Source organism: Melopsittacus undulatus (genome assembly GCF_012275295.1).
Source record: "Melopsittacus undulatus isolate bMelUnd1 chromosome W unlocalized genomic scaffold, bMelUnd1.mat.Z SUPER_W_unloc_2, whole genome shotgun sequence".
In the NCBI taxonomy this organism is placed as follows: Eukaryota; Metazoa; Chordata; class Aves; order Psittaciformes; family Psittaculidae; genus Melopsittacus; species Melopsittacus undulatus.
In genome coordinates, this window is record NW_022993944.1 from 787,447 (window position 1) to 1,075,804 (window position 288,358).

The 288,358-nt window shown below is 42.9% G+C and overlaps 1 protein-coding gene across 5 annotated transcripts; it reads right to left on the minus strand.

The window, feature by feature from the left end:
- Positions 1-778: 778 nt before the first annotated feature.
- Positions 779-167,989, minus strand: LOC117438219 (ras GTPase-activating protein 1-like). Of its 5 annotated transcripts, none has more exons than XM_034073718.1 (25): positions 167,241-167,989; positions 112,361-112,510; positions 98,572-98,707; positions 97,552-97,622; positions 84,179-84,296; positions 83,200-83,231; positions 81,380-81,432; positions 80,511-80,661; positions 67,959-68,037; positions 63,717-63,837; positions 60,507-60,663; positions 56,237-56,324; positions 38,810-38,887; positions 36,224-36,381; positions 35,818-35,894; positions 27,239-27,411; positions 26,924-27,083; positions 26,612-26,754; positions 25,761-25,876; positions 18,031-18,117; positions 13,787-13,854; positions 9,367-9,455; positions 6,360-6,437; positions 3,823-3,957; positions 779-1,643 (listed from the first exon to the last, which is right to left on the minus strand). In XM_034073718.1, exons 1-25 carry the CDS (start codon positions 167,705-167,707, stop codon positions 1,560-1,562), a joined length of 3,069 nt encoding a protein of 1,022 aa, XP_033929609.1. In that variant the 5' UTR covers positions 167,708-167,989; the 3' UTR covers positions 779-1,559. The 5 variants fall into 5 exon arrangements, with proteins under 5 accessions (XP_033929609.1, XP_033929610.1, XP_033929612.1 ...); XM_034073719.1 differs by having other exon boundaries at positions 3,793-3,957; XM_034073721.1 differs by lacking the exon at positions 18,031-18,117.
- Positions 167,990-288,358: the final 120,369 nt, after the last annotated feature.

Sequence of the window (288,358 nt, forward strand, 5' to 3'; positions counted from 1 at the left end):
GTTCAGCTTCAGCTGTGCCTTAGCTTTACTGATCACATTCCTCCAGATCTGGGCAGCTTCCCTGTATTCTTTCCAGGATACATGCCCCTGCTTTGACTGCCTGTGCATTTCTTTCTTACACTTTAGTTTGACCAGGTGGTCCTTACTGAGCCATGTTGGTCTCCTGCCTTCCTTGCCCAATTTCCTTCATGTGGGAATTGAGAACTCTTGCAAGAGCTGCCAGCTCTGTTCAGCTCCTTTGTGGTTCACAGACTGGCTGGACATCAGTCTACCTCTGAGAGGTAATGAGTGATTGCCTTTGCATCACCTGTTCTGTTTTTCTTCATTTTTCCTTTCTCAACCCCTGAGTTCTCTTGCTTTTGTTCTTCCTATTCTCTCTTCTGTCCTGCTTTGGGGGGGGGGGGGGGGGGGGGGGGAGGGAGCGAGCAAGTAGCTGTGAGGTGCTTAAGCTTCTGGTGGGGGGTAAACTACAACATTCATTTTCACACAGTTTCAGGAAATAAGTAGTGGTGTCAATTTTTAAATATACATACCTAAATGTAACTTTGAGACTTATCTACAGTAATTTTTATAAATGCATTTTATACATAGTCGATAAATAGCCAACCATATCTGTTGTCAAAATTTAATTTTTACAGTGTTCTATTACTTGCACCCAAAGTTAGCCAGTTTCCATAAAGAGTTTATTGTCAGCTTGATTATTTTAAAACTTATTTTTCAGGTTTAAAAATAAGATTCATGGTAGCCTTACATTACACAGAAGACCAACCAATAAATATTGTATAAAATGGTTTAATGGATGCATGCATGTATGATACAGTGTTAATAAACTTACTGAATTCTAATTATTCACTGTTGTAAACATTTTACAAAAGCATTGTCATTTCCCTGGATGGATACACAGTTCTTGATGGAAGAATTATTTAGACTGAATCAGTGGCACATTAAAGAATAAAGCTGACAAGATCCCTTCTAAATATTCTTTTGACATTATTCCAGCAAGGGAAACAGCATGGTATAAAAAGTATACAGGAAAGATTGTTCTTACCATAGCCATCAAACTCTGGAAACTGTAAATACAAGTTCAAGTGATTGAAACAGTCAAAGTCATAATAAGTGTAACCAGTCAGAAATTACAGTAAGAAATGTTATTCAGGTACATGTAGCTGTCAAAACAATGAATTTCTTTCCTTGTCAGTTGATAATTCTTTTCCAACAAGTCAGAAAAACTTTGGCAATTGTAGGCGTTGAAAACAATTTTCAAAGTTCATGACAGTCACAGCATTTTCTTTGCAGAAGGTAAACTGTACACCAAGGCTCAGAGGCTGTAAAAACTTGTTCCAAGTGGAAAAAAGTGCAAATATCTTGCACAGATAGTTTAAAAAGCTGATGATAAAATTATTCACTAATAGAATCTTTGTTGTCTTTTTTGCACAGTTCACACATCACTGGGAATGTGACAAGGTGTGCTATTTTTGGCAAGAGCAAAAAAAGTGATACTTGGTATGAGTTGCCATGTCAGACATGCTGGATCCATGCAGAATTCAGGTAGAGGACTGCTACCTGATGTTATTAGACACTGAATACTGATTTTGTTTTTGTTGAAGCAGTTCTGTAATAGCCAACAGCTTCTTAAGAACATGCTGTAGGAAAAAAAAAACAACACAAAAACAGCAACAAAAAACCAACCAAAACCAACCAAACAAAACCCAGTACAACCCCACATTAGCAATTCAAAAAAAACTCAACCCAAACCCCATCTTGCTTGAGAAGCATCTTCAGCATAAACCTACCAGACTTAGAGTTAGGTAGCTCAAAAAATATTTAAACCACCCACCACCATCCCCCTCCCCACAGCTCCAGTTCCCTAGTCACTAAGACATTACTTCAAAAGGCAATTGTAGACCAGCAGTATGAAATTTATCTGCACCCACGGAGGCTTATTAAGTCTTGCCAACTTAACCTAAGAGTTTCAAAATGAGAATTCTCATTTTACAATCTGTAAGCCAGAATCAGGTATTGTCCCCATGTGAAAGTGCAGAACTGAGCCAAGAAAATTAAAAAGAAGTCTGGTGACAAAAAAGAAAAAGGTGATAATACAGTTCACTTCTGCACAGGCAGGACTACCCTCTTTTAACTTTCTGAAAACCTGGTCATTAAACTAAACCAAATGCAACTGAATATACACATAAAACAGTTTGAGAAATTGTCTTGCTAATGCACTGTCAGGAGTTAAATTATTTTTCCATTGTAGTAGAACTGTGTTCAGCTACAACAGTGTGATCCTGAACCATTAGGGCACTTACAGGAGGAAAAGGGGAAAAAAAAATCAAGAGTTTTCTTTATGGAAACCCGTGAGGAGAAATTATTCCTCTGAAGTAGGAATATAACGAGGAAATGGTATCACATTTGTAGCAATCAAGTACTTCAGATACAGGCCTTGTGAAAGAAATTATATCCTTTATCTGTAAGCAACATATATTTAGTACTGAAAACTTCTATTATCCTGCCTTGCCAGTCTAGCTATCATTTTTGCTTTGTCAAGATTATCAGTAATTGTAAGTGAATTATGAACTTGAACACGACTGGTATTTTTTCCCTTATACTGCACTGAAGAAATAAATTGTAGTTATTTAAAGTGGATTAGTTTTGAACTGTTACAATGAAGCATTCTCTCATTCTCAATTCCTTGAGCTTCCTTCTGACAAAGACGATTAAACACAAATATGTTTTCACCTTCTGCAAAATCACCATATGAGTTTCCAGTAATCCCCTTATTTAAAAAAACATTACTGCTGAGAAATGCATTATTTGAGCAACATTTGCTTCCAGGAGAAAGAAATTTAGATTTATCATCTACCTGGGTTTAAATTAAGGCCTTCAAAGATTCAGGGTATAGGAAGCCCAGTATTTAAACCATGAGAATAATATATTTTTGTAATTGGATTTCTTGTTTTGAAACAAATTAAAAACTATTTTAACTACCTCTTTGAAAATGAGTCATTAAATAAGTAGTTTAAGCTGATACTGATGAAATATAAGGAAGACCATCTCTAAACAAAAAAGCTTTCTATAGTACAACTGCCTCTGTCCCCAAATCATTAGCATTAAAATGGGAAGACTACTTTATGTCCTGCACAGTACAGTATACTAGTCAAGCACGCCAAAACATATTACTGTGCAGTAAGTAGAATTGCCAACTTGAAGTTCATCATAATTAGCAGACCATAGGCAAGTATATTACTTTTGCAGTATTTTGAAATAATGCACAACGTCATATGAATTTTTTTCCTCATAAAAAGTAAGTTTTCATAAAATCTGTATAGAAATTTAATAGTTGGAACAGAACACTCATTTATAGTTTTTGCTAGAAAAGTTTGTCATGTTTGTTTACGAATGTAATAAATCAGGAAGCAGAAATGAAGCAGTGATAGAAACCTAAGGAAAGTAAATTTATTTATTTTGTTTGCAATTAGAAGAACTAGATCCTAAAACCAGAACCTGTCAGGAGACAGTAATTGGTGATTTTATTTTTTTTTTGTTCTTGTGGTTTTTTTTGTTTGCTTTTGTTTTTATCTTTTTTCACAGAAAAATCAACCCAACCCCCCCCAACCCAATTCTTTGAAACACTTTTTTTTGTTGTTGTTGTATAAATACTTAATTCATAGTTTTGATCTTCTTCACCTTTACAACTAGCAACTTCCTGGTGAAATTTATCACTCATACTGCTGGACAGAAAAATTACAAAAGAATCACGATATTAAGCAATAACTCAGGACATGCTATCTGTACCTGTGATTTTTGTTAACCATTGTAGTTTACCTGCATTACACCTCGCTCATTACTGAGTGTCCGAAGTTCATCTGAATGTGCCATACACATCTCATGCAAGGCTGCCAGATATCGAGATAAGTCAGTTCTAGAGTGTTCTGTAGTGTCTGGAAGCTCAGGTACATTCTTCAACAAAAATTATGAGAGCAGACTTAGAATTGTGAGTAGTCAGGCATATGAGAAATTAAATTACAGTTCTACAGACCCATCAACAGCTGTTTTGATACTGCAATCAGGTACTGCAATGTTTTTCTTCACAATTAAGTCTTCTGTCCATGTTATCTAATACAAATTATATATTTCCTCCTCACCACAAGTTCCTATTTTATTAAGACATTTTAATTATAATAACACATTTCACATTGAGAGATTACTAAATATACAGCAATTCTTATTCCTACTAGGAGGGTCCTACAAAAAGGTTTGATGTTGCTATGCTACCTTTGAGCTGTTCAAAAAGATGCTGAGGAAAGAGATTCATATTATGTCCTCATCCCAAACGAGGAGGATCCATCCATTAGGTTTTTTAATTAATTTAAATCAGACAATAGCAGCAACGAAAATGGACAGAAAAAAACCCCAACCTAAACTATCAAGTCAGTAAATCCACTAATACAACGTGCAGTTCAAACAGTAGATTAATCAGTTACTTTTAAACCAGTTTTCTGAGTCCTCATGCCTAATCTGACATTTAAAGAAAAAAAACCCAGCATATCATAAAATGCAAAAGTTACCATTTAACCAGAAAAGGGTGACATATGGTGATCCATCTGAATGACATAGAATCACATAGTCATAGAATAGTTAAGGTTGGAAAGGATCTTAAGATTGGCTGAGAAAGTTGGGACTGTTCAGCCTGGAGAAGAGAAGGCTGCGTGGAGACCTCATAGCAGCCTTCCAGTATCTGAAGGGGGCCTACAGGGATGCTGGGGAGGGACTATTCATTAGGGACTGTAGTGATAGGACAAGGGGTAATGGGTTGAAACTTAAACAGCAGAGGTTTAGACTGGATATAAGGAAGAAATTCTTTACTGTTAGTGTGGTGAGGTACTGGAATGGGTTGCCCAGGGAGGTTGTGAATGCTCCATCCCTGGCAGTGTTCAAGACCAGGTTGGATGAAGCCTTGGGTGATAAGTTTTAGTGTGAGGTGTCCCTGCCCATGGCAGGGGGGTTGGAACTAGATGATCTTGAGGTCCTTTCCAATCCTAACTATTCTATGATTCTATCTAGTTCCAACCCCTCTGCCATAGGCAGGGACACCTCACCCTAGACCATGTCACCCAAGGCTCAAAACAGGTTATCAAAATAGTCTGAGATGTCTTCTAGGTCATGTTTAATGAATCAGTTCAGGAAGCTAGACACATTTTTTTCATCTTCATTTTTAAAACAAATTCTTGGTTTAAACATATACATAAGCTCCTAACTTATTTGTGTAGTGATAGGACAAGGGGTAATGGGTTTAAACTTAAATAGGGGAAGTTCAGGTTAGATATAAGGAAGAAGTTCTTTATTGTGAGGATGGTGAGGTACTGGAACAGGTTGCCCAAGGAAGTTGTGAATGCGCCATCCCTGGCAGTGTACAAGGCCAGATTGGACAGGGACTTGGGCGACATGGTCTAGTGTGAGGCATCCCTTCCCATGGCAGGGGGGTTGGAACTAGATAATCTTAAGGTCCTTTCCAACCTGCGGCATCTGTAAAGAAAGAAGCTAACCCCCCCCCCCCCCCCCCCCCCCCCCCCACACACACACACTGCTTTTACACCTAGTTCTACTTTATTCACTCCAGCATGGTAATATATAGCATACAAATATGGGTCTGAGCTATGAAGCCACAGAGACCACATCAATCACAGTGACTGTCGTCAGTCACTAAAAATTCCATTCTATAAACAATCACTCCCTAGGCTGTTTCCTAGCCCGACCTTGCACCCATGCACACAAACACTCCTTGGCTTGCTCAAGACCCAGGTGCACTTTCAACAATTCTTCTTCTTTAATTATCCACATAGTGGGAACAGGACAGCTTGCAGTTCCCACACAGCCCTAACCATTCTATGATTCTAGCTATCATATACAAAACAGTAAGAGTTTCAAAGTGAAGTGCAATTATTATTTTATTTTAAACTAAAATATCTAGAATTCATGCAGTGAGACATTTGGTAATGTATATCTGAAAATGAACATCAGTCTCAGTTCAAAACATGACAAATTACACATAATAATTTTGTTGTTTAAAATATTTTTTTAAAATAATTGCTATTTTTGGACAAAAGCCTTAATCCTTTGGAAGAAGCTCAAATAGATCTCATGTCTAAAGCAGTGCTAAATGAATATTTGACTGGTTTTAATTCTGTGTGACAGGCCAGCAATCTGCAGTTCCTAAACATGCATAAGGAAAATTTTTCAGTAACAAGCATTCAAAATTCTGTGGAAGCTGATGTATTTTTGAGCTAGTTAGCAAGAACTATAAAGAATTTTAATTTACAGTGTTGATATCTAACTTCCAATAGTTTTTTTAAACCACTTACCCCTAGCTCATCTAAGAACATGATCATGCGATGTTTGTTAGTCTTGATGAATGGATTTACTCCCTCCATATATGGCTCCTAGTAATTTTAAAAAGTATTTATTAGAACAAATCAATACCAATTTAAGTCATACCTGCATTTGAACACATTCTAATCAGAGACCTAGCAGTCTTCCAATACCGAAAGGGGGCCTACATGGAAGCTTGAGAGGGACTTTTTACAAGGGCATGTAGTGATAGGACAAGGGTTAATGGCCTTAAGTTGAAATAGGGAAGTTTTAAATTCAGTATTAGGAAAAAATTCTTCACTATGAGGGTGGTGAGGCACCGACAGAGGTTGCCCAGAGAAGCTGTGGCTGCCCCATCCCTGGAAGTGTTCAAGGCCAGTTTGGAAAGGGCTTTGAGCAACCTGGTCTAGTGGAAGGTGTCCCTGCCCATGGCAGAGGGGTTGGAGCTAGAGGATCCTTAAGGTCTTTTCCAACCCTAACCATGATATGATTCTATGACTTCTTTTTTTCATTGCATCTATATAATGGAGAAAACACTTTCAGAGGTAACATCAGGACACAAGTGCCCTCCTTATTGTTCTTTCGTTAATGCTTACATTCCAAGTTGTGAGTCATCAGATTTTTATTGTTCAATCCTGTTGTGAATTGGACACCAGAACAGACCAATTGCTGCTGGCATTCTTTTAGTAATGTAATAGAAACTTTATTAAAAGCTGAGGCTTTTTAGCACAGCTTGTAAAACTGATTTACAATATTATGTCAAGCAATATGAAAATGAATACAAATTAAAGGGCTGTTTCAAAATGCTGTACCAACAGAAAGCACTGGTCTAAGGAATAAGTATAGGAAAACTGTGTGTGTATGCTGGGAGCCAGAGGTTGGTATTTAGTCATTTGTTTCAGAATTAAAATACTCTATATCCAGGCTGGAAGTTTAATCCTAATTGGTCTTGATTTGAAAATGATTTATTACATCCAGTATATAAAAGAATGTGGATGTGGAATGTATTTCAAGGTTCCGTACAGAGATATGCCAATATTACTGAAAGATGCCTCCCTATTTTGACATCAAATAATCAGTGGAAATGCAAAAAGGCTTCCATTATCTCCTTAAGGCAGTTTATCCATCCTTAAACAGATTCTTTCTAATCACAGATTTCTACTCTAGCATTTCTCAGTTGTCTTTTTGATATGAATATTCCTAAAGAAAATGTACCCATTTTACCATCACATAGATGTTTTCTTTGTGGAGGGATAACTGCCTGCCTGTCTCTCCTCTCACCCTTTTCCAACTCCAACATCCATCTAGTTGACCAAGGGAAGCCAGTAGATGCAGTGGTTTTGGATTTTAGCAAATCTTTTGATACTATTGTTCACAGTATCCTTCTGCATAAAATGTCCAGCTCACAGCTACACAAGTTGGTTAAGCAATTGGCTGACGGGTTGGGCTCAAAGGGTTATAGTAAATGGGGTTACATTAGGTTGGTGACCAGTCACCAGTGGGGTTCCCAAGGGCTCAGCTTTAGGGCTAGTGCTCTTTAATGCTTTTATAAATGATCTGGATGCAGGTATCGAATGTACATTAAATAAGTTTGACGATGATACTAAACTAGGAAGAGCTGTGCACTCCCTCAAGTGTAGAGGCCTTACAGAGAGATCTGGATAGACTAGAGAGCTGAGCAATCACCAACTGTATAAAATTTAGCAAGAGCAAGTGCCAGATTCTCCACCTGGAATGGAGTAATCCTGGTTATATATACAAAGTAGGAAACAGGCTGGAGAACAGCCCTGCAGAAAGAGATCTGGGGGTCTGGGTTGATGGCAAGTTAAATGAGTGTCATGGTTAAACACCCTCAAAACATGCTCAAACCATGACAATGAGTCAACAGTGCTCTGGCAGCCAGAAAGGCCAACTGTGTCCATTGATAGCACGGCATAGCTAGCCAGTTGAGGGAGGTGACTGTCCCACTCTACACTACACTGGTGTGGCCCCAACTTGAGTACTGTGTGAGGTACAAGGAGGATTTCAAACTATAAGAGTGTGTCCAGAGGAGGGCGACCAAGATGGTGAAAGACCTCAAGGGCAAGACTTAGGAGGAATGGCTGAGGTCACCTGGTTTGTTCAACTTGCAGAAGAGAAGGATGAGGGGTGACCTCATCACAGTCTACAACTTCCTCAAGAGGGGCAGTGGAGGGGGAGGTGCAGATCTGTCTCTGGTGACCAGTGATAGGATATGAGGAAATGGAATGAAGCTGCATCAGGGGAAGTTCAGATTGAACATTAGGAAAAGGTTCTTCACTGATGGTGGCTGGTCAGTGGAACAGGCTCCCCAGGGAAGTGGTCATGGCACCAAGTCTTTCAGTGTTCAAGGAGTTTCTGGACGACACTCTTAGTTATATAATTTAGTTTTAGGTAGTCCTCTGAGGAGCAAGGTGTTGGACTTAATAATCCTTATGGGACCCTTCCAACTTGAGATATTCTATGATTCTATGAATACTAGAGTATGACAGCTACCCTTTTGGACAGACAGAAAAAACAGTCCACATACTTCCACTGTTGTCTTTGAAACAAATGACTAAGTTTATCTGTTTTCATAGCATGAAAATACTGCTGCATCACTCTTTATAATACCTGCTAGTATGGTCATTGGTTCAATTATTTTAACAAGTCACTGCTGTGGTTCATACTACCAGATTCAAAATCTTCATGGTATGTACCAAATCATTCACATAAGTTTCTAGATGACCCATTCTCAAATGATTGACTCCTCTTTCCAAATCAGCCAGACTTTATGCTACTGTTCTAAACTAAATCAATATCCTGTTGAGCTCCAACTGAAGAGGATAGAAGGAACTGCAGGAACAAGGCCTCCTTGCTGACCCACGTCACACAGCACGATTTGCATAAGAAATAGCAACAGATTTTTGTCTGTATTAAACAGGAACATTGAAATTTATTGGAAATGCAGTTCTAGACTGTTCTATGTAAAATTATATTCACCTTAGCTCCAAATTCAACCAGATTTGCTAAATTCTGCACAGACTTGGCGACGAGCGTCAGCGTTCTTGCAGCAGTAGGGGAAGGAGAATCTGATAAGAATACAAAGTAGAGGGTTACTGGCTTAACATGAAAGTTCAGCTCTTAAACAATTTGCTATTTATAATGGAATTAAATACTTTGAATGCTGTAACAGAACTGCATGTGGAAAATATCTCATGATAAGTAAACTTTTGTTGGTTTAGTAATTATGTCAACAAAAATATTAATAAGCATATGTGACTTTATGTACTACTTATAGAACAAACTAAAGTGTTCCTCAGAAGCCTAAGGCTAACAAACATTTTATGAATTAAATGAAAAGCCTTTTCACAAAAATCAAACAGCTCTCTTAAAAGGAAGATTTGTTGTTAGAATTTAATAAAATAATTAAGTTTACCCTATTTCTTACTTGCATATACTCATATTTGCATATAAGTAGGTCCTGCATTGTTATGCAAATTATACCATAAATTATGAGTACCAGGAAAATAGATTAAACATTACATACAATCGTGGCTTGTACTTCCATGAAAGTATAGCTATTTACTGCACAAATCAAATGCTAGAAACTCCTGGTACAATCACTTGTTGAAAAATTTGTTTAAACTAAGAGATTAGTGTCCAGCATAGGGGGTTTTGGTTTGTTTTTAAATAGTTATGGTAAAATCTGGCTTTCCACTTGCAGGCCATTTAAGTTTTCCAAAATTGACATGGTTATTATATAAACTCTGAATTTCACAGTGCTTCATGAGAATGCTGTCTATCTGTATGCTTCGTTCTTCTGTCTTTCTGCCCCCTTTCCCACTCAGCATTGCAATTAATTAAAAATAGGTTCCAGCTTTTTAGGCATAGCTGGAGTTTAGACTGAGGCATTGATCATACATCTAATGTCAGTTGTTCATAGTATCTAGTGCTTAGTACTATACATCCCTTTGAAGATGCAATGCCGAAAACATTATTAGACTTAGGATTCGGAAGTTCAGGTGAAGTGAACTGATCTAAAGAAATGTATTCTTTTTAAAAAATCAACTAAGAAGTTTGAAACAAAGGACTTCTTTTCAGTAAAGATTTTTGAGAACAGTCATTGAGGTGGCAGGATAGGCTCATTGCTGCTGAAACTGTAGTCTATCTCCACACCCAGCCTTCAGAATATTTCCCCTCCCCACCCCATTACAACAAGGAGGCATGTTAAAAGCTTTGCTTCAAAACAAAGAGGGCCCCCTTCCTTTTCTTTTTTATTTTAACAGCTCTTACAGACCTATATAAAGTCCATAAATTTACCTTAGCAAAAAGTGAAGAATATTATCTGAACTTCTAAACAGGACTAGCACTTATAGACAAGCTTAAAAGGGATTACAGAAATTTATGGATAACAACTCCATTTACAGCTGAAGATACAGTGGTCTCAGTGCAGTCCTCAAGTTAGAAAATATGTAACTCATAAATCTGAAGATGATAAAAATACTAAAGGAAGTATCACTATATACGGGACCAAGCTCTTTAAAGCTTTCCCCAAAAAGTGCATGAAATTATTAAAAGAGAAAGATTTTTGTTTTTAAACTCACTCAGGCCTTCTCATTTAGTATAGCTTAAAGAGAGAGAACAGAAAACTTATGTTGTCTGAAAAGCTGCCTATAAAGGCAAAAAAGGAAAAGTTTTCCTCCCAAGTAGTTTCTGACACAAATTATTTCGGTTTCTTCTGATTTCCAAAGCAAGATTCTGCAGGTAAAACTGAGAAAGTGTTAGGGATGGAAGGAGGAACAACAATGGCTAGTGCAAACCAAATGCCCTCTTCCAAAGGGGAAGAGTGTGAGGAGTCCTGCCCCTGAGGAGGAAGGAGTGGCAGAGACAATGTGTGATGAACTAACTGAAGCCCCCATTCCCTGTCCCCTCCAAGCTGCTTGGGAGGGAGATGAAGTAAAAAAAAATTGGAAGTGAAGTTGAGCCTGAGAAGAAGGGAGGGGTGGAGGGAAGGTATTTTAAGATTTAGCTTTTATTTCTCATTATCCCACTCTGATTTGATTTGCAATAAATTAAACTAATTTCCCTGAATTTAGTCTGTTTTGTCTGTAACAGTAATTGGTGAGCAATTTCTTCCTGTCCTTATGTTGATCTGAAATCCCATCAACACAGCCTTATGTCTAGCACAACAGTAACACACATACTAGTCGTTGTATCTGTAAGACATCATCTATATCTGTAAGTTAAAATGCTCAGGAACATTTCTAGGTGCTTAAGCCAACTGCCATGGAATAATTCATGCCCTCATTGTTAAAGCTTTACAACAAAGCCCCACATCAACTGTGTCAGTTGTAGTCCCTGATGCATGCCAACACCCAGTCTCACCTAAGAACTGCTTAGGAGAATGCTATCTGATATCAGCCTGAATTGTGCTACAGATCAGTATAGCAATTTCACAGTCCTGTTCTACCAAAGAGGAAAAGTCCCTATCACTGTTTTATTTACTGATAGAGATGCACTCTACAAAGAGAGCACCAAAACCAAGGGTAACATTTTTGTACTGGGCCTGGCTAGGATAGAGTTAAGTTTCTTCATAGCAGCTAATATGGTGCCATTTTAGATTTTTGACCAAAAAAGTACTGATAACACACTAATGTTATAGCTTTTTGCTTTTGCTGAACAATGTTTACATAGCATAAAGACCACCTCTGTTTCTGTCTGCCTCCCCAGTCAATATGCTGGGAAGGGATACAACAGATGACCCAAAATAACCAAAGAGATATTCCATACATATAACTTCATGGTCAGCAATAAAAGGGAAAAGAGGGGGTTTATGGATGCTAGCCATCTTTTTCTCAGGAACTGGCTGGGCATTGGTCTACCTGTGGAAGGTGGCATGATTGCCTTTGCATCACTTGCTTTGTTCTGTTCCATTTATCCTTCACTTATTAAACAATTATTTAATTTTTGTTTGTTTTATCTTGACCCTTAAGTTTTCTTGTTCTTATTCTTCCTTTCCTCTTCCCCCATCCCACTGAGGGTGAGGAGGGAAGTGAGCAAGCAACTGTGTGGAGCTTTATCTGCCCACTGGGGTTAACCCACAAAATTTTCCTTTATGAAACTTTTCTTTAACATTCTTTTTTTTTATTTATTAATTGTTTAAATTAATTTTATATTAATTGTGTTAATTCTTTCTGTTCTATTTTACGTAGGGTATCTGGTGGAATTGCTGCACTACCTGCAATCCATCAAGTATCTAAAAATTTTACTTCTCTACTTGGTCCTTGACATTTTTTCACGTGGGACCTCAACTTCTGCATCATGGAGTGCTTCCCACACTTTTGTTGCCACTTCCCCTACCTTTTCAGGGGAATCTCCTCCCATCAGAATATCATCTATATGTTAGTACAGTCTCACATTCTGAGAAACTGAGACTGTAAAAGTTCAGTCAATTTCTATACCCCTGTGGGAGTCTGTTAAAAGTATATAGTATACTGTCCCAAGTAAAAGCAAATTTCTTATATCCTCATCTTGTAATGGGACCATAAAGATCATGTCTTTTACATCTAGTGCTTTCCTCCATGTGTACACAGCTGCTTTTAGTGTGGCTGTTAGGATTGCTATGTTAGATACTACAGCTGTTGAGGGGGATATGTTGGCATTTAAGCACCGGTGATCAATTGTTAGCCACCATCTCCCATCCATTTTTATGACTGGCCAAACCAGTGAATTATATGGGTAGTGGTTTCCGGAGATAATCTGCTGTTTCTCCAAAACAGTTATGACTTCATAAGTTCCTTTTCATGCCACAGCAGAAATTGGGTATTGGGGTAAATTAGTAACCTTTGATTCAGGTAGTGCAGGTTCTGTGTGGACAAAACATACTGTAGCCTCTCAATTTTTGTCAGGGTTAAGTTTGACATTTGAACCAAAGGGCTACCCGCTAATGTCTGGTCCTGCTCTGCGGGTGAAGGTGATCTTTTATCATACTCTGCTTAGTTCATAGGAGAAACCACAGGCTCTCCAGAGGTTGAAAAATGAAACAACAGTTAATTTTATTCTAAACTTCCCTAAAACTGTGTCAGGAGAAACAAAAGTCTTGGCAAGTTCTTATTCTTATAAAAGATCTGAAGTAGAGGAAGAAAAGGAGAAAGGAAAGAAAGGAGAGGAAGCAGAGAAATAGGATCACCACCCCATGGTGTTTTTACTTTAAAAACAGACATTGGGATTAAACACTGTCTAACCCTTGAGGGTGAAACCTGTATGCTGTCTTCCTTAGGGAGAAAGTTAATCAGTTGATATGGATAACACGACTTTGGACATAGTGTTCAAAAGACTTCATATTTTGCTAAATTAGGCACTAAAGTAAGTTCATGTCTATTACTACATAAAGTATGAATTCAGTTTGAAGCATAGTCACCTGAGATTATATTAAACATCCTTGGGTTCAGGATAGCAGGACAAATCAATCGAAGAAAAACAAAGCCACTGAAATGGAAAAAAAAATGTTCTGTTCAATAATAAAGTTAAAGAATTAATTTAGTCTTTAAGCATTTAAGTCAGTGTGGAAATCTTTGTGAGATAGATGACAACCAACCAGGCTGTGTTCTGTGAATGTTTAAGAACGCATTCTTAATTAAGAATGTCTTGTTATGATTTCAACTATGATAAAAACAGAAAAAGACCCAACCCAGGCACATTGATTTCCCAATTAAAGTGAACCTCTGAAACCACCTGGGAAAAGCTTAACTGTAAAGCCATACTGAAGCCTGCAGTCTAAGACCACACTAGTTTTAAAAATGAGGAACGCTTAATCTCTTGCCTCCCACAAGTGTTCCACTGCCTACTACAGCAAATAATTCATCCTGCAGCCACTCGCTTCCCCAAGTCAACATAAGGAGAGAAAGAGTGCACAGTCAGAATGGAGCCTCTCTTAGCCTTAATTAAGCTTGGACTGATACATATCCTGATAACAGAACACTATTATCCTAGAAGAATAATACTAGATCAGCTACTTTCCTCACAGAAAGTCACCCAGTCTAGAAAGATAGGGAATAGCACTCAGTTTGCAGAACTAGGAACTTATTAAACAGAAACCCAAAATAGCCTTCAGTTTAGCATGAGAAAAATCTAACTTTCTGTTGACAGCTGAAGCAAAAAGGTATCCATCTGAGGTTAACCATAATTCTGGAAGACTGCTACAAAATAAATTCACATATGGACCAACTAAAGCAATTTAACTCACCTCTCATTTTGTTCAGTGTGTGGACACTACCGGCAGACTCTTTTCAGTACTGCAGTACCAAAGCCTGACCACTTACAAAAGTGGACCTTGCATTACCTTGCTTGTTAAGTATACAGTGACATCATTGTTCATTATTAATTTGAAGTGCCACATGTAGCAGTGAGGTTAGTACACCTTTCATGTATCCAAACTCTTGATTTCCAATATATACTGTTATAGAATTTCTTATTTCTCCAGGAACCATGGATTATGGGCTGACAAAACACTCCTGGCCCAATGTGAAATAAAAATATTTTTTGAGATTAACTTAAAGATATGAGGAAGCAAATAATTTTGAAGTCATGGCACATATATCAGTTTCTCTTGTAGGCAGCCTAAAATTGAAGACAACTGGGGTATGAACCTAAGATGGACCTTGCAGATACAGAAGAGTTGGTGATTCTTACACTGATCAAACTGTATAAAATAAGAATGAGTCAATATCTATATATGGATTTTTACAACCAGACAGAAATGTCAGCAATTTCAGAATGATATAGAATGGAAGCTACCCAGACAACTTAAAAACTTGTCTTTGAATATGCAATCATTCTTGGACCAAAGCTAATGCAATAAAATATAATATTCTTCACTGTAGGCTGCAAAACTCCCTGTACTCTAGAGACAAATCACAAGTATCCACTTATGAAGGCTAAGATGATGACAGAAAGGGACCAATATTTATGTTATCCAGCAGAGACCCCAGGAAAACTGTGAATGCCAGCTGTATTCACTTAAGGAAAGCCATGTGGCTCTTCAGAGATGGGGAGGAACAGAAAGAGACATGGTATTTGCTTCTAAGTTCTACACACTTGTAATAGGCTAGCCCAAACACCTCTGATAAGAGCAACCTCAATTTGAAGGCAAAACTCTTGCAGAAAACTGTCGGCTGGCATTTTATTGACGATATTTTTTCAAGAAAATCTTGAGTCACTATTGTTACAAACACTAAATGATAGGGAATTAAGCATGGAAGGCACTGTACTAATTACAATAACATTTACTGAAGCCGGGGGAGAAAGAGCATCCATGTCTTCATTTATGTCTCCAGACAAAGTGATAAATGAAAGCAAATGATAAATCATCTGGAAGACACTGCTCAATGGGAGATTAACCTCAGCAAATTATATCAGTGCCAGATATTGGTCTACCAGCAAGCTAGGCTTGCAAAAAACAGGTAAAGCAAATGTAGAAGAGATGTGGCTTTGATACCCTGTCCTGGTTTGAGCAGTAGCAGTCATTTTTCTCCTTCTTGGTAGCTGGTGCAGTGCTGTGTTTTGACTTTCGGGCTGGGAATGGTTGCTGATAGCGAGCATGTTTTGAGTTACTGCTCAAATGTTTGGTTTGTCCAAGGCCTTTTCTGAGCTCATGCTCTGCCAGGGAGGAAGGAGAGACAGGACACGTGACCCAGGCTAGCCAAAGAGGTATTCCATACCATAGCACATCATACCCAGGATGTAACCGGGAGAGACCCGGAAGGGCTGGAGCTCTGGGGGAATGGAGGAGGTATCGGTCGGTGCTCGGTCGGGCAGGGTGGGGTGAGTTATGGGTCGGTGGCTGGTGAGGTGTTGTATTCTCTTCACTTGTTTGCTTTATCATTATTATTTGTAGTAGTAGTAGTAGTAGCAGTAGTGATTTGTGTTATACCTTAGCAATTAAACCGTTCTTATCTCAACCCGTGGGGGCTACATTCTTTGGATTCTCCTTCCCAACTCTCCAGGGGTCGGGGGAGCAAGGGGGGGAGGAGTGAACGAGCTGTGTGGGTTTTGTTTTAAACCACAACATACCCTTAAATGCCCAATATAATTTAGAACAACAGTGTGAAGGCCTGATTTTTTGTTAAAGATTTTTTTTTCCTGCACTGGCAACTGATAGTGTTAAAGGAAGAACTATTTATTCAATTGATTTTTGAATGCAGACTGGAGCTTTTGTAATCAGTGCTAGTCTAGAGGAGACAGATTCAGTAGCCTGCAACATTTTTGCAGAGGCTATGGAATGTTTCAACATGATTGGGCTGGAGCAGAGAAATGAAACAAAACTGGGACAGCATAGAGATACATATTTTCAGAAATTAACACTGTGTGTTGATTCTGAGTGATCAGCACTGGGAATCTTCACTAATGCAGAGAAGTATACAATCCAATGCAGACAGTACCTCACTGAAATCTAATGACAGTCCAATCACCTTTCTGAGAAGGTATTAGTTTTCTTAACATGTTATATCTGCATTTTAAAGGACATTCATCTTAGCATGTGTAAGATTTTTTCAATAATTAACACATATGTCACGATTTAAGCCCAGCTGGTAACTCAAAACCACTCAAAACTGGGGGAAATGAGCGAATGGCTGTGTGGTTTTGAGTTGTTGGCTGGGCTTAAACCACGACAGTTCTTTTTGGTGGCCAACCTGGGGCTGGAAGGGTTGAGATAACAACAGATCTGAGAAGAGTGTATCTAATCATTCATTGTTTTGGATTAATAGTCACTTGTCACAATGTTGATTTATTTGCTCTCAGAGTTGTTGTGCTTGGTCTCAGAGTTTCAGCATGTCACACCTTACTTGCAGCCAGTATTTGCTGTTTTAGTGTTTATCAGATGGGGGGAATTACCCAGAAGGCCCAGACTGCTTCTTGGTTTGGGCTGGGTATTGGTCGGCAGGTGGTGAGCAATTGTATTGTGCATCACTTGTGTTTATTGTTTTCTTTTACCCTTTTTAGTTTTATATTTTCTCCCATTGTTATTACCCTTATCATGGTTATCATTGATGCTAGGAGTAACTGTTTTGATTCTCCTCATTCCTCTGGGAGCGGGGTGGGGGGGTGGGGGGGGCAGGGGGCAGAAAGGGGGGGAGTGAATGAGCAGCTGCGTGGTTCTGAGTTAAAGGCTGGACTTAAACCATGACAACACACTACATAGGAGTCCCTGGATAAAGCATGGTCCTCCCAGATAGTATGACAGGAACATTGTCTTCAGAGGTCACTGCTCTCCAGGTGTATCACAAAGGTTAACTAACACTGAGAGAACTTTTTCTCTTTCCCAAGATGAAAAAGGAAATCATTATTTTAGATTAGTTTGTAAAACTTAAAAAAATTCAAAGTTAAAGCTATGAAGTATTGCTATACTGACCTCTATAATACACCTCTAGCAAGGTTCCAACAGCATGACTAAGAATCTGGAAAGCTCTCAATCCTTAACTGGGATATCATGCCACAGTACCATAATCACAGTACCATAATAACGTTACATATTCTTGTAACCTATATAAGGTACTATAAAGTTTTGGCACTAAAAGCAAAAAATAGATAAGGACACTGAAATATTACAGTAATAAGACATTAAAAGATTATTTTCAGCATCGAATAAAGTGACAAGTAACTTACCTAACAACTCTTGTTCTCATTGTGGTATTAGCTGGCCACTTGCTTTGAACAGACTTTTGCAAGCATCCATAAATATATCTCAGTGTCCTGTAAAAATAACAGCTAATTAATAATTTTATTAAAACCCTTCCTTGAATAAAAAAGCTGGTCAGAAAGGATTTAGTCCAACCTCCAGCTTAATGCAGAACTATTATCAATACTAAAATTATGATTCAGACATAATCTTTAAATTATTTTAAAATCTGCTATGAGAGTCCATTTACCGATGGCAAAGACAGTCCTTGACTAATACACTGTTCTATTTGTGCAGGTAAAATTCTGATAATTCACATGTGTGTTAAATGCTTTATGATACTTTTTTCCCTATTACTTAGGTAGCGTTCCCTTTTAAAAAATGAAAAAGGTTTGGTGGCTTCCCCCCCTTTTTAACTGAACAAATAACAACTTGTGCATCCATAAATACAGGTTTGGTGTAGTTAAGCAATAGTCCTCTCCAGAAAATGGGAGCACTCTGGTGTATTTCAGGAAATGTTAAGATACGGACCATATACTTAAAAGACTGAAGGTTTTAATGATAACCTTGCCATCACTGACCCAAAAGAATCTTCTGTGTTATTCTGCCATTCTGTGTTGGGTTGACCCCAATCAGCAGCTAAGCCTCACTTGGTCATCACTTGCTCACTTACCCTCATCATGATAGGGGAGAGAATTAGAAGGGTAAAAGTGAGAAAACTCATGTGGCGCCCGAACAGGGATCCTCTATATATTCACATTAAAACGGAAGAGGCTGAATCGCCGTGCCGCGGGGAGGAAAGAAAAAGAAGAAATCATCTGGAATTGATCTGGCTGGACCAAGATCGGGAGGTAGACGCCTCGGAGGTACAAGCCTCGAATAGGAGCCTTGTGAGCCCGGAAGACACTGCACAGTGCAAATAAGATGAGCAGCAGAACGGTTGGAAGGGAGCTTAAGGATGGGAAACCAGTTAAGTAAAGAAGAAGAAGCAATACTTAAGCTCTTCCAACATATCCTGTCTGTGAGAGGGACAGAGTATGATGAAGCTATGCTAAAAAGATTGTTGCTCTGGAGTAAGGAGAAGGAGTTAATTGTGGGGGTCAGCGAAGCTTTTAATCTCAAGACTTGGGAAAAAATTACTGAGGAAGAAGCCTCCATTTTATGGGTGTTTTCAGTCCTTCTTAAGGTGAAGGGAGCAACCTTTAAAGAGAAAGACTTAAATATAATGCTGAAATGGTTGAAGACACGTTACCCAGAGATTGATGAGTCTACCGGATTTGAGATCTTTTTGTGGAATGGGGAAGGAGTTAAACTGTGGAATGCGGCCACGAAAGGGAATGACACTGTGAAAGGTTTGTTAGTCATTTGGAGAACTGTTTTAGAGATGTTAAAGTAAAAAAATGAGATCATGGAGACCCTTGGAAACCTTGGAAACCTTTATAGATATGGCTGGCCACTTCTTCCGACGTAGGCTGGCCACCTGTGTCGGAATGAGTGTGCATTTTGGTCAGTATAAAAGCCCAAGCCTCAAACTTAAACAGCAGAGGTTTAGACTTGATATAAGGAAGAAATTCTTTACTGTTAGGGTGGTGAGGTACTGGAATGGGTTGCCCAGAGAGGCAGTGAATGCTCCATCCCTGGCAGTGTTCAAGACCAGGTTGGAGGAAGCCTTGGGTGATATGGTTTAGTGTGAGGTGTCCCTGCCCATGGCAGGGGGGTTGGAACTAGTTGATCTTGAGGTCCTTTCCAATCCTAACTATTCTATGATTCTATGTGATGTGAGGGAGGCAGAGCCTCTGCGGGGACGCCCGCTAAGGTTGAGCCTGCCACCTCGCACTGCGATGATGCTTCTTGGAGCTGGTTTCCTGATAGTCTTCACAAGGTCCTTGTGCTAAATTCTGTATGTGGGACCGTGTACTGGGAGCAATGACTGTCTGGATTTTGTGTTTCAAATATTGTAGTTGTGTGGAGTGTGCTTGTGGGATCCCACATGTGTGTGTGTGATGAGGGCAGATGGTGTTCTGTGTATTTTTTGTTGTCAGGTTCATGTAAAAGTTTTTAACGTGTAGCAGTCTAACATTTTGGGCAAGAAAGGGTTAATGCAAAAGTGTGGTTGCCGGCAGGTATTTGTTGCTGCTGCTGAGCAGGCAGGCAGCTGTAGGTGCTGCCAAGCAGGCAGGCATTTATAGCAGCTGCCGAGCAAGCCAGTCTGTAGCTGTGTAAAGCAGGGTGAGCGACTTGGTCTGATTAAAAAAAAAATAAAAAAATAAAAAAAAGGGTAATGACACAGCAAGCTCCTTGACTGTTAAAAATGTGCAGTTTACTTCTGCAGCTGCTCCACATTCCTTTTGCATCAGAATGCTTCTGCTTTAAGCAATCACATTAACCTGTCTATTTCTCAAGAACTGATAACCCAGGAGAGGGGGTATATTTCTGTCCTCCTACCTACATGTCAGTGGCGGCTGCCTGCAAAGTTTGTCAAGCCTTGCCATGAGCTGGATAGATGAGAGGAAGAATCCGATGTGTCAGCTACAGGAGCTGACCTTGAATACCCCAAGCAAAATGAAATAGAGGAAGAGAAAAACAAATTATTGCAAAACATCACTTGGGGGCAACTGAAAAGTAACAACTTGAATATGTGTGCTTGTAATTTATTAGAGACTGCAATCTTGTGTATAAAACCATTTGTATTTACTAGCCAGTTTCTAATAAGAAACTACACTTTGTATTGTATGGATTTCTCACTTGTAAAAAGAGATGTTAGAGCATACAAATTTGCAGCAGCTGCTAGAAAATGCTAAGGCAAAAGCTAGAAAGATTCTAAGATGATGGTAGTGTTATAAAGCAGGTAATGGAACAAATTAGGGTGGGAGAACTCCACTGGTAGGAAGTTTCTTTGGTTAGTCATCCACTGCCATCAGCATCTTCAACATGCTGATGCACTCTGTAACAGTTACTCTGCTAATGTAAATCTGTGTTTGCTTTGCTGTAGTAGTGACTTGTTACTGGGTGAAGCAGGTGAAACTCTGCATTGACAACAGGGTGCAAGGACTGAAGTTGACCAAATGCCTGCTACCACAGTCAAGGGCAAGACTGGGTTGGCCTTTGTGTTTTCCACCAAGAAGAACCTTTAGCTCCACTGTTGGCTGCAACCAGCAGGTGTGGAGCGGTGGGGACACATGCCATGCCAGACCTTGATATGAGGGATGGCCTCCCCTGTTATCAGAGAGCCATCCAGGAGAAAAAAGGCAGGCCCAGCAGCCTGTGGTTGGCATGTGTAGGAGATATGATCTAGTCCAAATCCTCTGGTCAAGTAGGGTCATCTAATGTAGGTACTGAAAGCAGCTTAAAAAAAAAAAAGGGGCGGAATGCCAGGATTTTCTCCACAAATAGTTACCAAAAAGCACAGTTTGTACTAAGTTCTTTAAATTTGTCTAGTTTTGATTCTCTTTCCACCATACAGTGATTGTGACATCTGATGGACAATTTCTTGCCCAAACAACTGGTTCTATGTAAAGACCTACATGATAACGAGTGGAAAGGACCATTGCCATTGCTGACATGGGATCAAGGATACTGTCGTGGTTTAAACCAAGTCCCCCAACTCCTGGAGAGTTAGGAAGGAGAATCCAAGGAATGCAGCCCTCACAGATTGAGACAAGAACGGTTCAATAGCTAAGGCATAACACAATAATCAGATCTGTTCTCATCTCAAACCCTCGGGCCCCACGTTGGGCGCCAAAACCTGTTGTGGTTTAAACTAAATCTGCACAGTTCCCCCTTTGTTTCCCCTCCCCCCCCTCACCTTCCCACTCCCAGAGGGATGGGAAGGAGAGCCAGAGGAATACAACTCCCACGGATCGAGGTAAAATCAGTCCAGCAATCAAGGTATAACAGAATCACTAACGGTACTGTGAAAAACTAAAGAATAAGGTATTGTTTATTAAGATATATGTTAGGTATATATATGTTAAGCCCAATATAAAGGTTAGGCAACAAAAGATATGAAATTGCTTATGCACACAGTTAACGGACACAGTTTTTGCAAGATAAGATAACCGCAATCGCTTACACCAATTAAACCACAATCGCTTACACCAATTAAACCAGAAACCGTTTATGCAAACATAAGATGACCACAAGGTGTTACAGAAACTGGCTTGCAAGATGTTCCAGGAACTGGCAGAAATAAGACAAACCACTCCATATAAGGACATAAATGAAGGGTCAACTATGGAACAAAGGAGGAAGACTTCTTACTTCGGCCTCACCGACCACCGGGAGGCAGAAGTCGACCCCCTAGCAACAGCTGAAGCATGCGCAGAGTACCTCAACTACGTCATGAACACGGAAGTAAAAGATGTATAAGGGAGGGCTTTTTGAACTGCTCAGTACGGCAGTAGGCGGAGCGCAGACTCCCCTGCCGTCCAGCGCTGTCTTTGCTCATATTCTACTTGCTATAATTAATAAAATTCTAATTGGATTATGATCCGTTGTGGTCTCAATTTATAACAGTACCAATAACAAATCAATGTTAGAGGAGACAAACAGGGAGAGAGAATACGAAACCACCCGCCGCCACGAGTCCAGCCCGGAAGAGAGAGAGAGCTTCCCCCCTCCCCTCCTGGCCAGCTTCCCGTTGCCTCCCCGAGCCCAGCCCGGCGTGTTAACCCCTTCCCTCCCGGCCAGCTTCCAGTCCCCTCCCCGAGCAGGACGTGCTGTGGTATGGAATACCTCCCCGACTAGCCCAGACCAGGCGCCCTATCTCTCCCTCCTCCCTGGCAGAGCATGAGCTACTGCTGAACCCATGACAGATACGACTGTGTAGAGCTATCGACAGGACCATACTGACTGCCAGCAAAATGTATAAAGCTCCAGAACTCAACAACATAAAGAAACACCAATGACAGAAATCTTTGTAATATCTGTTCTATTATGTGTGACCATGGATAATGGACAAGTATACTGAGCACATCTGTTAAATCTCCAATATTCCAACCTGTTATATGGTGTGTAGGATTCACTGGTATGCCACATGTTATAAAGGTTCAAGTGACTTCAAATCAGACTAGTCTTACTGAAATAATGCTAGCTAGAGTAGTGGGTTGTTATGTTACAAAAGTCCAGCAGTGATAGACAGACACACCAAATTTTAAAAAAACTTTTAGTAAAACTAAAAAGGGGGAGATGTGGAGACAGTGTTCTCACAGGAGAATGGATATTTGGTACATGAACTCTGAATAACCCCAAAAGATACAGCAAATCCATGAGAGGCCTGAGGAAGCTTAAGCAAGCAAGATAAGAGGAAGCTGGAATTCACTAAGTGATGAGAACTGTGGACTGTTGGCAAGCTTTCAAGGTCAAGTTCTCACACCTGTGCTTAACCAATTATATGTTAGTCACTAAGGGTCTTCAAGACAAGTATCCAATCACAATATGCCAAATTGCTGTAGGTGTGTGTAAGCAATAGTATATAAGGAGTTAATGCTTTGTAATAAATGGATTTTGGTCTGATCATATTGATCTCTGACTGAGTCTATTCTGCAGCACTCATGGGTTGAGATAAAGACTGTTTCATAGGAAAAGCAAAAGCTGTGCATGCAAACAAAGCAAAATAAGGAATTAATTCACTACTTCCCATCGACAGGCAGGTGTTCAGCCATCTCCAGGAAAGTAGGGCTTCATCACGTATAACTGTTACTTGAGAAGATAAACACCATAACTCCAAATGTTATCACACACCCCCCCCCCCCTTCATCCTTCTTTTCCTGCAATTTTACTGCAGAGCACATCATATCATATGGAATATCCCTTAGGACAGTTGGAGACAGAGCTGTCCCAGCTCTGTCCCCTTCCAACTTCTTGCCTACCTCTAGCCTGCTTGCTGGGAGGGGGGGAGGAGAAAAAACAACCCTCAACACTGTGCAAGCACTGTTCAGCCAAAACATGGGTGTACTATCAAGACTGTTTTACTCACAAATCTATAAAACACAGCACCATACAGATTACTATGAAGAAAATTAACTCCATCCCAACCAAACCCATTACAAAATGGGCTGCAGTCCCTTTGGGTGTATACCTGCTCTGGTATAGTCTTACCAGTCACTTCCATTCCAGCTCATGTTCAGTATAGCTACACTCAACATGATTTCATTCAGGCTACAATAGTCCACTGTTAGTCTCCACCCTCCATCAGACTTTTGCAGGCTATATGGAACTATTCAATGGTGATTGAGTCTTGCTGATCACTCCTTGACTCTCCAGTTGATGAATCATTTCATGGAGGGGAACCAGAGAGTCTTGGTTGTTGTGATATTACTGCTGGTTCAATGTTACAGTAACAGTTGACACCTGCTTCTCTTCAACCTACAGCAACCTCACAACAGAAAGGCTCCTGCAAGAGGTTGGGTAAGGTAGACAGCTGTTTAATCTTCTCTGCATCCATGGCTGCTACAAAAAAGGCCCTCCTTTTTGGGTTCTTGAAGCACCCTGTCCTGAAATAGTTTATGCCAAGGATACATGGAGCCTCCAGGGCAATAACAATAGGGTGCTTCTGCCACTTGTTCCCTGTAAGGCTCATTACAGCCTTCAACACAGGTAACTGCTGGGATCCCCTTGTCAGTCCAGAAATCCAGATGGGTTCTACCCCCTTGGACCCTAATGGCATTAGGGTACACTGTGCACCCATGTCCACCAAAGCCTTATATTCCCATAGATCTGATGTGCTAGGGCATCAAATCCACACAGTCCTGGTTATCCTTTTCCTCTGACCAGAGGAAGGATCCCTCCCTTCTTGTTTGGAGCATTAATTATTCAACTCCTGTGACTGCAAACCAGAACTCCCTTCATTAGGATCAGGAGAATCAGCCCATGCTGGAGCAGGCTTCTGGAAGGACCTGTGATCCCATAGAGAGAGGAGCCCATGCTGGAGCAGGTTTTCTTCCAGGACCTGTGGCCCTGTGGGGGACACATGCTGGAGCAGTCTGTTCCAGAAGGACTGCACCCTGTGTAAAGAACCCACGCTGGAGCAGTACATTAAAAAGTGCAGACTGTGGGAAGGACTCACACTGGAGAAGTTCGTGAAGAATAGTCTCCCATGGGAGGGACCACACACTGGAGCAGGGGAAGAATGTGAGGAGGAAGGAGCGGCAGTGACAACATGTGATGAACTGACTGCAACCCCCATTTCCTGTCCCCCTGCACCACTTGGGGCAGGGAAGAGGTAGAGAAAATTGGGAGTGAAGGTGAGACCATGAAGAAGGGAGGGGTGGGGGGAAGGTGTTTTAAGATTTGTTCTTATTTCTCATTACCCTACTCCAATTTGATTTGCTAATTTTCCTAAATTAATTCCCATTAGCCTGCTTTGCCCATGACAGTAATTGGTGAGTGATCTCCCCCGTCCATATCTCAACCCATGAGCTTTTCATTATGTTTTCTGTCCCCTGTCCAGGTGAGGAAGGGAGTGATAGAGCATTTTTGGTGGGCACCTGGCATCCAGACAATGTCAACCCACCACACATGCAAAAAGCACAATTCATTCAAGTGTTGATTTTTTGTTTTTGTTTTTTTTTTCCTCTGTACATAGAGCATCCATAAAGAAATTAGTCTTAAGACTGATTAGTATAAGATAAACCAATAAGAACACCATTTTATGGTGCAATGCAAAACACACAAACAGGAATTTTCAAGTGCAAATTTGAACAGATTGCAAACTTACGGAGGTAGTATCTCTGCAGCCATGAATATTTTCTCCAACAATTCTGAAAGTATACTGAGTAGATGTGCCAAGTTAATGTTTACATCTTCATTTTTTTCTAATTTTGAGGGATTTAACTAAAACCAAAAGGAAAAAATACTGTTTCTTCTCTTGAATAGAACTACAGGCATAATTTTATAATATTAGACACTGAATACTATTTCAACATAAATTAAATCTTCTACTGCTGTACAAATCTCAGAATTGTACAGAAAATACAAATCTGCTTCAAGGGGTAGCCAGGAAACTAATGTGAAAAAGCAATGTTTTTAAGTTCTAGTGCACTGATTTTAACAGCACAGACATTTAACACTGTCCATAACTGCCCATCTTTTTTTAAATACATACATTTTCATATCTTATAGTCTAGTCTTCTGAAGACACCCTCCCCCCACCTTTCCATAATTAAGTTTAAGTAGAACAGAAGTTAGGAGTGTCGTTTTAGAAATAAATATAGGATCTAACACAAGCACTTAAGGTAAGGGAGTTTTAAAATGAAACTAAGTTCAGACATTGACTTTAGTATATCTGGAGCTTAACAAAAGTTATTTAGGGTAGACCATTCAGCAACTGCTACAAAAGAACCTACAATTGCTAAAGAATAAACACATAATTTAAAGAAATTTGAGTTTAAACACATATTTAAAAGTGATGTTATGAACATTGTTCAAGCTAACATTTAGAAAAAATTCATAATCAGTTCAGTTCCATTATTGAAATTATTTCTGAAGGTTTAATAAATGCTTCCAAAGCAAACAATAGGTAGATCATCATTTCAACAAATCAAAATAAAAAATATTTCAAGGTATCACCTCACAGGACTGCTTGCTCTCCATTATCTTTAATATACTGTCTTTCAGTGCATGGTGAACAAAACGTGTTGCTGTGGTTTTCATATATTGCTCCATTAGTGTACTTGCTAAAGTGGTGGCACGAAACAAAGTAGTAGCTTCATCTGAAAAATATAAAGCAATAAGCTGGGAAAATGAGACAACAAAAAGCAGAGGAAAAAACACGCTGCATTCATAGTTTGATATATGATGTAATTAAGGAAGGCAACAGAAACAAAGATGTAGGAGTCCTTCCCAGAACTTCAGTAAATGTTAGTTCAATTGGAACAGTACCTTCCATGCTTATTTCCCTGTCATTTAGTGTTCGTAACAGTAGTGACTCAAGCTTTTCATGAAGAAAAATCTTCAATAAAATGCCAGCCAACAGTGTTCTATCCTGTCCACAAACATGTGATAAGGCATAGACTACATGCATCTCTTTCTGGAGTATAAGCTGAAAAAAAAACACGAATAATCTTCAGAAATGTGTCCTAACATAATAGTCAATACAAATACTACTTAGCGACATTTATTAGTGTTATTGAAATCTCTCTCAATCAACAAAGAAAATTAATTTTGACAGAAAAACTGAGGAAACAAATTTAATACCTCTTTAAACTCACTGTACTCCTCTTCTGGCATGATCTTCTCCATAGAATATCGTGCTCGAACACGCAAAGATCCTGGCTCAGTACCCTTCAGTGGTATATAAGAACTGAGCTGAAACCACTCATCTGTTGCATGTCCTTTCTGTAATCGGCTTAATTTGCAACGCATAAAAACTTTAGGAAAAAAAGCATGGTTAAGTAGGTTACGTCCAGCAAAACAGTGCTATTATTGAATAAAAAAGTCTGTTTTCAGCATGTCACCTTGTTTCAACAAGAGTATTAATAGAAAGAATCAAAATTTGTGCCATGAAGTATATTGACAGACTATCTCTTAAATGGTTTCAGACTCCTGAAAACTGAAGCTGAAATATAAAGCATGCTGTAAATAATGAATACACAGAGATCATAGAATCATAGTTAGGGTTGGTTATTATCAAAGTTTTCTTAACATCGAAATAGGGGGAAAAGGCCCCCTCTCTCCCAGCTACCTAGCAAACCTAGGAAGCAATCAGAAAATTAAAACAAGAAAACTGATTTGAATTCATTGTCCTCTTTAGAAGCCTTGGGCTCATACTGCCATCAGGTCTGCTCTTGAGTCACGTTGTTACTATTTGTAGTTTTATTATTAGCATTACTACATCTTTCCCAAATGTCGTCAGATGTATTTATTTAATACTTAGAAACTCCCAGATTAAGGCTGCAACAGTTTATACAAACTGTATAAAAAAACCCACTCCCAGTGGATAAACAAATTCATCATCATCTACTACTTATCATAAGTGTGGATTAGTCTGTCTTTAGACCAGATAATCAATTGACTTTCCCAAAATATTTCTTATGAGCAAAGCTCTCATGTCCTTGCCTGTGCAACAAAACAACATTCTTGTTTTGCTTGTGAATATAAGGCAATCTCATTGACAGGAAGAGCAAGGTACAGGATTCAAAATAACCTGACAATTTAATTTTCCCATGGTTATACAGTAGCACTTACTAGCAATAATATAAATACTATAATCTTTCTTTGATCTTAAAAGATCAAAACAGTAATATCAATACCTGGACTGCAGAATATTTGTTATCATAATTTATATTCAAAGACTTTAAAGAAACACTTTCTGCTATTTAGCAACATATATGAAACTATTAGGCTATGTTCAATAAGAGTGTCATTGGATGAGAATTTAAGGATGATACTTCGCAGTCTAGAACATTATGATAGAATAACAAATATACAGAAAAAAAAATCAATAGTTGATCCCATCTTTGCAAGGACTGTTAAGAGCTATACACAACAACCCTGATCCAACAATATTTTATATGATGGACACTAGCACAAAAAAAAAAGGTAAGACTGAGGTTTCTTAATGGTTTATTTGCAAATAAAGCTTGGGGATTAATATTTAGTTTATATTTTGATGATTAATACTTATAACCTGAAATCAAATTTATGTTTTTCTCAGAATGGAAATGAACTTCAGTTTACATTGAAGCCTTTGTTGAACCTAACCAGAACCAGCCAAAATCATCCACTCCCTCAAAAACCCTAAAAACATTTACAGCTACTGAATCAGAATAAAAGCCTAACTAAATGTTGACAAAGAAGAAATTGCTCAATACATGGACATACTAAATCCTGTCTTTTCCACTCACAGCTGATATGTTAGCACAATCCATTTACTAAGCAGCAAGTATCTGTTGAGGACTACAACCTCTTACACTTTGTTCTTCAAAGAAGTGGCTGTCAGCATCTTATTTTTGGTACCTAGTGTTGGTAGACAGTATGCTGTTACTATCATTAACACATGCCTGATAGGCTCCATAGTTTTTCCCCTTTCTCCAAAGTCCACCCATGTCTATGGGAGTGTTTACACACTTAGCACTTAACATGTTCAGTGCATATTTCCTGGAGAGTATGGGAGGGAAGGAACCAAGTTTATAATCTGCCATAGTAGGCTTATTTCCCAGTGACACAGAAGTGATAAATGTGTAGTACAGTGACATCTTTTTCCTCCAGCTGCATATTCTCAAATAACAACTTCAAAACCAAACTGTGGCACTACTACAAACACAAAGTGCTTGAAAGGGGAGACAGGGGTAATGTGCATTTGCAGCCCAGAAAGTCAGTCCTGGGCTGTATCAAAAAGAGCATGGCAAGCAGGCCAGGGGAGGAGATTCTCCCCCTGTACTCTGTTCTCATGAGACCCCATCTGGAGTACTGGAGTACAGCTGTGGGGCCCCCAACATAAGAAGAAAGTAAACCTGATGGAGTGCATCCAGAGGAGGGCCATGATGATGATCAGAGGGCTAAAGCACCTTTCCTAAGAAGACAGGCTGAGAGAGTTGGGGTTGCTTAGCCTGAAGAAAAGAAGTCTCCAAGGAGACCTTATAGCAGCCTTCCAGTATTTAAAGCCTTAAAGGGGACCTACAGGATAGATGAGGAGGGACTCTATCAGGGAGTGTAGTGATAGGATGGGGGGTAATGGTTTTAAACTGAAAGAGGGTAGAGTTAGATTAGATATTACGAAGAAATTCTTTACTGTGAGGGTAGTGAAGCACTGGAACTGGTTGCCCAGAGAAGATGTGGATGCCATATCCCTGGAAGAGCTCAAAGTCAGGTTAGATGGGGCTTTGAGCAACCTGGTCTAGTAGAGAATGTCCCTGACCATGGCAGGGGGGTTGAAACTAGATGATCTTTTAAGGTCCCTTCCAACCCAAACTGTTCTGTGATTTTGCTCTACGGACTGCATGAGGTGACCGCCTCTAGTATAAAAATATTTTCTTTTTCAATGGGTATTAATCCGGAATTAGCCAACTATCCTGGTGCAAAACTAAACCAGTACTTCCACTCCAGCTGAACCCTATATGGAACTGCCCTGAAACAGTTACTGATTTAACTGATCACATTTCAGCATTCAAATTTTCAGTAGCTTATGAAATCTAGCAATATATTCCAGAGGTTTTGCTTTGTTTTATTTTTCCCTGAGCAATATTTATATATTTATTAAAATAATTTATTAAAAAACTGTTAGAGAAACAAAGAAAACAAGTAGAACTCATGCTAAAATATTTAGTATAATTTATGAATATTTGAAATATCTTTTAAAAGCAAAAATACAAAACCAGTAATGGAATGAATATTCATAATAGGCAAATTTCAAAGTGAAAGACTTAAAAACTAAAGAAATATTTTTAAACACTCACACTGGGTCTGGCTGGGATGAAGTTAACTTTCTTCATAGCAGCCCTCATAGTGCTGTGCCCTGTATTTGTAGCTAGAATGTGTTGATAACAAACCAGTCATGGTTACTGCTGAGTAGTGCTCACACAGCATCAACGCTGTCTCTCCAACCCCACTCCTCAAAGACCATAAAGCTGGGGGTGGAAAAGAGGTTGGGAAGGGACATAGCCAGGACAGCTGACCCAAACTGACCAAAGGGATATTCCATACCATACGATGTCTGCTCAGCAATAAAAGCTAAAAGAAATGAGGAGAAGGAGCATTATTATTAAAATGCTTGTCTTCGAAAGCAACTGCTATGCTTACTGAGGCCCTACTTCTCCGGAAGCGGCTGAACATCACCTACTGATGGGAAGTAGAGAATAAATCTTCTTGTTTTCCTTTGCTTCCACATGCAGCCTCTGCTTTTCTTTAGTAAGCTGCTTTTTTCTTGACCCACAAGTTTTTAATCTTATTTTCTCCCCCATCCCACTGAGAAGAGGGACTTGGTGGGCAACTGGCAGCCAGCTGAAGTCAACCCACCACAAATACTGAAACAAATAGCCCTTATGCTTGCATAATTTGGGTATTTAATTTTGTGTTACAATGGAAGAGAAAGCAGTGAATCTGATACAAGATTTTTTGGCTGTCATTCTGCTTTATATGATGGAAAAATAAGCAGGAAAATTGACTTAATTGGTGTCATGGGTTCAGTAGTAGCAGTCATTTTTCTCCTTAGTAGCTGGTGCAGTGCTGGGTTTTTTAATTTCAACTCTGATAACACCGATGTTTTTAGTTGTTGCTAAGTAATGTTTACTCCAACCAAGGACTTTCTCAGTCTTATGCTCTGCCAGGGAGGAGGGGAAGCCGGGAGGAAGCAGAGACAGGACACCTGACCCAAAGTAGCCAAAGGGGTATTCCATACCACAGTATGTCATGCCCAACTGGGGGGAGTTACCCAGAAGGGCTAGGTCACTGCTCAGGTCAGGCTGGGTATCAGTCAGTGGGTGGTGAGCAATTGTATTGTGCATCACTTTTGTTTGCTTTCTTTCCCTTTTCCCCTTTTATTTTTATATTCTCTCCCCTTGTTATTTCCCTCATCATTATTATTATTATTGGTGGTATCAGTAGTAGTTTTATATTACACCTTAGATGCTGGAGTGTTCTTATCTCAACCTGTGGGTGTTACATTCTTTTGATTCTCCTCCCCATCCCTCCGGGAGAGGGGGGAAGAAGTGGGGGAGTGAGCAAGCATCTGCGTGGTTCTGAGTTACTGGCTGGGCTTAAATCATAACAGTGGATTAGCTGGGAAGATGAGCCTCACATTACTCACACTTCAGAGTAATTCACATTTAATAATTGTGGCTACAAAGGAGAAATGTTCAGATAAGTAATCAACCTATTTTATTTGGTTTTGGAGGTGGGAAAGGTTTACGCAACACAGCACACAGGTAAGTTGAATAAGGTCTCTTTTAGCTCAATTTTCTTCCCCATATACTTCAAATATTTAATAGAGATGGGGGTGTAGGCAGAGATGCTTGCTAGTCAAATTGATATGGTCTAATCCTTATCCCAAAATGAAAGGATCGTTAGGCTATGCTCTAAGAGTCTACCTAACCATAATCAGGAAACCGTTGCCAATCCTCTTGACCTAGATAAAGGAACAATCTATAACCTTTCACCAGTTGGATACATCTAAAGGTAGCATGCACGTTCTCCATAATCTGGTCAGGGAGAAGGAAACTATAAAAATGCTTTAAAAGGAGTTACTGAAGTATTCCATTCATGAATTATCACATGAAGAGTTCTTTTACTAACCAAAGCTTTGGCCCAGGTAAAGAATTTTCTAGCTCAAATGAATAAAACTGTGTGAAACCAAGCTCACAACTGCAATTAGAAAGTCCTTTTGTCTGTGTAGCAGGAATGATATACAGGTATTTGTCTCAACCATTGCTCTCCCTGAACTATCTCGCGGTTGTGGTGAGACCCCTAAGAAAGAGACTTTAGCGTTTTCTGAAACAACTTGTGGGTTCAGCTCTGTTGATTCACCTGTGCATCCTTGCACAAGGAAGAAAGTTTCACTTCTGACAAGCAGAATGGAATGCCCTTGCAAGAAACAAAAAGCGGATTGGAACACCCTTGCAGGAAACAAACTGTATGGTCAGCAGATAAGAAACCTGCTGAAACACACAATTCACAGATGCAACCCTGACTAATTACACAAAGCTGGGGGTAGAAGCTATCTGATCGACATCCGGATACAACATGGTATAAAGGACCACATGACCACCTGCTAGTTGGAAGACACTGTACAACTCCCTGGTGGTAAATATTTGACTCTCTCTCTCTGCAAATCTATCAATATACTGCTTCTATCCTTTCCTAAGCTTCCTCTTTTTTTTTCTTCTATTTTCCTTCTTTTTTAGGTTACAATCATTTTAGGTAACAAATTGCATTCTTCGGACATTTGACCTCGTTTGTGTCTTAATTTCACCCTGTGAGATCTGAGCCCTGCACATACTGTCCACTGAACATGACAGTCTGTCAAACAATATATCTTTTTTCCTTCTGCTATGTGGAAATTTTTCCAGTCAGAGGAAAGAGCAAGAGTTTTGAAATTTAATTAGGTTCTGCAACAGCATTCAGTCTTAGAAGTAATTCTAACTCTGGTCAAGGTTTCCTTACAAATCTCTGGGAGGAACAAAAGAGAAAGAGGCAAACACAGGGGGGTTGGAACTAGATGATCTTAAGGTCCTTTCCAACCCTAACTATTCTATGATTCTATAACAGGCCAGTAACACAATACCTGCAAACCAAAGCCAAGAGCAACAGATTATAAATACTGTACCAGGCTTTGGGACAGGTCTGAAAACAACAGAAAAGTACTTGGAACAAATCTTGGGTGGGGTATGGGTGGGGTGTGTGTCTGCATTGCAGGCAATAGAAAGGAGGCAAAGGGCTGAAGTTAAATGACAAGTATGGTGGGAAACAAAATACCTTGAAAGCAAAGAAAACAACATTGTGTGACTCAGAATCCAGGTGTGGGGTTTTTGGGGAGAGTTTTTTGGTTTGGGTTAATTTTGGGGTTTTGTGGAGTTTTTTTTGGTTTTTTTTTTTTTGAAAGCTGATATGTCTTACCATCTTGCTAGTAGTTTGCTATAATAGAAAAATAGAAGCAAAACAGATGAACAAGGAAAGTAACTGTCATGGTTTAAGCCCAGCTGGTAACGGGGCACACAACTGCTCACTCACTCCCCCCCTTCTCCCCCCGTTCCTGGATGAATGGGGAAGAGTATCAAAAGAATGTAAATCCCACAGGTTGAGATAAGAACAGTCCAGTAACTAAGGTATAATGCAAAACTACTACTGCTTCCACCAGTAATAATAATAATAAGGGAAACCGCAAGGGGAGAGAATACAATTGCTCACCACCTGCCAGCCCAGCCTGACCTGAGCAGTAATCTGGGTCTTCTGGGTAATTCCCCCTAGTTTATATACTGGGCATGATGTGCTGTGGTATGGAATACCCCTTTGGTTAGTTTGGTTCAGGTGTACTGTCTTTGCTTCCTTCCAGATTCTTGTGCCCCTTCTCCCTGGCAGAGAATGAGAATAAAAGTCCTTGATCAGAGGAAACATTACTTAGCAAAAACTAAAAACATCAGTGTGTTATCAATCAGTTTTGTTCTCAGGCTAAAGTAAAAAAAAAACAGTACTGTACCAGCTACTAAGAAGAAGAAAAAATGACTGTTAGAGCTGAACCCAGGACAGTAAGCTCTTGAGAATACAGATCAGATAGAATGGGGGGGGAGAACAGGATGACAGAGGACTGAAGCAAATTTTTTTCTACAGACCGTCAAGATGTCACATTGGCTGGATGCCCGCATGCTCAATGTCAATGTTGTGTCAATGGCTCAATGTCCAATTGGAGACCAGTAACAAGTGGTGTCCCTCAGGGGTCAGTGGTGGGACTAATCTTGTTCAACATCTTTGTCGGTGACATGGACAGTGGAATTGAAGTTTGCCTACAACACTAAGTTATGTAGTTCACTTGATGATACACTAGAGGGAAGGGATGTTATCCGGAGGGATCTTGACGCACTTGAGAGGTGGGCCAATGCCAACCTCATGAAGTTCAACCAAGCCAGGTGCAAAGTCCTGCAGCTTGGTCGGGGCAATCCCAGGCACAACTACAGGTTGGGCAGAGAAGAGATTCAGAGCAGCCCTAAGGAGAAGGACTTTGGGATGTTGGTTGACGAGAAACTTAACATGAGCCAGAAGTGTGCACTTGCAGCCCAGAAAGCCAACTGTATCCTGGGCTGCATCAAAAGAAGCATGACCAGCAGGTTGAAGGAGGTGATCCTGTCCATCTACTCTGCTCTTGTGAGACCCCAATGTAAGAAGGACATGGAGCTGTTGGAGCAAGTCTAGAGGAGGGCCACAAGGATGATAAGGTGGTTCAAGCTGAGAAAGTTGGGGCTGTTCAGCCTGGAGAAGAGAAGGCTGTGTGGAGACCTCATAGCAGCCTTTGAGTATCTGAAGGGGGCCTATGAGGATGATGGAGAGGGATTCTTCATTAGGGACTGTAGTGATAGGACAAAGGGTAACAGGTTCAAACTTAAACGGGAAGTTTAGGTTAGATATAAGGAAGAAATTCTTTACTGTGAGGATGGTGAGGCACTGGAACAGGTTGCCCAAGGAAGTTGTGAATGCTCCATCCCTAGCAGTGTTCAAGGCCAGGTTGGATGGAGTCTTGGGTGACATAGTTTAGTGTGTGGTTTCCCTACCCATTGCAGGGGGGTTGGAACTAGATAATATTAAGGTCCTTTCCAACCCTAACTATTCTATGATTTTTATTTATTCAATTTTAAGTGACGAAAGTACCTTTCCTCCCTCTTTCTCACTGGAAGCAAAAAAAAAAAAAACCAACACAAAAAACCAAACCTGTAAAGGACAAAAGAAATCCCACACAGTTGGTCTTAAAACAGATTAAAGAAATGAACTTAGTGGAATGTAACATTACATGGAGCAGATTAGCCCTGAAAGATTCTCTTTCCTGGGTTTTTTTTTTTTTTGTGGGGGGGGGTGGTAGTGGTGGGTAAACATGGTCACAGTATAACATAACAGGTATACTAGAATAGATCTATAAAAGCCATCAGGTACATAGGTTTTTATTACTGTGCATTTTACTAAAATACATGCAGGTTCTTATTGTAAAAACATTAGTGTCAGTAACAGATATCCAAAACATACTAATACAGCTGTATTGTAATCACAGAATATACTCAGTTTTCTTGTGACAATGTTTGACAAGAGCAATGAAATTGTTGCAATATATATGCATCTTTTACAGAAAAAATACTTACGTATATCTGGATCTTTACTTTTCTTTGTTTTGTTGCTAAGACTTATCTCAAAGCTATTAATATCAGATGAAAGATCACTGGAGGAAAAGACAGAAAGACTCAATTAATACTAAACTTGGCCAACATTTAAACTTATTCTAAAGTTATTTCAATACTGAGTTCTCATGATCAGCCAAAGATAATTAACAAAGATACTTTAACAAAGATACAAGATACTTAACAAAGATACTTATTAACAAAGATACTTACATGCATACATAAGATTCTACCCATGCATTTATGGCTGCTATATAACCATGCATACAATATTTTTTAAAAGCATATGCAAAACACTACAGCATAAAGAATCTTAAATGAAATGCAATTTTCAAGTGAAATTCAGTAATTCAATAAGATTAAGACTTACTCAAAGACAAATTCTTCTGACCATACAGGGTTCTGCCCTTCCCTGATATGTGTTTTTGCTACCTGGACACTGTTCAGGTAGATGTTACAATATGGATTAGTAAAATGTTTTACTGGGAGCGTATGAGCTTCTTCTACATGTAAAATAAGACTGCTGACCTAAAGAAAATACACAAAATTAATCTTTTTATTTTTAAAGAAAGAATGGATTTTCCCCCTACGTGAAGGCTTAATGTTAAGGTATAAATATTAAATACAAAATATAATTTTCTAATAGAAAGTGCAGGGAACAGGAATAATGGAACAAGATTTTAAGAGGCATCAGTGACAGCTTAAGAGCAACTCAAATAATGTGAATGTAAATTTCCAGCACTGTGATTTTAATTACTTTTTTACTTTCAAAACCATCACTCACTATGAGACATTAAGATTTGTAAGTACAATCTTTTCTATGTATAGAAAATTCTACTGAAGTCAAAGACTTGTATTTTGCATAAGAGACATGGGCAACTCCAAACATAATGCTATATTTGGTGCTTTCCTAACAGATTAGGCTCAGTATGAGTCAGCAGTGTGCCCTGGCAGCCAAGAGGGCAAACTACATCCTGGGGTGCATCAAACACAGTATGACCAGCTGGTCAAAAGAGGTGATGATCCACCTGTATTTAGTATTGGTGTGGCCTCACCTTGAGTACTGTGTGCAGTGGTGGACCCCATGTTTTAAAAACTACATTAATGCGTCGAGAGGAGGGCAACAAAGATGGTGTAGGGCCTGAAAGGCATGTCCTATGAGGAGTGACTGAAGACCCTGGGTTTGTCCAGTTTGGAGAAAAGGAGGCTGAAGGGTGATCTCATTGCACTCTATAGCTTCCTGAGGAGGGGAAGTGGAGAGGGAGGTGCTGATCTCTTCTCCTTGGTATCTGGTGGCAGGATGCATTGGAATGGTTCAAGGCAATGTAGGGGAGGTTCAGACTTGACATTAGGAATCATACCTTTACCAAGAGAGTGGTCAAACACTGGAACAGGCTTCCTAGAGAGGAGGTCCATGCCCCAAGCCTGTCAGTGTTTAAGAGGCATTTGGACAGTGCCCTTAATATTATGCTTTAACTTTTGGTCAGCCTTGTAGTGGTCAGACAGTTGGACTAGATGATCACTGTAGGCCCTTTCCAACTGAAATATTCTATTCTATTGTAAACAACGGTAGATTACATAAAATTCCCTTGTTTGACACACTACAGTTTTCTCCCTGTCAAAAGTAAGATATTAGTCTATACTATAGAGTCTCAAAATAATAGCACTTGGAAGATCAATTTCCAGAAAATGAGAATTCTCTGAAATCATTTATATTAAATAAATTTTAAACAGTCTACTATTTTATAGATTTCTGAATGGTATAAAATTCATAGCTTAATCAAATATCTACTGATATCAACTGAAGTCAATTTAGACAAATACAGGAAATATCATACTTGATCAGGTCAAAAGTCCATTTAAATACAATTATTCAGGACCAGAAGTTTCAAAGGACAGTTCAAGAAACCCTGAAACTGATAAAATTTCTGTAAGACAATCATGAAAGTATAATTTTTGATCTTTATACACTTCATCTACCTTGATCATTCATTCTTTTTATACTTTTCACCTCTCTAGATAGTCCAATACTTCCCACACTTATTTACTTGGAAACTCTTTTACATATTCCATCCTATAATGAAAATAATTTTATTTCCTTTATGCATTTTGATATAAGGTAATCAAAACTAACTGTATATTAAATGAGAATACCATAAATATTAAATAGAACCTATTTTCCATTCTATTCCTTCATGCAGCCTAACAATTTATTTGCTTTTGAAAGTACAGAATTAGTTCAGATGATTACTCTGTAGGTGTTTCACTTTTGTGTCTCCCAATTTCTTCTGCCAGTTCATATATCAATTTACCTAATTTAGTTTGGTAAGTATTCAAAAGTATTCAATCATCTTTAATGCTGACCACAGAATAATTCTTTTTCCTAAAAAAAAAATAATTTATTCCTTTTTCCACACACTGATAAAACAGCTACTTCCAACATTCACAGCATCAAAAGATACCGGGGATTCTTGACTGTTATTCTTCAGTCATTGCTGATGTATCTATTTATGACTAACTGTCCTTTACATCTGAAAGAAACTCTGGCCACAGCAGTACTCTCAAGAGGCCAAAAGAAATAACAGCATAATCACAGTTCAGCATGTATTTCTCACTGAAAAATTAATAATATTAGTTATGCTAGTATTTTGGTTACATGTGACATAACTGTCAAATATGGTTAACTGTAAGAATTAAGACAATACAAATACTGAATTCTTGACACATTTACTCAAATGTGGTCAGAAATTAATACCAAGCAAAGCATCTGCCAATTGTCTAAAAACATTTTGTTCTTATGTATATAGATATTATAAGAAAGCGGAAGTCATTCCATTTGGTTTAACAAAGATACTGCATAAATCCAAGACAAAGAAAGTACATGAAGGATTTACTATTGTTGAAAGGGAAGTTCTGAGATGTATCATCATCATTTTGAAACAATTATCTGCTTCACCTGACGTAGACGTTTATTTGATATCCCTGGACTGTTTTTTCTTAAATTGCAAAACATCTGCAGAGCCTTCATCCAGTCCTAAGAGAGAAAGGAAAAAAATAGTGTAACAAAAAGTCAGATTCAGCTTCTTGCAGTAGAATAGATGTGTCTAAAATATATAAAATAATAATACACTAAAATATCTGAAGTTGTTTTTTTAGCTTAAAAATAACCAACTTTTATTGAATTCAGAGTATGAAAATTTTGAATACTAAAGCAAAATTCATATCTTTTTCAGAAAAACTAAATAAACATTTTCAAATTTGAAACTTTCTCTTTTAGAAATATCAAGCATTACTAATGGATATAAAGTGTGACCTTTATCAATTTTCCAGATTAGTCAGATTGAATTAAATAAAAAATGGTATATAAAACAAAGCAAGACTTGACTAATTATGAGAAAATAACAAACAACAAGTCTAACTGTTCTGATCATTCTCTCCTCTATTTTTATATTGCAGTTGTAGTTTACTCCATATGATTCAAACAAAAAACAAAGCAACATTAACAGAAAAAACCTGAAAACTACAACCTACACTCCCATTCTCTTTACTCCCAAAGATATAAAACAGAGTAGATACTTTGGAAGGTGGAAGATATACTATAGCCTCACTCTCATGTTTTCACATCTCACCCCCCTCAAATTTTGTAAGGTCTTATGAAGTTCAAAATTCAGGCCTTGACTAACATTCATAAGGGTGCTCAAAGATCTGCTACCTGATCTCAAAGTAAAATTTAAAATCATTAAAGAAAAAAAGCTCATTTTGAGTCTGTCCTGGGTTCAGCTGTAACAGTTACTTTTCTCCTTCTTAGTAGCTGGTGCAGTGCTGTGTTTTTGACTTCAGTATGAGAACAGTGCTAACACACCGATGGTTTAGTTGTTGCCAAATAATGCTTACCCTGATCAAGGACTTTTCAGTCTCTCATGCCCTGCCAGGGAGGAGGGGCACAAGAAGCCAGAAGGAAGCAAAGACAGGACACCTGACCCAAACTAACCAAAGGGGTATTCCATACCACAGCACGTTATGCCCAGTATATGAACTGGGAGAGTCACCCAGTTCAGAAGGCCCAGATCACTGCTTGGGTCAGGCTAGGTATCAGTTGGTGGGTTGTGAGCAGTTGTATTGTACAACACTTTTATTTATGGTTGTTTTTTTCCCTTCCCTTTTTAATTTTATATTCCCTCCCCTTGTTATTTCCCTCATTATTATTATTATAATAAATTTTATATTATTATTTAGTTATTGGACTGTTCTTATCTCAACCTGTGCGGTTTACATTCTTTATATTCGCCTCCCCATCCTGCTGGGAGCAGAGGGGAGTGAGCAAATGGCTGTATGGTTCTGAATTACTGTCTGGGCTTAAACCATGACAGTACTTTGTGACGCCCAATGTGAGGATCAAAAGGTTGAGATAATGACAGATCTGACCAGAGTGTGTAATGTTAAAACGTATTTGTCATAAGCATTCATTGTTTTGGATTAACAGTCATAACAATGTTGATTTATTGTTGCGCTTGGTTTCAGAGTTTTATTATGTCACACCTTACTTGCAGCCAGTATTTGCTGATTTAGTGTTCATCTGCTCTGGGGCCTAGGATAAGGTTCTTATTTTGCTGTACTTTATGATAATGGCCTGTAATACAATAGAATTGTTGATTGTAAAACTGATCTGGTATGCATTGTCAGCGTGACCATCACCTCTATACTTTGGGAGGCATGTAATGGGAAGTGTTAAAAATTACACCTCTGTTTTTCCCCCCTTGGAGGGCCAACCTATGAAGGAGACATCCTCTCACACCTTCTGCTCCCCCACCAGGCTATTTACAGTAGATTCTTTTAAATTTTAAAGATTTTGAATACCCTTGTGTTGGGGGTCGAGCATGGGCACTTGAACAGGCCTACAGCAAGCTGTGAGAAAGTGAACTTATGACCCCAGGTTAAAAGAAGAAGAAGTGTCAAGATCAGCAAAACAGGAATGCAATAACAAGATGCCAGTAATTGCAGAAGCATGATGTAATGCTAAGCTGAAGCGAAGGTGTGAAACCAATCAGGAGAGGTAAAGGGGAGCGTGTATCCCTCGTGGGCAAAGTGAAGCAGCCAATCAAGTAATGCGTGATCGCGTGTAAGACAGTATATTAAGAGCAGCCTTGTAATCAATAAACGGAGCATTTTGTGAATCTACATCGTATCGGTGTTTTCTCCCCTCCACCTGGCCGCGGCATTCTGGTGACCCCGACGTGATACCAGGAGAGAGAGAGACCGCGGACAAGAGAAGGCGGAGATCCCGGCTGCCCGAGAGAGGCAGGCTGTCCGAGAGAGGCAGGAAAGGAGCTCAAATTACGTGGCCACGGCTGACCGGTGAGTCAGGCAGACTGCGGTCTGGTTCGGGATGGGTTTCGCTGTATCAGCGATAGAAAAGGCTACGATAGAAGGAGTGCTATGCGTAGCGAAGAAAACAGGGTACTCGATACCCCAACAGGAACTTGTGGACTTTTTATTTTGGTGCCGACGAAGGGGGTTGTTAGAAAATATGGGACAGTTATTCTCCAAAGATCAATGGCGTAAGATAGGGGAAGAATTGTGGGAGTCGGTGAAGCTTTTAATCTTGAGACTTGGGAGAAAATTACTAAGGAAGAAGCCCCTGATTTATGGATGTTTTCAGTCCTTCCTAAGGTGAAGGGAGCAACCCTTAAAAAGACAGACCTAAAGTTAATGTTGAAATGGTCGAAGACACGTTACCCAGAGATTTATGAGTCTACTGGATTTGAGATATCCTTGTGGAATGGGGCAGGAGTTAAGCTGTGGAATGCAGCCACGAAAGGCAATGAAGCTGTGAAAAGTTTGTTAGTAATTTGGAGAACTGTTTTAGAGACGTTAAAGTCAAAAAATGAGATCATGGAGACCAGCGTGCCCCCCCCCCCCCGCCCTCCCCCCCAACCTCCGCTGGTTGCTGCCATGGCTGTGAAGACTGAAGATGAGGATGAAGACGATCCTTTCGACCTGAGCCCTATTGACCCCGAGAAGGAGCCTGTGCACGTTCATCAGTTTGCTGTTGCTGATCCTGAGATTCTGATGCCTGATAATGCCGATGGCTGACCTGGATGGTGCTTTTGACCTGGAGCCTATTCATCCGGAAAAGAAGCCTGATTTATATCCCCCATATCCTCATGATAAATGGGTAGCTGTAAAGGGAGAAGTGAGATGGGTGGGGGATGTGGATGTATTGCACAGTTTCCCGTGGTGTGTGTGCTTCCCACCCGAGATGGGAAGGTATCTTGTATGCTCTTATCAGGGGTGGTCGGGCAGAATGTGTCAGACCGTGGAGTTGGGACCCCATATGCAACTCCTTTGATACAGTCTCTCTGTGATACTCATGTACTTGAAGTTGGTAAATATAAGTATGTCCATGTTTCTATCAACCCTTGCAGACCTTTATAGATATTGCTGGCAACTTCTTCTGACATAGGCTGGCCACCTGTGTTGGAACGAGTGTTCATTTTGGTCAGTAAAAAAGCCCAAGCCTCATGCGATGTGAGGGAGGCAGAGCCTCTGCAGGGACGCCTGCTAAGGTTGAGCCTGCCACCCCACACTGTGATGATGCTTCTCGGAGCTGGTTTCCTATAGTCTTTACAGGGTCCTTGTGCCACGTCCTGTATGTGGGACTGTGCAGTGGGAGCAATGATTGTCTGGATTTTGTGTTTCAAATACTGTAGTTGTGTGGAGTGTGCTTGTGGGATCCCATGCGTGTCTGTGTCTGTGTATGTTTGTAATGAGGGCAGACAGTGTTCTGTGTATTTTTTGTTGTCAGGTTCATGTAAAAGTTTTAACAGGTAGCAGTTTAACCTTTCGGGCAAGAAAAGGTTAATGAAAAAGTGCAGTTGCCGATAGGCCGGTGGTTTTAGCTGTGCAAAGCAGAGTGAGCAACTTTTAAAAAAAAAAAAAAAAACACCAAAACAAAACAAAAAAAAGATGGAAAAAAAAAAAGAAAAAAAATAGAAAAAAATATAGAAAAAAATAGAAAAAATAGAAAAAAAAATAGAAAAAAAATAGAAAAAAATAGAAAAAAAAATGGTAATGATAACACATTCTAGCTGTTATTAATGACTGTAGTTTTGATGTATATTGCTTAAAGCTTGTTTTCCAGACAATATGTATGTGTAATCCAAAAAAAAAAAAAATCACTTGAGGGCAACTGAAAATTAACAGCTTGAATATGCATGCTTGTAAAGTAGCTATTATTAGAGGTTGTGATTTTGCATATAAAACCACCTGTATTTACTAGCCAGTTGCTAACAAGAAACAGTACCTTGTATGGATTTGTCACTTGTAAAAGAGATGTTAGAACATTCAAATTTGCAGCAGCTGCTAGAAAATGCTAAGGCAAAAGCTAGAAAGATTCTAATATGATGGTACTGTTACAAAGCAGGAACAAATTAAGAGGGTGGGAGAACTCCACTGTAAGAAATTGCTTTGGTTAGTCACTCAATGTCATTAGCATCTTCAACATGCTGATGCACTCTGTAATAGTTACTCTGCTAATGTAAATCTGTGTGTGCTTTGCTGTAGTAGTTACTTGTTACTGGGTGAAGCAGGTGAAACTCTGCATTGACAACAAGGTGCAAGGACAGAGATTGACCAAATGCCTGCTACCACAGTCAAGGGCAAGACTGGGTTGGCCTCTGTGTCTGCCACCAAGAAGAACCTTTAGCTCCGCTGCTGGCTGCAACCCAGCAGGTGTAGAGCGGTGGAGACACATGCCATGCCAGACCTTGATGTGAGGGATGGCCTCCGCTGTTATCAGAGAGCCATACAGGAGAAAAAGGGTAGGCCCAGCTGTGTACAGCTATCAACAGGACCATACTGACTGCCAGCGAAAAGTATAAAGCCGCAGAACAACATAAAGAAACAGCAATGATAGAAATCTGTGTAAAATCTTTGCAATATCTGTTCTATTATGTGTGACCATGGGTAATGGACAATTATACTGAGCACATCTGTTAAATCCCAACTATTCCAACTTGTTACATGGTGTGTAGGATTCACTGGTATGCCACATGTTATAAAGGTTCAAGTGACTTCAAATCACACTAATCTTACTGAAATAATGCTGCCTAGAGTAGTGGGTTGTTATGTTACACAAGTCCAGCAGTGACAGAGCAAATATCCCAAATTGTAAAAAACTTTTAGTAGAAATAAAAAGGGGGAGATGTGGAGACAATGTTCTCACAGGAAAATGAATATTTGGTACATGAGCTCTGAATAACTCCGAGGGATACAGCAAGGCCGTGAGAGGCCCGAGGAAGCCTAAGCAAGCAAGATAAGAAGAAGCTGGAATTCACTGAGTTATGAGAACTGTGGACTGTTGGCAAGCATTCGAGGTCAAGTTCTCACACCTGTGCTTAACCAATTATATGTTAGTCACTAAGGGTCTTCAAGACAAGTATCCAATCATGATATGCCAAATTGCTGTAGGTGTGTGTAAGCAATAGTATATAAGGAGTTAAAGCTTTGCAATAAATGGCTCTTTGTCTGATCAAAAAAAAAAAAAAAAAAAAAAAGGGGGAGTGTAACTCCTTGACTGTTAACACTGTACAGTTTACTTCTGCAGCTGCTTCACATCCCCTTTGCATTAGAATGCTTCTGGGCATGTGTTGTATGAATCTTTCTGATCATTCTGAATCTATTCACAAGAAGTTGTTTGAACTTAAAGAAAATATGAAAGAACTTACTGTAGAAACAAATCCTATAGACTCTTGGTTAAAATCGCTAGAAATAAGTAGTTGGTTAAGGAGTTTAATCATGATGTTTAGCGGACCAATAATGATTATGTTGTTAATTTTGTTTTTTGGACCTTGTTTGTTACAATGTATTATGCAACGCATGCAGCAGATGACGAACGCTTTATTTGAAAAAAGAGGGGGAGATGTTGGGGGTCGAGCATGGGCACTTGAACAGGCCTACAGCAAGCTGTGAGAAAGTGAACTTATGACCCCAGGTTAAAAGAAGAAGAAGTGTCAAGATCAGCAAAACAGGAATGCAATAACAGGATGCCAGTAATTGCAGAAGCATGATGTAACGCTAAGCTGAAGCGAAGGTGTGAAACCAATCAGGAGAGGTAAAGGGGAGCGTGTATCCCTCGTGGGCAAAGTGAAGCAGCCAATCAAGTAATGCGTGATCGCGTGTAAGACAGTATATTAAGAGCAGCCTTGTAATCAATAAACGGAGCATTTTGTGAATCTACATCGTATCGGTGTTTTCTCCCCTCCACCTGGCCGCGGCACCCTTGAAACCAGTCTGCTCCTTTTGCTGGGAATATGACTGTTGTTGCATATACTGCATAGGTTTTAATTAGGGCCATACCACCCCAAGAACACCTGATCTTGTCTGATCTTGGAAGCTAAGCAGACTCAGGCTTGGGTCTTGTCTAAGGTTAAATGCCTATTTAAGAATGCCACCAAGAAATCTTCCCTGATGCTGGACAGTCATAAGTGGCAGGGAGTGTGGGACTGGATGGGCAAATACCTAGGCCAGTGGGCCCTTCCAGTGCTTTGGAACTTCACTCCTGAACAAGTGCGAAATCTGAAAAAAATAGCAGAACACTTAGACAGGGTGTGCTGTTGTCCTGGCAATACCAGAGAGGAATAAATCACCGCAATGTGCTGGGGTTTAGCCTATACCTAGAGAGCCCTGCTCTGTAAGGAGTAGGAAAAAGATGTATCTAGATCTAATAGCAAATCAACAGACAATACAGTTGCTCCATCCACAGCAACAAGCATGGCAACCACTCCAACCCCAGTGAAAGACACTTCAGCCACTCCAACCCCAGTAGCAGGCACTGCAGCTGAACCAAAGGACCAATCCGTGCCACTATCAGTTGCCCCCCTATAAGCAAGAGGAGATGAAAACGAAAAGCATGAAGAGCAACTCATGTAGTGAAGGAAGATGAAGAAGACTCGATGTACAAACTAGAGGGGGCGACATCTGAATGAGAGGAATGAGAAGAATTAGTACAAGAATCAGAGGAATAGGAAGAGGTAACTTCTCTATCCACAGCCACAGGTTGGGCAGATAAATGATTCAGAGTAGCTGTCGTAGTTTAAACCAAGTCTCCCTACTCCCGGAGAGTTAGGAAGAAGAATCCAAAGAATGTAGCCCCCACGGATTGAGATAAAAACGGTTTAAACTAAGTCTGCACAGTTCCCCCTTTGTTTCCCTTCCCCCCCCCCCCCCCCCCCCCTCACCTTCCCACTCCCGGAGGGATGGGAAGGAGAGCCGGAGGGATACAACTCCCACAGATCGAGGTAAAATCAGTCCAGCAATCAAGGTATAACAGAAATAACTACCGGTACCAATAACAAATCAATGTTAAAGGAGACAAACAGGGAAAGAGAATACGATACCACCCGCCACCACGAGGCCAGCAGCCGGAAGCCCCAGAGAGAGCTTCCCGTTGCCTCCCCGAGCTCAGCCCGGTGTGTTAACTCCTTCCCTCCCGGCCAGCTTCCAGTCCCCTCCCCAAGCAGGACGTGCTGTGGTATGGAATACCTCCCCGACTAGCCCAGACCAGGCGCCCTATCTCTCCCTCCTCACTGGCAGAGCATGAGCTACTGCTGAACCCATGACAGTAGCCCTGTGGAGAAGGACTTGGGGGTTGGTTGATGAGAAACTTAACATGGCCTGGCAAGGTACACTTGCAGCCCAGAAGGCCAACCGTATCCTGGGCTGCATCAAAAGGAGCGTGACCAGCAGGTCAAAGGAGGTGATCCTGCCCCTCTGCTCTCGTGAGACCTCACCTGGAGTATTGTGTGCAGTTCTGGTGTCCTCAACATAAAAAGGACATGGAACTGTTGGAACAAGTCCAGAAGAGGGCCACAAGGATGAGCAGGGGACTGGAGCACCGCTCTTATGAAGATAGGCTGAGAAAGTTGGGGCTCTTCACCCTGGAGTGGAGACCTCATATCAGCCTTCCAGTATCTGAAGGAGGGGGGCTACAGGGATGATGGGGAGGGACTGTTCATTAGGGACTGTAGTAATAGGACAAGGGGTAATAAACAGGGGAAGTTTAGATTGCATATAAGGAAGAAGTTCTTTACTGTGACGGTGGTGAGGCACTGGAATGGGTTGCCCAAGGAAGCTGTGAATGTTCCATCTCTGGTGGTGTTCAAGAGCAGGTTGGATGAAGCCTTGGGTGATATGGTTTAGTGTAAGGTGTCCCTGCCCATGGCAGGGGGGTTGGAACTAGATGATCTTAGGGTCCTTTCCAACCCTAACTATTCTATGATTCTACGATTCTACAAGGATGCTGGGGAGAGACTTCACCAGTGACTGTAGTGATAGGACAAGAGGTAACAGGTTCAAACTTAAACAGGAAGTTCAGGTTAGATACAAGGAAGAAGTTCTTTGCTGTGAGGGTGGTGAGGTACTGGAACAGGTTGCCCAAGGAAGTGTCCATCCTTGTCAGTGTTCAAGGTCAGGTTGGACAGAGTCTTGGGCAGCATGGTCTAGTGTGACTGATGCTAGGACAATGTGGCATAGAAGAATTATGAGGTAGGGAAGCCAAGCAGCTTGGATCATTTCCTAGGCAAGGAGAAACTGACAAAGTGATTGCAAAAGAGAAATGAGTCCTCAGCCTCTGGAGGTGGCTCTTGGCAGCTGTGAAGGAAAGTTATCCCTACAAGGACGATGTTATATGTCGCACAGGGAAGTAGACCACAGTGGAGAAAGTCCTCCAGTACCTGAGGGAATTATCAATTCTAGACATAATTTATCATAAATTGGATGCTGGGAGTAAACCCGTAGATCCAGATGAAATCAAAAGTACAAGACCCATGTGGCAGAAATTTACACGGAGTGCACCATCATCATATGCCCACTCACTGGCATCAGTGAGCCAGAGGGATACAGCAGAACCAATAGTGGATGGTGTGAGTCATCAGCTCCAGGACTTTGAAGATAATTTTGGCCCTTCCATCAGTTCAGCTGTAGAAAAACTCCTTTCCCAGGATTGCTTGAAATTGAGAGACAATCTGTCTAGTTCCCCATATGTACAGACCCGCATCTCAGCTATTAACAGAAGGTACCCTATTGCTCAAGAGGGAAGATATAGGAGGTACATGCCACAGGCCACCCTATGGTTTTAGCTGCTGAATCATGGAGAAGACATGAGGAAGTGGGATGGAAAACTCACCTCACTTGTGGAGAAATGAGTGTGTGAATTGAAAAGGAAAACAATGGTCAATGATGATCCTCACAAGAAAGTCACTGCTCCAGTCTCTGGTAAGCAGTTTCCAGGATGAACTGGAACAGCTGAATCCCTGTGTAGAAGTAAGTAAAGAATCTTATGATCGCTATGAGAGGGGCCCTGCCTCCGGCCAGGTGGAAGAGAGGGAAAATCAGGTTTACTGGACTGTGTGGATCAGATGCCTGGGCATGTTGGTCCCACAGGAGTATAAGGCAATAGTAGATACTGGTGTATGGTGTATAGGGTAGCCTGATGCCATCAAGCTATAAAAGAGTAGAACAGATTTGTATTTCTGGAGGGACAGGGAGATCCCAACAGCTGACTGTACTGGAGACTGAAATCAGCCTAACTGGGAATGAGTTTCAAAAGCACCCCATTGTGAGTGGTCCAGAGGCTCCATGAATCTCAGAAGAAGTTACTTCAAAGACCCAAAAGGGTACCAACGGACTTTTAGTACAGCTGTCTTGGAGATGGAAGAAATAAGCAACTGTCTACTTTGCCTGGTCTCTCAGAGGATCCTTCTGCTGTGAGGCTGCTGAAGGTCAAAGAACAACATAGAATCATAGAATAGTTAGGGTTGGAAAGGACCTTAAGATCATCCAGTTCCAACTCCCCTGCTGTGGGCAGGGACACCCCACACTAAACAGTGTCACCCAAGGCTTCCTCCAACCTGGCCTTGAACACTGCCAGGGATGGAGCATTCACAACCTCCCTGGGCAACCCACTCCAGTGCCTCACCACCCTTACAGTTAAGAATTTATTCCTCATATCCAATCTAAACTTCTCCTGTTTAAGTCTGAACACATACTCCTTGCCCTGTTACTACAGTCCCTAATGAGGAGTCCATCCCCAGCATCCCTATAGGCCCCTTTCAAATACTGGAACCTGCTATGAGGTCTCCATGCAGCCTTCTCTTCTCCAGGCTAAACAGCCCCAACGTTCTCAGCCTGTCTTCATACAGAAGGTGCTCCAGTCCCCTGATCATCCTTGTGCCCTCCTCTGGACTTGTTCCAACAGTTCCATGTCCTTTTTATGTTGAGGACACCAGAACTGCACATAATACTCCAGGTGAGGTCTCATGAGAGCAGAGGGGAAAGATCACCTCCTTTGACCTGCTGGTCACGCTTCTTTCGATGCAGCCCAGAATACGGTTGGCTTTCTGGGCTGCAAGCACACACTGTCGGCTCATGTTCATTTTCTCATCAACCAACCCAACCAACCCACGTCCTTCTCCGCAGGGCTGCTCTGAATCACTTCTTTGCCCATGTACCAACCGTGACCACAGCAGTGCACCAGGGGAAATATCACACCACCTGAAGTGCCCTGATTGCCATCCATAACGTGATCTGTTGTTTAGAGAGCCAAGGAGTGATCAGCAGGACCCACTCACCCTTTAATAGACCCATATGGCCATTGTGAAAGTCTTATGGAGAGGGGAGACTAACAGTAGATTATTGTGGCCTGAATGAGATCACACCGCCAGTAAGTGCTGCCCTACCAGACATGCTCAAGTTTCAATATGAACTGGAGTCAAAGGTAGCCAAGTGGGATGCTACAGTTGATATTGCCAATGCATTTTTCTCAATTCCTTTGGCAGCAGAATGCAGGCCACAGTTTGCTTTCACTTGGAGTTATCCAATGCATGGAACAGGGGAAGCTCCAGAACACCAGCAATACATTGATGACATCATTGTGGGGCAATACAAGAGAAAAAGCTTTTGAGAAAGAGAAGGTAATAATTCAAACCCTTCTTAAGTCTGGGTTTGCCATAAAACAGACTAAGGTCAAGGGACCTGAACAGAAGATTCAGTTTTTGGGAATAAAAAGGCAAGATGGATATTGCCAGGTCCCCACAGATGTGAACAGCAAGATCACAGCAATGTCTCCACCGACTAATAAGAAAGAAACACAAGCTTTCTTAAGTGTTTTGGCCTTTTGGAGAATGTACATCCCAAATTGCAGTATGATTGTATGCCCTCTCTATCATGTGACCCAGAAGAAGAATGATTTCAAATGGGGCCCTAAGCAACAAGAAGACTGTGAACAAATTATACAAGAGATAGTTCATGCAGTAGCCCTTGGACCAGTCCAGAAGGGGCAAGATTTGAAAAATGTGCTCTGCAACACAGCTGGGAAGAATGGTCCTACCTGGAGCGTCTGGCAGAACGCACCAGGGGAGAGTGGAGGTCAACCTCTCTGCTTTTAGACTTAGGGCTACAGAGGATCCGAGTCCAGCTAAACTCCAACTGAATAAAAGATACTGGCAGCCTATGAAGGGGTTTGAGCTGCTTCAGAAATGACTGACATAGAAGCACAGCTCCTCCTGGCACGCTGGTAACTCATGCTGGGCTGGATGTTCAAAGGCAGGGTCACATCTACACATCAAGCGAGCGATGATACATGGAATAAATGGGTTGCACTGATCACACAACGAGCTCGAACAGGAATTCCCAGTTGTCCGGGTATTCTAGAAGTCATCATGGACTGGCCAGAGGGCAAAGATTTTGGAATGTCACAAATAAAGGAGGAGGTGATACGTGCTGAATAAGCCCCACAATACAATAAACTGCCGGAAAAAGAGAAGCAACATGACTTGTTTACTGACACGTCCTGCCGTATAATGGAACAGCATCGGAGATGGAAAGCAGCTGCATGGAGTCCCCTGCAACAAGTTTCAGAAACTGATAAAGGAGAGTCAGTTTGCAGAGGTGAAAGCCATCCAGCTGGCCTTGAACATTGCTGAACAAAAAAATGGCCATTACTTTATATCTATACTGACTCATGGATGGTGGCAAATGCCCTTTGAGGGTGGAAGCAGCAATGGAAGCAGAGCAACTGGCAAAGCAGAGGTAAACCCAACTGGGCAGCTGCACTGCGGCAAGATATCACTGCCTGGGTGCAGAACCTGCTGGTGAAGGTATGCCAAGTAGATGCTCATGTACTCAAGAGTTGGGCCACTGAGGAACATCAGAAGAACCAATAGGTGGACAAAGTTGCTAAGATTGAAATGGCTCAGATGGATTTAGATTGGCAACATGAGGGTAAATTATTTTTAGCCTGGTGGGCCCATGATACCTCAGGCTAGAGATGCAATGTATAGATGTTCTCAGGATTGAGGGGTGGACTTGACCATGGTCACTATTGCCGACATTATTCATGAATGTGTGAAACATGTACTGCAATTAAGCAAGTCAAGAAGTTAAAGCTTTTCTGGTATGGGGGATGATGGCTGAAGTACAAATATGCGGAGTTCAGGCAGATTTACTATATCAATCACAATCACACCGACCTGCCAAGGCAAGCACCATGTGCTTACCATGGTGGAAGCAACCACCGAATGGCTGGAAACATGCTGTGCCCCACGCCACTGCCTGGAACACTACCCTGGGCCTTGAGAAACAAGTCTTGTGGTGACACAGCACCCCTGGGAGAATTGAGTCAGACAATAGGACTCATTTCTGGAATAATCTCATTGACACTTGAGCCAAAGAGCATGGCATTGAGTGGGTATATCACATCCCCTACCATGCACCAGCCTCTGGGAAAATCAAATGGTACAATGGGCTGTTAACAACTACACTGAGAGCAATGGGTGGGGGGACTTTCAAACACTGGAATACACATTTAGCAAAAACCACCTGGTTGGTCAACACTAGGGGGTTTGCTAATAGGGCTGTCCCAGCCCAATCAGAACTTTTACATACTGTATAGGGGGAAAGTGTTCCTGTGGTGCACATAAAGAATTTGTTGGGGAAGACAGTCTGGGTTATTCATGCTTCAGGTAAAGGTAAACCCACTTGTGGGATTGCCTTTGCTCAGGGACCTGGATGTACATTGTGGGTAATGCAAGAAGTAGGGAATTCCGGTGTTTGCCTCAAAGGGATTTAATATTGATGGAAAACAGCCAATGATCTCAATTATATGCTGTTGCCTGCTATATAACACTTCTGTAGCTCACCAAGTAAATGCCTTTCTCCTCCACTCTGGGCTTTGAAAAGAAAATATGTACTGTCATGATCGTCAGCAGAGCATTAAGTCATGGGAAAAGCTGGCAGCAGCAGTAGGAGTCTTCCAGTACTGCCCTCAGGTCATCATCAAGTGAACCTGACTTCCCTCTGATCATCACCACAAGAAAGAATGAATTTTGGTGAGACCAGACAAGTTCAGTGGTGTCATGAGCAGGCAACAATCCAACACTACACACTATCTTTCCTGTCCTGAAAGACTCTTATGACATATGATGCCTGACATCATGGACTTAATGAACTCAGCAAAAATTTTAGGGATGGTCCATGGAAGAGTCCAGTAACTAAGGTATAACACAAACCACTACTGCTACTACCAGTAATCATAATGATAAGGGAAATAACAAGGGAAGAGAATACAACCACTTACCATCTGCCGATACCCAGCCCGACCGAGCAATGAACTCGCCCTTCCGGGTAACTCTCAATTTACATCCTAGGCATGACGTGCTGTGGTATGGAATATCCCTTTGGCTAGTTTGGGTTAGGTGTCCTGTCTCTGCTTCCTCCTGGCTTCCCCTCCTCCCTGGCAGAGCATGAGACTCAGAAAGTCCTTGATCAGACTAAACATTTGAGCAGTAACTAAAAACAGCAGTGTTATCAGCGCTGTTCTCAGGCTGAAAGTCAAAAACACAGACCTGCACCAGCTACTAAGAAGGAGAAAAATGACTGCTAGTGCTGAACCCAGGACAATATCCACCCCTTATTCCATACCATTCACATAATTCTCAGATCCCACATTTTCAGTATACCATCAGTCTTATCTCAGTGCACTCTTATCTTAGTGCATGGACCAATCTCTATAAAGCTGCTGAGTCCATCCAGTCCATGATGTCAGGCTCCATCTCTTGTAACAGTCTTTCAGAGCAGGAGAGGCTGTGTGCAGTGTTCACACTCGTGAATAACCTGGGCAATAGTGTCCATTGCTAAGTCCACCCATCTCTATGTTGCATCTCTGCCCTGATGGCCTGAAGTGTAATTGGCCCACTGGGCTCAAAATAATTCACCCTCCCCTTCAGCAGTTTCTGCAACTTGTCGTTGGGGACTCTATACAGCTGCCTTCCATCTCTGATGCTTTCAAAGCACTGGAGGGGCCCAGTGGACTAGATACTTTCCCATACTGTCCCACACACCCTGCCACTCATGACTGTCCAGCCTTGGGGAAAACCTCTTGCTCCTCCTATATCGTTGTCTAACCCTAGACAAGACCCAAACCTGACTCTGCTTAACTTTTGAGATCAGACAAAATTGTCATGGATAAAACACACTCTGTATGTGTGCCAACATGCTGATCCCCCTCACAATCAGCAGGCAGGTCCCAAGGGTACCCAAAGGCCATTCAAAACCTTCAGACCTCTCAAATGATGCTGCTGTGCTTGTCACTAGGGCTGGTGTAGCTGCTGTGCTTGTCACTAGGGCTGGTGATCTGCTGTGCTTGCCAGCTCTCTCACCACCAGCTTCTCTTTTTCTGAGTCCAGATATTCCTTCTCTACCTTGCTTGAAAGTGCTGCATAGTCTCCTGCATCCTCCTGGGGCTCGGGCTCGTGAGGCTCGGCGGGTGGCTGCCAGGGGATGCTCTTGGTCTCCACAGGGCTGGGCTCCGCTGCGGGGCCCGATTCCTCCACTGCCTCCTCCCGCTGTTCGGCAACTGCCTCCTTGCCCTCCTCGACCGCCCCAACCTCCTTCACCAGCAGCCGCTCCCTCCCGGCCTCTGGCCCTACTCCCGCCACTGCTTGGTCCTCAGGGCCACTCTCCCGGGCCAGTTCAGCCACAGGCAGCTCCTGGGGCCACTCCTCCTCAGCTCCCCACAGCCTCACAAAGACGGAGGTGAGGAGAAGGGCCATGATGGTGACGAGCAGCGGGATGGCTAGGTACAAGTCCATAGCCACGTCCATCCTGCCCTACTGCTGGAGCCTGCCCATATTACAAGACATTACCATAAAGTACAATGAAACAAGAACCTTAGCCCAAGCCCCCTATCTGACAAAAACTAACACAGAAAATACCAGCTGTAAGTAAGGTACGACATGCTGAAACTGTGAGATCAAGAACAACATCTTTGAGAGCCAATAAATCAGCATTGTGACGAGTGACTATTAATCCAAAACAATGAATGCTTATCACAAATATGATTAGACACACTATGGTCAGATCTGTCGTTATCTCAACCCTTTGTTGAGATAAAAAAAAGAACTGTTGTGGTTTAAGGGCAGTCAGTAACTCAGACCGACATAGCCCACTCGCTCATTTCCCCCCCCCTTCATCCCCCCCGCTCCCGGAACGACAAGGGGAGAATCAAAAGAATGTAACTCCCACGGGTTGAGATAAGAACAATCCAGTAACTAAACTATAACACAAAACCACTACTGCTACCACCAATAATAATAATGATAAGGGAAATAACAAGTTAAGACAATACAATACCACCCATTGATACCCAGCCCGACCGAGCAGTGAACCAGCCCTTCCGGGTAACTCTCAGTTACATCCTGGGCATGACGTGCTGTGGTATGGAATACCTCTTTGGCTAGTTTCGATCAGGTGTCCTTGTATCTGCTTCCTCCTGGCTTCCCCTCCTCCCTGGCATAGCATGCGACTCAGAAAGTCCTTGGTCAGACTAAACATTTGAGCAGTAACTAAAAACATCAGTGTTATCAGTGCTGTTCCCAGGATGAAAGTCAAAAACACAGACCTGCATCAGCTACTAAGGAGAAAATGATTGCCACTTCTGAACTCAGGACAAAAGCCTATCCCATTAAATAACAATATTTAAAGCAGCAAGTATGAACAATGCACCATATTATGCACAATGACATTAGCATATGAGGCTAACACTCTATATTTGTTTAATGGTTTGTACAAACCTCAGAAAACATGCAATCCATTGGACAACTGCTTTGATATTCACCACTTATATCAAATCCATCAAACTTTCCTTAGTATATTGACAAAACTATCCTTCTGTGAAATGTTACAATGTATAGAGAGCTCTGTCTTCTGAGAAGTATCAGTAAAACATCTGACTTGTCTGAACCAGTATCATTTTATAAAAGAAATCCTAGTATTCTATCTAAATGCAGTGAACAGCTCAAGAGTTAAGCAAATCTAAACCAAAAGCAGATTATACCAAATGTTCAGAGAACAGGACAGGATATTCTGCCTACTACACATTCCTAAATAAAATAAAATGCATAGCCTAACTTCTAACACAACAGGTATATTTCTGAGCTCTGGAATACCAAACCAACTTTATGAATAAGAACATTATCGGATCTTCCTGGGGGTGACTTTTAGAGAATTAGACTCCATTACTACAATTTTTAATCAGCAAACATGAACTGCTAGTGAGCCAATAACTTAATGATATCAATGTAAAACAAACAAAACCCAACCCTTATTTTTTATGCAAGAGCAGGGCCTAAGACTATAAACAATGACCAGTTTATGGACAGGACAAGCAACTGTTAAAAGCTCAATAGATTCTGATTGGTGGGCATACCTGCATTAGCATTTTAGTTCAGAATGTGCTCTTGAAGCAAAACTCCCACTTATCATTCTCTGGTTCGTTACATGGAAGAGTGTTGGAGAGCAAACAATTTTTTTTGGACTGAACTAATGTCGTGGTTTATGCCCAGCTGGCAACTCAGAACCATGCAGCCTCTTCCTCATTCTCCCCCTTCTTCTTGGAGGGATGCTCCTGGAAGTATGGGGAAGAAGGGGGGGGGGAGTGAGTGAGAGGCTGCGTGGTTCTGAGTTACCAGCTGGGCTTAAACCATGACAGTTCTTTTTTAACTACTACAGATGAACCCAGAACAACTACTCCAAATAATATTCTCCAGAAATATCTAATGGAAATGGAAACTAATGGAAGTTCAGTCCATGGGACCAGATTAGAACTTGTCCAAAGTAAAATCCCTAAAGTGCAGGTAGCATACATACTGGATTCTCAGCACCAACTATTTCCCTTACAGATCTGTTACTGTTGCAGGGTAATATTTGCAGGATAAACACAGCCATCATCTGTGGTATGCTTGCTTTCTATTAGAGAAGGAATATATCATTAAACACAACAAAACAAAAAAATACTTTCAAAATTATATTTACCAACAAAAAGTCTCACCTGTGCTTGTTCTGGAGTTTCTCCTGCAAAGTAAAAGATGTAATGCTCTTCACTGAAGTGCTGAACTACTATCTGAAAACAGTTTGGCCTTAAAAACAAACAAACAAAGTAGGGAAAAACTCAACAAGAAAAGTTTCTACATGCTTCAAAAGTGCATTTTGGTTTGAATGAATTACGTAATTTCAAGAAAATTGCACTGCAGTTCAACTAATTTGCCTAAGAATATTTAAGAAACTTGAAACAGTTTGTATTGAATATGCATGTATACTGACATATAGTTGAGGCAAAATACACCTGATAACATTAAAAGACTTGTTAATGAGGACTATTCCTCAGAAACATTTTATATGATGCACAGGTTCAGCATTAGTTCACAACCACTTATTGATACATTATGGATTTGTTGTTTTAGGAGTTCAGGAAACTATATTAACATAAGGAATTCCTTATTGGACCAATGCCAACCTCATAGCAAAGTGTAAGATCCTACACCTGGGCTGGGGCAATCCCAGGCACAGCTAAGAAATTCTTTACTGTTAGGGTGGTGAGGTACTGGAATGGGTTGCCTACGGAGGTAGCGAATGCTCCATCCCTGGCAGTGTTCAAGACCAGGTTGGATGAAGCCTTGGGTGATATGGTTTAGTGTGAGGTGTCCCTGCCCATGGCAGGGGGTTGGAACTAGATGATCTTGAGGTCCTTTCCAATCCTAACTATTCTATGATTCTACAGGTTGGGCAGAGAAGAGATTCAGAGCAGCTCTGCGGAGAAGGACTTGGGGGTATTGGTCAATGAGAAAATTAACATGAGCTGTCTCCAGTGTGCTCTTGCAGCCCAGAAAGCCAACCATATCCTGGGCTGCATCAAAAGAAACTTGACCAGCAGGTCAAAGGAGGTGATTCTGCCCATCTACTCTGCTCTTGTGAGACCCCACTTGGAATATTGTGTGCAGTTCTAGTGTCCTCAACATAAGGACACTGAGCTATTGAAACAAGTCCAGAGGAGGGCCAAGGGGATGATAAGGGGGCTGGAGCACTTCTCATATGAAGACAGTCTGAGAAAGTTGGGGCTGTTTAGCCTGGAGAAGAGAAGGCTGTGTGGAAACCTCGTAGCAGCCTTCCAGTATCTGAAGAGGGCCTACAAGGATGCTGGAGAGAGACTCTTCACCAGTGATTGTAGTGATAGGACAAGGGGTAACAGGTTCAAGCTTAAATGGGAAGTTCAGGTTAGATACAAGGAAGAAGTTCTTTACTGTGAGGGTGGTGAGGCACTGGAATAGGTTGCCCAAGGAAGTGGGAAATGCTTCATCTCTGGCGGTGTTCAAGGCCAGGTTGTATAGAGACTTGGGCGACATGGTCTAGTGTGAGGTGTCTCTGCCCGTTGTAACTAGATGATCTTAAGGTCCTTTCAAACCTTAACCATTCTATGATTCTATGATTCCATTATCTGAATGATTTCCACACCTCTCACCACCAATCAAACGTGTATGGGATCCCATACCAATCATTCAGTATGTGTGATACAAACTTCTAAAGCTTTAAATGCAATTATAACATCTTTACCATTTTATATATCTACACTAATTTGTCAGGAAGTGTTAAAAATACTTTATACTGCTACATTAGAAGCTAAAGTGCACACTTGATTCATGGCCTTCCACATTACCTTCAAGGAATTTAGCTCTCCGAAACACAGTGTTACATGAAGTATCTTATTCCACTTGCAAATGATATTTCAGTTTTCCCTTCTCCCCCTCCATTGCTTAGGGAAATACTGGCATGGCATTTTGTGGCCATGTCCACAGGAGTATGGGGGAAGGGGGCAAGAAGTAGCCAGGTCAGGGGCTAATAAATCATTGTTGCAAGAGACGTGAAGCTACAGCCCTCACTGTTCTGAGTAAAGCGGAAAAGTAGTTTTTGCCACCTACTTAAAATATAAGAGTAATTTTGTCTCCACTACAATTCTTCACCAACAGCTTTCCCAAGCAGGTGTAAACATGCATTATATTTCTACACACATTTTTAGTGTTACTTATTACCCAACTACATTTGAAACCACAGTACACCATTTCTTAGAAGCTACTTAACAGTCATCATTAAGCAAGAATGTTCCTTGTTTACAGTTTACACCAAAGCTTCCTGCATAATTGCCAACTTACATGAGGAACATTTCAGTAATTGTTATTTTTTTAATGGTACTCTCATATCTATGACTCCTCCTTGCAATAGTTGAGTAAATTTTTCAAAATTATTAAGTGCATAAAAATTAGATTTTGCAAGAACACCAGATCTTTGCATCTTAAGGAATGCCACTAATTCTAAGCACCTATCTTCACATTATCTCTGTAAAAGACTTAAAGTTGATTAATTACTTTTTATATATATTAAGATGCATGGAATAACCAGAGCATCTGTTTAATGAATTTTTCTCTCTGTTATAAAAAAATAATAACATTTGTAGAAGTAAATGCATCATTTTCTTCTATAGCACACAGGAACGCAATTCTTTTTTTGTAAGTAACAATTAAAAAAATAAAATATGTGACATGTTTCATCTTAGTTACCAATGATATAGAAAGTGTTTTGACTCCTGTTTGACCAAGTAATCTCCTATGACAAGGTGATCAACCTGGTTGATGAGGTAAAGGCTGTAGACATTGTCTATCTGGACTTCAGTAAAGCATTTAAGACTATCTTCCACAGCATTCCCCTGAAGAAAATGGCTGCTCATGGCCTGGATAGGTAGATTCTTCGCTGAGTTGGAAATTGGCTGGCTGGCCAAGCCCAAAGAGTGGAGGTAAATGGTATCACATCTAGTTAGCAACCCATCACTAGTGGTGTCCCCCAGGGCTTGTTATTAGGGCCAGTGTTATTTAATATCTTTATTAATGATCTGGATGAGGGGATTAAGTGCACCCTCAGTAAATTTGCAGGTGACACCAAGTTGGGAAAGAATCTTGATTTGCTGGAGATGGAAGGCTCTGTAAAAGGATCTGGACAGGCTGAATCGATGGGCTGTGGCCAATGGTATGAGGTTCAACAAGGCTAAGAGAGCTGGGTCCTGCACTTGGGCCACAAAAACCCCAAGCAACTCTACAGGACTGGAGAGAAGTTGCTGGAAAGATGCCCAGTGGAAAAGGACCTGGGGGTGCTGAATGATGTCTGGCTGAATATGACCCAGCTTGTGCCCAGGTAGCCAAGAAGACCAATGGCAACCTGGCCTGTATCAGAAATAGTTTGGCCAGCAGGACTAGGGCACTGATCATCCCCCTGTACTCAACACTGGTGAGGCCACACCTCGAATCCTGTGTTCACTTCTGGGCCCCTCACTACAAGAAAGACATTTGAGTTGCTGGAGCGGGTCCAGAAAAGGGCAACAAAGCTGGTGAAGGGCCTAGAGCACAAGTCTTATGAGGAATGGCTGAGGGAACTAGCGTTGTTTGGTCTGGAGAAAAGAAGCTCGGGGGGACCTTATCGCTCTCTACAACTTCCTTGAAAGGAGGATGGAGAGAGGAGGCGGCTGGTCTCTTCTCCCAAGTAACAAGTGATAGGACAAGAGGTAAAGGACTCAAGCTGCACCAGGGGAGGTTTAGACTGGATATTAGGAAAAATTTCTTCACAGAAAGATTAATAGGTTATTGGAACAGGCTTCCCAGGGAAGTGGTGTAAGCATCATCCCTGGAAGTGTTCAAAACCCATGTAGATTATGCCCTTAGTGATATGGTTTAATGGTGGACTTGGCAGTCCTGGGGTAATGGCTGGACTATGATCTTAAAGGTCTTTTCCAACCTAGCTGATTCTATGATAATATTTTTAATGCCTGTAATATGAAATATGGAACAATTAATGCACAATATTGAAAAATGGCAATGCAAAAGGCCAAATCATTATCACGTTGTATTACATGAGAAAATCTTAAGACTAAGTTCTAAAATGTCTTACTAGAAGTTGTTTATGAATAGTTGTTAGCAATCAAGTTGCCATAGCTTAAGAAGTTACCATTAATCAGTTAAGTATGTTCACATATGCTCTTGCAATCCACACCAATTATGGAATAAAATGCAGTATGAAACGAGTTACAGTGCTTTCACAATCAGCAAAACCTAAAAAAACCCCACATGCTGACAGTGACAAGGACTCAGGTGTCAAAAAGCAATTTATTGTGCCAGGCCAACTTGTTCATTAGTGACATATTGACTGTATCTTGTATATGCCTCAAACTAGTAGTTAACCATCCTGCTGCATGTACAAGAATTAAAAAACAAGAGTCCTACCTGCCAAATAAACTGTCATGTACTCCATAGACTGAACACACACTAAGGTCTATTAATCCTTTAGGTTTTGTGGCTCGTTTTTCACTTTCAAAATAAATAAGTTGGGCATCATTTCCCTCCAATATAAAATACAAGTTTTTCCATCTCTTTCCTTTACCTGTAAGGAAAGGAAGTAATAAGTTACAATATTGTTATGAAGAAAATGCAAATTTTCTAAATGAAGAAAAAAAGTTAGTAAGGTTTTTGACAAAATGCAAACAGAACAATGTACAGTTAGTCATGCTTAAGCAATAACATCAGTTATACATACTCAATCTTTTGTAGCACGTAGTTAAAACTAGACTCTTCATAGATTAAAGTACAATTTTAAATGGCGCTCTAAACATTTTCATTAAACTCAGCAGGATTATGCAAGTGCATATGAGCTCCGTTCATATAGGTGGAAAGACTGTCTATACAGTTTGTAAATAATGTGTGATGCCATAAGTGATCCAATTTATTATGGTTATTTAAATTAAGAAATAGATTTCCCTTAAAAAGATAAAATTATTCATAAACTCTAATCAACTGATCAGCATAACATATTGTATCACAATATCTTAAATCACAAAGACTGAAGAATAGAAATGGGAATACAATATATACAAATATGGATCAGAACCATGCCTCAAACATACCTATATAAAAAATTTGAACAGTTCCACATGTTTCAGAAAAAAAAAAAAATTAATAACCAAAGATTTATATGTCAAGGTTTGTTAAAAGACATTAGATGTATCTGTAAAAATATGGATTTAGCCACTGACTAAACCAAAAATAAATCATGCATTGTTTAATGTCCTCTGAATTGCAACTGATAAGGAACTTTCTGCAACTAATTCTTGCATAAACCACAGTACCTTTTAGAAAAACATCCAGCTTTAATTTTTTACTTGATCATCACAAATCCACCACAGCACTTCATAAATAATCACTAGTACTCACAGTTTTGGAAAACTGACATCCAGTTATTATACTCCAATAGATGGAAGAATGATTTTATTAAATTTCTGTTCTATATGCAGGTATGTGCATCTCTCCACACCTACTCAGTACTCCTGGTTGCACATTTAAATATCTCATTATCTCTTTTAGGGATAACTTAGTTCATTCTCAGATGATTCCTCACCCTACCACATCCCTCTACACCTCTCAGAATTAGCAGTCTCAAGAGAAGAGATGCATTCCTTGCTTTATTCAAAGATTCTAGTTTTTATTGCATTTGAATGAGTCTTCTAAATTTGACTGTATTTAAATGCTTACCTTCTGTGTCAGTGACACTAGATAATGGTCCGTGGTGAAACACACAAAAATAGAAAAGTACTGTTTGGTACAGGTTGTGGGAACATAGCCTTGAAAATAGGGGAGTTAACACCACTGTTAGCAAAAGGCAGTCTTATACCAGTTGCAAGACACGTGAGGTAATGGTCCGTGGTGGTTCCTCCCTGAAAATCCCCAAAAAGTCCCAAAGTCCCCTTTGGAAACACCCCAAAAGTCCTGAGAGATAATAACTGCACAGTTGTGGCAAAAAGCCATAACTGGGCTCTCCTTCCAATGTAGACTGGCCCCCTGTGTCGGAATGAGTGTGCATTTTTGCTAGGATAAAAAGCCCAAGCCTCATGCAGTGTGAGGAGGCAGACCTTCATACCACCCAGGTCAACATTGCCTCTGTGGGGACACCTGCTAAGGTTGAGAATGTCACCTCACACTGTGATGATGTCTCTCGAAGCTGTTTTCCTAATTGTCATCACATGGTCTTTGGGGTTGGTAAGATAACCAAACATCAGAAATATTCTTTACTGTATTCTTTGCTATCTCTATATTTTCCTTTCTATAGTTTCCTTGTATTAATAAACTAGCTGGTTTTCTTCATTTCTCTCAACCCAAAATCCCCCAGCTCTGGAACACCTTTCTCATTTTTGCTTGTTATTCAGATCATGATCTGGTAACTTACTGTTTTAGCTACTGTCTTTGTCATATGCAGAAACTTTAATATGTTTGGTTTTGTTTCTTCTTTTTTTATGTCAACTTTTAGAAAAACTAAAATAATGATACTTCGAAAGGGACTAGCTTCCTTGGAACTTCAAAATCTTGGTAATCTTTCACTGATATATTGAAATGAGTAAGGCAGCTTTGAGTCCAATTATTCTATGCTATGTTGACTGTGTCAGCATTAGAATCTTAAAAAAGTCTCAATGTACCTTGTACACCAGAATATACATTTTAAATTAAACTTGAAGTATTGTGTACAGTTCTGGTGTCCTCAACATAAAAAGGACATGGGACTGTTGGAACAAGTCCAGAAGAGGGCCACAAGGTTGATCAGGGGACTGGAGCACCTCCCGTATGAAGATAGGCTGAGAAAGTTGGGGCTGTTCAGCCTGGAGAAGAAAAGGCTGTGTGGAGACCTCATAGCATCCTTCCAGTATCTGAAGGAGGGCTATAAGAATGATGGGGAGAGACTCTTCATTAGGGACTGTAGTGATAGGACAAGGGGTAATAAACAGGGGAAGTTTAGATTGCATATAAGGAAGAAGTTCTTTACTGTGAGGGTGGTGAGGCACTGGAATGGGTTGCCCAAGGAAGCTGTGAATGCTTCATCCCTGGCAGTGTTCAAGACCAGGTTGGGCAGAGCCTTGGGTGACATGGTTTAGTGTGAGGTGTCCCTGCCCATGGCAGGGGGGTTGGAACTAGATGATCTTAAGGTCATTTCCAACCCTAACTGTTCTATGATTCTATGATTCTATGATTCTATATTATCTAAGTTGGAATAAAAACATTAAACCAGCTCTGGTCTCCAGTGAATGTACTGGTTTACATTAATCTAGCTCTCTTTAACCCATGTGATCAGCTTAAATTTAAGGAAGTTGTACATTAAATATGAATACATTTTATCAAAATGTAATTCATTTAATGAGTCTAAACATTTCCTTTGATAAAAGGAATTAAATTTTTTGTCATGTTTTCTGATTTTTTTTACAAAAACTGCCAATCCACATCTTTATATTGCATGTCATTTTATGTATTATGTCTTTCTATCTATGTACTTCTTCAGGAAAAAGAAAATTTCATACAGGCTTTCTACCACCATTTGCTTGTACTACACAAAATTTGCATACATAGCACCATTTTTTTAGAGAGAAACATTTCATATAATCAAATGGAACTCACTTTTTTTTAGAAGATATCCTTTCTTGACAATATTTTTATAAAAAGCCTCCTTTGTTTTGTGACGAATTGTATTGTAGATTTCTTTTCCATCTACTGTATTATTAAGCACTTGTTCTTGATACTGGGAAACAAGGAAGAAACCAACATTTTTTTAAGCTCAGAAACTGCCATGAAAAAAATTGCACAATATGAATCTGCAACTGAAATTTTATTAAATGCTAACAGATATTTATTATTATTCTCTTCTGTGTCTTAAGAAACTAATATAATACAATACCTTTGACCAAAATGTAATATAACTTTAATGTGGAATGATTTGGCCAGAATTATGAGAAGAAAAATAAGGTATAAATACAGACAAACTTTCACTAAGAAACATATGTTGGTTTTTTTTAAACTCTAAATAGAAAGCAGTATCATTCATCGTAATTTACGCAAAATTTACACAATGTTTTTTAGCTTCTAATTGTCTTCGGCCAATACTTTTGGGACTGAGCAATTAAGAATAAACTGTGAATCCAGAAGAATGATGCAGTTCCCAATTAAAATTGAATGATTAACACACAAAGTTACACAATCCATCACTAATCTTATTAGCACTCATGTCCTAAATGAGTAACATTCTAACAAAAAACAGTAGGAGAAAGTAGAAACAAGAAAAAGGATAAATTCACATTGAAAACTATGATCTGGAAATGTAAATACCAAGCTAGAATGGCCAAAAGGCAAGCCAAATTTGACCTTAACAAGTCAGATGATCAGCAAAAAAAGTATTTAGCCATAAGAAACAATGAAAAGCAAGTCTGTCAAGCACCAAGAACAGTATTGAGAAGTGATATATGCACTGACTCCATAATAAACACTCTAAATTTCTCCCTTCACCCCCATATGTCTAAAAGAATTATGGTTTTCAACAACATGACAAAGGCAAGATGACAGGATCATAGAATAGTTCAGGTTGCAAAGGACCTTAAGATCATCTAGTTCCAAACCCCTGCAATGGGCAGGGTCACCTCACACTAAACCATGTCACCCAAGGCTCTGCCCAACCTGGTCTTGAACACTGCCAGGGATGAAGCATTCACAGCTTCCTTGGGCAACCCATTCCATTACGTCACCACACTAACAGTAAAGAACTTCCTCCTTATATCCAATCTAAACTTCCCCTGCTTAAGTTTGAACCCTTTACCCTTTGTCCTATCACTACAATCCCTAATGAAGAGTCCATCCACAGCATTCTTATAGGTCCCCTTCAGATACTGGAAGGATGCTATGAGGTCTCCATACAGCCTTTTCTTCTCCAGGCTGAACAGCCCCAACTTTCTCAGCCTGTCTTCATACAGAAGGTTCTTCAGTCCCCTGATCAACCTTGTGGCCCTCCTCTGGACTTATTCCAACAGTTCCATGTTCTTTTTATCTTGAGGACACCAGAACTGCACACAATACTCCAAGTGGGGTTTCACGTGAGCAATGTAGAGGGGCAGGATCACCTCCTTTGACCTGCTGGTCACGCTCCTTTTGATGCGGCCCAGGATACGGTTGGCTTTCTGGGCTGCAAGTGCATACTGCTGGTTCATGTTAAGTTTCTCATCAACCAACACCTCCAAGTCCTTCTCCACAGGGCTGCTCTGAATCTCTTCTCTGGCCATCCTGTAGCTGTGCCTGGGATTGTTCCAATCCATGCTCCAGCATGTCCAGGATACATGCTCTTCGGGAAGGACAGACAGGGGAGACAATGAGCAGGTGTCACCCTGTACATAGGATATGAGGTGGAAGGCAGAGCTCCACCTGGGGATGAATGAAGAGCCAAAGGAGAGATTACAGATCAGAATTAAAGGGAAAGAAGGGACAGGGAGCATGACACTGGGGGTCTGCTACAGGCCATCTGACCAGGAAGACAGAGTGGAGGGGGAACTCTGAAGAAGGATATGTGCAGCATTGCATTCATAAGCCCTGGTCCTCATGGGGGACTTAGAGTTCGCTGATGACAATAAACTGGGAGGAGTGGCTGACACACCAGAAGGCTGTGCTGCCATTCAGCAAGACTGAGAGAGTTGGGCGGGGAGAAACTTGATGAAATTCAACAAGGGCAAATGTAGAGTCTTGCATCTGGGGAAGAACAACCCCATGTACCAGTACAGGTTGGGGGTTGACCTGCTGGAAAGGAGTGAAGGGGAAAGGGACCTGGGGGTCCTGGTGGACAGGAGGATGACCATGAGCCAGCAATGTACCCTTGTGGCCAAGAAGGCAAATGGCATCCTAGGGTGCATTAGAAAGGGTGTGGTTAGTAGGGCAAGAGAAGTTCTCCTCCCCCTTTACTCTGCCTTGGTGAGGCCACATCTGGAATATTGCGTCCAGTTCTGGGCCCCTCAGTTCAAGAAGGACAGGGAATTGCATGAAAGAGTCCAGTGCAGAGCCACAAAGATGATGAAGGGAGTGGAACACCTCCCTTATGAGGAGAGGCTGAGGGAGCTGGGTCTCTTTAGCTTGGAGAAGAGGAGACTGAAGGGTGACCTCATCAATGTTTACAAATATGTAAAGGGTGAGTGTCAGGATGATGGAGCTAGGTTTTTTTCAGTGATATCCAGTGATAAGGGGCAATGGGTGTAAACTGGAGCATAGGAGGTTCCACGTGAACATCAGGAAGAACTTCTTTACTGTAAGAGTGACATAGCACTGGAACAGGTTGCCCAGGGGGGTTGTGGAGTCTCCTACACTGGAGATATTCAAGGCCCACCTAGACAAGTTCCTGTGTGATGTACTCTAGGTTACCCTGCTCTTGCAGGGGGGTTGGACTAGATGATCTTTCGAGGTCCCTTCCAACCCTTGGGATTCTGTGATTCTGTGATTAAACCACTCTGATATCTGTTGGAGGGACAATACAGCAGGGCATAAGCAATCCAGGAGGTTCCTGGAAAATGTAGATGATAACTTCCTTCTCTAAATGAACCAATCAGGAGAGGGGCTGTTGGACCTTGTTCTCACCAAAAGGGAGGGACTAGTGGGGAATGTGAAGCTTAAGGGCAGCCTTGGCTTTAGTGACCACAAAATGGTAGATTTTGAGATCCTAACGGTAGCAAGCTGGGTAGGCCCTGGACTTCAGAAGAACCAAGACATTATTCATCATATTTGAGAAGTCGTGGCAGTCTGGTGAAGTTCCCGCTGACTTGAAAAGGGAAATATTACCCCCATTTCTAAAAAAAGAAGTAAGTCAGACCCAAGGAAGTACAGACTGGTCAGTCTCACCTCAGTGCCTGGCAAGGTCATGGAGCAGATCCTCTTGGAAACTTTGCTGAGACACATGGGCAATAATGGGGTGATTGGTGACAGCCAACCTGGCATCGCTAAGGGAAATCATGCCTGAGAAATTTGGTGGCCTTCTATGATAGGGCTATGGCATTGGTGGATAAGGGACCAGCAACTGACATCATCTACCTGGACTTGTGTAAGGCCTTTGACACTGTCCCACATGACATCCTTATCTCTAAACTGAAGAAACATGGATTTAAAGGATGGACCACTCAGTGGATAAGGAATTGTCTGAATGGCCACAGTCAAAGAGTTCTCATTAATGGCTCAATGTCCATGTGGAGATCCAATTAATAAAATAGATATAAGAAAGGGGTAACTATTTAGGTTAGATATTAAAACCAAATTTCTAACCATCAAAACAGGAAAGTTTGAGAAAAGATAGGGAGCAAAGTACAAAAGTACTTTAGAATTAGCTATAACTATGAAAAAATAAACAATGTCTTTTTTTATCAGTGATCTCTTAGAATGAAATTATGCTACAGGGTAACAATGTTCCAGAACACCCCCTGTAATCCCAGCCCCCTGATCATCTCTGAAGCTTTTCAGTGCATATAGGTTTCATCTGGGGGAGAAAAGATACCAGACACAGAAGAATGGAGGGCAGCCTATTTTCCCCCAACTCCAACATAGTATTAAGCCACAGCATTGGTTCAATCAGGGACCAGAGCTGGGGGCATAAGACAGAGCATTTACACCCCAGAGCACAAACAAAGCTTACCATATATTCTATTTACTACAAGCCAACCTTAGATAAGTGAATGCATATGAGGATAAAATGAAAGAAACACACAAACTGAAAACAAAAATTCAGGATGGGATTACGCATTTAACTATCATGGATACTTCCACTGCATTCCTCAAATATTTATAAAATAGGAACTGAATTAACTCAATATCATCAATAATAAGTCCTCAGAGATAAAATTTTACCTGCAGTGGAACAGGATCTTTAAGGTAATATCCTTCAACAATCTGTTCTTTTCTATAATGTTCAATGATCTCAGCAATACTGTTCAAATAAAAAAAAATAAGATTTAAAATGTTAAATTGGTTAGTTTTTCCTCTATATGAGAATTTGCTTTTCTATTCAATCACACTACATTTTCTCAGAAACTTATAATAAAACTCATGTGTTAAACATAATCTTTAGAGAGATGACAATTTACTAATACATTGAAGTCAAGAAAATTCACAGAACTGTATTCATGATGTATTAATTCTAACTACACAGAAAATTTTCAGGCAGTTGTTCAAAATTACTGTATTGGGTCTGGCTGGGATAGAGTTAACTTTCCTCATAGCAGCCCTCATATTGCTGTGCCCTGTATTTGTAGCTAGAATGTGTTGATAACAAACCAGTCGTGGCTACTGCTGAGTGGTGTTCACACAGCATCAAGGCTGTCTCTCCAACCCCACTCCTCAAAGGCCAGAAAGCTGGGGGTGGGAAAGAGGTTGGGAAGGGACATAGCCAGGACAGCTGACCCAAACTGACCAAAGGGATATTCCATACCATACGATGTCTGCTCAGCAATAAAAGTTAAGAGAAATGAGGAGATGGGGCATTCATTATTAAGGTGTTTGTCTTCCAAAGCAACTGCTATGCTTACTGAGGCCCTACTTCTCCGGAAGTGGCTGGACATCACCTACTGATGGGAAGTAGAGAATAAATCTTGTTTTCCTTTGCTTCCACATGCAGCCTCTGCTTTTCTTTATTAAGTTGCCTTTTTCTTGACCCACAAGTTAATCTTATTTTCTCCCCCTGTCCCACTGAGGGAGATTGAGAGAGGGACTTGATGGGCACCTGGCAGCCAGCCAAGGTCAACCCACAACAATGCCCCATGACTATGCTATCTTTTCTACATTCAAGTAACACATGTGCACTTCTCAGCTCCCTAATAGCAAAATTGCTATTCTATTGTTAATAATTTTCAAAGTCCTAGAGAAACTAGGGAAGAGGAATGGGAGATACTTGGAATTGTGTAAAGGAATTTCTTTGAAAGAAGACAGTAGTGAGAAATAAAAAAGTTTTTCATCATGGATTATGCAGGCTATACTTCAAAATCACTGAGCTATCCTGTTAAATTAGCTACCCAGTCAGTAATGCTCCTCTACAGGGAAGCTTGCATTCCAATTATCAGAATCAGGTTTAAATTGTATTTTGAAGGATGGGGAGAGAAGTAGTGACAGATGCAAGTTAAAATACAATTGCTCTTATTTTTGCAGTTATCAAAAGTTACGTTATAATAAAGAGAAGCAATATTAACATCAATACAGATGAATTATTCACATACAGAATAATAACGTGAAAATAAAGAGCCAAGTAATTAAGTGGAGAACTGTCGTGGTTTAAACCAATCCACACAGCTCGTGCACTCACTCCCCCCTTTGCTCCCCCAACTCCCGGAGAGCTGGGGAGGAGAATCCAAAGAATGTAGCTCCCACGTGTTGACATAAGAACAGTTTAATAACTAAGGTATAACACAAATCACTACTGCTACCACCAATAATAATAATAATGATAAAGGAAATAACAAGTGAAGAGAATACAACACCTCACCAGCCGCCGACTGATAACTCACCCCACCCTGCCTGACCGAGCACCGACCGATACCTCCTCCACCCCCCAGAGCCCTAGCCCTTCCGGGTAACTCTCTTTTACATCCTGGGCATGACGTGCTATGGTATGGAATACCTCTTTGGCTAGCTTTGGTCAGGTGTCCTGTCTCTCCTTCCTCCCGGCCTTCCCTCCTCCCTGGCAGAGCATGAGGCTCAGAAAGTCCTTGGCCAGAGTAAACATTTGAGCAGTAACTAAAAACATAGGTGCTATCAGCACTGTTCCCAGACGGAAAGTCAAAACACAGCACTGCACCAGCTACCAAGGACATGACTGCTACTGCTGAACCCAGGACACATGTAAAATGTAAAACATAATCAGTGACCACAAAAAGACTGTAAGTGACAGGAAAAAAGAGCTTACAACTCATTTCAGCATCTGACAGCAACAAAATCTTACAAAAAAAATATCAAGGAAAATATAAATAAGCATGAATTTTAAAACTGAATGGTTAAACTTGGTTTGATGTAGAAAAATAAAAATTAATCTCAATAATACATTACAGTTACTTTAGTAATTGTAAAATATTTATCATAGGGATCTGGCTGCCCAGATCCTAGCTATGTGAATAATTTTAAAAGTATCTTGTCATTATGAGCAGTATTATTCTTTTAATACTTAATAGGTGAATTAGAAGTTATTTTGACTACTGACATTCCAAACAGTGAAGAATCCAAAAAGCAGAATACTATTCTATACATCATTAGACTATTTAAAAAAAGAATTAACATGTTAAGCCCGCATTGCTCAGCCTATCATAAAACCATATAATAGTTAGTGTTGGAAAGGACCTTAAGATCATCTAATTCTAACCACCCTGCCATGGGCAGGGACACCACACACTAAACCATGTCACCTAAGACATCTCACCTAAGACATCACCTCTGTCCAACCTGGCCTTGAACACCACCAAGGATGGAGCATTCACAACTTCCTTGGGTAACCTGTTCCAGTGCCTCACCACCCTCACAGTAAAGAACTTCTTCCTTATATCTAACCTGATTTCCCCTGTTTAAGTTTGAACCAGTTACCCCTGGTCCTATCACTACAGTCCTTAATGAAGAGTCCTTCTTCAACATCCTTCTAGGCCCCCTTCAGACACTGGAAGGCTGCTATGAGTTCTCCACACAGCCTTTTCTTCTCCAGGCTGAACAGCCCGAACTCTCTCAGCCTGTCTTCATTCCCAAGTTCTCTGAAGGGCTGCTCTTGAACCAGTCTCCACCCAGCCTGTGTTTCTGCTTGGGATTGCCCTGACCCAGGTGCAGGACCTTGCACTTGACTTCGTTGAACTTCGTGAGGTTAGCATTGGCCTACCTCTCAAGCATGTCCAGATCCCTCTGGATAGCATCCCTTTCTTCAAATGTATCAACCAAACCACATAACTTAGTGTCTTTGGCAAACTTGCTGAGGGTGCACTCCATCCCACTGTCCATGCCACCAGAAAAAATGCTGAACAAGATAGGTCCCAGTATTGATCCCTGAGGAATGCCACTCATCTCATATCTCCACATGGACATTGAGCCATTAATGACAACTCTTTGAGTGTGGCCATTCAGACAATTCCTTATCCACTGTGTGGTTCATCCTTCAAATCCACGCTTCTCTAGTTTAGAGATAAGTATGTCATGTGGGAAAATTTCAAAAGCCTTGTACAAGTCCAAGTAGGTGACATCAGTCTCCAGTCCCTTATCCACCAATGCAGCAGCCCTATCATAGAAGACCACCAAATTTGTCAGGCATGATATCCCTTAGTGATGCCACATTAGTTGTCACTATCCCCATACCATCCATGTGTCTTAGCAAAGTTTCCAGGAGGATCTGCTCCATGACCTTGCCAGGCACTGAGGAGAGACTGACCAGTCTGTAGTTCCCTGGGTCTGTCTTATTTCCCTTTTTAAAACTGGGTGTTATATTTCCCCTTTTTCAGTCAGCAGGAAATTCACTGGACTGCCACAACTTCTCAAATATGATGGATAATGTCTTGGCAAATTCCCTCAGGATCCACTGATGCATCTTGTCAAGTCCCATGGACTTGTGCATCTTCAGGTTCCTTAGATGTTCTTGAACCTGATCTACAGCAGGAGGTTTTTCATTCCCCCAGTCCCTGCTATGGCCTTCTGTGACTTGGGCAGTGTGGCTGGAGGTCTTGCCAGTGAAGACAGAAGCAAACAAGTCATTGAGTACCTCAGCCTTCTCCATGTCCTGGGAGACCAGGTCTCTCATTTCCTTCCAGAGAGGGCCCACATTTTCCCTCTTCTCCCTGGGCAATGGCTCTGGCCACACATAATTCTGTCAGGGCTTTAGCTTTCCTAACCTGATCCATGGCTGCTCTATTTCTCTAGATTCCTCCCAGGCTACCTGTCTTTGTTTTCACCCTCTGCAGTCTTCTTTTTTGTGCTCCTTGTTCAACCATGTAGGCCTCCTGGCATTCTTGCTTGACTTCCTCTTTCTTGGGATGCATTGTACCTGAGCTTGCAGGAGGGGATCCTTGAATATTAACCAGCTTTCTAGGTCCACTCTCTGGAAGTTCAGGGCAGTGAGACTGCTGTGCGCCCTCCTTGCCACCCTAAGTATCTCAAACTCGCCCGTTTTGTGGTTACTACAGCCAAGGCTGCCCTCAAGCTTAACATTCTCCACCAGCCCCTCTTTTTTTTGGGAGAACAAGGTCCAGCATAGCCCTGCTCCTAGTTGGTTCCTGTATTGCTTGAAGAAGAAGGTTATCATCAACATATTCCAGGAACCACTTGGATTGCCTGTACTCTGCTGTGTGGACTCTCCATCAGATATCAGGGTGGTTGAAGTCGCCAATGAGGACAAGGGCTGCACCTATCTGTCTACAGAGGGTGGGGTTCTGCTACAGGCCATATGATCAGGTGGACTCTGTGGATGAAGATCTCTACAGACAGATAGGAGCAGCCTCAAGCTTGCAGGCCCTTGTCCTCATGGGGGACTTTAACCACCTCAATATATGTCGGAGAGATGGTATGGCACAGCACAAGCAATCCAGGAGGTTCCTCGATTGCATAGAAGACAACTTCCTCAAGCAAATGATAAAAGAGCCAACAAGGAGAGGTGCCATGCTTGACCTCATGCTCACCAAAAGGGAGGGGAAGGTGGGGAATGTGACCCTCCAAGGCAGCTTTGGCTGCAGTGATCATGAGATGGTGGACTTCGAGATCCTTAGGGCAGTGAGAATGGCATGCAGCAAGCTTGCTGTCCTGGACTTCAAGAGATCAGACTTTGGCCTCTTCAGGAACCTGCTCAGTAAGCTTCCATGGGATAAAGCCCTAGAGGTAAGGAGAGGCCGAGACGGCTAGCTGATATTTAATGATCAACTCCTCCAAGCTCAGGAGTGTTGCATCCAAACAAGAAGGAAATGGGGCAGGAAGGCCAGGAGGCCGACAGGAAGGGCTTCTATAGGTATGTCACAAAAGTCAGACTAAGGATAATGTGGGCCCTCTCCAGAAGCAATGGGGAGAGCTGGCTACCCTGGATTTGGAGAAGGCTGAGGTTCTTAACTTCCTTGACTCCACTTTCACCTGCAAGTGCTCTGACCACACCACCCAAGTCTTGGAAGGCAGATGTAGGGACTGTGAGAATGAAGACCTTAGGCCCACTGTAGGACAGGATCAGATTCGAGATCATCTTAGGAACCTGAATGTGCACAAGTCCATAGGCCCTGATGAAATCCATCCGCGGGTCCTGAAGGAGCTGGCAAATTTGAAAAATCATGGCAGTCAGGTGAAGTTCCCAATGACTTGAAAAAGGGAAATATAACCCACATTTTCAAGAAGGGAAAAATGGAAGACCCAGAGAACTACAGACCAATCAGTCTCACCTCTGTGCCTGGCAAAATCTGGGAGCAGGTTCTCCTGGAAAGAATGTTAAGGCACATGAAAAACGATGAGGTGGTTGGTGACAGCCAACATGGCTTTACTAAGGGGAAAAACTTCCTGACTAATTTGGTGGCCTTCTATGATGGGGCTATGGGACTGATGGACTGGGGCAAAGCAGTTGATGTCATCTACCTGGACTTGTGCAAAGCATTCAACACTTTCCTGCATGACATCCTTGTCTAAACTGTAGAGACATAAATTTGATGAATGGACCACCTGGTGGCTCAATTTCCTAATGGAGACGAGTAGCAAGTGGTGTCCCTCAGGGGTTGAAATTGGGACCAATCTTGTCCAACATATTTTCCGGTAAGGTGGACAGTGGGATTGCTTGTGATCTCACCAAGTTTGCTGAAGACACTAAGTGTGCGGTTTGGTTGATATGCTGGAGAGAAGGGATGCCATACAGAGGGACCTTGACACACTTGAGAGGTGGGCCAATGAAGTTCAAAAATGCGAAGTGCAAGGTCCTACCCCTGGGTCAGGGCAATCCCTGGCACAGCTACAGGTTGCATGGAGAAGTGGTTCAGAGTAGTCCTGCAGAGGAGGACTTGGGGGTGCTGCTCAATGAGAAACTTAACATTTGCCAGCAGTGTGCACTCGCGGCCCAGAAAGCCAACTGTATATTGCTTTGTATCAAAGAAGTGTTTCCTTACTATTCTTCAGGCTCTTTTTTTTTTTAAGGAAAATCTTGGTCTGTAATTTATGTGACTAACTGCAATCAGTACACTGCAAACAAATAACAGATTGGCTTTATTATATGCATTTTTTTAATCCCACTTAAAAGCACTAAAACAGCAAGAGAAGAATATTAGGAGAAACAACACTCTTACCAAGGATGACTTTCTCTGAAGTTCCAGTCTACTACTAGTATTGCATTTAAAAAAGAAACCTTCAAATTATTTAAAGAAATAGCTCATTAAAAGAATCAACTTTTTTAAGTTTAACAGATCCATTTAAACAAGCAGCACTTCTTCAACCTCTAGCTTTTCACCTTGAAGACAAACTCTACATGTTTAGGTAAGTTACAAAGAAGAAAAACAGGTGTTCTCTCTGCCCAGTGTCCAGGGTTCAGCAGTAGCAGTCATTTTCCTCCTTCTTAGTAGCTGGTGCAATGCTGTGGTTTTGACTTTCAGTCTGGGAACAGCGCTGATAACACCAATGTTTTTATTTATTGCTAAGTAATGTTTACTCTGACCAAGGACTTTCTGAGTCTCATGCTCTGCCAGGGAAGATGGGAAGATGAGAGGAAGCAGAGACAAGACACCTGACCCAAACTAGTCAAAGAGGTATTCCATACCACATCACGTCATGCCCAGTATATAAACTGGGGGCAGTTACCCGGTAGGGCTAGATCACTGCTCGGTCAGCCTGGGTATCGGTTGGCGGGTGGTGAGTGGTTGTGTTCTCTTCCCTTGTTATTTCCCTTATCATTATTATTATTGGTGGTAGCAGTAGTAGTTTTGTATTGTAGCTTAGTTACTGGACTGTTCTTATCTCAACCCATGTGAGTTACATTCTTTCTATTCTCCTCCCCATCCCTCCAGGAGCAGGGGGAGGAAGGCAGGGGAGTGAGCAGTTCTTTCTGGTCCCCAACATGGGGCATGAAGGGTTGAGATAATGAGAGATCCTACTGGAGTGTGTCTAATTGTATTTGTGACAAGCATTCATTATTTCGGATTAACAGTCACTCATACAATGCTGATTTATTGGCTCTCAAAGTTGTTGCTCTTGATCTCAGAGTTTCAGCATGTCATACCTCACTTACAGCCGGTATTTGCTGTTTTAGTGTTTATTGGATGGGGGACCTGGGCGAAGGTTCTTGTTTCATTATGCTTTATGATAATGACTTGTAATACAATAGAAACATTGATCATGAAACTGATCTGGCTTGTGTTCCCAGTGTGGTCTCCACCTGTATAGTTTGGGAGGTATAAAACAGAAGTGTTCAGCAATTACACATCTTACTTTCCCTCCTCAGGTGGTCAACCTATGAAGGACACAATCTCTTACGTTCCCAGCCCCCCCCCCCCCCCCCCAGATGATTTACAGCATCATTTGAGAGTTCTGAAGGTTCTGAATGGCCTTTGGGTACCCTTGAGACCTGTCTGCTGACTGTGATATGGGGATCAGCATGTTGGCACACATACAGAGGGTGTTCTACTCATTATCATTTCATCTGATATTGAAAGTTAAGCAGAGTCAGGTTTGGGTCTTGTCTAAGGTTAGACGACGATATAGGAGGAGCAAGAGATTTTCCCGAGGCTGGACAGTCATGAGTGGCAGGGTGTGTAGGATAGTATGGGCAAGTATCTAGGCCAATGGGCCCCTCCAGTGCTTTGGAACTTGACCACTGAACAAGTGCAGAATCCAGAAAAAATAGAAAAACACTTAAATGAGGTGTGTTGTCATCCTGCTCATACCAAAGAGGGACAAATCATGGCAATGATCTGGGGCTTGGCCTATGTTTACAGAGCCCTGTTCAAGACCATCTAGCACCTGCAAAAGGGAAAAAAATGTCTCTGGATCTGATGACAAAGCAACAGATAACGCAGCTACTCCAGCTCCAAGTACAGCAGCTACACCAACCCTAGTGACAAGTACAGCAGCTACTCAAACTCCGACTGCAATAGACAGTGCAGCTGCTCCAGCTCCAAGCACAGCAGCTACACCATCCCCAGTGATAATCACTGCATATAAAATAAAGAATAAATTGTTGCCAATATCGGTTGCCCCTGTACACAAGGGGGAAAGCAAAAAAGAGGCAAGAAAGATGAAGAAAGATAACTCAAACTCTGGCTACAACAGATAACGCAGCTACTCCAAGTACAGCAAGTACAGCAACCCCAGCAACAAGTACAGCAGCTATTCAATCTCTGACCGCAACAGCTCAGCTATCCCATCTCCAAGCACACCAGCTATACCACCCCCAAGTACAGTAGCTACTCAAACTCCAATTGCAACAGACAGTGCAGCTACTCCAGCTCCAAGCACAGAAGCTAAACCAGCCCCAGTGATAAGTACAGCAGCTACTCAAACTCTGACGAAACCAGATGAGCTCAACAGTGATCAGATAAGTTCCATGGTGTCATCAGCAGGCAATAATCCAACACTGCACACAGTCTCTCTGGCTCTGAAAGACTGTTACAAGAGATGGAGCCTGACATCATGGACCAGATGGACTCAGCATCTTTATAGGGATTGGTCCATACGCTAAGGAAGGTTATCTCTCTCTTTTTATGTATGTGAATGTGTGTATATGCATATAAGACAAGAGTGATGGTATATTGAAAAATGTGGAATCTGAGCATGATGTGAATGGTATGGAATAAGGGGTGGATACTGTACTGGGTTCAGCAGTAGTAGCCATTTTTCTCCTTCTTAGTAGTTGGTGCAATGCTGTGGTTTTGACTTTCAGTCTGGGAACAGCGCTGATAACACCAATGTTTTTATTTATTGCTAAGTAATGTTTACTCTGACCAAGGACTTTCTGAGTCTCATGCTCTGCCAGGGAAGATGGGAAGATGAGAGGAAGCAGAGACAAGACACCTGACCCAAACTAGTCAAAGAGGTATTCCATACCACATCACGTCATGCCCAGTATATAAACTGGGGGCAGTTACCCGGTAGGGCTAGATCACTGCTCGGTCAGCCTGGGTATCGGTTGGCGGGTGGTGAGTGGTTGTGTTCTCTTCCCTTGTTATTTCCCTTATCATTATTATTATTGGTGGTAGCAGTAGTGGTTTTGTGTTATACCTTAGTTACTGGACTGTTCTTACCTCAACCCATGGGAGTTACATTCTTTAAATTCTCCTCCCCATCCCTCCAGGAGCGGGGGGGAAAGCGGGGGAGTGAGCAAGTGGCTGCGTGGTTCTGGGTTGCTGGTTCGGCTTAAACCACGACACCCAAGAAATACTCATAGATCATTTCTTTATCTTGCATTAATTCATACTTCCTATGTTTTTGTTCTGGATTCAAGGCCATTTGATGCTTTTCAGCCATGTCTGATTGTTCCATAAAACAATTCACTTCAGTCTTCATATATTTAAGGACTTCCATCTTCCAATGTCCATAACAAATAGACCAGTACAAGAATTAAAAAGCCCATAGAACATAATTCCTTTTTTCCTGTTTTTTATTTATTGCCTTCTGCAGTAGATCTTATGGTACATATTTTGAGGCAGTTACCACGTTCATTTTGTATAATTATCTTGTATTATATACTCTTTGAACTTCCAAGAAGTTTGTCAACTTTCAGTAAATGCTAACTTGGACAGAATTTTTGCCTAAGAGTATATTAGCAATTCCCTGAAATGTTCAACTAAAACTAGATGTATTTCAAAGCCAAGAAGCTCTCTTTCATTGAGCAGGATCTTTGGAAACAAATACCAAAATATTAAAAAAAACCCAAACCTCTAAAAGCATATTATCCTAACTTAGTGATGCTTAACCTTTTAATCTTGTTTTCCATGCAATCACAGATTCACAGAATCCCAAGGGTTGGTAGGGACCTCGAAAGATCATCTAGTCCAATCCCCCTGCAAGAGCAGGGAAGCCTAGAGTACATCACACAGGAACTTGTCTAGGCGGGCCTTGAACATCTCCAATGTAGGAGACTCCACAACCCCCCTGGGCATATTTTATATATACACACAAATAAATACAGTGGAAGGAAATTAATTTGCTGAAGTAATAACTTATTGCAGTAAGCTTCTGGAGCTATACTATCTACGGAAGTGTGGGCTTGATGATCAGGTAGTGAGGTGGATCAAGAACTTGTTGAAAGGAAGAAGGCAGAGAGTTGTGGTCAATGGGGCAGAATCTAGCTGGAGGTCTGTGACTAGTGGAGTCCCTCAGGGGTCGGTGCTGGGACCAGTGCTGTTTAATATTTTCATCAATGACCTGGATGAGGGAACCGAGTGTATCCTCAGCAAGTTCGCTGATGACACTAAAATTGGGAGGAGGGGCTGACACACCAGAAGGCTGTGTTGCCATTCAGCGAGACCTGGACAGGCTGGAGAGTTGGGCAGGGAGAAACTTGATGAAATTCAACAAGGGCAAATGTAGAGTCTTGCATCTGGGGAAGAACAACCCCATATACCAGTACAGGTTGGGGGTTGACCTGTTGGAAAGTAGTGAAGGGGAAAGGGACCTGAGGGTCCTGGTGGATAGGAGGATGACCATGAGCCAGCAATGTACCCTTGTGGCCAAGAAGGCAAATGGCATCCTAGGGTGCATTAGAAAGGGTGTGGTTAGTAGGTCAAGAGAGGTTCTCCTCCCCCTTTACTCTGCCTTGGTGAGGCCACATCTGGAGTATTGTGTCCAGTTTTGGGCCCCTCAGTTCAAGAAGGACAGGGAATTGCATGAAAGAGTCCAGTGCAGAGCCACAAAGATGATGAAGGGAGTGGAACACCTCCCTTATGAGGAGAGGCTGAGGGAGCTGGGTCTCTTTAGCCTGGAGGAGACTGAGGGGTGACCTCATCAGTGTTTACAAATATGTAAAGGGTGGGTGTCAGGATGATGGAGCTAGGCTTTTTTCAGTGATATCCAGTAGTAGGACAAGGGGCAATGGGTATAAGCTGGAGCATAGGAGGTTCCATGGGAACATCAGGAAGAACTTCTTTACTGTAAGAGTGACAGAGTACTGGAACAGGTTGCCCAGGGGGGTTGTGGAGTCTCCTACACTGGAGATATTCAAGGCCCGCCTAGACAAGTTCCTGTGTGATGTACTCTAGGTTTCCCTGCTCTTGCAGGGGTGTTGGACTAGATGATCTTTCGAGGTCCCTTCCAACCCATGGGATTCTGTAATGTTGCAAAGCCATTTGAGACTAATAAGACTTCTGATAATTTGCTAATTAGGTTGACATCACCTAGGGTGTGGGCTTTTAGCCTATCATGTTCCTAATAGACATGTAACTAGATAATGGGCAAAAGAGTATTTACCTTCATCAAAGGCTGACACTGCAACTAGCCTGATTTTCAGTAAGGATGTCTGGAGGCCAGACCGATTAATGTCGAAAAGTACTCAAACAGCCTGTGTGTGGGATATACGTAAGTTAATAAGGTTCCAATTGCTTAGTCTGAAACCATCGGTCATTTGAAATCATATGAAGTCCACTGAACTTCTTTGGACACACCTTGATATTTTCACAGACACCAGCTGCTGGATCTCTACTCACTCAGAAGCCAAGCTAGAAGTGAGAGATTTTCTATTGGGATGATGCCCTGGATTTAGGTGAACAAATCTGGAAAATTTCTGATTATGTGACAAGCAATGGTCTCAATTAAAAAAGAAAGGTGAGTTTTCACTACTGAGAAGTCTTGATAAACTTATTCATAGAGCTGTCACTGATTCAAGGATGGAACTGTATTCATAGCTTCTCCCATGAAAGTGGAAACTTATATCTTATTATTTCTTTTTGTACATATTATCATATTTTTATACCTGTGGCAAAACAAACCCATCCCAAATTTCATCACTCTAAATGAAGTGACCTGCACTTCTGACCGAAGTATCATTCACATGCTTTAAGGTGATTAATTTAATGATGCTTTTCAACAATGAAGGTAGTTTTTTCCCTTTCTTGTCAATACCCATTTCTATTATTTATACTTTAAAATCCCTACTGAATGTCTCCAATACAATGAACATTTTAATATACACAAAACTCCCTATTATAAATAGTAGCTTCCAACAGAATGAAAAATTTGCCTAATTACACATCGTAACCCAATTTATAGGGTGAAGAATATCATTTACAGAAGGAAAAAAATACCTCAAAAGAAACAAGTTACACTTAAGCTTTTGAAGGCTTTTAAAAGGTGCTTAGTTACAACTAACTACTGGGCAAGTTATTTAAAACAGCATATTCTTAAGAAATACTGAAATCTTATGATCATATTAGTAAGTTATCAGCAATATGTTATACAAATTCTTTACAGAAGTATAAAATGTACACAACTATTAAAACTTACCTATTATAGTATCTGCCTCCTATCATAAACTGATTGCTTGATGCTGGACATATTTTAAAACGCTGAATATTTTCACAGGTCCGAAAATAAAGTGAATAATCACCAGGTGTATTATCTGAAGGCCTCACAAGAAAACTGCACACCTGACCAACTGAAAAGATATCATAATACAGGGTTATTCGCTGTTACTTCTGTGTCACTTATGAGTTCTTATCAAAGCTCTTTCTGTACAAATTAACAAGAATTGCACACTTAAAGGAAAGTCTGATTTAAGTTTCAACAGTGATCTCCGTTATTCACCCAAATAGGATGAAGTAGTACTAAACTGCCAGTTAATGCAAAATCATTTGGCTGTAGCTGACAACCTATCCCGACTTTTGCCACCTCTTTACAAGAGCATATGGGTGTGTGTGTGTGGAAGTTTCACAATGTTTAAAAAATTCCACAACACTTTTGTTCTCATATTTAAGGTATATTATTTAAAAGTATGAGTCAGAAATCTTGATGTTTTCATTTTAAAAATTATTTCCTCCATGAGGAGCCTAAAAAGTTTATAATATATTCTCCTATAAGTACATAACAGTATTTTCTCCTCAGCATTTTGATGAAGCCCAAGATATTTTTAATTTATATTACAAAAATAAAAAATATTTAACTATTTCAATTAAAATTATGAAACTAACTGTACTTGAGAACATAAAAAAAATACTCAGTGTTCAGCCATGAGGATTTTTTCCAATGTAGTAGCAACTACAGGTCTGATGTTCCCATGTTTATACAGAAAAAACAGGGTTTGCAACAGCCTGTTATAAACACGATGGTTTTGTGTCATTCCACTATCACTGTATTTCCATGTGAAATACAAGTACCTGTCATCAGCAAATTGTAAGCCTCTTGTTTGGAGATCTTCCCATGGAACCATCTTAAAGATAAAGAGGAAAAATTAGAAAGCAAGACTACCATTTCTCTTTTTTAATTGTTGTGACATCTAAGGTTCTGAAACTTATGAACTAATATCTGGCACCTATGAATTAATCTTTATTAAAAAAATCTAGCACATATAGATTATATAAGCAACTTTTATGTTACTCAGTGATTCTGTTTTTCTACCAATAGAATGAAAAATAATATCTACAGCTATATAAACTACCTCATTTCAATAGCTGTTCAAATCCAAGTGTGTTTAGATATGAAAAGGCACTGTTTAAATGCTAGATAATTTGACAGGCATATTTGAAGTCAGTCTCAGCAATTTATTTGAAGTGTGAAATGTAAAGCCCAAAGAGATTAATGGAAACTAAATACTGTATGAAATAAATAAAATTTAATTTTGCTAGAAGCCAAGGAAATAAACCCTAGCTTTGTTAGACTACTGAATACGAATTGCTTTAATTTCACACCTTGCATCTTCCACAGAATCCTTCATCAGAGCATCCTAAAAAAATTCAGCAATCTGTCCAGTATCAACCTGATACCTATGATTACAGGAAACAGCTTGACATTGTATGGCTATTGAGTTTACATGCGGCACATCACATGCTACATCTTAAGAGTTCATCCTGTCCTTTACAAGAAAGCTAGAAACATGGCCTTTGATTGCAGAGTGTGCACATAGACATTTAAGTGTGTAAAATAAAGCCTCATCTATGCATCAAAAAAGAGCTCTAGTTCTAACTTGCTTTATATATTACCTTTACAGGACAGTCTCTGGCTATTTGAATATTCACAGAAATCCCTGACTCACCTGGAATCCTCTGATCAGCATGAGTAACTGGACTGAGTGTCAAAGCTCTAAGAATATGCTATAAACTACTTTGTTTAAAAAAAAAATCTGGTATTTGAAAGCATCCCTACTACTGTTATGCTGCTATGCCAAAAAAACAAAATCAAAACCAAAAAAACAACCCAAAACCCCACAAACAAAGAAAAAAGGCAAAAAATCCCAAACAAACCCAACTCATAAATAAAAAAAACCAAACCACCACACCAACATAAGAAATGTCTTCTCCAATCATTAGTCCTTTGGAAACTGCAAACTGGGCAATAAATACAGGAAGCAGCAGCTGAGATTATAGCAAGCAAATGGAGGACAGATGAAGTTATCTAGGTACTAGAAATTTTCTGTAACTTTCACTTGCTACTCAACTACTGAAAACAGTATAACAATCAACAGTTTTGTGTAATATCAATTCATTGTTCATTGTAGATTGTATTAGGCTTTGGTTTGTTTTTTTTTTTAATATTTAACAAATTGGAATTCAGTGCAAACAGATTCTTCTACAGTCTCCTGGTTTTTGCTTTAAGTGTTAGCACATAAGGCTGATATAGAGTGTTACTATTACACTATAATTCCTCTAATGTATTTAGAGTTGACCAGACCTCTAAGGCAAATCATATATGTATAAAAAAACACAAATCAGAAAACACCACACCCTCCATTGTACATATTCTAGGTAAAGTGATCACAGAGACTCATCCAAGATTTTATCACTGCAAAATCCATTAACATTAGGTATAACTAATACAAGACTGCATGTCAATTACCTATGCATCTTCAACAGCTGGTATAGGAGAAAAGTCTTAAAATAAAAAACAAGTACACACAGCTTTGGTTCACCTTCCCAATCTCATTGCTAAAGTTTACAGTTATTTTATGATTTGCTTTTAATAACAAACCAAAAATCCTTACATTTTGCCTTCATGTGGATCTTCTTCTCTTACCTAATAGGAGAATTAACATATTAAGGATATGACAACAGTATGCTTGAGTTTAGAAAAGTAAACTTCATAGATTAAGACCTTCTGTGGAAATAAACAGCGTTAATAAGTCCAAGACATTTTTTAACTAGATGGCTTATTGCACATTTCACATAGTTTTTCAACTTCATTCACTAAGTGGAAATTCAGCCATAACACTTTATTTCAAAAGATTGTTTCTGTTACTCTTTAAGTCCTTCTTTACATGTGGTAACTTAAACCTCAACTTTACTGAACTTCAACCGTTAATATAGAAATCAATAATATATATATGCTGCAAAACAAACATCATCAAGACTCTAAAACAATGGTGAACTTCTTTACAAAAAGAATGTGGGAGGATGGGGTGGGTGTTTCTGGCCATTAAACCACCTCTTTCCTGCAATAATTCAATTACCTTTAGGTCACCGGGTTAGCTTCCTGACTTAGCATAAGCCCTTCTAGGTATAATTAAGTCATCAGTAGACTTTTTAACCCACACCTGGGCCTTAAAAAAAATAAAATAAAAAAATCAAACCAACAGACATACAATGGTGCAAAATTTCAGTCTATGCATTTATGAATGATTCATAGCAAAAATACAATTGAATGACTAGCAAGTTCTTTATCAAAGCTAGTGAGTTTAGGGAACTGCCTAATAAGTTCACAGTATCATTCACTGGCACATGAACTTGCTTGGGTAATGTGAGTAAGTACTCTGTTTGGATACTGAATTAGACTTAGAGGTTTGTTAAACTATTTAAAAAGTGACAGATTCAATTACTGCAGGAAGGTTTAGAAAAATACATAAAGTCAGGCAGTTAAATGCCACTAGTTTGGGTTTATTTCAATGTCAACTTATACACACACAAAATAAAATAAATAAAAAGAAATCTCAGTTCTGCAACAGAACTGAATATAAAATTACTTACCACTTCTTCTATCAGATCTTCTACAATAAGACCTTGCTCATCTGTCCGTAGATTTGTAACCCACATCCAGCCATCTTCCAATTCATTATGGACAATAAACATATCTCCTTTAAGGAAACTGAAGAGTGTTTCAATAAGATTTATGTTAGAAGTACAATCACAATGCAAAGTTTAATGAACACAATGGTTTCTTGAGCATAATTTCAGCAAAATAGCTGAGGACACCTGAAGATGAAAGATACATTTATTGGTATCCCAAGCACACCACGTGCATTTTTCACACAGTTTAAGTAGATATGATAGATGAACATTTATCCTTCTTCAATTTACATTTAGAATCTAATAGATACTTTAAAGTGTGCTATGGACACATAAAACAAAAACCACTACAATAACATTAAAAGATAGTAACATTCTTCTGAGAAATCAAGAGGGATCAAATACTGAACACAAGTAAAAACGATCAGAGATTCTCTTAATAGCCTAAGAAAATGCTACTTTAATCAAAACCTATATTTGTATAATAAAGCCTGTGGATATCTACTATTTAGGTTTTTGCATGTGCAGATAAGTGCTAAAAAGAAGATACAGAATAGTTCATTGAAAAATTGTGTAGTTAGCTACAATAAGAGCATAAATACAAAGCATTAAAACACCCAAGGTAGTTTCATTACTGGAAGGTTAGTAAAAGCTGTCCTTAAGCGTAATCCCAGAGTCAGGTGTACTGGTTTTGGCCGGTATAGAGTTAAATTTCTTCATAGTAGCTCCTATGGTGCTATGTTTTCAAACTGGGCTAAAAAAAGTGTTGAGAACACCCTGATGTTTTATTTATTACTGAACAGTGCTGACACAGGATCAAGGCCTTTTCTGGTCTTCACACTTCCCTGCCAGCAAGTAGTTCAGAGATGTACAAGAAGTTGGGAGGGGAAACAGCTGGGACAGCTGACCTCAACTGACCAAAGGGATATTTCAGACCATACAAAACTGTGCTCAGCAATAAACTGGGGGTGGAAGTTGCCAGGTAGTGACAGTGTTCAGAGACTGGCTGAGCATCAGTTGGTTGGTGGTGAGCAATTGCTTTCATTTGAATCATTTGTCTTTCTTGGGTTTTCTTTTCCTCTCTCTTTGTTGGTTGGTGCTTGGGTTTTTTCCCTTACAATTAAAAAAAAAATCTTTCTAAGTATTAAACTTTCTTTATCTCAAGCCTAGAGTTTCTTTCTCATTTTTACCTTTCCAGTTCTTCCCGTTCCACCAAGGGAATTTGATGGCAAAATTTATTACTTATTAAATGGATGAAGCATACAAAGGAAAATCATGGTAAAATTGAACAAAAGATCGTAAAATCATAATATTGGTTGGAAAGGACCTTAAGATTATCTAGTTCCAACACCCTTGCCATGGGCAGGGACACCTCACACTAAAACATGTTACACAAGGCTCTGTCAAACCTGACCTTGAACACTGCTAGGAATGAATCATTCACAACTTCCTTGGGTAACCTGTTCCAGTGCCTCACCACCCTCACAATAAAGAACTTCTTCCTTATATCTAACCTGACTTCCCCTGTTTAAGTTTGAACCAGTTACCACTGGTCCTATCACTACAGTCCTTAATGAAGAGTCCTTCTTCAACATCCTTCTAGGCCCCCTTCAGATACTGGAAGGCTGCTATGAGGTCTCCATGCAGCCTTTTATTCTCCAGGCTGAACAGCCCCAACTTTCTCAGCCTGTCTTCACACAGGAGGTGCTCCAGCCCCCTTAGATCAAAGGCATGAAGGATGAGGGCATCCCTCCCACTGGATCACAAGGTTCAGACTAGATCCCCTTGCTTTCTAAACTCCTGATGGAACCCAGGTGCGGCTGTATCTAGACTTAGGCTAGAACAATGGTATTCATCTAAAAGGCTACAAGTGTCATTTAGCATCAGCTTGCAGTTTTAAGGTGCATTGCAAGATTTCTAACAACAGTTGATTATTAAAGCTAATATACACACACTTGCAATCATATAATCATAGAATGGTTTGGGCTGGAAAGAACTTATGATGATCTAGTTCCAACCCCTGGCCAAGTGCAGGGAAACCTCCCACTAGACCATGTCACCCAAGGCCCTGTCCAATCTCACTGCTAGGGATGGAGCATTTACCACTTTTTTGGGCAACCTGTTCCAGTGCCTCACAACCCTCACAGTTAAGAACTTCTTTCTTATACGTAACCTGAACTTCCTGTTTAAGTTTTAACCCATGGCCCCCTGTCCTGTCACTACAGTCCCTGATGAAGAGTCCCTCTCTGGCATCCTTGTAGGCCCCCTTCTCCAGGAAAAACAGCCCAAATTTTCTCATGCCATCTTTGTATGGGAAGTGCTCCAGGCCCCTTGTCATCTTCATGGCACTCCTTTGGACTTGCTCCAAAAGCTCCATGTCCTTCTTACATTGGGGACACCAGAACTGCACACAGTACTCGAAGTGGGGTCTCACAAGAGCAGAGTAGAGCAGCAGTATCACCTCCTTCAACCTGCTGGTCACACTTCTCTTGTTGCAGCTCAGTATACAGTTGGCTTTCTGGGCTGTGAGCACACACTGCTGGCTCATGTTAAGTTTTTCATCAACCAGCATCCCCAAGTCCTCTGCAGGGCTACTCTGAATCACTTCTCCGTCCAACCTGTAGCTGTGCCTAGGATTGTCCTGATCCAGGTGTAGGACCTCGCACTTTGCATTGTTGAACTTCCTTGGCCCAAGCATGTCAAGGTCCCTCTATATGGCAACCCTTCCCTCCAGTGTGCCAACTGAGCCACAGTTTAGTGTTGTCAGTAAACGTGCTGAGAGCGCACTCAACAAAGATGTTGAACAGGATCAGTCCCAACACCAACCCCTGAGGGACACCACTCTTCACCAGCCTCTACATGTACAATGAGCAGTGTACTGCAACAATCTGCATGTGGCCATCCAGCCAATTCTTTATTCACTTGGTGGTCCATCCATTAAATTTATGTCTCTCCAGTTTAGACAAGGATGTGCAAGGCAATGTCAAATGCCTTGCATACAGGTATATGATGTCAACTGCTCTGCCCCTATCCATTAGTTCTGTAGCCCCTTTATAGAAGGCCACCAAATTAGTCAGGCAAGATTTCCCCTTAGTGAAGCCATGTTGGTTGTTACCAACCACCTCTTTTTTTTCATGTCCTTTAGCATGCTTTCCAGGAGAATCTGCTCCATGATCCTGCCAGGCAGAGTCGATACTGGTCTGTAGTTTCCTGGGTCTTCCATTTTCCTCCTCTTGAAAATGGGGGTTTGTGAGAGACTGATCTGAAATCAGACTCCACTGTCCATAGTCTCAAAGATTGGTATGAGATGGGAATGAGATGAGAAGCTGAGATGGGACTTCACTGTTCACTGCCTGAGGGATGAGTGGGAAAGAGCTGAGATAAGACTCTTCCAATCATTGCCTGGAAGACTGGTGTGAGGAATTGGAATGCAACTCCATCATTGTTTTAGAGATGGGTGGGAGGAGTTGAGTAAGACTCTTCCATCCATTGCCTGGGAGAAGGGAGTGAGGAGTTGAATTGGGACTCCACTCTCTGTTGCCTGAGGGATGAATGGGAAAGAGCTAAGACTCTTCTGTCCATTACCTGGAGGACTGGTGTGAGAAATTTCTGTCCATTATCCCAAGAATTGCTGCAGACAGGCAGTTGAAAAGCTGGCTGCAAGACCATTGAAAATGGTCCAGCAGGAAGAGATGACACGAAGAACACAGGTACTCCCCCCAACTCATTATAAAAGGGGAGTAAGACATCCCCAAAATGGGTACCTTCAATGGGAAGACTCCAGAAGAACACCTCCACGAGGACACCCACCTCCAACAGACTCTTGGGGGACACTCTGCTCTGGTACCGACTATAAAACCTGAAGAACTCCCACCACCACCAACGATGACAACGGATCCCTGGGACACTGCTTGATCAATGGTGATGACTATCTCTCTCTTTCTCTGCACCCCAAATCCTTCCTTCATTTTCTACCTTTTTTCCAATCTGTCCTAATGCTATCCCTTTTATTACAATTATTTCCCTTTTGTATAATAACTGTCTTTTTGTAATTTGTAATAAACTTACTAATCGATTATGGTACTTGACTTCGTTTGTGTCTTTATTTCACTCTTGGGATCACGAATTGAAAACAGGGTCTGCCACTGGGGTTTTCTCCAATCGGATCCTGACACGGTTATATTTCCCTTTTTCCAGTCATCAAGAACTTCACCTGACTGCCATGATTTTTCAAATATAATGGACAGTGGTTTAGCAACTTCATCCACCAGTTTCCTCAGGTCCCATGGATGAATTTCATCACATCCCATGGACTTGTGCACATTCAAGTTCCTAAGATGATCTCAAACCTGATCCTCTTCAACAGAAGGCCTAAGGCCTTCATTCTCACAGTCCCTGAATCTGCCTTCGAAGACTTGAGTGGCGTGGTCAGAGCACTTGCTGGTGAAAGCGGAGGCAAGGAAGTAATTGAGAACCTCAGCCTTCTCCAAATCCAGGTTAGCTAGTTCTCCCAGCTGCTTCTGGAGAGGGCCCACATTATCCCTAGTCTGACTTTTGTTTGTGACATACCTATAGAAGCCCTTCCTATTACCCTTAACAACCTAGCCAGACTCAATTCTTTCTGGGCCTTAGGTTTCCTGACTGCTCTGGGTTCAGCCATGCCATCCCTCCAACAGATATCAGAGTGGCTGAAGCCCTCCACGTGGACAAGGGCTTGAAAGCACCAGGCTCCTAAGTCATCAAATACCTAAACCAACACACACACACAGACATATATATACATGTTGAGACAAGGAGGCACAAAAGCACAAAATGTAATCAGTTCTAAGTAATGTTAAGTTTGATGGCTTTGTAATGGAAAATTGCTGCAGTACCTGAAATTAGTTGACATGGTTTCAGGTCCTTAGGACCTTAGTACAAAAGGTGTAAGAAAAGCAGAATGGAAAACAGGACCTGGGGATGGGGAGTATCTGAGACCAGCTGATAGCCAGGATGGGAGCACTTAAACTAATTGATAAGTAGAAGGACAAGATGATTGCTATATCTGTAATGTTCATTAAGCTGGAAAAAGTAAATGACCCTTACAGACCACCATCACATTTTTGTATGCATGCGGGAAACTTTCTGGAAAATGATGTAATATGCCCAGCGACCATATAAGGATAGCCTGTATAGCAATACGGGGACACACGTTAGGAGGAGCTATCCCCTGTGTCTCCCGGTGCCGCAATAAAGAATACCTGCTTGTCAACTTGAAACTCTGTTGTCGAGTTTGTTCTTGGAGTTTTCTCCAAATCAATGTACATATATTTGTATATAAATATTTATATATAAAAGGATCCTGGTAAAATTTACCTCAGGTTCAGTGAAAATATTCACATCAGTTTTCTCAGCATTCCTCAACAGTCTTGACTATTAGTAAACAGAAGTAACAGGTAAACAGTCCTATTTCATAAACTTGAGATTTTACGGACTCTGAGAGGCATCCCACTGAGGGAGATACCCTGTCACAGCCTGTTGAGGTCCAGGAGAGCACTGAGGCTCTCTCTCTTGTGACCACTATTTACAGGGTCATAAGATAATTGGCTTTAGTTATCAGTGAATTTCCATGCTGGCCTCAGTTCTGTGTCGGTTCTACCAGTTGCACAACACTTATGTTCCAGGTTGTCATTGAGTGACTGATCATCCCAACAGAGTTCCTGGTTCTGTCAGATAGTACCCAACATTCCAGATCTCTGTGTGATGCTCCCCGCCTTTGCCAGACAACCATAGTTCTTGGTACAGCTAGGGAGCTCTCAGTCATCCACCTCCTTGCACCAGTGCAAAGGCTGGGGCCTAACAGGAATTCCTGGGGAAGCAGAGAGTTCCAGGAAAGGGGGAGAGGGATGCACCACCACAATTGCTGGTCACAATACTGATTTATCTATTCTCATCATTAGTTTCTTCGATCTGTGCTGTGCTCTCATTTTTGCTGTACAAGACTGGGTTTGGCTTTGCAGTTTCTGTGTTCTGCAATGCTTAGCAGTGTTTTGCCTGGGAGTATTATTACTTTGAGCTTTATTTGGTATTTGGGCTCTGTACTAATGCCATTACTGTACTTCAGGAATCATCTCATGAAAACACTTCCTCTGAGAGGTTTTATTGTTGAGTAAATACAGAATGGCACTTTCACCACCTTCTTCCATGTTTTCTCCCTTGTTACAATAATTCTTCAGCATCTTGAACATCCTTGGGAAAACAAAATGTGGCATTTCTTTGGAATACTGTTTTAGCTTTTTCCAAGTTTAACCAACTATTTAGGAATATCACCCAGGCCCCTGAGGCAGTCTGGTTATGGGTGTCAAGGCATGTGGGAGAACATGGGCAGGTATGTAGAAAGGTTGTCATCTCCAGTGGCCTGGGACTTCATTCATTCCCAGATCCTGACGAAGCAATAGAATATTTGAAAATAAAGATGCTCTGGCTATTCCAGAGGGGCACATCTTATCGCACTGTGCTGGGGCCTGGCCTGCACCTACCAAACAATGCTCTGTACTATTCAGCACCATCAAGGAGAAAGGAAGGCCTCTAGATCTGAAAACATACCAATAGACACTGTGGCTAAACCAGAAACCCAGCCACCTCCATAATTAAAAAGAAACAATGGAAGCAGAAATCAACTTGTTTAGTAAGGGATGAAGCTTCTCCTAAGAGGAAGCAGAAGAAAGAATCAAAAGAGACAACCTGTTCTGCAAAGCAGTCACAAGAGCAGGAGGGGGAATGGACTGAAGTCATAAAGGAGAATGAAACCACCTGAACCCTATCTTTAAGTGAAGCGTGAGATATGCAAAGCTGTCAACTAGGCAAGCAAATTATCAGCTGGTTGCTCCAGTGCTGGGATACTGGGGCAAACAGTCAGGAATTAGAGGGTAAGAAAGCCGTACAACTGGAATCCCTTGATAGCGATTAAGGCCACTGACAAAGGGATTGGAAAATGGGCAGGAGTCCTCAGCCTTTGGAGGCAACTCCTGTCAAGTGTGAAGGATAGGTATCCCTTCAAGGAAGGTCTTGCAAATTCCTGAAACAAGTGGACCACCACTGAGCACTGAGAGAGGCATCCAGTATCAGAGGGAATTAGCCATGACAGGGACAATCTATAGCAGGTATCCAAAAACCCAGATGAAATCCAGTGCATGCAGTCCATGTGGCAAAAGTCTATATCGAGTGCACCAATATCATACACCAATACCCTGGTGATAATGAGCTGGGGGGACATGGAAGCACCAAATGTGGATGGATTGGCCAGATAACTCAGAACTTGAAGAGAATCTCGCTTCCTCCCTACAGGCCTGCATCTCAGCTGTGGAGAAACTGTCCCAACAGTTGTCCCAGACACCAAATAATGATAGGACTTCCTTACTCATATTGACCAATGTCTTGACTATTAAGAGTCATCCTTTCTGTTCAAGGGAGAGGGTTACCAGTGGCACACACCACATGCCACCCTGTGGTTCTATCTGCATGAAATGGGATGGTAAAACTACCTGGAGACTAGAAGCTAGATTACAGGAACTGCAAGAAAAAACAACCAAAAGGCATCCATCGAGGAAAATCACTGCTCTAGTACTTGTTGGTGTTTAGTTGCTGGTTGGGGTTAAACCACAAGCTCAAGGTCATATGAAAAGTTTTCACTGGAGAACAGGGGGAATTCTTGATCAAGTCATGATGCATCAGGGATACAGGCAATAGCTATGTGGTACTGAAGCTCATCAACTACTAGTTCAGAGACAGGACACCTGACCCAACCAAGCCAAAGGGGTATTCCATGCCACAGCATGGAACAGTATATAAAGTGGGGGAAGTTACCTGGAAGGGACTGATTACTGCTTGAGTCAGGCTGGGTATCAGTCAGTGGGTGGCAATTGCATTGTGCATAGAATCACAGAACCAAATACTTAGGGTTGGAAAGGACCTTAAGATCATCTAGTTCCAATCCCCCTGCCATGGGCAGGGACACCTAACCCTAGACCATATCACCCAAGTCTCTGTCCAACCTGGCCTTGAACACCGCCAGGGATGGAGCATTCTCAAACTCCTTGTGCAACCTGTTCCATTGCCTTATCACCCTCACAGAACTACTTCCTTATATCAAACCTGAACTTCCCCTGTCTTGATCTGAAGCCATTACCCCTTGTCCTATCACTACAGTCCCTGATAAAGTCCTTCTTCAGCATCCTTGTAGGCATCCTTCAGATACTGGAAGGCTGCTATGAGGTCTCCATGCACCTTCTGTTCTCCAGGCTGAACAGCCCCAACTTTCTCAGCCTGTCTTCAGACAGGAGGTGCTTCAGCCCCCTTATCATCCTCATGGCAATCCTCTGGACTTTCCTGTTTGTTGTCCACTGGACACTGCTGTTTGTTGTTAAACTATTCTTATCTCAATCTGTGGGGTTTACATTCTTTTGATTCTCCTCCCCATCCTGCCTAGGGAGGGAAGAAAAGGGAGTGTGAGCAAGCGACTGCCTGGTACTGAGTTACCAGCTGGACTTAAACCACAATAGATGGTCATGAGAGCATCTATACCCCACCCTCCACAGACTTAATTGAATTCGCTGGCTGATTTCACCTGGAATTAAATCCCCTTGAAGTACACACCAGACTTCCCCATCTTCACAGCCTGTTTAATTTGTTCAAAGGCTTGTTGTTCCTCAGGGCCCCAATTGAAATTCTTCTTCCAGGTCACGTGATAGAGAGGGCTTACAATCAGACTGTAGTTTGGGATGTTGTCGTGGTTTAAACTAAATCTGCACACTCCTTTGTTTCCCCTCCCCCCCTCCACCTTCCCACTCCCGGAGGGATGGGAAGGAGAGCCGGAGGAATACAACTCCCATGGATTGAGGTAAAATCAGTCCAACAATTAAGGTATAACACAAATCACTACTGCTACCACTAACAAATCAATGTTAGAGGAAATAAACAGGGAGAGAGAATACGATACCACCCGCCAGCACAGCCCGGAAGAGAGAGCTCACCCCTCCCCTCCCGGCCAGCTTATAGTTCCCTCTCCGAGCCCAGCCTGGAGTGTTAACCCCTTCCCTTTTGGCCAGCTTCCAGTCCCCTCCCTGAGCAGGACGTGCTGTGGTACGGAATACCTCCCCGACTAGCCCAGACCAGGCGCCCTATCTCTCCCTCCTCCCTGGCAGAGCATGAGCTACTGCTGAACCCATGACAGATGTACATTCTCAAGAACCGCACAACACTTAAAAAAGCTTGTGTTTCTTTCTTATTAGTTGGTGGAGACATTGCTGTTATTTTTTTGATCACATCTGTGGGGTCTGCCAATGTCCATCCCTACATGTTATTCCCAAAAAATTATCTACTATGCAGGTCCCTTAACCTTATTCTAATGGCAAAACCAGCTTTCATGAGGATTTGGATTTTTATTCCCTTTCTCAAAAAATTCCTCTGCTGTATGGCCCCATACGATGTCGTCAATGTATTGCAGGTGTTCTGGAGCTTGCCCATGTTCCAGTGCAGTCTGGATCAATCCATGGCAGATGGCAGGGCTGTGTTTCCACCCCTGGGGCAGTTGATTACAGGTGCATTGGATACCTCTCCAAGTGAAAACAAACTGTGGTCTGCACTCTGCTGCCAAAGGAATTGAGAAAAATGCATTGGCAATAGCAATTGTGGCATCCTACTTGGCTGCCTTTGACTCCAGTTCATATTGAAGTTTGAGCATGTCTGGTAGGACGACACTCACTTGTGGTGTGACCTCATTTAGGCCATGATAATCTACTGTTAGTCTCCCCTCTCCATTAGACTTTTACAATGGCCATATGGGTCTATTAAAGGGTGAGTGGGTCCTGCTGATCACTCCCTGCCTCTCCAGTCTACGGATCAGATTATGGATGGGAATCAGGGAGTCTCAGTTGGTGTGATATTTCCCCCGGTACACTGTTCTGGTTACGGTTGGTACATGTTCTTTGATCTTCAGCAGCCCCACAACAGAAGGATCTTCAGAGAGAGCAGCTGCATAATTTCCTCCATCTCCAAGTCAGCAATACCAAAAGCCCATTGGTACCCTTTTGGGTCTTTGAAGTACCCTCTCCTGAGATTCATGGAGCCTCTGGACCATTCACAATGGGGTGCTTTTGCCGTGTCTTCTACATGATGCTGATGGTAAAACCACAGGTACCCTTCTTGGGTACTTTCTATACCTTCCCTCTTGAGCAACTGTTAATAGCTGACTGTTAATAGCCTCTATTTCTTACTGTTAATAGCTGTCACATTGGTCTGTTTAAGTGGGGAGTTGGATATATCCTGTTTCAGTTGCTGGAACTCCCTGGACATTTTTTCCATAGCAGGTGTCCTATCTCTGCTCCCTTCTGGCTTCTTGTGCTTCCTCACTGGCAGAGCATGAGACTCTAAAGGTCCTTGATCAGCTTAAGTGCTAATGAGCAACAACTAAAACATTGGTGTGTTATCAGCATTATTCTCCGACTAAAGCCAAAGAGAATATTATAGTATGAGATTATAGTATATTAATTTCACCTAAACCAGAATACATTGTCCCAAATTTGCTATGAACCTAAGTATTTTATCATGCAGATATCAGAATCCTATCCCAGCACACATAACTTTACATTTTAGCAGTGTCTTTAAAGATATAGAAAAGGTATAATTTCCTACAATTCTTGTTACCATAACAGAATAATTAAATTATTTTTCTCCTAAGTTGGTAGGTGCAATTAGGCATTTACTGGACTTGATGGATCCAACTATGCATAAGAATAGAAATAAGCCATAATTGCAATACACAATTAGGTAGTTTCCTCCTGTCTTACCACCTACTTGTATACTTAGAAGATATTCTCAAAGGTGTATATCCTCACAGTGTTTTTTAAAGAGGTCAGAATAGACTGGACATGCAACCTTGGGATAAACTTCCACCCCAATGAGGATATAAAGCTGTCATATTCCTTTCTCTACAATCTTAGGCTAATTGGGTTCTATCAAGAACCCAATTCCCAATTCATAATTCATTCTTGCTCCATTTCAAAGACAGAGGTTTTAAGCACAAGCAACAGAATGAGTGACAGAACATTAAAGGTAAAGTTGTTTCTTTTTTTTCCTTATTTGAAGGAAGAAATTGGCCGGGAAGCTAGGGACCAGATTAGGAAAGTTAAGGCCCAGATATAATTAAATCTGGCAAGGGATGTGAAAGATAACAAGAAAGGATTCTATAATTACACTGAAAATAAAAGACAGACTATGGACAACATGGGCCCTCTCTGGAACCTATCAGGAGGACTGGCTGTCCTGGATTTGAAGAAGGCTGAGGTTCTTAATGACTTCCTTGCCTTTGTTTCACCGGCAAGTGCTCTGACTCCCCCACCCAAGTCTCAGAAAGCAGATGCAGGAAGAGTGAGAATGAAAACCTTAGGCCCACTGTAGGAGAGGATATGATTCGAGACCATATAAAAAAACCTGAATGTGCACAAGGCCATGGGACCTGATAAAATCTATCTGCAGGTCCTGAAGGAGCTGGTGAATGAAGTTGTCATTGTCCATCATATTTGAAAAATTATATTATTCAGGTGAAGTTCCCAATGACTGGAAAAAGGGAAATATAACCCCCATTTTCAAGAAGGGAAAAATGGATGACCAAGGGAACTACAGACCAGTCAGTCTCACCTCTGTGCCTGGCAAAATCTTGGAGCAGATTCTCCTGGAAAGCATGCTAAGGCACATGAAAAACAACGAGGTGCTTAGTGACAGCCAACATGGCTTCACTAAAGGGAAATCCTTCCTGACCAATTTGGTGGCCTTCTATAATGGGGCTATGGAACTGATGGACAGGGGTAGAGCAGGTGACATCATCTACCTGGACTTGTACAAAGCATTTGACACTGTCCTGCATGACATCCTTGTCTCTAAATTGGAGAGACATCAATTTGATAGGTGGACCACTCAGTGGATAAAGAACTGCATGGATGGCTGCACGCAAAGAGTTGTAGTCAACAGCTCAATGCCCAGTTGGAAAATAGTAACGTGTGGTGTCCATCAGGGACTGGTCTTGTTTAAAATCTTTGTTAGCGACGTGAACAGTGGGATTGAGTAAGCCCTCAGCAAGCTTGCTGACAACACTAACTTATGTGGTTCGGTTGATACACTGGAGGGAAGGAATGCCATCCAGAGGGACCTTGACATGCTTGTGAGGTGGGCTGATGCCAACCTCATGAAGTTTAACCATGCCAAGTACAAGGTCCTACACCTGGGTCGGGGCAATCCCAGGCACAGCTACAGGTTGGGTGAAGAAGCTATTCAGAGCAGCCCTGCACAGAAGGACTTGGGGGTGTTGGTTTATGAGAAACTTCACATGAGCCAGCAGTGTGTGCTCACAGCCCAGAAAGCCAACCATATCCTGGGCTGCAGCAAAAGGAACGTGTCCAGCAGGTCAATGGAGAAGATCTTGCCCCTCTACACTGCTCTTGTGAGACCTCACTTGGAGTACTGTGTACAGTTCTGGTGTCCTCAACATAAAAAGGACATGGAACAGTTAGAACAAGTCCAGAGGAGGGCTACGAGGATGATCAGGGGACTGGAGCACCTCCCATATGAAGACAGGCTGAGAAAATTGGGCCAGGGGTAATGGGTTCAAACTTAAACAGGGGAAGTTTAGATTTAGATAAGGAATAAGTTCTTAACTGCGAGGGTGGTGAGGCACTGGATTGGGTTGTCCAAGGAAGATGTGAATGCTCCATCTGTGGATTTGTTCAAGGCCAGGTTGGACAGAGCCTTGGACAACATGGTTTAGTGTGAGGTGTCTCTGCCCACGGCAGGGGGGTTGGAACTAGATTATTTTAAGGTCCCTTCCAACCCTAACTGTTCTGCAATTCTATGATTCTAAGACACTAAAAATACTGTTATTCATTTTATCAGAGTAAATTTTCACATTCTCTTTGTAGTGGTCAAGATAGGTTTTGCTTGAACTATTTATCTGTTACTAGCTACTTCTGCAGGCAAATCCAGAGCCAATGTATTTCAAACCCTTACGAGACATTTTCATATAGAATTCTTTCATGCATAAACTTACATTTTTCTCAAAGTGGGAAAGCCTTTGAAATTAGCAATGTTCTACTTCTAGACTAAGTTTCATAGTTCTAGCCATTAAACATAACTCTTTTTACAATTAATACAAACAGTATACCCAAAATAAAAATGTTATTGCTATATCGGGGGGGGCGCGGAAGGGAAAAAAACGCAAGCATAGTGAACATGTACTAAAAGAATTAGTATTTATAAATACTCCAAGAATTTCACAACTGCTTCTACCTCTTATTAAAACATACCTTATTTCATCAGTTTCTGGCACTTTGGTGTAAGGTAGAATTGCTCGAACTCTTCTTCTATCCTCCACAGGCTACAATTTTAAAGAGTGCATAGATATTAATTTTACCTTTCAATCTAGTTTAGACTTCCCCCAACATTATGGTATTCTGAGGCAAAAGACTGGTAATAGCCATTGTATCCCTTTGCTATATTTAAGTTTTTAAGGGTCAAAAAAAGTAAGAGCTGGAAATACTTTATTCCTGAAGTTATCTACAAAAGCTTTTGTTTTGTTTCTAGACTTCTGCCATTATCTGTCACATTTTCTCCAAAAATCAAATTGCCAATAATGTCATTCTCATGAAAGAGTACTTTAAAACTTTCTTCCATTTAGTGGAAATTTATGAAAGTTTAGCATTCAGAAACATTTTTATTGGGGGGGTGGGGGGGATGGTGGTTTGAGTTTTTTTGGTTGTTTTTTTTGTTTGTTTGTTTTTCTTGGGTTTTTTTTAGTTGGGTTTTTGTTGGGATTTTTTGTTAGTTTGTTTTAATTACTGATACTGTCTTAAGAATGGTCAGTTGAAAGAAACCCAGCTTTCAGTAGCTTTGGTTATTTCCAGGATGCTTATTTTGAAATCTTTGCTACAAAATGGTAATATTATTTTGAAATATTTTATTAAGTCAGTATAAAACCATAGGGCTAACTACATTACAATGATGATCTTTACTAGCCAAGAACCACACATTTTCTGGTTTATCTCAGTTTAAATACAGTGTTATTACTATATTTGGAGACATCTGCATTACCTGGTATATAGCTTTCTCATTAAAGGTTTTAATTTAAAAATACCTATTTTTTAATATTACTTTCTATCAGCAACAACATGCTTATATATTTCTTATATTTCACCATACATTAAGACAGCTCTAGAATTAGTGGAAGATGTCTACAATGTTTTTTTCATAGAACACTATCAAAATCAAATGCAAGATTAATGATGTTAATATTTAAGTAAATGACATTTAAAAAATTTACTACTTACCTCTGGAGGTGCTACTGGAAAGAATAGTTTTTCCCCCTTTAGCAAACAAGACACATGACTGTAATAACCAATTAAGTCCGAGAGTGATGCAAAGCGACGTCCACCAATGTAATAGTCTCCACACATGGCAATAATCCTATTAATAAAGAAAAGGAAGCTTGACAGAAGAAAATCTTTTGCTACAAAACATTTGTGTGTTATTTTGTTGGGCTTGTGATTTTTTTATATAAAGGATAATGTTGAGTTTTTAAAGCAGGCTATGTTCAACAAAATGCAATATTACAAACTCACTCATATACACACACCCTCTCCCCTTAACTAATGAATAAATATCTGAAGACTGCAAAGAGATGTAGTTTAGAAAAAAAGTAAGCAAATTTGCTAGAACTAGATGAAATTAAACACAAAAATGTAATTACCAGCATCCTGGATAAATTACATACTACATTAATACTTCTATCATGCAGCACACAGCTTATATGTTAGGCCTATATAAACTTGGCAAAATATCAATACATTTTGATAATAAATAACTGCATTTAATTATGCAGTCCAGAATACTAAAATACTTTCAAAAATTACTTTTCAACAGTTAGTCTGGTATCAATGCTAAAAATAAGAAAGAACTTTGTAATAATAATGTACTCAATTTTAAAGCCTGCTAATAAATAGGAAAAATACTTAAAAATTAGCATTTCAATAGTTCAACACAAAATTAAATTCTTAGAAAACTGCTCATCTTAATAAATTATGTAGTTGGGGGGTGTTGTAAGTTTGTTTTGGGGTTGGGCTTTTTTGAAGGGTGATGGTGCATATTTTAGTCCTCAGATTTGTGAACACATTTTGTCATAAAAACAAAAAGGTAAATACCATGTCTGTTCATATTTCTATGCAACACAAGTTGCATAGAAATAGTTAGAAATATTTGATTTAAATAAGAGAATTAACATTTTGTCCTGGGTTTAGAAGTAGCAGTTGTTTTTATGATAACTTACTTACCGGCCTGTTCTTATCTCAACCCGTGGGGTTTAAATTATTTTGATTCTCCCATGCCTCTGGGAGTGGGGGAAGGAAGAAGGGGGGGAGTGAGTGAACAGCTGCATGGTTCTGAGTTACCAGCTGGGCTTAAACCATGACAGTTCTTTCTGGTGCCCAATATGGGGCACAAAGTGTTGAAATAAAGACATCTGACTGGAGTGTGTCTAATCGTATTTGTGATAAGCATTAATTGTTTCAGATTAATAGTCACTCATCACAATGCTAATTTATGTGCTATCAGAGTTGTTGTGCTTGGTCTAGGAGTTTCAGCATGTCATACCTTATTTACAGACGGTATTTGCTGTTTCAGTGTTTATCGGCTGGGGGACCTGGGCTAAGGTTATTGTTTCATTGTATTTCATGGTAATGACTTGCAATACAGTAGACTTTAGAGAAGAGATTCAGAGCAGCCCTGCACAGAAGGACTTGGCGGTGTTGGTCGATAAGAAAATGAACATGAGGCAGCAGTGTGTACTCACAGCCCAGAAAGTCAACCATATCCTGGGCTGCATCAAAAGGAGCGTGACCAGCAGGTCAAAGGAGATGATCCTGCCACTCTGCTCTCGTGAGACCTCACTTGGAGTATTGTATGCAGTTCTGGTGTCCTCAACATAAAAGGGACATGGTACTGTTAGAACAAGTCCAGAGGAGGGCCATGAGGATGATCAGGGGACCAGAGCACCTCCCGTATGAAGACAAGCTGAGAAAGTTGGGGCTGTTCAGCCTGGAGAAGAGAAAGCTGCGTGGAGACCTCATAGCAGCCTTCCAGTATCTGAAGGGAGCCTATAAGGATGCTGGGAAGGGACTCTTCAGTAGGGACTGTAATGATAGGACAAGGGGTAACGGATTGAAACTTAAACAGCAGAGGTTTAGATTGGATATAAGGAAGAAATTCTTTACTGTTAGTGTGGTGAGGTACTGGAATGTGTTGCCCAGGGAGGTAGTGAATGCTCCATCCCTGGCAGTGTTCAAGACCAGGTTGGATGAAGCCTTGGGTGATATGGTTTAGTGTGAGGTGTCCCTGCCCATGGCAGGGGGGTTGGAACTAGATGATCTTAAGGTCCTTTCCAATCCTAACTATTCTATGATTCTAGACTCATTGATCATGGAACTTCGATGGTATGCTTTTTCAGCATGGGCATCACCACTATACTTTGGGAGACATATAATGGAATTTTTTAACAATTACACAACTTTCTTTTTCCTTCTTTTCTGAGGGTCAACCTATGTAGGAGATATTCCCTCACACCCTCTGCTACCCCACCATGCTATTTACAGTGTGAGAAGATTCTGGAAAAGTTAAAGATATTGAATATCCTTTCAGTGACCTTGAAATCAATCTCCTACTTTTGCTGAGAACCAGTTTGTCGCTGTTTTGCCTATGGCGTGACCACCCTGAGAATGTCCAATCTTGTATGATCTTAGAAGCTAATCAGTGTCCTCCAGCTTGGGTCTTGCCTAAGTTTAAATAATGATATAGGAGGATCAGCAATAGATTTTCCCTGAGTCTGGACAGTCATGAGTGGCAGGGTTTGTGTGTCAGAATGGGCAAGTATCTAGTCCACTGGGTCCCTACAGTGCTTTGGAAGCATCGGAGATGGAAGACAGCTGTATGGAGTTCTCTTTAACAAGCTGCAGAAACTGCTGAAGGAGAGGGTGAGTCGAGTCAGTTTGCCTAGGTGAAAGCCATCCAGCTGGCCTTGGACATTGCTGAATGAGAAAAGTTGCCAGTACTTTATACTGAGTCACGGATGGTGGCAAATGCCCTGTGGAGGTTGTTGCAGAAATGGAAGCAGAACAACTGGCAAAGCAGGGGGAAACCCATCTGGGCTGCTGCACTGTGACAAGATGTGAAGGTGGAAGGTATGCCACGTAGATGTTCATGCACCCAAGAGTCGGGCTTCTGAGGAACACCAGAACAACCAAAAAGTGAATAAAGCTGCTAAGACTGAAATGGCTCAGATGGATTTAGATTGGCAACATAAGGGTGAAATATTTTTGGCCCGGTGGGCCCATGACACTTCAGGCCATCAGGGCAGAGACACAACGTAAAAATGGGCCCGTGATCAAGGGGTGGACTTAACAATGGATGCTATTGCCCAGATTATTCGTGAGTGTAAAACATGCTGCAGTTAAGCAAGCCAAGCAGTTAATGCCTCTTTGGAATGGAGGACGATGGCTGAAGTACAAATACAAATGGGGAGGCCTGGCAGACTGATTATATCACTCCCAGCAAAGTGCCAAGGCAAGTGCTATGTGCTTACCATGGTGGAAGCAACCACCGGATGGCTGGAAACATGCACTGTGCCCCATGCCACTGCCCGGAACACTATCCTGGGCCTTGAGAAACAGATTTTGTGGCGACATGGCACCCCAGAGAGAATTGAGTCAGACAATGAGACTCATTTCTGGAATAACCTTATAGACACTTGGGCCAAAGAGCATGGCATTGAGTGGGTATATCACATCCCCCACCATGCACCAGCCTCTGGGAAAAATGAATGGTACAGTGGTCTGTTAAAAACTACACTGAGAGAAATGGGTGGTGGGACTTTCAAACATTGGGATACACTTTTACCAAAAGACACCTGATTGGTCAAAACCAGAGGATCTGCCAACAGAGCTGGCCCAGCCCAGTCAGAACTTTTACATACTGTAGAAGGGGATAAAGTTCCTGTGTTGCACATAAAGAATTTGCTGGGGAAGACAGTCTGTGTTATTCCTGCTTCAGGTAAAGGCAAACCCACTCACGGGATTGCTTTTGCTCAGTGTCATGGTTTGAGCATGTTTTGAGGGTGTTTTTGTTCAAGGTTTTTTCCAGCCAGGTGGAGGAGGGGAGTCCGGGAGGAAGGAGAGACAGGACACCTGACCCAGGCTAGCCAAAGAGGTATTCCATACCATAGCACGTGATGCCCAGGAGGCATACTGGGAAAGAGAAGGCTGGAGGGGTGGAGCTCTGGAGAAAAATGGAGGAGGGAGCACATGGTGCTCGGCCAGGCAGGGTGGAGTGAGTTATGGGTCGGTGGCTGGTGGGGTGTTGTATTCTTTTCACTTGCTGTTTGCTGTATCATTATTATTTGTAGTAGTAAATGGCAGTAGGGGTTTTGTGTTATGCCTTAGCAATTAAACCGTTCTTATCTCAATCCGTGGGGGCTACATTCTTTGGATTCTCCTTCCTAACTCTCCGGGAGTTGGGGGACTTGGTTTAAACCACGACATTTTTTGGCGCCCAACGTGGGGCCCGAGGGTTTGAGATAAGAACAGATCTGAGCGGATTTATGGTCTCTTGTCACAGTGCTGATTTATTGGCTCTTAGGGGTTTTTCTCTGGATCTCGCTGTTTCGGGATTTTGCCGGGTACTTTGTGTATGGATTGGATGTGTTTGTGTTTGTCAGTCATGAGGCTTGGGCTAAAGCTTTTGTTTCACTGTACTTTGTGTCGGAGGCTTGTAATACGGTGGGGCTCCGGCAGCAGGGGGGGATGGACGTGGCCGTGGACTTGGACTTGTACCAGGCCGTCCCACTGCTCTTCGCCGTCCTTGTCTTTATCCTCGTCGTCGTCTGTGTGGAGCTGCATGAAGCCAGGAAGGAGCGGCCCCGGGAGCTGCCGGCAGCTGAGGCTGCCAGGGAGAGCGGCACGGGGAGCCAAACGGCTGTGGCAGAGCAGCGGGAGCAGGCGGGGGAGGAGCGGAGCAGGGCGGTAGCTGAGCAGCGGGATCAGGCAGCCGGGGGGATGAGTCCTGCGGCCGTTCCCGACCCTCCGACGGCCGAGAGTGTCCCCCGGAAGTCGCCCGCCGACCCCCAACAGGATGCAGGAGACCACGCAGCACTTCCCAGCAAGGCAGAGGAGGAACCGAGTCCTGCCGCCGTTCCGAACCCCGCAGTGGCCGAGAAAATTCCCCGGCAGTCACCCGCCGAGCCCCAGCAGGATGCAGGAGACCACGCAGCATTTCCCAGCAAGGCAGAGAAGGAAGATCTGGACTCGGGAGAAGAGAAGCTGGTGGTGGGAGAACTGGCAAGCACGGCAGCTACATCAGCCCCAGTGACAAGTGCAGCAGCATCATCTGAGAGTTCTGATGGTTTTGAATGGTTTTTGGGTGCCCTTGGGATCTGCCTGCTAATTGTAATGGTGGTAGGCATGGTGGCACACACACAGAGTGTGTTCCATCCACAACCATTTTGTCCGATCCCAAAAGTTAAGCAGAGTCAGGTTTGGGTCTTGTCTAAGTTTAGACAAGTACATAGGAGCACCAGTAGACTGTTCCCAAGGCTGGACAGTCATGAGTGGCAGGGCATGTGGGACAGTATGGCCAGGTATCTGATCCACTGGGCCCCTCCAGTGCTTTGGAAGCATTGGAGGTGGAAGGCAGCTGTATGGAGTCCCCAGCAGCAAGCTGTAGAACTACTGAAGGGGACGGTGAATGATTTTGAGCCTGGTGGGCTCAGATACTTCAGGCCATCATTCCAGAGATGCAACATAGAGATGTCTCATGATCGAGGGGTGGACTTAAGAGAGATTGTGTATTGGAAATGTGAGATCTGGGCATGACGTGAATGGTATGGAATAAGGGGTGGATAATGTCATGGTTTGAGCATGTTTTGAGGGTGTTTTTGTTCAAGGTTTTTTCCAGCCAGGTGGAGGAGGGGAGTCCGGGAGGAAGGAGAGACAGGACGCCTGACCCAGGCTAGCCAAAGAGGTATTCCATACCATAGCACATGATGCCCAGGAGGCATACTGGGAAAGAGAAGGCTGGAGGGGTGGAGCTCTGGAGAAAAATGGAGGAGGGAGCACATGGTGCTCGGCCAGGCAGGGTGGAGTGAGTTATGGGTCGGTGGCTGGTGGGGTGTTGTATTCTTTTCACTTGCTGTTTGCTGTATCATTATTATTTGTAGTAGTAAATGGCAGTAGGGGTTTTGTGTTATGCCTTAGCAATTAAACCGTTCTTATCTCAATCCGTGGGGGCTACATTCTTTGGATTCTCCTTCCTAACTCTCCGGGAGTTGGGGGACTTGGTTTAAACCACGACACTCAGGGACCCGGATATACTTGGTGGGTAATGCGGGAAGATGGAGAAGTCCAATGTGTACCTCAAGGGGATTTGATTTTAGGGGAAAACAGCCAATGAACTCAATTGTATACTGTTGCCTGCTATGTAGCACTTTCATAGCCCACCAACTAGATGTCTTCAGGTCACCAGTGACTGGCCCTGACTTCCCTCTGAGCATCATCCCAACAAAGAATGAACTTTGCTGAAACCAGATAAGCTCTGCAGTGACCAGGCAAGTTCTGTGGTGTCATCAGCAGGCAACAATCCAACACTGCAAACCATCTCTCCTGCTCTGAAAGACTGTTACAAGAGATGGAGCCCAACATCATGGACCAGATGAACTCAGCAGCTGTTCTTACCTCAACCTGTGGGAGTTATATTCTTTCGATTATCTTCCCATCACTCCAGGAGGAGCGGGAGGAAAAAAGGGGGAAGTGAGCAAGTGGCTACGTGGTTTTGAGTTGCCGGCTGGGCTTAAACCTCAACACAGTTTTTAAAACATTTGTATTGCACAAGAATCATTTGTAAAAGGAAAAAAGTACAAAGGTTGAAAAAATATTTTTAACCAGACAGCCCAAAGAAACAATCATTTATGTAAATTGAAGGCATCAAGATGACCTGAATTTTTCCAACAATGCTGAAGTTGGATAGCAGTCCTGAGTAATAACACTGCTTTAAAAATGTGAAGACCTATCTGGAAAAGCAACTTGGAGAAGTGAGAAAGCACTCCCAGTGGGACTGAACTTTTCCTGTAGTTATACATAAGAAAAAAGTGAACAAGACATTTGATATGCTTAAAGACTATATTTTTTTGTAAAAATTATGAAATTTACTGTTTTATGAAACCTGCAGAATGCTAAAACCAGTTTCCAATAAATTATGTAGTAAATTGGAAAAACATAATTTACACCATATACGTAAATTGCCATGTCTTTTAAACACCTCCAGGGATGGTGACTCAACCATTTCCCTGGGCAGTCTGTTCTAATGATTAACAACACTTTTAGCAAAGACATTTTTCCTAATATCCAATCAATACCTCCCCTTGTGCAACTTGAGGCCTTTTCCTCTTGTCCTATCACTTGGGAAAAGAGACTGACATCCACCTTGCTACAAATCCTCTCAAGCAGTTGTAGAGAGCAAGGTCTCTCCTCAGATGCCTTTCCTCCAGGCTAAACAACCCCAGATCCCTCAGTCACTCCTCATAAGACTTATTCTCTAGACCCTCCACCAGCTTCATTGCTCTTTCTTGGAAACATTCCAGCACATCAATGTCTTTCTTGTAGTGAGTGGCTCAAAACTGAACACAGTATTTGAGGTGCAGTCTCACCCATGCCACTCACTTTCCTAGCCCTGCTGGCCACACTATTTTTGATACAAGCCAGGATGCTATTGGCCTTCTTAGCTACCTGGACACACTGCTGGCTCATATTCAGCCAGCTGTTAACCAACACCCCCAGGTCCTTTTCTGCCAGGCAGCTTTCCAGCCACTCTTCATAGAATCATAGAATGATTTCGGTTGATAAAGACTTTAAAGATCATCTAGTTCCAACCCCCGTGCTACAGGCAGGGACATCTTCCACTACACATGGTTGCTCAAAGCCCCATTCAACCTGGACTTGAACACTTCCATGGATAGGCCACCCACAGCTTCTCTGGGCAACCTGTTCCAACGTCACACCACCCTCACAGTGAGGAATTTTTCCCAGTATCTAATCTACATCTACCCTCTTTCAGCTTAAAGCCATTCCCCCTTGTACTATCACCGCATGCCCTTGTAAAAACTCCCTCTCCAAATTTCTTGTAGGCCCACTTTAGGTATTGGAAGGCTACTATAATGTCTCCCCAGAGCCTACTTGTCTCTAGGCTGAACAAGCCCAACTCTCAGCCTGTCTGCATAGGAGAGGTGCTCCAGCCCTCTGATAATCTTCGTGGTGCTCCTCTGGACTTGCTCCAACAGGTCCATGTCAAGTCCTTCCCCAAAACTGTAGTGTTGCACGGGGTTGCTTTGGCCCAAGTGCAGGACCCAGCTCTTAGCCTTGTTGAACTTCATACCATTGGCCACAGCCCATCGATCCAGCCTGTCCAGATCCCTCTGCAGAGCCTTCCTTCCCTCCAGTGAATCAAGACTCCTGCCCAACTTGGTGTCACCTGCAAACTTACTGAGAGTACACTCAATCCCTCTGACTAGATCATTGATAAAGATATTAACCAGAACTGGCCCAAATACTGAGCCCTGAGGAACACCATTTGTGACTGGCTGCCAACTGGATTTAACTCCATTCACCATAAGTCTTCGGACTCAGCCATACAGACAGTTTTTTAACCAGCAAAGAGCACACTTACCCAAGCCATAAGCAGACAGTTTCTTCAAGAGAATGCTGTGGGAAATGCTGTCAAAGGCTTTACTAAAGTCCAGGTAGACATCATCCACAGCCTCTCCCTCACCCACTGAGCAAGTCACCTTGTCATACAAGGATATCAGGTTAGTTAAGCAAGACCTGCCTTTCATAAACCCATGCTGACTGGGCCTCATCACCTGATTATCCTGTACCTGCCGTGTGATGGCACTCAAGATGAACTCCTCCATAATCCTCCCCAGCACAGAGGTCAGACTGACGGGCCCATAGTTTTCCAGATACTCCTTCTGGCCCTTCTTGTATATGTGCATAAAATTTGCTAACCTCCAGTAAACTGGAATCTCCCCGGTTAGCCAGGACAGCTGATAATCAATTGAAAGTGGCTTGGTGAGCACTACTGCCAAAGAAGGAAGTCATATGACATAACTTCAGAAAGTGAAGTCAAAGAATATATAACATCAAAGATCAGTGAAGATAAAAATATACAATAAAAATAAAGAAATTGAGATAAACTATTAGTAAACAAAACAAATTTCACTTAAAGAAAAACAACATCTAACATCATAGCACATATTCTGGAAAATTAATAAAAATTATCTTAAAGTTATTTCAAAACAAATTACAGGACAAAAGGTTAAACATGTCTGACTAAATATTTACTTAGCATTTTACTTCTTTGCATAGCTTGTGAACAATTAAAAATAAAAAGAGCATATTTTATATCTGTAGTTGTTTTCTTAGGATCAGGTTCGAGATCATCTTAAGAACCTGAACGTACACAAGTCCATAGGACCTGATGAAATCCATCTGCGGGTCCTGAAGGATCTGGCAAATGAAGTTGTCATTGTCCATCATATTTGAAAAATTATATTATTCAGGTGAAGTTCCCAATGACTGGAAAAAGGGAAATATAACCCCCATTTTCAAGAAGGGAAAAATGGATGACCAAGGGAACTACAGACCAGTCAGTCTCACCTCTGTGCCTGGCAAAATCTTGGAGCAGATTCTCCTGGAAAGCATGCTAAGGCACATGAAAAACAATGAGGTGCTTGGTGACAGCCAGCATGGCTTCAATAAGGGGAAATCCTTCCTGACCAATTTGGTGGCCTTCTATAATGGGGCTACGGAACTGATGAACAGGGGTAGAGCAGGTGACATCATCTACCTGGACTTGTACAAAGCATTCAAAGCTGTCCCATACAACATCCTTGTCTCTAAACTGTAGAGACATTAATTTTATAGATGGACCACTCAGTGGATAAAGAATTGGCTGGAGAGTGGTACGCAAAGAGTTGTGTTCATCGGTTCAATGTCCAATTGGAGACCAGTAACGAGTAGTGTCCCTCAGGGATTGGTGTTGGGATCAATCTTGTTCAACATCTTTGTGGGCAATGTGAACAGTGGGATTGAGTGAGCCCTCAGCAAATTTGCCGACAACACTAACTTATGTAATTTGGTTGATATGCTGGAGGGAAGGGATGCCATCCAGAGGGACTGTGACATGCTTAAGAAGTGGTCCGTTACCAGTCTCATGAAGTTCAGCCAAATCAAGTGCAAGGTCCTACACCTGGATCGGGGCAATCCCAGAAACAGCTACAGGTTGGGCAGTGAAGAATCATAGAGTAGTTCAGGTTGGAAAGGACCATAGAATCATCTAGTTCCAACCCCCCTGCCATAGGCAGGGACACCACTGTCCTAGTGTCAGCTGTAACATTTTTCTCCTTCCTAATAGCTGCTGCAGTGCTGTGATTTTGACTTTAGTCTGAGAACAATGCTGACATCACACAGATGATTTTATTTGTTGCTAAGTAATGCTTACTCTGATCAAGGACTTTCTCAGTCTCATGCTCTGCCAGGGAGGAGGGGCATAAGAACCTGGGAGGAAGCAGAGGCAGGACACCTGACCCAAACTAGCCAAAGGGGTATTCCATACCACAGCACATCATGCCAAGTATATAACCTGGGAGGAGTTACCCGTAAGGGCCAGATCTCTGCTCCAATCTGGCTGGGTGTCAGTTGGCAGGTGGCAAGCAACTGTATTCTGCATTACTTGTGTTTATTGTTTTCATTTTATTTTCCATTTTTAGTTTTATATTCTCTCCCCTTGCTATTTCCCTTATCATTATTATTGGTGGTAGTAGTAGTAGTTTTGTATGGTACCGTTCTTCTCTCAACCCATTGGATTTACATTCTTTCAATTCTCCTCTTGATCCCTCCAAGAGTGGGGGGGGGGGAAGAAAGGGAAAGTGAGTGAGCAGCTGTGTGGTTCTGAGTTACCAGCTGGGCTTAAACTTAACTTAAAAGAAGTTCTTTACCGTAAAGGTGGAGAGGCACTGGAACAGGTTGGCCAAAGAAGCTATGAATGCTCCATCCCTGGCAGTGTTCAAAGACGGGCTGGTCAGTCTTGGGCAACATGGTCTAGCGTTTTGTGTCCCTGCCCATGGCAGGGGGGTTGGAACTACATAATTTTAAGGTCTTTTCCAACCCTAACTATTCAATGCTTCTATAATTCTATGATTCTTGGACTTTTGTTCTATTTTTCTTTAATAGGTCAGTGTTCTGATACATTCCTGCTTTAAAAATCTCCCTTCTTAGTTGTTTAAACTATATTTCTCCAAAACAGAAGTGTAAAACACATACTAAGATCAATCTTCAGAGATAAAATTTGAAGTTTTTAAGCACATAGTACTGCAAGGGGAGTCAGAAAATAATATGACTTTAAAGATCTAGCCTAAGTCTCTTGGCATATTTTCTACCAGATTACTAATAAAATTCATGGTAAATTATTTAGAGGTTAAGTTTCTGAATTAAATTTCACATTTTATTATTAAATCAAGCTCAAACGAAACTGTTCTTCAGAACAAATGGGACTAGTAAACACAAAGACTTGTGCAATCACAGAAAATTCTGAAGGACAAGATGAAAAGATAAAGATTTTCCTTCCCAATATTTCATATCACTCAGCAGCTCAGCAAAAAACATACTATAACAGCCAAAAAGAACTTTATTTTCATAGAATCATAGAATAGTTAGGATTGGAAAGGACCTCAAGATCATCTAGTTCCAACCCCCCTGCCATGGGCAGGGACACCTCACACTAAACCATATCAACCAAGGCTTCATCCAACCTGGTCTTGAACACTGCCAGGGATGGAGCATTCACAGCCTCCCTGGGCAACACATTCCAGCACCTCACCACCCTAACAGGAAAAAATTTCTTCCTTATATCCAGTCTAAACCTCTGCTGTTTAAGTTTCAACCCGTTACTCCTTGTCCTATCACTATAGTCCCTAATGAATAGTCCCTCCCCAGCATCCCTGTAGGCTCCCTTCAGATACTGGAAGGCTGCTATGAGGTCTCCACGCAGCCTTCTCTTCTCCAGGCTGAACAGATACAACTTTCTCAGCCTGTCTTCATATGGGAGGTACTCCAGTCCCCTGATCATCCTCGTGGCCCTCCTCTGGACTTGTTCTAACAGTTCCATGTCCCTTTTATGTTGAGGACACCAGAACTGCATACAATACTCCAAGTGAGGTCTCACGAGAGCAGAATAGAGGGGAAAGATCACCTCCTTCGACCTGCTGGTCACGCTCCTTTTGATGCAGCCCAGGATATGGTTGGCTTTCTGGGCTGTGAGTACACACTCCTGGCTCATGTTCATTTTCTCATTGACCAACACCCCCAAGTCCTTCTCCGCAGTACTACCATGAATTTCCTTTTTGCCCAACCTGTAGCTGTGCCTGGGATTGCTCCGACCCAGGTGTAGGACCTTGCAATTGGCATGGTTAAACTTCATGAGGTTGGCATCAGCCCACCTCACAAGTGTGCGTATTTTAATGGACTCATACACTATCTGTAATCATATACTGCATCAGTGTATCCCCATATCCAACATGGGGAATGGGGATCTGAAGAATTTCCACTTAAAAATTGGTATTTTAGTTAAACAGAAATATGTGCTAAAAAGTTAAACTAAATATATCACTTTTAGGCGACAAAATATCAGCAAGATTGGTGAGCAATGGAAATTTCACCCCGTTCTGGAAGGCAAAGAACAAGCTTTGGTGAAAGTGATAATTCTAGTCTGTGGAACCCAGTGGACATATCCTTGTATTTGGCTGAAATAACTTCAAGACTGCCATTCTTGAGGCTGAAAAATGTTTGAGTGTAGCATCTGCCCTTCTAATAACAAAAACAGTCCACAGTGAACAAATTAAGCCAAAAGCATGTCTGTTCTATGAACACCAGTATCAGCAAACAAATTAGTTTCCTTTGAATAGTTCTCTCTTCACATATTTAATGGATCCAAGAAGGAAAGATTCTTGAAAATTTGAAAAGATAAGGAACCCTTTCTTAGTCTTTAATGGTTTCCCATTTTCTGAAACATATTTATCTTGGACATGAACCAACATTCAACACCTGATTAGTTACAATAAGAAGTTATTAGAAAAATAAGACTCTTAAAAACAGCACTTGAAAAGCAAGTATTAACATAATTCAATTTTCTCCTGCTAAATGGTAACCAGTTCCCAAACAAGAATCAGTATAACCAAGAAGCATAAACTGTTAGGTGAGACAACATGATGTAAATATGAGCATGCTATTTCTGTTTGCTTTGCAAGTAAATTTACTTTCAGTTTATTCCTTGTTATCTAGACAGCAAGGTTTTTTTATTGCTGAAGATTCATTTGAGATCCTATATTGTGAAGATAAACATTACACTGCAGCACACTACTTGCTGACTAACATTCAAGCGCTTCCCAGAACATCTCTAGTTTACACTAAATGAGAATAAATTAATGTATACAACTTGCCAATGGTAAAATAATCTAAGTTACAATTTTGTATAAAGGGCTATTTGTATTTAGAATGAATTCTAACACATATGGAAAACTAATTCCAGCAAATCCTCATATTATTAAAACATAACTTCTTTTTTTCTCCTTATTTCATTCTTATAAAGGAAGCACACAGATTTGCTATGACTGACATTCAAGTATGTCCTGTGAGCTGCAATAACTGAGGAACAGACTCAAAACAATCTCCTCAGATTACTAATAAGAAAGAACCCTGCATGTTATTGTAAATTTAGTCACAACAGCTTTAAACAAGCTTCTCTATTCTGATTTTGTTGGTTTCCTCACATTTTCATTCTTTAGCCTGTAAAGAAATTTTTAAGTAGCATGGTTTAAAACAATTAAACCCTAGTAAAGAGCTATAACATACAAGGATAAAACAGAAAAAATATTCCATTTATAAAACAACTGATTTCTATACTGTACTAAGTTCTACAACTACAAATAAACATGTTAGAGTGCTTTAAAATAAAACATTTAATTCTCACCTAAAATGATTGACATCTGTTTTATTAAGGAATGAAAGAACAAATGAACCCGGTCTCCGATCACTCTCTCGAATAAGGTAACTTCCAGGTTTTCCCGCTTGCCTAAGACGCTCTTCTGCAATTGCTCTGTCGAGTTTTCCATGATACCACCTAAAACAAAAATGTAACAATTGGTATCCTCAGAATTTAAGACTTCTGTTTGTTCTCACAGAACAGACCTGTGAAACTAATGAAAGTTCTCGGTTAAAACTAATTTAATTCCAAAACTTTGTTTCAAATAAAGTTATCAGAATTTTAGATGTGCCACCTCTCTCAAATTACTTTTTTCCAATACACAGATTTTTTAAAGCTTCATAGGTTCAAATAACCCAAACAACTCACAGTGGAGAAAAGCAACCTGAACCACCCAAATGTGACAAAGACTCTCTATAACCAGACTTTTCTTTCCTCCCCAATTTGCTTATTTTCAGTAAAAAAGCAGAAGCAGAGGTAATTGATATAACTCATGCTGTTGTATTTTAAGCCTCCTTGGGCTTCAATTCAGGCTATAAGCCATTTCTCAAATGACAAATGGGTCACAGTATGAAAACATACACCTAAACAAAATGACAGCAGACACCAAATCATATTACAGATAAAAAATGTCTTCCCAAATCCAGCACACAACCTATTAAAACCAAATACGAATGCTCAGCAACTAACAAACAGTAAATATGACAAAAGAACACTTCACTTTAAGGGAAAGGTTAGACTCAGCATTCAAACATTCATAACCCTTACTTCAATTTTATTTTCTTTAAAAAACTCTAAATTGACCTCTTTCTACACCAATCAAAAGGGAAGGAGCAGCATTGGAGGGAAAGACTGAAGCCAAGCTTCAACTGGGTTTGCATGGCAAAGTCTTGGTGGCAAAGGGGTGTGAGAAACAGGTTTGCTGGCAGAATCTGTGACCCAGTGGGGGACTCATGGTGGAGCAGTTTGTTCCTGAAGGATTGCACCCTGTGGAAGTACTCACTCTACTCTGGATTTATATATCCAGTATGGATCTTTATAAGATCCAATGCCTCTGCTCCTGTCAGGCACTTCCCAAGGAAGGGGCCATGATAAGGGCCCTGGTCTCTTCTTGTTGGTTCAGTATTGCAAGGATATCATAGAATCATAGAATAGTTAGGGCTGGAAAGGACCTCAAGATCATCTAGTTCCAACCCCCCAGCCATGGGCAAGGACACCTCACACTAAACCATATCACCCAAGGCTTCATCCAACCTGGCCTTGAACACTGCCAGGGATGGAGCATTCACAGCCTCCCTGGGCAACACATTCCAGCACCTCACCACTTTAACAGTAAAGAATTTCTTCCTTATATCCAGTCTAAACCTCTGCTGTTTAAGTTTCAACCCGTTACCCCTTGTATTATCAATACAGTCCCTAATGAACAGTCCCTCCCCAGCATCCCTGTAGGCCCCCTTCAGATACTGGAAGGCTGCTATGAGGTCTCCATGAAGCCTTCTCTTCTCCAGGCTGAACAGCCCCAACTTTCTCAGCCTGTCTTCATATGGGAGGTGCTCCAGTCCCCTGATCATCCTCGTGGCCCTCCTCTGGACTTGTTCCAACAGTTCCATGTCCTTTTTATGTTGAGGACACCAGAACTGCACACAATACTCCAAGTGAGGTCTCACAAGAGCAGAGTAGAGGATCTGCTGGTCACGCTTCTTTTGATGCAGCTCGGAATACGGTTGGTTTTCTGGGCTGTAAGCGCACATTGCCAGCTCATGTTCATTTTCTCATAAACCAACACCCCCAAGTCCTTCTCCACAGGACTACCATGAATTTCCTTTTTGCCCAACCTGTAGTTGTGCTTGGGATTGCTCTGACCCAGCTGTAGGAGCTTGCAATTGGCATGGTTAAACTTCATGAGGTTGGCATCAGCCCACCTCACAAGCGTGTCAAGGTCCCTCTGGATGGCATTCCTTCCCTCCAGAGTATCAACTGAACCACACAGCTTGGTGTCATCAGCAAACTTGCTGAGGGCGCACTCAATCCCATTGTCCATGGCACCAACAAAGATCTTAAACAAGACCGGTCCACTCACCGATCCCTGAGGGACACCACTTGTTACTGATCTCCAGCCGGACACTGAACCGATGACCACAACTCTTTGAGTGCGGCCATCCAGCCAGTTCTTTATCCACCAAGTAATCCACCTATCAAATTGATGTCTCTCCAATTTAGAGACAAGGATGTTGTGTGGGCCAGTGTCGAATGCTTTGCACAAGTCCAGGTAGACGATATCAACTGCTGCACCCCTGTCCCTCAGTTCCGTAGCCCCATCATAGAAGGCCACCAAATTGGTCAGTCAGGATTTCCCCTTATTGAAGCCATGATGGCTGTCACCAAGCACCTTGTTGTTTCTCATGTGCCCTAGCATGCCTTCCAGGAGAATCTGCTCCCAGATTTTGCCAGGCACAGAGGTGAGACTGACTGGTCTGTAATTCCCCGGGTCATCCATTTTCCCCTTCTTGAATATGGGGGTTATATTTCCCTTTTTCCAATTATCGGGAACTTCACCTGACTGCCATGATTTTTCAAATATGATGGTCAATGGTTTTGCAACTTCATTCGCCAGCTCCTTCAGGACCCACAGATGGATTTCATCAGGTCCCATGGACTTGTGTAAGTTTAGGTTCTTAATATGATGATCTCAAACCAGATCTTCTCGTACAGTGGGCTCAAAGTCTAGATTTTCACAGTCCCTGTGTCCGCCTTCCAAGACTTGGGTAGTGCAGTCAGAGCCTTTGCCAGTGAAGACCGAGACAAAGAAGTCATTCAGAACCTCAGCCTTCTCCAAATCTTGTGAAGACAGTTCTCCTGAAAGCTTCCGGAGGGGGCCTACATTGTCCCTAGTCTGTTTTTTAGCCACTACATACCTGTAAAATCCCTTCCTGCTATCTTTAACATCCCTAGCCAAGTTTAGCTCCAACTGGGCATTAGCTTTCCTAACCCGGTCCCTAGCTTCCCGGACAATATCTCTGTATTCATCCCAGGCCGCCTGTCCTTGCTTCCACCTTTTATAAGCCTCTTTTTTCCTGTGAATTTTTCTCAGCAGCTCTAATTATGTGATGTCAATTTTTAATGTTGTGACCTGAAAGGAGTTGCTAAGGATGACCTCCCTCCCCTTGGGATCAACAACAAAGTTTGTGATACCCTTGTAATTGAACTAAGGTGAAACACCACCAACCAACCAGTTTTATGATTTATTAATACAAAATACAAGGCATGTGGTTATATACAACAACTCAATGAAGATTATTTTAACTGGATAAGCAAGTCCTGTGCCGCATGTTTTTACTTGGAACTAGTCAGTATTCAATAAAAAAGAGAGGGGGAGAGAGAGGGAGAGAAAGAGAAGTATCACCACCAGTAAAGAACTTCTTCCTTATATCCAATCTAAACTTCCCATTTCAGTTTTAACCCCATTACCACTTGTCCTATCACTACAGTCCCTAGTGAAGAGTCCCTCCCCAGCATCCTTATAGGCCCCCTTCAGATACTGGAAGGCTGCTATGAGGTCTCCACGCAGCCTTCTCTTCTCCAGGCTGAACAGCCCCAACTTTCTCAGCCTGTCTTCATACGGGAGGTGTTTCAGTCCCCTAATCATCCTTGTGGCCCTCCTCTGGACTTGTTCCAACAGTTCCATGTCCTTTTTATGTTGAGGACACCAGAACTGCACACAATACTCCAAGTGAGGTCTCACAAGAGCAGAGTAGAGGATCTGCTGGTCACGCTTCTTTTGATGCAGCTCGGAATACGGTTGGTTTTCTGGGCTGTAAGCGCACATTGCCAGCTCATGTTCATTTTCTCATAAACCAACACCCCCAAGTCCTTCTCCACAGGACTACCATGAATTTCCTTTTTGCCCAACCTGTAGTTGTGCTTGGGATTGCTCTGACCCAGCTGTAGGAGCTTGCAATTGGCATGGTTAAACTTCATGAGGTTGGCATCAGCCCACCTCACAAGCGTGTCAAGGTCCCTCTGGATGGCATTCCTTCCCTCCAGAGTATCAACTGAACCACACAGCTTGGTGTCATCAGCAAACTTGCTGAGGGCGCACTCAATCCCATTGTCCATGGCACCAACAAAGATCTTAAACAAGACCGGTCCACTCACCGATCCCTGAGGGACACCACTTGTTACTGATCTCCAGCCGGACACTGAACCGATGACCACAACTCTTTGAGTGCGGCCATCCAGCCAGTTCTTTATCCACCAAGTAATCCACCTATCAAATTGATGTCTCTCCAATTTAGAGACAAGGATGTTGTGTGGGCCAGTGTCGAATGCTTTGCACAAGTCCAGGTAGACGATATCAACTGCTGCACCCCTGTCCCTCAGTTCCGTAGCCCCATCATAGAAGGCCACCAAATTGGTCAGTCAGGATTTCCCCTTATTGAAGCCATGATGGCTGTCACCAAGCACCTTGTTGTTTCTCATGTGCCCTAGCATGCCTTCCAGGAGAATCTGCTCCCAGATTTTGCCAGGCACAGAGGTGAGACTGACTGGTCTGTAATTCCCCGGGTCATCCATTTTCCCCTTCTTGAATATGGGGGTTATATTTCCCTTTTTCCAATTATCGGGAACTTCACCTGACTGCCATGATTTTTCAAATATGATGGTCAATGGTTTTGCAACTTCATTCGCCAGCTCCTTCAGGACCCACAGATGGATTTCATCAGGTCCCATGGACTTGTGTAAGTTTAGGTTCTTAATATGATGATCTCAAACCAGATCTTCTCGTACAGTGGGCTCAAAGTCTAGATTTTCACAGTCCCTGTGTCCGCCTTCCAAGACTTGGGTAGTGCAGTCAGAGCCTTTGCCAGTGAAGACCGAGACAAAGAAGTCATTCAGAACCTCAGCCTTCTCCAAATCTTGTGAAGACAGTTCTCCTGAAAGCTTCCGGAGGGGGCCTACATTGTCCCTAGTCTGTTTTTTAGCCACTACATACCTGTAAAATCCCTTCCTGCTATCTTTAACATCCCTAGCCAAGTTTAGCTCCAACTGGGCATTAGCTTTCCTAACCCGGTCCCTAGCTTCCCGGACAATATCTCTGTATTCATCCCAGGCCGCCTGTCCTTGCTTCCACCTTTTATAAGCCTCTTTTTTCCTGTGAATTTTTCTCAGCAGCTCTAATTATGTGATGTCAATTTTTAATGTTGTGACCTGAAAGGAGTTGCTAAGGATGACCTCCCTCCCCTTGGGATCAACAACAAAGTTTGTGATACCCTTGTAATTGAACTAAGGTGAAACACCACCAACCAACCAGTTTTATGATTTATTAATACAAAATACAAGGCATGTGGTTATATACAACAACTCAATGAAGATTATTTTAACTGGATAAGCAAGTCCTGTGCCGCATGTTTTTACTTGGAACTAGTCAGTATTCAATAAAAAAGAGAGGGGGAGAGAGAGGGAGAGAAAGAGAAGTATCACCACCAGTAAAGAACTTCTTCCTTATATCCAATCTAAACTTCCCATTTCAGTTTTAACCCCATTACCACTTGTCCTATCACTACAGTCCCTAGTGAAGAGTCCCTCCCCAGCATCCTTATAGGCCCCCTTCAGATACTGGAAGGCTGCTATGAGGTCTCCACGCAGCCTTCTCTTCTCCAGGCTGAACAGCCCCAACTTTCTCAGCCTGTCTTCATACGGGAGGTGTTTCAGTCCCCTAATCATCCTTGTGGCCCTCCTCTGGACTTGTTCCAACAGTTCCATGTCCTTTTTATGTTGAGGACACCAGAACTGTACACAGTACTTCAAGTGAGGTCTCACGAGAGCAGAGGTGCAGGATCACCTCCTTTGACCTGCTGGTCACGCTCCTGTTGATACAGCCCAGGATACGATTAGCTTTCTGGGCTACGAGCACACACACCCAGGAAACTACAGACCATTCAGTCTCACCTCTGTGCCTGGCAAAATCTTGGAGCAGATTCTCCTGGAAGGCATGCTAAGGCACATGAAAAACAAGGAGCTTGGTGACAGCCAGCATGGCTACACTAAGGGGAAATCCTGCCTGACCAATTTAGCGGCCTTCTAGGATGGGGCTAAGGAACTGAGGGACAGGGGTAGAGCAGGTGAAATCATCTACGTGGACTTGTACAAAGCGTTTGACACTTTCCTGCATTACATCCTTGCCTCTAAATTGGAGAGACATCAGTTTGATAGATGAACCACCTGGTGGATAAAGAATTAGGTGAATGGCTGCACACAAAGAGTTGTGGTCAATGGCTCAATGTCCAGCTGGAGACCAGTAACAAGTGGTGTCCTTCAAGGACTGGTGTTGGGACCAGCCTTGTTTAACATCTTTGTCGGTGACATGGACAGTGGGGTTGAGGGCGCCCTCAGCATGTTTCCCGATGACACCAAGCTGTGTGGTTTGGTTGATATGCTGGAGAGAAGGGATGCCATCCAGAGGGACCTTGACATGCTTAAGAAGTAGGCCAATACCAATCTCATGAAGTTCAACCAAGCCAAGTGCAAGGTCCTATACCTGGGTCAGAGCAATCCAAGGCACACCTACAGGTTGGGCAGAGAAGTGATTCAGAGCAGCCCTATGGAGAAGGCCTTGGGGATGCTGGTTGATGAGAAACTTAACATGAGCTGGCATTGTGCTCTCACAGCCCAGAAAGCCAACCGTATCCTGGTCTGCATCAAAAGGAGCATGACCAGCAGGTCGAAAGAGGTGATCCTGCCCCTCTACTCTGCTCTCATGAGACATCACTTGGAGTATTGTACATTTCTCTTGTCCTCAACATGATGATGTGTTGTTGTAATAGTAATCCTGCTCAGTATGAGAGGAACTGCAGGTTCAGACCCCTGGTGCGTGTGCTGGGCTGAGGAGCCACTGGCGCAAGGCTACCATCTGCAGGCTTATGACTGAATGCCTCTAAGCCAGAATCCCGCTTAGACGTAGCGATACTGCAGCACCGCCGGTACCTCAGTGGGCTCACAATAGCGATCACTCGAGATTGACCAAGGAAATTACAGTCCTGCTCAGAACGTAGGAGAAGGAAAACTCCTATCTTCAAACCTGGGCAGATGGAGCTCATCTAGCCTTGTATGGTCTTCCATCTAAGAGAAGGACACTCTTATAAAACCCACGACCTGTGGACTTTGCTGTCACCATCCTAGCTAGCTAGGCCTGGCAGTTAAACCACAAGTGTAAAGGGTGGGGACAGTTCTGCGCAAGATGTGCCTCACCTACAAAATCCACTGTGCAGGCTGGAAGGGCTTGCCCTCGCTTGTCGGTATGGATGGGTGAGGGTCGAATTAGTAGATGACAAGGTGCATGGGTAGCTGCAGATCCAACTTTGCATGTGGGCGGACCAGTGCATGGGTAGCTCGAGATTACTCAGGAGATGACAGTCCTGGTCAGACACTCCCTGATTGCCTAAGCACCCTTTTTAAACCATATTTGCATATCCCACTCACCCTTGGTCATTGTGCTTGAAGTAAGTGTGGTTAAAGCCCTTCCCAAAATTCTCTCTTGTGAAGCCAAGCCATCAATAAATACAGATCAGTAGTACAATTAACTGTGTTATGACAACACATCCAGTAGTTCAGTGATATGATTATCCAGGTCAAACCAACAATATATACAATTGCTTATCACTATTGGCCTAAACTTAATATCTGTGAGTGCAAAGGCTTAGATAACCACAACTACTGGGTAGGGTGGTGGGAAGCAGGGCATGGCTTCTTAGGATGAGTGACCAGCTGATGGGCTTGGGGAATTCAGAATTTCCTGATTGGGCTGTCTTATTTAATTGTAGAGTTATGGAAATGCTATCTGGTCATGTTAACCAATCACCACACATCCTACCTGTGTTCTATTTCTGTCCTTGGTGTGCAGGGGGCATGCAAATACTGTGTAAGGCAATGCTAGTACCACAATCCTGAGTGAGAATGACTTAATGATTGTCTGTTCAGTGCGTGCTTTTTGCATTTGAGTACAGAAGTAGCATGCTTATGCAGCAGCTTAATGGTAGGTGGTACCCTATCTGCAAAGCTCATTTCCAGAGATTGATGGCAGTCTAAAGCGGTGTTATGGAAGTGTTAACAAAATTAATGAATGATACTTACTTCAGTAGCAAACCAGTGATATGTCAAATAGTTGAGTTGTTTATGTATTTGAATAGAAGTCTTAAAGTTATCAAGACATATATTACCATTGCATTAAGATGGCAGAAGCAGTTCCAGTATGATCCAACACAATTCATGTTTCCATATGGTGTTTCTTTAAGCAGTGATTATCAATTTGAAATTGTTGAACTCAAAAGATATTAACCAAATACTGTCAAAATAGTTTTGTTAAAACAAAAATCCTACCTACAGTAGATATATTCATAGAAGCAACTAGGTTGGAAAAATACCTTTAAGGTTATCAAGTCCAACCATTACTCCAGAACTGCCAAGACCTCTATCGCTAAACCATATCACTGAAGGCCTCATCTACATGGTTTTTGAACAATTCCATGGATGGTGATTCCACCACTTCCCTGGGAAGTCTGTTCCAATACCTGATTAGCTTCTCTGAGAAGACATTTTTCCTAATATCCACTCTAAACCTCCCCTGAACAGCTTGAGGCTGTTACTTCTTGTCCTATCACTTATTACTTGGGAGAAGAGACTGACCCCACTTCACCACAACCTCCTTTCAAGGAAGTTGTAGAGAGCGATAAGGTTCCCCCTATGACTTCTCTTCTCTGGACTAAGCAACCCCAGTTCCTTCAGCCATTCCTCATAAGACATGCTCTACAGACCTTTCACCAGCTGCTTTGCCCTTTTCTGGACCTGCTCCAGCACTTCAATGTCTTTCTTGTAGTGAGAGGCCCAGAACTGAACACAGTATTCTAGGTGCAGCCTCACAAGGGCTGAGTACAAGGGGGATGGTCACTTCCCTGACCCTGCTGGCTATGCTATTTCTCTTACAGGTCAGGATGCTGTTGGCCTTCTTGGCTGCCTGGGCACACTGCTGGCTCACGTTCAGCTGGCTGTCAATCAGCACCCCTAGATCCTTTTCTGCAGAGCAGCTTTCCTGCCACTCTTACCCAAGCCTGTAGTGTTGCATGGTGCTCTTGTAGGCCAAATACAGGACCTGGCACTTTGCCTTGTTCAACCTCATACTACTGCCCACAACCTATCGATCCAGCCTGTCCAGAGCCTTCCTTCCCTCCAGCTGCTCAAAGCTCACAGCCAACTTGGTGTCGTCCGCAAATTTACTGAGTCTGCGCTCAAACCCCTCATTCAGATCATCAATGAAGATATTAAACAACACTGGCCCTAACACTGAGCCCTGAGGGACACCACTAGTGACTGGTCACCAACAAGATGTGATGCCATTTACCACCACTCTCTGGGCTCAGCCATCCAGTCAGTTTCCAAACCAGCGAAGGATCTACCTATCCGGGCCATGACCAGTCAGTTTCTCCAGGAAAATGCTGTGGGACACAGCATCAAATGCCTTACTGAAGCCCTAAAAGAAAATGTTCACAGCCTTTCCCTCATTAATCAGGTGGGTCATCTTATCATAGGATATCAGGTTGGTCATGCAGGACATGCCCTTCATGAGCCCATACTGACTGGGACTGATCCCCTGTTTTCCAATACATGCTTTATGATGTCACTTAGGATTATCTGCTCCACAGCCTTCCCCAGCACTGAGGTCAGGCTGACAGGCCTGTAAGTTTCCAGGGTCATCCTTCCTGCCCTTTCTATAGAAAGGCATCACAATGGCCAACCTCCAGTCCTCTGGGACCTGCCCACTAGGCCAGGACTGCTGATAAAAGCTGAAGAGTGGCTTAGAAAGCTCCTCTGCCAGCACCTTCAGCACTCATGGGTGGAACCCATGTGGCCCCATAGAGGTGTATACATCGCAATGGAGCAGGAGGTCACAGAACATTTCATCCTGAATTATGGAGACTTCAATCAGCTCCCTATCTCCTGCCAATGCACTCTTCTCAATTCCTTTGGAGGATAATGCAGGCCACAGTTTGCTTTTACTTGGAGGGATGTACAGTATAGAATCATAGAATACTTAGGGTTGGAAAGGACCTTAAGATCATCTAGTTCCAACCCCCCTGCCATGGGCAGGGACACCTCACACTAAACCATATCACCCAAGGCTTCATCCAACCTGGTCTTGAACACTGCCAGGGATGGAGCACTCACTACCTCACTGGACAACCCATTCCAGCACCTCACCACCCTAACAGTAAAGAATTTCTTCCTTATATCCAGTCTAAACCTCTGCTGTTTAAGTTTCAACCTCTTACCCCTTGTCCTATCACTACAGTCCCTAATGACTAGTCCCTCCCCAGCATCCCTGTAGGCCCCCTTCAGATACTGGAAGGCTGCTATGAGGTCTCCACGCAGCCTTCTCTTCTCCAGGCTGAACAGCCTCAACTTTCTCAGCCTGTCTTCATATGAGAGGTGCTCCAGGCCCCTGATCATCCTCGTGGTCCTCCTCTGGACTTGTTCCAACAGTTCCATGTCCTTTTTATGTTGAGGACACCAGAACTGCACACAATACTCCAAGCGAGGTCTCACGAGAGCAGAATAGAGGGGCAGGATCACCTCATTTGACCTGCTAGTCATGCTCCTTTTGATGTAGCCCAGAATACGGTTGGTTTTCTGGGCTGTAAGTGCACATTGCTGGCTCATGTTCATTTTCTCATTGACTAACACCCCCAAGTCCTTCTCTGCAGGGCTGCCCTGAATTTTCTTTTTGCCCAGCCTGTAGCTGTGCCTGGGATTGCTCCGACCTAGGTGTATATATACTTGGAATTGATTCCCCTAGGGGCAATTTCATCTGCCATGGACTGATCAAGACTGCACTGAAACAAAGGCAAGATCCAGAATACAGACAATACATTGATAACATTACTGTGTGGAGCAATACAGCAGCAGAATTTTTGAGATAGGGTGGAAAACAATTCATATCCTTCTGAAGGCTGGTTTTGTCATAAAACAGAGTAATGTCAAGGGACCTGTACAGGAGATTCAATTTTGGGGAATAAAATGGCATGATGTACGTCACCAGATCCCCAAAGATGTGATCAACAAGATAACAGCAATGTCCCCACCAACTGATAAGAAAGAAACACAAGCTTTCTTAGGTGTTGTGGGGTCCTGGAGAATGCACATCCTAAACTCCAGTCTGACTGTAAGCTCTCTCTATCACGAGACGCAGAAGAAGAATGATTTCAAATGCGGCCCTGAGCAGCAACAAGCCCTTGAGCAAATTAAATGAGACATAGTTCAAGCAGTAGCCCTTGGACCAGTCCAGACTGGGCCAGATGTGAAAAATGTGCTTTACACCACAGCCAGGGAGAATGGTCCTACCTGGAGCCTCTGGCAGAAAACTCCAGGGGAGACTCAAGGTCGACCCCTTGGCTTTTGGAGTCGGGGATACAAAGGATCTGAGGCCAGCTATACCCCAACGGAGAAAGAGATATTGGCAGCCTATGAAGGGGTTCGAGCTGCTTCGGAAGTGATTGGCACTGAAGCACAACTCCTCCTGGCACCCCGCTTGCCTGTGCTGGGCTGGATGTTCAAAGGCAGGGTCTCCTCCACACATCATGCAAGCAATGCTACATGGAATAAGTGGGCTGCACTAACTACACAGTGAACACAAACAGGAAATCCCAGTTGTCCATGAATCCTAGAAATCATCATGGACAGGCCAGAGGGCAAAGATTTTGGAATGTCACCAGAGAAGGAGGTGATACTTGCTGAAGAGGCCCCACCATATAATAAACTGTCAGAAAGTGAGAAGCAATATGCCTTGTTTACTGATGGATCCTGCGGTAATGTGGGAAAGCATCGGAGGTGGAAGGCAGCTGTATGGACTCTACTATGTCAACTTGCAGAAAATGCTGAAAGAGAGGGTGAATTGAGTCAGTTTGCAGAGGTGAATGCCATCCAGCTGGCCGTGAACATTGCTGAACGAGAAAAATGGACAATTTTTTAACTCCATACTGACTCATGGATGATGGCAAATACCCTGTGAGGGTGATTGCAGCAATGGAAGCAGAGCAACTGGCAATGCAGAGGTAAACCCATCTGGGCTGCTGCATTATGGCAAGATATTGCTGCCTGGGTGCAGAAGCTGGTGGTGAGGGTACGCCATGTAGATGCCCACATACCTAAGAGTCGGGCCACTGAGGAACACCACAATAACCAACAAGGGTTGGTGATTTTTTTTTTTGGTGGGGGATTTTGTTGTTTGTTTTCTCTTTTTGGGGGGGTGGTGTTTAGGGGGGATTTTGGGGATCGTTTGTTTGAGGCTTTTGGAGGGGGCTGTGGTTTTTTTGTTGGTCTTTTTTGTTGTTGTTTTGTTTGTTTGGGGTTTTTTTGTTTTGTGGCTTTTTTCCTATTAGGTGCATGTGTGTATGGGTATAAATAAAATATTGTATCTAGACTTGAATATAGAATAAGATTATTACTACAGAGGTTGTTACATTCTGCTTTTGGAAAGATAAAGACAGTTCTGTATCATCCCTTAGACTGACAAGGAGTAGAAAGAGTAACAGAAAATACTCTCTTTCTACAGAGGCTCAGGAAGTACAGAAATCTTTGTAACAAGAAAGGGTGTGGAAATCTGTCTGTAGCTTGAACAACAAATACCAGCCATTCCTTAATGTTCTGGACTAAGCAGATATTCAAGCTTGGATCTCCAATGTTAGTTATGCTACTAACAGATGAATACATGAAAAAAAGAATTAATTGACTTATAATTACACTTAAACTGCATATATATGTGCTCTCTATAAAATAACCAAACAAAACCCAATGAGTATGCCACAGACAGAATAACCTTTGGGGAGGGGGTGTCCTGGGTTAAGCAGTAGCAGTCATTTTTTTCTCCTTAGTAGCTGGTGCAGTGCTGTGGTTTTGACTTTTGGCCTGGGAATAGCAGCGATAACACTGATGTTTTTAGTTACTGCTCAAATGTTTAGTCTGACCAAGGACTTTCTGAGTCGCATGCTATGCCAGGGAGGAGGGGAAGCCAGGAGGAAGCAGAGACAGGACACCTAACCCAAACTAGCCAAAGAGATATTCCATACCACAGCACGTCATGCCTAGGATGTAAATTGAGAGTTACCCAGAAGGGCTGGTTCACTGCTCGGTCGAGCTGAGTATCGATGGGTGGTATTGTATTTTCTTCCTTTGTTATTTCCCTTATCGTTATTATTATTGGTGGTGGCAGTAGTGGGTTTGTGTTATACCTTAGTTACTGGGCTGTTCCTATCTTAACCCATGGGAGTTACATTCTTTCAGTTCTCTTCCCTGTCCCTCTGGGAGTGGAGGGGGGGAGGGAGGGGGGGAAGAAAGGGGGGAAGTGAGCGAGAGGGTTGCATGGCTGACTTACAGCCTGAGCTTAAACCACGAAAGGGGGATACTACATATGGGGGAACATGTATACACATTTGCATAATTTTACAGAAAAAATTAGTAGACTTATGCTAGCTAAATCTAAGTACATCATTAACCTCAGTTTCTGGAAAATATCCCAAAAAATAAAGCAACATCTCTGCATGGAGAAGTTCATAAAAGAAACCCTTTTCCAAATATCTATAAGTAGGTACTAACAACAGAAATTCATATACCCACCCTTGTTGAGCCAATTGCAGGATTACTTACAGCAAACTAAGACTTATATATTTCCATATATTTCCATACTCAACTTCTTTAAATAAAAATACATATAGCTAAAATATCCTAACATTAAAGTTTTCTTGGGTTAGAATATGTATGTTATACAAACTCAAATCCCACTTAAGGATGGACAAGTATTAAAACTTCAGTGTTAACAAAATGAAACAATCAACCTTTAATAAAAAAAAAGTTTCTATGTAAAATTGGTCCCAAGTAGCTGTGGAAAATATTAAGTTGAACATTAAAATGAGAAAGTCTTATTTTTAGAACCCAAGTGTCCTGGGTTCAGGTGTAGCAGTCATTTTTCTCCCTCTTAGTAGCTGGTGAAGTACTGTGGTTTTGACTTTCAGCCTGAGAACAGCACTGATAACACACCAATGTTTTTAGTTCTTGCTAAGTAATGTTTATTCAGATCAAGGACTTTTTCAGCCTCATGCTCTGCCAGGGAAGAGGAGCACAAGAAACTGGGAGGAAGCAGAGACAGGACACCTGACCCAAACTAGCAAAAGGGGTATTCCAGATCACAGCAAAACATGCCCAGTATATAAACTGGGGGGAGTTCCTCGGAAGGCCCAGATCACTGCTTGGGTCAGGCTGGGTATCGAATGACGAGTGATGAGCAGTTGTAGTCTCCCTCCCTTGTTATTTCCCTTATTATTAATATTTGTGGTAGCAGTAGTAGTTTTGTATTATACCTTATTTACCAGACTGTTCTTATCTCAGCCTGTGGGAGTTATATTCTTTCGATTCTCCTCCCCATCACACCAGGAACGGAGGGAGGAAGAAAGTGGGGAGTGAATGAGCAGCTGCATGGTTCTGAGTTATCAGCTGGGCTTAAACCATGACACAAAGCATTGCAAGAATCAGACTTGTAGCTATCAGAACACTGAATGGGCATGCCGAGTGCTCTACAAACTGGCTACACCTTTGTGGAGACAGTGTTCTCACAGGAGAATGGATATTTGGTACATGAGCTCTGAATAACTCTGAAAGATACAGCAAGGCTGTGGGAGGCCCGAGAAAGCTTAAGCAAGAAAGATAAGAAGAAGCTGTAATTCACTTACTTATGAGAACTGTGGACTGTTGGCAAGTGTTTGAGGTCAAGTTCTCACACCTGTGCTTATCCAATTGTCATGGTTTAAACCAAGTCCACACACAGCTCGTTCACGCACTCCCCCCCTCGCTCCCCCAACTCCCGGAGAGTTAGGAAGGAGAATCCAAAGAATGTAGCCCCCACAGGTTGAGATAAGAACAGTTTAATTGCTAAGGTATAACACAAATCATTACTGCCACTACTACTACAAACAATAATGATAAAGCAAATAACAAGTGAAGAGAATACAACACCTCACCAGCCACCGACCCGTAACTCACCCCACCCTGCCCAACTGAGCACTGACCGATACCTCCTCCATCCCACCCAGAGCTCCAGCCCTTCCAGGTCTCTCCCCATTACATCCTGGGTATGACATGCTATGGAATACCTCTTTGGCTAGCCTGGATCAGGTGTCCTGTTTCTCCTTCCTCCCGTCCTCCCCTCCTCCCTGGCAGAGCATGAGCTCAGAAAAAAAGGCCTTGGACAAAACCAAATATTTGAGCAGTAACTCAAAACATACTTGCTATCAGCAACTGTTCCCAGCCCAGAAGTCAAAACACAGCACTGCACCAGCTACAAGAAGGAGAAAAACTGACTGCTACTGCTCAAACCAGGACACCAATTATATGTTAGTCACTAAGGGTCCTCAAGACAAGTATCCAATCATGATATGCCAAATTGCTGTAGGTGTGTGTAAGCAATAGTATATAAGGAGTTAATGCTTTGCAATAAATGGCTTTTTGTCTGATCATATTGATCTCTGAGTCCATTCCGCAGCACACCTTTTCTCAAATATTACTGCAGCTTAAAAGTTTATTTAGCAACATTGGCTTATATACATTAATAATTGATAGAAAGATAAATAATAGTTTTGTATAATGAATACCTTTTTAAAGTTAAGCAACACTGTTAGCTACCTTAGAAGGAATTAAAAATGAAAAATTCTTGAGCTTCTACAGAAGAAATTAGGAGGAAAATTGTCTACAAAAATAAAATACCCTGTCTATCTACTTCAGCTTTTATTTTTCTTGTACTTTTCTTCATAACCTTTGCTACTAGCTATTCCCACTGACATAATCGCAAATTACTTCAAGTAACAAGTTTCAGTAAGCAGATACCCAACTATAAACAGGAAATTTATCAATATACAAAACATGATTTAATGATCAACCCATGCAAAAAAAAAAACCAAAAAGGGACAAAATAAACAAAAAAACCCACACCCCACTTTTTTTCTATTCCAGAGTAATCAAGCAAATGTTTTACAGAAAAATAAAAAAAAATAGGCTGCCTGAAAGAATATAAAAAAGTAGAGGGAACTTGACAAGAACCAGTAAAATTTTATTGGTGCCAACCATAATCTAGAGGAACACAGAATAACACAGAATTCTTGTTCATTGGGATATTTCTATGCAACACATCACAACAGTGAAATAAGATGCCTTCTCTGTCCTCTTACTGTGCCCACCAGCAAGATAAATACAAAGGGGTTTTTTGTTTGTTTTTTAAAGGTAAAATGAAGATACGGAGGAAACAGGAAAACTAATTCAAGAATCCTAAGTATTTATGGATGAAACAACAGATGCAATCCTATGCTGAAGAGATCTATGTCCCCTAACATCAAAATTAGTGTTCCTCCACATCCACAAGGGGGGGAGGGGGTGTAAAACAAAAGGTGGATAAACATGGCATGACAGTATGCTTCTCAATAGGGTAGGCCAGTAGGTTAAGTGCATAAGCCCCATGTTGAAGTTCTGGGAGACAATACACAACAAAATAAAAACTTGATAAAGTACAGGTTAAGAGTCTCTATTCACTATTTAGATTAAATAACCTTCAAATGATGTTAATTAGAACTACTGACAAAAAAAATACAAAACAAAAAAAAAACCCAAAACAACAGAAAATTCCTCTTCAAACTTTTTCCAGCATCAAATGTTGTTCTACTTTTGTTTTTCTGAATCTGAAGCTTCCATTTATATATGTACTTATGTTTAGTTTATTTACTGCTTCACTTCCAACATACGGTTAAAAGTACAATTTTGTTCTGCTGCTCCTTTTAAAATGGCATTTCTGACATCATCTACTCAGAAATAAAACCAGATTTATGCGTAATTCTATTCCACAAGTACACAAATTATAAGACCTGGACACATCAGCAAAATACCCGGCAACTTGAAAAAAATTAAAATAAGGTGGTATCTTCCCTCTGCAATTCATTGTTAAGAGACAGTAAGGGAAAAACAAAAGGTTACCCACTAGCCACAAGAACTGTGAAACAGAAGAGAAACCTCATACACTAAAATTAAGTTACATCACAGCTACAGACAGCTAGAATTAGCCTCACATCCACGGGGTGGGGGTGTGAGGGAAGTTTAACCACACAGATTTTTGCTGGAGGAACAACACATCAGGGCATAAGCAAACCAAGAGGTTCCTGGAGAGCATCAATGACAGCTGACAAAGGAGCCATAAAGGAAAGGTGTTCAGCTGGCCCTCATACCCACAAAGAAAGAAAGGCTCATTGGGGATGTGAAGGTCAAATGCAGCCTTGGCTGCAATGACCCTGAGATAGCAGAGTTGGGGGGGGCAAAAGCAAGATCACAACACTGGACCTGCAGAGAGCAGTTTTGCCCTCTTCAGGGATCTATTTGGAAGAGTTCTATGGGATAAGGCCCTGCAGGGAAGAGGAGCTCAAGAAAGCTGGTTAATAGTCAAATATCACCTCCAACAAAGGCAACAAGAAGGGCTTCTATAAGTAGACAAGTAGCAAAAGGAAGACTGGGAAAATGTGGGCCCACTGCTGAATGGGGCAGGGGCCTTGGTGACAAAGAACATGGAAAAAGGCTGAGGTACTGAATGCCTTCTTTGCCTCAGCCTTTACTGGGCAAGACAGGCTTTCAAGAATCACGGGTCCCAGAGATAAGATGAAAGACTGGAGCAAGGAAGATGTGCTCTTAGTGGAAGATCAGGTCAGGGAATACTTAAGCAAAGTAGATATACATAAGCTCACAGGCCATGATGGGATGCACCCACACAAGTGCCAAGGGAGCTGGCTGAAGCCATTGCAAGGCCATTTTTAATAATATTTGAACTGTAGCAATTGCAAGAGATGCTTAAAGACTGGAAGAAACCAAATGTCACTCCTATCTTCAAGAAAGAGGACCCAGGGAACTACAGGCTAGTCAGCCTCATCTCAAACCCTGGAAGAGGTGATGGAGCAGCTAATCCTGGAAACCACTTCCAAGTACATGAAGAAAGACAAGAAAAATAGCCAAGAGTAGTCAGCATGGCTTCACGAAGAGGAAGCCTTGCTTGACCAACTTGATAACCTTTATGTGTAGAACTACTGGCTTGGTAGAAGAGGGGAGAGCAGGGGGATATTGCCTACCTAGCCTTTGGGAAACTTTTGACATCATCTCCCATTAGACCCTCATAGAGAAGCTGTTGATGTATGGGCAGGATGAGCAGAGAGTGAGGTGGACCAAAAACTGGCTGAATAGCCAAGCCCATAGGGTGATGGTCAGCAGCACAGTCTAGTTGGAGGACAGTAACTAGCAGTGTACCCTGGTGTCCTGGGTTCAGCCGTAGAAGTAATTTTTCTCCTTCTTAGTAGCTGGTGCAGTACTGTGTTTTTGACTTTTAGCCTGGGAACAGCACTGAAAACACCAATGTTTTTACTTGTTGCTAAGTAATGTTTACTCTGACCAAGGACTTTGTGAGTCTCATGTTCTGCCAAGAGGGGAAGCTGGAAGGAAGCAGAGACAGGACACCTGACCCAAACTAACCAAAGACACATCATGACCACTATATAAACTGGGGGCAGTTACCAGAAGGGCAAGATCACTGCTCGGGTCAGGCTGGGTATCATTCAGCAGGTGGTGAGCAGTTGTATACTCTTCCCTTGTTATTTCCCTTATCATTATTATTATCAGTGGCAGCAGTAGTGGTTTTGTGTTATACCTTAGTTACTGGACTGTTCTTATCTCAACCCATGGGAGTTATATTTTTTCGATTCTCCTCCCCATCCCTCTGGGAGTGGGGGAAGGAAGAAGGAGGGGGAGTGAACAAGTGGCTGTGTGGTTCTGGATTGCCTGCTGGGCTTAAACCACAACACCTGGGACATCAATACTAGGTCTAGTCCTGTTCAAACATCTTCATTAATGATCTGGATGGTGGTACCCTCATCAAGTTTGTAGATGACAGAATACTGGGAAGAGCTGACACACCAGAAGGTCAGGCTGCCATCCAGAAGGACCTCAACCATCTGGAGAAATGGGCTGATAGGAACCTCATGCAGTTCAAGAACGGGAAGTGCAAAATCCTGCACCTGGGGAAAAATAACCCCAGGTACCAGTAAACATGCTGGGTGCTTACCAACTGGAAAGTAGCTTTGCAGAAAATGACCTGGGCATCCTGATGGACACCAAGTTGAATATGAGCCAGCAATGTGCCCTTGCCACAAAGAAGGTTAATGGTATCCTGGGCTGCATTGTGTTGTCAGAAGGCTGGGAAAGGTGATCCTTCCCATCTACTCAGCACTGGTGAGGCCACACCTGGAGCCCTGTGTTCAGTTTTGGGGCTCCCCAGTACAGGAAAGACACAGATATACTAGTAAGAGTCCAGGAAAGGGCCACAAAAATGAAGAAGGGACCAGAGCATGTCTCCTATGAGGAAAGGCTGAGAAAGTTGGGATTGCGTAGCCAAGAGAAGGCTGGGGGGGAATCTCAGCAACATATATAAATACCTGTGTTAAAGTCTTTGCCCTAGGTTTCCCATAGCACAGTCTCAGACATCCGACATAATTGAGTGGTACAGGAATAGGAGCAGTTTGAGTTGGGTGACTCCATGGAGCGACTCAGAACAAAGAAATGCCTGGGGTTTTATACCCTTACAGTCTATACACCTGACCATCAGATGCTGTTCACAAATCTTGTACAAGTCTCTTGGTCCAAGACTGAATTTTGGTCTGGGGTCTCCTCATCCATCATTGGGTTTTTTTTGTGGTCTTGAGTCAGGCTGTAAATACTTTATGACTGGTGCTCCTTGCTAAGGATGCATCTCCTTTACCTTCCAATTAGCATTGGCCTTGAGGCTTTCATTACATAAGCACAGGTTATTGTAGCCTAAGAGTCCACTGACTTCAGGTACCCATGCTAAGTAACTAATGCTAAGCAAGACTACCCAATCAGAAGAACTCAGTTAAAGGAATTCAGCTAACTAAACTTAATTTACAATACCTACAGGGAGGGCACAAAGATAACAGAGCCAGGCTCTTTTCAGTCCTGACCAGTGACAGGACAAGATGCAATGGGTGCTATCTGACACACAGGAAGTGCTGTGTGTGACCAAGCACTGGACACAGATTGTCCAGAGATGTTGTAGTCCTAACATGTCAAAATTTCCCCTCAGTTTTCAATGCAACACAAATATATTCTTTCACATGAAGATGCCTTCAAGATTTATAGCAAAATTACCCACTCCTAAAAAAACACTGCTTTTAGCTACCAAAATAAACAAATGCTGTAGAACCCTGGACTTGCTACCTCTGACAGACACATCTGATGAAACTATAAATTCACACCACACTGAGAAAAAAACATTTTTACTTTCACTGAAACCACACTTAATATTTCCCTACCCAGTGATCTAGCTTTAACTGTTTCTTCTCATTAATACGTTGCCTCAAGTACTTTTTAAAATATATTAGCAATAAAAGGAGGGCCAAGAGAGAACCTCCATCCTCTGCTGGATATAAGGGGAAACCTAGTGACTGAGGATGAGAAAAAGACTGAGGTACTTAATACTGTCTTTCCCTCAGTCTTTAACAGCTACACCAGCCATCCTCAAGGTACTCAGTTCCCTGAATTGGATGGCAGAAATGGGAAGTCCCCATAATTCAGGAAGAAATGCTTAGTGACCTCCTGCTCCATTGCGATGTATGGGGCCACATGGGTTCCACCCATGAGTGCTGAAGGAGCTGGCAGAGGAGCTTTCTAAACCACTCTTCAGCATTTATCAGCAGTCCTGGCCTAGTGGGCAGGTCCCAGAGGACTGGAGGTTGGCCATTGTGATGCCTTTCTATAGAAAGGGCAGGAAGGATGACCCTGGAAACTTACAGGCCTGTCAGCCTGACCTCAGTGCTGGGGAAGGCTGTGGAGCAGATAATCCTAAGTGACATCATAAAGCATGTATTGGAAAACAGGGGATCAGGCCCTCTAGAGTGCTTTAAAACTCCAGTTACCTTCTTAGTAGATACTGGGGCCCAGATGTCAGCTCTCCAGAGGGATGTTGCCGATAACAATGGAAAAGTTGCCAATAAGAAACCTATTCAAGTTACTAATGTTTTCAGCAACTCTAAATCAACCAACAGCTCAAATTAAGTCTTGACTGCCAGGTGATGACTCCTGTTATAACCACAGTGATACTGGGGTATTTACCAAACATTATGGGGCTTGATTTACATAAAGGCCATGTCTGGGTAGATTCAGGAGGAAAAGAATGGATGTTCAGGCTCCCTGAAGCCTTGCTGAGACTGCTTCAGTAAGCACTCACACTCCCTCTTCCAAAAATAGTCAGTATCAAAACCTATGCTCTGGCATTAGGAGCAAGAAAGGGAAATTACACCTGTAATAACCGAATTACAGGAATAAGGGATAATTATGCCCACTCACCCTATGACACTCCTGTGTGGCCAATCCATAAACCAAATGGAAAGCAGCAATTGACAATTGATTATTGGCACCTGAATGCCAATACAGATCCCTTAACAGCTGCTGTGCCTAATATAGCTGAACTAATTGCAACTATACAGGAGCAAGCCCCAAAATTTTAGCAACCACTGATGTTAAGAATATGGTATTTTATGGTTCCCTTTCAGGAAGGAGATAGAGATCACTTTGCTTTTACGTGGGAGGGTGTGCAGATTTCCATTTAGAGGGGGAGGAAAGTCACAGTGCTGGAGGCTTGACCTTTACCTCCATCAAGAGGCAAACAAACAGAAGTGCTCCCCTAAGCACTGAAAGCTCCCTTAAACCAGGGAGTAGGGGCAGAGGGATCAGTGACTATTAAGGTGCCATTTTTTGTCATGTACAAGCCTTGCAAAAGTTAGATGGGACACATAGGGAAGATACTGAAAAAGTATCTCAAGTGATGAAAGATATTATTAGAACAGAAGATCCAGACTAGAATGATTTACAAGTAATACTGGATAATTTGGTAGCATATGATGAGAAAAGTCTAGTGCTGGCAAAAGACAGGGAGGAGGCAGAAGGTATACATGCTCAAGGGACATAGTAAGGGTCAGTGTATGACTACTTTGCTGGTACAGACCCTAAGGAAATACGAACCTTCAAGCTGAAAAAGAAATGGGGAATATCCATCTGTCTTTTCGAGAAAGGCAGCAACTAGGCTGCATCAAAAGGAGCTTGACCAGCAGGTCGAAGGAGGTGATCCTGCCCCTCTACTCTGCTCTTGTGAGACCTCACTTGGAGTATTATATGCAGTTCTGGTGTCCTCAACATAAAAAGGACATGGAACTGTTAGAACAAGTCCAGAGGAGGGCCACGAGGATGATCAGGGGACTGGAGCACCTCCCATATGAAGACAGGCTGAGAAAGTTGGGGCTGTTCAGCCTGGAGAAGAGAAGGCTGTGTGGAGACCTCATAGCAGCCTTCCAGTATCTGAAGGGGGCCTACAGGGATGCTGGGGAGGGACTAGTCATTAGGGACTGTGGTGATAGGACAAGGGGTAATGGGTTGAAACTTAAGCAGCAGAGGTTTAGACTGGATATAAGGAAGAAATTCTTTACTGTGAGGGTGGTGAGGTACTGGAATGGGTTGCCCAGGGAGGTTGTGAATGCTCCATCCCTGGCAGTGTTCAAGACCAGGCTGAATGAAGCCTTGGGTGATATGGTTTAGTGTGAGGTGTCCCTGCCCATGGCAGGGGGGTTGGAACTAGATGATCTTAAGGTCCTTTCCAGCCCTAACTATTCTATGATTCTATACTGATATGAACCCTGAAAAAGACTATACAGCACAATTATATTTCCACTGGACAATAAAATTCAGATATTAAATGCAAGCTGCAAAAACTGGAAGGGATCAATTCTCAGTTTCTCAAACTGATGGAAACAGCCTGAAGAGTGTACAATAACAGAGAAGTTGAAAGGGAGAGAGAAAAGGAGGAAAAGTGAAAGAAAATTGTTGGCTGTAGCTATCACACAAGATATCAGAAAAAGGGGGGACAGTCCAGGAAAGAAAGGTCAAAAAGAATTACATGGAAATGTTTATGTCGTAGTTTAAGCCCAGAGGACAATCCAGAACCATGTAGCCACTTGCTGACTCCCCCCCCCTCCCCCTGCTCCCAGAGGGATGGGAAGGAGAATCGAAAGAATTTAACACCCATGGCTTGAGATTCGAACAGTCCCCTAACTAAGGTAAAACACAAAACTACTACTGCTACTACCAATAACAATAATGATAAGGGAAATAACAAGGGAATAGAATACAACCGCTCACCTCCCACCAACCAATAAACAGCCTGATGTCGTGGTTTAAACTAAATCTGCACAGTTCCCTCACTCACTCCTGGAGTCCCACACACTCCTTTGTTTCCCCCCCCCCAACCACCTTCCCACTCCCGGAGGGATGGGGAGGAGAGCCAGAGGAATACAACTCCCACGGATTGAGGTAAAATCAGTCCAGCATTATGAGGTGCATAATACATACAAAAATAGAGTACAGCTAGACAACATACTGGCACAAGATAAATCATTATAGTTGATGTGGTCTTAAGAAAAACAGTCTAGAAAAACAGGACGCAGGGATAAGGAGTATCTGGGAATAGCAGGTGTCCAGGATAGGCTACGGGTAAGCTAAATGATAAGTAGGAGGATAGGGGGATTATTATGTCTCTGGTGCTAACGAACCAATTAAACTGGTATAAGCATCTACTGCGCGTGCTTCAAAGGGTGCCAGAAGTGATGAAGATTGTTGGAAGAAGTAAACGACCCTCAGAGACCACCACCACAATTCTGTACGCATGCGGGGAGCTTTCTGGAAAGTGATGTAATACATACGTAACCTCATGAATATGTATGTATGCCCAGGGACTGTATAAGGACGGCTTGTGTAGCAATACGGAGACACACGTTAGGAGGAGCTATCCCCCGTGTCTCCCGGTGCTTCAATAAAGAATACCTACTGGTCAGCTTGAAAACTTTGTTGGCAAGTTTGTTCCTGGAGTTTTCTCTGAATCAATTTGGCACCCCAGATGGGACCCTCTCTGCTCGGCTGCAGGACCCGCTGAGGACAGGGCTCCCTAGGGCCCTCGGGAATTTTTCCCGGGGGGACCCCTCGACTCATTCGGATCACTGTGGGAGCAGACAAGGACCATCTTCATAAAAGGTATTCTTTTCTTTTCTATAGTCTGTAAGGTGCAGGGGGCATCTTGCAGAAAGACCACATCGGTAATTGGGTTGGTTTGGTAAGCATACACACGGTTTGGAAGCCTTCCGTAAATCGAGATAAGAAATCTCGTAGGTAAAGGCATATACCCAGCTGCTAGCGTCCGTTTGGTATACACCCACAAGAAGCAGGGGGCTTGTGGTTTGGGTCCTGCAAGATGCAGGGGGTGTCTTGTGGAAATGGTTTTGGATCTTGTTGTGGCTTGTTACATTAAGGATTTTGGTCTTGTGATTTTGGTATTGGCGACAGGATGTTATAACTGTGTTATTAATTGTGGTTTGTTTGATAGAATTTTAGTCTCTGTCTGTTTCAAGTGTTGTAACTGTGTGGAGTGTGTCTGTGGGATCCCTAGTGTGTGTGAGTTGTTTTGAGGCTGCAAGGAAAATGGCATGAAGTAATGTATGCCGATATGTTCTTCACTTTAAGAGACCACGTGGAGTGACAGACACAATGCAAACTTAATATGGCTCCACCAGATCCCTTAATTTTGGCTTTGGAAAAGGACAGGGAAAAACTGAAAGTTAAGCTGGAGAGATGTTGTTCAGCCTCTGATATTGGGGAAAGATGTTTAAAGTTAAAAAGCAGTAATCAGGAAGATAGGCTGGAAAATTATCTATCACAGGTACCTCCGAGGAGCACCCTCTGCATCTCTCCTCTCTGACATTCGTAAGGAGCAACAGATTGCTGCAACTGGCACCAAGCGGCAGATGCACATTCCGAGTTCAGAAAGGGTTAAACCACAAGTGCTGTTGCAGAAGCAGGCATCTGCAGCCCCTGCAGAGCAGGATGAGCAACTGTGAGGAAAAATAAAAGGAAAACCAAGGGGGAAAGGAGGGGAGCTCGAGCAGCTCCTGTGTCTGAGCATGGGATGGGTGCTGGGGCAGGCAAACAAGTGGGAAGAGACATGTTCACGGACGGGACTGAGGGGCTGTTGAATAAATGTGAACAGGAGGAAGCATGGAGAGCATATAGGAATCGGGAACAGGTAGAAAAGAAAAAGCTGGATTGTGCTATAGACACAGCTGCAGTGGTTGCTTTGAAACTGGAAGGGGGGATTTCGGACAATGGATGTGAGATTGCCATTGGGGAGGGTAGTGCCATGGTGTGGCTCCAGTGACTGAATTGGAACTAGACTGACAGGGACCTGGGGAATCTACCCTAGCAGATCCACTGGTTAAATTAAAAGTAGGAACTAGAGGAAATAAAATGGAAGTTTAGTGGATAGAGGAGCAACTTATTCGGTGTTAAATCTGAGAGAAAAGAATTTGTTACAGATGTGGGAGCTACTGGCCACCAAGAAAAAGAGGAAAAAAAAAATAAACCCACAAACAACTCGAGGCATTCTTTCTGAAACCCTTAAAGTACAAATTGGGAAAACAAATAGGAATGCATAATCTTTATGCATGCCAAATTCTCTAAAATCTTTCTTAGGGTGAGAAGCAACATTTAAAGAAGGCAGAATGGAATTTAGAGTTAAAAACAAACAGCTAATTGCAGTTTTGAGTTTATCTTTAATTCAACAGAAAATCAAACAGGAGGACCTCCCTGAAATAGAAGAAATCCTTAATCAGGTATATCTGGGAGTATGGGCATCTGAAGTTCCAGGTAAGGTGAAAAATGCTTTGCCTGTTAAAGTGGAAATAAAAAGGGGGGCCTGCCCAATTAGAATAAAACAATATCCCTGAAAATTAGAAGATCAAAGGGAATTAAAAAAAAGGTCATTGATAAATTTTAAAATACATATTATTAATTCAATGTGAATTGGAATATAATATTCTGGACAGTAAAGAAATAGGATGATAAAAGTTGCAGACTGGTTCAAGATCTCAGAGCAGTCAACAAAACTGCAGAGGATATTTGTCCAGTAGTAGCTAATTTGTATGATTTATTGACTAAATTGAATAATAATCAGAAATGGTTTGCCATCTTGGATTTAAAGGATGCTTTCTTTTGCTTACCATTGGCCAAAGAAAGCCAAAATTTATTTGCTTTCAAGTGGGGAAATACTGACACAGGAAGGGAAACTCAATTAACTTGGACGGTATTACCTAAAGGGTTTAAAACAGTCCAGCAATTTCTGGAAATCAGCAAGAGAACTAGGATCATGGAAGCCACCTGCTCACACGGAACTCTGTTACAATATGTGGATGACCTATTGATTGCTACAGAAATAAAGGAAGAATGTATCCAGTGGACAGTGGAATTATTAACTTTTCTGGGACTGAATGGTTATTGGGTATCCAGACAAAAGGCCCAACTAATCCAAACCCTAGTTTCCTACCTAGGATATAAAATAACAGGAGGACAGAGAACTTGGAGCTTCTAGAAAAGAAGCCATCTGTCAGACTCCACAACCATCAACTGGCAAGGAGCTCCGGACATTACTGGGAATGACTGCATGGTAGAGACTTTGGATCCATGATTACGGTGTTCTGGTAAGACCACTATATGAACTGTTGAAGGGAAAACCTCCCTCTTTAGAATGGACTAATTCAGCAGAGGGGCCCTTTAGAAATTTCAAAACAGAACTAATGAGAGCTGCAGCTCTGTGACTTCCGGATGTAACTAAATCCTTTTGGCTATATTCCTGTGAAGTACAGGGAATAGCTTTGGGGGTCCTTGCTCAAAAACTAGGACCCTACAGAAGGGCAGTGACATGTTTTTCAAAACAGCTGGATGAAGCAAGCAAAGGATGGCCCAGATGCCTAAGGGCTGTGGCAGCAGTTGTCATGAATATTGAAGAAGCTCACAAATTCACCTTGGGACAAAAATTACTGTGCTAATGTCCCATGTTGTATCAGCAGTCCTGGAACAGAAAGGAGCCCACTGGTTATCTCCTTCATGTTTTTTTAAATACCAGGCCACCCTTGTGGAACAAGATGATATAGAAAGTGTGGTCACTAACGTTGTCAATCCAGCATCCTTTTGCAGGAACAATCGACAGAACCACTAACACAAGACTGCTTGGCCACCATAGAGACTGTATATTTGAGCCGACCAGACTTGAAAGAAAAATCTCTGGAAGATGCTGATTCTTGGTTTACTGATGGTAGTAGCTTCATGAAAAATGGTAAACGAAAGGCAGGATATGCCATTAACACCACTTCACAGGTAACAGGGGCTAAACCTTTACCCTCCAATACCTCTGCCCAGAAGGCAGAAATAATAGCATTAACGAGAGCCCTGGAATTGGCTAAAAATAAAAGGATAAATATTTGGACTGATTATGCACATGTTGCTATCTGGAAAGAATGAGGACTTTTGAACAAACATGCTACAGAAATTCTACAATTACTGGAGGCTGTTCAGCTACCTGAAGAAGTAGCTATTATGTACTGTAAAGGACATCAACAAGGTGACTCTGATCAGGAAATTGGAAATAATTTGGCCAATTTTGAAGCCAAATGAGCAGCTGAACAATCTAAAATCATGTCCTTAATCCCTGATGGCAAACTAACAACTGAAAAATCTAAACCTAGGTATTCAAAAGAGGATAGACAATTGATTGAGGATATAAAAGGACAGGAAAACAAAGAGGATTAGGTTCAGATACCTGATGGGTGAATTGTAATCCCCTATAACCAACTCTGGAAGTTAGTTCAGGGAGAACATAATAAAACTCGTTGGGGTAGCAACTCTTTATGTAAATATTTAGACAAACAAATTGTAGGAAGAAATCTATACACCACAGTTCAATCAGTGACAAAACAATGTCAGCTATGTCTTAAGAATAAGCATAAAACTGAAAACAGAAATCAAATTGGGACAACTGTGAGAGGAAGTTACCTGGGACAGCAGTGGCAAATAGATTTTTCTGAATTATCAAGAAAAGGGGGTTATCGATATTTGTTGGGGTTAACAGATACTTTTTCAGGTTGGCCAGAAGCTTTCCCTTGTAGGATAAATAATGCAAGACAACTGATTAAAACATTATTTAATGAGATAATACCTTGCTTTGGAGTACCAGCGGCAAATTCCTCCAACTGAGGTTTGCAGTTTAGTGCAATATTGTTACAAGAAATTAGCAAAAGTTGAAAATTGATTGGCAAGTACATGTTCCATACAGGCCTCAGGCCAATGGACATGTAGAAAAGATAAACCATCTGATCAAACAACAAATTAGTATATTGGTACCAAGGTTTACCACTGGCTCTATTAAGAATTCTAACTAAACCTCAGTCAAAAGAAGAGGTTAGCCCATTTGAAATTTTATATGGAAAAACATAACAGTCCCAGTTTAAAGGAGAAAGTCTTCAGGAAGTGGGGGAAGGCTATCTCCGACAGTTTTTGGTCAATCTGGGAAAAGAATTGGAGGAGATAAATAAGAGAGTAGCAGGGACAAGGGCAAGAGGTTTGGATTATCCCATTCACCCTTTCAGATCTGGAGACTGGGTTTATGTTAAGAATTCTTCAGGAGATCCTCTACAGGAGAACTGGAGTGGACTGTACCAGATATTGCTGACCACCTTTACAGCAGTGAAGATAAAGGAACAACCTGCTTGGATACATTATGCAAGAATAAAGAAAGCACCAGAACCAGAGAAGACATGGCAGATCGAACCTTCAGGACCCTTACGTATGAAATTGCGTCGGTCATAATTTGGACTCATATGATAACTGGTGCACAAGCTTGAGACCAGAATTTATACCTGAAATTAATGCAAAATGTTACTGAAGATTTTAATCATAGTGACTGTTGGGTGTGTGCACAGTTGCCTAAATCAGGAGAAAGCCTGGAACTCCCATTAATTGGAGTTCCAATTCCTAACACTGTTTCATGGACAAATCTGTGGGTGAACACTAGCAATTTGTATTCAAATGAAAGGTTCAAATTTGGAATAGTTAATCCTAATCCAGGCAATAAATATTACACCTGTGCACAAAGATGTATTACAACAGGAACCAGGGTAGGAAACTATACTTGCTTAAATGCCACACATGTAGGTCAACATTCAAATTATAGATGGTATCGTAGTTCAGTGGTGGCCCGTTCCTAAAGGGAAAGGATATATTGATATACGGAGAAAATGCTTATAAGACTTTACCCCCCCAACTGGAAAGGGGCAGGCACCTTAGGTGCTATAATACCCAATTTTACTATTTTCAACAGGTATCCTTCCGGATCCTGGATTAGAAGTTTTGTTAAACGGATTAAGCGAAGGTTTAACCCTATTATTGAACGGCACACTGCATTTCATAGTTTTGTGAGAGGGCTAATTCCGTCTTTGGGAGTGTCCTGGTTTAAACCAAGTCCCCCAACTCCCGGAGAGTTAGGAAGGAGAATCAAAAGAATGTAGCCCCCTCAGATTGAGATAAGAACGGTTTAATAGCTAAGGCATAACACAAAACCCCTACTGCCATTTACTACTACAAATAATAATGATACAGCAAACAGCAAGTGAAAAGAACACAACACCCCACCAGCCACCGACCCATAACTCACTCCACCCTGCCTGGCCGAGCACCATGTGCTCCCTCCTCCATTTTCCTCTCTCGAGCTCTACCCCTCCAGCTTTCTCTTTCCCAGTATGCATCCTGGGCATCACGTGCTATGGTATGGAATACCTCATTGCCTAGCCTGGGTCAGGTGTCCTGTCTCTCCTTCCTCCCGGACTCCCCTCCTCCACCTGGCTGGAAAAAACCTTGAACAAAAACACCCTCAAAACATGCTCAAACCATGACAGGGAGTAAGTGAATTAGAGAAAGCAATTGTAAATATCTCAGCAACCACAGAGGAAAGTAAAGACATTTATATGATGCAGGCAGAACAACAAGATGTAACGAGCCTATCTACAGTGGTATAAAACCGAATGGCTCCAGGCATGTTATTGGCATCACAAGGAGGAGTTTGTTCCATAATCAATGAAAGTTGTTGTTCCTACATAGACCAAAGTGGCAGAATTGAAACAGATCTGGAGGAAATTTGGAAACAAACTTAGATATTTCATGAGACGGCCGTGGATGACACCTCCTGTGGTTTCGAAGAAATATGGAAAAAGTTAACATCATGGTTACCTAATCTCTCCTGGTTGAGGCAACTGGTTGCAAGAATATTGATGTTAAATATTTTAATAGTGATTACTTGTGGTATGATACAATGTTCCTTCTGGTGTTGTAAACTATCTATGATAAATTATGAAGATTGGAAAAGGAATGAAATTAAGCACCGAGTAGAAATGGGAAATTATTTCAAAGGACTTTTGATGGTAATGGTAATATATAAAATGTTGCAAAAGAATTTGCAAAAGGACAGAAAAAGGGGGGAATTGAAACAAGGGGAACACAAAATCACAAAATGGAATTTATAAACCTTTAGAATTAGTTTTAAGCAACGTTAAGTTTGATGTCTTTGTAATAGTAGCAATGGAAAATTACTGAGGTGCATAATTCATAGAAAAAATAGAGTACAGCTAGAGAACATACTGGCACAAGATAAATTGTTATAGTTGATGTGGTCTTAAGAAAAACAGTCTAGAAAAACAGGACGCAGGGATAAGGAGTATCTGGGAATAGCAGGTGTCCGGGACAGGCTGCGGGTAAACTAACTGATAAGTAGGAGGATAGGAGGGTTATTATGTCTCTGGTGCTAACGAACCAATTAAACTGGTATAAGCATCTACTGCGCGTGCTTCAAAGGCTGCCAGAAGTGATGAAGATTGTTGGAAGAGGTAAACGACCCTCAGAGACCACCACCACAATTCTGTACGCATGCGAGGAGCTTTCTGGAAAGTGATGTAATCCATACATAACCTCATGAATATGTATGTATGCCCAGTGGCTATATAAGGATGGCTTGTGTAGCAATAGAGAGACACAAGTTAGGAGGAGTTATCCCCCGTGTCTCCCGGCGCTGCAATAAAGAATACCTGCTTGTCAGCTTGAAAACTTTGTTGGCAAGTTTGTTCCTGGAGTTTTCTCCGAATCACTTCCGACCAGTTTCCAGTCCCCTCCCCGAGCACGACGTGCTGTGGTATGGAATACCTCCCCGACTAGCCCAGACCAGGCGCCCTATCTCTCCCTCCTCCCTGGCAGAGCATGAGCTACTGCTGAACCCATGACACCTGAACAGAGCAGTGATCTAGCCCTTCTGGTAACTGCCCCCCGTTTAAATACTAGGCATAATGTGCTGTGGTATGGAATATCTCTTTGGCTAGTTTGGGTCAGGTGTCCTGTATCTGCTTCCTCCCGGCTTTGCTTCCTCCCTAGCAGAGCATGAGACACAGAAAGTCCTTGGTTAGACTAAACATTTGAGCAGTAACTTAAAGCACCAGTGTTATCAGCACTGTTCCCTGGGCGAAAGTCAAAACACAATACTGCACCAGCTACTAAGAAGAAAAATGACTGCTACTGCTGAACCCAGAACAATATCCACACTTATTCCATACTATTCACATCAGGCTCAGATCCCACATTTTTCAATATACCATCACTCTTGTCTCATATATATATATATATATATAAACACACATACACATCCAAAAACACACAAAGAAAAAGAGAGATCAGTCCTTAGTGCATGGACCAATCCCTGTAAAGCTGCTGAGTTCATCTGGTCTGTGATGTCAGGCTCCATCTCTTGTAACAGTCTTTCAGAGTAGGAGAAACTGTGTGCAGTATTGGATTGCTGCCTGCTGATGACACTGTGGAACATACTTGGTTTCATCAAAGTTCATTCTTTGTTGGGATGATGCTCAGAAGGATGTCAGGGCTGGTCACTGGTGACCTGAGGACATAGTTGGTGACTATGAATGTGCTGCATTAGCAGGCAACAGCATACAATTGAGTTCATTGGCCGTTTTCCCCTAAAATCAAATCCCCTTGAGATACACATTGCAATTCCTCATCTTCCTGCATTACCCACCAAGTATATCTGGGTCCTTGAGCAAAAGCAATCCCATGAGTGGGTTTGCCTTTACCTGAAGCAGGAATAACCCAGACTGTCTTCCCTAGCAAATTCTTTATGTGCACCACAGGAGCTTAATCCCCCTCTACAATATGTAAAAGTTCTGACTGGGCTGGGCCAGCCCTATTGGCAGATCCTCTGGTGTTGACCAACCGGGTGGCTTTTGGTAAAAGTGTATCCCAATGTCTGAAAGTCCCACAAACCCATTGCTCTTAGTGTAGTTTTTAACAGCCCATTGTACCATTTGATTTTCCCAGAGGCTGGTGCATGGTAGGGGATGTGATATACCTACTTAATGCCATGATCTTTGGCCCAAGTATATATAAGTCTGTTCCAGAAATTAGTCCCATTGTCTGACTCAATTCTCTCAGGGGTGCCATGTTTCCAAAAATCCGTTTCTCAAGGCCCAGGACAGTGTCTCTGGCAGTGGCATGGGGCACAGCATATTTTTCCAGACAGCCGGTGGTTGCTTCCACCATGGTAAACACATGGCGCTTGCCTTGGCGGGTTGGTGGGAGTGTGATATAGTCAGTTTGCCAGGCCTCCCCATATTTATACTTCACCCATCGTCCTCCATAACAAAGAGGATTTAACCATTCAGCTTGCTTAATTGCAGCCCATGTTTCACACTCATGAATAACCTGGGCAATAGTGTCCATTGTTAAGTCCAGCCCTTGATCACAAGCCCATCTATTTGCATAGATGGCTGAATGGCTTTCACTTCAGCAAACTGACTCGATTCACCCTCTCCTTTAGCAGTTTCTGCAACTTGTCTTTGGGGACTCCATACAGCTGAATTCCGTCTCTGACACTTCCAAGGCACTGGAGGGGCCCAGTGGACTAGATACTTGCCCATACTGCACCACACACCCTGCCATTCATGACTGTCTACCCTCAGGGAAAATCTCTTGCTCCTCCTATACCGTTGTCTAACCCTAGACAAGACCCAAACCTGAACCTGTTTAACTTTTGAGATCAGACAAAATGGGCCATTCCTTGCGTAATGGGTAAAACACACTCTGTATGATCAACATGCTGATTCCCATCACAATCAGCAGGCAGTTCTCAAAGGTAACCAAAGGTCATTCAAAAGCTTCAGAACTCTCAAATGATGCTGTAAATAGTATGGTGGGGCGCATGAGAATGTAAGGGAATGTCTCCTTCATAGGTTGACCACCAGAGGAGAGGAAAAAAGATTTGTAATTGCTAAACACTTCTATTAGATACCTCCCTGTCATGGGTTCAGCAGTAGCAGTCATTTTTTCTCCTTCTTGGTTGTTGGGGGTCGAGCATGGGCGCTTTAACAGGCTTACAGCAAGCTGTGAGAAAGTGAACCTCTGACCCCAGGCTGGAAGAGGAAGCGTCAAGGTCAGCAAAACAGGAACGCAATAACAAGATGCCAGAAGCATGATGTAACGCTAAGCTGAAGCGAAGGTGTGAAACCAATCAGGAGAGGTAAAGGGGAGCGTGTATCCCTCGTGGGCAAAGTGAAGCAGCCAATCAAGTAATGCGTGATCGCGTGTAAGACAGTATATTAAGAGCAGCCTTGTAATCAATAAACGGAGCATTTTGTGAACCTACATCGTATCGGTGTTTTCTCCCCTCCACCTGGCCGCGGCATTCTGGTGACCCCGACGTGATACCAGGAGAGAGAGAGACCGCGGACGAGAGAAGGTGGAGATCCCGGCTGCCTGAGAGAGGCAGGCTGTCCGAGAGAGGCAGGAAAAGAGCTCAAATTACGTGGCCACGGCTGACCGGTGAGTCAGGCAGACTGCGGTCTGGTTCGGGATGGGTTTCGCTGTATCAGCGATAGAAAAGGCTACGATAGAAGGAGTGCTATGCGTAGCGAAGAAAATAGGGTACTCGATACCCCGACAGGAAGTTGTGGACTTTTTATTTCGGTGCCGACGAAGGGGGTTGTTAGAAAATACGGGACAGTTATTCTCCAAAGATCAATGGCGTAAGATAGGGGAAGAATTGTGGGAGTCGGTGAAGCTTTAATCTCGAGACTTGGGAGAAAATTACTAAGGAAGAAGCCCCTGATTTATGGATGTTTTCAGTCCTTCCTAAGGTGAAGGGAGCAACCCTTAAAGAGACAGACCTAAAGTTAATGTTGAAATGGTTGAAGACATGTTACCCAGAGATTTATGAGTCTACCGGATTTGAGATATCCTTGCGGAATGGAGCAGGAGTTAAGCTGTGGAATGCAGCCACGAAAGGCAATGATGCTGTGAAAAGTTTGTTAGTCAGTTGGAGAACAGTTTTAGAGATGTTAAAAAAAAAAAAATGAGATCATGGAGACCAGCGTGCCCCCCCCCCCCCCGCCCTCCCACCCCAAAACCTCCGCTGGTTGCTGCCATGGCTGTGAAGACTGAAGATGAGGATGAAGACGATCCTTTCGACCTGAGCCCTATTGACCCCGAGAAGGAGCTTGTGCACATTCATCAGTTTGCTGTTGCTGCTACTGAGATTCTGATGCCTGATAATGCCGATGCTGACCTGGATGGTGCTCTTGACCTGAAGCCTATTCATCCGGAAAAGAAGCCTGATTTATATCCCCCATATCCTCATGATAAATGGGTAGCTGTAAAGGGAGAAGTGAGATGGGTGGGGGATGTGGATGTATTGCACGGTTTCCCGTGGTGTGTGTCCTTCCCACCCGAGATGGGAAGGTATCTTGTATGCTCTTATCAGGGGTATTGGGCAGAATGTGTCAGACCGTCGAGTTGGAACCCCATATGCAACTCCTTTGATACGGTCTCTCTGTGATACTCATGTACTTGAAGTTGGTAAATATAAGTATGTCCATGTTTCTTTCGACCCTTGGAAACCTTTAGAGGTATTGCTGGCAACTTCTTCCAACATAGGCTGGCCACATGTGTCGGAACAAGTGTGCATTTTGGTCAGTATAAAAGCCCAAGCCTCATGCGATGTGAGGGAGGCAGAGCCTCTGCGGGGACGCCCGCTAAGGTTGAGCCTGCCACCTTGCTCTGCGATGATGCTTCCCGGAGCTGATTTCCTGATAGTCTTTACAGGGTCCTTGTGCCACGTCCTGTATGTGGGACTGTGCAGTGGGAGCAATGATTGTCTGGATTTTGTGTTTCAAATACTGTAGTTGTGTGGAGTGTGCTTGTGGGATCCCATGCGTGTCTGTGTCTGTGTATGTTTGTAATGAGGGCAGACAGTGTTCTGTATATTTTTGTTGTCAGGTTCATGTAAAAGTTTTAACAGGTAGCAGTTTAACCTTTCGGGCAAGAAAAGGTTAATGCAAAAGTGCAGTTGCCGATAGGCCGGTGGTTTTAGCTGTGCAAAGCAGAGTGAGCAACTTTTAAAAAAAAAAAACAAAACAAAAAAAAAAACCCAAAAAAATAGAAAAAAAATAGAAAAAAAAATAGAAAAAAAATAGAAAAAAATAGAAAAAATAGAAAAAAAAATAGAAAAAATAAAAAAAGGGGTAATGATAACACATTCTAGCTGTTATTAATGACTGTAGTTTTGATGTATATTGCTTAAAGCTTGTTTTCCAGACAATATGCATGTGTAATCAAAAAAAAAAAAAAAACCAAAAAAAAAACCATCACTTGAGGGCAACTGAAAAGTAACAACTTGAATATGCGTGCTTGTAAAGTAGCTATTATTAGAGGTTGTGATTTTGTGTATAAAACCACCTGTATTTACTAGCCAGTTGCTAATAAGAAACTATACCTTGTATTGTATGGATTTAAAAGAGATATTAGAACATGCAAATTTGCAGCAGCTGCCAGAAAATGCTAAGGTTAAAGCTAGAAAGATTCTAATATGATGGTAGTGTTATAAAGCAGATAATGGAACAAATTAAGAGGGTGGGAGAACTCCACTGTAAGAAATTGCTTTGGTTAGTCACTCACTGTCATCAGCATCTTCAACACGCTGATGCACTCTGTGATAGTTACTCTGCTAATGTAAATCTGTGTGTGCTTTGCTGTAGTAGTGACTTGTTACTGGGTTAAGCAGGTGAAACTCTGCATTGACAACAAGGTGCAAGGACAGAGATTGACCAAATGCCTGCTACCACAGTCAAGGGCAAGACTGCGTTGGCCTCTGTGTCTGCCACCAAGAAGAACCTTTAGCTTCGCTGCTGGCTGCAACCCAGCAGGTGTAGAGCGGTGGGGACACATGCCATGCCAGACCTTGATGTGAGGGATTGCCTCTGCTGTTATCAGAGAGCCATACAGGAGAAAAAGGGTAGGCCCAGCTGTGTACAGCTATCAACAGTACCATACTGGCTGCCAGCGAAATGTACAAAGCTGCAGAATTCAACCACATAAAGAAACAGCAATGATAGAAATCTGTGTAAAATCTTTGTAATATCTGTTCAATTATGTGTGACCATGGGTAATGGACAAGTATACTGAGCACATGTGTTAAATCCTCATTATTCCATCCTGTTACATGGTGTGTAGGATTCACTGATATGCCACATGTTATAAAGGTTCAAGTGACTTCAAATCAGACTAATCTTACTGAAATAATGCTGCTTAGAGTAGTGGGTTGTAATGTTACACAAGTCCAGCAGTGATAGAGCAGACATACCAAATTGTAAAAAACTTTTCGTAAAACTAAAAAGGGGAAGATGTGGAGACAGTGTTCTCACAGGAAAATGAATATTTGGTACATGAGCTCTGAATAACTCCGAGGGATACAGCAAGGCCATGGGAGGCCCGAGGAAGCCTAAGCAAGCAAGATAAGAAGAAGCTGGAATTCACTGAGTTATGAGAACTGTGGACTGTTGGCAAGCGTTCGAGGTCAAGTTCTCACACCTGTGCTTAACCAATTATATGTTAGTCACTAAGGGTCTTCAAGACAAGTATCCAATCATGATATGCCAAATTGCTGTAGGTGTGTGTAAGCAATAGTATATAAGGAGTTAAAGCTTTGCAATAAATGGCTCTTTGTCTGATCAAAAAAAAAAAAAAAAAAAAAGGGGGAGTGTAAGTCCTTGACTGTTAACACTGTACAGTTTACTTCTGCAGCTGCTTCACATCCCCTTTGCATTAGAATGCTTCTGGGCATGTGTTGTATGAATCTTTCTGATCATTCTGAATCTATTCACAAGAAATTGTTTGAACTTAAAGAAAATATGAAAGAACTTACTGTAGAAACAACTCCTATAGACTCTTGGTTAAAATCGTTAGGAATAAGTAGTTGGTTAAGGAGTTTAATCATGATGTTTAGCGGACCAATAACGATTATGTTGTTAATTTTGTTTTTTGGACCTTGTTTGTTACAATGTATTATGCAACGCATGCAGCAGATGACTAACACTTTATTTGAAAAAAGAGGGGGAGATTCTGGGGGTCGAGCATGGGCGCTTTAACAGGCTTACAGCAAGCTGTGAGAAAGTGAACCTCTGACCCCAGGCTGGAAGAGGAAGCGTCAAGGTCAGCAAAACAGGAACGCAATAACAAGATGCCAGAAGCATGATGTAACGCTAAGCTGAAGCGAAGGTGTGAAACCAATCAGGAGAGGCAAAGTGGAGCGTGTACCTCTCGTGGGCAAAGTGAAGCAGCCAATCAAGTAATGCGTGATCGCGTGTAAGACAGTATATTAAGAGCAGCCTTGTAATCAATAAACGGAGCATTTTGTGAACCTACATCGTATCGGTGTTTTCTCCCCTCCACCTGGCCGTGGCACTTGGTAGCTGGTGCAGTGCTGTGTTTTGATTTTCGAGCTGGGAACGTTGTGATAGCACGTATGTTTTGAGTTACTGCTCAAATGTTTTGGTTTGTCCAAGGACTTTGTGAGTCTCTTGTTCTGCCAGGGAAGGAGGGGAGGCCGGGAGGAAGCAGAGATAGGTCACCTGATCCAAGCTGGCCAAGGAGGTATTCCATACCACAGCACATCATGCTCGAGAAGGTAAGTGGGAGTTGGCCGGAAGGGCAGGAGCTAGCTCTCTTCCGGGTCGGGCTCATTTCGGCGGGTGGTATCGTATTATCTCTCCTTGTTTATTTCCTCTATCATTGTTTTTATTAGTGGTAGCAATAGTGATTTGTGTTATATCTTAGTTACTGGACTGTTCTTATCTCAACCCATGGTAGTTGCATTCCTTTGGTTCTCCTCCCCATCCCTCCAGGAGCAGGGGGGTGGAGGGTGTAGTGCTGCGGGAGACTGAGGTGGGATTTTAAATCACGACAGTTCTTTTTTTGGCACCCAACGTGGGGCCCGAGGGCTTGAGATAACAACAGATCTGAACAGATTTATAGTCACTCGTCACAATGCTGATTTATTGGCTCTCAAAGTTGTTTCTCTTGATCTCACGGTTTCAGAAACTTGTCAATTACATTGGGCATGTATTTGCTGTGTTAGTGTTTATCAAGTATGGGGTTTGGGCTAAGGTTCTTGTCTCATGGTACTTTATGTTAATGACTTGTAATACAACAGAAGCATTGATCATGAAATTGATCTAGTTTATGTTCCCAGTGTGGTCACCACCTTTATACTTTGGGAGGTATATAATAGAAGTGCTTAGCAATTTCACATCTTTTTTCTCCTTCTCGGGTGGTCAAACTGTGAAGGAGACATTCTTTTACCCTCCCAGGGCCCACCCCACCCCAGATGGTTTACAGCATCATTTGAGAGTTTTTAAGTTTTTGAATGGCCTTTTAATACTGTTGAGACTGAATGCTGATTGTGATGGGGATCACCATGGTAGCATGTATACAGAGTGTGTTTTGCCCACAATCATTTAATCTGATTTCAAGAGTTAAGCGGAGTCAGGTTTGGGCCTTTATTGCAGTTAAACGACAACATAGGAGGACCAAGAGATTTTCCCAGAGGCTGGACAGCCATGAGTGGCAGGGTGTGTGGGATAGTATGGGCAAGTATCTAAGTCAGTGGGCCGCTCCAGTACTTTGGAATTTCACTTCCGAACAAGTGCAAAATACGGAAGAATTAGTAAAACACCTAAATGAGGTGTGCTGTTGTTCTGGCCATACCAAAGATGGACAAATCATGGCAACGTGTTGGGGCTTGGTCTATGCCTACAGGGCCTCGTTCAACATTATCCAGCACCTTCAAAAGGAAATAAAATGTCCCTGGATCTGAGGGCAATGCAGGAGTCAGCACAGCTGCTCCAGCTCCAAGCACAGCAACAACAAGCCTTTGAGTAAATTAAATGAGAGATAGTTCATGCAGTGGCCCTCGGACCAGTCCGGACCGGCCAAGATGTGAAAAATGTACTGTACACTGCAGCTGGGGAGAATGGTCCTACCTGGAGCCTCTGGCAGAAAAATCCAGGGGAGACTCAAGGTCGACCCCTTGGTTTTTGGAGTCAGGGATACAAAGGATCTGAGGCCAGCTATACCCCAACGGAGAAAGAGATATTGGCAGCCTATGAAGGGGTTCGAGCTGCTTCGGAAGTGATTTGCACTGAAGCACAACTCCTCCTGGCACCCCGCTTGCCCGTGCTGGGCTGGATGTTCAAAGGCAGGGTCTCCTCCACACATCATGCAAGCAGTGCTAGCTACATGGAGTAAGTGGGCTGCACTAATTACACAACGAGCTCGGATAGGAAATCCCAGTCCTCCAGGCATTCTGGAAGTCATCATGGACTGGCCAGAGGGCAAAGATTTTGGAATGTCACCAGAGGAGGAGGTGATGCATGCTGAAGAGGCACCACCATATAACAAATTGTCAGAAAGTGAGAAGCAATATGCCTTGTTTACTGATGGGTCCTGCCGTATTGTGGGAAAGCATCGGAGATGGAAGGCAGCTGTATGGAGTCCTCAGCGACAAGTTGCTGAAACTGCTGAAGGAGAGAGTGAATCAAGTTAGTTTGCAGAGGTGAAAGCCATCCAGCTGGCCCTGGACATTGCTGAGCGAGAAAGGTGGCCAGTACTTTTTCTCTATACTGATTCATGGATGGTGGCAAATGCCCTGTGGGGGTGGTTGCAACAATGGAAGCAGAGCAACTGGCAGGGCAGAGGTAAACCCATCTGGGCTGCTGCATTATGGCAAGATATCGCTGCCCGGGTGCAGAAGCTGGTGTTGAGGGTACGCCATGTAGATGCCCACATACCTAAGAGTCGGGCCACTGAGGAAAACAACAACCAACAAGTGGATAAAGCTTCTAAGATTGAAATGGCTCAGATGGACTTAGATTGGCAACATAAAGGTGAATTATTTTTGGCCCGGTGGGCCCATGACACTTCAGGCCATCAGGGCAGAGAAGCAACATACAAATGGGCTCGTGATCAAAGGGTGGACTTAACAATGGACATTATTGCCCAGGATATTTATGAGTGTGAGATGTGCTGCAGTTAAACAAGCCAAATGGTTAAAGCCTCTTTGGTATGGAGGACGATGGCTGAAGTATAAATATGGGGAGGCCTGGCAAACTGACTATATCACACTCCCACCAACCCGCCAAGGCAAGCGCTATGTGCTTACCATGGTGAAAGCAACCACAGGATGGCTGGAAACATATGCTGTGCCCCATGCCACTGCCCGGAACACTATCCTGGGCCTTGAGAAACAGATTTTGTGGCGACATGGCACCCCAGAGAGAATTGAGTCAGACAATGGGTCTCATTTTCGGAACAACCTTATAGGCACTTGGGCCAAAGAACATGGCATTGAGTGGGTATATCACATCCCCTACCATGCACCAGCCTCTGGGAAAACTGAACGGTACAATGGGCTGTTAAAACTACACTGAGAGCAATGGGTGGGGGAACTTTCAAGCATTGGGATACACATTTACCAAAGGCCACCCGGTTGGTCAACACCAGAGGATCTGCCAATAGGGCTGGCCCAGCCCAGTCAGAACTTTTACATATTGTAGAGGGGGACAAGGTTCCTGTAGTGCACATGAGGAATTTGCTAGGGAAGACAGTCTGGGTTATTCCTGTTTCAGGCCAAGGCAAACCCACTCGTGGGACTGCTTTTGCTCAAGGACCCGGATATACTTGGTGGGTAATGCAGGAAGATGGGGAAGTCCGATGTATACCTCAAGGGGATTTGATTTTAGGGGAAAACAGCCAATGAACTTAATTATATGTTGTTGCTTGCTGTGTAATATTTTTATAGTCCATCAACTGGATGTCTTCAGGTCACCAGCAAGTGGCCCTGTCTTCCCTCTAACCATCATCCCAACAGAGAATGAACTTTGATAGAACCAGACAAGTTCTGCAGTAAAGGAATGATCAGCATCAGCAGGCAACAATCCAGCACTGCACACAGAGTCTCCTGCTGCAAAAGACTATTACAAGGGATGTAAGCTAACATCATGGACTGAATGGACTCAGCAGCATTATAGGGATTGGTCCATTTACTAAGAAATTATTTCTTTCTCTGTCTGGGTGTATGCAGATGTATATATATATATAAGTGATGGTATATTGAAAATATGGGACTTGAGCATTACGTGAATGGTATGGAATAAGGGGTGGATAATGCCCTGGGTTCAGCAGTAGCAGTCATTTTTTCTCCTTCTTGGTAGCTGGTGCAGTGCTGTGTTTTGATTTTCGAGCTGGGAACGTTGTGATAGCACGTATGTTTTGAGTTACTGCTCAAATGTTTTGGTTTGTCCAAGGACTTTGTGAGTCTCTTGTTCTGCCAGGGAAGGAGGGGAGGCCGGGAGGAAGCAGAGATAGGTCACCTGATCCAAGCTGGCCAAGGAGGTATTCCATACCACAGCACATCATGCTCGAGAAGGTAAGTGGGAGTTGGCCGGAAGGGCAGGAGCTAGCTCTCTTCCGGGTCGGGCTCATTTCGGCGGGTGGTATCGTATTATCTCTCCTTGTTTATTTCCTCTATCATTGTTTTTATTAGTGGTAGCAATAGTGATTTGTGTTATATCTTAGTTACTGGACTGTTTTTATCTCAACCCGTGGTAGTTGCATTCCTTCGGTTCTCCTTCCCATCCCTCTGGGAGCTGGGGGGGGGTTATGTGTGTGTGGTGCTGCGGGAGAGTGAGGTGGGGTTTTATACCACAACATTCCCCCCATCGCCCCCACCATCTCCCCCTGCTCTCAGACGAATGGGAAGGAGAACTGAAAGAATGTAACTCCCACAGGTTGAAATAAGAACAGTCTAGTAACTAAGGTATAACACATAAACCACTACTGCTGCCACCAATAATAATTATTATAAGAGAAATAACAAGGGAAGAGTATACTACTGCTCACATCCCTGCTTGTCAACTTGAAAACTTTGTTGGCAAGTATGCTCCTGGAGTTTTCTCCGAATCAATTTGGTGACTGAGATCGGACCTACTCTGCTTGGCTGCAAGACATGTTGAGGACAGAGCTCCCTAGAGCTCTTAGGAAATATTCCTGGAGGGACTCCTCCACTCATGCAGATCACTGCAGGAGCAGACAAGGATGATCTTCATAAAAGGTATTTCTTCCTTTTGTACAGTCTGTAAAGTGCAGGGGGTATCTTATATAAAGCCTAAATTGGTAATCAGTTTAGTAGGAGTACAGAAAGTCTGGAAAGCTTACGTATATCAAGATAGGAAATCTTGCACGTAAAGGCGTATACCTGGCTGCCAGCATCCATTTGGCATACACCCACAAGAAGCAGGAAGCATCTTGTGGTTTGGGTCCTGCAAGACACAGGGGGTGTCTTGTGGAAATGATTTTGGCTCCACTGCGCTATCAACAGCACATAAAGGATCTCATTCAGTAATGCTGTCAGCGTAGGTCCCTGAATAGGTTAGTCGAATCACTCTCCAATATAGTGGGGTGTCCACTACAGTTCCCACAATGAGAGGCAGGCAGGCTGGTCAGACACAAGGGTCTCATCCTTCCTGGGACTGACAGGCTGGTCCAATATAAAGGTTTAAAGGAACCCCCCCTTATAATGTTACAATATGGTCTGAGCCATAGGGGGTAGGAAATACTGCTTTTGATTCTATTAGTATTTGACTTATTTTGTGGCTTGTTACAGTAATGATAGTGATCTTGTGATTTGGGTATTGGTGACAGGATATTATAACTGTGTTATTAACTGTTGTTTGTTTGACTGAATTTTAGTCTCTGTCTCAAGTGCTGTAACTGGGTGAAGTGCATCTGTGGGATCCCATGTGTGAGCGAATGTGAGACTGATAATGGAAATCAGCAGAGTGGAGAGATGTTGAAAAAAGAGTCCTTCAGGGTGCATTTTGGCACATAGGAAAGAACTTGAAGGGTCACCTGGGGGCTCGGTAAATAAAAAAAAAACACTGGTAAAATAGCCTTCGCATACTTTTGGAAGATCAGGAAAAATGGCCAAAAATTGAACTCTGAACTATAATACATTGTTACAATTAATGTTGTTTTGAGGCCAAAAGGAAAATGGCATAAAGTAACATATGCAGATATGTTGTTCACTTCAAGAAACCACGCGGAGTGACAGACTGAATGCAAAAATAATATAGCTCTGCCGGATTCCTTAATTTTGGCTTTGGGAAATGGACAGGGAAAAACTGAAAGATAAGATGAAGAGATGTTGTTCAGCCTGTGATATCAGGGAAAGATGTTTAAAGTAAAAAACCTAACCAGGAAGACAGGTTGGAAAACTACATATAACAGGTACCTCCGAGAACAGCACTCTCTGCAATTGTCCTATCTGATATTGATAAGGAGGAAGAGATTGCTGTCACTGGCAACAAGCAGCAGATTCACATTCACAGTTAAGAAAGGGTTAAACCAGAAGTGCTGTTGCAGAGGCATCTGCAGCCCCTGCAGAGCAGGGTGAGCAACTGTGAGGAAAAAAAAAAATAAGGGGGGGGGAACCAAGTGGGAAAGGAAGGGAGATCACAGCTCCTGTGTTTGAGCATGGAAGGTGGGATGTAGGGTGGAGGTAAGGGAGTCAGTTCTTCTTCTGTGGAACTGGATCAATGTGAGTGCTATGGGGAGTTTGGACACTGGAAGTGAGACTGCCCTGGAGGGGGCGAGTGCCATGGGGAGGCACCAGTGACTGAACTGGAACTAGACTGACAGGGCCCTGGGGAATCTACCCTAGCAGGTCCACTGGTTAAATTAAAAATAGGGACAAGAGGAAATAAAGTCGAATTTTAGTGGATAGAGAAGGAACTTATTCAGTCTTAAAACAGAGAGAAAATAATTTGTTACAGATGTGGGAGCTACTGGCCACGAAGAGAGAAAAAAAAACCAAACTGGGAAACCAAATAGGAATGCATAAATTTCTATGCATGCCAAATTCTCTAAAATCTTTATTAGGGTGAGAAGCAACATTTAAAGAAGGCAAAATAGAATTAAGAGTTAAAAACAATCAATTAATTGCAGTTTTGAGTTTATGTTTAATTCAACAGAAAAGCAAGCAGGAGGACCTCCCTGAAACAGAAGAAAACCTTAATCAGGTATATCTGGGAGTATGGGCATCTGAAGTTCCAGGTAAACAAAAACTGCTTTGCCTGTTAAAGTGGAAATAAAAAAAATGGGGGCTTGGGGGGGGGGGGGGGGGAATGGGGTGGGGGGGTGGCTACCCAATGAGAATAAGAATTATCTCTTAAAATTAGAAAATCAATGAAAATTTAAAAAAAAAACATTGATAAATTTTAAAACACAGATTATTAACTGATTGTGACTTGGAATGTAATACTCCTATCTGGACAGTAAAGAAATAGGATGATAAAAGTTGCAGACAGGTTCAAGATCTCAGAGCAGTCAACAAAACTGCAGAGGGTATTTGTCCACTAGAAGCTAATTCATATGATTTATTGACTAAATTGAATAATAATCAGAAATGGTTTGCCATCCTGGATTTAAAGGATGCTTTCCTTTGCTTAACATTGGCCAAAGAAAGCCAAAATTATTTGCTTTCAAAAGGGAAAATCCTAACACAGGAAGGGAAACTAAATTAACTTGTACAGGGCTCTTAAACAGTCCAATGATTTTTGGAAAACAGTTAGCACTGAACTAGAATCATGGAAGCCACCTACTCAGATGAGGACACTGTTACAATATGTGGATGACCTATTAATCGCTACAGAAACAAAGGAAGAATGTATCCAGTGGACAGTGGAATCATTAACTTTTCTGGGACTGAATGGTTATCGGGTATCCAAACAAGGCCCAACTAATCCAAACCTGAGTTTCCTACCTAGGATATGAAATAACAGGAGGACAGAGAGAACTTGGAACTTCTAGAAAAGAAGCCATCTGTCGGACTCCATTACCGTCAACTGTCAAGGAGCTCCAGACATTCCTGGGAATGACTGGATAGTGCAGACTTTGGATCCATGATTATGGTCTTCTGGTAAGACCACTATATGAACTGTTGAAGGGAAACCCTCCTTCTTTAGAATGGACTGATTCAACAGAGGGGGCTTTTAGAAATTTCAAAACAGAGCTAATGAGAGCTGCAGCTCTGTGACTTCCAGATGTGACTAAATCCTTTTGGCTATATTCCTGTGAAGCACAGGGGTTCCTTGCTCGAAAACTAGGACCCTACAGAAGGGCAGTGACGTGTTTTTCAAAACAGCTGGATGAAGCAAGCAAAGGATGGCCCAGATGCCTAAGGGCTGTGGCAGCAGTTGTCATGAATATTGAAGAAGCTTGCAAATTCACCTTGGGACACGAATTACTGTGCTAATGTCCCATGTTGTATCAGCAGTCCTGGAACAGAAAGGAGCCCACTGGTTATCTCCTTCACATATTTTTAAATACCAGGCCACCCTTGTGGAACAAGATGATATAGAAATTGTGATCACTAATGTTGTCAATTCAGCATCCTTTTTGCAGGAACAATCGACAGAACCACTAACACAAGACTGCTTGGCCACCATAGAGACTGTATATTTGAGCCGACCAGACTTGAAAGAAAAACCTTTGGAAGATGCTGATTCTTAGTTTACTGATGGTAACAGCTTCATGAAAAATGGTGAGTGAAAGGCAGGATATGCCACTACCACCACTTCACAGGTAATAGGAGCTAAACCTTTACCCTTGAACACCTGTGCCCAAAAGGCAGAAATAACAGCATTAACAAGAGCCCTAGAATTGCCTAAAAATTAAAGGATAAATACTTGGACTGATTCTAAATATGCATTTGGTGTGGTCCATGCACAGGTTGCTATCTGGAAAGAATGAGGACTTTTGAAGACAGACACAAAGGAAACAGATTAAACATGCTACAGAAATTCTTCAAATACTGGAAGCTGTTAAGCTACTTGAAGAAGTAGCTCTTATGTACTGTAGAGGGCATCAACAAGGTGACTCTGATCAGGAAATTGGATATAATTTGGCCGATTTTGAAGCCAAACAAGCAGCTGAACAATCTAAAATCATGTCCCTAATCCCTGATGGCTAACTAACAATTGAAAAATCTAAACATAGGTATTCAAGAGAGGATAGAAAATTGATTGGGGATCTAAAAGGATAGGAAAATAAAGATGGCTGGGTTCAGGTACCTGATGGACAAATTGTAATCCCCTATAACCAACTCTGGAAGTTAGTTCAGGGAGAACATAATAAAACTCATTGGGGTAGCAACTCTTTATATAAATACTTAGACAAACAAACTGTAGGAAGAAATATATACACCACAGTTCAATCTGTGACCAAACAATGTCAGCTATGTGGTAAATATAATTCTAAAACTGAAAACAGAAATCAAATTGGGACAATTGTGAGAGGAAGTTGCCTGGGACAGCAGTGGCAAATAGATTTTTCTGAATTACCAAGAAAAGGAGGTTATCAGTATTTGTTGGTGTTACCTGATACTTTTTCAGGCTGGCCAGAAGCATTCCCTTGTAGGATAAATAGTTCAAGACAAGTGATTAAAACATTATTTAACACGGTAATACCTCACTTTGGAGTACCAGCGGCAATTTCTTCCAACTGAGGTCCACAGTTTAGTGCAAAACTGTTACAAGAAATTAGAAAAAATTGGAAATTGATTGGCAAATACATGTTCCATACAGGTCTCAGGCCAGTGGACAAGTAGAAAAGATGAACCATCTGATCAAACAACAGATTAGTAAAATACGTTAGGAAATTAATTTATATTGGTACCAAGCTTTACCACTGGCACTATTCAGAATTTGCAATAAACCTCAGTCGAAGGAAAGGTTAGCCCATTTGAAATTTTAGATGGAAGACCATATCAGTCCCAATTTATAGGAGAAAGTCTTCAGGAAGCGGAAGAAGGCTATTTCCAACAGTTTCTGATCAATCTGGGAAAACATTTGGAGGAGATAAATAAGAGACTATTAGGGACAAGAGCAAGAGACTTTTACTATTCAATTCACCCTTTCAGATCTGGAGACTGGGTTTACGTTAAGAATTTTTCAAGATATCCTCTACAGGAGAAGTGGAGTGGACCGTACCAGATATTGCTGACCACCTTTACAGCAGTGAAAATAAAAGAACAACCTGCTCAGATACATTATTCAATAATAAAGAAAGCACCAGAGCCAGAGAAGACATGGTAGATGGAACCTTCAAAACCCTTATGTATGAAATTGCATTGGTCATAATTTGGACTTATATGATAACTGGCACACAAGCTTGGAACCAAAACTTAAACCTGAAATTAATGCAGAATGTTACTGAAGATTTTAATCATAGTGACTGATGGGTGTGTGAACAGTTGTGTAAATAAGGAGAAAATCTGGACCTTCCATTAATTAAAGTTCCAATTCCTAACGCTATCTCATGGACAAATTTGTGGGTGAACACTAGCAATCTATATCCGAGGCAAAGGTTAAAATTTGGGATAGTTAGTCCTAATCCAGGTAATAAATATTATACCTCTGCACAAAGATGTATTACACCAGGAACCAAAGTAGGAACTTATGCTTCACAAAGAGGAGTTTGTTCCATAATCAATGAAAGTTGCTGTTCCTATATAGATCAAAGTGGCAGAATTGAAATAGATCGGGAGCAAATTTGGAAACAAACTGAAGTATTTCATGAAATAGCCATGAATGACACTTCCTGGGGTTTTGAGGAAATATGGAAAAACTTAACTTCATGGTTACCTGACCTCTCCTAGTTGAAGTAACTGGTCGCAGGAATATTGATATTGTTTTAATATTGATTACTTGTGGTATGATACAATGTTCCTTCTGGTGTGGTAAATGTTATATGATAAATTATAAAGATTGGAAAAGGAATAAAATTAAGCACCAAGTAGAAGCGGGAAATCACTTCAAAAAGACTTCAGACGGTAATGGTAATATGTAAAATGTTGCAAAAGAATTTGCAAAAAGAAAAGGGGGGGATTTGAGACAAGGAGCAGCACAAAATTACAGAATGGAATATATAAACATTTATAATCATTTTTCAGTTATGTGGCTTTATAACAGTAGCAATGGAAAATTACTGAGGTGCATAATACACAGGAAAAAAAAAGAGTACAGCTAGAGAACATACTGAGATTTCTTGTATAAGATAAACCATTATAGTTGAGGTAGTTTTAGGCCCTATGACCTTAGTACAAAATGAATGTAAGAAAAACAGGCTAGAAGAACAGGACACAGGGATAAGGACTATCTGGGAATGCCAGGTGTCCTGGATGGGCTACAGTTAAACTAACTGATAAGTAGGAAGATAGGAGGATTATTATGTATAAGCATCTACTGTGCGTGCTTCAAAGGTTGCCAGAAGTGATGAAGATTGGTGGAAGAAGTTAACGATCCTCAGACACCACCACCACATTGCTGTACCCATGCGGGGAGCTTTCTGGAAAATAACATAATCCATACGTAGCCTCATGAATATGTATGAATGCCCAGGGACATATAAGGACGGCTTGTGTAGCAATACGGAGACACACATTAGGAGAAGCTATCCCCCGTGTCTCCCGGCACTGCAATAAAGAATACCTGCTTTTCAACTTAAAAACTGTTGGCAAGTTTGTTCCTGGAGTTCTCTCCGAATCATCCTCCTCCCTGGCAGAGCAGAAGACTTAGAGAGTTCTTGGTCAGAGTAAACATTACTTAGCAACAACTAAAAAAATTGGTGTTATCAGCACTGTTCCCAGGCTGAAAGTCAAAAACATAGCACTGATCAGCTATTAAGAAGGAGAAAACCAATTGATACTGCTGAACTCAGGACTCCATGGGTTCTCTTTGAGAATTATCAGAGTGCAATTTGTAAAAAGAACAGGCACTAGAAAAGAGAATGCCCTCAGAGTCAAAATAATGAGGATTTAGTGGCATGTCATGACAGGCAGTAAAAATGATGAAGACTCAGGACAACCAGGGGAAGATTTGAAACCCTCCCCAACAGAGCCCCTGGTTACAGTTAGGTTGGGGAATGACAAGGTAAAATTACTTGTAGATACAGGAGCTACCTATTCCTTCATAAATACTTATAAAAGGGCAATTAAGCAAACAGCTTCTGTCATTGGCACCACAGGGCAAAAAGAAAACTGAGCTTTCTTTCAACCTTAAGAATTGGTAAACATATATCGACCAATCGATTTCTTTACATGCTCAAGTTCCCCATGCCATTATTGGGTAGGGATATACTGAGTACATTACATGCATAAATTACATTTAAAGAAGAAAAAATTCAGATACATATTCCTGATGAAAATGCTGGGGAAGCCCAAGTTTTTCCATTACAGAAACCAGGTACTGAGCCAGAGGAAGTGAAGAATGCAATCACCTCACTAGTATGGGCTACTGGAGCACCAGGATGATCACTAAATGGAGAATCAGTAACTATTCATCTGTCTGTTAAGACAGAAACAACACCCTATAAAACTGGAAGCAAGAAAAAGACTAGAGCCTTCAATTGAAAATTTTATTAAATACATTGGGACAAAAAAAATTGACTGTTTTTGTACCTCACATGGCAACAACCATCCTGGAACAGAAAATTTGTCATTGGCTTTCCCCAAGCAGGCTGTTAAAATATCAGGCCATGGTTTTGGAACAAGAAGACATAGAATTGAAAGCAACTAACCTTTTGAAAATGGCAGTGTTTCTGACAACTGATCCAGAAGGAAGAGGGCTGACTCACAATTGTTAATAGACTTTTGAGCATGTGTAGGTTGATATGACAGGAATACAAGCTACACCTCTGAAAGATGTGAACTGTGAGCTGTTTGTAGATGGTAGCAGCTTCAAGAAAAATGGAAATTGGAAAGCAGAATACTAGACTTCATTTTGACACATTAAGTAGACAAGTAACCTTAGGTCTACTTTATGTCCTGTATGGAAGAAGAGTCCTATTAGAGCTAAATATTGGGTAAAAGTGAAAAGGGATGTGGATCTTCAGGATAACAAACGGGCAGGGCCTTCTTCTGCAGTAGAATTCGGATGGGGCCTACAAAGCTATTTATTACCTGGTGTTATAGCTCTGGAAAATAGGATTTTTATAGAAAACTTGGCAAGTAGAAACCTTATCTAAGGCTATCAGAAAAGGATCTTAAATTATTAACAAACAAGTACAAGAAAACACAAAAATGACCCTGCAAAATCAATTAGCATTAGATTTGCTACTAGTAAAGGAACAAGGAGTTTGTGGATACCCAAAATTAGAAAGAGAACACTGCTGTGCACACATTCCAAATATTACCAAAGATTTACAAAAGCAACTTGATGAAATGTGGAAAATAGCAGAAAACTGCAGAGTGTGAAAGACTGATCTGAAATCAAACTCCACTGTCCATTGTCTCAAGGACTGGTCTGAGAAGCTGAGGTGGAATTCCACCTATCTTTTGTCTCAGATATGGGTGGGAGGAGTCAAGACTCCAATATCCATTGCTGGGAGAAGGGTGTGAGTAGCTGAACTGGGACTCCACCATTCACTGCCTGAGGGATGAGTGGGAAAAGCTAAGACTCTTCTGCCCATTACCTGGAGGACTGGTGTAAGGAATTGCTACCCATTATTCCAAGAATTGCTGCAGACACCTGTGTGTGCGAACACATGCAGCTGAAGAGCTGGCTGCAAGACCTGGGAAACTGGTCCACAGGAACATGTAATACATGACATGAAGAACAGAGGTACTCCCCCCAACTCATTATAAAAGGGGGGAAAAAGTAATCATCAAGAGACACATCAACAAGGGAGACATTACCATGAGGATGACTCCAGAAGGACACTCTCCACCAATGACTACTATGGATCGTAAGGGACACCCTCCATGAGGCATTGCCATGAGTGCAACTCCACAAGACACACTCCAAGGAGTACCTTCAAGAGGACAACTCCAGAAGGACACCTCCACCAGGACATCCACCTCTGATAATAACTACAGACTCCTGGGGGACACTCTGGTCCAATACCAACTATGAACCTTGAAGGATTCCCACCACCAACGACATCCTATTGCTATCTCCTTTATTAAAAAAACTTCCCTTTTTTAAAATAACTGTCTTACTGTAATAAAATTACTAATCGATTACTGTGCTTGACCTCATTTGCATCTTAATTTCACTCCTGGGATCACAAACAGAAACAGGATCCAGCACAGGGGTTTTCCCAAATTGAACCTTGACACAGAGCTATTAGAGGCTGCCAAAACTAACTGGCTACACAAAACTTTGCAATTCCTTAAGGGGGCGGTCCCTAAAGGAATGGTTGTCCACCTTAATAGAAGTTGTATCAATAATTTTAACAGTCAGTGTTTGTACAGGACTTTGAGCTGGTTTCAGATGGAACAGCTACTTTTCTACTTCCTAGTAGCTCTGCAGTGCTGCGTTTTGGCTTTAGCCTGAGAACAGTGCTGATAACACACCAGTGGTTTAGCTGCTGCTCAGTAGTGCTTACACTAGCCAAGAACTTTTCAGTCTTATGCTCTGCCAGTGAGGAGGGGCACAAGAAGCCGGGAAGAAGAAGAGAGAGGACACCTAACCCAAAATAGCCAAAGGGATATTACATACCACAGGACATCACACTCAATATATAAACTAGGAGGGAGTTACCTAGAATGGATGGATCACTTCTCAGGTCAGGCTGAGTATCATCTTGTGAGCAATTTTATTGTTCATCACTTGTGTTTATTGTTGGTTTGTTTGGTTAGCCATTTTTCCCCTTTCTCTTTTAGCTTTATATTCTTTCCCCTTGTTATTTCCCTTACCTTCATTACTAGTAGTAGTACATGGTACTTTATTTATTATATTATAGGCCTACTGTAGGAGAGGATCTGGTTCGAGACCATCTTAAGAGCCTGAATGTGCACAAGTCCATAGGACCAGATGAAATCCATCCACAGGTCCCGAAGGAGCTGGCAAATGAAGTTGCTAAGCCACTGTCCATCATATTTGAAAAATCAAGGCAGTCAAGTGAAGTTCCCAATGACTGGAAAAAGGGAAATATAACCCCCATTTTCAAGAAGGGAAAAATGGATGATCCAGGAAACTACAAACCAGTCAGTCTCACCTCTGTGCCTGGCAAAATCTTGGAGCAGATTCTCCTAGAAAGCATGCTAAAGGCACATGAAAAACAACAAGGTGCTTGGTGACAGCCAACATGGCTTCACTAAAGGGAAATCCTTCCTGACCAATTTGGTGGCCTTCTATAATGGGGCTACATAACTGAGGGACAGGGGTAGAGTAGTTGATGTCATCTACCAGAACAGACATTTTAAATTAAACTTGGAGTACTGTGTACAGTTCTGGTGTCCTCAACATAAAAAGGACATGGAACTGTTTGAACAAGTCCAGAGGAGGGCCACGAGGATGATCAGGGGACTGGAGCACCTCCCGTGGTGAGGCACTGGAATGGGTTGCCCAGGGAGGTTGTGAATGCTCCATCCCTGGCAGTGTTCAAGGCCAGGTTGGATGAAGCCTTGGGTGATATTTGTGTTACTACACTTCCCAGGTTCCTGTTCCACCAATTTTGGGATTTTATCAACTTGTTGAATGCATCAAAATGAGCGTGACCAGCAGGTTGAAGGAGGTGATCCTGCCCCTCTGCTCTGCTCTTGAGATACATCACCTGTAGTACTGTGTGCAGTTCCGGTGTCCTCAACAGAAAAAGGACATGGAACTGTTGGAACAAGTCCAGAGAAGGGCCCCAAGGATGATCAGGGGACTGGAGCACCTCCCATATAAAGACAGGCTGAGAAAGCTGGGGGTGTTCAGCCTAGAGAAGACCTCATAACAGCCTTCCAGTATCTGAAGGGGGGCTATAGGGATGTTGGAGAGGGACTTTTCATTAGGGACTGTAGCGACAGGACAAGGGGTAACGGGTTAAAACTTAAACAGGGGAAGTTTAGATTGGATATAAGGAATAAGTTCTTTACTGTAAGGGTGGTGGAGCACTGGAATGGGTTTCCCAGGGAGGTTGTGAATGCTCCATCCCTGGCGGTGTTCAGTGCCAGGTTGGACAAAGCCTTGGGTGATATCATTTAGTGTGAGGTGTCCCTGCCCATGGCAGGGGGTTGGAACTAGATGATCTTAAGGTCCTTTCCAGCCCTAACTATTCTATGATTCTATGATATGGTTTAGTGTGAGGTGCCCCTGCCCATGGCAGGCAGGTTGGAACTGGATGATCTTAAGGTCCTTTCCAACCTTAACTATTCTATGATTCTATTAAACTGTTCTTATTTCAATCCCTGGGGTTTACATTCTTTTAATTCTCCTCCCTGTCCTGGGGAGGGGGGGGGGGGGAGCAAACAGCTGAGTTACCATCTGAGAGGGGACTAGAAAAAACAGTAGTGGAAATAATCAGGGAAATAACTAAATACTTCCAAAAGGGGAAATCGATACCAAATTAAACTAGTATTTCATTGTATACAGAGACTTAGCCATGGACAAGGCTACAAGGATTCTCCAGATCAGGAAGGCATGCAACAAGAGAACCAGATGTCTGCTCTCAAATCAGTGTAGGCCTTCTTCCTGTTAATTAAGGCCTGAAAAACAGGTAAATGTCTGCAAAACAAAACTTCAGGAGCCTCTTAGGGTCTTAAATTTGTGCAAACATGAACATGTAGTTAATTGCAAGATTAAACAAGCATTCCAATGTCCTTAACTAATGGATTTCCATAAAAGAGTAAAATGAGTGGGGGTATCTCTCCCTAAATGACCATGACGGCCCCTGCACTGCAGCCTTATCTACCAAAATTACCATATGTAATGATCAAAGAGAATTGGGTGGATATTTTGCAGAATTATAATGAACACTCATATAACAAAGGCATATAAAATGTAAACTGTCTCTTCTCTGTGTCCATGATAGGCAGTGATCCCCATACACCCAGTACTGCAATAAAGTAATTTAGGCTTCTAACCTGTCATTCTGGTTGGAAAGTTTATTTCCCCAATTTCAACAACACTACTAAGAAGAAAGTTAACTCGATCCCAGCCAAAGTGATGACACAAGTCTGCAGCCTTTTTTTGTTAATGTACATGCTTCCTATAATTAGCTCACTGTGAATCCAAAGGCTGTGCTTAGAGCACTCACTAGTTACATGAACCCTAGGTACCATTTTCTGCTTGGAGCTTGTTTTTTGGTTTTATTTCACAAAATATAAACACAGAACTGCTCTGCCTCAAATGCAAGATTCTTTATATAACTAGCACTATAAGAATCACGATTAACCTAAGGGAAGGATAATAAAAGCCTTATTGAAGACTCACAGCTTCTTTTTTCAACTGTCTCTTCTCCCCAGACATAACCCAATTAAAAAACCTCTACATTTCCACAGTCGTCCGACACATGCTTTCCACTGAGAAAAGGTGGAAAGGCCCCCCCTCCCCAAGGGGAAGCACCCAAGGGCAGCAGGTACCCGGTGGGGTGCAGAAGCGCTACTTACTGGTTCGTGGGGGGAGCGTTGAGCGGGATGGCCACTTCCTCCTCTTCATATTCTGGCCCATCTAACGAGTCGCCTTCATCCACGGTCCCCAGCCCCCCCGCCAATGAAAGTAGCTGTGGTGGCAGCAGGGAAAAGGCGACAGTACCAGGTTCAGGTGGGGGCAAGACCCCCCCGGACGCCTCCAGCTCCTGGCCCTGGTCAGTTGCTATCACGGCGCCACAGCCTCCGGACACGAGAGTAGCAGATCCCGATCTTAGTGCCAAGAACCCCAACGCCGAACACAAAGCTGGACCACCGGCGCCCAGGTTGCCCCCGCCAGAACCCATTAGAAAGGGTTCTTGCGGCCCCAACTCCTTGCCTCGGCATAAGATGGCGTAGTGCTCCGACGCAGCTCTGGTAACGGATCCCACCATCCCAGCGGAAGTAAACGAGCCACCCTCCTCAGCGTCAGCCTCAGCCGCCATCATGGTAAGCCTCACCCCTTCCTACCTCCCGCGCGCTGACCGCCAGGTAAGTAACAACTACTCTCTCTACGCTTTTTTTCTGCAGGGAGCGGAACTGAGACAAGAATAAGATTTCTCCAGCAGAGTCCACTTCTTAATAATAACTGTCTAAGAGCCTAAAACAACACTACAAAACCCCAACACTACTACTTTATACCACTACGACCGCGAGGGGAGCAACTTCTACAAAGATACAACTCTACTCATTACCCTACCCCCGAGAGCCAGTGACGGTACGTCATTGTATGGGCGGGGCAAAGAAGAAAAGGAGGAAAGAAGCTAACTTGCTAACGGCAGAGAAAAAAGGGGCGTGGCGTGGCGTGGCGTGGCGTGGCGTGGCGTGGCGTGGCGTGGCGTGGCGTGGCGTGGCGTGGCGTGGCGTGGCGTGGCGTGGCGTGGCGTGGCGTGGCGTGGCGTGGCGTGGCGTGGCGTGGCGTGGCGTGGCGTGGCGTGGCGTGGCGTGGCGTGGCGTGGCGTGGCGTGGCGTGGCGTGGCGTGGCGTGGCGTGGCGTGGCGTGGCGTGGCGTGGCGTGGCGGCTCGCGGAGAACGAGGCAGTCGGGAGCAAAGATGGTGATATGTTCTCTGTTCCCTCTTGATGGGTGTGAGATACATCAAGAGAAGAATAAGGAATCTCCCATCATCTCTATCTCGGGAGTACCCAAACAAAACAAACAAGCAAACAAAAAAATAAATCAGCAGTATAACACTATAATAACAGGGAAAGGCTGATCTTCCCCAGGTAGTATCAAAGTTTATTCCGCTCCCACGTTAAGGCATCAAAGAACTGTGCTAACCTTTTGAACTATGAAAGTGCGAAGCAATAAATGCGTGTTGTTGGGAATGCCTGGTTTCAATAATAAAGTAGTTCCTGGGGCAGAGTGAGGTTTAAAGCTTTATTTGAATAAAGGGAGATCCCCACCAGGCACATCTGATTCAGGGTTCTCAAATTTTCTTAGCGTTAACACTATATTTATACCTATCCCATCTCCGAGTCTCTCCCCATTTCTGCTTTGTCTTAGATACTCAGGTGAAGCACAAAATCAGACTCTACAACTCAAAGAGAGTTACAGAGCAGGTATGTTTATTATGGCGCTGGGTGCAAGGGGAATTGCTCCTCCTAACTTGCACACTGAGGGGTTAAGCAAGCAGTTATTTATTACATACAAACATGCATATTCATTAGCTTCCCAAGAGTTCAGTGGGGATATTACAATTAGTTTAGGTACTCATTATCATAAGTCCTCACTTTTGGCACTTGCGCACTGCTCTGATGGTTGTGGGCAGGGGTCTTCAGGATGAAATAAGCGATCTTCCTCAGGGTGCACTTTTCACCTTTAGCACAGTTGGATGCCCCAGTAATCACAAATTACCTGAAACCAACCGTATCTGCAAGTTTCTGATAGCTGGCAAAGATTTAAAACAGTGTGACCTTCGTCTACAAAATTTATTGCCTCCCAAGCTAGCAGATGTTCAGGAGTCACTGTCTCCAAACTAACTGATAATTAGAAGGATGGTAAGAAATACTTCACTTATTAGAAGGATGAAGAATTCACTCTTGTTAGTAAAAATACTAAATTCTGTTATCACACCACAGACTTACAACACAAACATTGTTCTCTATCTTAGACCTAAGTTAGAAGTACCTTAACCCTATGTTTTTCAGGCACTTGCTTTGCTTATATCACAGGGGTTATAGCTACCTGGTCCACCTGTAATATAATGTTTCTATTCTACTCGCACAAGCTGCAGGCTACCAAAAAGTGGAAGTCCAGCAATACTTAGTAGTCATATTGCCATATTGTCTGTAGAAGTTGTTTTCCATGAGTAAAGCTATTTCTGTGCTATGCTTAGTGGTCATATTGCTGCATGACTTGCAGAAGTTATTTTCTGTTAGTACAGCAGTTTCTTGTGTTTATTCATTATTCATGATAATGTTTTTGGCAAGGCCACAGCTTTTCTCCACAACTTTCTCCTCTTTTTCTTTATCCTTATTTGGTCTTTGCCATTTTTTCAAGCATCTTATAATTTCTAATTGCGTATCTTTTGCAGTGCCTGCCTGAGTAAGAATTGTAATTCTCTCTGTATCATGAATAGAAGTTAGGTAGATTAGTGTTTTTCCTATCATGCATTTTACAATTGTTATACCAATCATTAATTAAAATAACCCTATCAGCAGGGTTATCTGAATTTGGGCTATTCATGGTCCCCAGCCATTAAGTCCTAATGAGGCCAAAAGATTTTAACCATTTTTCATCACTTTGTCTTAATTTTTTTCTAATGCTTTTGAGGTCTTATGCTTTGCTTTCTATTAATTGAGAATTATCACTTACATTAAAGCAACTTATATTAAAGCAACACATTCTTTCACATCTATGTCCTGCACGTAGCAACAGATAGTCTGTTGTTGTCCAGTTCTTCAAAGTAGCAGCTTGGACTTGTTCTAGTTTATCATTAATGGCTGCCAAGGCTTGTGAGGTAGCTTTAATGGGTTTTCCTAAGCCACATGTTATCTTCCTTAACTTGACTCCATTGTGTACTGCCAGGCCAAGGAGCACTATTAATGATGCCATTAAAGCTATTTCTCTTTTTGAGAGTTGTCCTTGGTTCAGCTGTAACATTACTTTTCTTCTTCTTCATAGCTGGTGCAGTGCTGTGTTTTCAACATTAGCCTAAGAACAACTCTGATAACACACTGATGTTTTGAGTTGTTGCTAAGTATTGCTTACTCTGATCAAGGACTTTTGAGTCTCATGTCCTGTCAGTGAGGAGGGGCACGGGAAGCTGGGAGGAAACAGAGACAAGACAACTGACCCAAATTAGTCAAAGGGGTATTCCATACCACAGCATGTAATGCCCAGTATATAAACTGGGGGGAGATACCCAGAAGGCCCAGATCACTGCTCAGGTTGATTTATTTGCTCTCAGAGTTGTTGTGCTTGATTTCGGATTATGTCATACTGTCCTGGGTTCAGCAGTAGCAGTCATTTCTCTTCTTCTTAGTAGCTGGTGCAGTACTGTGTTTTTGACTTTCAGCCTGGGAACAGCGCTGATAGCAACGATGTTTTTACTTATTGCTAAGTAATGTTTACTCTGACCAAGGACTTTCTGAGTCTCCTGCTCTGCCAAGGAAGAGGAGAAACTAGCAGGAAGCAGAGACAGGACACCTGACCCAAACTAGCCAAAGGGGTATTCCATACCACAGTGTGTCATGCCCAGTATATAAACTGGGGGCACTTAACCAGAAGGGATAGATCGCTGCTCTGGTCATGAAGCATGGAATCAGACTCTACAACTTAGACTTATAAAGCAGGTATGTTTATTACGGCGCCAGGTGCAAGGGGGATCGCTCCTCCTAACTTGCACACCGAGGGGTTAAGCAAGTAGATATCTATTACACACAAACATGCATATTCATTAGGTTCCCAAGAGTTCGGTGGGGATATTACAATTAGTTTAGGTATTCTTTGTGGGTGATGGATAGAAACAGTTAATAAAATGGATCCAGGTGTTATCTCCCTGTCCCAGCTTAAGCCTTGGAAACAGTAAAGAAAATTCCAGGTGCTGTTGCCCTGGACAGGCTCAAGCCTTGGGAACCAGGAAGAAAACAGGAGGTGTTAATGCCCTGCTCTGGCCTAAGCCTTGGGAACTATAAAGAGAACTATGAAGGGTAAAGGTTGGTTAGCAAAACAAAGCAGGCGGTTTGCAAGATGAAGCAGGATGTCCATCTCAAAGACAGACCAAACAGTGTGAATATTTGTAACCCTTAGTAGTGTTGCTAAATCGGGATGATAAGGGAGTAAAAGAGTGGAAAGTTACTGCTTAGCACTTACTAGACTATAAAAGGAATGCAAGGTGACTAATCAAAGCATGCGTGATCACGTGCAAAGGAAGTAGAATTATATAAGTATGGGCTTGTCACACAATAAAGTGTTTTATCACAGAATCCCAAGGGTTGGAAGGGACCTCAAAAGATCATCTAGTCCAACCCCCTGCAAGAGCAGGGTAACCTAGAGTACATCACACAGGAACTTGTCCAGGCGGGCCTTGAATATCTCCAACGTAGGAGACTCCACAACCCCCCTGGGCAACCTGTTCCAGTGCTTTGTCACTCTCACAGTTTAGAAGTTCTTCCTGATGGAGAACCTCCTATGCTCCAGTTCACACCCATTGCCCCTTGTCCTACCACTGGATATCACTGAAAAAAGCCTAGCTCCATCATCCTGACACTCACCCTTTACATATTTGTAAACACTGATGAGGTCACCCCTCAGTCTCCTCTTCTCCAAGCTAAAGAGACCCAGCTCCCTCAGCCTCTCCTCATAATGGAGGTGTTCCACTCCCTTAATCATCTTTGTGGCTCTGTGCTGGACACTTTCAAGCAATTCCCTGTCCTTCTTGAACTGAGGGGCCCAGAACTGGATGCAATATTCCAGATGCAGCCTCACCAAGGCAGAGTAGAGGGGGAGGAGAACTTCTCTTGCCCTACCAACCACTCCCTTCCTAATGCACCCTAGGATTCCATTTGCCTTCTTGGCCACAAGGGCACATTGCTGGCTCATGGTCATCCTTCTGTCCACCAGGACCCCCAGGTCCCTTTCCCCTTCACTACTTTCCAGCAGGTCAACCCCCAACCTGTACTGGTACATGGGGTTGTTCTTCCCCAGATGCAAGTCTCTACACTTCCCCTTGTTGAATTTCATCAAGTTTCTCCCTGCCCAACTCCCCAGCCTGTCCAGATCTCGCTGAATGGCAACACAGCCTTCTGGTGTGTCAGCCACTCCTCCCAGATTAGTGTCATCAGCGAACTTCTTCCTTTCAACCAGGTCTCTATCCACCTCACTACCTGATCATCAAGCCCACACTTCCTTAGCTTATCTATGAGAATGCTGTGGGAGACAGTTTCAAATGCCTTACTGAAATCAAGAAAAACCACATCTACCGCTCTACCATCATCTCTCCACCTAGTTCCTCATAGAAGGCTGTAAGGTTGGTCAAACATGACTTCCCCCTCATAAAACCATGTTGGCTGTTCTTAATTACCCCCTCATCCTTGATATGTCTAGAGATGGTGTCAAGAATAAGTTGTTCCATAACCTTTCCAGGGATGGAGGTAAGTCTGGATTCACATTGATTGTGCATAGTCCATTTTTCTTCCCTCAATTCATTATCATAAGTCTCCTCCCTTTTGATGCTTGCTCACTGCCCTCCAATGGTTGTGGACAGGGATCTTCAAGATGAAGTAATCAATCTCCCTCAGGCTGCACTTTTCACCTTTGGCACAGTTGGATGCCCCAGTAATCACAAATTAGCTGAAACCAACTGTATCTGCAAGTTTCTGATAGCTGGCAAAGATTTAAAAGTGTGACCGTTGTACAAAATTTATTGCAAGCAGAACAGGATGGACAGACAAGGACTATCCCAAGCTAGCAGATGTTCAGGAGTCACTGTCTCCAAATTAACTGATAATTAGGATGGTAAGAAATACTTCACTTATTAGAAGGATGGAAATAAATAATTCCCTCTTGTTAGTAAGACTACTAAATTCTGTTATCACACCACAGACTTACAACACAAACATTGTTCTCTATCTTAGACCTAAGTTAATTTAAAAGTATTTTAACCCTATGTTTTCCAGGCACTTGCTTTCCTGGTATCAGTCAGGCTTGGTATCAGTCAGCGAGTGGTGGGCGGTTGTATTCTCTTCCCTTGTTATTTCCCTTATGATTATTATTATTAGTGGTAGCAGTAGAGTGGTTTTGTGTTTTACCTTAGTTACTGGACTGTTCATATCTCAACCCATGGGAGTTATATTCTTTGATTCTCTGCCCCATCCTTCTGGGATTGGGGGGGGGCGGGGGGGAAGGGGAGTGAGCAACCAGCTGCACTCGCACCAGCACTGCACCAGCTACTAATAAGGAGAAAAATGACTGCTGCTGCTGAACCCAGTACAGTATCCACCCCTTATTCCATACCATTTGCATCATGCTCAGATCCTACATTTTTCAAAATACCATCACTCTTGTCTCATATATGTATATATATACATACACACACACAGAAAGAGAGAGATCATTCCTTAGTGCATGGACCAATCCCTATAAAGCTGCTGAGTTCATCCGGTCCATGATGTTGGGCTCCATCTCTTGTAGCAGTCTTTCAGAGCAGGAGAGACTGTGTGCAGTGTTGGACTGTTTCCTGTTGATGATACTGCAGAACTTGTCTAGTCACTGCTGAGCTCGTCTGGTTTTGTCAAAGTTCTTTTTTTGTTGGGATGATGATCAGAGTGAAGTTAGGGCTGGTCACTGGTGACCTGAGGACATCTAGTTGGTGGGCTCTGAATGTGCTGCATAGCAGGCAACAGCATGCAGTTGAGTTCATTGGCCATTTTCCCCTAAAATCAAATCCCCTCGAGATACACATCGGACTTCCCCATCTTTCCGCATTACCTACCAAATATATCCTGGTCCCTGAGCAAAAGCAATCCCATAAGTGGGTTTGCCTTCACCTGAAGCAGGAAGAACCCAGACTGTCTTCCCCAGAAAATTCTTTATGTGCACCACAGGAACTTTATCCCCTTCTACAGTATGTAAAAGTTCTGACTGGGCTGGGCCAGCTCTGTTGGCAGATCCTCTGGTGTTGACCAACCAGGTGGCTTTTGGTAAAAGTGTATCCCAATGTTTGAAAGTCCCACCACCCATTGCTCTCAGTGTATTTTTTAACATCCCATTGTACCATTCAATATATCCAGGTCTCTGAGCAAAAGCAGTGCCATGAGTGGGTTTGCCTTTACCTGAAGCAGGAATAATCCAGACTGTCTTCCCCAGCAAATATTTTATGTGCACCACAGGAACTTTATCCCTGTTGCCAAGAGGAGCTGCTCCTTTCTGGCTGCTTGCTCTTGGCTCAGGATGCTCAGGGAAGTGGTACCACCATGCAAGCATTCCCAATGCTATTTACCCAGAACACCAGTGATTCACACCTAATTGCAAGCTCCAGTCTAGCAACTCCTTCCCCTAGAGGTATGTGAAAACACTGCTGAAGCTGTTGGTCTGGGCTTGCCTACACTGGGCAAACAGGTGCCACTTCTCCTTGCCATGCTAACACAGAGGGGTTAGCAGAGTCCTCTCAGCCCTTTGTGGCACCCACCAATGGAAGTTAATTTGCTGCTCTTGCAATTGCCAGTAAAAGCACTTTTCCGCCTGTACCAGCAGCAGAGGCTTTGCTGGGAGGGCGTAGGAACACCTCTCCTTGGAATGCAGCTCTCCATTTGCTCTCCCAGTGAAATACCCTCAGCTGTAGCCCACTGAATACTGTCCTGGGTTCAGCAGTAGCAGTCATTTCTCTTCTTCTTAGTAGCTGGTGCAGTACTGTGTTTTTGACTTTCAGCCTGGGAACAGCGCTGATAGCAACGATGTTTTTACTTATTGCTAAGTAATGTTTACTCTGACCAAGGACTTTCTGAGTCTCCTGCTCTGCCAAGGAAGAGGAGAAACTAGCAGGAAGCAGAGACAGGACACCTGACCCAAACTAGCCAAAGGGGTATTCCATACCACAATGCGTCATGCCCAGTATATAAACTGGGGGCAGTTACCCAGAAGGGCTAGATCACTGCTCAGGTCAGCCTGGGTATCATTCGGCGGATGGTGAGCAGTTGTGTTCTCTTCCCTTGTTTTTTCCCTTATCATTATTATTACTGGTGGCAGCAGTGGTGTTTTTGTGTTATACCTTAGTTACTGGACTGTTCTTATATCAGCCTGTGGGTGTTATAAAAATTTCGCATAAACAGGGCTTTATCCAAATTAACTTTATTTACAAATGATTAATAACTTGAGAGACAATAAGCAAAGCAGTGCTGGGTGTGCAGGGGAGTCTCCACTCCACGTGGACACACACCCTCCCTCCCAGGGTCTGTCCTTTTATACATTCTTGTATCCAGTCCACATCCTGTATACGTGTCCTTTCATGGTATCGTTTGAGTCTGTGCCATCCTGTTGCTAGGGGTCTTATTCTGCCTTCTTGAAGGTTCCTCAGTCTTCCTCATTCCGTGACCTTTAAGCAGCAAACCATATCTTTGCAGCAGTGCTAAGCTTGCACAGGCATTGTCTATCTGAGGTTAGCATAAGACTTATTACAATCTTGCATAAGCACATATTAATCTTTTTACCCCTAAATAACTGACATGAATCAAAAGTCATTTTCTTCACAGTGTTGCATCCTTTCGATTCTCCTCTCCATCCCTCCGGGAGCAGGTGGAGAAAGGGGGTGGGAGGGAGCGACTGAGTGGTTGCGTGGTTCTGTTTTAGTGTTTATCAGCTGGAGGGCCTGGGCTAAGGTTCTTGTTTCGCTGTACTTCATGGTAATGGCTTGTAATACAATAAAATCATTGATCATGTAACTTGGTTGGTGTGCCTTCTCAGTGTGGTCATCACATCTATACTGTGGGAGGCATGTAATGGGAATTTTTAACAATTGCACATCTTTCATTTTCCTTCCCTCGGGGAATCAACCGATGGAGAAGATATTCCCCCACATGCTCTGCTCCCCCACCAGGCTATTTACAGTAAGAGTATATTCTGGAAAAGTTTAAGACCTTGAATATCATTTCAATGACCTTGAAAGCATCCTGTTCATTTTGCTGGGAACCAGCTTGTTGCTGCATATGCTCTTTATTTTTGCCTACGGTGTGACCACCCTGAGAATGCCCAATCTTTTCCAATCTTGGAAGCTAAGCAGGATCTGGCTCAGGTCTTGTCTAAGTTTAAATGACTACTTAAGAGTACTGCCAAGAGATCTTCCCTGAGGCTGGCCAGTCATTAGTGGCAAGGTGTGTGGGATTCTATGGGCAAGTACTTAAGCCAATTGGCCCCCCCAGTGCTTTGAAACTTTACCCCTGAACAAGTTCAAAATCCGGAAAAAAACTAGTAAAACACTTAAATGAGGTGTGCTGTCATCCTGGCAATACCAGAGAGGGACAACTTGCTGCAGTGTGCTGGGGCTTGGCCTACACCTTTAGGACCCTATTCTGTAAGGAGCAAGAAAAAGATGTCCCTGGATCTGATTGCACAGCAACAGACAGCACAGCTATGGAGAGCCTTCCAAAGTGACAGAAAATGAGCATCAGTGATGGCAACAGCCAATGGCTAGGTGACATGGGAACATGAGTCAGGCTTGGGTATATGCTACCTGGCCCTAAGAGGGAGAGGGTTGGCAACCACTGCAGGAAAGGCCTAGGGGACACCATCAAGCAGAGAAGCCCCCCCAGCCCAGTCCAGGAGTGTGAACCTCATAGCGGGACCCACAATGCTGACATGCTGGATTTCTCTCCTGGAAGGAGGTCTCCCTCCCACCAGACACAGAAGTCATGCCTCACACTAACATTAGTTGCAGAATAACCTGTCCTAAACCATGGAAAATACCTGTCTAGTATAAATGAGACACCCACTACAGCTGAACCTGTCAGCAACAATTATGCACACTTTAGCCAGATCTAGACTGAATAGCTTTTTCAAACTCTGAACAGCTATCTAAACTGAATTTCCTTTTTTTTTTCTTTTTGTGGTTTGATTTGGTTTGGTTTTAGTTTCACTAGTATCTTCAAGGTAAAACATGGAAATATGGAGGTTGTGAATGCTCCATCCCTGGCGGTGTTCAAGGCCAGATTGGATGAACCCTTGTGTGGCATGGTTTAGTGTGAGGTGTCCCTGCCCATGTCAGGGGGGGTGGAACTAGATGATCTTAAGGTCCTTTCCAACCCTAGCTATTCTATGATTCTACGATTCTGGCAAAAGCAGATTAATCCAGCCACTAGGGAAGTAAAACCTGAACTGTTGTGGTTTAAGCCCAGCCAGTAACTCAGAACCATGCAGCCACTTGCTCACTCCTCACCTTCTTCCCCTGTGATCCCGGAGGGATGGGGAGGAGAATCAAAAGAATGTAAATCCCACAGGGTGAGATAAAAACAGTCTAGTAACTAAGGTATAATACAAAACTACTGCTGCTACCACCAATAATAATAATGATAAGGGAAATAAAAGGGGTAAAAATACAGTTGCTCACCATCTGCTGACCGATACCCAGCCCAACCCAAGCAGTGATCTGAGCTTTCCGGGTTGCTCCCCCCATTTTATATACTGGGCATGATGTACCCACTATATATGTATATATAAAGGGGTATGGAATACCCCTTTGGCTAGTTTGGGTCAGCTGTCCTGTCTCTGCTTCCTCCCGGCTTCCAGTGCCCCCCCTCACTGGCAGAACATGAGACTCAAAAGTCCTTGATCAGAGTAAGCAATCATAGAATCATAGAATAGTTAGGGTTGGAAAGGACCTTAAGATCATCTAGTTCCAACCCCCCTGCCATGGGCCGGGACACCTCACACTAATCCATCTCACCCAAGGCTTCCTTCAACCTGGCCTTGAACAGTTAAGCAATACTTAGCAACAAGTCAAAACATTGGTGTGTTATCAGCGTTGCTCTCTGACTAAAGGCAAAAAAATAGCACTGCACTGGCTACTAAGGAGAAAAATGACTGCTATAGCTGAACCCACAACAAAAGCACACCCACAGATTGAGAAAACCATTGCTCCATGCAAGCATAGTAACAGAAGAGAATGACACTGCAGATATTATAATTCTACATAAATCACTAACCAATAATTGTAACTGGGTGTGTACTACCTTGTAATTTTTGTGTATAAATGTAAGGATGAAATTGGCATTGGTTGTGCTTGACTTGTGGAAATTCCACCTAGCAACCAGTGCTGCAATAAAGAAGTGCCTGGTTCTTAATGCTACATTGGTGTTAAGGAGTTTTATTCTTCTGACTTTCGGTGACAGTTTTTGGTGACACAAATGGGACCTAGCAAGTGAGACTGGAAGAGATGGAGTGCTGATAAAACTCCATCCAGCACTGAGTAATTCTCAGGGAGTAACATTGCCCTTGAATCTTAAAGCTCCCCACAACATTCCCTGGAATAAAAAAAGGGTAAGGCACTTCTTTCAGAATTTGGTTTGGAAAGCGTGACTGTATGGAAGTGAAAGCTGTGCATGGTTGAGGCTAAGAGAGTATCCGTTTGCTTTGGAAGCCTGGTCATCTGCCTGTAAGTCATAAGCAAAAGCTTTTTCAGGGTTGGACTTGGGTTGGTAATTATTGTTGCATATTTGGTAATTACTATTTCCACTGGTATTTGATAATGACTGTTGCATGTTTTGTGATTACTATTTGCATATTTTATTGTTATTTAGGAATTACCGATTTCATGTTTTGGTGATTACTTTTGCATACTTTATTGTAATTTGATAATTAGAATCATAGAATCATAGAATAGTTAGGGTTGGAAAGGACCTTCAGATCATCTAGTTCCAACCCCCCTGCCATGGGCATGGACACTGATTTGGAGAAAACTCCAGGAACAAACTTGCCAACAAAGTTTTCAAGCTGACAAGCAGGTATTCTTTATTGCAGCACCGGGAGACACGGGGGATAACTCCTCCTAACTTGTGTCTCTCTATTGCTACACAAGCCATCCTTATATAGTCCCTGGGCATACATACATATTCATGAGGCTACGTATGGATTACATCATTTTCCAGAAAGCTCCCCGCATGCATACAGAATTGTGGTGGTGGTCTCTGAGGGTCGTTTACTTCTTCCAACAATCTTCATCACTTCTGGCAGCCTTTGAAGCACGCGCAGTAGATGCTTATACCAGTTTAATTGGTTCGTTAGCACCAGAGACATAATAATCCTCCTATCCTCCTACTTATCAGTTAGTTTACCCGTAGCCTATCCTGGACACCTGCTATTCCCAGATACTCCTTATCCCTGCATCCTGTTTTTCTAGACTGTTTTTCTTAAGACCATATCAACTATAACGATTTATCTTGTGCCAGTATGTTCTCTAGCTGTACTCTATTTTTTCTATGTATTATGCACCTCAGTAATTTTCCATTGCTACTGTTACAAAGCCATTGAACTTAACATTGCTTAAAACTAATTCTAAAGGTTTATAAATTCCATTTTGTGATTTTGTGTTCCCCTTGTTTCAACACCTCACACTAAACAATGTCACCCAAGGCTCTGTCCAACCTGGCCTCGAACACTGCCAGGGATAGAGCATTCACAGCTTCCATGGGCAACCCATTCCAGTGCCTCACCACCCTAACAGTAAAGAACTTCTTCCTTATATCCAAACTAAACTTCCCCTGTTTAAGTTTTAACCCGTCACCCTTTGTCCTATCACTACAGGCCCTGATGTCCCAGTCCATCCCCAGCATCATTGTAGGCCCCCTTCAGATAGTGGAAGACTGCTTTGAGGTCTCCACAGAGCTTTCTTCTCCAGGCTGAACATCCCCAACTTTCTTAGCCTGTATTCATATGGGAAGTGCTCCAGTCCCCTGATCATCCTCATGGCCTTCCTCTGGGCTTGTTCCAGGTGTTCCATGTCATTTTTATGTTGAGGACACCAGAACTGCACACATTACTCCAAGTGAAGTCTCATGAGAGCAGAGTAGAGGGGCAGGATCCCTTCCTTCAACCTGCTGGCATGCTCCTTTTGCTGCAGCCCAGGATATGGTTGGCTTTCTGGGCTGTATGCACACACTGCCAGCTCATGTTCATTTTCTCATCAACCAGCACCCCTAAGTCCTTCTCCACAGGGCTGTTCTGAATCTCTTCTCTGCCCAACCTGTAGCTGTGCCTGGGATTGCTCCCACCCAGGTGTAGGACCTTGCACTTGGCATGGTTAAACTTCATAAGGTTGGCATCAGCCCACCTCACAAGCATGTCAAGGTCCCTCTGGATGGCATTCCTTCCCTCCAATATATCAACAGAACCACACAGCTTGGTGTCATTGGCAAACTTGCTAAGGGTGCACTCAATCCCACTATCCATGTCACCAACAAAGTTGTTGAACAAGACCGGTCCCAACTCCGATCCCTGAGGGACACCAGTCATTACTGGTCTCCAGCCAGACACTGAGCCATTGACCACCACTCTTTGTGTGCAGCCGTCCATGCAGTTCTTTATCCACTGAGTGGTCCACCTATCAAATTGATGTCTCTCCAATTTAGAGACAAGGATGTTATGTGAGACAGTGTCAAATGCTTTGCACAAGTCCATGTACATGACATCAACTGCTCTACCCCTGTCCATCAGTTCTGTAGACCTATCCTAAAAGGCCACCAAATTGGTCAGGAAGGATTTCCCTTTAGTGGAGTCATGTTGGCTGTCACCAAGCACCTTGTTGTTTTTCATGTGCCTTTAGCATACTTTCCAGGAGAATCTGCTCCAAGATTTTGCCAGGCACAGATGTGAGACTGACTTGTCTGTAATTTCCTGGGTATCAAATTACCATTTGATTGTTTTGGTAATTAATGATTACATATTTTATCGTAATGGCATCAGGATTTGTAAAATTATTTAAGAATAGAAGTTCTGGAAATTTGACCACCATGGATAAAAAGATACCAAAAACATTGCTGTTAGGATGTTTGTTAGCACATTGGGGTGATTTGCATGATGATTTATGCAAAAGACAGATGATTTAATATTGTAACCACTTGTGGCTTTTGTATTTTTTGGAGGATAAGGAAAAGTGGCCAAAAAAATGGAACTTTGAGTTGTAATGTCATTTTGCAGTTAATGTTGTTTTATCTCTTTCACGTACACCCCCTTGTCGTGGGGAAAGAGCTTGCGTGCCCTTGTGAGGTTGGGAGCTATGCTGGTGGTGGCATATGCCTCTGGTAGGGTCTCCCATGCCAGAGAGGTCTCAACTGAAGGGTCAGACAAAGTGTGTCCATGAGCAGGATGGGCTCACTAGCCTTTAGGCAACCATCCTAGGAGAAGGATGACTAACTTCAAACCTGGGCAGATGGAGCTTGTTTAGCCCTGTAAGGCCATCCATCTAAGAGAAGGATACTCTAATCAAACCTGCGACCTGAGGACTTTGCTGCCGCCCTCCAAGCTTGCTAGGCCCTGGCAGGTAAACCTCAGGTGTAAAGGGTGGGGCCAGTTTTGTGCATGCTGTGCCTCACCTAAAAAATCCACTGCGCAGGCCCAAAGGGTTTACCCACACTTGCAAAGCCCTGTAGCAACAGGTGAGGGATGAAATGGCAGATGTTAAGGTGTACTGGAAGTTGCAGACCCAACCCTGCATGCAGGCGGTTCAGGACATTGGTCGCTCAAGACTGACCCAGGAGATGACAGTCTTGTTCGGCAGCATCCTGAATGACCAAGCAGCCTTTTTCTCAAGGAGAGCACTGCTTGCTCCATATGGAGAGAGGCCTAGAAAAGGTGGCCTAACCAAAGCTCATCTCCCCCTCCACCTGGTTGGCTAGCCACGGCCAACAGGCATCTTCTGTTGCAGTTGATTAAAGACAAAGAGGCAAAGGCATACACCTGCCTCCAAAGGTGTGTCCAGTTTTACACTCACATGTTGGAACATCAGAACCATGCTTGATACAGCGAACAGTGGACGTCCTGAGTGCCGTTCTGCGCTAATTGCCCACAAACTGTCTCAACTCAACATCAATATTGCTGCTCTCAGTGAAGTTAGACTTCATGAGGAAGGTAGGCTTAAAGAACATGGTGCCGGCTATACACTCTACTGTTGCTGCTACAGTGATGCTAATACAAGCTCGAAAACTAACTTTGGGGAGGACAATAACAGTATATGTATCACATATGGTAATTACTGTTTTAGAACAAAAGGGGGTCATTGGCAGAACACAGAGTGATTTTTGTATGTGATTTTTGTAAATACAGAATGATTTTGACAAAACAAGATGATGTTATTTTGAAAACAAACTAACCTTATAAACTCTGCAGGGTTTTTTTGAACTCCGTACAGGAAGAAGGACAATTAGAACATGACTGTTTGGTGACCATTGAACATGTTTATTCAGGTCAAGAAGACTTAACGGATAGACCGCTGGATGATCCTGATTGGGAATTATACATGGATGGTAGCAGTTTTAAAAGGCAAGACAATTTGGCAGAAAATAAACCAACTGGTCCCAGGAGTCAAGGGTAATCTGCTAATGGAATTTTCCTCGACTTGTCCACAATGATGTCTTCCCCAGTATTCCCCCTTTTTTGGGCCATTTTATAATATTTTTCACCTTCAAGGTGGAGCTTGAGTGACTCCAGTCATACATACCTTTATTATTATTGGTGTAACATTTTCTTGCTTTGCTTTTAAAGGTATATACCAAAAAGAATTCAAAGAGCATGCTCAAAGAGGGGGGATCTCACTTTGGAGGTGAGTAGCATTAGAGATGGAAGTGTGGTTTCATATTATAATGTATTAAAATGCATTATAATGAAGCAAAGTTCACACAAAGGACAGCACTTTGTCAAAAGATGACAGACTTGGCTCAGGGTAGCAATTATGCAGCTTATCAGTTTCTAGTGCCACTAGTTCCTATCTCTTCTGGTGTTAGGACAGATCGTGGCTGCAAAATCTCCCCTCTGCTCTATCCTCCATCAATGTTGCCACGGGAAACTGCTGTGGAGTGCACATTCCTGACATACAAGGTGTAGCTGCATCTTCCCCTGAAAGTCTATTTTTCCTTTACGTGTGAACAATGCTACATTTTAAAGATAAGTTTAATTTCTAATTATTCCATAATGGAATTCTATATGCAGGATATGCGGTGACTACTTCAGCTCAAAATGCAGAAATTATAGCCTTGATGAGAGCATTAGAACTGAGTAGAGGAAAGAAAGTGAATATTTGGACTGATTCAAAATACGCCTTTGCTGTGTGTCCTGGGTTCAGCAGTAGCAGGCATTTTTTCTCCTTCTTGGTAGCTGGTGCAGTGCTGTGTTTTGATTCTCGGGCTGGGAACGGTTGCTGATAGCAAGTATGTTTTGAGTTACTGCTCAAATGTTTGGTTTGTCCAAGGCCTTTTCTGAGCCTCATGCTCTGCCAGGGAGGAGGGGAGGCCGGGAGGAAGGAGAGACAGGACACCTGACCCAGGCTAGCCAAAGAGGTATTCCATACCATAGCACATCATACCCAGGATGTAACCGGGAGTTACCCGGAAGGGCTGGAGAGCTCTTGGGGGGATGGAGGAGGTATCGGTCGGTGCTCGGTCGGGCAGGGTGGGGTGAGTTATGGGTCGGTGGCTGGTGAGGTGTTGTATTCTCTTCACTTGTTATTTCCTTTGTCATTATTAATTGTAGTAGTAGTAGCAGTAATGATTTGTGTTATGCCTTAGTTATTAAACTGTTCTTATCTCAACCCATGGGGCTACATTCTTTGGATTCTCCTTCCTAACTCTCCGGGAGTTGGGGGAGCAAAGGGGGAAGTGAATGCACAAGCTGTGCAGTTTGGTTTTAAACCACGACTGTGGTACGTGTTCATGGAGTCCTGTGGAAGGAAAGGAGACTATTATCCTCCCAGGGAACAAGTATTAAATACAAAGAAGAAATTTTAAAATTAATACAAGCAATCCAGAAGCCGATTAAGGTGGCAATCATGCACTGTAAAGCACATCAGTCAGGAAATGCAAACGAAATTATAGGAAACAAATTGGCAGACAGGACAGCTAGGAGGACTGCAAAAAGAGATGCCTTTCAAATGGCATTAATCCCTCCTAAAATCATAGCTCTACTAAGAGAAAAACCTAAATATTCAGAGGAAGATGAGAAATTAGGAAGTTGCTAAATGCAAAAAGAATCTAGCAGGATGGTGGGTGACATCACAAGGTGAAGTAGTAATCCCACCACTTATAATGAGGGAAATAATACAGGCAAAACATAAGGAATGTCACTGGGGAGCAGAAGCATTAGTGACATTTTTAAAGAGACACATAGTAAAAATACTAGAAATAGCTAAAATGAGAACTGCAAAATGTGAAATATGTTTGAAAAACAATCCAGTTGTAAAGAGAAAGGTTTAAATGGGAATACTGAAATTGGGAATGGAACCAGGAGGTTATTGGCAAATAGATTTTTCCGGACTACCTTGGCAAAATGGGTAATGGTACATTTTGGTAGGGGTTGACACTTTTACAGGATGTCCAGAAGCCTTTCCCTGTCAGACCAATCAAGCAAAAGAAGTCATTAAGTGGCTATTGCAGGAGCTTATCCCAAGATTTGGGGTGCTTATTGGAATATCTTCAGATAGAGGTCCATGTTTTTATTACAGAAGGGGTACAGGGTGTTAGTAAAATGTCAGGAATTACTTGGGACATACATATGCCTTGGAGGCCACAATCCAGAGGAAAAGTAGAAAGAATGAATCAAACATTGAAAAGACAGGTTAGTAAAATATGTCAGGAAACTAATTTGAAATTTCCTCAGGCAGTCCTACTGGCTCTCTTTTGAATTCGGGTTCAACCTAAAAGTGGAACTTTAATTAGTCTTTATGAGTTGTTATATGGAAAGCCGTATGACTCCCAAAAAAAAATCTGAATGTATATATAAAAGGAAAACAGTATGTATATAACTATCTACTTTCCCTAGGAAAAACTTTAACTGCGCTTCAGAGTATGGTTGTTTGGAACAAGCCATTGTCTCTGGAGAACCCAATACATGGTTTCCAACCCTGGGATAAGGTTCTTATTTTGCTGTACTTCATGATAATAACTTGTAATGCAACAGAGTCATTGACCATGAAACTGGGCTAGTATGGCTTCTCAGCGTGGTCATAACCTCTATACTATGGGAGGCATGTAATGGGAATAGTTAACAATTACACATATTTAATTTTTCTTCCCTCGGGGGGTCAACCTATGGAGAAGATATTCCCTCACACGCTCTGCACCCCACCAGGCTACTTACAGTAGCATTTGAGAATTCTAAAGGTTTTAGACAGCCTTTGAATACTCTTGAGAACTGCCTGCTGCTTTTGCTGGGAATCGGCATGTTGCCACAAATACTCAATGTGTTTTACCCAAGGCCATCCAACCTTGAGGATGCCCTATTTTGTCTGATCTTCAAAGTTAAGAAGGGTCAGGCTCAGGTCTTCTCTAAGGTTAAACGATAATGTAGGAGGACCACCAAGAGTTTTTCCACAAGACTGGGCAATATCCTGGGTTCAGCAGTAGTAGTCATTTTTCTCCTTCTTAGTAGCTGGTACAGTGCTGTGGTTTTGACTTTCAGCCTTGGAACAATGCTGATAACAACAATGTTTTTACTTGTGGCTAAGTAATATTTACTCTGACTGTCCTGGGTTCAGCAGTAGCAGTGATTTTTTCTCCTTCTTGGTAGCTGGTGCAGTGCTGTGTTTTGACTCTTGGGCTGGGAACGGTTGCTGATAGCAAGTATGTTTTGTGTTACTGCTCAAATGTTTGGTTTGTCCAAGGCCTCATGCTCTGCCAGGGAGGAGGAGAGGCCGGGAGGAAGGAGAGATAGGACACCTGACCCAGGCTAGCCAAAGAGGTATTCCATACCATAGAACGTCATACCCAGGATGTAACCGGGAGTTACCCGGAAGAGCTGGAGAGCTCTTGGGGGGATGGAGGAGGTATCGGTTGGTGCTCGGTCGGGCAGGGTGGGGTGAGTTATGGGTTGGTGGCTGGTGAGGTGTTGTATTCTCTTCACTTGTTATTTCCTTTATCATTATTATTTGTAGTAGTAGTCACAGTAGTGATTTATGTTATACCTTACTTATTAAACTGTTCTTATCTCAACCCATGAGGGATACATTCTTTGTATTCTCCTTCCTAACTCTCCGGGAGTCAGGGGAGCAAGGGGGGGGGGGGGGGGGGGGGGGGGGGAGTGAGTGCACAAGCTGTGTGGATTGGTTTAAACCATGACACTGACCAAGGACTTTCTAAGTCTCATGCTCTGCCAGGGAGTAGGGGAAGATGGGAGGCAGCAGAGACAGGACACCCGAACCAAACTAGCCAAAGGGGTATTCCATAACACAACACGTCATGCCCAGTTTGTAAACTGGGAGCAGTTACCCAGAAGGGCTAGATTACTGCTTGGGTTGGGCTGGGTATCGGTCAGTGGGTGATGAAGCAAGGTGGGCACAAAATTACAAAATGGAATATATAAACCTTTAGAATTAGTTTTAAGCAATGTTAAATTTGATGGCTTTGTAACAGTAGCAATGGAAAATTACTGAGGTGCATGATACATAGAAAAAAATAGAGTACAGCTAGAGAACATACTGAGAATTCTTGTCAAAGATAAATCGTTATAGTTGACATAGCTTTAAGAAAAAGAGCCTAGAAGAACAGAACACAGGGATAAGGAGTATCTGTGAATGGCAGGTGTCCATGATGGGCTACAGTTAAACTAACTGATAAGTAGGAGGATAGGAGGATTATTATGTCTCTGGTGCTAACAGACCAATTAAACTGGTAGAAGCATCTACTGCGTGTGCTTCAAAGGCTGCCAGAAGTGATGAAGATTGTTGGAAGAAGTAAACGACTCTCAGAGACCACCACCACATTTTTGTACACATGCGAGGAACTTTCTGGAAAATGATGTAATCCATACGTACCCTCATGAATATGTATGTGTGCCCAGTGGCTATAAAAGGACGGCTTGTGTAGCAATACGGAGACACACGTTAGGAGGAGCTATCCCCCGTGTCTCCCGGTGCTTCAATAAAGAATACCTACTTGTCAGCTTGAAAACTTTGTTGGCAAGTTTGTTCCTGGAGTTTTCTCTGAATCAGTGGTTACCAGTTGTATTTTATTCCCTTGTTATTTCCCTTATCATTATTATTATTGGTGGTAACAGTAGTGGTTTTATGTTATACCTCAGTTACCGGACTGTTCTTATATCAGCCCATGGGAGTTGCATTCTTTTGATAATCCTCCCCATTACTCTAGGAGTGGGGGGAGGAAGAAGGGGGGGAGTGACTGAGAGGTTGCATGGTTCTGGGTTACTGGTGAGGCTTAAACCATGACAGTAGTCATGAGTGGCAGGGTGTGTGGGTTACTATGGGCAAGTATGTAGGCCAGTGGGCCCCTCCAGTGCTTTGGAGCTTCACCCCTGAACAAGTGCGAAATCTGGAAAGACTAGTAAAACACTTAAATGAGGTGTTCTCTCATCCTGGTAATACCAGAGAGGGACAAGTCATGGCGACGTGCTGGGGTTGCTGAGGTGCTGGCCTACGCCGAGGAAAAAGATGTCTGAATCTGATGGCAAAGCAACAGACAATGGAGCTACTCAACCCCCAAGCACAACAGCTACAGCAACCACAGACACTGCAGCTACATCAAAGCACCAGTTATCCCTATAAGCAAGGGGAAAAGCAAACCAGAGCCTCAAAGAGGAACTTGTGCAGTGAAGGAAGATGAAGACCCAGTGCACGTGCTAGCGGGGATGGTATCTGAACAGGAGTTATTAATACACGAACCAGAGGAAGTGAAAGAATAAGAGGTAACTTCTCAATCCCAGACCTCGACTGAGCCATGAAATACACCAAAGAACTTCAGCCCTCTTACAGGTGAGCACATCATCACCTGGTTGCTCTGATGCTGGGACAATGCGACTGACGGTCACAAACAAGAAGATAAGGAAGGCAAGCAGCTGGGATCACTTGATAAGAAAGGAGGAATTGACAAAGTGATTGCAAAAGAGAAACAAGCTGCCAGCCTTTGAAAGCAGCTCTTGGCAGCTGTGAAGGAAAGGTATCCCTACAAGGATGATAGAATCATAGAATCATAGAATAGTTAGGGTTGGAAAGGACCTTAAGAACATTTAGTTCCAACCCCCCTGCCATGGGCAGGAACACCTCACACTAAATCATATTATCCAAGGCTTCATCCAACCTGGCCTTGAACACTGCCAGGGATGAAGCATTCACAAAATCCCTGTTCAACCCATTCCAGTACCTCACCACTCTAACAGTAAAGAATTTCTTCCTTAGATCCAATCTAAATCTCTGCTGTTTAAGTTTCAACCCATTACCCATTGTCCTATCACTACAGTCCCTAATGAATCACAGAATGACAGAATGACAGAATCCCAAGGGTTGGAAGGGACCTCAAAAGATCATCTAGTCCAACCCCCTGCAAGAGCAGGGTAACCTAGAGTACATCACACAGGAACTTGTCCAGGCGGGCCTTGAATATCTCTAACGTAGGAGACTCCACGACCTCCCTGGGCAACCTGTTCCAGTGCTCTGTCACTCTCACAGTAAAGAAGTTCTTCCTGATGTTCACATGGAACCTCCTATGCTCCAGTTTACACCCATTGCCCCTTATCACTGGATATCACTGAAAAAAACCTAGCTCCATCATCCTGACACCCACCCTTTACATATTTGTAAACATTGATGAGGTCACCCCTCAGTCTCCTCTTCTCCAAGCTAAAGAGACCCAGCGCCATCAGCCTCTCCTCATAAGGGAGGTGTTCCACTCCCTTAATCATCTTTGTGGCTCTGTGCTGGACTCTTTCAAGCAATTCCCTGTCCTTCTTGAACTGAGGGGCCCAGAACTGGATGCAATATTCCAGATGCGGCCTCACCAAAGCAGAGTAAAGGGGGAGGAGAACTTCTCTTGACCTACTAACCACACCCTTTCTAATGCACCCTAGGATGCCATTTGCCTTCTTGGCCACAAGGGCACATTGTTGGCTCATGGTCATCCTCCTGTCCACCAGGACCCCCAGGTCCCTTTTCCCCTTCACTACTTTCCAGCAGGTCAACCGCCAACCTGTACTGGTACATGGGGTTGTTCTTCCCCAGATGCAAGACTCTACACTTGCCCTTGTTGAATTTCATCAAGTTTCTCCCCGCCCAACTCTCCAGCCTGTCCAGGTCTCGCTGAATGGCAACACAGCCTTCTGGTGTGTCAGCCACTCCTCCCAGATTAGTGTCATCAGTGAACTTGCTGAGAGTACACTCAGTTCCCTCATCCAGGTCGTTGATGAAAATATTAAACAGCACTGGTCCCAGCACCAACCTCTGAGGGACTCCACTAATCACAGACCTCCAGCTAGATTCTGCCCCATTGACCACAACACTCTGCCTTCTTCCTTTCAACCAGTTCTTGATTGACCTCACTACCTGATCATCAAGCCCACACTTCCTTAGCTTATCTATGAGAATGCTGTGGGAGACAGTATCAAATGCCTTACTGAAATCAAGAAAAACCACATCTACCACTCTACCATCATCCCTCCACCTAGTCACTTCCTCATAGAAGGCTATAAGGTTGGTCAAACATGACTTCCCCCTCATAAAACCATGTTGGCTGTTCTTAATAACCCCCTCATCCTTGATATGCCTAGAGATGGAGTCAAGAATAAGTTGTTCCATCACCTTTCCAGAGGTGGAGGTAAGGCTGACCGGTCTATAATTACCCGGGTCCTCCTTCTTGCCCTTCTTATAGACTGGTGTGACATTTGCCATCTTCCAATCCTCAGGCACCTCTCCCGTTTCCCACGATTTACCAAAGATGATGGAGAGTGGCCTAGCAATGACCTCCGCCAGCTCCCTCAGCACCCGTGGGTGCATTCCATCCAGGCCCATTGATTTATAGATGTCCAGATTGCATAGCTGGACCCTAACCCAATCCTCATCTACCAAAGCAAACTCCTCCTTTGTCCTGACTCCTTCTGGGTCTATAAGAATCTGGGGTCCACCGGGGAGAGTCTGCAGGACTAAAGACAGAGGCAAAGAAAGCATTCAGCACTTCTGCCTTCTTTGTATCCTCTGTCTCCAGGGCACCCACCTCGTTCAACAGTGGGCCTATATTGCCTCTTGTGTTAGTTTTATTTGCTATGTATTTGAAGAAGCCCTTTCTATTGTCCTTAATCTGACTAGCAAGATTAAGTTCCAAGGAGGCCTTAGCTGTCCTAATTGCCTCCCTACATCCTCTAACAGCTGTCCTATATTCCTCCCAAGTGGCCAGACCCTCTTTCCATAATCCATAGATTCTCCTTTTCCACTTGAGTTTGCCCAGCAGCTCCTTGTTTAACCACACTGGTCTCCTAGATCCCTTACTTGATTTCCTACCCATTGGGACACTCTGATCCTGATCTTGGAAGAAGAGGTCCTTGAATGCTGACCAACTATCATGAGGCCCTTTATCGCCTAGTACCCTTTCCCATGTGACTTCCCTTAGCAGTTGATTGAAGAGGCCCAAGCTGGCCCTTCGGAAACCCATAACTGTGGCCTTGCTAGGTATTCTATTCCTCCCACACAGGATCCTAAACTCCACCAGCTCATGGTCACTGCAGCCAAGGCTGCCATTGACCATCACCACTTCAACCAAACCTTCCTTGTTGGTGAGTACTAAATCTAGCAGCGCTCCTCCCCTAGTTGGTTTTTCCACCATTTGCATTAAGAAGTTATCATCAATGCACTGGAGGAGCCTCCTGGACTGTGAATGATTGGCTGTGTGAGTCTTCCAGCAAATATCGGGGTAAAATCCCCCATGAGGACTAAGGCATGTAGTTGTGAGGCTGCTTCCAGTTGCCTGTAGAAAGCCTCATCAACTCCTTCGTCCAGATCAGGAGGTCTGTAATAGACTCCCACAACTGTATCACCCCTACCCGCCTGTCCCTTAATTTGTACCCACAGACATTCCACTTGCTCCTCATCTGCCCCCGGACAGAACTCAATACATTCTAGTTGCTCTCTCACATAAAGAGCAACTCCACCACCTCGCTTTGCTGACCTATCTTTCCTCAAAAGGACATAGCCATCCATGACCACATTCCAGTCATGTGAGCTGTCCCACCATGTCTCTGTAATTGCCACTAGATCACAACCTTTAGACCACACACAGACTTCTAACTCCTCCCGTTTATTCCCCATGCTGCATGCATTGATGTATAGACATTTCAGGGAGCGAGCAGAGCACGCTGATGGCACTCTCGGGAGGCAGGAGGCCTTCCGATCTTCATTAATAGTAGAACAATGCCCCACTAGTTCAGGTACGACCCCCTTGCACTTTGAATCTAAGCTGAAGCTCTGTGAGTGAGCTCTTCTAACTCTTGTCCTAGTACCCTTTTTCCCCTGCGGGACAGGTCTAAACAACTATCCTTTCCCACAAATGAAACAATAGATTGATAGTCCTCCCTAGTCCGACATCCTTCAAGCCCTAGCATGTTTCTCTTGGGCTTATCCCTAACAGGCCCAGTTAAATCCCCTCCTCCCTTCATATCTAGTTTAAAGCCCTGTCAATAAGCCCTGCTAATCCCTGCCCCAAAACCCTTTTCCCCCTCTGGGACTGCTGTATCCCACCTCCCACCAGCAAAACAGGTATCTCATACAGCAGCCCATGATTGAAAAATCCAAAACCCTGCCTATGGCACCAGTCACCTAGCCATACATTAATCTGCAGAATCTTCCTATTTATCTCTTCACCCTTGCTTGTAACAGGTATGGAGGCAAACACCACTTGCGCTCCAGACCCTTTAACCAGCCGTCCCAGGGCCCTGAAGTCTCTCTTTGTTGCCCTTGCCCTCCTTGTAATAATTTCATCACTGCCAACCTGAAAAACCAGCAGCGGATAGTAGTCAGAGGGCTGCACCAGATCAGAGAGTTTCTTTTTAACATCTCTAATCTGAGCCCCAGGTAGGCAGCAGACTTCCCTGTGGGATGGATCTGGTCGACAAATGGGCCCTTCTGTTCCTCTCAGAAGGGAGTCACCCACCACAATTACTCTTCTTTTCTTCTTGGTTGGGGAAGTTCTAAGGCATGGGGGTGAGTGACAAGCCCTAGGTGACTCACTAGATAGATTTACCTCTCCATCTCCATCTACCTGGCCCTCTAGTTCCAAGACCTCATACCTGTTATTCAAGGGCAACTGGGAGGGAGGAAGTGATTACAGGGGTTTTCGCTTACCTCTCCGAGAAGGGACCTCCCTCCATACATCCTTGTCCCTTAAGTTCTCTCCTTCTGTCTGATGGTAGGAGGGAAGGGGATCCGTCACTTGTTCAACCACTTCCCTCTGCCCCTGCCTTAGGGTGTGGCTCCACCAATCTATTTCACTTTCACATTCTCTGATGGCTCTCAACCTTTTTACCTCCTCCCTCAGTTCAACCACCTGCCTGAGCAGATCATTTATTTGCTCACAGTGAACACAAGCAGTGTCACTGGCTCCCTTCAATACAAGTGCCAGGCTCAGGCATTCGCTGCAGCCAGAGACCTGCACGGCCACATGTCTGCAGGAAGGCTCAGTCTGGATACCCACATTATTCCTCACTACAGCTTTTGATCATGTTGTAACCATGATCTATCTGGTCGATCGATCCGTCTACGTCTCTCCACACAAACAAGCACTGCTTCCTCTCCTCAGCTCCAGGCGAGTCCTCTTGATGAGGTGGTTAGCCCGCTTGCCAGCCCGCTTGCCAGCCCGCTTACCTGCCAGTGCAAACTGCCTCGACCCGCTCTGTTTGCCCGCCCTGTTCACCGCGCTCCTGGTCACCATGCTCTATCTTCCCACATTAGCCACCAAGTATATCCAATTCCCTGAGCAAAAGCTATCCTACGAGTAGGTTTGATTTCACCTGAAGCAGGAATAACCCAGACTGTCTTCCCCAACAAGTTCTTTATGTGCAGCACAGGAACATTATCCCCCTCTACAGTATGTAAAAGTTCTGATTGGGCTGGGCCAGCCCTATTGGCAGATCCCCTAGTGTTCACTAACCAGGTGGCTTTTGGTAAAAGTGTATCCCAGTGTTTGAAAGTCCCACCACCCATTGCTCTCAGTGTAGTTTTGAACATCCAGCCAAACATGGGCCACCAGAGTGCCAGTAGGAGCTGTGCTTCAGTGCCAATCACTTCTGAAGCCACTTGAACCCCTTCATAGGCTGCCAGTATCTCTTTTTCACAGAATCCCGAGGGTTGGAAGGGACCTCAAAAGATCATCTAGTCCAACCCCCCTGCAAGAGCAGGGTAACCTAGAGTACATCACACAGGAACTTGTCCAGGCGGGCCTTGAATATCTCCAACGTAGGAGACTCCACGACCTCCCTGGGCAACCTGTTCCAGTGCTCTGTCACTCTTTTTCAGTTGAGCTATACAGCTCACCTCCCATCCTCTGTAGCCCTGACTCCAAAAACCGAGTGGTTGACCTCTAGTCTCCCATTGTGCTTTCTGCCAGATGCTCCAGGTAGGACCGTTATCCCTGGCTATTGTGTAGAGCACATTTTTCACATCTTGCCCAGTTTGGAATGGTCCAAGTGTCATTGCATGAACTATTGCTCACTTAATCTGTTCAAAGGCTTTTTGTTGCTCAGGGCCCCATTTGAAATCATTCTTCTTCTAGGTCACGTGATAGAAAGGGCTTACAATCAGCCTGTAATTTGGGATGTGCATTCTCAAGAACCCCACAACAACTAAGAAATCTTGTGTGTCTTTCTTATTAGTTGGTGGAATCATTGCTGTTATCTTGTTGATCACATCTGTGGGCATCTGGAGATGCCCATCCTGCCATTTTATTCCCAGAATTTAATCTCTTGTACAGGTTCCTTGATCTTACTCTGGTTTATGTCAAAAGCGATCTTCAGAGGGATTTGGATTATTTTCCTCTCTTTCTCAAAAACTTTTTCTGCTGTATTGTCCCACATGATAATGTCATCTATGTATTGTACGTGTTCTGGAGCTTGCTCCTGTTCCAGTGGTGCCTGGATCAGTCCTTTGGACACCCCTTCAAGAAAAAACAAACTGTGGCCTGCACTCTCCTGCCAAAGGAAATGAGAAACATGCATTTGCAATATCGGTTGTGGCATACCACTTGGCTGCCTTTGACTCCAGTTCATACTGAAGTTCTAGCATGTCTGGTATGGTGGCACTCACTTCATTCAGGCCACAATTGTCTTCTGTTATTCTCCACTCTCTGTTAGACTTTCACACTGGTCATATGGGGCTATTAAAGGATAAGCGAATCCTGCTGATCACTCCTTGGGTCTCCAGACGAAAGATCAGCTTATGGATGAGAATCAGGGAGTCTCAGTTGGTGTGATATTGCTGCCAGTGTACTGTTGTGGTCGCGATTGGCACTTGTTAGTTTTGACCTTCAGCAACAGAAGGGTCCTCTGCGAAACCAGGCAAGGTGGACAGCTGCTCAATTTCCTCTGTCTCCAAAGCAGTAATACCAAAAACCCATCAGTACCCTTTTGGGTCTTTGAAGTACCCTCTCCTGAGGTAGTCCATGCCAAGGATGCATGGAGCCTCTGGACCAGTCATAATAGGGTGCTTTTGCCAACTTCCTCCCAGTCAGGCTGATTTCAGCCTCCAGTACAGTCAACTCTTGGGATCCTCCTGTCACTCCAGAGATATAAATGGTTTCCACCCCTTGACAGCTTGATGGCATCAGGCTGTAGTGTGCACCGGTATCTACTAGAGCCTTATATTTCTGTGGAACTGTGGCCATCTGATCCACACAGTCCTCCTGGCTGGAGGCAGGGCCCCTCTAATAGTTATCACAACAGTTGTCACTTACATCTTGTAGACAGGAATTAGTCTTTATCACAAGAGATGGAGTAAAATAAGCTCTTCCACTCCATCTGGGAACATGCTCACGGAAGACTGGGTGGGAGGTGTATATACGTATTTATATATATATATATTTTATATATATATATATATATACCTCCCAAGAATACTCCTTTGGCTAGCTTTGGTCAGTTGTCCTGTCTCTGTTTCCTCCTGGCTTCCAGTGTCCCTCCTCATTGGCAGAGCATGAAAGACTGAAAAGTCCTTGATCGGAGAAAGCATTTCTTAGCAACAAGTAAAAATATCGGTGTGTTATCAGTGCTGTTCTCAGACTAAAGTTGAAAACACAGCACTGCACAAGCAACTAAGAAGGAGAAAAATAACTGTTACAGCTGAACCTACAACAGTTTCTCACCATCCTGCTCCATTTTTAATTGGAAATAAATTAATCTTTCTCAAGGTGAGTCTGTTTTGCATGTGACAGTAGCTGGCAAGGGATCACCCTCTCTATCTCAACCCACAGGCTTTTTCATCTTTTCTCCTTATTCTGAGTTCAGCAGTAGCAGTCATTTTTTCACCTTCTTAGTAGCTGTTGCAGTGCTGTGGTCCTGACTTTTGGCCTGGGAACAGCACTGATAACACTGATGTTTTTCGTTACTGCTCAAATGTTTAGTCTGACCAAGGACTTTGTGAGTTTCATGCTCTGCCAGGGAGGAGGGGAAGCTGGGAGGAAGCAGAGACAGGACACCTGACCCAAACTAGCCAAAGAGGTATTCCATACCACAGCACGTCATGCCCAGGATGTAACTGGGAGTTACCCAGAAGGGCTGGCTCACTCCTTGGTCGGGCTATGTCGGTGGGTGGTATTATATTCTCTTCCCTTGTTTTTTCCCTTATCATTATTAATGGTGATAGCAGTAGTGATTTGTGTTATACCTTAGTTACTGGACTGTTCTTATCTCAAACTGTGAGAGTTACATTCTTTCCATTCTCCTCCCCATCCCTCCAAGAGCAGGGGGGTGGGGGTGGTTTGGTGTGAGCGAGCGAGACTGCATGCCTGACAGAGTTTAAACCAGGACACTCCTACTCTCTTGTTTGTGGAGGGTGGGGTGGGGTGTGTAAGACAGAGACTGGGTGGGGTTTTGGCAGCTGCCCAATTTCAACCAACCACAGTTCCGCATTTTACACTTGTGTATATGTGTGTATATTTTTTTTCCTCACTAATAAACTCCATCCTGAAGAAGTTACAGGAGGAAATCAGCAGGCTGCACAGCATCACAGAGGATGAGAAATAGACACTATCTTCTCAAAGGCACAACAGCTTCAAGAGCCCCAGACCCTAGGTGCAGTGGAGACACAAGCAGTCTGTCCCTAGCAGAATTTTAAGTACAACCTCTCGGGAAGGCAAAGAATGGAAGCTGGTGACTTCCTGTAGAAGGCTCCTGCTCCACCTAAAAATAGGTTCATTTTCCTCAGAGCTGAGGAGGAGCTGGGTGTACTTTCAAGCAAAGCATCTGGGCCAACTGACCCTGAACTACGCAAGACCACCAGGAGGAAGTGGTGAGTGATAGTAATGGGTACTCCATGCTGTAGCAGACAGAGGCACTGATCTACCAGCCTGACCTATTGTCCAGAGAATTTTTTTGCTTGTTGGAGGCCTTCATCCAGGCTGTTGTGGAGAGAACACTGAGGCTTGTCCAGCCCTCTGACTATTACCCCCTGCTTTTCTTCCATGTGGGTGCCAATGACAGTGCCAAGGGCAACCAAGAGAGTATCAAAAGTACCTACTGAGCTTTGGGGGTGATAGTCAGGGGCATGGAGTCCCAGGTGGTATTCTCCTCCATCCTGTTGGTATGGGAAAATGGTGTAAGGAGGAGGGCACTGTTACAGCATGTCAGCAATTAATTGTAGAGCTTATGTAAGTAACAGGCTTTTGGTTTCCATGACCATGGGACCCTGTTTGAGAATGAACGTGTCCTTGGGAGATATGGGCTCCACCTCACCAAGTGGGGAAAAGGTATCTTTGCTAGTAGGTTCGTTGACCCAGTAAGGAGAGCTTTAAACTAGGAACAACACGTGAAGGAGTTGCCAGCAGCCCTGTAAGGGAGTGATAGACAGGTTTGACAAGCAAAATGTCTGGAATGATATGACTGAATGTAAAATCAGCCAAATAGGACTTAAATTAGGTCACCTCCAAAATTTGCATGTAAGTAAGGAAGTGCCTACAAGGCACCATTATGGTAAAAATACCCACAACAGATTCTTTATGGTAAATCAGCATGCTGTGAAGCCTCTCTGAAGTGCATGTACACTAATGCACATAGCATAGGGAATAAACATGAGGAATTAGAGTTCTGCATGCAGATGCAGGGCTATGATCTTCTTGGGATCACAGAGACATGGTGGGAGAGCTCCCATGACTGGAGTGTTACAATGGAGGGATACAGTGTCTTTAGGAAAGACAGGCTAGGAAGACAAGGAGGAGGGGTTGCTCTGTGCGTGAAAGAGCAGCTGGAATGCATGGAGCTCTGTCTGGAGATGGATGAAGAGACAGCTGAGAGGTTATGGGTGAGGATGAAAGACAAGACAGGTAAGCGTGGCACTGTAGTGGTTACCTGCTATAGGCTGCCTGATCAGGAAAAACAATTGAATGAGGCCCTCTGCAGACAATTAGGAGCTGCCTGACATTTGCAGGCCTTGGCCTTCATGGGAGATTAACCACTCCAGTATCTGCTGGAGGGACAACACAATAGGGCATAAGCAATCCACAAGATACCTGAAGAGCATCAATGACTACTTCCTCATCCATGTGACAAAGGAGCAACCGAGAAGAGGTGCTCTGCTGGACCTCATACTCACAGACAAGGAAGGGCTTACTGGAGATGTGAAGATCAGAGGCAGCCTTGGCTACAGTGATCATGAAATGGTAAAGTTCAGGACCTTGAGGGGAGGGAGCAGGGAAAAAAGACAGATCACAACCCCAGGCATCAGGAGAGCAGACTTTGGCCTTTTCAGGAACTGGCTTGGTAGAATCCCATGGTATAAGGCCCCAGAGGATAGAAAAGCCCAGAAAAGCTGTCCGGTCAGCATTACCTCCATCCCTGGGAAGGTGATGGAGCAGCTAATCCTGGAAACCATTTCTAGGCACATGAAGGACATCAGAAAGTTTCACCAAGGGGAAGTCAGCCATGCTTGACCAACTTGATAACCTTCTATGATGAACTGACTGGCTTAGTAGATGAGGGGAGACCAGTGGATATTGACTGCCTCAACTCCAGTAAGGCCTTCAACACAGTCTTCTGGAAGATCCTCATAGAGAAGCTGTTGAAGTTGGGCTGGATGTGCAGACACCTGGCTAAACAGCTGGGCCCAAAGGGTGATCAGTGTCACAAAGTCTAGTTGGAGGCCAGTAACTAGCAGTGTACCCCAGGGGTCAATACTGGGTCTGATCCTGTTCAACACCTTCATTAATGGTCTGGATTATGGGGCACAGTGTACCCTCAACAAGTTCACAGGTGATGGTGGCTAATATGTCAAAGGATTGTGTTGCCATCTAGAGGGCAAACAGAAACCTCATGGCAGTTCAACAAGGGAAAATGCCAAGTTTAATGGGCCAGATGGGATACATCCAAGGATGCTGAGGAAGCTGGGAGAAGTGCTCAACAAGCCGTTTTCAATCATTTATCAGCAGTCCTGGGTAACTGGGGAGGTTCCAGGTGACTGGAGGTCAGAAAATGTGATGCACATCTACAAGAAAGGCTGGAAGGAGGATCCAGGAAACTACAGGCCTGTCAGCCTTACCTCAGTGCTGGCGAAGGTTATGGAGCAGATCATCTTGAGTGCCATCACATGGCATGTACTGGATAACCAGGTGATCAGTGGCAGTCAGCATGGGTTTATGAAAGGCAGGTCATGCTTGACTAACCTGATCTCTTTCTATGACAAGGTGACACACTTAGTGGATGAGGGAAAGACTGTACATGTTGTTTACCTGGACTCTAGTAAAGTGCATGACACCATTTCCCACTGCATTCTACTGGAGAAATTGCCTGTTAATGGCTTGTACGGAAGTTGCTAGGCTAAAAACTGGCTGGATGGCCAGGCCCAAAGACTTGTGGTGAATGGAGTTAAATCCAGTTGGCGACTGGTCACTAGTGGTGTCCCCCAGTCTTGTTTAATATCTTTTGATGATCTGCATGAGGGTATCTAGTGTTCCCTTAGTAAGTTTGCAGATGACACCAAGCTGGGAGGGACTGTTGATCTGCTGGAGGACAGGAAGGCTTTACAGAGGGATCTGGACAGGCTGGTTCTATGGGCTGATGACAGTTGAATGAGGTTCAACAAGGCAAAATGCTGGGCCCTGCAATTGGGTCACAACAACCCCATGCAATGCTACAGTCTTGGGGATGAGTGGCTGGAAAGCTGCCCAGTGGAAAGGGACCTGGGGGTGATGGTTGATGGCCTGATGAATATGATCCAAAAGTGTGCCCAGGCAGCCAAGAAGGCCATTAATATCCTGGCCTGTAGCAGCAATAGTGTGGCTAGCAGGACTAGGGAAGTGAATGTCCCCATGTACTAGACACTGGTGAGGCTGCACCTTGGATCCTGTGTTCAGTTCTGTGCCACTCTGTCGTGGTTTAAACCAAGTCCGCACAGCTCGTTCAATCCCCCCCCTTGCTCCCCTGACTCCCGGAGAGTTAGGAAGGAGAATCCAAAGAATGTAGCCCCCACGGATTGAGATAAGAACGGTTTAATTGCTAAGGCACAACACAAATCACTACTGCCATTACTACTACAAATAATGATGATAAAGTCAATAACAAGTGAAAAGAATACAACACCTCACCAGCCACCGACCCATAACTCACCCCACCCTGCCCGACCGAGCACCGACTGATACCTCCTCCATCCCCCAGAGCCTCCAGCCCTTCCGTGTTTCTCCCAGTTACATGACGTGCTATGGTATGGAATACCTCTGGCTAGCCTGGGTCAGGTGTCCTGTCTCTCCTTCCTCCCGGCCTCCCCTCCTCCCTGGCAGAGCATGAGCTCAGAAAAGGCCTTGGACAAACCAAACATCTGAGCAGTAACTCAAAACATACTTGCTATCAGCAACCGTTCTCAGCCCGAGAGTCAAAACACAGCACTGCACCAGCTACCAAGAAGGAGAAAAATCACTGCTACTGCTCAAACCAGGACACACTCACTACAGGAAAGCCATTGAGTGTGTCCAGAGAAGGGCAATGAAGCTGGTGGAGGGCCTGGAGCACAAGTCTGATGAGGAATGGCTGAGGAAACTGGGAGCCCGGAGAAAAGAAGGCCCAGAGAGGACTTTACTGCTCTCTATAACTACTTGAAAGGAGGATGGAGTGAGGAGGTGGCCAGTCTCTTCTCCCAAGTAACAAGTATTAGGAATAGAGGAAACAGCCTTTAGCTGTGCCAGGGGAGGTTTAGACTGGCTATTAGAACAATTTCTTCCCTGAAATTGTGGTCAGGCATTGGAACATGCTTCCCAGGGAAGTGGTTGAGTCACCATCCCTGGAGGTATTTAAAAGACGTGTAGATGTGGCTCTTAGGTACATGGTTTAGAGGTGGGCTTGGTAGTGTGAGGTTAGCAGTTGGACTCAATGATGTTAAGGGTCTTTTCCAACCTAAATGATTCTATGATTCTAATGTATATAAACACCTGAAGGGAGGTGCAATAAGGATGTGGAACCAGATTCTTTTCAGTGGTGCCCAGTGACAGGACCAGAGGCAATGGACACAATCAGGAACACAGGGGGTTCCATCTGGACATCAGGAAACACTGTTTTACTGTGAGGGTTACTGAGTACTTGAAGGGGTTGCCCGAGGAGGTTGTGGAGCCTCCCTTTTTTGGAGATATTAAAAAGCCATCTGTCCGTGGTCCTTGACAACTGGCTCTAGGTGGCCCTGCTTGAGCAAGGAGGTTGGACCAGAGGACCTCCAGAGGTCCCTTCCAAATGCAACCATCCTGTGATTCTGTGATCCTGCTCAGCTAGAGAGGAGAGCAGCATGAGGTCAATGGTGCTGTCTTGTGTTCATGTGAGTGGTATCTGTGTGTTTGCCTGTGTTTTGCATAGACAGCTATATATGTGTGTGTGATGTATATGTCTGCTCTGTTCGCGTGTGACTACTGGGAAAACATCTTCAGCTTTGATAATGGTTGGACCTGGGGGCATGGAGCTGCAGCAGACTCACTTCTCTCAGACTGCTATACCTGGCTCAATATTTTTCCACTAACACTTTACAACTGAATAGTCACTTTTAATTGATCTCAAATAGTTTTAAAAAGAATCCCTATAATATACCAGCAAAGCAGGCAGTTATTCATTATAAAAACTTGGAACAAATACAGACCTAAAGGTATTTGTCTGAAGTCACTGCTTCATAAGGAATCATAGAATCATAGAATGGTTAGGGTTGGAAAGGACCTTCAGATCATCTAGTTCCAAACCCCTGCTATGGGCAGGGACACCTCACACTAAACCATATCACCCAATGCTCTGTCCAGCCTAGCCTTGAACACCGCCAGGGATGGAGCATTCACAACTTCCATGGGCAACCTATTCCAGTGCCTCACCACCTTTACATTAAAGTACTTCTTATATCCAATCTAAACTTCCCCTGTTTAAGTTTTAACCCATCACCCTTTGTCCTATCAGTACAGACCCTAGTGAAGAGGCCCTCTCCAGCATCCTTGTAGGCCCCCTTCAGATACTGGAAGGCTGCTATGAGGTCTCCATGAAGCCTTCTTTTCTCCAGGCTGAACAGCCCCAACTTTCTCAGCCTGTCTTCATATGGGAGATACTCCAGTCCCCTGATCATCCTCGTGGCCCTCCTCTGGACTTGTTCTAACAGTTCCATGTCCTTTTTATGTTGAGGGCACCAGAACTGCACACAATACTCCAAGTGAGGTTTCACAAAAGCAAAGTAGAGGGGCAGGATCACCTCCTTCAACCTGCTGGTCACACTCCTTTTGCTGCAGGCTAGGACATGGTTGGCTTTCTGGGCTGCAAGCACACACTGTCGGCTCATGTTCATTTTCTCATCAACCAACACCCCCAAGGCCTTCTCCACAGGGTTGCTCTGAATCTCTTCTCTGCCCAGCCTGTAGCTGTGCCTGGGATTGCTCTGACCCAGGTGTAGGACCTTCCACTTGGCGTGGTTAAACTTCATAAGGTTGGCATCAGCCCTCCTGACAAGAGTGTCAAGGTCCCTCTGGATGGCATTCCTTCCCTCCAACATATCAACCAAACAACACAGCTTGGTGTCATCTTCAAACTATAATAGAAAACCATAACCTCTACATTCAGTCTTTGTGAAGGCCTGTGAACTATAGTTCATCACAGAATAGTCTGCTCCAGGACTGCACAAACATATGCTAGTCAAAGTTCTTCCTAAGCATTTGCCATGATCACCACAGTCTGTTTCAGCAGCTCTCTGGATCAGCCCCTCAGTTATGAAATCTTTTATAAATGTTAAAAAAATAAAACGTACATTCAAATATTGGTCAGAGCCATAAAGATGTTTCACTTAATAAATGTTAAGCCAAAAGAGATATGTTTTCATTTTCTAGAATTAGCAAACCTGTTAACAATATTTGCATATATAGTTCATGACATTTTCACTTACTTACAAACTCTTCATTTGGAAAGGATGAATGTTGAAAAAAACAAGAATTGCCTACTGACCTTTGCCAGGTCCACCAAAGTGTTGGCTTGATCATTCAGTTTCCTTTGCTCCATTTTTATACTTCTTAATCTAAAAAAGTGGAATTTTAAGTCATATTTTTGTGTCTGCATGTGTGCATTTGTGTGGCCATCTTAGGACTTCTAAAAAGCATGCATAAAACTTACAAGAAGAGGTCACAGCCTGGATATAATAATTTGGAATTGGCTGAGGTTCTGAATGATTTCTTTCCCACAATATTCACTGGCAAAACCTCTGACCGCACCACCCAAGTCCTGGAAGGCAGATGCAGGGACTGTGAAAATCTAGACCTTGGGCTCACTGTACGAGAGGATATGGTTCGATACCATCTTAAGAACCTGAACGTACACAAGTCCATGGGACCTGATTAAATCCATGCGCAGGTCCTGAAGGAGCTGGCAAATTAAGTTGCTAAGTCCCTGTCCATCATATTTGAAAAATCATGGCAGTCAGGTGAAGTTCCCGATAACTGGAAAAAGGGAAATATAACCCTCATTTTCAAGAAGGGGAAATGGATGACCCAGCAATTTACAGACCAGTCAGTCTCACCTCTGTGCCTGGCAAAATCTGGGAGCAGATTCTCCTGGAAGGCATGCTAGGGCACATGAGAAACAACAAGGTGCTTGGTGACAGCCAGCATGGCTTCACTAAGGGGAAATCCTGCCTGACCAATTTGGTGGCCTTCTATGATGGGTCTACGGAAATGATGGACGGGGTGGAGCAGTTGACGTCATCTACCTGTACTTGTGCAAAGCGTTCGACACTGTCCCACATAACATCCTTGTCTCTAAATTGGAGAGACATCAATTTGATAGGTGGACCACTCGGTGGATAAAGAACTGGCTGGATGGCCGCACGCAAAGAGTTGTGGTCAATGGCTCAAAGTCCAGCTGGAGACCAGTAACAAGTGGTGTCCCTCAGGGATCAGTGTTGGGACCGGTCTTGTTTAATATCTTTGTCGCTGACATAGACAATGGAATTGAGTGTGCCCTCAGTAAGTTTGCCGATGACACCAAGCTGTGTGGTTCTGTTGATACACTAGAGGGAAGGAATGCCATTCAGAGGGACCTTGACACACTTGTCAGGTGGGCTGATGCCAACCTCATGAAGTTTAACCATGCCAAGTGCAAGGTCCTACACCTGGATCGGAGCAATCCCAGGCACAGCTACAGGTTGGGCAAAAAGGAAATTCAGAGCAACCCTACGGAGAAGGACTTGGGGGTGTTGGTCAGTGAGGAAATGAACATGAGCCGGCAGTGTGTGCTTGCAGCCCAGAAAGCCAACCGTATTCTGGGCTGCATCAGAAGAAGTGTGACCAGCAGGTGAAAGGAGGTGATCCTTCCCCTCTACTCTGCTTTTGTGAAACCTCACTTGGAGTATTGTGTGCAGTTCTGGTGTCCTCAACATAAAAAGGTCATGGCACTGTTGGAACAAGTCCAGAGGAGGGCCACGAGGATGATCAGGGGACTGGAGTACCTCCCATATGAAGACAGGCTGAGAAAGTTGGGGCTGTTCAGCCTGGAGAAGAGAAGGCTTCATGGAGACCTCATAGCAGCCTTCCAGTATCTGAAAGGGGCCTAGAAGGATGCCGGTGAGGGACTATTCATTAGGGTCTGTACTGATAGGACAAGGGGTAATGGGTTGAAACTTAAACAGCAGAGGTTTAGATTGGATATAAGGAAGAAATTCTTCACTGTTAGGGTGGTGAGGTACTTGAATGGGTTGTGAATGCTCCATCCCTGGCAGTGTTCAAGGCCAGGTTGGATGAAGCCTTGTGTGATATGGTTTAGTGTGAGGTGTCCCTGCCCATAGCAGGGGGGTTGGAACTAGATGATCTGAAGGTCCTTTCCAACCCTAACTATTCTATGATTCTATGATAATGCCTCAAATGCTTCGTATAAAATCAGAATTGGTCATGTGTCTGGTACAATGAGAAGCACGCCTCTTCAACACCACAAAAGAAGAAGAGCAAGGAAATGTCATGACCTTGAGACTACTGTTTGTCATGTGCAAAGTTGCATTCAAAAAGGAAAATTATAATTTGTCTAGACTATATGAAATAAAGCCAAAGCATTCCTCAAAGCCTCAATATCATTAGAAGTAGATATAGGAAGAAACATAGAAGAAATGCTTTTTTGTCATTAACGTTGTAGCAATCAAGTATCTTCCCATGGCTCCATGACTAGATACAGGTACTATCCCTGTTCTGTCAGAAATGTATTAGATTATCAGGTGCTTTAACCTGATGAAAATACAGTGATAAGTGAATTTCTCGTTATTTTAAACAGAACTAACATCTGACCAACAGCTAAACAACCAACATAGTTGCCAATACATTTAATTTTCTTACTGCTCTGAATATTTGTGGATTTAAATATGGCTGCATTTTAAACTTTAGACATACCTTTCCAATGAACTATTTAAATGAGACTACTGTAAAAATTATGAAAGAAGAACCAATGGCATATTTTCTTTTCAATGCTCAGCTAACTGCATTATTATTAGTGATGTGCAAACTCTGAAAAATATGTAATTGACCTTTCCTGTATGTTCCCTGAATCTAAAACCATGTTTTCCAGATGAACTACTAAAGGTGTGGGTTTTAGATGTGATTAAAAAAAAATAGAACAAGCAATTTATCTCTTAAATATATTTTTTTAATGTTTCCTGAAGTAGATTTACTTGGACTTTCAGTTATTTTTCTGGTGGATATTCTAAGCAAGAAATAGCATTTTTCAAAAGCAACAAACCAATTTATAAAATGTGTGATAGATGCCATGCTGTCTACTAGTAGCTCAATGGGCAATAAAGCTACCCATTTGGTTAACTCTCAAATGAAAATAAGGTCACATAGGTTGCTAATACATACTCTACCTAGTTCTCATTTACTGTCTTAGCTATATATATATCTTATACAGCAATCATGACTTCACAAAAGCATTTAAAATTGTTATTGTAAAGCTAAAATTCTGGAAATGGCACAAAAGAGTTCCATGCCACTGACAGCCTGTATAGTACATGCACAGCACTTGCAAAGGAGGTATTTTTCATATAATCAGAGATTGGTTTGGGTTCAGAAAGGACCATAAGATCATCTAGTTCCAACCCCCCTGTCATGGGCAGGGACACCTTCCACTAGACGAGATTGATCAAGTCTCTATCCAACCTGTTCTTGAACTCCTCCAGGGATGGAGCATCCACAACTTCTTTGGGCAACCTGTTCCAGTGCCTCACCACCCTCACGGTAAAGAACTTCTTATATCTAAACTAAACTTCCCCTGTTTAAGATTTAACCCATTACCCCTTGTCCTGTCTCTACAGTCCCTGATACCTTTTCCAGCATCCTTCTAGGCCCCCTTCAGATACTGGAAGGCTGCTATGAGGTCTCCAAGCAGCCTTGTCTTCTCCAGGTTGAATAGCCCCAACTTTCTTAGCCTGTCTTTGTATGGGAGGTGCTCCAGCCCCCTTATCATTCTTGTGGCCTCCTCTGGAGTTGCTCCAACAGTTTCATGTCCTTTTTTATGTTGGGGACACCAGAACTGTATGCAGTACTTCAAGTGGGGTCTCATGAGAGCATAGTAGAGGGGCAGGATCACCACCTTCAACCTGCTGGTCACACTTCTTTTGATGCAGTCCAGGATAGGGTTGATTTCTGAGCTGCAAGCACAGAATGCTGGATCATTGTCCTGGTTTGAGCAGTAGCAGTGATTTTTTCTCCTTCTTGGTAGCTGGTGCAGTGCTGTGTTTTGATTCTCGGGCTGGGAATGGTGCTGATAGTACATATGTTTTTAGTTACTGATCAAATGTTGGGTTTGTCCAAGGCCTTTTCTGAGCTCATGCTCTGCCGGGGAGGAGGGGAGGCCGGGAGGAAGGAGAGACAGGACACCTGACCCAGGCTAGCCAAAGAGGTATTCCATACCATAGCACATCATACCCAGGATGTAACCGGGAGTTACCCGGAAGGGCTGGAGAGCTCTTGGGGGGATGGAGGAGGTATCGGTCGGTGCTCGGTCGGGCAGGGTGGGGTGAGTTATGGGTCGGTGGCTGGTGAGGTGTTGTATTCTCTTCACTTGTTGTTTGCTTTATCATTATTATTTGTAGTAGTAGCAGTAATGATTTGTGTTATACCTTAGCAATTAAACCGTTCTTATCTCAACCCGTGGGGGCTACATTCTTTGGATTCTCCTTCCCAACTCTCCAGGAGTTGGGGGAGTGAGGGGGGGAGTGAGTGAACGAGCTGTGCGGGTTTGGTTTTAAACCACGACAATCATGTTGAGCTTCTCATTTACAAACACAAAGTCTTCACCTTGGGGCTCCTCTCAAGCCATTTCTTTGCCCAGCCTGCATTTGTGCTTGGGATTGCTCTGACCAAGGTGCAGGACCTTGTATTTCACTTTGTTGAACTTAATGAGGTTTTGTGTTTGCCCACCTCTTGAGCGTGTCAAGGTCCCTCTGGATGGCATCCCTTCCATTCAGCATGTCGATGGCATCACACAGCTTGGTGTCATTGGGAAACTTGCTGAGAGTGCACTCAATCCCGTTGTCCATGTCACTGACAAAGATGTTGAACAGGACTGGTTCCAACACCGACCCCTAAGGGACACCACTCATCACCCATCTCCCCATGAACATTGAGCCATAGACCACAACTCTTTGCATGTGGCCATCTAGCCGATTCTTAATCCACTGGGTGGTCCATCCAGCAAAGTCATGTATCTCCAATTTAGAGACAAGGATGTCACGCAGGACAGTATCAAATTCTTTGCACAAATGGAGATAGATGATGTCAACTGTTTTGCCCCTATCCATCAGTTCCATAGCCCCACCATAGAAGGCTACCAAATTAGTCAGGCAGGATTTCCCCTTAGTAATCATCTGGCTGTCACCAACCACCTCGTTTATTTTCATGTGCCTTAGCATGCTTTCCAGGAGAATCTGTTCCATGATCCTGCCAGGCACAGAGGTGAGTCTGACTGGTCTGTAGTTCCCCGTGTCTTCCACTTTCCCCTTCTTAAAAATTGGGGTTATATTTCACTTTTTCCAGTTGTTGGGAGCTTCAATTGACTGCTGTTACTTTTCAAATATGATGGATAGTGTCTTAGCAACTTTATCTGCTAGCTCCATCAAAACCCACAGATGAATTTCATCAGGTCCCATGGACTTGTGCACATTCAGGTTCCATAGATGATCTTGAACCTGATCTTCTCCTACAATGGGCTTAAGGTCTTCATTCTCACAGTCCATGTATTTTGTGACTTGAGCGGCACGGCTACAGCACTTGCTGGTAAAGTCTGAGACAAAGAAGTCAGTGAGAACCTCAGCCTTCTCCAAATCCAGGGTAGCCAGTTTTCCCATTTCCTTCTGGAGAGGGCCCACATTATCCCTAGTCTTTATTTTGGCAGCAACATAACTAAAGAAGCCTTTCCTGTTATCATTGACATCTCTGGACAGACTTAATTGTAACTGGGCCTTAGCTTTCCTGACTTGATCCCTAGTTTCCTGGACAATGTCCCTGTATTCCTCCCTGGCCACCTGTCCTTGCTTCCACCTTCTTGTCATGGTTTAAACTAAATCTGCACACTCCTTTGTTTCCCCTCCCCCACTCCACCTTCCCACTCCCGGAGGGATGGGAAGGAGAACCGGAGGAATACAACTCCCACAGACAGAGGTAAAATCAGTCCAACAATTAAGGTATACCACAAATCACCACTGCTACCACTAACAAAACAATGTTAGAGGAAATAAACAGGGAGAGAGAATACGATACCACCCGCCGACACGAGCACAGACCGGAAGAGAGAGCTCACCCCTCCCCTCCCAGCCAGCTTACAGTTACCTCTCCAAGCCCAGCCCGGAGTGTTAACTCCTTCCCTCCCGGCCAGCTTCCAGTCCCCTCCCCGAGCAGGACGTGCTGTGGTATGGAATACCTCCCCGACTAGCCCAGACCAGGCGCCCTATCTCTCCCTCCTCCCTGGCAGAGCATGAACTACTGCTGAACCCATGACATTATCCACCCCTTATTCCATACCATTCACGTCATGCTCAGATCCCACATTTTCAATATACCATCATATATATATATATATATATACATCTGCATACACCCAGACAGATAGAAAGAAATCATTTCTTAATACATGGACCAATCCCTATAATGCAATTGAGTCCATTTGGTCCATGATGTTAGGTTTGTAATAGTCTTTTGTAGCAGGAGGGTCTGTGTGCAGTGCTGGATTGTTGCCTGCCGATGTTGATCATCCCTTTACTGCAGAACTCATCTGGTTCTATCAAAGTTCATTCTCTGTTGGGACGATGGTTAGAGGGAAGTCAGGGCCAGTCGCTGGTGACCTGAAGACATCTAGTTGATGAACTATAAAAATATTACACAGCAATCAACAATGTATAATTAAGTTAATTGGCTGTTTTCTCCTAAAATCAAATCCCCTTGAGGTATACATCGGACTTCCCCATCTTCCTGCATTACCCACCAAGTATATCCGGGTCCTTGAGCAAAAACAATCCCACGAGTGGGTTTGCCTTGGCCTGAAACAGGAGTAACCCAGACTGTCTTCCCTAGCAAATTTCTCATGTGCACTACAGGCACCTTGTCCCCCTCTACAATATGTAAAAGTTCTGACTGGGCTGGGCCAGCCCTGTTAGCAGATCCTCTGGTGTTGACCAACCAGGTGGCCTTTGGTAAATGTGTATCCCAATGCTTGAAAGTTCCCCCACCCATTGCTCTCAGTGTAGTTTTTAACAGCCCATTGTACTGTTCAATTTTCCCAGAGGCTGGTGCATGGTAGGGGATGTGATATACCCACTCAATGCCATGTTCTTTGGCCCAAGTGCCTATAAGGTTGTTCCAAAAATGAGTCCCATTGTCTGACTCAGTTCTCTCTGGGGTGCCATGTCGCCACAAAATCTGTTTCTCAAGGCCCAGGATAGTGTTCCGGGCAGTGGCGTGGGGCACAGCATATGTTTCCAGCCATCCTGTGGTTGCTTCCACCATGGTAAGCACATAGCGCTTGCCTTGGTGGGTTGGTGGGAGTGTGTTATAGTCAATTTGCCAGGCCTCCCCATATTTATACTTCAGCCATCATCCTCCATACCAAAGAGGCTTTAACCGTTTAGCTTGTTTAACTGCAGCACGTCTCACACTCATAAATATCCTGGGCAATAATGTCCATTGTTAAGTCCACCCCTTGATCACGAGCCCATTTGTATGTTGTGTCTCTGCCCTGATGGCCTGAAGTGTCATGGGCCCACCGGGCCAAAAATAATTCGCCTTTATGTTGCCAATCTAAGTCCATCTGAGCTACTTCAATCTTAGCAGCTTTATCCACTTGTTGGTTGTTGTGGTGTTCCTCAGTGGCCCGACTCTTAGGTATGTGGGCATCTACATGGCGTACCCTCAACACCAGCTTTTGCACCCGGGCAGCGATATCTTGCCATAATGCAGCAGCCCAGATGGGTTTACCTCTGCCCTGCCAGTTGCTCTGCTTCCATTGCTGCAACCACCCCCACAGGGCATTTGCCACCATCCATGAGTCAGTATAGAGAAAAAGTACTGACCACCTTTCTCGCTCAGCAATGTCCAGGGCCAGCTGGATGGCTTTCACCTCTGCAAACTGACTCAATTCACCCTCTCCTTCAGCAGCTGCAGCAACTTGTCGTTGAGGACTCCATACAGCTGCCTTCCATCTCCGATGATTTCCCACAATACGGCAGGACCCATCAGTGAACAAGGCATACTGCTTTTCACTTTCTGACAAATTATTATATGGTGGTGCCTCTTCAGCATGCATCACCTCCTCCTCTGGTGACATTCCAAAATCTTTGCCCTCTGGCCAGTCCATGATGACTTCCAGAATGCCTGGAGGACTGGGATTTCCTATCCGAGCTCCTTGTGTAATTAGTGCAGCCCATTTACTCCAAGTAGCATCAGTTGCATGATGTGTAGAGGAGACCCTGCCTTTGAACATCCAGCCCAGCACTGGCAACCGGGGTGCCAAGAGGAGCTGTGCATCAGTGCCAATCACCTCCGAAGCAGCTCAAACCCCTTCATAAGCTGCCAATATCTCTTTCTCCGTTGGGGTATAGCTGGCCTCAGAGCCTTTGTATCCCCAACTCCAAAAACCAAGGGGTCGACCTCGAGTCTCCCCTGGAGTTTTCTGCCAGAGGCTCCAGGTAGGACCATTCTCCCCAGCTGCGGTGTACAGGACATTTTTCACATCTGGACCGGTCCGGACTGGTCCAAGGGCCACTGCCTGAACTATCTCGTGTTTAATTTGCTCGAAGGCTTGTTGTTGCTCAGGACCCCATTTGAAATCATTCTTTTTCTGGGTCACATGATAGAGAGGGCTTACAATTGAACTGCAATTTGGAATGTGCATCCTCCAGAACCCCACAGCACCCAAGAAAGCTTGTGTTTCTTTCTTATCAGTTGGTGGAGACATTGCTGTTATCTTATTGATTACTTCTGTAGGAATATGTCTACGTCCATCTTGCCATTTAATTCCCAAAAATTGAATTTTCTGTTCATGTCCCTTGACTTTATTCCGTTTTATGGCAAAACCAGCTTTCAGCAGGATTTGGATTATTTCTCTCCCTTTCTCAAAAACTTCTTCTGCTGTATCACCCCACACAATAATGTCATCGATGTATTGCAAGTGTTCTGGAGCTTGCCCCTGTTCCAGTGCAGTCTGGATCAGTCCGTGGCAGATGGTGGGGCTGTGTTTCCACCCCTGGGGCAGTCGGTTCTAAGTGAACTGGACACCCCTCCAAGTAAAAGCGAACTGTGGCCTGCACTCTGCTGACAAAGGAATTGAGAAAAATGCATTGGCAGTATCAGTCGTGGCATACCACTTGGCTGCCTTTGACTCTAATTCATACTGCAGCTCTAACATGTCCGGCACGGCAGCACTCAATGGTGGTGTGACTTCATTCAGGCCATGATAGTCTACTGTTAGTCTCCACTCTCCATTAGACTTTCACACTGGCCATAGCAGGCTATTAAAAGGTGAGCGGGTCCTGCTGATCACTCCCTGCCTCTCCAGTCTATGGATCAGATTATGGATGGGAATCAGGGAGTCTAGATTGGGGCGATATTGCCGCCGGTGCACTGTTGTGGTCGCAATTGGCACTTGTTGTTCTTTGACTTTCAGCAACCCCACAACAGAAGGATCCTCTGAGAGACCAGGCAAGGTGGACAGCTGCTCAATTTCCTCAGTCTCCAAAGCAGCAATACCAAAAGCCCACCGGTACCCTTTTGGGTCTTTGAAGTACCCTCTCCTGAGGTAGTCCATGCCGAGGATGCATGGAGCCTCTGGACCAGTCACAATGGGGTGCTTCTGCCATTTCTTCCCAGTCAGGCTAATTTCAGCCTCTAGTACAGTCAACTCTTGGGACCCTCCTGTCACTCCAGAAATATAGATGGGTTCCACCCCTTGACAGTTCGATGGCATCAGGGTACACTGTGCACCGGTATCAACTAGAGCCTTATACTTCTGTGGGGCTGATGTGCCAGGCCATCTGATCCACACAGTCCAGTAAATACGATTGTCCCCTACCTCCACCTGGCTGGAGGCAGGGCCCCTCTAATAGTCATCGTCATCACAATCTTGGACACCTAAGTCGTGTTGAAAGGGATTATTCTTCTTTATCACAGGAGCTGGAGTAAAATCAGCTCTTCCACTCCATCTGGGAACCTGTTCACCAGAGACTGAAGCTGCAGCTCTCATGGGGCGATCAGTCTTGGCCCTTGCTCCTCTCTTCAGTTCACCCACACGTTCCTCCAAGGCTGAAGTAGGTTTTCCATACCACTTAGTCATGTCTTCTGTGTGATTCCGCAGGTAAAACCATAGGGTGGCCTATGGTGTGTATCTTATATATTTTCTCTCTCGAGCAATAGGACGCCTTTTGTTAATAGCTGAAACGCGTGTTGGCACACGTGAGGAGCTAGATAAATCAGACAGATCATCCCTCAACTGTTTGAGATCATGAGACAGTTTTTCCACAGCTGAGATGATGGAAGGGGTAAGATTGTCTTCAAATTCTCGGAGTTTATGAACCATTTCATCCACTGTTAGTGGTGCTATGTCAATTCAGGTTACCGTTGCCAATGGATGGGCATATGACGACGGTGCGTTTCGTGTAAGATTTCGCCACATGGGTCGTGTGCATTCAACTTCATCTGGGTCTATGGGTACATTCCCATTATTCGGCTTGGTGTGGTAGATCATCTCTACGATAGCTGATTCCCTCAGGGACTGGATACCTTTGTCTATAGTAGTCCACTTGGCCGAACAACTCATAACATCATCCTTGTATGGGAACCTCTCTTTCACAGCTGCCAAAAGCCGCCTCCAAAGACCGAGGGACTTTTTCTCTCTTGCAATTGCTTTGTCAATTCCCCCTTCTCTAGCAAGTGATCCCAGCTGCTTGGCCATCTCTGGTATGGCCAGGACGACAACACACCTCATTTAGGTGTTTTACTAATTCTTCCGGATTCTTCACTTGTTCGGAAGTAAAATTCCAAAGTACTGGAGGGGCCCACTGACCTAGATGCTTGCCCATACTATCCCACACACCCTGCCACTCATGACTGTCCAGCCTCTGGGAAGACCTCCTGGTCCTCCTATGTTGTCGTTTAACTGCAATAAAGGCCCAAACCTGACTCCGCTTAACTCTTGAAATCAGATGAAATAATTGTGGGCAAAACACACTCTGTATGCGTGCTACTATGGTGATCCCCATCACAATCAGCATACAAGTCTCAACAGTATTAAAAGGCCATTCAAAAACTTCAAAACCCTCAAATGATGTTGTAGACCGTCTGGAGAGAACACTGGGAGGATAGAAGAATGTCTCCTTCACAGGTTGACCACCTGAGAAGGAGAAAAAAGATGTGAAATTGCTAAGCACTTCTATTATATACCTCCCAAAATATAAAGTTGGTGACCATACCGGGAGCATAAACCAGATCAGTTTCATGATCAATGCTTCTATTGTATTACAAGTCATTAACATAAAGTACAATGAGACGAGAACCTTAGCCCAAACCCCATACTTGATAAACACTAACACAGCTAATATATATGAAAAGTAATTGGTAAAATCCTGAAACCGTGAGATCAAGAAGAAAAACTGTGAGAGCCAATAAAACAGCATTGTGACAAATGACTATAAATCCTGTCAGATTTGTTGTTATTTCGTGGGTTTGTGCCCCACGTTGGGCACCAAAGAACTGTCATGGTTTAAACTAAATCTGCACACTCCTTTGTTTCCCCTCCCCCCCTACACCTTCCCACTCCCGGAGGGATGGGAAGGAGAGCCGGAGGAATACAACTCCCACAGACAGAGGTAAAATCAGTCCAACAACTAAGGTATAACACAAATCACCACTGCTACCACTAACAAAACAATGTTAGAGGAAATAAACAGGGAGAGAGAATACGATACCACCCACCTACACGAGCACAGCCCGGAGGAGAGAGCTCACCCCTCCCCTCCCGGCCAGCTTACAGTTCCCTCTCCGAGCTCAGCCCGGAGTGGTAACCCCTTCCCATCCGGCCAGCTTCCAGTCCCCTCCCCGAGCAGGACGTGCTGTGGTATGGAATACCTCCCCGACTAGCCCAGAACAGGCGCCCTATCTCTCCCTCCTCCCTGGCAGAGCATGAGCTACTGCTGAACCCATGACACTTCTGTACGCTTCTTTTTTCCTTCTGAGTTTGCTCAGCAGCTCCTTGTCCATCCATGGATGCCTTCTGGAATTTTTGCCCCATTTCCTTCTTGTTGGAACACAACACTCCTGAGCTTGGAGGAGGTGATCCTTTAATATCAGCCAGTATCCTTGGGCCCCCCTGCCCTCCAGAGCTCTATCCCACAAGACTCTACCAAACAGGTCCCTGAAGAGACCAAAGTCTGCTCTCTTAATGTCCAGAGCAGTGATCTTACTGTGTGCTCTTCTCACTGCCCTGAGGATCTCAAACTCCACCATCTCATGATCACTGCAGCCAAGGCTGCCTTGGAGCATCACTTCCCTGTTGGTGAGCACGAGGTCTAGAATAGCACCTCTCCTTGTTGGCTTCTCTGTCATTTGCATGAGGAAGTTGCTATCAACATATTTGAGGAACCTGCTGGATTGCATGTGCCCTGCCGTGCTGTCCCTCCAACAGATGTAGGGGTGGTTGAATTCCCCTATAAGGATAAGGGCCTGCAAGCATGAGGCTTCTCCTTTCTGCCTATAGAGGGCTTTGTCCACACAGTCCTCCTGATCCGGTGGCCTGTAGCAGGCACCCACTGTAATGTCCCCTGTCACTGCCCTCCCTTTAATCTTGACCCACAAGCTTTCAGTTGGCTCTTCATCCACCCCCAGGCTGAGCTCCATGCACTCCAGGTGGTCATTCACATAAAGGGTTACACCCCGTCTGCCAGGCCTGTCTTTCCTAAAATCCTATAACCTTCCATTGCAACACTCTAGTCATAGGAGCCATCCCACCATGTTTGTTCCCCATACTATGTGCATTTGTGTAAAGGCATCTAAGCCGAGCTCTGAATAAAACCAACTCATGAGCTGGAGTGGCTGGAGTAGCTCTGCATTGCTCTGAACATTCATTGCAGGTTCTGGCATCCAACTGGTACAGTTGGGATGGATTGATGCCCCCTTCCCTCAGAAAATCTAGTTTAAAGCTGCCTTCATCAACCTGGCAAGTCTCCAACCAAAGACGATTTTCCCATTCCTTGTCAGGTAGACCAAATCAGCCTCCAGTAGACCTGGCTTCCAAAGCAAGTCCCATCATCTAAGTAACCAAAACCCTGATTACGTCACCACCCCTCTCACTGTTTGTTAACCTGCCAAATTCAACTTTCACTTCAAGGCTTTTGTATGCCTCAAAGTGCTCCAACTAAACCTAATTTTGAATATAGGGGATGAATTTCTGACCCTATTTAAATTAAAGACAAAACTTCCAAGGCCTTCAGTGGCATCAGGATTATTTCCTTAAACTCCTAGAAGCCAACCAAACTGTTAACCTCAAATAGCTTGATGTTTCCAGGATTACTATAAATTATTTTATCCTGGATGCAGAATTAGAGGGAAGGAGTCCTATTCAGGGACATTCATTTTTCCAAATTAAATTGGGGAAAATGTATATAAATTATGACTTAAATTCTGAGAAGCAGATGAAGGCTCTTAAGTTCAACGATGTATCAAGCTTGGGATTTTATTTTGTTTTATTTTATTTTATTAAATAAAAACCTTTGGGAAGATGCTCTAGAAAAAGAATTATGTGTCAGATATTTAGTTACCATACATTTTCCTTTCACATCTAGGCTTACCTCCATGGAGAAGAAAGCTGAAAAATATTTTTCTTAATATGTGGGAATAACTCTGTTAAGGTAGAAATCAATTGTTCATATAAAATGGAAATTCCAGGATCTTCTTACTAGAATGTTATACATTCTTCCTCCCCTGGAGGCTTCCTTCAGAGCACAATGTAAATGCACTTCATAGAAATAGTGCTTTCAGAGTCTACAAGCTGGAGGTATTCTGAAATAAATATTACAGAGGAGTTTCCAAGGTAATGAGTTATATCATTACTCCCCTAGAACAAAATATTTATTCAAAGATAAGCAGTTAATGATCTGCCTAAGGAATGATAATCCTAGCGTTTTGGTGAGCATTCTCACAAACAATTTGCAGAATATATATATTGTGCTTTTCTTAACTTTCTTTGAAACATCTATTTGTAAGTTAGGATGACAAATTTTAAAATTTTGAGAAATCCATTGCTATTGTAGAAAGAAAAAAAGTACCAGCTGACATCAATGTGATAATACCTAATGGTAACAAACCCCAAACCTATCAGACTGGAAAACTTATTTCTAGGTAATGATAAGTCTTTAGATGCAGTAGCCAGATTAAAATAAAAATGGTAGACTTTTGTTTTTGTTCTTAAATTCATTAAGAGGAAATATGAAACATTTTGGTTTTATGAACTTCACTTATCACAGCAAAAGATCATGAATCTGGATCATGTTTCCATTGCAGCAATCAGACCACTAAAGTTCACAAATAAAGACTATTTTTTTGCATGAACAGTGGTAAATTATGCAAATTTAGAAAGGAACAGATCTTACAACTTACTTTGGAGCTCTATTTTCATTTTGTTGAAATAAAAAGACAAAACAGAAGACAACAAACTGTAAAATATGATAAAACAACCAAATGAGCACTGTCCTGGGTTTAGCAGTAGCCAGTCATTATGGACTGGCCAGAGGGCAAAGATTTTGGAATGTCACCAGAGGAGGAGGTGATGCGTGCTGAAGAGGCACCACCATATAATAAACTGTCAGAAAGTGAAAAGCAGTATGCCTTGTTTACTGATGGGTCTTGCTGTATTGTGGGAAAGCATTGGAGATGGAAGGCAGCTCTATGGAGTCCTCAACGACAAGTTGCTGAAACTGCTGAAGGAGAGGGTGAATCGAGTCAGTTTGCAGAGGTGAAAGCCATCCAGCTGGCCCTGGACACTGTTGAACAAGAAAAGTGGGCAGTACTTTATACTGACTCATGGATGGTGGCAAATGCCCTGTGGGGGTGGTTGCAGCAATGGAAGCAGAGCAACTGGCAACGCAGAGGTAAACCCATCTGGGTGGCTGCACTGTGGCAAGATATCGCTGCCCAGGTGCAGAAGCTGGTGGTGAAGATGCACCATGTGCTCATGTACCCAGGAGTCAGGCCACTGAGGAACACCACAACAACCAACAGGTGGATAAAGCTCTTAAGTTTGAAGTGGCTCAGATGGACTTAGATTGGCAACATAAAGGTGAATTATTTTTGGCCCGTTGGGCCCATGACACTTCAGGCCATCAGGGCAGAGATGCAACATACAGATGAGACTGTATTTGAGGGGTGGACGTAACAATGGACACTATTGCCCAGGTTATTCATGAGTGTGAGACATGTGCTGCAATTAAAGAAGCCAAATGGTTAAAGCCTCTTTGGTATGGAGGACGATGGCTGAAGAATAAATATGGGGAGGCCTGGCAGATTGACTATATCACATTTCCACCAACCCACCAAGGCAAGTACCATGTGCTTACCATGGTGGAAGCAACCTCCGGATGGCTGGAAACATGCGCTGTGCCCCATGCCACTGCCTGGAACACTATCCTGGGCCTTGAGAAACAGATTTTGTGGCGACATGGCACCCCAGAGAGAATTGAGTCAGACAATGGGTCTCATTTCCGCAACAACCTTATAGACCAAAGGAGATGGCATTGAGTGGGTATATCACATCCCCTACCATGCACCAGCCTCTGGGAAAATCGAACGGTACAATGGGCTGTTTACACTGAGAGCAATGGGTGGGGGAACTTTCAAGCATTGGGATACACACTTATCAAAAGCCACCTGGTTGGTTAGCACTAGAGGATCTGCCAACAGGGCTGGCCCAGCCCAGTCAGAACTTTTACATATTGTAGAGGGAAACAAAGTTTCTGTAGTGCACATGAAGAATTTGCTGGGGAAGACAGTCTGGGTTATTCCTGCTTCAGGTAAAGGAACTGTCACATTTTTAATCTAATACTCTCATGTTCATGAGGAGGTAATCCATGACACCTACAAACCTTGCCATTAACTATCCCCTGCAGATTTCCTTCTTTATATTGTAGAAATGCATTTATATTGTATAAATATAATGTCTTTTAATATTGTTTTGAGTACTGATTTCACCTTCACCTTAAGTGTACATCAGAAAGAAAAAAGACTGAGACCAGCTAAAGGTAGTAGTCACAGACAATATTTTTAGACCTTTTAGGGATGTGATTGTGAATTTGAGACTCGACTTATGATCTACTCTAATTTCTTGTATAAATTTGGCCTTGGAACTTCACACCTTTTATTCCTGTCTCCAACCCAACGACTGGGAAGGTGAGGGAGGGGAACCAATAAAAAACTTAAGAATCCAGAAAGACAGAGGAGAGCCATTTGCTGTCACAAGGTACCTTGTTCCCCTGAGAAAAGTTCAAAGATGCAAGGGGAGAGAAAACAAACTGCAAACAATACTGTTCTCAAGATGGAAGAAGACTGATAATGTTTCTATCAGCATACAGAGAAAATTATCCAATATTCTTACCTAAATACAGGTTTTGGAACAGGAGCAAAGTGCTAAAGGTCAGAGGGAAATGTTTTCTTAACATCGGTGTTCCAAGTTTGGCTGTCACAGCTAGGAAAATATCACAGGTGCCACGTTCACCAGACACACCCCAGCCCTCCATGATGAATGAATTCTTAAGGCAGGAGAAGAACACTACTTGAAATCTTGTGAAGCTCTTGGGGGTTGAATGATCTATAAAGCTACAGATCAAACTTCCTATGCTTTTCAATTTAGATTCCTCTTTTCATGCACATGTGCATACATGTGTGTGTGCACGCAGAAAATAACTAGCAAGATTAAAAAGTTATGGAGTGACCTCTGCAATTAAGTTAGGGTTAGGGTTATGTTCAGGGTTAGGGTTAGATGGTAAGGGATAGAGTTAGGCATAGGGTTAGGGTAAGAGTTAGGGTTAGGAGCTGGGTTAAGGTATAGTTAGGGGATATAGTTAGAGGGTTAGAGGGTTAGGGGTAGGTGTTAGGGTCAAGCGTTATTGCTAGGGTTAAGGTTGGGGATTATGGTTAGTGTTAGGGTTTGGGTTTATACTCAGGGGTTAGGTTTAGGGTTTGGCTTTCAGGACAGTGTTAGCTATAAGGTTATGTGTAAGTATTATAGTTAGTGTTAGTGTTTGGGTTTATAATCAAGGGTTAGGTTTAGGGTTTGGCTTTTTTGACAGAGTTAGCCGTAATGTTATGTTTAGGGGTTATTGTTAGTGTTAGTTTTGGTGTTCTGATTAGGTTTAGCCTTAGGTTTAGTTTTAGGTTTTCGTTTTAAGGTCATACTACGAGTTATATTTAGGGTTATTGTTTAGTTAGAGTTTAGTTTTAGGGGTTTTGGTTAGGGATAGTTGTTAGGGTTTCAGGATGGGCTGATGGTCTCAGGAGATTGTGTCATGCCAACCTCGTGAATTTTAACCATGACAAGTGCAAGGCCCTACACCTGGGTTGGAGCAATCCCAGGCACAGCTACAGGTTGGGCAAAAAGGAAATTCATGGTAGTCCTGCGGAGAAGGACTTGGGGGTGTTAGTCAATGAGGAAATGAACATGAGCCAGCAGTGTGCACTTACAGCCCAGAAAGCCGACTGTATTCTGGGGTGCATCAAAAGAAGCGTGACCAGCAGGTCAAAGGAGGTGATCCTGCCCCTCTACTCTGCTTTTGTGAAACCTCACTTGGAGTATTGTGTGCAGTTCTGGTGTCCTCAACATAAAAAGGACATGGAACTGTTGGAACAAGTCCAGAGGAGGGCCACGAGGATGATCAGGGGACTGGAGTACCTCCCATATGAAGACAAGTCGAGAAAGTTGAGGCTGTTCAGTCTGGAGAAGAGAAGGTTGCATGGAGACCTCATAGCAGCCTTCCAGTATCTGAAGGGGGCCTAGAAGGATGCCGGTGAGGGACTATTCATTAGTGTCTATACTGATAGGACAAGAGGTAACAGGTTAAAACTTAAACAGTGGAGGTTTAGATTGGAGATAAGGAAACAATTCTTTACTGTAAGGGTGGTGAGGTACTTGAATGGGTTGCCCAAGGAGGTTGTGAATGCTCCATTCCTGGCAGTGTTCAAGGACAGGTTGGATGAAGCCTTGGGTGATATGGTTTAGTGTGAGGTGTCCCTGCCCATGGCAGGGGGGTTGGAACTAGATGATCTTAAGGTCCTTTCCAACCCTATCTATTCTATGATTCTATAACTTTAGGATTTAGAATTAGTCTGAAAATTATGTTTAGGGGTTGGATTAATGTTAGGGTTAGGGTTTACTGTTAAGGTTTGGGAACAGGGTTAGGTCTTGTGGTTAGGGTTAGGTTTAGGGTTAGATTTATTCTACTTGTAGGCGTTAGGGTTAGGCGTTAGGGTTAGGCATTAGGTTAGGTTGAATTTTAGGGTTAATGTTAGGAATTCGGTTTAGTGTTCTCTTTATGGGAAGGTTTAGCGTTATGATTATGGTTAGGGTTATGGCAAGGCTTGGGTTTAGGTTTACAAGTTGTGATTGGTTTGGTTTTAGACTTAGGGTTAGTATTTGAGCTTAGGGTTTTTGTTAAAAGTTGTGGTTAGGGTAGGGATGTAATTAATGTTAGTGTTAGAGGTAGCATTAGCTTTGGGGTAGGGTTTAGGGGTTTGGTTTAGTCTTAATTGTATGTCAAGTTTTAGAATCAGTTTTAGGGTTATAGTTTAGGGTTAGGGTAAGAGTTTTGGTTAGGTTTAGAGGTGGGTTAGGGTTAGGTTTAGAGTTCGAATTATAGTTAAATTAGGGGTTATGATTTTGTGTTCAGTTATGTATAGGATAATGGTTTTGCGGTTATTGTTAGCATTTGGAGTTAGTGTTTGTGTTAGTCTTCAGGTTAATGTAAGTGTTATAGTTAGGTTTTGTGTGAAGTTTTGGGTTAGGTGTTCGGGGTTATGGGTTAGATTTATGTTCACATTTTGTGTTCAGGTTAAGGTTTAGAGCAAGGATTTAGTGTAAGAGTGTCTGTTTAGGGTTTGTGTTACTTTAGGATTAGTATTAGTATTTATTTATATGGTTATGTTTATAGTTAGGGTTAGCTTTAAAGTTTAGGGTTAATGTTAATGGTTAGGGTTCATTGTTATGTTTAGTTTTAGCATTTGGCTTTTTAGTTAGTGTGATGGATTAATTTTAGGTTTTAGGGATAGGTTAGTATTAGGGTTAGGTTTTAGGGTTATCGTTTGTGTTCAGGGTTAGCGATAGGGTTTAGGGTTAGGTTTTATAATTAGTGTGAGTATTAGATTGTGAATGGTTTTATTGTTTGCGTTTAGTCCTATGCTTAGGGACTGGTACTATGCTTAGCATGTTAGGCTTAAATTAATGGTTATGGTTAATAGTAGGTGTTATGATTAAGTTATGGTTATTTTTAAGGTTAGTGTTGGATTTTAGGGTTAGGTTTGTGTTTAAGGTTTTATGTTAAATTTAGGGGTTAGGGATAGGATTAGGTTTATGGCGTCGATGTTAGGTTAGGGTTTTTTTTGAGGTTTAGGTTTATGTTTAGTGTTACAGTTAAGTTTGTGTATTAGGATTTTCGTTAGGTGTTAGACTAAAAGGGTAAGGGGTTTAGTTAATCTTAAGATTAGGTTTAAAGTTAGGGTTTTGGACCAGGGTTTGGATTATGGTTGGCAGTAGCGTTAAGGGTAGGGTTAGGGTTATGGCTATGTTTAGGTTAGGGTTACGGTTTGGTTTAGATTTAGGGTAAGGTTTGCGTTTAGGGTTAGCAGTTAAGGTAAGGGTTTAGGGTTAGTGTTTATGGTTAGAATTAGGGTTAGTGTTTAGGGTTTAGAGTTAGGAGTAGTGTTTAGTGTTTATATTAGAGTTTAGTGTTATTGCTAGTGTTAGATTGGTTGTAGTGTTAGGATTAGTGTTTAGTATTAGGGTTAGGTTTTGTTTTTGGATTAGGGTTAGCATTCATGGTTTGTGTTATGGTTTATTGGTTTGAGTTAAGGCCATTAGATTTTATAGGTAGGATTAAAATGGGGGGGGGAGGTATAGGATTAAGTGTTTTTGTTAGGTTTAGCATTTGGTTCAGGGTTAAATCCAGGTTTTATTGTTCAGGATAGGTTTTAGGCTTAAGGGTTACGGTTAGTGTTAGGGTTAGTGTTCTGATTTGGCTTTAGGGCTAGGGGTAGTTTTAGGGTTAATGTTAAGATTTGGTTTAGGTGTTAGTTTTAGTGTTAGTCTTTGGGTTAGGGTCAGGATTTAGGGTTAGTGTTAGATATTAGGGTTAGTGGTCTGGTTTAGATTTAGGGTTTATGTTAGGGTTAGATCTAGGGTTGATGTTTAGGTTTAGGGTTTGCGTTAGGTGTTAAAATTAGAGTTAGGAAGTAGTATTAGAGTTTATGTTAGGTGTTAGGGTTAGCAGGTGTGGGTTAGGGTTTTGAGTTTGTGGTTAGTGTTTATGGTTTGGGTTAGGGTAGTGTTATATATAGGGGTGTGGATTAGTATTTCAGTTAGTGGTTTTTTTAGGTTTATAGTTCAAGTTAGGGTAATGGTTTGGGGTTAGTTTTTGGGATTTGGGTTACCTTTAGATAATTAGGCTTATCTTTGTGTTAGGATTACTGTTAGGATTAAGGTTTGGGATTATTTTTAAGGATTGGTGTAAGGAATTAGTTATGGGTTTGAGCTTTATGTTCGTTCTTATGCTTAGGGCTATTATTTGGGTTAGGGATTAGTTTCATTGTTTATAGTTTGGAGTAGGGTTATGGTTTAGCCTTTGGTTTAGGTTCTATGCTTAAGAAAGGATTTAGGGTTTAGGGTATGTATTGGTTGGGATTATGGCTCAGTTGAGGATTAGGGGTTAGGCATTGGGGTTAGGGTTTAGAGTTAAGGTTAGTGTTATGCTTACCTTTAGTTTTAGATTAATATTAGTGTTAATAGTTAGAGTTTGGGGTTAGGTTTTAGGGTTAAGGTTAGCGTTATGCTTAGCTTTAGTTTTAGACTAATATTAGTGTTAATAGTTAGTGTTTGGGGTTAGGGCTAAGGTTTGGTATTATTGTTTGGCTTTAGGGTCAGGGTTAGGGTTTGCAGTTAATGTAAGTGTTTAAGATTAGAATTTTGTTTAGGATTAGTATCATTGTTAGTGTTTAGTGTTAGAATTTATGTTTAGGGTTATATTTAGATTAGTGTTAGGGTTAGTGTTTAGGGTGTTTTCTTCAGGAATTAAGGTTATGTTTAGGGGTAGTCTTAATGTAAAACTTAACATTAGGGTTATGATTTGTATTGGTCAGGTTTAGTGTTTAGCGTTAGGATTCGTGTTGGGGTGAGATTTAGTGGTTAGGGTTTAGGGTAAGGGTCAGGGTTAGTGGTTAAGTTTATGGATAATGGTTAGTTTAGAGTTAGTGTTATGTTTAGGTTTTGGAGTTCATTTTTGGATTAGTGTTAGCATTAACTTTTACTATTAGTGTTTTCCTATTACGGTTAGGTCTTAGCTTTAGCATTAGAGTTTGGGTTAGGCCAAACAGTATTAGGGTTAATGTTATGGTTAAAGCTAGGGTTAGGGTTAGGATATAGGTTTATGTTTAGTATTTAGGGTTATGTTTTGTGTCAGGGTTTAGGGTTAGGGATAGGGGTTAATATTAGAATTAGGGGTTTAGGGTTAACAGTGGGTTTAGGGTTTATTTTTACATTTAGGTTTAGGGGTTAGTGTTAGGATTAGGGCGATCTTTTAGGTTTAGTTTTTAGGGATTTATTTGGGGTTTAGGTTATATTTAGGATTAGGGTTTAGTTTTGTTTTTAGTGTTCCGGTTAGTGTTAGGCCTATTTTTAAGGTTAATTTTTTAGGGATTTGTTTATATGTTACGGTTAGAGTTAGGATTGGGGTTTAGTGTTTAGGGTTAGGGATATGGTCAGTTTTAGTGTTAAGCATTAAGGTTAGTTATAAGGTTTTGGGTTTAATATTAGTGTGAGTGGTTAGAGCTGGCGTTCTTTTTAGGGTATTTGGTTTTGCGTAAGGTTAGGGGTTTTGGTTTTGTTTAGTGTTTAGGGTTAGTGGTATGATTAGTTGTTGGTGTTAGGGTTAGTGTTCATGTATGGTTTATGGTTTTTGTAAGGTTTAGGAGATAGTGTTAGGATTTAGTTTTTTGATTAGGGATTGGTTAATATCTTAGTGTCAGGGTTTAGGGTTAAGTTTTACGGTTCGGGTCAGAGTTTATGTGTAGGGTTTTTGTGTTTGATTGTTAGGGTTAGTGTTATGGTTAGGTGCTAGGGTTAGGGACTACGTTTAGTGACTATGGTAAGGGTTAGTCTTAGGTTTTGCCATATAGTTAATATTAGTGTTTGGTTTAGGTTTTGTGTTTTGTTTATGGTTAGGTCTTAGGGTAAGGCTCCATATTAGGTGTTAAGCCTAGCATTAGGTTAAGGGTTGGGGTTAGGATTAGCGCTTGGTTTAAGCTTAGGTTTAGTTTAAGTGTTAAGTTTAGGTTTAGCGTTAGGGATAAAGTTTTGTTTAGGGATTCGTGTTAGTGTTGGGTTTATTGTTAGTGTTAGGTTTAGATTACTGTAATGGTTAGCATTTATGGTTGGATTTTGTGTTAGGGTTAGGCTAAGATTTAGGGCTATGGTTAGGGTTCAGTGATAGGGTTGCATTCTAGGTTTAGGTTTATTTTTAGGTTTTAGAGTTGAGGTTTAGTTGATAGGATTAATGTAAGTTTTAGGCATAGGTTTTGTATTTTTTAGTTTTAGTTTTATGGTTATATTTAGGATTTCAGATTATTATTGTTCAAGTCATGATCCACAGAATCACAGAATTCCAAGGGTTGGAAGGGACCTCAAAAGTTCATCTAGTCCAACCCCCCTGCAAGAGCAGGGTAACCTAGAGTACATCAGACAGGAACTTGTCCAGGCGGGCCTTGAATATCTCCAACGTAGGAGACTCCACGACTTCCCTGGGCAACCTGTTCCAGTGCTCTGTCACTCTCACAGTAAAGAAGTTCTCCTGATGTTCACATGGAACCTCCTATGCTCCAGTTTACACCCATTGCCCCTTGTCCTACCATTGGATATCACTGAAAAAAGCCTAGCTCCATCATCCTGACACCCACCCTTTACATATTTGTAAACAATGATGAGGTCTCCCCTCAGTCTCCTCTTCTCCAAGCTAAAGAGACCCAGCTCCCTCAGCCTCTCCTCATAAGGGAGGTGTTCCACTCCCTTAATCATCTTTGTGGCTCTGCACTGGACTCTTTCAAGCAATTCCCTGTCCTTCTTGAACTGAGGGGCGCAGAACTGGACGCAGTATTCCAGATGCGGCCTCACCAAGGCAGAGTAAAGGGAGAGGAGAACTTCTCTTGCCCTACTAACCACACCCTTTCTAATGCACCCTAGGATGCCATTTGCCTTCTTGGCCACAAGGGCACATTGCTGGCTCATGGTCATCCTCCTATCCACCAGGACCCCCAGGTCCTTTTTCCCCTTCACTACTTTCCAGCAGGTCAACCCCCAACCTGTACTGGTACATGGGGTTGTTCTTCCCCAGATGCAAGACTCTACACTTGCCCTTGTTGATTTTCATCAAGTTTCTCCCCGCCCAACCCTCCAGCCTGTCCAGGTCTCGCTGAATGGCAACACAGCCTTCTGGCGTGTCAGCCACTCCTCCCAGATTAGTGTCATCAGCGAACTTGCTGAGGGTACACTCAGTTCCCTCATCCAGGTCGTTGATGAAAATATTAAACAGCACTGGTCCCAGCACCAACCTCTGAGGGACTCCACTAGTCACAGACCTCCAGCTAGATTCTGCCCCATTGACCACAACACTCTGCCTTCTTCCTTTCAACCAGTTCTTGATTGACCTCACTACCTGATCATCAAGCCCACACTTCCTTAGCTTATCTATGAGGATTCTGTGGGAGACAGTATCAAATGCCTTACTGAAATCAAGAAAAACCACACCTACCGCACTACCATCATTCCTCCACCTAGTCACTTCCTCATAGAAGGCTATAAGGTTGGTCAAACATGACTTCCCCTCATAAAACCATGTTGGCTGTACTTAATAACCCCCTCATCCTTGATATGCCTAGAGATGGAGTCAAGAATAAGTTGTTCCATCATGTTTCCAGAGGTGGAGGTAAGGCTGACCGGTCTATAATTACCCAGGTCCTCCTTCTTGCTCTTTTTATAGACTGGTGTGACATTTGCCATCTGCCAATCCTCAGGCACCTCTCCCGTTTCCCACGATTTACCAAAGATGATGGAGAGTGGCCTAGCAATGACCTCCGCCAGCTCCCTCAGCACCCGTGGGTGCATTCCATCCAGGCCCATTGATTTATAGATGTCCAGATTGCATAGCTGATCCCTAACCTAATCCTCATCTACCAAAGCAAACTCCTCCTTTGTCCTGACTCCTTCTGGGTCTATAGGAATCTGGGGCCCACCGGGGAGAGTCTGCAGGACTACAGACAGAGGCAAAGAAGGCATTCAGTACCTCTGCCTTCTTTATATCCACTGTCTCCAGGGCACTCACCTTGTTCAACAGTGGGCCTATATTGCCTCTTGTGTTAGTTTTATCCGCTATGTATTTGAAGAAGCCCTTTCTATTGTCCTTAACCCAACTAGCAAGATTAAGTTCCAAGGAGGCCTTAGCTGTCCTAATTGCCTCCCTACATCCTCTAACAACTGTCCTATATTCCTCCCAAGTGGCCAGACCCTCTTTCCATAATCCATAGATTCTCCTTTTCCACTTGAGTTTGCCCAGCAGCTCCTTGTTTAACCACACTGGTCTCCTAGATCCCTTACTTGATTTCCTACTCATTGGGATGCTCTGATTCTGAGCTGGGAAGTAGTGGTCCTTGAATGCTGACCAACAATCATGAGCCCCTTTATCGCCTAGTACCCTTTCCCATGCGACTTCCCTTAGCAGTTGATTGAAGAGGCCCAAGTTGGCCCTTCGGAAATCCAGAACTGTGGCCTTGCTAGGTATTCTATTCCTCCCACACAGGATCCTAAACTCCACCATCTCATGGTCACTGCAGCCAAGGCTGCCATTGACCATTAACACTTCAACCAAACCTTCCTTGTTGGTGAGTACTAAATCTAGCAGCGCTCCTCCCCTAGTTGGTTTGTCCACCATTGCACATTGCACCATCAATGCACTGGAGGAGCCTCATGGACTGTGAATGATTGGCTGTGTGAGTCTTCCAGCAAATATCAGGGTAGTTAAAATCCCCCATGAGGACTAAGGCATGTAGTCATGAGGCTGTTTCCTGTTGCCTGTAGAAAGCCTCATCAACTCCTTCATCCTCATCAGGAGGTCTGTAATAGACTCCCACAACTGTATCACCCATACCAGCCTGTCCCTTAATTCGTACCCACAGACATTCCACTTGCTCCTCATCTGCCCCCAGACAGAACTCAATACATTCTAGTCGCTCTCTCACATAAAGAGCGACTCCACCACCTCTACTTTGCTGACCCATCTGTCGTGGTTTAAACCAAGTCCCCCAACTCCCGGAGAGTTAGGAAGGAGAATACAAAGAATGTAGCCCCAAGGGTTGAGATAAGACCGGTTTAATTGCTAAGGCACAACACAAAATCACCACTGCCATTACTACTACAAATAATAATGATACAGCAAACAAGCGAAAAGAATACAACACCCCATCACCACCGACCCGTAACTCACTCCATCCTGCCCAGCTGAGCACCGCGTGCTCCCTCCTCCATTTTCCTCCAGCACTCCACCCTTCCAGCTCCCTCCCCCAGTTGCATCCTGGGCATCACGTGCTATGGTATGGAATACCTCATTGGCTAGCTTGGGTCAGGTGTCCTGTCTTTCCTTCCTCCCGGCCTCCCCTCCTCCACCTGGCTGGAGCATGTGCTCAGAAAAAGCCTTGAACAAAAACACCCTCAAAACATGCTCGCTATCAAGCAACTGTTCCCAGCCCAGAAGTCAAAACACAGCACTGCACCAGCTACAAGAAGGAGAAAAATGACTGCCACGGCTGAACCCATGACACCATCTTTCCTAAAAAGGGTATAGCCATCCATGACCACATTCCAGTCATTTGAGCTGTCCCACCATGTCTCTGTAAATGCCACTAGATCACAACCTTTAGACCGCACACAGACTTCTAACTCCTCCTGTTTATTCCCCATGCTGCATGCATTGGTGTACAGGCATTTCAGGGAGCGAGCAGAGCACGCTGATGGCACTCTCGGGAGGCAGGAGGCCTTCCGATCTTCATTAATAGTAGAACAATGCCTCACTAGTTCAGGTACAACCCCCTTGCACTTTGAATCTAACCTGAAGCTCTGTGAGTGAGCTCTGCTAACTCTTGTGCTAGTACCCTTTTTCACCTGCGGGACAGGGTCTAAATTATCCTTTCCCACAAATGAAACAATAGATTGATAGTCCTCCCTAGTTCGCTGTCCTTCAAGCCCTAGCATGTTTCTCTTGGGCTTATCCCTGACAGGCCCAGTTAAATCCCCTCCCCTCTTCATATCTAGTTTAAAGCCCTGTCAATAAGCCCTGCTAACCCCTGCCCCAAAACCCTTTTCCCCCTCTGGGACTGCTGTATCCCACCTACCACCAGCAAACCAGGTGTCTCGTACAGCAGCCCATGATTGAAAAATCCAAAACCCTGCCTGTGGCACCAGTTCACGTAGCCATACATTAATCTGCAGACTCTTTCTATTTATCTCTTCACCCTTGCTTGTAACAGGTATGGAGGCATCTAGTTTTGGGTTTAGTGTTCAGTTAGTGTCAGGGGTTAGGTTTAGAGACTAGGTTTAGAGTTAGGCACAGGGTTGGGCTTAGGTTTAGTATTTAGGTTTAGAGTTAGCATTTGTTCTTAGGGTGTATTGTTCTGATTATGATTATGGATAGTGTTAACATTTATGATTAGTGTTGGGGTTTTTGGATAGGGTTTAAGATTACAGTTAGGTTTAGAGGGTTGTATTTAGGGGTAGCAATTAATGTTCAGTTTAGGGTTTAAAAGTATGGTTAGGGTTTAAGATAGGGTTAGTTTTTTTGTTAGGAGTTAGGGTGTAGTGTTACGGTTAGAATTATGATTACTGTTAGTGTTTAGGCTTAAGGGTTAAGGATTTGGTTAGGGCTATAGTTTAGGGTTTTGGTTAGAGTTAGGATTAGGGATTAGGGTTTATGGTAAGGTTAGGTTTTGGGTAAGGTTTAGGGTTTTTGTGTTATGTTTAGGCTTTAGGGTTACAGGTAGGATTAGGTTTTAGGGTTAGCCTTAGTGTAAGGGTTCAGGTTAGGTTTAGTTTTCTTTTTTACAGTTTGGGTTTGGGTTTAGGTTAAGTGTTGTATTTAGCATTAAAATTGAAATTAGTTTTAGGGTTTAGGGTTATTGTTTAGCGTTATGTTTAGGGTTTATGTCAGGGTTATAATTAGTGTTAGTGTCAGTGTTTGGTGTGAGATTAAGGAGAGAGTGTTAATGGTACGGTTTGTTTGGTCAAGATTTATTTAATGGTTAGGATTAATGTTTATGTTCAGGGTTTATGGTTAGGTCTAAATTTCAGTGTTAGTTAAGAGGATCAGTCTTACCGTTTTGGCTTAAGTTTAGGGATGCATTTTATTGTTAAGTTTATGTTAAGGTTAGGTTTTTGCCTTAGTGTTACGTGTTTGTTTAGGGTTTGGGTTAAGGATAGGGTTAGGAATAAAATTATGTTTTAATGTTAGTTTTAGGATTAGAGTTAGGGTTTGGGTTAGGGATACATTTTATTGTTAGGGTTATGTTAAGGATAGGTTTGCACATTGGGGTTATGTTTTTTGTTTAGGTTTTGGGTTAAGGATATTGTTAGGGATAGGGTTAGGTTTTAGGTTTAGTTTTAGGGTTAGCATTAGGGTTAGAGTTAGGGTAATGGCTGGGGTTAGGTTTTGGGTTCTGATATGTTTAGATTTATGTATTAGTGTAAGGGTTAGGTTTAGGTGTTTCGGTTAGCTGTATTGTTAGGGGTTATGGTTAGGGTTTGTTGTTAGGCTTAGGGTTATTTTTAGGTTGAAGTTTTTTTTGGTAAGTTTTATGGTTATTTTTGTTTTTTAGGTTGTTAGGGTTAAGAATTTGGGTTACATTTACGGTTAAGGGTTAATGTTTGGCATATAGCCTTATTTTTTAGTGTTATTGTTTCAGATCCGGGTAAATGTTTTGGATTACACCTAGGATTGTGGTTTAGCTTTAGTTTTATTGTTTAAGTTTAGGTTTTGATATTGGGTTTATTCCATCATGCTACATTTAGTGTTAGTGTTAAGATTAAAGTTTCAGTTTAGCATTGATGTTAAGGATTAGGTTTAGACTTAGGGGTACTTTTAGGTTTTAGGGTTTGGGTTTAGGTTTAGCCTTAGCTTCAGGGTTGGCATTAAGTTTAGTTCCAGGGTTAGTGTAAAGATTAGGCTTATCATTATGGTTCACTTTAAAGCTACAGTTATGGTTAGGTTTAGCAGTAGTGTTAAGTTTAGTGTTTAGGCTTCTTGGTTCAAGTTGTAGTTAGAGTCTGCCTTAGTTTAGTATTTAGGCTGGGGTTAGGGTTAGCATTCGGTTTAGGGGGTTGGGTTATGATTAGGCTTAGGTTTAGGGTTAGTATTATGGTTAGAAGGTTAACATTAGATTTAGGGTATATCATAAGGGTTAGTGTTGGGTTTAAGGGTTAAGGATTTGGGTTAGGATTTGGGCTTAGGGTGTTATTTTTTAGGGTTAAGGTTAGGTTTAAGGTTTGGGTTGGGGTTGGTGTTAGGGTTTAATATTATGGGTTTGGATTAAGGCTAGAATTGTGGTTCATTTTTAGGGCTAGTTGTTTGGTCTAGGCTTATGGTTCGTGTTAGGGTTAATGATTCCTATTAGGATTAAAGATAAGGCTTAGTGTTAGGTTTAGGTTTCGGCTTTAGTGTGCGGTTACGTTTAGGGTTTGGGTTAGGGTTAGGCTTAGGGTTTAGGGTTTGTGTTTAGTGTGAGAGTTTAGTATTATAATTAGCCTTCGGTTTTAGTGTTATACTTAGGATTAGTGTTGGTATTAGCGTTTAGGTTGAGAGTACGAGATGGGGGTTATTGTTAGGGGTTAGGTTTCGGTCAGGTTTGTGTTATTGTTAAGATTAGAGCTCATGGTTAGGGTTTTGTGTTTGGTTTCATTTTTAGAGTCAGGTTTAGGGTTAGGGTTTAGAGTGAGGGTAAGAGCTGAGGGTTACTGTTAGGGGTTAGGATTTGGTAAAGGTTTGTGTTATGGTTAGGATTAGAGTTTATAGTTAAGGTTTAGCGTTAAAGTTGGGTTTTAGGGTTAGGGTTAGTTTTAGCATTAGGGGTATATTTTACGGTTACGGTTATTGAAGAGGGTCAGTTTTAGTGTTCAAGCTGGGGGTTAGGGATGAGATTTTGTCTTAGGGCTATGCTATGTTTAGGTTTGTTGTTAGGCTTACATTTATTTTTTTAGGGTTAAGGATAGTGTTAGATTTAGAGTTAAGTTTTAGGGTTAACATTAGGTTTGGGTTTTGTTGCAGTTAGGGTAAGTATAAATGTTAGGGTTAGTGTTAAGGTTAGGGATGAAGGTTAGGTTCAATGTAAGCTTAGTGTTTGGGGTTAGTGTTGTGGTTAGGTTTAAGGTTAGGGTTGGTGTTTATATTCAGGTAAGGTTACTGATAGAGTTAGGGCTCTGGGTTAGAGCTAGTGTTGAGGTTTTTGTTAGGGTTGCTATTTCATGATAGGATGAGGTTTCAAATTTATGGTTAGGGTCATTGTCAGAGTTTATGGCTTGGGGTAGGGTTTCAGGTTATGGTTTAGTTTAGAATTTGGCATTTGAATTAGGTTTTAGAGTTAGGGTCTAGTTTAGATTTAAGTTTACCCTTAGGCTTAAATTTAGGGGGTTTTGTTAGTTTTTAGGTTTTGGTTAGTGTTATGGTTATGTGTTAGGGTGGTATCGTTAGGGTTTAGGGTTATTGTTTCGTGTTAGGGTTTGTGATTACTGTTCAGTTTGCGATTAGGGTGAGGTTTAGGGTTAGGATTAGGGTTAGCAATTTAAGGTTTTGTTTAGGCTATTTAATAAGTGCTAGTGTTATTTTTAGGGTAAAGGGTTAGGATTAGGGTGTAGATTTACAGATTAGGATTAGGAATTTTTGTGTCAATATTAGGGGTTAAAGTCATGGTTAGTGTTAACGGTTAGTGTTAAGGTCGGGGTTGGGTTTAGGTGTTGGGTCAGGTTTTAGGGTTATTGTTTAGTTTCAAGGTTAGGGGTTCAGTATGCACTGAGTCTCCCCTTGTGCTTTATGTCAGATGCTTCAAGCAGGACCATTTCCCTGACTTCAGTGTAAACAATATTTTTCACATCTTGCCATCTCCAAAATGGTCCAAGTCCAAGTGCAGTGCATGCACTATCTCTTGCTTAATTTATTCAAAAGCTTGTTGTTTCTCAGGGTACTGTTTGATATTCTTCTTCCCAGTCACATAATAGAGAGGGCTTGCAAATTAACTGTAATTTGGGATGTACATTTTCCAGAACCCCACACCACCTAAGAAAGCTTGTGTTTTTCATTAGTTGGTGGAGACATTGCTGTTACATTGTTGATCATATCTGTTGGGATCTGGTGACATACATCTTGCCACTTAATCACCCAAAACTGAATCTCCTGTGGAGGTTTGTTTACCTTGCTCTGATTTGCAGCAAAACCAGACTTCAGAAGGATTTGGATTATTTTTTTCCCTTTCCCAAGAACATGTTCTGCTGTATCACCACTTACCATGTTGCTATCAATTTCCTGCAGGTGTTCTGAGCTTCCCTGTGTTCCAGTGCAGACTGGAACAGTTCATGGCAGATGGTAGGGCTGTATTTGCACCCTTGGGGCAGTCGCTTCCAAGTATACTGGATGATCCTACAAATAAAAGCGAATTGAGGCCTGCACTCTGCTGCCAAAGGGATTGAGCAAAACATATTGGTAATATCAGTTGTGGCATATCACTTTTCTGCCTTTGACTCCAGTTCATGTTGAAGTTCTAGCATGTTCGGTACAGCAGCACTCGATGGTGTGACTTGATTCAGGCCACAATAGTCTACTGTTAGCCTCCACTCTCCTTTAGACTTAATTTCACACTGGCTATATGATTGAGTGGGTGGGAACCAGGGAGTCTCAGTTGATGTGATATTTCACCCAGTACACTGTTGTGGCTGTGACTGGCACTTGTTCTTTGAACTTTAGCAACATTTGAAAGATCCTCTGAGAGACCAGGCAAGGTGGACAGCTGCTAAATTTCCTCCATTTCCAAGGCAGCTATACCAAAAGCCCATCGGTATCCTTTTGGGTCTTTGAAGTATCGTCTCCTGAGATTGTCTATGCCACGGATGCATGGAGCTGCTGGACCAGTCACGATAGGGTGCTTTTTCCACTCCTTCCCAGTCATTTTGAGAAAACTCGAACAAACTCGCCAACAGTTTCAAGTTGACAAGCAGGTATTCCTTATTGCGGTGCCAGGAGACACAGGGCATAGCTCCTCCTAGCGTGTGTCCCCGTATTGCTATACAGGCCATCCTTATATGGTCACTGGGCATATTACATCATTTTCCAGAAAGTTTCGCACATGCATACAAAAATGTGATAGTGGTCTTTAAGGTTCATTTACTTTTCCCAGCTTAATTAACATTACAGACATAGCAATCATCCTGTCCTTCTACTTAGCTATTTTAAGTGTGCCCATCCTGGCCATCAGCTAGTCCCAGATACTCCCCATCCCCAGGTCCTGTTTTTCCATTCTGCTTTTCTTACACCTTTTGTACTAAGGTCCTAAGGACCTGAAACTATGTCAACTACCTTCAGGCTCCGCAGTTATTTTCCATTACAAAGCCATCAAACTTAACGTTACTTAGTACTGATTACATTTTTTACTTTTGTGCCTTCTTGTCTCAAATCCCCCCTTTTCCCATCCTTTTCCATTACCATCTAGTCTTTTTGAAATAGTTTCCTGTTTCGACTTGATGCTTAAATTTAATTTCTTTTTCCAATCTTCATAACTTATCATAGATCATTTAAAATAACAGAAAGAAAATTTTGTTATATGACAAGTAATCAGTAATAAAATAATATTAATATTCCTGCAACCAGTTGCCTTAACCAGGAGACATCAAGTAACCATGAAGTTAACTTTTTCCATATTTCTTCAAACCCCCAGGAGGTATCATCCTTGGCCATTTTATGAAAGATTTTAGTTTGTTTATAAATTTCCTCCAGATCTGTTTCAGGAACAGCAACTTTCACTGATTATGGAACAAACCCCTCCTTGTGAAGTCAATTAATATGTCTAGAGCCATTTGGTTTTGTAATACCATTTTAGATAGGCTAGTTATAAACTTTCTATTTCCTCTATGGTTGCTGAGATATTTACGATTGCCTTCTCTAATTCACTTACTCCCAAAGATGGAATTAGCCATCTCACAAAACTATGAAATTCAGTATTCCATTCAGCAATAGGGCTAAACCCTCACTTGACCAATACCATCCTTTCTCTTCAGAAACAGGCCACCACTGAACCACGATGCCATCTATATTAATAGTGTGATTGCAATTTGAATAGTAACTTACACCTGTGGCATTTAAACAAATAATCTCATCGTCTGGTTCCTAGTGTAAAATATCTTTGTACACAGCTGTAATATTCTTTCCTTGCATTAGGATTAACTATTCCAAATCTTAAACTTTCCTTCAGATGTAGATTGCTAGTATTCACCCACAAATTCGTCCATGAGATAGTGTTGGAAATTGGAACGCCAATTAGTGGAAGACAATGAACTTCTGATTCAGGCAACTGTGCACACACTCAACGGTCACTACAATTAACAACTTTAGTAGCATTCCACATTAATTTCAGGTATAAGTATGGTCCCAAACTGGTGTGCCAGTTACAATATAAATCCAAATTTGCTGAGGGGAGTAGCTTGAGAAAGGACGCCTGTAACACCAGAGCAGAGCCGGGGGAGATCAGCATCCAGAAGCCTCACCAAAGAGCGACAAGAGCCACTGAGGAGGGAGCCTCAAGCCCTCGACAGGACTTGCCCAAGAGCTCAGCTACCACGAGGAGGTGACTCACCGGGGGCGGAGACAGGAGGAGTGGCACCAACTGTGAGTGGTTAAAATCTATCCAGGGAGCGCGCAGACCAGGAGCGCGGCGAACAGAGCGGGTCGAGGCAGTTTGCGCGGCAGTTCGCGCGGGCAGGCGAGCAGGATGGTGAGCACTCACTGTACGACCAGGGTCCGGTCTGGGAGCTCTGCCCCAGCTGCCCTGGTGGTGGCCAGCGTAGGCACCCAGACAGAGCCGGTAAGTGGTGCAGAGCTTGGAGTGTAGAGAGTGTAGAGAGTGCCTGCTCTGGTCTTGTGAGGGAAAGGTGCAGAATGGGCAGGGCTGCGCTCACTGCTCCCTGATGGAGGTCCTCCTCCAGCAGGTGGCTGAGCTACGGGATGCTGTCAGTAAGCTGCAAGATGTCAAGGAAGCTGAGAGGAAGCAGGACTGCTTGCTCCAGGACCAACACAGCACAGGGGCCTCAAGATTCCCCTCTAACTCATGGAGGAAAGAAGGAGGCTGTTGATCAGGGAAGCTGGGAATTAGTAACAAAAAAAAAAAACAACAGAAGGAGGAAGAGAGCAATTAAAAGCAAGGAGCTTCCTCCTAAATCTGCTGTACCCACCCAGAACTGCTTTGCTGTCCTGCAAGGGGCTGATGAGGAAATGCACTTGCATCAGAAACAGTCGGCTGGTGCACTGGCACAGAAGATCTCTACTGGTGCCGCCAGGAAAAAGCAGCAGGTTGTAGTAGTAGGGGACTCTGCCTTGAAAGGGACAGAAGTGCTCATCTGTTGGCCTAACCCGATGGCAAGGGAGGTGTGTTGCCTACCTGGGGCATGGATCAGGGATGCTGCGGAGAGGCTGCCTGCTCTAGTAAGTCCCACGGACTATTACCCGCTTCTAGTGATACATGTGGGTGCTAGGGATATAGATAGTAGTAGCCTGAGGAGTATAAAGAAGGACTACAGAGCTCTGGGAGAGGTGGTCAGGGGTTCTGGAGCTCAGATAGTCTTTTTGACAATTCTCCGAGACACAGGGGAGGACCTTCCAAAGGCAAGGAGGATTGGACAGGTTAATAAATGGTTAAAAGGGTGGTGTCATAGTCAAGGGTTTGGGTGTCTTGGACATGGGGCCCACATTTGTAGGCCAGGCCTACTGGGGTCTGGTGGAACTGCTCTGATAAAGAAAGGGAAGAGTGGCTTTGCTGGGAGGCTTGCCAGACTTGTCAAGGATGCTTTAAACTAGTTGTGTTGGGGGAGGGGAGCATCATTCAATCCCAACACACCCAGACAGTTGCCAGCACCTATAATAAATACTCTGAGCAATGTAGTAATATCCTAGCTGCTCCAGCCACTGAACCAGCTTCATTTGGAGCTCGGATCAGATGCCTCTATACAAATGCCCATAGCATGGGGAATAAACAAGAGGAATTAGAGATGTGGGCACATCTATGGGGCTATGATATAATAGGCATCTCCGAAACATGGTTGGATGGCTCCTTTGACCGGAGTGTTGGAATGGAAGGTTATAGGCTTTTTAGAAAAGACAGGCACGGTAGGAGGGGAGGGGGAGTTGCCCTTTATGTTAGGGGTGGGCTGGAGAGTATGGAACTCTCTCTGGGGACAGGTGATCAGTTAACAGAAAGTTTGTGGGTCAGGGTTAAGGGGAAATCGGTGATGGGACACATTACTGTGGGGATATGTTACAGATTGCCTGATCAAGAGGAACCTGTGGATGAAGAACTCTACAGACAAATAGGAAAAGCCTCACACTCTCAGGCCCTTGTTCTCATGGGGGACTTCAACCACCCTGACATCTGTTGGGGCGACGGTACAGCCCGGCACAAGCAATCCAGGAGGTTTCTCGATTGTGTGGAAGACAACTTCCTTCTGCAAGCAATAAAGGAGCCGACGAGGAGAGGTGCACTGCTTGACGTCGTGCTCACCAACAGGGAAGGGCTCGTTGGAAATGTGACTCTCCAGGGGAGTCTTGGATGCAGTGATCACAAGATGGTCAAATTTGAGGTCCTCAAGACAGTGAGAAGAGCGTGCAGTAAGCTCACTGCCCTCGACTTCAAGAGAGCTGACTTTGGACTCTTAAGGAACCTGCTTAGCAAGGTTCCATGGGATATAGCCCTTGAGGGCAAGGGGGCCCAAGACTCTTGGTTAACATTCAAGGATCACCTGCTACAACCTCAGGAGTGTTGCATCCCGACTAGAAGGAAGTGCAGCAGGAGGGCCAGGAGACCTCCTTGGATGAATAAGGAGCTGCTGAGAAAAAATTCACAGGAAAAAAGAGGCTTATAAAAGGTGGAAGCAAGGACATGTGCCCTGGGATGAATACAGGGATGTTGTCAGGTTAGATAGGGACCAAGTTAGGAAAGCTAAGGCCCAATTTGAGCTAAACTTGGCAAGGGATGTTAAAGATAATAAGAAGGGATTTTAGAGGTATGTAGTGTCTAAGAAACAGACTAAGGACAATGTAGGCCCCCTCCGGAAACTTTCAAGAGAACTGGCTACACAGGACTTGGAGATGGCTGAGGTTCTGAATAGCTTCTTTGCCACTGTCTTCACTGGCAAAGGCTCTGACTGCAGCACCCGAGTATTGGAAGGTGGACGCAGGGACTGTGAAAACCTAGACCTTGGGCCCACTGTACGAGAGGATATGGTTCGAGACGATCTTAAGAACCTGAATGTACCCAAGTGCATGGGAACTGATGAAATCCATGCGCAGGTCCTGAAGGAGCTGGCAAATTAAGTTGCTAAGGCCCTGTCCATCATATTTGAAAAATCACGGCAGTCAGGTTGAAGTTCCCGATAACTGGAAAAAGGGAAATATAACCCTCATTTTCAAGAAGGGGAAATGGATGACCCAGCGACTTACAGACCAGTCAGTCTCACCTCTGTGCCTGGCAAAATCTGGGAGCAGATTCTCCTGGAAGGCATGCTAGGGCACATGAAAAACAAGGTGCTTGGTGACAGCCAACATGACTTCACTAAGGGGAAATCCTGCCTGACCAATTTGGTGGCCTTCTATGATGGGGCTATGGAAACGATGGACAGGGGTGGAGCAGTTGACGTCATCTACCTGTACTTGTGCAAAGCGTTCAACACTGCCCCACATGACATCCTTGTCTCTAAATTGGAGAGATATCAATTTGATAGGTGGACCACTCGGTGGATAGAGAACTGGCTGGATGGTCACACTCAAAGAGTTGTGGTCAACGGTTCAGTGTCCGGCTAGAGATCAGTAATGAGTGGTGTCCCTCAGGGATCAGTGTTGGGACCGGTCTTGTTTAATATCTTTGTCTCTGACATGGACAATGGAATTGAGTGTGCCGTCAGCAAGTTTGCCAATGACACCAAGCTGTGTGGTTCTGTTGATACACTAGAGGGAAGGAATGCCATTCAGAGGGACCTTGACACACTTGTCAGGTGGGCTGATGCCAACCTCATGAAGTTTAACCATGCCAAGTGCAAGGTCCTACACGTGGGTCGGAGCAATCCCAGGCACAGCTACAGGTTGGGCAAAAAGGAAATTCATGGTAGTCCTGCGGAGAAGGACTTGGGGGTGTTAGTCAATGAGAAAATGAACATGAGCTAGCAGTGTGCACTCACAGCCCCGAAAAACAACCGTATCCTGGGCTGCATCAAAAGGAGCTTGACCAGCAGGTCAAAGGAGGTGATCCTGCCCCTCTACTCTGCTCTTGTGAGACCTCACTTGGAGTACTGTGTGCAGTTCTGGTGCCCTCAACATAACAAGGACATGGTACTGTTAGAACAAGTCCAGAGGAGGGCCACGAGGATGATCAGGGAACTGGAGTACCTCCCATATGAAGACAGGCTGAGAAAGTTGTGTCTGTTCAGCCTGGAGAAGAGAAGGCTGCGTGGAGACCTCATAGCAGCCTTCCAAGTATCTGAAGGGGGCCTACAGGGAATATTGTCCGATCCCTGCTAACTGTTCATAGGTAATTCCCATTTGCATTACCTGTGGTCTTTGGGCAGTATTATAACAACAGTCAGCATATTCTGCAGACCATAGTAAATGATCTCCTCCAGATAGAACTGCTTTTGTTAAAGTTTTCCAGTCTCCAGGAGGAAGCATGTTAGAAGCAATCGTTTCTATAATAGCAATTGTAAAAGGTGCTGTGGGTCCATACTGTGTTGTTGCTACTTTTAATTCTTTTAGTTGTTTATATGGAATGGCTTCATAATCATTAAAAAGGCCACCCATTCCATTTTTCCTCTGAATTACTGGGAATATCTGAGGAAAACCATCTAATTTCTCACCGTCCTGTTTTGCATCTTTTAAAGCCAATTGTAATGGAGAACGCTGCATGATAAGATCTTCTGGCCCTGGAGGAGGGGGCATAGTTCCTGCTCTAAAAGCAGGCAACACAGTAGGAGTACAATTTTCAGTTTGAATCCCCATACTTTTTACTACAGGGAATATAAGTTCCTCATTATTATATTCAGCAGCTTCCTTTTCTAATTCATCCAATTCATCAAGATCTAAATCATCAATATTATTCTGTGGGGCATCTTGCTCACGTAATTGCTTTGTTGAGTTTGATTTTAAAAAGAAAGAGTCTCGCTGAAAATTTATAGGGTCCTCATATCTAGGAGAAGATGGGGGGGGGAAGCTGAGGGTAATTGCCCCAACGATTTTGAACGAGACAAAGGTTTCTTATCATAGTGCGTTTCCCTTAACCATTTTTCATCCCCAGTATCCCCTCTAAGGCATTCTTTTACTAACGTCCACAAGGTAAATGTTTCAATAGATACTTTCTCAGGTCCATGAATGGCATAATATCCCTGAATCCTATCTCCTACTTTGTTCCAAGTTTCAATATTAATTGTGCCATTTTTTGGAAACCAAGGGCACACCTGTTCAACAAATTCTAAAAAATTATCAATTTGCTTAGTAGTTACCTTAACTCCTCACGCTACCAATAATGATTTCAACATAGATGCAAAAATTTTATGTTCTGTGCTTTGTGCATTCCCCATCTTTATCTTATTTAAAACGTCTGTTATACAAAGTTCTTCACCCCAACATATACTCACCTACCGTGGCTTCACCGGGGAAGCGACGTCCCGTCCATTAATGTCGAGTTTCCCGGGTTTTGGCACCAACTGACAGAGACCAGCTCATTAAGGACACCTGAAAGAAACAGACGGACTACAGCTCTGATGGCATGTAGCAAAGTTTATTGAACAAGCTTCTATATTTATACTTAAGTTAGATCCTTTTAACACGTTACAGGGTCCTGGTCTAAGGTTGATAACATCTTTTTGGTTACATTATAACTACACGTGACAATTGTTACCTGATCTTGCATTATGTTCTTAATTATTCTTGTTCTCTGGTCTTTCCAGATGTACTGCACCACCTGTTCTTTTATTGTTATAGAAACTGGTTTTTCTCCTTTAGGAGATTCAGGGAGAGGTCGAAACGCTCCCTTCCAGGAGCATATTTGCCTTCATCTTACTAACCCTTTCAGGCCAGTTCGACTACCTTCAGTCCTCCAGAACCATTGCCTAGCCAATGGGGTCTGTCGATTGGTAAGCGTACCATCCTGTTGAGGCTCGAAGGGGGGAGCAAAAGGTTGAATTGATTCATCCATCATGTCATCACTTTTGTTTGAGCTTGATTTTTTTACCCTTTTTACAGGTTTATTCAATGTTTCATTAGTGGGAAACCCCTTAATTTTATCTCGGTCCATCCCATCTTTCAACAAGGCAGCAAAAACTTATTTTTGAGAGATTCGATTATCTTTAGAATCATAGAATAGTCTCTAGCATCCCTGTAGGCCCCCTTCAGATAGTGGAAGGCTGCTATGAGGTCTCCATGCAGCCTTCTCTTTTCCAAGCTGAACAGCCCTAACCTTATCAGCCTGTCTTAATACAGGAAGTGCTCCAGCCCCTTGATCATCTTTGTGGCCCTCCTTTGGACTTGCTCCAACAGTTCCATGACCTTCTTATGTTGAGGACACCAGAACTGCACACAGTACTCCAAGTGAGGTCTCACAAGAGCAGAGTAAAGGATCACCTCCTTCAACCTGCTGGTCAAGCTCCTTTTGATGTGGCCCAGGATATGGTTGGCTTTCTGGACTGCAAGCACACACTGCCAGCTCATGTTAAGTTTCTCATTAACCAACATGCCTTCTTGGGGGGCTGACTTTAATCTCTTCTCTGCCCAACCTGTAGCTGTGAGATTGCCCTGACCCAGTTGTAAGACCTTGCACTTGGCATGATTGAACTCCATGAGGTTGGCATCAGCCCAACTCTCAAGCATCTCACCAGCCACTCATTATCGGTCTCCAAATGGACATTGAGCCATTGAACACAGCTCTCTGCATCCTGCCATCCAGCCAATTCTTCATCCACTGAGTGGTCCATCCATCAAATTTATGTCTCTCCAATTCATGCCCCATGTGGGGGGGTGTCGATCCAGTGGCGTGGCTCAACTGAACTGCTTGGTGAATGTAAGCAAAGTTGTATGCTGAAAGGAAGCAAAATCATGGCAGTCAGGTGAAGTTCCCGATGACTGGAAAGAGGGAAACATAACCACCATTTTCAAGAAGGGGAAAATAGATGACCCAGGGAATTACAGACCAGTCAGTCTCACCTCTGTGCCTGGCAAAATATTGGAGCAAATCCTCCAGGAAGGCATGCTAAGGCACATGAGAAACAACAAGGTGCTTGGTGACAGCCAGCATGGCTTTGCTAGAGGGAAAATCCTGCCTGACCAATTTGGTGGCCTTATATGATGGGGCTACAGAAATTATGGACAGGGGTGGAGCAGTTGACGTCATCTACCTGTACTTGTGCAAAGCATTCGACACTGTCCCACACAACATCCTTGTCTCTAAATTGGAGAGACATCAATTTGATAGGTGGACCACTCGGTGGATAAAGAACTGGCTGGATGGTCACACTCAAAGAGTTGTGGTCAGCGGTTCAATGTCCGGCTGGAGATCAGTAACGAGTGGTGTCCCTCAGGGATCAGTGTTGGGACCGGTCTTGTTTAATATCTTTGTCGCTGACATGGACAATGGAATTGAGTGTGCCGTCAGCAAGTTTGCCAATGACACCAAGCTGTGTGGTTCTGTTGATACACTAGAGGGAAGGAATGCCATTCAGAGGGACCTTGACACACTTGTCAGGTGGGCTGATGCCAACCTCATGAAGTTTAACCATGCCAAGTGCAAGGTCCTACACGTGGGTCGGAGCAATCCCAGGCACAGCTACAGGTTGGGCAAAAAGGAAATTCATGGTAGTCCTGCGGAGAAGGACTTGGGGGTGTTAGTCAATGAGAAAATGAACATGAGCTAGCAGTGTGCACTCACAGCCCCGAAAAACAACCGTATCCTGGGCTGCATCAAAAGGAGCTTGACCAGCAGGTCAAAGGAGGTGATCCTGCCCCTCTACTCTGCTCTTGTGAGACCTCACTTGGAGTACTGTGTGCAGTTCTGGTGCCCTCAACATAACAAGGACATGGTACTGTTAGAACAAGTCCAGAGGAGGGCCACGAGGATGATCAGGGAACTGGAGTACCTCCCATATGAAGACAGGCTGAGAAAGTTGTGTCTGTTCAGCCTGGAGAAGAGAAGGCTGCGTGGAGACCTCATAGCAGCCTTCCAAGTATCTGAAGGGGGCCTACAGGGATGCTGGGGAGGGACTATTCATTAGGAACTGTAGTGACAGGGCAAGGGGTAATGGGTTGAAACTTAAACAGCAGAGGTTTAGACTGGATATAAGGAAGAAATTCTTTTCTGTTAGGGTGGTGAGGTACTGGAATGGGTTGCCCAGGGAGGTTGTGAATGCTACATCACTGACAGTGTTCAAGGCCAGGTTGGATGAAGCCTTGGGTGACATGTTTTAGTGTGAGGTGTCCCTGCCCATGGCAGGGGGGTTGGAACTAGATGATCTGAAGGTCCTTTCCAACCCTAACTGTTCTATGATTCTTTGAAATTCAAACCGTACGGATTGCCTCTCGCAGGATGGGGTTAAGCATATGAGAATTTTGTGGTCTGCTTTAAGAAAAGAGGAAGGAAACTTTCTAGAAGTTTTTGCTATAATTCTCAGGCACTATGGGAAAAAAGTTGATGAAGGAGAACTGAAACGTATCCTTCTCTGGGCACCAAAAGTCGATCCATCTATTAATTCCACTAATATTTATAACCTGAGATTTGGGATAAAATTGGTATTAATTTGTGGGACTGTGCTACAAAAAATGATAAAGTTGCCACCACTTTATTGAGCCTATGGCGAGTTATTTCTGAAACTTTAAAACTTCATGCCAGCTCACAAGCACAGGGGGCAGAAGAGACACCTTCGACTCTCTTACCACCACCCTCTTTGCTGGACTCTGCTGTGAGATCAAAAAATCAGTCACTTGGAACTTTTTCGTGCTGTCGTAAAGGGCGTCATTATGTAAGTCAATGCTGTTCGAAATTTGACCGGGATGGCTAGCCTTTAACTTTACCGGGAAACGTCAAGCAGAGTGCGGCAAGGGGCTGTGCCATGACAACAAATTACCCCTCTGAATGGCCCCCTCAGGGAGCTGCCTCAGTTTTCCCGCCAGCACATGTGGCGGCGCTGGAGTGGACTTGGCCACCTCGGGAGAGACAATAATTCAAAACACATTAGTTGTGCTTATTCCAACAGGCACACATGGCCCATTCGGGCATGGAAAGGCAGCACTGTTAATTGGATGATCCTCTACAGCGATAAGGGGTCTTTTTGTGCTGCCAGGAGTCATAGATGCTGACTTTGAAGGAGAAATTAAAATAATGGCTTGTACTCCAATGACACCATGTACTATACCAGCAGGAAGCCGAATAGCACAATTAATATATTTTTCACCCCAGTTACCGGATGCTGTCCAAACTGTGCGGGGCTCAGAATGTTTTGACTCTACAGGGATACCTGAAATTTATTGGACTCAACAATTAACTATGGACCAACCCCAGTTGTCCTGTACTTTAAAATCATGGGGGACAAACATTACTTTGCAAGGAATTGTTGGTAGTGGAGCTGATGTTGTAGTCATTTCTGCATCACAAGGGCCCGATCATTGGCCTTTAATGGTGCTCATAACTCATTATTGGGAATTGGTGGTCGAACCTTTCCAAAGCAGAGCAGAGAGCTTGTTATTTTTGGACCAGAAGGGAGATCTGCCTCGATTAGGCCTTTTATGTTATCTGGATCCCCTACCCTATGGGGCAGAGACTGTTTAAGCCAATGGGGAGTACATTTAAGTACGGATTTTTCCTATGGGCCACTATTTTGCAGCAGGTCCCACCTTTAACCTGGAAATCAGATAAGCCTGTGTGGGCAGATCAGTGGCCCCTCCCAAAAAAAAACCTGCTGCAATTACACTAGTTGGTGGATGAACAGTTGAAATCTGGTCACATAGTCCCCACAACCAGCCCATGGAACACAACTGTCTTTGTGATTCAGAAGAAAAATAATGCTTGGAGGCTTTTACACAACGTAAGACAGATAAATGAGGTCATTGAGGATATGGAAGCTTTGCAACCTGAGTCTCTCATAGTCATTGATTTCAAAGACTGTTTTTTCATGATAGCTCTTGCTCCACAAGATGCACCGTGATTTGACTTTTCTGTGCCTTCAATCAATGCTGCAGAGCCACTTAAAAGATATCATTGGAAAATGTTGCCACAAAGCATGAAAAACAGTCCTACACTATGCCAGCAATTCATAGTGGCAGGTTTAAGGCCTATACGAGAGTGCTTTGAGAATGTTTTAATTTACCATTATATGGATGACATTTAATTGTTGCAGAATCGGAACAAACAGCCCAAAAAGTGAAATGGCAAGTGATCCAAGCAGTCTCAACAGCAGGACTCCAAATTGCAGAAGAAAAAATTCAAGAAGCTCCACCCTGGAAATATTTAGGATGGAAAATATCTGAACAAAACATTCAACCTCAGAATATCACCCTGCAGACAGGAATAAAGACTCTAAATGATTCACAAAAGCTCTTAGGAACCATACATTGGATCCATCCTTGCCACGGAATGGACTCAGTCAGAGACCAATATGATCAGACAAAAAGCCATTTATTGCAAAGCATTAACTCCTTATATACCATTGCTTACACACACCTACAGCAATTTGGCATATCATGATTGGATACTTGTCTTGAAGACCCTTAATGACTAACATATAATTGGTTAAGCACAAGTGTGAGAACTTGACCTCGAAAGCTTGCCAAAAGTCCACAGTTCTCATAAGACAGTGAATTACAGCTTCTTCTTATCTTGCTTGCTTAAGCTTCCTCAGGCCTGTCATGGCCTTGCTGTATCTTTCGGGGTTATTCAGAGTTCATGTACCAAATATTCATTCTCCTGTGAGAACACTGTCTCCACATCTCCCCCTTTTTAGTTTTACTAAAAGTTTTTTACAATTTGGTGCGTCTGCTCTTAGTAATTTTCTCCCAAGTCTCGAGATTAAAAGCTTCACCGACTCCCACAATTCTTCCCCTATCTTACGCCATTGATCTTTGGAGAATAACTGTCCCGTATTTTCTAACAACCCCCTTCGTCGGCACCAAAATAAAAAGTCCACAAGTTCCTGTCGGGGTATCGAGTACCCTGTTTTCTTCGCTACGCTTAGCAGTCCTTCTATCGTAGCCTTTTCTATCGCTGATACAGCGGAACCCATCCCGAACCAGACCGCAGTCTGCCTGACTCACCAGTCAGCCGTGGCCACGTAGTTTGAGCTCTTTTCCTGCCTCTCTCGGGCAGCCTGCCTCTCTCGGGCAGCCGGGATCTCCACCTTCTCTCGTCCGCGCTCTCTCTCTCCTGGTATCACGTCGGGGTCACCAGAATGCCGCGGCCAGGTGGAGGGGAGAAAACACCGATACGATGTAGGTTCACAAAAGCTCCATTTATTGATTACAAGGCTGCTCTTAATGTACTGTTTTAAGCTTCCTTACACGTGATCACGCATTACTTGATTGGCTGCCTCGCTTTGTCCACGAGGCATACACGCTCCCCTTTACCTTTCCTGATTGGTTTCAAACGTTCGTGTCAGTTTAGCGTTACATCATGCTTTTGCAATTACTGACATCCTGTTATTGTGTTCCTGTTTTGCTGATCTTGGCACTTCTTCCTCTTTTAACCTGGTGTCATAAGTTCACTTTCTCACAGCTTGCTGTAGGCCTGTTCAAGCGCCCATGCTCGACCCCCAACACTTGGGGTATTCACGGTCAGCTCCTGTAGCTGATGCATCAAGTTCTTCCACTCATCTGTCCAGCTCATGGCAATGCTTGACAGACTTTGCAGGCAGCCACCGTGGACCTCTAGGTAGGAGGACAGAAATATACCCCTTCCTTCAGGTTATCAGTTCTTGAGAAATAGACAGATTAAAGTGATTCCTTAAAGCAGAAGCATTCTGAGGCAAACGGAATGTGAAGCAGCTGCAGAAGTAAACTGCACATTTTTAACAGTCAAGGAGTTTGCTCCATCATTACACTCCTTTTTTTTTTCTCACACATGCAGAATCAAAAGCAATACTTCCTAACCCCTATGGCTCAGACCACACTGTAACATTATAAGGGGGGGGTTCCTTGAACCCTTTATATTTGATCAGCCTGTCTGTGTCCCAAGAAAGACGAGACCCTTGTGTGCGACCAGCCTGTCTGCATCCCATTGTGGGAACTATACTGAACAGCCCACTGTATCACAGGGGGATTCGACTAACCTGTTCAGAAACCCACACTGACAGCATCACTGAATCAAATCCCTTACATGCTGTTGATAGTACACTGGCTGGAAAACAAGCTTGAAGCAATACACAACAAAACTACAGTCACTAATAACAGTTAGAATGAGTTAATTATTTAGCATGCATACAATTCTTACCCAATAGGTGTAAAAACTTTTAAATGAATCTGACAACAAAAAAATATACAGAACACTGTCTGCCCTCATCACACACACACACACATATGGGATCCCACAAGCACACTCCACACAACTTCAATATTTGAAACACAAAATCCAGACAATCATAATTGCCACTACACGGTCCCACATGCAGAGCATGGCACAAGGACCTTCTGAAGACTATCAGGAAACCAGCTCCGAGAAGCATCATTGCAGTGCGAGGCGGCAGGCTCAACCTTAGTGGGCGTCCCCGCAGAGGTTCTGCCTCCTTCACATCACATGAGGCTTGGGCTTTTATACTGACCAAAATGCACACTCATTCCGACACAGGTGGCCAGCCTATGTTGGAAGAAGTTGCCAGCAATATCTCTAAAGGTTTGTAAGGGTTGATAGAAACATGGACATACTTATATTTACCAACTTCTAGTACATGAGTATCACAGACAGACTGTATCAAAGGAGTTGTATATGGGGTCCCAACTCCATGGTCTTACACATTCTGCCCAATACCCCTGATAAGAGCATACAAGAGACCTCCCATCTCGGGTGGGAGGCACACACACCATTGGAAACCATGCAATACATCCCCATCCCCCACCCTTCTCACTTCTCCCATTACAGCTGCCCATTTATCATGAGGATCTGGGGGATATAAATCAGTCTTTTTTTTCCGGATGAATAGGCTCCAGGTCAAAAGGACTATCCAGGTCAGCATTGAAATTATCAGGCATCAGAATCTCAGGAGCAGCAACAGCAAACTGATGAACGTGCGCAGGCTCCTTCTCGGGGTCAATAGGACCTGAATCAAAAGGGTCATCTTCATCCCCATCTTCAATCTTCGCAGCCATAGTGGCAACTGGCGGAGGTTTCGGGGGGGAGGGCGGGGGGGGGGGGGGAGGGGGAGGGCATGCTTGTCTCCATGATCTCATTTTTTGAATTTAACATCTCTAAAACAGTTCTCCAAATGACTAACAAATTTTTCACAGTGTCGTTGCCTTTCGTGGCCGCATTCCACAGTTTAATTCCTGCCTCATTCCATAAAGAGATCTCAAGTCTGGTAGACTCATCAATCTCTGGGTAACGCGTCTTCAACCATTTCACCATTAACTTTAAGTCTGTCTCTTTAAAGGTTGCTCCCTTCACCTTAAGGACTGAAAACATCCATAAATCAGAGGCTTCTTCCTTAGTAATTTTTTCCCAAGTGTCAAGATTAAAAGCTTCACAGACTCCCACAATTAACTTCTTGTTCTTACTCCAGAGCAACAATCTTTTTAGCACAGCTTCATCATTGTCTGTCTCTTTCACAGAGATGATATGTTAGAAGAGCTTAAGTATTACTTCTTCTTCTTTACTTAACTGTTTTCCCATCCTTAAGCTCCCTTCCAACCGTCCGGCTGCTCACCTTATTTGCACTGCGCAGTGTCTTCCAGGCTCACAAGGCTCTAATCCGAGGATTCCCTCTTCCGAGGCTTCTGCCTCCCGATCTTGGTCCAGCCAGATCGATTCCAGCCAATTTCTTCGTGGCACAGTGATTCACACCCTCTTCCGTTTCAATGTGAACTTACAGAGGGTCCCTGTTTGTGCACCATTTGCCACAGAATGGACTCAGTCAGAGACCAATATGATCAGACAAAAAGCCATTTATTGCAAAGCATTAACTCATATACTATTGCTTACACACACCTACAGCAATTTGGCATATCATGATTGAATACTTGTCTTGAAGACCCTTAGTGACTAACATATAATTGGTTAAGCACAAGTGTGATAACTTGACCTCGAAAGCTTGCCAACAGTCCACAGTTCTCATAACTCAGTGAATTCCAGCTTTTTCTTATCTTGCTTGCTTAAGCTTCCTCGGGCCTCCCATGGCCTTGCTGTATCCCTCGGAGTTATTCAGAGCTCATGTACCAAATATCCATTCTCCTGTGAGAACACTGTCTCCACACGTGCTCTCTTAGGAATATGTATGGAAGAACTCCATCCTCTCTTCACATTATTAGAGGGGGATCCATGTTTGACATCTCCTAGAACACTCACCCCCTCTGTGGGAACTGCCCTTGATAAAATGGTTGTAAAATTAACCAGTCAAGGTGCTCATAGGCAAAAAATGGACCATCCTATTAGCCTTTTTGCTTTTTATTCATCTTTTCAACCCTATGGGCTCTTAGCTCAGTGGGTTCTGCAAGACACTGATCCACTGATTATTTTGGAATGGATGTTTTTGTCACAATTTTGGAAAAACAGTTACAACGGCCATTGAAATGATAGCTGTGGTCATTCAGAAAGGAAGAGAGCAGTTATTGCCTTTAGATGCTGTTGAACCTAATATTATATGTCTGCCTCTTTATACAAAACAACTAACCTTTTTAACTCACCAGTCTTTTGTTTTTCAGTGCGCTCTACCAGATTTTACAGGGCAAATTTGTATACATTTCCAGGACATAAAACTGTGCAATCTCTACATTTTCTTCCCCTTTTGCCTGCTTCACAATTAACTATTACACCAATGTGATTCTGTGATTCTGTAATAACTGAGGCCCTCACAGTATTCACTGATGGGTCTGGCAAGACAGGCCGAACAGTAATAGTTTGGAAAGATGCTGAAGGACACTGGAAAAATTATATACACGTTGTCACAGGATCACCTCAGGTAGTAGATCTCTCTGCTATAGTCCGTGTTTTTAAATTATGAACTACTCTGATAAATATTATCACAAATTCCGCCTATGTGTGGGAGGTGCTCCAGTCCCCTGATCATCCTCGTGGCCCTCCTCTGGACTTGTTCTAACAGTTCCATGTCCTTTTTATGTTGAGGACACCAGAACTGCACACAATACACCAAGTGAGGTCTCACAAGAGCAGAGCAGAGGGGCAGGATCACCTCCTTTGACCTGCTGGTCACGCTTCTTTTGATGCAGTCAAATGATGATTCAGTTTGAATCCATCACCCCTTGTCCTATTGCTACAGTCCCTGATGAAATGTCCCTCTCCAGCATCCTTGTAGCCCCCTTCAGATACTGAAAGGCTGCTCTGAGGTCTCCACACAGCTTCTCTTCTCTGGAAGCTTCTCTTTTCTGAAGCTCCAACTTTCTCAGCCTGTCTCCACACAGGAGCTGCTCCAGCCCCTGATCATCCTTGTGGCCTCCTCTGGACTTGCTCCAACAGCTCCATGTCCTTCTTAGGTAGAGGACACCAAAACTGCAGACAGTGCCCCTATCCATCAGTTCTGTAGTGCTATCATAGAAGGGAATCAGATTGGTCAGGCATGACTCTACTCTACTCTGCTCTCGTGAGACCTCACTTGGAGTATTGTGTGCAGTTCTGGTGTCCTCAACATAACAAGGACATGGTACTGTTAGAACAAGTCCAGAGGAGGGCCACGAGGATGATCAGGGGACCGGAGCACCTCCCATATGAAGACAGGCTGAGAAAGTTGTGTCTGTTCAGCCTGGAGAAGAGAAGGCTGCGTGGAGACCTCATAGCAGCCTTCCAGTATCTGAAGGGGGCCTACAGGGATGCTGGGGAGGGACTATTCATTAGGAACTGTAGTGACAGGGCAAGGGGTAATGGGTTGAAACTTAAACAGCAGAGGTTTAGACTGGATATAAGGAAGAAATTCTTTTCTGTTAGGGTGGTGAGGTACTGGAATGGGTTGCCCAGGGATGTAGTGAATGCTCCATCACTGACAGTGTTCAAGACCAGGTTGGATGAAGCCTTGGTTGATATGGTTTAGTGTGAGGTGTCCCTGCCCATGGCAGGGGGGGTGGAACTAGATGATCTTGAGGTCCTTTCCAATCCTAACTGTTCTATGATTCTATGATTCTATGACTTGCCCTTAGTGAAGCCATGTTGGCTGTCACCAACCAACCTCGTTGTTTTTCATGTGCCTTAGCAAGCTTTCCAGGAGAATCTGCTCCATGATCCTGCCAGGCACAGAGGTGACACTGACTGGTCTGTAGGTTCCTGAGTCTTCCATATTCCCCTTCTCGAAAACAGGGGTTATATTTCCCTTTTTCCAGTCTTCAGGAACTTCACCTGACTGCCATGAATTTTCAAATATGATGGACATATGTAGGGATGAGTTAAATACCTTCCTGGGCATTTAACATCCTGCTGTATGTCTGGCTTGCACCAGCCCTGCTGCCAGCACCCAAAAAGCAAACAACAGATGATTTCCAAGCCCAGATCATTAAGAGATTCAGGTTTAAACCCCCTGGAGCTGAAAATACTTAATAATACTTATATATTGAAAATACCTAGATACTGAAAATGCATATTAATACTTCTATAAATCAGCTATTGCTGATTTATATCAGCTGCAAGATTAGTCCTCTCTGTAGAGGTCTCACCAGTGATGCAGAGAGATCTCCCTTCAGGTCATGGTTTGCAAATATAGACCTAGGTCACCATATCCTATTCCAAACTTGTAACCAAATAATTTCTCTGGCTTTGAACTGCTGAAAGAAAATAAGGAGAGAAAAAAAACCAAGCAGCAAATCTCACAAACAGCCAAACTGATAAATAGGAAGAGTCTGCAGATTAAAATCATAAATGTTAACACTATCCATAATCATAATCAGAACAATACACCCTAAGAACAAATCCTAACTCTAAACCTAAATACTAAACCTAAGCCCAACCCTGTGCCTAACTCTAAACCTAGTCTCTAAACCTAACCCCTGACACTAACTGAACACTAAACCCAAAACTAGATGCCTCCATACCTGTTAAAAGCAAGGGTGAAGAGATAAATAGGAAGAGTCTGCAGATTAATGTATGGCTGCATGACTGGTGCCAAAGGCAGGGTTTTAGGTTTTTCAATCATGGGCTGCTGTATGAGACACCTGGTTTGCTGGTGGTAGGTGGGATACAGCAGTCCCAGAGGAGGAAAAGGGTTTTGGGGCAGGGGTTAGCAGGGCTTATTGACAGGGCTTTAAACTAGATATGAAGGGGGGAGGGGATTTAACTGGGCCTGTCAGGGATAAGCCCAAGAGAAACATGCTAGGGCTTGAAGGACAGCGAACTAGGGAGGACTATCAATCTATTGTTTCATTTGTGGGAAAGGATAGTTTAGACCCTGTCCCGCAGGGGAAAAAGGGTACTAGCACAAGAGTTATCAGAGCTCACTTACAGAGCTTCAGGTTAGATTCAAAGTGCGAGGGGATTGTAGCTGGATTTGAACCAGTGAGGCATTGTTTTAGTATTAATGAAGACCAGAAGGCCTCCGGCCTCCCAAGGGTGCCATCAGCATGCTCTGCTCACTCCCTGAAATGCCTGTACACCAATGCATGCAGCATGGGGAATAAACAGGAGGAGTTAGAAGTCTGTGTGCGGTCTAAAGGTTATGATCTGGCGGCAATTACAGAGACATGCTGGGACAGCTCACATGACTGGAATGTGGTCATGGATGGCTATGTTCTTTTTAGGAAAGATAGGTCAGCAAAGCGAGGTGGTGGAGTTGCTCTTTATGTGAGAGAGCAACTAGAATGTATTGAGTTCTGTCCGGGGGCAGATGAGGAGCAAGTGGAAAGTCTGTGGGTACGAATTAAGGGACAGGCTGGTACAGGTGATACAGTTGTGGGGGTCTATTATAGACCTCCTGATCAGGATGAAGGAGTTGATGAAGCTTTCTACAGGAAACTGAAAGCAGCCTCGCGACTACTTGCCTTGGTCCTCATGGGGGATTTTAACTACCCTGATATTTGCTGGAAGACTCACACAGCCAATCATTTACAGTCTAGGAGCTTCCTCCAGTGCATTAACTGAAACAAGGGGAACAAAAAATCACAAAATGGAATATATAAACCTTTATAATTAGTTTTAAGCAATGTTAAGTTTGATAGCTTTGTAACAGTAGCAATGGAAAATTACTGAGGTGCAAAGTACATAGAAAAAAAATGAAGTACAGCTAGAGAACATACTGGCACAAGATAAATCATTATAGTTGATGTTGTTTTAAGAAAAACCATCTAGAAGAACAAGACACATGGATAAGGAGTATCTGGGAATGGCAGGTGTACAGGATGGGCTACAGTTTAACTGATAAGTAGGAGGATAGGAGGATTATTATGACTCTGGTGCTAAAGAATCAATTAAACTGGTAGAAGCATCTACTGCGCGTGCTTCAAAGGCTGCCAGAAGTGATGAAGATTGTTGGAAGAAGTAAACGACCTTCAGAGACCACCACCACATTTTTGTACGCATGCGGGGAGCTTTCTGGAGAATAACGTAATCCATACGTAGCCTCATGAATATGTATGTATGCCCAGGGACTGTATAAGGATGGCTTGTGTAGCAATAGGGAGACACACGTTAGGAGGACTTATCCTCCGTGTCTCCCAGCGCCGCAATAAAGAATACCTGCTTGTCATCTTGAAAACTTTGTTGGCAAGTTTGTTCCTGGAGTTTTCTCCGAATCAGTTTGGCACCCCAGATGGGACCCTCTCTGCTCGGCTGCAGGTCCCACCAAGGACAGGGCTCCCTAGGGCCCTCGGGAATTTTTCCCGGAGGGACCCTTCAACTCATTTGGATCACTGTGGGAGCAGACAAGGACCATCTTCATAAAAGATATTCTTTTCTTATGTATAGTCTGTAAGGTGCAGAGACTGCACTGGTGATTGGGTTGGTTTGGTAAGTGTGCACAAGGTTTGGAAGCCTTCCGTAAATCAAAATAGGAAATCTCATAGGTAAAGGCGTATACCCGGCTGCTAGTGTCCATTTGGGATACACCCACAAGAAGCAGAGGTCTTCTTGTGGTTTGGGTCATGCAAGACGCAGTGGGCGTCTTGTAGAAAAGGTTTTGGATTTTACTGGTATACACCCTCAAGAAGCAGGGGGCTTCTTGTGGTTTGGGGCATGCAAGATGCAGGGGGTGTGCCCTGGAAATGGGTTTGGATCTTGTGGCTTGTTACATTAGGGATTTTGGTCTTGTGATTTTGGTATTGGTGACAGGATGTTATAACTGTGTTATTAATTGTGGTTTGTTTGATAGAATTTTAGTCTCTGTTTCAAGTGTTGTAACTGTATGGAGTGTGTCTGTGGGATCCCTAGTGTGTGTGAGTGAGAGACTGATAATGGAAAATCAGCAGAGTGAAGAGATCATGAAAAAGAGTCCTTTAGGGTACATTTTGGCACACTGGAAAGAACGTGGAGGGTCTCCTGGGGGTTCGGTAAATAAGAAAATATTGGTAAAATATTGTAACTGATGGTGGCCTTTGTATACTTTGGAAGATCAGGAAAAATGGCCTAAAAATGGAATCTGAACTATCATACATTGTTACAATCAATGTTGTTTTGAGGCTGCAAGGAAAATGGCATGAAGTAATATATGTTTTTCACTTTAAGAAACCCTGTGGAGTAACAGATGCAATGCAAAATTAATATAGCTCCTCCAGATCCCTTAGTTTTGGCTTTGGAAAAGGACAGGGAAAAACTGAAAGTTAAGATGGAGAGATGTTGTTCAGCCTCTGATATTGAGGAAAGATGTTTAAAGTGAAAAAACAGTAATCAGGAAGATAGGCTGGAAAATTATCCATCACAGGTACCTCCGAGAGGAGCACCCTTTGCATCTGTCCTGTATGATATTCATAAGGTGCAAGAGATCGCTGTCACTGTCAACAAGTGGCAGATGCACATTCAGAGTTTAGACAGGGTCAAACCAGCAGTGCTGTTGCAGAGGCAGGCATCTGCAGCCCCTGCAGAGCAGGGTGAGCAACTGTGAGGAAAAAAAAAAGGGAAAGCCAAGGGGGAAAGGAGGGGAGGTCGATGAAACAAGGGGACCATAAAATCACAAAATGGAATATATAAACCTTTAAAATTAGTTGTAAGTAATGTTAAGTTCGATGGCTTTGTAGCAGTAGCAGTGGAAAGTTACTGAGGTGCTTAGTACATAGAATTAAAAATAGAGTACAGCTAGAGAACATACTGGCATAAGATAATACCTTCTAGTTGAGGTAGTCTTAAGAAAAACAGTCTAGAAAAACAGGACGCAGGGATAGGGAGTATCTGGGAATAGCAGGTGTCCATGATGGGCTACAGTTAAACTAACTGATAAGTAGGAGGATAGGAGGGTTATTATGTCTCTGGTGCTAACAAACCAACTAAACTGGTGTAAACAGCTACTGGACATGCTTCAGAGGCTGCCAAGAGTGATGAAGATCGTTGGAAGAAGTAAACGACCCTCAGAGAACACCACCACAATTATGTACGCATGCAGGGAGCTTTCTGGAAAATGATGTAATCCATACGTCACCTCGTGAATATTTATGTATGCCCAAGGGCTATATAAGGATGGCTTGTGTAGCAATAAGGGAGACACATGCTAGGTGGAGCTATCCCCCGTGTCTCACAGCGCCCCAATAAAGAATACCTGCTTGTCAACTTGAAAACTTTGTTGGCAAGTTTGTTCCTGGGGTTTTCTCCAAATCATCGAGCAGCTCCTGTGTTTGAGCATGGGATGGGTGCTGGGGCAGGCAAACAAGTGGGAACAGACATGTTCACGGATGGAACTGAGGGGTTGTTGAATAAATGTGGACAGGAGGAAGCATGGAGAGCGTATAGGAATCGGGAACAGGTAGAAAAGAAAAAGCTGGGTCATGCTGTAGCCATGGCTGCGGTGGTTGCTTTGAAACTGGGGTGGGGGGAGTGCCATGGTGTGGCTCTGGTGACTAAATTGGAACAAGACTGACAGGGACCTGGGGAATCTAACCTAGCAGATCCACTGGTGCCGTGGAATGGACTCAGTCAGAGATCAATATGATCAGACAAAAAGCCATTTATTGCAAAGCATTAACTCCTTATATACTATTGCTTACACACACCTACAGCAATTTGGTATATCATGATTGAATACTTGTCTCGAAGACCCTTAGTGACTAACATATAATTGGTTAAAAACAGGTGTGAGAACTTGACCTCAAAAGCTTGCCAACAGTCCACAGTTCTCATAAGACAGTGAATTACAGCTTCTTCTTATCTTGCTTGCTTAAGCTTCCTCAGGCCTGTCATGGCCTTGCTGTATCTTTCGGGGTTATTCAGAGTTCATGTACCAAATATTCATTCTCCTGTGAAAACACTGTCTCCACATCTCCCCCTTTTTAGTTTTACTAAAAGTTTTTTACAATTTGGTGTGTCTGCTCTATCACTGCTGGACTTGTGTAACATAACACCCACTACTCCAGGCAGCATTATTTCAGTAAGATTGGTCTGATTTGAAGTCACTTGAACCTTTATAACATGTGGCATACCAGTGAATCCTACACACCATGTAACAGGATGGAATAATGGAGATTTAACAGATATGCTCAGTATACTTGTCCATTACCCATGGTCACACATAATAGAGCAGATATTACAAAGATTTCAGTCATTGCTGTTTCTTTATGTTGTTGAGTTCTGGGGCTTTATATGTTTCTCTGGCAGTCAGTATGGTCCTGTCGATAGCTCTACACAGCTGGGCCTGCCCTTTTTCTCCTGGATGGCTTTCGGATAACAGGGGAGGCCATCCCTCACATCAAGGTCTGGCATGGCATGTGTCCCCACTGCTCCACGCCTGCTGGGTTGCAGCCAACAGCAGAGCTCAAGGTTCTTCTTGGTGGCAAATGCAGAGGCCAACCCAGTCTTGCCCTTGACTGTGGTAGCAGGCATTTGGTCAACATCAGTCCTTGCACCTTGTTGTCAATGCAGAGTTTCACCTGCTTCATCCAGTAACAAGTCACTACTACGGCAAAGCACACACAGATTTACATTAGCAGAGTAACTATTACAGAGTGCATCAGCATGTTGAAGATGCTGATGGCAGCGAGGGACTAACCAAAGAAACTTGTTACAGTGGAGTTCTCCCACCCTCTTAATTTGTTCCATTACCTGCTTTATAACACTACCATCATATTAGAATCTTTCTATCTTTTGCCTTAGCATTTTCTAGCAGCTGCTGCAAATTTGTATGCTCTAACATCTCTTTTTACAAGTGAGAAATCCATACAATACAAAGTGTAGTTTCTTATTAGAAACTGGCTAGTAAATACAGGTGGTTTTATACACAAGATTGCAGTCTCTAATAAATTACAAGCACACATATTCAGGTTGTTACTTTTCAGTTGCCCCCAAGTGATGTTTTGCAGTCATTTGTTTTTCTCTTCCTTTATCTCATTTTGCTTGGGGTATTCACCTACAGCAATTTGGCATATCATGATTGAATACTTGTCTTGAAGACCCTTAGTGACTAACATATAATTGGTTAAGCACAGGTGTGAGAACTTGACTTCGAAAGCTTGCCAACAGTCCACAGTTCTCATAACTCAGAGAATTCTAGCTTCTTCTTATTTGCTCGCTTAAGCTTCCTCAGGCCTCTCATGGCCTTGCTGTATCTTTCAGAGTTATTCAGAGCTCATGTACCAAATATCCATTCTCCTGTGAGAACACTGTCTCCACATCTCCCCCTTTTTTTTTTTTACTTTAAGAGGCAAAGCATTTTTCGCCTTACCTGGAACTTCAGATGCCAATACTCCCAGATATACTTGAATAAGGATTTCTTCTATTTCAGAGATCCTCCTGTTTGCTTTTCTGCTGAATTAGAGATATAAGGAGTTAATGCTTTGCAATAAATGGCTTTTTGTCTGATCATATTGATCTCTGACTGACTCAATTCTGCGGCAAATGGAGCCCGATCAAGGTCCCTCTATAAGTTCACATTGAAACGGAAGAGGGTATGAATCACGGTGCCACGAAGAAATCAACTGGAATCGATTTGGCTGGACCAATATCGGGAGGCAGAAGTGTTGGAGGTGAAATCCTCAGATTGGAGCCTTGTGAGCCCGGAAGACACTGCGCAGTGCAAATAAGGTGAGCAGCTGGACGGTTGGAAGGGAGCTTAAGGATGGGAAAACAGTTAAGTAAAGAAGAAGAAGTAATACGTAAGCTCTTCCAACATATCCTCTCTGTGAGAAGGACAGACTATGATGAACCTATGCTAAAAAGATTGTTGCTCTGGAGTAAGGACAAGGAGTTAATTGTGGGGGTTGGTGAAGCCTTTAATCTCGAGACTTGGGAAAAAATTACTGAGGAAGAAGCCTTCATTTTATGGGTTTTTTCAGTCCTTCTTAAGGTGAAGGGAGCAACCTTTAAAGAGACAGACTTAAAGTTAATGGTGGAATGGTTGAAGACGCGTTACCCAGAGACTGATGAGTCTACGAGATTTGAGATCTCTTTGTGGAATGGGGCAGGAGTTAAACTGTGGAATGCAGCCACAAAAGGCAATGATGCCGTGAAGTTTGTTAGTCATTTGGAGAACTGTTTTAGAGACATTAAACTCAAAAAATGAACTCATGGAGACCAGCATGCCCCCCCACCCCCCCGCCCTCCCCCCCGAAACCTCCACCAGTTGCCGCCACGGGTGCGAAGACTGAGGATGAGGATGAAGACGATCCTTTCGACTCAGGTCCTATTGACCCCGACAAGGAGCCTGTGCACGTTCATCTGTTTGCTGTTGCTGCTCCTGAGATTCTGATGCCTGATCATTCTGATGCTGACCTGGATAGTCCTTTTACCTGAAGACTATTCATCCGGAAAAGAAGCCTGATTTATATCCCCCAGATCCTCATGAAAAATGGGCAGCTGTAAAGGGAGAAGCGAGACGGGTGGGGGATGCAGATGTATTGCACGATTTCCTGTGGTGTGTGTGCTGGATCAAGACTAGTGGTGAGAAGGTCTCTTGTATGCTCTTATTAGGGGTATTGGGCAGACTGTAGCTGACTGTGGATTTCTTTACTGTAAGAGTGACAGAGCACTGGAACAGGTTGCCCAGGGGGGTTGTGGAGTCTCCTACGTTGGAGATATTCATGGCCCGCCTGGACAAGTTCCTGTGTGATGTACTCTAGGTTACCTTGCTCTTGCAGGGGGGTTGGACTAGATGATCTTTCCAGGTCCCTTCCAACCCTTGGGATTCTGTGATTCTTTCATTCTATTACTTGGGACTTCATATACACTCCTTTGATATAGCCTTTCTGTGATACTCATGTACTAGAATTTGGTAAATATAAGCATGTCCATGTTTCTAGTGACCTTTGGAGCCCTTTATAGATATTGCTGGCCACTTCTTCTGATGTAGGCTGGCCACCTGTGTCAAAATGAGTCTGTATTTTGGTCAGTATAATAGCCGAAGCCTCATGCGATGTGAGGGAGGCAGAGCCTCTGTGGGGACGCCTGCTAAGGTTGAGCCTGCCACCTGGCACTGTGATGATGCTTCTCAGAGCTGGTTTCCTGATAGTCTTCGCAAGGTCCTTGTGCCACATTCTGTATGTGGGACCATGTAGTGGGAGTAACAATTGTCTGGATTTTGTGTTTCAAATACTGTAGTTGTGTGGAGTATGCTTGTGGGATCCCATACGTGTGTGTGTTTGTGATGAGGGCAGGTGGTGTTCTGTGTATTTTTTTTGTTGTTGGGTTCATGTAGAAGTTTTCATGAGTAGCAGTTTAATATTTTGGGCAAGAAAAGGTTAATGCAAAAGTGCAGTTGCCGGCAGGTATGTATGGTTGCTGCTGCTGAGAAGGCAGGCAGCCGTAGCTGCTTCCAAGCAGGCAGGCATTTATAGCGGCTGCCGAATAGGCTGGTGTTTGTAGCTTTGCAAAGCAGGGTGAGCGACTCCGGAAAAAAAAAAAATAGGAGGGGAGAAGTTCATTGGAGCTTGTGGGATCAGCTGATGGGCTTACCCTGCCTTCTCCCCATAGAGACACCTATTGGGTAAGAATTTTATGCATGCTAAATAATTAACTCATTCTAGCTGTTATTAGTGACTGTAGTTTTGTTGTGCATTGCTTCAAGCTTGTTTTCCAGCCAGTGTACTATCAACAGCATGTAACGGATTTGATTCATGGACGCTGTCATTGTGTGTCCCTGAATAGGTTAGTCGAATCACCCTCCGATACAATGGGCTGTCCAGTACGGTTCCCACAATGGGATGCAGACAGGCTGGTCGGACACAAGGGTCTCGTCCTTCTTGGGACACTGACAGGCTGATCAAATATAAAGGGTTCAAGGAAACCCCCCTTATAATGTTACAATGTTGTCTGAGCCATAGGGGTTAGGAAGTATTGCTTTTGATTCTGCATGTACATCAGTGAACAGGAAGTGCCAGACATCTCTGCGCTCCAGAAGCACCAAAGTTCCTCTTCATCTACTACATCACATAACTGGACTATTGGGTGAAATTTTCGCTACCATGTCCTGGTCTCTGTAAGACAAGGGATAGAACCCAAAGGCAAGATATCTTTAATGGTCCTACCTCCAATGTGACTAATATCCTACACTTATACTTACAACCATAATTTGGTTTATTATTCTTGTATTACTGAAATTAGTAATTGGGGTGTTGTTGGTTTTGTTTTGTTTTGTTTTCTGTAAAATAATCTTTCTAGTAGCCAAAACAAGTGAACAAAAAAAAAAAAACCCAAAAAACCCAAAAACTCTCAATCTATTGAAGTACTGGGGCAGTTTGTAACCTGGGGGTAAATCTTAGACTTGGAGGAATAGTTTGGTTGAAACAGGATCTGCTAACTGAAAAAGCAAGAGAGGAAATGCATCCATAAGGTCTATCAGCCGTCACCTAAGCAGCATCATAGTGACAGAGAGAAAAGAAAAAAAACCCAAAAAAAACCCAAAACACCAAAACAAACAAAAAAGGGGGTGTAATGACGGAGCAAACTCCTTGACTGTTAAAAATGTGCAGTTTACTTCTGCAGCTGCTTCACATTCCTTTTGTATCAGAATGCTTCTGCTTTAAGAAATCACTTTAACCTGTCTATTTCTCAAGAACTGATAACCTGAGAGAGGGGGTATATTTGTGTCCTCCTACCTACAGGTCATGGCGGCTGCCTGCAAAGTTTGTCAGGTCTTGCCATGAGCTGGACAGATGAGTGGAAGAACCTGATGCCTCAGCTGCAGGAGCTGACCGTGAAAACCCCAAGCAGAATGAGACAGAGGAAGAGAAAAACAAATGATCTCAGAGCAGTCAACAAAATTGCAGAGGACATTCATCCAGTAGTAGCTAATTTGTATGATTTATTGACTAAATTGAATAATAATCAGAAATGGTTGCCATCTTGGATTTAAAGGATGCTTTCTTTTGCTTACCATTGGCCAAAGAAAGCCAAAATTTATTTGCTTTCAAGTGGGGAAATACTGACACAGGAAGGGAAACTCAATTAACTTGGATGGTATTACCTAAAGGGTTTAAAACAGTACAGCAATTTTTGGAAATCAGCAAGAGAACTAGAATCATGGAAGACACCCACTCAGACGGGGACTCTGTTACAATATGTGGATGACCTATTGATTGCTACAGAAATAAAGGAATAATGTATCCAGTGAACAGTGGAATTATTAACATTTCTGGGACTGGTTATTGGGTATCCAAACAAAAGGCCCAACTAATCCAAACCCTAGTTTCCTACCTAGGATATGAAATAACAGGAGGACAGAGAGAACTTGGAGCTTCTAGAAAAGAAGCCATCTGTCAGACTCCATGACCATCAACTGGCAAGGAGCTCTGGACATTACTGGGAATGACTGGATGGTGCAGACTTTGGATCCATGATTATGTTGTTCTGGTAAGAACATTATATGAACTGTTGAAGGGAAACCCTCCCTCTTTAGAATGGACTTATTCAGGAGAAGGGGCTTTTAGAAATCTAAAACCAGAGCTAATGAGAACTGTAGCTCTGTGACTTCCGGATGGAACTAAATCCTTTTGGCTATATTCCTGTGAAGAACAGGGAATAGCTTTGGGGTTTTTTGCTCAAAAACCAGGACCCTACATAAGGGCAGTGATGTGTTTTTCAAAACAGCTGGATGAAATGAGCAAAGGATGGCCCAGATGCCTAAGAGCTGTGGCAGCAGTTGTCATGAATATTAAACAAGCTCGCAAATTCACCTTGGGACACGAATTACTGTGCTAATGTCCCATGTTGTATCAGCAGTCCTGGAACAGAAAGGAGCCCACTGGTTATTGCCGCGGCCAGGTGGAGGGGAGAAAACACCGATACGATGTAGATTCACAAAATGCTCCGTTTATTGATTACAAGGCTGCTCTTAATATACTGTCTTACACGCGATCACGCATTACTTGATTGGCTGCTTCACTTTGCCCACGAGGGGTACACGCTCCCCTTTGCCTCTCCTGATTGGTTTCACACCTTCGCTTCAGCTTAGCGTTACATCATGCTTCTGGCATCTTGTTATTGCGCTCCTGTTTTGCTGATCTTGACGCTTCTTCTTTTAGCCTGGGGTCAGAGGTTCACTTTCTCACAGCTTGCTGTAAGCCTGTTAAAGTGCCCATGCTCGACCCCCAACAGGTTATCTCCTTCATGTTTTTTAAATACCAGGCCACCCTTGTGGAACAAGATGATACAGAAATTGTGGTCACTAACGTTGTCAATTCAGCATCCTTTTTGCAGGATCAATTGACACAACCACTAACACACAGCTGCTTAGCCACCATAGAGACTGTGTATTTGGGCTAAACCTTTACCTTCGAACACCTCTGCCCAGAAGGCAGAAATAATAGCGTTAGCGAGAGCCCTGGAATTGGCTAAAGAAAAAAGGATAAATATTTGGACTGATTCTAAATATGCATTTGGTGTGGTCAATGCACATGGTGCTATCTGGAAAGAACGTGGACTTTTGAACACACAAGGGAAACAGATTAAACATACTACAGAAAGTCTGCAATTACTGGAAGCTGTTGAGCTACCTGAAGAAATAGCTATTATGTACTGTAAAGGACATCAACAAGGTGACTTTGATCAGGAAACTGGAAATAATTTGGCCGATTTTAAAGCCAAACGAGCAGCTGAACAATATAAAATCATGTTCTTAATCCCTGATGGCAAACTAACAATTGAAAAATCTAAACCTAGGTATTCAAAAGAGGATAGAAAATTGATTCAAGATCTAAAAGGACAGGAAGATAAAGAGGACTGGGTTCAGATACCTGATGGGCGAATTGTAATCCCCTATAACCAACTCTGGAAGTTAGTTCAGGGAGAACATAATAAAACTCATTGGGGTAGCAACTCTTTCTATAAATATTTAGACAAACAAATTGTAGGAAGAAATCTATACACCACAGTTCAATCAGTGACAAAACAATGTCAGCTATGTCTTAAAAATAAGCATAAAACTGAAAATAGAAATCCAATTGGGACAATTGTGAGAAGAAGTTGCCTGGGACAGCAGTGGCAAATAGATTTTTCTGAATTATCAAGAAAAGGGGGTTATTGATATTTGTTGGTGTTAACAGATACTTTTTCAAAATGGCCAAAAGCATTCCCTTGTAGGATAAATAATGCAAGACAACTGATTAAAACATTATTTAATGAGATAATACCTTGCTTTGGAGTACCAGCAGCAATTTCTTCCAACCGAGGTTTGCAGTTTAGTGCAAAATTGTTACAAGAAATTAGCAAAAATTGGAAGTTGATTGGCAACTACATGTTCCATACAGGCCTCAGGCCAGTGGACAAGTAGAAAAGATGAACCATCTGATCAAACAACAAATTAGTAAAATATGTCAGGAAATGAATTAATATTGGTACCAAGGTTTACCACTGGCTCTATTAAGAATTCGAACTAAACCTTGTTTGAAAGAAGAAGTTAATCCATTTGAAATTTTATATGGAAGACCATATAAGTCCCAGTTAAAAGGAGAAAGTCTTCAAGAAGTGACAGAAAGCTATCTCTAACAGTTTTTGATCAATCTGGGAAAAGAATTGGAGGAGATAAATAAGAGAATAGCAGGGACAAGAGCAAGAGGTTTGGATTATCCGATTCACCCTTTCAGATCTGGAGACTGGGTTTATGTTAAGAATTTTTCAGGAGATCATCTACAGGAGAAGTGGAGCGGACCGTACCAGGTATTACTGACCACTTTTACAGCAGTGAAGATAAAGGAACAACCTGCTTGGATACATTATTCAAGAATAAAGAAAGCACCAGAACCAGAGAAGACATGGCAGATCGAACCTTCAGGACCCTTACCTATGAAATTGTGTCGGTCATAATTTGGACTCGTATGATAACTGGTGCACAAGCTTGGGACCAGAACTTATACCTGAAATTAATGCAAAATGTTACTGAAGTCTTTAATCGTAGTGACTATTGTGCGTGTGCACAGTTGCCTAAATCAGGAGAAAGTCTGGAACTCCCATTAATTGGAGTTCCAATTCCTAACACTGTTTCATGGACAAACCTGTGGGTGAACACTAGCAATTTGTATTCAAAGGGAAGGTTAAGATTTGGAATAGTTAATCCTAATCCAGGTAATAAATATTACACCTGTGCACAAAGATGTATTACACCAGGAACCAGGGTAGGAGAACATGCTTGGTTAAATGCCACAGACGTAGGTCACCATTCAAATTGCAATCACACTATTAATATAGATGGTATCGTAGTTCAGTGGTGGCCCATTCCTAAAGGGAAAGGATGGTATTGGTTATGTGGAGAAAATGATTATAAGACTTTACCCCCCCAACTGGAAGGGGGCATACACCTTAGGTGCTGTAATACCCAATTTTACTATTATCGACAGTTATCCTTCTGGAATCTGGATTAGAAGTTTTGTTAAACGGATTAAGTGAGGGTTTAACCCTATAATTGAACAGCATACTGCGTTGCATAGTTTTGTGAGAGGGCTAATTCCATCTTTGGGAGTAAGTGAATTAGAGAAAGCAATTGTAAATATCTCAGCAGCCATAGAGGAAATGGAAAGTAAATACATTGATATAATGCAGGCAGAACAACAAGATATAACCAGCCTATCTAAGGTGGTATAAAACTGAATGGCTCCAGACATGTTATTGGCATCACAAGGAGGAGTTTGTTCCATAAGCAATGAAAGTTGTTGTTCCTACATAGACCAAAGTGGCAGAATTGAAACAGATCTGGAGGAAATTTGGAAACAAACTAAGATATTTCATGAGATGGCCATGGATGACACCTCCTATGGTTTCAAAGAAATATGGAAAAAGTTAACTTCATGGTTACCTAATCTTTCCTGCTTGAGGCAACTGGTTGCAAGAATATTAATGTTAATTATTTTAATATTGATTATTGTGGTATGATACAATGTTCTCTCTGGTGTTGTAAACGATCTATGATCAGTTACGAAGATTGGAAAAGGAATGAAATTAAGCACCGAGTAGAAATGGGAAATTATTTCAAAGGACTTTTGATGGTAATGGTAATATATAAAATGTTGCAAAAGAATTTGCAAAAGGACAGAAAAAGTGGGGATTGAAACAAGGGGAGCACAAAATCACAAAATGGAATATATAAACCTTTAGAATTAGTTTTAAGCAATGTTAAGTTTGATGTCTTTGTAATAGTAGCAATGGAAAATTACTGAGGTGCATGGTACATAGACAAAAAAATAGAGTACAGCTAGAGAACATACTGGCACAAGATAAATCGTTTAGTTGACATAGTTTTAAAAAAAACAGTCTAGAAGAACAGGACACATGGAGTATCTGGGAATGGCAGGCGTCCAGGATGGGCTACAGTTAAAATAAGTGATAAGCAGGAGGATAGGAGGATTATTATGACTCTGGTGCTAAAGAATCAATTAAACTGGTATAAACATCTACTGCGCGTGTTTCAAAGTCTGCCAGAAGTGATGAAGATTGTTGGAAGAAGTAAACGACCCTAAGACCACCACAACTTTTTTGTACGCATGTGGGGAAGCTTCTGGAGAATAACGTAATCCATACGTAGCCTCATGAATATGTATGTATGCCCAGGGATTATATAAGGACGACTTGTTTAGCAATAGAGAGACACACGTTAGGAGGAGTTATCCCCCATGTGTCCCAGCACCGCAATAAAGAATACCAGCTTGACAGCTCGAAAACTTTGTTGGCAAGTTTCTTCCTGGAGTTTTCTCTGAATCATGATGATAACTTCTTAATGCAAATGGTGGAAAAACCAACTAGGAGTGCAGCTCTGCTAGATTTAGTACTCACCAACAAGGAGGGTTTGGTTGAAGTGGTGATGGTCAATGGCAGCCTTGGCTGCAGTGACCATGAGCTGGTGGAGTTTAGGATCCTGTGTGGGAGGAATAGAATACCTAGCAAGGCCACAGTTCTGGATTTCTGAAGGGCCAACTTGGGCCTCTTCAATCAACTGCTAAGGGAAGTCGCATGGGAAAGGGTACTAGGTGGTAAAGTGGCTGGCTCATGATAGTTGGTCAGCATTCAAGGACCACTTTTTCCAGGATCAGGATCAGAGTGTCCCAATGGGTAGGAAATCAAGTAAGGGATCTAGGAGACCAGTGTGGTTAAACAAGGAGCTGCTGGGCAAACTCAAGTGGAAAAGGAGAATCTATGGATTATGGAAGGAGGGTCTGGCCACTTGGGAGGAATATAGGACAGTTGTTAGAGGATGTAGGGAGGCAATTAGGACAGCTAAGGCCTCCTTGGAACTTAATCTTGCTAGTCAGATTAAGGACAATAGAAAGGGCTTCTTCAAATACATAGCGAATAAATCCAACACAAGAGGCAATATAGGCCCACTGTTGAACAAGGTGGGTGCCCTGGAGACACAGGATACAAAGAAGGAAGAGGTGCTGAATGCCTTCTTTGCCTCTGTCTTTACTCCTTCAGACTCTCCCTGGGGGTCCCAGATTCCTATAGCCCTAGAAGGAGTCAGGACAAAGGAGGAGTTTGCTTTGGTAGATGAGGATTAGGTTAGGGATCAGCTATGCAATCTGGACATCTATAAATGGATGGGTCTGGACGGAATACACCCACGGGTGCTGAGGGAGCTGGCGGAGGTCATTGCTAGGCCACTCTCCATCATCTTTGGTAAGTCGTGGGAAATGGGAGAGTTGCCTGAGGATTGGAGGATGGCAAATGTCACGCCAGTCTATAAGAAGGGCAAGAAGGAGGAGGACCTGGGTAATTATAGACCGGTCAGCCTTACCTCCACCTCTGGAAACATGATGGAACAACTTATTCTTGACACCACCTCTAGACATACCAAGGATGAGGGGGTCATTAAGAACAGCCAACATGGTTTTATGAGGGGGAAGTCATGTTTGACCAACCTTATAGCCTTCTATGAGGAAGTGACTAGGTGGAGGAATGATGGTAGAATGGTAGATGTGGTTTTTCTTGATTTCAGTAAGGCATTTGATACTGTCTCCCACAGAATCCTCATAGATAAGCTAAGGAAGTGTGGGCTTGATGATCAGGTAGTGAGGTGGATCGAGAACTGGCTGAAAGGAAGAAGGCAGAGAGTTGTGGTCAATGGGGCAGAATCTAGCTGGAGGTCTGTGACTAGTGGAGTCCCTCAGAGGTCGGTGCTGGGACCAGTGCTGTTTAATATTTTCATCAAAGACCTGGATGAGGGAACTGAGTGTACCCTCAGCATGTTCGCTGATGATGCTAAACTGGGAGGAGTGGCTGACACGCCAGAAGGCTGTGTTGCCATTCAGCGAGTCCTGGACAGGCTGAAGAGTTAGGCGGGGAGAAACTTGATGAAATTCAACAAGGGCAAGTGTAGAGTCTTGCATCTGGGGAAGAAGGACCCCAGGTTGGAGGTTGACCTGCTGGAAAGTAGTGAAGGGGAAAGGGACCTAGGGGTCCTGGTGGATAGGAGGATGACCATGAGCCAGCAATGTGCCCTTGTGGCCAAGAAGGCAAATGGCATCCTAGGGTGCATTAGACAGGGTGTGGTTAGTAGGTCAAGAGAGGTTCTCCTCTCCCTTTACTCTGCTTTGGTGAGGCCGCATCTGGAATATTGCATCCAGTTCTGGGCCTCTCAGTTCAAGAAGGACAGGGAATTGCTTGAAAGAGTCCAGTGCAGAGCCACAAAGATGATTAAGGGAGTGGAACACTTCCCTCACGAGGAGAGAGCTGGGTTTCTTTATCTTGGAGGAGACTGAGAGGTGACCTCATCAGTGTTTACAAATATGTAAAGGGTGGGTGACAGGATGATGGAGCTAGGCTTTTTTTTTTCAGTGATATCTAGTGATAGGACAAGGGGCAATGGGTGTAAACTGGAGCATAGGAGGTTCCATGTGAACATCAGGAATAACTTCTTTACTGTGAGAGTGACAGAGCACTGGAACAGGTTGCCCGGGGGGTTGTGGAGTCTTCTACTTTGGAGATATTCATGGCCCGCCTGGACAATTTCCTGTGTGATGTACTCTAGGTTACCCTGCTCTTGCAGGGGGGGTGGACTAGATGATCTTTCAAGGTCCCTTCCAACCCTTGGGATTCTGTGATTCTGTGTGATGAGAAATTTCTTCACAGAGAGGGTAATCAAGCATTGGAACAGTCTGCCCAGGTTAGTAGTGGGATCACTGTCCTTGGATTTGTTCAAAAAAAGTGCAGATAAGGACCTCAGTGGTATGATTTAGTGGTTGTCTTGGCAGTCCTGGGGTAATGGCTGGACTTTATGATCTTAAAGGTGTTTTCCAACCTAGCTGATTCTATGATTTTATCATTACATAATATATTGTCTAAAGAAGGAAATATGTAGGGGGAAGTTAATAAGAATGTGTGAAGGTACCATGGATACACTCATCATGAACAAGAGAGAACTGGACTCCAAATATGGAAGTTAGTGCTTGGAAACAATACCATCTCCATAGCACTTGCCAGTATGGAATAAAACCCCCTGTGCTCATTTTGTTGTTTTAGCCTATTTTACAGATTGTCATATTCTGTTTTGTCCTCTTATTGCAACAAAATGAAAATAGAGCTGAGGAATAAGTTGTATGTTCTGATCCCTCCTGAACTTGTGAACATGACCCTAACCCTAAAAATAATCCTAACCCCTAAAGGTAACCACCAACCGTAACCCATAAAACTAGCTATGTAAATGTAATCTAACACTAAGACATAACCTAAACCATAAACACTAACCCTGACCATAATGCTAACCTGAACCCGTAACCCTAATCCTAACAGCTACCCTAACACCTTAACCCTAACTTAACCCTAACTCTAGTGCAAAGATCTAAACCTAACACTAAACTTAAACCTAAACCCTAACATTATCTCAAAACCATGACCCTAACCCAAAACATAACTCTAACCATACCCCTAACCATAAACCCTAAAACCTAAACCTAAGAGCTAACACTAACAGTAAACCCTAACCCAAACACTTACTCCTAACACTAACCTTAAAAATATTCTAAACCAAAAAGAACACCCTAACCCTAACCATGACTTGATAGCAAAGGTTACTCCTTCAAATTTTAACATGACTATTTAATTTGTGTTTATGTGCATGCATGTACACACACCTGTGTATGAAAATAGGAATCTCAATTAAAAGACATAGGAGGATTGATCTGGAAATATTTATATCATTCAACCACATAGTGCCTCAAAATTTTGAAAGTGTTTCCCTGAACATGCCCTCAAAATTCAAAAATCGAAGGAATGGTGCGCAAAGAAAGTGGAACCAGTTATATTAGTTTTTTCTCTAGACAAAATAAAAATAGAGGTCTGAAGTAAGTTGCATGATCTGTTCTATCATAAATTTACAGAATTAACCCTAACACTAAAACATAACCCTACCCCTAACCGTAACCCTAAACCCTAAAACTAAATCTAACCCTAACACTCTAACACTCACACTAACCCTAACCCTAACACCTGACACTAATCACTACCCTAAAACTAAATCCTAACCCTAACCCAAACTCTTATCCCTAACCCTAACCATAACCTTAACCTTATACTAACCCTAAGAGTAAACCCTAACCCATTAGTAAACCCTAGACCTTACCCTAACTTGATTGCAGAGGTTAATCCATATAATTTCAACATTGCTATGTATTTTGTGTTTGTGTGTACACACATGTACATACACTTCCGAATGAAAAAAAGAAAACTGAATTAAAAGACATAGGAGGTTTGATATGCAGCTTTATGGACCATTCTGTACTGACACTAACCCTAACCCCCTAAACCTAACACTCTAAGCCAAGCCTAAACCCTAACCCTTTAACTATCCCTAACCCTAAACCTTAACCCTAAACTTGACATAAGCCTACCCCTAAACTGTAACCCTGTACCTAAATCCTATCCCTAACCCCAACCCCAAACCCTAAATCCTACCCCTAACCCCAATAGGCAGGGGTGTGTGGATCAGATGGCCTGGCACATCAGTCCCACAGAAGTATAAGGCTCTAGTAGACACTGGTGCACAGTGTAACCTGATGCCATCAAGCTATCAAGGGTCAGAACCCATTTTTATTTCTGGAGTGACAGGAGGATCCCAAGAGTTGACTGTACTGGAGGCTGAAATCAGCCTGACTGGGAAGGAGTGGAAAAAGCACCCCATCATGACTGGTTCGGTGGCTCCATGCATCCGTGGCATAGACAATCTCAGGAGAGGGTACTTCAAAGACCCAAAAGGGTACCGATGGGCTTTTGGTATAGCTGCCTTGGAGATGGAGGAAATTGAGCAGCTGTCCACCTTGCCTGGTCTCTCAGAGGACCTTTCAGAGGTTGCTGAAAGTCAAAGAAGTAGGACAGGTGAATACCTGATTCAGGGAAGAAAACTACTTCTTTTGCAAGCCTTTGCCAAGGATCTCAGGAACCCTATGTGTCTTTTATAGACCGATTAAGCAATGCTATACAAAGGCAGATTGATAATCCTGAGGCTGCCCATGCACTTTTATTTCAGCTATCATATGAAAATGCAAATGGAGATTGCAAAGCTGCTTTAGCTCCAGTCAGGGAAAAATTTACAGATACCCTAAAAAAGCCTATAACCTTCCATTCAAACACTCCAGTCATAGGAGCCATCCCACCATATTTCCTTGATGCCAATCATATCATATCCCTGTAGACATGCACACATGTCTAATTCCTCTTGTTTATTGCCTATACTATGGGCATTTGTATAGAGGCACCTGAGCTAAGTTCTAGATAAAGCCAACTCATTGTCTGGAGTGGCTAAAGTAGCTCTGTATTGCTCCAAGCATTCATTACAGTTGCTGACAATTAACTGGTAATATTGGGATGGATTGATGCCCCCCTCCCCCAACACATCTAGTTTAAAGCTGTCTTGACCAGCCTGCCAAGTCTCCTACCAAAGCAGCTCTTCCCCTTCTTTGTCAGACTGGTCCCATCAGCTACTAGTAAACCCATCTTCCCAAAGCAACTCCCATGGTCTAAGTAACCAAACCCCTGACTACAGCACCACCCTTCCAACCATATGTTAAACTGCCAGATCCACCTGGCCTTTTCAAGGTACTACCCTTTGACCTGGAGGATTGATGAAAAAAATATCTGAGCCTCAGAGCCCCTAATCACCTTTCCCAGTGTGAAATATACGGGAATGATTCCTGTCAGGAATTTAGGAGTCCTTGTCGCCATTGCACTTTGTGTGAAACCAGCCCTCCTTTGTGACCCTAAGTGCTCCTGTCAATACAAATGGTGAAAGGGAAGGAGAAACAAAGGGATAATCTCTCTTAATCAGTCACTTTGTTTTTCAAAGGGTGCTTTTGTTTAACTGCTTGACTGGCTTAAGGAGGTTAGATAACCAAGAGATACATCTTGTTACAGGATGTTGTAAAACTTGGGTACTTGGCAAATAACCATATAAGGTATAGAACAAAATGTTAAGACTACGGTTAAGCTTGTAAGCGTTTTTCTGTTAATACGTTACCAAGAAAGTTCAGCAACACCTTCACTGGAGAAAGACCCCAGCAAACAAGAAAAGAACAAAGGAAAGGAGCCACGTTGACATTCTGGTAAAGAAGACGATGGGATTGGCTAAAACCCAAGACCAAGAATTATAAGAGACTATACCCCAAAGATCCCGGTGTGCATCCTTGGTGGAGCGGAGACTCCCCGGCGCACCCAGCACTGCCTGCTTATTGCCTCTCGATATTAATCAATTGTAATAAAATTAATTGGATCAGATCATGGCTAAGATGAAATTTTTATAACACCAGGCCTCTGTAGTCCTTCTTAATGCTTCCCAGGTTACTGCTGTCGATACCACTGACACCCACATGGACACATAGAAGTGGTTAGTAGTCAGTAGAATTTACTAGTTGTAACCTCTCAGCTGCACCTCTGATCTGAGCCCCCAATAGGCAACATATCTCCCTTGAAATTGGGTCAGGCTGACAGAAGGGTGCCTCTTTACCTTTCAGAGTCACCTATAGCTATGACCTACTGTTTTTTCCTGTATCCACTAGTAGTTATCCTCTTTACTGGTGTGGTAACTGGTTGTTCCTCCTGTGTGGTGAATGTTGCCTCATTAGCCTCCTGCAGAGATGCAAAAGTTTCTGGGTGGGGACATCAGGTTTTGGAGGAAGCCCCTTACTTTCGTTTGTCCTCTTCCTCCTTAGTAGTCATTATTCTCAAACTAAATTCAAAAACACAGCACTGCATCAGCTACTAGGAAGAAAACTAACTATACCCCAGCCAAAAAAAGGACACTTACCTATTAAACTGCTTTTATCTCAACACATGACTTTTCCAACTTTTTGAGTCTCTCCCCTGTTGGGGGTCGAGCATGGGCGCTTTAACAGGCTTACAGCAAGCTGTGAGAAAGTGAACTTCTGACACCAGGTTAAAAGAAGAAGAAGTGTCAAGATCAGCAAAACAGGAATGCAATAACAAGATGCCAGCAATTGCAGAAGCATGATGTAACGCTAAGCTGAAGCGAAGGTGTGAAACCAATCAGGAGAGGTAAAGGGGAGCGTGTATCCCTCGTGGGCAAAGCGAAGCAGCCAATCAAGTAATGCGTGATCGCGTGTAAGACAGTATATTAAGAGCAGCCTTGGAATCAATAAACGGAGCATTTTGTGAACCTACATCGTATCGGTGTTTTCTCCCCTCCACCTGGCCGCGGCATTCTGGTGACCCCGACGTGATACCAGGAGAGAGAGAGACCGCGGACGAGAGAAGGTGGAGATCCCGGCTGCCCGAGAGAGGCAGGCTGTCCGAGAGAGGCAGGAAAGGAGCTCAAATTATGTGGCCACGGCTGACCGGTGAGTCAGGCAGACTGCGGTCTGGTTCGGGATGGGTTTCGCTGTATCAGCAATAGAAAAGGCTACGATAGAAGCGTAGCGAAGAAAACAGGGTACTCGATACCCCGACAGGAACTTGTGGACTTTTTATTTTGGTGCCGACGAAGGGGGTTGTTAGAAAATACGGGACAGTTATTCTCCAAAGATCAATGGCGTAAGATAGGGGAAGAATTGTGGGAGTCGGTGAAGCTTTTAATCTCGAGACTTGGGAGAAAATTACTAAGGAAGAAGCCCCTGATTTATGGATGTTTTCAGTCCTTCCTAAGGTGAAGGGAGCAACCCTTAAAAAGACAGACCTAAAGTTAATGTTGAAATGGTCGAAGACACGTTACCCAGAGATTTATGAGTCTACCGGATTTGAGATATCCTTGTGGATTGGGGCAGGAGTTAAGCTGTGGAATGCAGCTACAAAAGGCAATGAAGCTGTGAAAAGTCTGTTAGTCATTTGGAGAACTGTTTTAGAGATGTTAAAGTAAAAAAAAAATGAGATCATGGAGATCAGCGTGCTCCCCCCCCCCCCCCCCCCCCCGAACCACCACTGGTTGCCACTGCTGCAGCGAAGATTGATGTCGGGGATGAAGATGATCCTTTCAACCTGAGCCCTATTGACCCCGAGAAGGAGCCTGTGCATGTTCATCAGTTTGCTGTTGCTGCTCCTGAGATGCCTGATAATGCCGATGCTGACCTGGATGGTGCTTTTGACCTGGAGCCTATTCATCCGGAAAAGAAGCCTGATTTATATCCCCCATATCCTCATGATAAATGGGTAGCTGTAAAGGGAGAAGTGAGATGGGTGGGGGATGTGGATGTATTGCACAGTTTCCTGTGGTGTGTGTGCTTCCCACCCGAGATGGGAAGGTCTCTTGTATGCTCTTATCAGGGGTATTGGGCAGAATGTGTCAGACCGTGGAGTTGGGACCCCATATACAATTCCTTTGATACAGTCTGTCTGTGATACTCATGTACTAGAAGTTGGTAAATATAAGTATGTCCATGTTTCTATCAACCCTTGGAAACCTTTATAGATATTGCTGGCAACTTCTTCCAACATAGGCTGGCCACCTGTGTCGGAACGAGTGTGCATTTTGGTCAGTATAAAAGCCCAAGCCTCATGCGATGTGAGGGAGGCAGAGCCTCTGCGGGGACGCCCGCTAAGGTTGAGCCTGCCACCCCACACTGTGATGATGGTTCTCGGAGCTGGTTTCCTGATAGTCTTTACAGGGTCCTTGTGCCACGTCCTGTATGTGGGACTGTGCAGTGGGAGCAATGATTGTCTGGATTTTGTGTTTCAAATACTGTAGTTGTGTGAAGTGTGCTTGTGGGATCCCATATGTGTGTGTGTGTGTCTGTGTGTGTGTGTGATGAGGGCAGACAGTGTTCTGTATATTTTTTTGTTGTCAGGTTCATGTAAAAGTTTTAACAGGTAGCAGTTTAACCTTTCGGGCAAGAAAAGGTTAATGCAAAAGTGCAGTTGCCAATAGGCCGGTGGTTTTAGCTGTGCAAAGCAGGGTGAGTGACTTTAGAAAAAAAAAAAAAGAAAAGAAAAAAAAAGAAAAGAAAAAAAAGAAAAAAAAAAAGAAAAAAAAAAAGAAAAAAAGAAAAAAAGGGTAATGATAACTCATTCTAGCTGTTATTAGTGACGGTAGTTTTGATGTATATTGCTTCAAGCTTGTTTTCCAGACAATATGCATATGTAATACAAAAAAAAAAAAACAAAAAAAAAAACCAAAAAAAAACCCAAAACAAAACAAAAAAAATCACTTGAGGGCAACTGAAAATTAACAGCTTGAATATGCATGCTTGTAAAGTAGCTATTATTAGAGGTTGTGATTTTGCATATAAAACCACCTGTATTTACTAGCCAGTTGCTAACAAGAAACTATACCTTGTATTGTATGGAATTGTCACTTGTGAAAGAGATGTTAGAGCATGCAGATTTGCAGTAGCTGCTAGAAAATGCTAAGGTAAAAGCTAGAAAGATTCTAATATGATGGTAGTGTTATAAAGCAGGTAATTGAACAAATTAAGAGGGTGGGAGAACTCCACTGGTAAGAAATTTCTTTGGTTAGTCCCTCGCTGTCATCAGCATCTTCAACATGCTGATGCACTCTGTAATAGTTACTCTGCTAATGTAAATCTGTGTGTGCTTTGCTGTACTAGTGACCTGTTACTGGATGAAGCAGGTGAAACTCTGCATTGACAACAAGGTGCAAGGACTGAGATTGACCAAATGCCTGCTACCACAATCAGGGGCAAGACTGGGTTGGCCTCTGTGTTTGCCACCAAGAAGAACCTTTAGCTCTGCTGCTGGCTGCAACCAGCAGGTGTAGAGCGGTGGAGACACATGCCATGCCAGACCTTGATGTGAGGGATGGCCTCCGCTGTTATCAGAGAGCCATACAGGAGAAAAAGGGTAGGCCCAGCTTTGTACAGCTATCAACAGGACCATACTGACTGCCAGCGAAAAGTATAAAGCCTCAGAACATAAAGAAACAGCAATGATAGAAATCTGTGTAAAATCTTTGTAATATCTGTTCTATTATGTGTGACCATGGGTAATGGACAAGTATACTGAGCACATGTGTTAAATCCCCATTATTCCAACTTGTTACATGGTGTGTAGAATTCACTGGTATGCCACATGTTATAAAGGTGACATCAAATGACTTCAAATCAGACTAATCTTACTGAAATAATGCTACCTAGAGTAGTGGGTTGTTATGTTACACAAGTCAAGCAGTGATAGAGCAGACACAATAAATTGTCAAAAACTTTTCGTAAAACTAAAAAGGGGGAGATGTGGAGACAGTGTTCTCACAGGAAAATGAATATTTGGTACATGAGCTCTGAATAACTCCGAGGGATACAGCAAGGCTGTGGGAGGCCTGAGGAAGCCTAAGCAAGCAAGATAAGAAGAAGCTGTAATTCACTGAGTCCTGAGAGCTGTGGACTGTTGGCAAGCATTCGAGGTCAAGTTCTCACACCTGTGCTTAACCAATTATATGTTAGTCACTAAGGGTCTTCAAGACAAGTATCCAATCATGATATGCCAAATTGCTGTAGGTGTGTGTAAGCAATAGTATATAAGGAGTTAATGCTTTGTAATAAATGGCTTTTTGTCTGAACAAAAAAAAAAAAAAAAAAAAGGGGGAGTGTAACTCCTTGACTGTTAACACTGTACAGTTTACTTCTGCAGCTGCTTCACATCCCCTTTGCATTAGAATGCTTCTGGGCATGTGTTGTATGAATCTTTCTGATCATTCAGAATCTATTCACAAGAAATTGTTTGAACTTAAAGAAAATATGAAAGAACTTACTGTAGAAACAAATCCTATAGACTCTTGGTTAAAATCGTTAGGAATAAGTAGTTGGTTAAGGAGTTTAATCATGATGTTTAGCGGACCAATAACGATTATGTTGTTAATTTTGTTTTTTGGACCTTGTTTGTTACAATGTATTATGCAACGCATGCAGCAGATGACTAACACTTTATTTGAAAAAAGAGGGGGAGATTCTGGGGGTCGAGCATGGGCGCTTTAACAGGCTTACAGCAAGCTGTGAGAAAGTGAACTTCTGACACCAGGTTAAAAGAAGAAGAAGTGTCAAGATCAGCAAAACAGGAATGCAATAACAAGATGCCAGCAATTGCAGAAGCATGATGTAACGCTAAGCTGAAGCGAAGGTGTGAAACCAATCAGGAGAGGTAAAGGGGAGCGTGTATCCCTCGTGGGCAAAGCGAAGCAGCCAATCAAGTAATGCGTGATCGCGTGTAAGACAGTATATTAAGAGCAGCCTTGGAATCAATAAACGGAGCATTTTGTGAACCTACATCGTATCGGTGTTTTCTCCCCTCCACCTGGCCGCGGCACTCCCCCATCCCATTGTGAGGGAAGTGAGCAAGAGTCTGTGTGGTGCTTAGCTGCCAGATGGGGTTAAACCATGACAAAGGTTCAGACTCAGATTCTGACTAAGTCTAGTCTTTGGGACTAGAATTTTGGTAAGGCCTCACTTTTAGTGATAAGCAAAGAGAAGTGCTTATAATTCTAACTAAAGAGTTAAGTTTGGGGGTTGGTTTTGTTGTCTTTTAAAATCTAAGACAAAGAATCATTAGCACTGACAGAGAAGCCACACTGAAAACAGCATTTGTTAATAATTTTTAAAATATGTGACTCTTGGAAAGTCTGTATTCCTCAATGTAAATACCTCTTGCATTTCCACTTAGTTCTTTCTTTGTTAAAGTTCAAAAACCCAGTAGCTGCCACATGCTCAGAGGAGTTCAAGGTTTGTGATGTCGCCCGGGGATGTATGAGAGGATTTCTAGGCCCCTGGCATGCTTGGGCTGTGTGTGTAGCACTGGCCAGAAATTGCAAGCAGGAGTGGCCTTGCAGTTTGTGTAGCAGTTCACGCAGGAAAGGCTGCCAGTTATCAGGATGCTGCCTGCTCTACTCACCAGCAGGTTTAGGCTGCAGCCTGAGACAAGGAGGCACAAAATGAAATACAAACCTTTGTAAATAAGTAGAATCACTTCTAAGTAATGTTAAATTTGATGGCTTTGTAACAGTATGCCCTGAGTTCAGCAGTAGTGGTCATTTTTTCTCCTTCTTGGTAGTCGGTGCAGTGCTGTGTTTTGACTTTCGGGCTGGGAATGGTGCTGATAGTACATATGTTTTTAGTTACTGATCAAATGTTGGGTTTGTCCAAGGACTTTCTGAGTCTCATGCTCTGCCAGGGAGGAGGGGAGGCCAGGAGGAAGGAGAGACAGGACATCTGACCCAGGCTAGCCAAAGAGGTATTCCATACCATAGCACGTCATGCCCAGAATGTAACCGAGAGTTACCCGGAAAGGCTAGGACTCAGGGGGATGGAGGAGGTATCGGTCGGTGCTCAGTCAGACAGGGTGGGGTGAGTTATGGGTCGGCGGCTGGTGAGGTGTTGTATTCTCTTCACTTGTTATTTCCTTTATCATTATTATTATTATTGGTGGTAGCAGTAGTGATTTGTGTTATACCTTAGTTATTAAGCTGTTCTTATCTCAACCCGTGGGAGCTACATTCTTTGGATACTCCTCCCCAGCTCTCTGGGAGTTGGAGGAGCAAGGGGAGGGTGTTAATGAACAAGCTGTGTGGATTGGTTTAAACCACAACAGTTCTTTTTGGTGCCCAACGTGGGGCTCGAGGGGTTGAGATAATAACAGATCTGACAGGATTTATAGTCACGCGTCACAATGCTGATTTATTGGCTCTCAAAGTTGTTTCTCTTGATTTCACAGTTTCAAAATGTTGTAACTTACTTAGGGCCTGTATTTGCTGTGGTAGTGTTTATCAAGTATGTGGCTTGGGCTAAGGTTCTTGTTTCACTGTACTTTATGGCAATGACTTGTAATACGGGGGGGCTCCGGCAGCAGGGCGGGATGGACATGGCCGTGGACTTGTACCAGGCCTTCCTGCTGCTCTTCACCATTCTTGCCCTTGTCCTCGCCTCCCTCTTTGTGAGGCTGCGGGGAGCCAAGGAGGAGAGGCCCCAGGAGCCAGCAGCGGCTGAAGCAGCCTGGGAGAGTGGCCCCAGAGACCAAGCGGCAGTAGCAGAGCAGCAGGAGGAGGCGGTGGATGAGCAGAAAGAGGCAGCAGCCGAGCAGCGGGAGCAGGCAGCGGAGGAGCCAAGCCCCGCGGCTGAGCCCAGCCCCGTGATGGCTGAAAGCATCCCCCAGAAGTCACCTGCCGAGCCCCAGGAGGATGTAGGAGAACATGAAGCATTTCCCAGCAAGGCAGAGGAGGAAGATCTGGACTCAGGAAAAGAGAAGCTGGTGGTGGGATGTTGACGCAGGAATCCCGGACAACGCAGAGACATTCAATATGGTCAAATGATTGCCAAACTTTATTAGATACAGTTCTCCTTTTATACCCTTACACCCTTAGGTTTCTTATGTAACAGCCTTGGATACTGAGCTCTAATTGGTTAGTCTAGAGGTTACTATTGTTTACAGAGCTAATGTTTATAACTTGTTATAATTGTGACTAAATACTTTATTCTAAAAATACAGTGGGAAACTACAACCTCGGCAGAGATCATTCTCTGCACGAAAACATGGAAAATTACAGAGGCCTAACAAGACAACTGACTTTGCTTATGCCTGCCAAAAATCTTCTTATTTTACAGTAATAAGGCTCAGGGTATCGGAATCGCTCACTACGTGGCCTTGGCTCTTTAAGAATTCGCACAGTGGGAGAGCTGGCAAGCACGGCAGCTAGGTGAGCTCCAGTGACAAGTACTGCAGCATCATTTGAGAGTTCTGAAGGTTTTGAATGGCTTTTGGGTATCCTTGGGACCTGCCTGCTGATTGTGATGGGGTTCAGCATGTTGGCACTCACACAGTGTGTTCTACCCACAACCATTTTGTCTGATCTCAAAAGTTAAGCAGAGTCAGGTTTGGGCCTTGTCTAGGGTTAGACAATGATATAGGAGTACCAGGAGATTTGCCCCAAGGCTGGACAGTCATGAGAGGCAGGACATGTGGGACAGTATGGGCGAGTATCTGGTCCACTGGGCCCCTCCAGTGCTTTGGAAGCATTGGAGATGGAAGGCAGCTGTATGGAGTCCCCAGCAACAAGCTGTAGAACTGCTGAAAGAGAAGGTTTTTGAGCATGGTAGGCCCATGATACTTCAGGCCATCAGAGCAGAGATGCAACATAAAGATGGACTCATGATCGAGGGGTGGATGTTGCGGTGGACACTATTGCCCAGGTTATGCATGAGTGTGAATACTGCACACAACCTCTAATGCTCTGAAAGACTGTTACAAGAGATGGAGCCTGACATCATGGACCAGATGGACTCAGCAGCATTATAGGGACTGGTCCATGCACTAAGACAAGAGTGCACTGAGATTAGAGTGATGGTATATTGAAAATGTGGAATCTGAGCATGACATGAATGGTATAGAATAAGGGTTGGATAATGTCCTGGGTTCAGCAGTAGCAGTCATTTTTAGTCCTTCTTGGTAGCTGGTGCAGCTCTGTGTTTTGACTTTCAGGCTGGGAATGGTGCTGATAGTGGATAACCAATTAATTGCTACAGAAAAAAAGAAGGAACGTATCCAGTGGACAGTGGGATTACTAAATTTTCTGGGACTAAATGATTATCAGGTATCCAGACAAAAGTCCCAACTAATTCAAACCTGAGTTTCCTACCTAGGATATGAAATAACAGGAGAACAGAGAAGTTGGAACTGCTAGAAAAGAAGCAATTTGTCAAATTCCATGACCATCGACCATCAAGGAGTTCCAGACGTTCCTGGGAATGACTGGATGATGCAGACTTTTGATCCACGATTACGGTGTTCTGGTAAGACCACTATATGAACTGTTGAAAGAAAACCCTCTCTCTTTGGAATAGAGTGATTCAGCAGAGGAGGGCTTTAGGAATTTGAAAAACAGAGCTAATGAGAAATGCAGCTCTGTGACTTCCGAATGTGGCTAAATCATTTCAACTATATTCCTATGAAGAACAGGGAATAGCTTTGGTCCTTGCTCAGAAACTAGGACCCTGTAAGAGGGCAGTGACGTGTTTTTCAAAACAGCTGGATGAAGGGAGCAAAGGATAGGCCAGATGCCTAAGGGCTGTGGTAGCAGTTGTCATGAATATTGAAGAGGCTTGCAAAATCACCTTGGGGCAAAAGCTTACTGTACTAGTGTCCCATGTTGTATCAGCAGTTCTGGAACAGAAAGAAGCCCACTGGTTATCTCCTTCACGTTTTTTTTTAAATACCAGGCCATTCTTGTGCAACATGATGATATAGAAATTGTGGTCACTAATGTTGTCAATCCAGCATCCTTTTTCAGGAACAACCAACAGAACTATTACTGCTTGGCCACTATAAAGACTGTATTGAAGCTGACCAGATTTGAGAGAAAACTCTGGAACATGCTGAATGAGAACCCTGGTATTGGTTAAAGACAAAAGGATAAATATTTGGACTGATTCTAAATATGCATTTGTTGTGGTCCATGCACATGGTGCCATCTGAAAAGAATGAGAACTTTTGAACTCACAGGGGAAAAAAAAATTAAACATGCTACAGAAATTCTATGACTCCTGGAAGTTGGTCAGCTACCTGAGGAATTAGCTATTATGTGCTGTAGAGGGCATCAACAAGGTGACTCTCATCAGGAAAATGGAAAAAATTTGGCCAATATTGAAGCCAAACAAGAAGCTGAACATTCTAAAATCATTCATTTAATCCCTGATAGCAAACTAACAACTGAGAAATCTAAACCTAGATATTCAAAGGATAGAACATTGATTGAAGATCTCAAAGGACAGGAAAACAAAGAGGATTAGGTTCAGATACCTGATGGGAGGATTGCAATTCCCTGTAATCAACTCTGGAAGATACTTCAGGAGGAACATAATAAAACTCATTGGGGTAGCAACTCCTTGTATAAATACTTAAACAAATTGTAGGAAGGAATCTATATACTATAGTTCAATTAGTGACAATGTCAGCTCTGTCTCAAGAATAATCCTAATTTGAAAATAGAAATCAAATTGGTACAATTGGGGAGGAAGCTACTCGGGACAGTATCGGCAAATAAATTTTTCTGAATTATCGAGAACAGGAGGTTACCAATATTTGTTGGTGTTAAGGAATACTTTTTCAGGGTGGCCAGAAGCATTCTCTTGTAGAATAAATAATGCAAGACAAGTAATTGGAACATTGTTAAATGATATACCTTGTTTTGGAGTACCAGAGGCAATTTCTTTCGACCAAGGCTCGCACTTTAGAGCAAAATAGTTGCAAGAAATTAGCAAAAAATTAGAAATTGTTTCGCAACTACATGTTCCATACAGGCCTCAGGTCAGTGGACAAGTGGAAAAGACGGCTCATCTAATCAAACAACAGACTGGTAAAATATGTCAGGAAATGAATTAATATTGGTACCAAGTCTTACCACTGGCTCTATTAAGAATTGGAACTAAACCCTGGTCAAAAGAAGAGGCTAGACCATGTAAAATTTTATATGGAAGACCATATCAGTCCCAGTTTAAAGGAGAAAGTCTTCTGGAAGTGGGAGAAGGCTATCTCCAAGGGTTTCTGGTCAACCTGGGAAAACAATACAGAAATAAGAGAATATTGGGACAAGAGCGAGAGGCGCAGATAATCCGACTGACCCTTTTAGATCCAGGGACTGGGTTTATGTTAAGAATTTTTCAAGAGATCCTCTACAGGAGAAGTGGAGCGGACCATACCAGATATTACTGACCACCTTTACAGCAGTGAAGGTAAAGGAACAACCTGCTTGGATACAATATTCAAGGATAAAGAAAGCACCAGAGCCAGAGAAGACATGGTTGAACCCTTACATATGAAATTGTATCGATCATAATTTAATCATAGAATCATAGAATCATAGGACCTCATGATCATCTAGTTCCAACCCCCCTGCCATGGGCAGGGACACCTCACACTAAACCATATCAACCAAGGCTTCATCCAACCTGATCTTGAACACTGCCAGGGATGGAGCATTCACTACCTCCCTGGGAAACCCATTCCAGTACCTCACCACCTTAACAGTAAAGAATTTCTTCCTTATACCCAGTCTAAACCTCTGCTGTTTAAGTTTCAACCCGTTACCCTTGTCCTATCACTACAGTCCCTAATGAATAGTCCCTCCCCAGCATCCCTGCAGGCCCCCTTCAGTTGGGACCCCATATACAACTCCTTTGATACAGTCTGTCTGTGATACTCGTGAACTAGAAGTTGGTAAATATAAGTATGTCCATGTTTCTATCAACCCTTGCAAACCTTTAGAGATATTGCTGGCAACTTCTTCCAACATAGGCTGGCCACGTGTGTCGGAATGAGTGTGCATTTTGGTCAGTATAAAAGCCCAAGCCTCATGTGATGTGAAGGAGGCAGAACCTCTGCGGGGACGCCCACTAAGGTTGAGCCTGCCGCCTCGCACTGCAATGATGCTTCTCGGAGCTGGTTTCCTGATAGTCTTCAGAAGGTCCTTGTGCCATGCTCTGCATGTGGGACCGTGTAGTGGCAATTATGATTGTCTGGATTTTGTGTTTCAAATATTGAAGTTGTGTGGAGTGTGCTTGTGGGATCCCATATGTGTGTGTGTGTGTGATGAGGGCAGACAGTGTTCTGTATATTTTTTTGTTGTCAGATTCATTTAAAAGTTTTTACACCTATTGGGTAAGAATTGTATGCATGCTAAATAATTAACTCATTCTAACTGTTATTAGTGACTGTAGTTTTGTTGTGTATTGCTTCAAGCTTGTTTTCCAGCCAGTGTACTATCAACAGCATGTAAGGGATTTGATTCAGTGATGCTGTCAGTGTGGGTTTCTGAACAGGTTAGTCGAATCCCCCTGTGATACAGTGGGCTGTTCAGTATAGTTCCCACAATGGGATGCAGACAGGCTGGTCGCACACAAGGGTCTCGTCTTTCTTGGGACACAGACAGGCTGATCAAATATAAAGGGTTCAAGGAACCCCCCCCTTATAATGTTACAGTGTGGTCTGAGCCATAGGGGTTAGGAAGTATTGCTTTTGATTCTGCATGTGTGAGAAAAAAAAAAGGAGTGTAATGATGGAGCAAACTCCTTGACTGTTAAAAATGTGCAGTTTACTTCTGCAGCTGCTTCACATTCCGTTTGCCTCAGAATGCTTCTGCTTTAAGGAATCACTTTAATCTGTCTATTTCTCAAGAACTGATAACCTGAAGGAAGGGGTATATTTCTGTCCTCCTACCTAGAGGTCCACGGTGGCTGCCTGCAAAGTCTGTCAAGCATTGCCATGAGCTGGACAGATGAGTGGAAGAACTTGATGCATCAGCTACAGGAGCTGACCGTGAATACCCCAAGTGTTGGGGGTCGAGCATGGGCGCTTGAACAGGCCTACAGCAAGCTGTGAGAAAGTGAACTTATGACACCAGGTTAAAAGAGGAAGAAGTGCCAAGATCAGCAAAACAGGAACACAATAACAGGATGTCAGTAATTGCAAAAGCATGATGTAACGCTAAACTGACACGAACGTTTGAAACCAATCAGGAAAGGTAAAGGGGAGCGTGTATGCCTCGTGGACAAAGCGAGGCAGCCAATCAAGTAATGCGTGATCACGTGTAAGGAAGCTTAAAACAGTACATTAAGAGCAGCCTTGTAATCAATAAATGGAGCTTTTGTGAACCTACATCGTATCGGTGTTTTCTCCCCTCCACCTGGCCGCGGCATTCTGGTGACCCCGACGTGATACCAGGAGAGAGAGAGCGCGGACGAGAGAAGGTGGAGATCCCGGCTGCCCGAGAGAGGCAGGCTGCCCGAGAGAGGCAGGAAAAGAGCTCAAACTACGTGGCCACGGCTGACTGGTGAGTCAGGCAGACTGCGGTCTGGTTCGGGATGGGTTCCGCTGTATCAGCGATAGAAAAGGCTACGATAGAAGGACTGCTAAGCGTAGCGAAGAAAACAGGGTACTCGATACCCCGACAGGAACTTGTGGACTTTTTATTTTGGTGCCGACGAAGGGGGTTGTTAGAAAATACGGGACAGTTATTCTCCAAAGATCAATGGCGTAAGATAGGGGAAGAATTGTGGGAGTCGGTGAAGCTTTTAATCTCGAGACTTGGGAGAAAATTACTAAGAGCAGACACACCAAATTGTAAAAAACTTTTAGTAAAACTAAAAAGGGGGAGATGTGGAGACAGTGTTCTCACAGGAGAATGAATATTTGGTACATGAACTCTGAATAACCCCGAAAGATACAGCAAGGCCATGACAGGCCTGAGGAAGCTTAAGCAAGCAAGATAAGAAGAAGCTGTAATTCACTGTCTTATGAGAACTGTGGACTTTTGGCAAGCTTTCGAGGTCAAGTTCTCACACTTGTGCTTAACCAATTATATGTTAGTCATTAAGGGTCTTCAAGACAAGTATCCAATCATGATATGCCAAATTGCTGTAGGTGTGTGTAAGCAATGGTATATAAGGAGTTAATGCTTTGCAATAAATGGCTTTTTGTCTGATCATATTGGTCTCTGACTGAGTCCATTCCGTGGCAAGGATGGATCCAATGTATGGTTCCTAAGAGCTTTTGTGAATCATTTAGAGTCTTTATTCCTGTCTGCAGGGTGATATTCTGAGGTTGAATGTTTTGTTCAGATATTTTCCATCCTAAATATTTCCAGGGTGGAGCTTCTTGAATTTTTTCTTCTGCAATTTGGAGTCCTGCTGTTGAGACTGCTTGGATCACTTGCCATTTCACTTTTTGGGCTGTTTGTTCCGATTCTGCAACAATTAAATGTCATCCATATAATGGTAAATTAAAACATTCTCAAAGCACTCTCGTATAGGCCTTAAACCTGCCACTATGAATTGCTGGCATAGTGTAGGACTGTTTTTCATGCTTTGTGGCAACATTTTCCAATGATATCTTTTAAGTGGCTCTGCAGCATTGATTGAAGGCACAGAAAAGTCAAATCACGGTGCATCTTGTGGAGCAAGAGCTATCATGAAAAAACAGTCTTTGAAATCAATGACTATGAGAGTCCACATTTGTGGGAACATCGTTGGCGAGGGGAGCTCAGGTTGCAAAGCTTCCATATCCTCAATGACCTCATTTATCTGTCTTACGTTGTGTAAAAGCCTCCAAGCATTATTTTTCTTCTGAATCACAAAGACAGTTGTGTTCCATGGGCTGGTTGTGGGGACTATGTGACCAGATTTCAACTGTTCATCCACCAACTAGTGTAATTGCAGCAGGTTTTTTTTTGGGAGGGGCCACTGATCTGCCCACACAGGCTTATCTGATTTCCAGGTTAAAGGTGGGACCTGCTGCAAAATAGTGGCCCATAGGAAAAATCCGTACTTAAATGTACTCCCCATTGGCTTAAACAGTCTCTGCCCCATAGGGTAGGGGATCCAGATAACATAAAAGGCCTAATCGAGGCAGATCTCCCTTCTGGTCCAAAAATAACAAGCTCTCTGCTCTGCTTTGGAAAGGTTCGACCACCAATTCCCAATAATGAGTTATGAGCACCATTAAAGGCCAATGATCGGGCCCTTGTGATGCAGAAATGACTACAACATCAGCTCCACTACCAACAATTCCTTGCAAAGTAATGTTTGTCCCCCATGATTTTAAAGTACAGGACAACTGGGGTTGGTCCATAGTTAATTGTTGAGTCCAATAAATTTCAGGTATCCCTGTAGAGTCAAAACATTCTGAGCCCCGCACAGTTTGGACAGCATCCGGTAACTGGGGTGAAAAATATATTAATTGTGCTATTCGGCTTCCTGCTGGTATAGTACATGGTGTCATTGGAGTACAAGCCATTATTTTAATTTCTCCTTCAAAGTCAGCATCTATGACTCCTGGCAGCACAAAAAGACCCCTTATCGCTGTAGAGGATCATCCAATTAACAGTGCTGCCTTTCCATGCCCGAATGGGCCATGTGTGCCTGTTGGAATAAGCACAACTAATGTGTTTTGAATTATTGTCTCTCCCGAGGTGGCCAAGTCCACTCCAGCGCCGCCACATGTGCTGGCGGGAAAACTGAGGCAGCTCCCTGAGGGGGCCATTCAGAGGGGTAATTTGTTGTCATGGCACAGCCCCTTGCCGCACTCTGCTTGACGTTTCCCGGTAAAGTTAAAGGCTAGCCATCCCGGTCAAATTTCGAACAGCATTGACTTACATAATGACGCCCTTTACGACAGCACGAAAAAGTTCCAAGTGACTGATTTTTTGATCTCACAGCAGAGTCCAGCAAAGAGGGTGGTGGTAAGAGAGTCGAAGGTGTCTCTTCTGCCCCCTGTGCTTGTGAGCTGGCATGAAGTTTTAAAGTTTCAGAAATAACTCGCCATAGGCTCAATAAAGTGGTGGCAACTTTATCATTTTTTGTAGCACAGTCCCACAAATTAATACCAATTTTATCCCAAATCTCAGGTTATAAATATTAGTGGAATTAATAGATGGATCGACTTTTGGTGCCCAGAGAAGGATACGTTTCAGTTCTCCTTCATCAACTTTTTTCCCATAGTGCCTGAGAATTATAGCAAAAACTTCTAGAAAGTTTCCTTCCTCTTTTCTTAAAGCAGACCACAAAATTCTCATATGCTTAACCCCATCCTGCGAGAGGCAATCCGTACGGTTTGAATTTCAAAGAATCATAGAACAGTTAGGGTTGGAAAGGACCTTCAGATCATCTAGTTCCAACCCCCCTGCCATGGGCAGGGACACCTCACACTAAAACATGTCACCCAAGGCTTCATCCAACCTGGCCTTGAACACTGTCAGTGATGTAGCATTCACAACCTCCCTGGGCAACCCATTCCAGTACCTCACCACCCTAACAGAAAAGAATTTCTTCCTTATATCCAGTCTAAACCTCTGCTGTTTAAGTTTCAACCCATTACCCCTTGCCCTGTCACTACAGTTCCTAATGAATAGTCCCTCCCCAGCATCCCTGTAGGCCCCCTTCAGATACTTGGAAGGCTGCTATGAGGTCTCCACGCAGCCTTCTCTTCTCCAGGCTGAACAGACACAACTTTCTCAGCCTGTCTTCATATGGGAGGTACTCCAGTTCCCTGATCATCCTCGTGGCCCTCCTCTGGACTTGTTCTAACAGTACCATGTCCTTGTTATGTTGAGGGCACCAGAACTGCACACAGTACTCCAAGTGAGGTCTCACAAGAGCAGAGTAGAGGGGCAGGATCACCTCCTTTGACCTGCTGGTCAAGCTCCTTTTGATGCAGCCCAGGATACGGTTGTTTTTCGGGGCTGTGAGTGCACACTGCTAGCTCATGTTCATTTTCTCATTGACTAACACCCCCAAGTCCTTCTCCGCAGGACTACCATGAATTTCCTTTTTGCCCAACCTGTAGCTGTGCCTGGGATTGC

What these genes read in the sequence shown, in the direction of transcription:
- LOC117438219 (XM_034073718.1), bottom strand. Translation starts at nt 167,707, where the DNA reads ATGATGGCGGCTGAGGCTGACGCTGAGGAGGGTGGCTCGTTTACTTCC. An exon ending in AACGCTCCCCCCACGAACCA is followed by an intron (nt 112,511 to 167,240) that starts GTAAGTAGCGCT and finishes TTTTTGTTTTAG; the next exon opens with GTGGTATCATGGAAAACTCG. An exon ending in AGGATATCTTCTAAAAAAAA is followed by an intron (nt 60,664 to 63,716) that starts GTGAGTTCCATT and finishes CTTTCCTTACAG; the next exon opens with GTAAAGGAAAGAGATGGAAA.